This window comes from Filicampus tigris, chromosome 2 (genome assembly GCF_054856515.1).
Source record: "Filicampus tigris isolate MCC_2025a chromosome 2, RoL_Ftig_1.0, whole genome shotgun sequence".
Classification (NCBI taxonomy): Eukaryota; Metazoa; Chordata; class Actinopteri; order Syngnathiformes; family Syngnathidae; genus Filicampus; species Filicampus tigris.
The window spans coordinates 21,622,606-21,855,468 of record NC_141218.1 but is presented as its reverse complement, the minus strand read 5'-3'; the positions used below and the strand labels follow the sequence as shown (position 1 = coordinate 21,855,468).

Sequence of the window (232,863 nt, the reverse complement as noted above, 5' to 3'; positions counted from 1 at the left end):
GGTGTCAAGCGATGTGACATTACCAAAAAAAAAAAAAAAAAAACAGAACCAAGAGAAATGATCACAGGAGCAGTCTGGCGACCAGCGGCAAATCATAAGCTCAGCAGCCACGAGGAGGTCAGCTCTGCTGCCCTCACCTTCAGGCAATAGCACTCTCCAGCTAGTGCCAGGCAAATATCCGCAATAAAGCTGAAAGGTAACAAAACCACAAATAAAAAAAGTAAAGGTGTTTTGAGTCCGTAACACCAAAAGACGTCGCCTTTCCTGATGCCAAAAACACTCCATCCTTCATTCCGGAACATTCAACTCCTGTACACATCTACAGAGGATTTGGTTTGTGGCGGGATAAGCGTGTATGATGGGAGAAAGTACTAAAAAGTAGCAAACAATACCGTCGTAGAATTCCGTATTTATACAACAACACAATTCAATATCATTTTAGAAAGGAAACATGAGATACATCTTTTATTCACACTTTACAAAAAAAGCTAGCTTTTTCATCTACTACAATACTAATGCCATTCAGGAAAAGGAAGAAAAAAAGTGGACACTGTTGTTTTTCAGTTAAAAACATATAGGAGGCAAACAAACAGGACAGGAAAGACCTTTTGAGGACTAACTTGATACTTCCTATTTCTTTACTTCCGTCGCTTTAAAACAAAGTGGTGAGATGTCAGCAATTTAGTGGGGGCGGGGTCTACTAAGTGCTCGTCTTCCGTGTGGCATCAAAAGCCAGGCCCGTCGCTGACATTTTGGGGCGGGGAGGAACCAAATTGGGGGGGGGGGGTCCAGGGATGGCACAGTAGCTGCAGCGACATACATGTGTGTGCACGTGTGTGACAATGATACAAAGTGGTTGTTCAAGAGGGATTTAAAATGACAAAGCTCAACTAATACAAAGACTGGAGGTGTGTGTGTGTAGGGGTGGGTGTGGGTGTGTGTGTGTGTGTAGAGGGGGCTTGAAATGTGGAGATCATCTGGCTGTGAAAGCAAAGTAGCAGAGCTGTGCTAATGTACAAGGATGACTTCATAAAAGATACACCTGATCCTAAAGGGCGAAGGGGCAGGGGGTACACACATACCTGATTATTGGGGGGGTGTCAAAAACAAAAAAGGAATATACACATTAACATCGTCAAGGCTTGTAAAAAAGGAGAACCAACTTTAACAAAACAAAAAGGACATAAAATCTTCACAAATGTCTCAACAGTATTTAAAAATAAAAGCAGAAAAGGTTGTTCAGGCGTCTGTCGAATGTTTAGTAGTGCAAGACAACAACTGCTACGATGAGGCACGATGTTTGCTCGGACGTGGGGGATTCTTATCGGGTGTCAGTCACACGCCACATACATGTGTGTGTATTTTGATACGGGGGTGGGCTGGTGGAGATGATGCATGGCAGAGTTGACTCAGCGGCTATGTACAAATCGCCACAAACAAACCAAATGAACATCAGTAATGGCGGGGTCTTAAAAACAACAATAGATACACTATGCGATGGTTCATCTCGAAAGGAGTGCAAAGTCGTGACAAAAACGCCGTGAACAACCTCTTCTTCTTCTGCTTACGTCGTTTGTACAAGCTGGTTATCAGTTTCACCGCGACATGAACGGGATAAAAATTTAGTCATAGTTTACATACAATCTCTCAAATGGGATCATAATTTACTCTTGGTACAAAAAACACCAGAAAACAAGTCTTCTGTGGTTCATATACAATCATGTAAAGACTGAGTCTATGCTTTTGATTCTGTACAAACACTTTGGAAGAGGAAAAAAAAAAAGACCTAAAGAACAGAAAACACTGATATCATGTGACTGTGTGTATGTGGGATTGATGGAGCGGGAATGTCACTACTGGCCGTTGAGACAGTGCTACAAATCTGTGTGTGTGTGTGTGTGTGTTGAGCTGGACAGTGAGAGGAATGCTGGTCGTACTACCCATGGCTCTCTCTCTCTCTCTCTCTCTCTCTCGCTTCCTGACTAGAAGCAAATCAAGACCACAATCCCCAAATGGCCCCTACCCAAATTAAGTGCAGGCTGAGAGTGCCGTGTAGCTTTAAAACGAGACTACCAACAACACCCAAAACAGTCTGATGAGGTTGCTAGCTGTTTCTCAAAGCGTCCCTCCAGGCTGTGTTAAGTCGTGCAGCACCGTTGGGTGGCTCGTGGGTGTGGGAGCTATTGCACCGGGGCCGGGGGCCGGGCCGGGCCGGGGGGTCGGAGGTGTAGCACCACAGGAGGCCGTGAGCAGGGCCCCCGAGCACCACTGAATGACAGCGGGAAAAGCTTCCATCTCGACTCCCGACGACCAGCCCTCTTGCCGTTCGATGGAGGTGTAAAAGAGTGACATGTCTGCCGTCATTGCTGGTTTCAGGTTTATACAGGACAGGCAGACACGCGCGCACGCTCCATCAGCTCGCAAGCTTCTCCGTTTAACGTGGCCCTCCCTCTCGCGTCGAAAAACGCGGGTTGAGCTAGCATCCTGTATAGCGTGACAAGACTAACGAGTACAGATGGGTGAGAGAGGGAGTCCAAAAGACAAAATCTGATACAGAAATTGGACTGAATTGAGCAGTTAAAAAAAAAAAAAAAAAAAAAAAAAAAAAAAAAAAAGAGAAAAAAGAAAGAAAAATATAGAATATCTATAACATCATACGAAATCCCTGTTGGCCAGACCTCACTGTACGAATATTTTACAGGTTGTTTTTTTTCTTTTTCTTTTTTGCTTTCCTCTTCCGGGGGCGGCAGAGGGAAGAGCTGGTCGTGGGAGGGAACGTGGGCAGAGAGTGAGTGAGAGAGCCCCACCCGGTGGAGTGGCAGGGACTCACTACCTGCGTGCAGGCAGATGGAGACCATTGACCTGGGGGGGCACGTTGGGCAGGAGCAGCTCCAACTGGGTGAAGAGACTGAAGTGGTCGGAGGGGATGTGAGGGTGCGGGCAGCCGCTAACATTGTTCTCTACCAGCCAGTGAGGATCCAGGGGGCCCAGGATGCCCAGGACGTTCAGGTGAGGCTTGGAGTAGAAAATATAGTCGATGACACCCTGAAAGGAGACAAACAGGAAGTTAAGACTCTGCTTACATATAGTAGTACTATTTAGGGACTCGGCCTATTTTGTAGTTGACAACAATGCTATAAAAGTCAAGGCCAAATCAATTAAGTCAATTAAATCAATAATGTCATTGCTATTTGTTTCAGCACAGAGGTCCCCAACCTTTTTCACGCCACGGCATCAGCCTTTCTTAAAACTCTGCTTGCCGATAATAAATATATTCAAAACTGTTTAAATCAAAACAAAGATATGTGAAAGTGTAACATTTGTCTTTTTGAAATTTTCATTTACTGTAACACTACATGGAGCTATTGTTTAAGTTTTCCTTTATCCTTTTTAAGACATGCTGACAATCCTGGACAATTCCATCAAAGTCCTCATCTTTGGTATCAGAAACGAACAGGTGGGCAAGCTCTCCATTAAACACGCCAGGTTCACTTTCGTCATTGTCTGAGTCAGTCTCGTTGCCGTGTGGCTCCTCAGAAACGATGCCGGCTTTTGCGAAAGCTCGCACAACAGTGCAAGCAGACACTTTAGCCCAAAGTATCCACAACCCATTCACAAATTGTGGCATAACACTTTGTTACTTCGCTGCCCCCAGTCTTTGTCAAGCTGTGTTCGCCGTCCGCCATCCATCACTCGCACGCCGCTCGCAACTTAACCTTGAACGCCCTATTTACACCGATGTCCAGTGGTTGGAGTTCCTTTGTTATGCCTCCGGGAAAAATGGCAAGATCGGAGTTCATTTGCTTCACTTGGTTTTTCACAGCGGCTGTGAGATGGACGCGCATGGAGTCACAGATTAACAGCGACGCTGACGTGTGGAAAAAAAACATCCAGTCTCTTAGGCTAGGTTCACACCGCAGGTCTTAATGCTCAATTCTGATTTTTTGAAAAAAAATAAAAAATAAAAAATAAAAAAAAAAAAATCAGTTTTTTTTTTTTTTGTGTAAGCGTTCATATTACATTTCAAATGCGACCTCGGTCTTGCCTGCTGTATGAACACATGCGTGACGTCACGAAAGTGACCTGCATGCGAGACAACGTCACTCACCGGAGTTACTTTGCGGAAGTAAATGTGGTCCAGCGTGTCGGGGCATTTATACCGTGAAGCGATTAGGTATGAGGTAGAAATAAATACAGTATTTGGGGAAAGTCACACGCAGTCAGTCACTCTCTCATTGTCTCCTCGTTCATCCAGCCCTTTTGATTGGCCTTGATGATGACGACTCCGGACGGAAACTTTTCTTTAGGCAGCGTGTTCCGCTTAAAAATCACCATAGGTGGCAGTTTCTGTCCATTACCATGGCAACCAAGCACAACAGTAAAAGCCGACTTCTCGTGCCCCGTTGTGGTATCGCTACCGTGCTGGTCCCCTTCTTCTCCACAGTGTGGTTCACCGGGATGTCGAAAGTGAGCGGCACCTCGTGCATGTTGGCGATGTGGTTGGCCCGGATGCGTTTGTCGGCAATCTTTTTACTACAGTAGGAGCGGAAGACGGTCAGCTTTTCCTTGTAATCCGCTGGAAATTGCATGCCCGGATGTGTAACAATGTGATATGTTGTTGTTATCAGTTACGCCAATAGGGGGCAATCATGCACTGTTGAGAGAGAGGAAGCCAAATGTGTAACAGGCTGATGAGATGCATGTTCGAATAAATGCCGACCGAGTTGGGCCAAAGCAAAGAAGCTGGACGTGTTTTTTACTATAAAGACCCACACTTTAACAGGATGTATAGATGGCGCAGTTTCATATAACAGAAGCAGCAAGCAAAATGTTAAATTTTCATTTCTTTTGCAAGCGTTTTTGCTCTCTCCCTCTCTCTTGTAAGCGTGTCTCTTTGTGGGTGCCATTTTCAGTTTTTCAGTGTTGTTATGCCCGGCACTATATACCTCCGGGAGTGTGCCTTTAGCATCCTCTGTCACGACCGCCCTTCTCCCATTAACGTCCGCATGGTGTCCTCACTCACGTCCGCCTTTTCTCTATATAACCAGTGTGTTGGCAGCAAATGCTCCCAGTCAGTCAAACGCAGCGCTCAACTAAGTCACATAACATTCACAGATATTGGAACTCTGTAATCACATAAGCCGCACCGCATTATAAGGCGTAATAGATAGAAGATAGACTTTTCAAGCAGAAAATGTCCCAGTGATGGACCAGTTCAATGTCATTGCAAACCCACACGCCTTATTCAGCCTGCAGTAACTAACTGCACAACACTTTCCTTGTCATACAACAACAAAACACATGCGCACTCACACACACATGCGTATGCAAACATGAAACAGAAAAATAAACCTCAGTTAGAAAAAAGGAAAGCATTGCCAACCTTAGTGTGAAACGGCTGTAGTGACACACTTTTTGTAGCACGTAAAAAACATTTTGACAAGAACACCCGTATCGTAGCTCTTGGGTACCGTTTTAAAATGCCACTTCAGATCCCCTCTTTGCCAATGCCATTGTTGCATTGGAGATCAAACAAGAAAGCTTAAAATGAATGAATCACCTAGTTTCTCATGAGAAAATGCAGCAAAGTACAAATATGGTTTGATGAATAAATTGAAGGACGACAAAATTAATGGTATTTGGAAATGTTAAATCAAGTAATCAAATAAAGATATCAAGAGAGGATATAAATGGAGTAAATAAAATCAAATTCCTTGGGGTAATAATTGATAACAGAATTTTCTGGAAACCTCATATTCAACATATCCAATCCTAATTTTCAAGAAGCATTTCTGTCCTGGCAAAAGCAAAACATGCACTCAACCAGAAATCACTCCACATTCTGTACTGTTCACAACAGTTACCATATTTCAATCACAAACCAGTTGTTCCTCCGATCCTAAGTATTAAAACATGCTGATCTTGTAGAATTTAAAAATGCTAAATTAAAGGGATGGTTCGGCCGGGATGGCCATGTTTTCACTAACAAGTTCATTTTATATATTTTTTGATCAGGAAAATGGAAAGAGTTATCATTTTGTATTTGATCAATAAATTTGGGAGAAATTAGGAAATAAGTTACTCCATGAATAACGCCTCTTGTTAAGGAGGAGAATGGCCGCGCCCACTACCGTTCTAGCCTTGTTCGATCTGAGTCAGTGGAGGAACCGATTACAAACTCTCCATTGGAAATCATTGTACTTTCATTGCTTATAACGTCCAAAAATGGTGATCAATTGGCATCAAAATTTGTGTGGACATCCTTACTAATGACCTTACCTTACATTTATTTGTATGAGGAATGGCCACAGTTTTTCGACCGACAACACGCCGTCCAATGAAACATAACAGCCGAAACGGTACGTTCCAATGCGGCCACACTCGGCTGTGCAGTCAGCCTCCTCGCTGGAACTTTTTGTTTGCTGAACATTGACGCTTGCTCGATGAGGTCTTACCTCACTCTCACGCCGTTTCGCTCACGCCGAAGCTGGCGGCTGCGAGCGGTGTCGGACAACGACTGATTTCAATGCCTAAAAAAGTGTATACAATTTCATAAAGCCTTTTTAAAGTTACTGTATTTTTTTCATTATAAAAATAGTTTTAAAAAGTTAGCAATAATTGTAACTTATCGTATGTATTTTTTTTCATCACAAAATTGTATATGTACGGTAATGACTACTTGGCTTTAACTTGAATACTTAGATGTGTCATAGGCTGTTGCTGCTGAGTGTTTAAAGATTTCAGTGTCTTAATACAGTATTAAAAGATCTTTATTGTAAGTGTATTTTTTATTCTGGTTTCTTAGAATATCACCCGAATGGTTTGCTTTTATTTTTTCGAAAGAAAGTACCGTTTACTTGTAATCTTTTCAGAATAAACTTTTTTTTTTTTTAAATCTGTTTTTTGTACCGAAAATATACCGAACCGAAGTTTCCAAAAAAACGAACCGAACCGAAACGTGATTTAGCGTACCGTTACACCTCTAACAAATACTATATATGAATAGTTCACTGTTATGGGGTAAATAACGGTTTATGCCTTTACGGTGCATTATTTGGTAAAATGGACATAGGAACTATTATATTGACGGCTTAATGACACAGCATAATTTGTCATTGTCCTGTGAAAAACACGCATGTCCAATTTTGGGAAATTGGTTCATTTTCACAATGCCATTTCTGTACACCATCACTTGGGACCAAAGGTCAAGCCAACATCCTGTCTATGTCAATCACTGTTTTCTGTAATGGTGGTGACTAAAAGAAAATTAAGAAATAGACTGGACAGAAGTAAAATACTTTCGGTGTCATCGCCTTGCATTAGCCCAAAATGGGACCGGCTTATTGAAGAGAAACAAGCTCAGGGCTCTCACCAATTAGAACAACCACATTCGGCAAAACAGGGAAGTCACATTTTTAAATGATTTGTTCGTACTTATTTCTATGCCGGTCTGTCAAAAGCTGGCTTTACCTGAAACCGGTCCATGGCGCAAAAAAGGATGGGTACCACTGACCTTGACTATCTGCAGTCAATCTGCTTACCTTGAAGTCAAACGTGTAGTTGGTGTAAGGCATCAGGCCGTTCTCGTAAGCGCTTTTCAGCTTGAAGCCGTGGGTGATCCTGCCGTTGGACGTGCTGTTCTTGCCGTTGCAGTTGAATTTGGTCAGGCTGTCGCTGTAGCGAAGCTCCTTGAAGTCCTTGTGGGTGCAGTCCACTCCACCCGTACTTAAGTACTCTACCACACCTGCATTGGGAGGCAGAAACCCTCTTAAGAAATAAGCAAAGTCAAAAGGTGTCAACAACTTTGTGAAGACAGCTTACGTGTGTGTGTGTGTGTGTGTGTATGTGTCCATTGAGGTGGCAATTGAGCTGTATGTGAGTTTATCCATGTATCACGGCCAACAGGTGAGACCGTAATTATGTAGTTTTCTTCTGGCTCAGATTGATGTACATTTTTCCATATGAACCCTCAAACAGTGCTTTAGTATCAGTCTATTCTTATTACTTTGTCTTTAACGGCAGCTCTATGATTTGGTGTAATTGTGAATATTCCGGCTACGACAATTCAATTTCCCCTCAATGGATAAACAAAGGATGTATCTATTGCTATAGCTGGCAGAATGTGTGCCCAATCAACTCTAGTTTGGAAAGTGATCGTTCGGAGCACATATAGTAGACCATATGTGTCACATACCAGAGTCGGGCAAAGAGTTGAGGTCAGCACAGAGCACCAGCGGAATGCCATTGGTTTCACCAGAGACCGAGGACAACTTGAGGCTGCGCGTCGCCTTGTCCACAATGTTTTTCACTTCCGACAGGAACATCATGGTCTGAACCAGCTTGACGTCAGAGTATTCCGGGTCCCAGTGCATGTGGGCGTTGGCTACCAGCAGCAGCTGCTTCTCCATGCCGTGCAGTGACTTCCCAGCTGGAAAATACGGCGACCCAGAAGTAAGACAAAAGCTCCAACAAGTACAGACGTATATGGAGGTAGTAGTAATCTACTCACAGGAGACTTCCATCATCTCTTTGCGGACTTCAAGCAATACGGCAACCCCGATGTTGTCCTTTGTCATCACACGGTTCAGCATGGCCTCTGAGCCCTCTGAGTTAGCCATTGCCAGCTGGTTAAACTCCACTGTGTGCTTCTGTACTGCACTGAACCTGGATATGAAGAGGTGTGGGGGTGGGGGGTATGATGGAAAGTAGTGTGTCAAGTGGGGCAGCCAGAAATTATGTTGCTAGACGACTAGTCACCTATTGTAGCGCGATTAGTCGACTAATTGCATCATATTGCATGTGAATCACAGCACATCACCAGGAAGCAAATGCTAAACAAAAATCAAGTTTGCAGCTTTTCCCAGCATTCCTGACATGCTTGATCAACATCTCAGAAATGCTTATAAATTATAAATGATGGTGCAACTTCAATTGAAGGCGATACTGTGACCTTTAACATTTTTGGCTGTAAATGTTTAGTGCATTTTAAAATGAACCAAAAACTATATGCGATGCATAGTTGCAGTACGACACTATATATAGACACAAAAATAAATACTTCTAAACATATTTCACTCTTCTCGGGCATCAAACATTTTTTTATGTAGAAGATAATGAAATGTAATGTAGAAGAAAGGCACTGTGCTTAAGAAAACACTTTTTTTATTTAACCTTTATTGAAAACATTTTGATTGGCTACCCTTGTGCGTATTTAAAACTATTGAATTGATCTCAAAGAAAAAAAAGGGGTATGCAGCCGAAAGAAAAAAAAAAAAGTTTAGGAGGAATTTATATTTTTAGCACTTAACCTACTATATTGGAATGGCCTACGTTAGGTGTTTTTTTTTGTTGCCGTTGAGGGTTTGTGGCAAACATGTCAAGTGCTGTTACTTTTGAATTCTCCTTTTTCCATGTTCCTGAATGGATCAGTAAGTGTGGGAACGAGAGAGCGCAAGTGAGCATGTGTGCTGTGTTTTGGTTGTTAACAAACGTTGAGTTCACTGACTAATGACTCCGTAAACCACAGTACACGCTACAATATGTTAGCCAAGTGCATCCCCGTCATGCAGCCAGGAAAGGCAGGTTTGCATCGCAATAAGTATTTGGAGTGAAACTCGCCCAAGCGTTCGGACTCTGTTGCAAACACTGGCTAGCCATGACACTGCATTAACCATAGTGCTTCTGTTTACATCACGGATGATTAATAATTACCACTGCTGTGCATGTTCATTACAGCCAGGCAGACAACCAGCAGGAGCAGCAGGAGATGAGGCAGTTTCCAGAGAAAAACAAAGCCACTCCCCCAAAATAAATAAATGCATGAATGTCAATGACAACTATTACATTAATTGTTGACCAATAGTAGTATTATTCTTGGCAGTCCACAAGCATTCTAACAGGTAAAAGTTTTCTGACAGTTAATCATGGTAAAGATAGCCTGAACACACCACAGCATTAATGCAAGCATACTGATATCCAAATCTATTATGATGAAACGTGCCTTTTCTTTTATCAGCTGGTCTAGTTATAATCGTTGTTGCTATTAGAGTGGTACCATGACCCATGAGTTTAGTGTATTCCATGACCAAGCTCATGCTTCTGGTATATCAAATGCAATTTCCCCAGTAAAATGAATTTAAATGCCATTAATCCATACCAGCACCCCCAAAAACATTTGCTTTGTAACACGTTTTTTAAAAAAAGAAAATAAGTTGGTGCTAGAGTTACGCTGGCTGGTTATAGTTCAGTGTATAGGTGCAATGATTTGTCAACAACTAATCGATTGTCAAATTAATTGATAAACATTTTGATAATTGAATAATCATGTAGAAACCACCTTGAATGGAAAATTCTCCAAATGATCGTAATGTCAGGCTCTCAACTAGGCCTGGGAAAAGAAAGTTGATCAACTCTGTTGTGTCATTTTGATAATTGATCATTGAGAGACCACCTTGAATTTAAAATTCTCCAAATCATCAGAATGTCAGGCTTTCAACTAGGGCTGGGAAAATAAAGTTGACCAACTCTGTTATGTTGACAAAAAAAAAAGGGCACGTTTGTTTCCGCACGTTTGTTTCCGCACGGATGCACTCTTCCAGCAGCATGCAGCAAAGTTTGTGATTGGTTTAGACTGAGAAGGGAGAAAGATATTGTTTTATGTATGGCTGCAAAGCAGAGGTGGTGGAGACTGGAGAGTTGAACACCCGCGTGACGACGAGCCAGCGGCTGTGATTGCGACGATTACGCGAGTGAGCACTCTGTAGGATAAATTATTCTAAAAAGATTTGTGTGTGTGACAGGCCTACTATCAACATTAAATAGCCTCAGATTTATGTGGTCCTCCATGAAAGCAGACCAATTATCTTTCAGGTTCTTTTTTCTTTTCAAAACAAGATATTTGCAAATATCCGTTTTTACTCTGAAAAACAATGAAAATGACCAATTTTCTGACATGTTACGGCCCAAACCACAAACTGAAACATAATTTATGTTTTTGCATTTTCTGCACTGTCAATTTGAAAAGATGCCTTGTTTTTAAATAATGGGATGGAAATTAAAACACTAAAAATCTGATTCAATTATTAAGATAATTGTTCGTCGCAGCCCTAGTTCAGTGTGAGCACCTGGGCGTGAGACAGCAGCTTTTTGTAAGTGTCCTCATTTTGCTTGTGTCTCACAGTACCTTAGACCCTACATTTAGTTTTTCACTTTTCAAGTGGCAACCTCAAATTTTGTCTCACAACACAAAACCACAATATCTAAAAAACAACCTCAAGTTTGGGTGAATTGTTTGGAAAAATAACCATATTAAGGCATGTACAATGCTGAATTCTTTCTAGAAGAATAGTTAGAAAACTGTTGACAACATACTTTTCTGTCTTGTAGAAAATTGCACATCCGTCCACATGTTTGCGGTCCGACTCTGACATGGTCCTAGCTCGCGACTTTGGACTGAAGAACCCATCATAACCCTGCTCCTTCAGCTCAGGCAAGAAAAAATTGTAGTACTGCTCTGTCTCCACTTCCTATGTTTCACAAGGAGACCCGTGAGTGAGGGCGGTTAACAGGATGAGCAGAAGGTGATGACAGATGCATTGGCAGACATTTCAATAACAGAGCAAAAAATTACAGCAAGTAGTGTGATAGAAGAGACAATAACACACATCTCACCTGCAAACTGATTATGTCCGCATTGCAGCCCATAATCTCTTGCATGATGGACTTCTTCCTGTACTCCCAGTTTAGAGCCCAAGAGGGGCAGTAGCCGTACAGCTGCCTTGTGGCGTATTTATCGCACAACACGTTGTAGCACATGACAGAGAACAGTGCTGCAAGGGGGAAAGCACAGCAAACATCTTAGTTCCTCTCATACAGTTTTAAATAAATAGGAACCATGATTATTCACCACTTTCACCAATGCTTTGGAAAAAAAAAAAATTAAAAAAAACACACTGGTGAGAATGAATCAGTGCCGCAATTCCATTTAGCAATCCTATCAATCAAATGAATGAATAGCCTGTTGAGCAAAATAATTTTCCAGTCCAGTAGTCGAAGGGCTGTTCAATTTGATTGGTCCACTGTGTCTTCTGTGTGTAAATCGAAACTTGGTTGACAAATTGAAAGGCTGTAAACGGCAGAGCCATTCTAAAAGATCAAAATGGAATTCGGCATAAACACTAGTAGGAAAAACATGAGCACCACACTCGTCAGGAATAAAGATGTACGTATACTGATGTAGGGCTGGGTGTGAGAGGGACAAAATTTCATCTCGATATTCATGCCAGATATCTCAATATTTCCATGGGTTCAGTGAAAACTAAGCATTTTTTTAAGAAAAGGCAAAACATCAATAAAAAGGACGTGGAAAGTGCTGACAATCAATATTAACAGTCAGCAATTAAAAAAAATAAATTCACAATGGACTGCAACTGTACTTTAGTGACAGTTTTATGCTACAGAAGTGCACATACACGTGTGTAAGTGTTAACGGCATCATTGCGTTTTTTGTTTTGTATCAATTTGTCCATGCATTTGTGCTAATGAACCCGACGTGGTCCTCAGTTGGCCACTCGCCCCAGCACATTGGGCGATTGAATGTGTGGACTCCCTTGCGATGTGAATTGTGCCAACCTGTATCACATTTTGAGGTTCCCCATACAATATGTTGCAATGTATCACTTTTTGTTGATTCACAAAAAGATAGTGTCAGACTGTCAGTCAAGGAACACTTAGCTTGCTAAGGAAATAGTAGATGGGCGATAATCTTGAGGAGAGTGTGGATTGAAAGGAGAGACTCTCTTCCATTCAGTTGAATGGACCAGCGAGGTGCGGACTGCTCTATTTTATCCACTGGCATATGGAATTATAAATATGGTTAAGTATACAATGTTTACTGTGTATACTGTATTTCTATGGCTTGACGGCGCACGGCTGTGTCTACTTCACTTATTACATGGAAATTGATTTTTTGCGTGTGGTGGTGTGCATGCGTTTCTGCATATGTGCGTCTCTCCCTCCCTCCATGATGATTGCCATGGGCTGGCTTTAGCTGTCAATTAACGGCAAACTTAAAAAGAGGTGTGTGTTTGGTTGGCTTGAGCAATACTTGCAGCGCAAGCGTGGAAAGTCTACATGGCTGATATCATCTTAGTTTTCAATATCAATCACTTGAATGTTCATATCTAGGCATTGTTACATCTCCCAGCCCGAAGTGATGCATGTGCAAGAAGATGGACAGCAGAATTTGGACAGCTTAAGTTACGTGTGGCCATGATTGTCTGCTTGCACTTGGGAGCTCCACTTCTCCTGCGTACCTTGGATGCAAATTTATTCAAGACACCCGTGCGCTACACTGAAATTGTGCGTGTCTTTGGATAGGCAGAGCGTGCTCCCCCTCATTCCTTTCCGAACCATCCTATGTCCTATCAATCAGCAGCTTATGCTTTAACTGTTTCCATCTGTACTGCTTCATGCACTGGCGCACCGTCTCCCCAGTTGCAATTGGACTGTTCAGGTTGTCTTAGAAGATGTTTCGACTCTTCTGAGAAGGCTTCATCAGTTCATGCAACGATGTTTGGTTGAAGTGCACCAGCCTGGTCGTGAATTGCCAAGGTTTCACTGTACTATATTCTGTTAGGGTAATAACCAGAGCTGTGCACTTGACTAAAATTTTGCGGTCAGTTTTTCGCCTTCCGCCTGCAGCCGGGGTACCGTTCCGCTCTCCGTCTATCCGCCTTTTTGTCCGGCCAGATCAAATAGTAGTCGCCTATAGGCTGGTCCGCCTAGCATTTTAAAACGGGCTTCCATAAGCGTTTTCGCCTACCAACTTCCACTCGCTAATTTTTAAACATAGTGAATTGGCACAGTGTACTAATAGTCCTACTGCTGACTTACCTGATGGCCGGGCTCGGTCTGGTTCTTGGAGAGAGATCCACGACCGGGCCGGGGGCTGCTCAGTCGGTACTGAAAAGAGTAAAATAATGTTTGTTGTGTGTGATAACAGGCACATTTTATGTACAATTTCCCTTCACATAACAAATTGGCAATTGTGACAGAAATGCCTGCAATAAGGAGGGATGGGGTAAGCAGAAAGGCCACTCACTGCGCTTGATAGCCCCCGCCAGATTGTCTAACAAGTAGTTGAGCAGTCTTCGCGTGCCATCGGGTTCCTGGTAGAGGCTCATAATTTCTTGTGCAAGCGGGTTTCCTACAGTGGCCAAAGCAAAGAAGAGAGAAAATGACATTTCAAGGAAAGGGTGGCTACGCCTGATGTTAATTAGCTACTCACCTTTTAACCCCAGTGTTTGTAACTGAAACAGTTTTCCCAATTCAAACGGCAGAACCCGCAACTGGTTGTTATTTAAAAGCAGTTCCCTGTGGAGGAAAAAAGGTGATATTTGATCAACAAGAAAGAACGCTTTCTCCTTCACAACAAAGAGTACAACAAGACTGAACGTTAACAAAAAAAGCCAACTGCCCCAGGGAAATTGTGTGAAATCGAATCTAATTGTAAGAAAAAAAAAATCGAATTCAGTAATTCTGTCTAAATAAAGGGGTAATGGAAAAACTGGAGATGGCTCACCTGAGAGACACCATGTTGCCGAGCTCTGCCGGCAGGCTCCTGATCTTGTTGGATGAAAGATCCAGGTATACCAAATTGTGAAGTTTGGCAATGTCTGGCGGGATGCGTGACAATGAGTTGTCACTGAGGTGCAGGGCAGTGAGGTGGGTGAGCGACCACAGGGCTGTGCTGAGACTCCTTACTCGACCTTAAAAGCATCAGGGAAGGAGGTTGTGATCTCATTAGGTTTTCACAATACAGATGTCAACCACTGACACTTTTCCCACTGCAGCTAAGGGGCAACTTTGGTGTATAAATGGTAGCAATGCGACAAGGGCCATCTTGGTGGAATTAAAAAGTAAAAAGTAAATAAACATGTAATTTGCACTTCAAACGCCTCTAAAATCAGCCATAACAGATCAATTTGTGAGAAAATAATTGCTGACTAAAGTACATAACCCTTGCCTTCTCATGAATAATGTTTCATTTGCGCTATTTAAATCATTTTTGGAGGGCAAGTGACGCAGTTTAAAGCACCACAGTAATTTTAAGTAGCCCACTTGACGTACACCTACATATTTCCACCCATATAAGTTCACTTGTGGATATTTTTGGCTGAAACTTGTCAGCCAATCGAAGAAGCGGTTCTCTGAGAAGACGACAAAATTGAAGCATCAATTGTAGCTGTGGACATCCATTCAAAGTTGACGGATAACTAAGACTTAATGGGTGAGTACTGACATTGTGTTCAGGTTTCAGTATGTCCCTTGAAACCTACAGCAAGTGTTCATATCCAAAATGTCTTGTATAACTGTGCTTTTAGCTGTGGGTTGAACATAGACACGAATGATTTTGCAAGCAGACGCAACTCGCTGCACGTCCCCGTGCATATTAATTGTGAATGTGCAGAACTGCACATTCAATTGCCATGTCCTTGGCTTAGTTGAAAAAAATTAATTTCGTTTCTCTAACTCAGTCATGTTTGTCTGCCTCTTTCATTAAAAGAACTCAAACCCTTTTTTTTTTTAAATACAGAACATAACGCAGAAACATCTACCTCCTCCTCGCTGTCTCTAATGGAGTGATTAGCCCAACATCTCGCTGAAGTCACAGAAAGAAAGAACACGAATATCGTGCTAATGTAGTTTGTTTTGCTTGTGGCTGTTATTAAAAAGTTGATTATGTAGGAATTCCGTAGCAGCTATCATAACTAACTTTTATATAATCTATATATTGTACTATCTACTTACGATAACAGCCTTAAATATTCACAGCTTCTGCATGATACTTTCACTGAATGCAAATGACATTTTTCAACCATTGATAATTTTCCAAGAAAGGTCTAGGGTCTTAGAATTTACGGCAAATATAGCCTCAAGTAGAATTAATTGTGAATACGGGTGGGCGAGCTGACAAAAATATCATATCATGATTTTTTTAAAATAAAATCACCATCACGATTTTAACACGATTCTTTTTTTTTTTTTACATCGTTTAAGACTAATTTGCACATTTCTGACCATATTCCTCAGGTTAAACATATAAAACATTTAAAATGTGTATAAAACTCTAAAAGAAAAAAAATGACATTTTAAGTCAGCTAAGCTTCCTGAACAGGTTTTAATTTGAATAGTGACAAATTTTATCAAAATGTGCAGTGAATGTAAACATAACAGGTAACAATGTAAACATAAAAACACAGCTCATAACGCAGGTCTAGTATTTTGAAGAGTCTTTTAAACCCCTCGTTTTCCACTGTTTTAATGGCAATCATGTCTTCGGCAAGGTAATAAGTCATTGCCTCAGTTACTTCTTTACACTGCTTGCTTGTTTTTTCATATGGAGTGCTCTTGTTGTAGACCGTTACCGTGGGTTGCGTTAACTTGGAGCTAGCGGTTGCCTCCGGCTACCAATGATCTGGTGGTCTGGTTTGCTTTGGCTGTCGGCGCTGACGTCCGAACCGAGTCTCTGTAAATTTTGTAAATAACTGGTTTGCGCTTTCTCCTCCAAGGAAAAGCCAAACCAAATCGACACTGTGGATGTGGAGTTTCTTTTCGGGACCAACTCTGCTTCGTGGTGACTTTCCGCTATAGCCTCCCGCTATACAAACAAACAGGGAGGCGGGGAGTGTCTCGTACCGTGCACTGCGCGTGCTGTGATTGGTTGGTCGGGTATGCGTCAGCGGCTTTGCGCCGCTATAGAGCTAAACTGTTTAGAATGTGCCATGTAGAATGCGATCAAACGATCAAACGATCTTTCGGCTTTATGAGATCGCTAACACGTTAAACCGCTTAACGATCTAATATCGTCATAATCGCCCACCCCTAATTGTGAAGGACCAAATTTCACAGTTGCCCTCAATAGCTTTATAAGTAGCTGCATAACAAGTTTCAGCCGTTTCTAGTGAATCACAGACATCTTGAACCAAGTCCCAAGTGAGTATCTGTTACCATGGCAACCAAGGCTGATATTTTCTATAGTTTTCTAATTACAGGCAGTCCTCAAATTACGGCGTACGCGACCTACGTTTCAACTTTATGGCGCCTGTGCCTCCTCCTCCATTTTGTCCCCAGCACTATAGTGACTACGTTTAGATGCAGTCAATATCCGTGTTAAAGTCAAAATTCCGATTTCTGAAACATTCTGAATATCCTGTTTACATGATTGAGCGGACAGAGTTGCTCCGGCATTTGAATAACCCACTGTGTACGGCGACACACTGCGCGTCATGACTCAAACTGATGTCATTACCGCTTGTTACTTTCAACTGTCAATAAAACACTTCTTGTCACTCACCACATTAAGCAGCCGGTTTCCTCTTCGCTCCAAAAGTGTGCTTTTGTGCTGCGTCTCTGAGCTTGTTTACCTCTGCTTGTGTATTTGTGATGGGTTTCGCGCCAAACAACGCACTTCCGCATACAAGCACTTCCTGTACTACAAAGACCAGCATTCCTTGCGGTTGAGCAATAAGAATGCACAGTGTCTGTTTGCACGCCGGCAGTATCTTTGCCTTTTTCGCCCTCCTCTCCTCTTTCTCCATCCATTTCTCAGCAGTAATGCTAAGTACAACATCTTGTGCTTTTCATTTTAATGTATTTTTGTTTTTATACAAAGTATTTTGACGTAAATTTTGATTTTAATGGTGAAATCCGACATGCACAGAAATTCGTGTTACATCGCCAGTGTAGGAACAGTAAGAATGATTGCTAACTGTATTGAAACTCTTGATAATAAAACTCTTTATAATGAAATACAGTAACTTTAAAGTCTTTATGAAATTATTTACACTTTTTAGGCATTGAAATCTTTGAATGTTCAACAGCATATTGTAACGTTATCTGTGTTGTGGTCGGATTTGTGTTTTGCCGAGTTGTGATGTTTTCGAGGTTCATGAATGCATCGGTCGGCTAGCGAGAGAAGCAGCGGAGAACGAAGAACAGAGCTGTTGTTCTTTGTTTTTGGCTAAAAATACTGCTTGCTTCATCTAAGAAACATTCAAAGTCAAATATTCGTTATTATGTTAGACGTGTTACCTGCAACATTGCTGCCAATCTCATGTAGCAATGTCTAGAAAGCTAGAATGTTCCCAAACAGGAGACCACAGTGTATGGGGGACCTTCGAGCACTAGTTTGTTTGAGTATGCCATTTATCCATGCATTTATGATTTATCAGGGCTTGTGGCGTCCCACCTCAATGTGGTGACAAAAGCACATATACAGGTACAGCTAGGGCCACATGTGTCATTGAAAGCGAATCGGGATGTTTTGTTAAATCTGATCTTTTTACGAACTCAATCACATTCCAAAAAAAAAAGTGACTTCTAATGTGAACGGAATGCATCCATAAAGTGACACGCATGCGCACAAAACAATGTCACATGGCGCAGTGTTTGCAGAAGTAAACATGATCCCGCGTGTAGGGGCTCATCTCTTTTCTGTATTTGTAACTTGCTAGGTCCTAGGGCTGGGCCGATAATTCGATATCGATATGTATCGCGATTGACACGTGTTTGATAACAATAGAAAATGCCTTCGATAAAACGTTCGATAGAAGGGAAAAAAAAAAAGAAAAACAAACCCGATCGCAGCATGGTGCAGCGCGCTTCCGCCTCCAAACATGAAGAAGCAGCGTTTAAACCAAAGAAAAAGAAGCATTTAAACCAACAAGAAGAAGCTACGCTCGCGGGCCCGGCGGCCGTGCGCTATGCTCACATCTAGCGAGCGAGCGCCGCAACTTTGCTCAAATAAATGACCAATCGACTACAACTCTTACAATGAAATTATATTATGCATGATAACCCTAATAAAAACCCATGGATCCATGGTGTACAAGTAGAGGAGTTCTTGTCTTTGACATGCAAGCAGTAGTTAGCCTTATCCGACACCAACATCGCACTCAAGGTAAAATCAAGCAAGTAAAATATGAATGGACTGTGGCAATAATGAGTCCGCTAAAAAGATAAAGTAGTCCTAAGAAGGTTGGTCAACGATGATGTTTGCACTGCAAGAGAGTATTCGTTCACTTACATTGGATGAACATTGAATGAAGGCTAATAATATGTGTGTCAACAACTGCTTTGGGCTAGGCCTAATGCAAATAAGCATTTACAATGCACTGATGGAGGACAAACTGCACATGACACTACATAACGATGTACAAAAAACAGTTCAGTATTATTTAAAGAAAAGGTTTAAAATAAAATCAATAATTATCAATATTGACTAATATGAAATATGATATAGGATTGTGACAGTTTTTCAAACATTCTCAGCCCTTCTAAGCACATTGTCTTTGAAATGGAGTTTATTTAATCTTTACATCGACCAGTTTATTTCACTCTTTCATGGTTACATTGACCTCTTATTAAAGGTTAAGTATTATGTTAAAATAAAATAACCTAAATGTATTCTTATTCGGGTCATTATTTTCAATAGTTTAAAAAAAGAAAAAAAAAATCTATATATATCGATATCAACCAATATGAAACACTTATATCGTGATATAATTTTCAGTCATATCACCCAGCCCTACTAGGTCCTCTTTCCTCTGTTTACACCTCCTACCAGAAATCCCATCAAGGACACGGGGATACTGACAAAAGGAGTGAGGCAAGGTACAGTATTATAATTTCTTTTGGTGTTTCGGCATTGGTTTCCTCATTTCCGGTTTCGGTCAAACATTTTCATTTCAGTGCATTCCAAATTAATATATTTAAATAATAAAAAAATAACTCTGTCCGGCAAAGTAAACCAAAAATACCAGGTGGGGTGGTCTAACTTGGCACAATGATCTTAAAGATTCAAAAAAGAAACGCTTTACGGTCCGGTTCCCTTGATAGATACGCACCACTAATTTCCAGCTCAGCCCAGTATGACTTCTTCCCATTGGCTGCCTCCTCGCTGGACATTATCGTGTACATCCGCCTGGGATCCGGCGGGTCATATTTTTCCTTGGGCATTCCTGTAACACTAGAGAGCAAAATAGAGAGATCAATGCCATTAGGAGTGGCTGGGAAAAATGATTAAGTTGTATCATCAACTGTAAGACTCAAACACAACAAAAGTCATGTGCATGAAAAAATAGATGCCTATGTGCTTACTTAATGGTCAATAATTGTCTTACTGAAATTACACACACCACAACCCATATGGGATCCCAAATTGGGGTGACCCGGTTCTAAAAGTTAGCAGAGAGCATGTGAGCAAATATTCAATGGAGACTCGAAAAGTGCCTGAATAATCACGTATAGCGTAATCAAAATCTCATGGAACAAGTCTTGACAAACTATATTACATAAGTATCATAGGAGATTTCACCAAGCACCACAGATCACTGTAATAAATACTTGCAACAAGGGACGGTAGTGTTTACAACAGTCATAGCCCTAGGTACTGGTTAGGCGATTTTTCCCCTTATTGACGATCGCTGATTAGCCTAGCTTAACCTAAATAGGTTTTGTTGGCCACCAAACTCTACATAAAACACACGCCACACAGCTAACGTTAACACGGACGCATTTCCTCGCAGACCGAAGGGGAGTCACTAAGTGGGTCAGATCACACATTTATTGTGCTTAGCATTCTCCCACCGAGCTTATCAAAGACGCGAGACGTGAAATTTGTTAAAAGATACATCACAATTGTTTACATAACAGCCTTGCACTGCCTAGCGAACAACACTAGGCCAAGAAACATCGCGGCAGCAAGCTATTGCTAACTAGCCTATATAACAGAAGACATTGAAATCGTGTAATTCTTATTAAAGTACGCGGGCCTAGAAAAGGATCACAATACCGCGTCTGCGATTCCTTCCGAGCTATTTTAGCTTTAGCGCTCGTTAGCTAGCTAGCTACAAGCTAACAGATCCAATTATTCGAAGCTGACCGACTAGCCGTTCTAATAAGTCTCGCTGCGCAGAAGAAAAAACAAACACTGATACATTTTTGGTATCCGATTCGGCCTAAATGGGCGACGAGATAAATGTGGAGTTGGCTGGATGTAAAGAGTGGCGTTTATACCTGCAAGAGCATACCAAATGGCGAGGACGACTGCGTGCTCTCTTTTGTTTTCTAGCCACTTCTCAGCCGTTTCCGCTGCTGCTGTATTATGGCGACGGTGGGGATTTTTTCCCTCTGCTGATAACGGCGAGCGCTCCGATTGGTCCGCGTCTAACGGGCTTGAACAGCTGTTGAATCAAAATAAAACCCTCACCGTTACTGAACATTACAAAGGTGGCGTCTCGTCTTTCTTATCTGGAGAAACGATGGGTAGCTTTCATGCACTGATAGGACGTTGTACTACTGGATCAACAGGACCAGCACAGACATGGGTGCAAGATGAGTTTAAAATCCCTGTAAAGTGATAATGAAATGTCTTAAATTTGACACACACAGAGAATAGTGTTGTCAACAAGCATGCAAAATTTGAATGATAAAAAGAGCAAATATATAAAATATGGCTAAAAAAACAGGAGCCCTGGCTGATTTTATTTTTTCAATTTATTTCATAGTTACATTTTCCAAGTTCCCAATGAGCCTTTAGTATGGGGTGCACCCATTCTCTTTTTTCCTGCACTCCTACTCCTCCCTAAATTTAACAAAGCCAGGACTGTCTTTTGCAATGATGATAGACACATCTTGTCAAGTTGCGCAGTGTACTTTTTTGTCTCAACCAGTGGGAAAAGCCTCCCCAGCTCCCTCCCTGACTCCTCCTTGACTTCCTCGTAGGCTGTTATGTCATAACTTTCAACTATGGGCAAAGTTGCACTAGGGCGCAACCTTTCGCACTGAGTAAGTGCATTGCGAAAAGGCCTTTACCTGTCACTCAAATACGTTCCTGTACGAACATTTGTGCTCTATTGTCTGAGGAGTGAGCCACAGAGTGAATAAATGTCCTGTGCTGCTGTATTTAATAAACATTTAACTTTCCATGAAGTGTCTCTTTTATGTGGACCCACACAGTGGCGGAGCTACGTGTTGCTGTGGCCACCATTGGGTACTCTCTGGCCAACCCACAGCATGGGGAAAATCTGGGTCTTGTGTTTTTCTTGCCATTTTCACATGGGTGCATTATCCTTCAATCCCTTGATACTCTGCCACAACTACTAATACAAGCAGGCTCAACCCAAAGTATAAAGCAGTGTTTAGAATTATGAAAGAGGAGACTGCTATCTAGCATGGAGAAGTAATGATCACTCTGCACAATTCTGAGGTTCGGGGTTCAAATCTCTGACTGTCCTTTGTGGAGAGTCTATGTTCTTGCATATGTTTTCTGCTGGTGCTTACTACTGGCCTACATGCCTCAAACTTGCATAATAAGTTAAGTGAAAGCTCAAAATTGTCCATAGTTCTGAGTCTAAATGGTTGTTTGCCTTAAAAAGGAAATCAAACCAAACATATTTTTTTCAAGCATATGTTTCCAGCAGGCCCACTAGTTGAAACACGGCATTCTGATTAATATTGTGTTTGTGTAATGTGAGTTAAGCAGCAAAATCCATCCATTTTATGGGGCGGCCATTTTGTCACTTCTGTCAACTGAAGATGACATCACAACTGCTCAGGGCTCAGGTAAAGACCAATCACGGCTCAGTTTCAGAAAACAGCTCAGCCATGATTGGTCGTTACCTGAGCCCTGAGCAGTTGTGATGTCATTTTCAGTCGACACAAGTGATCAAATGGCCACCCCCAGAGATGGCGAAAAAAGGGTGGATTAACTCTTAATCCACAAACGCAATATTTATCAGAATGCCTTGTTTCAACTAGTGGGCTTGCAAAGAACAATTTCTTGAAGAAAAAAATGTTTGGGTGTACTTCATCTCTAAAGTTTAATTATAGTTTGGGATTTTTCATTATAGTTAGTTTTTATTGTGCAATGACTTTTGTCTAAATTCAGTTTTTAGAGCAAGTCTTTTAGTTTTTTATGGTAAATGCTTCATTTTAGTTTAGATTTTATCAGTTGTACTTTGTATTTTTCTTTTTTTTTTACATACAGTATATAGAGTGTTTGTCAAGTGCAAGATAAACAAAAAGGTCACTATTGTGTACTAAAATAAACTACAATTCTCAAACAACTGTTTGATCTTCCTTCTTCTGTATAGTCGGTCGTGCATTAACACCAAAATAATTATTTTTAAACTGAGCCCAGAAAGCCCACGTATGATATTGATTGACAGACAAAAACGATTTTTGGCACAATTATGGTTTAATAGTTAGTTTTGGTTAGTTATCTATAATAACGTTGCCTGTGACTGATTGACAACCAGTGCAGGATGTTCCCCGCCTCTCAACCAGTCAGCTGAAATAGGCTCCATTCACCCGTGACCCAAATGAGGATAAAGGGCATAGAAAATGGGTGGAGACTGATTGGCATGTGCCCTTCACAGTTCTGAAGTTGGGTGTTCGAATCTCCGTTGCATGTTCTCACCATGTCAGTTTTCTCTGGGTGCTCTGGCTTGTTTCCACTACACATTCCCAAAGCATGTTTGTCTGGGATTGTCAAATAAACGCTGATATAACTGAAACATAGTACTTAGCTCCTAGCAACTCAGAGGCAAGATCTGTAATGATATACAGTAAATGCTCTATGGCTTTGCAATAACCCCCAGCAGCCCTGTAAGAAATCCTTGTGTTTTCTGTATTTGATCTGGAATAATCCTTTCGTTCCCACATACAAGTGTCAAGAACAGTATTTGTTCGCTTGGTCATTTCCTTATACTTGCTGATCTTGGAAATCTACTTTGTAATATCACTTTGGATTAATGCTAGTCTTTGCTAACAGGTTGCCCAAGTACGTCTGTAAAGACCCTCCAGCTCGTTCAAAATGCAGCAGTATGAGTGTTAAACAGAACCAAGAGAAGAGACCATATGTATTCTTCGCTGTACTGGCTTCTCATAGAAATCCTCCCTTTTTCAAACAAAGCACTACATGGCAAGGTAGCATTATGGTCCCATGTTACCAAAATCCATTTTCCCACTGTCACTGTCTGTGACATAGTTTAAGCTTGACATAAGTAGTGTTGTTGCACATTATTACTCACTTAAACTCAACTTCGCATTGAAGGAAAAAAAGATTGTCACTGTTTGTGGCACACAGAACTTTTTGAGAACTATTTTTAACAATACCAACACTGTACAAAAAATGACTACTTTGGTATGTCTTGGTTGAAAACCAATAAAGTTGGAATAAAAAATGAGTGAAAAAGTTGCCGTATTTCATAAGTATTTGTTTCCAGCTCTCGGTTGTACCTTACTGTGACCCAAGCAAGCAAAATCATTAGCCACACATTATACACTTACTCCATTTATGCCATTCACACACAGACACACGGACCCACCCACACAATTAAGATATTTAATATATCAGTGGTTCTTAAAGTTTTTACACCAATATCACCAAAAAAAAAAAAAAAAAAAAAATCACTTAGCTCTACAAATATCACCATAACAAATGTACAAGAAGTTCAATACAACAAAAGACCAAGGAGACCAAGAACAAGGATGTGGCATGGCACCTTTAAAGTGAAGTCAACCCCCAAAAAAATTATTTACCTAAATATGTTCGATGAGCCTCCACTAGTCAAAACACGGCATTCTGATTAATATTGTGTTTGGAATATGAGTGAAACAGGAAAAGCCACCAGCTTTTAGCCATCTCAGGGGGCGGCCATTTTGTCACTTCTATCGACTGAAAATGACATCACAGCAACTCAGGGCTCAGGTAATGACCAATCACGGTGCACCTGTTTTCTGAAGCTGAGCCATGATTGGTTGAGCAACTCTGATATCAATTTCAGTTGACATGGCAAGTGGCAAAATGGCTGTGCACTGGCATGAACAAAAACGGGTGGATTTTACTGCTTTACTCATATTCGACAGCCGCAATATTAATCAGAATGCCGTGTTTTGACTAGTGGAGGCACGTAGAACATATTATTGGAAAGAAAATGTTGACTTCCTCTTTAAAAGAGCTTATGATGCTTAATCAACCTAGTAGAATGCTACATTTTCACATCTTACATTAACTTGCAGTTAAAAAATAATTTGTAAAAGTAGGACGGGCGGTGCATCTGGTTAGGATGCCTTCAGGACGCCTTCCTGGGAAGTTGGTATGTCCCGTTGGGGAGGAGGCCACAGGGATGACCCAGAACACGCTGCACTCGGTTGTCCTGGGATCGCCTCCAGATCTACCTGGAAGAGATGGAATAAGTGGCTGGGGAGGCGGAATGGCTTCCCTGCAAAAACTGCTGCGCCCACAACTCCTCCCTAAATAATCTGAAGCAGATAGAGAAAGCCTTTTGCATGAAGGTCCCCCCCTATGGAGACATTTTCCTGACACAGTCCGGAGGGCAAACACCCTCTCTCAATTCAACAGCAAACTTAAAGTGGGAAGTCAACGCAAACATTTTTTTTTCAAGAATATGTTCTAGGCAAGGCGGCACGGTGGTCGACTGGTTAGCACGTCCGCCTCACAGTTCAGAGGTCGTGGGTTCGATCCCGGCTCCGGCCTCCCTGTGTGGAGTTTGCATGTTCTCCCCGTGCCTGCGTGGGTTTCCTCCGGGTACTCCGGTTTCCTCCCACATTCCAAAAACATGCATGGTAAATTGATTGGACTGTCTAAATTGCCCCTAGGTGTGATTGTGAGTGCGGATGTTTGTCTCTGTGTGCCCTGCTATTGGCTGGCAACCAATTCAGGGTGTCCCCCGCCTGCTGCCCAAAGACAGCTGGGATAGGCTCCAGCACGCCCGCGACCCTTGTGAGGATAAGCGGTATGGATAATGAATGAATGAATGTTCTATGCAAGCACACTAGTTGAATTCTGATAAATATTGCGTTTGTGGAATAAGTGTTAATCCACTCGTTTTTAGCCATCTCTGGGGGCGGCCATTTTGTCTACTGTCGACTGAAAATGACATCATAACTGCTCACAACGACCAATCACGGCTCGGATTCAGGAAAACAGGTCAGCTGTGATTGGTCGTTGTGAGTAGTTGTAATGTCATTTTCAGACACAAGACAAAATGGCCGCCCCCAGAGATGGCTAAAAATTAGTGCATTTTGCTGCTTAATTTAGGCTATATTCCACAAACGCAAAATGAATCAGAATGCCGTGTTTCAACTAGTGGGCCTGCTGGGAACAAAAAATTATTAAGTATTCTTGAAAAAAATACATTTGGGTTGACTTCCGCTTCAAAACTTTCAATCTTGATAAAGCTTACAGTCAAGAATGAATCAAGATTGTCCTGGCTCATCCCTTAGTCATTCTGCCGTAGTCCGAGATTGCCAAGGAATCTCTCCTGATGCACTGTGCTTCCCTCCCTCTTCTCTCTATCCTTCCTACTTCTTCATCTCAATTAATAACATAATAGTCAGAGACAGCTTGTTGGGTGTGCTGTTGTCTCATCACCATCTATGTAGTTTGTTCCGAACCTGCTTTTAGGTCATCATACTGCAACACCCATGACCTGTGCCTGAGACTAAGTTTTTGTACATTGGGCAGCACATTTCAGCACAAAAATACCATGATAATCTTGAGATGTCATTGTACCCTGCACAGATTGAAGCAACCCTGTGCCAGATGTAGCAAAGCAGCCAAAGAACAGAAGAGCTTCCTCCAAGTTCCACAGTGGGGACAGTGTTTTTTTTTCTTGGTATGCTTCATTTTTGCCTCTGTGAATAATATAGAGCTGGTGTACCTTGCCAAAAATTCCAGTTTGTCTCATCTGTCCATAGGATAGTCTCCCAGAAGGTTTGTGCGCCTGTCCACATGCATCTTGACAAATTCCCATCTCGTTATTTAAAATTTATCTTCAGCAGTGGAGTCCTTGGTTGTCTCCCATGTAGTCCACTTTGGCTCAGTTTCAAATCAGTTTCTTACTGCAGCCTTGTCCAGAAAGCTTGGCTACAGTCCCGTGGATCTTACATTTTATGTGCTAGAAAAATAATTTTCTCTCTAATCTCCTGAGACTCCACTTTTGCCCACATGATGTCACATCTGTATAATGTATGAGGTGTGGTTCTTGACATGCTCAATGTGGCTTGAGATAACTTGTAAATTGGCACTGTATATTACTAAAAATGTACTTGACTGAGCCACAGTGTTAGGGGTAACTGTAACGCGTTACAGTATAGTAAGGCGTTATTCATCGTACAGTACTTTTGTTATTGTATTACACTTATCAAGCTCAGTGACGCGTTACAATATTGGGACAAGACACAAACACTCACAAAATAAAAGCTATAAAGAGATAGCACAGCACATACTAACTGAAACAATCACTATAATCAAATTTTCTAGCATGCCAAAGATAGTCAAATGTCAAAGTTGGACATATATTTTTAATAGTTTGTCTTCAGGACCAATAAATTATTTTGATATCATAATCAAGTGTTTAACAATGTTAAGTCATTGTGAGACCATCCACGTCATGTCGTCATAAAATAAAAGGCAAAACATTCAAAATGCAGACAGGAACAAACCTAAGTAAATAGCAGCGTTTAGAATGCTGAAGAATTGGGAGTCATCATGCTTTTTAGATATGATTTGACACTGATAGGCTGTTAGCTACAAAATGCAAATCAGTTCACCTCTGGGCAGAAGACCCCCGCTGGCCGATGACATCATACTATAAAGCAACCTCCGCAATCCGACACACACAAACGCACACTATATTATCGCCAACTAAATAAAATTCGGATGTGCTCGTTTTTTGTTCAATAAATTCACCTCAAACCTTTGTCTCCATGTACTTTGTAGAAAAGAAAATTACAACCAACTTTAGTTTGAATTGTGTTTTGTTAAATACATTTTTAATGAAAGACAAATCCATGCACTCATATCGATGTCGGACCTCTCTTTATCAACAGATATTTTTGCTTTTATTACACGTTTCCTATCTATTTATCTATCCATCTTATATCGTATTTTCTTAGAACAATTATCAATTATACTTGTATTATACACGTATCACCAGCATCAGTTAGACTATTATCGATAATTAAACTTCAATACCGGTAGGCCCATGTACAAAAAAAATATCTTTTATTAATAGTTAATAAATAATTTATTAAAAGTATTGGCAATATAAACTTCTATTTCACGTGTATAAATTAATTTGAGTATGTTGACAATTTAATGTATGGTGTACAGTCTGTGATTATTTATCAGAATCAGAATCAACCTTTATTGGCCAAGTATGTAAAACACAAGGAATTTGTCTCCGTTAGTATGATACACTAATATTGCAGTAAGAAGCAACTAACTACGATATAGAAATGACATGCAAGTATAGAAAGTCTTATTGGACCAAATATCAGTTTCAATATTTATATGTAAAAAAAAAAAAAAAGAAAAAAGAAATATCTTGTTATTGATCTAATATTGATCAACGGCAATGATCTCCCACCATGGAGTTAAAACAGGCTTCCATGGCGCAGTGAGTCACTCTTTCTGGTTATATCGGCCAGCGGGGACGGGGTGTTACTGAAGTTTGCAGTCAGAATTGCTGACGGAAGCCCGTTTAAAATCAGAGGCCGACCGGCCTATATAGGGGGGTACTATTGTCCCTCCCCCCAAAAAAAGGCGAGCCCAGGTCTGGTAACTGGTAATTCATTCAATCGTTATCTGAACCGCTTGTCCTATGAAATATATTACATCTTGGAATCATACTCTAAAAACAGTTGGGTTAAAAATAACACAAAATAACACAATTTTGTGTCAAAAAAAGGATCGATCCACTAATTGGGTCAATAAAGGCAATAAAGGCATTCTTATCTTGACCCACCTTCTTGTGTTGCTTTGTACAAAACAGTAAATTTTTTGTTTTTGTACAAAATTACCCTTTTTTGGTTGTTTTCTGCACAAATAACCCAGAAAGTCAGGTCAAATTGACCCAAGTAGTGAATCGGCCCATTTTTGAACCCAAATTGTGTTATATTTTTTAGTGTGTAAGTGGCATAGAGAATGGAATGATAATGGACTGTCTCAGTTTGTTTGTTAGGCTCGGGATATTTCACTCTAAAAACAGTGGCGTTAAAAATAACACAAGTTCAGGTCAAAACTTGACCAACCTATTAATTGGGTCAATTTGACCCACCGTCTTGTCTTGTACAAAACAGCCTAATTTTTTGGGTTGCTTTGTACAAAACTACCCTTTTCTCTCTACCCATTTTTTTTCTTTGATGGAGTGAATCGATTGTTTGGGTTCATCATAAAAGGGCTGTTGTTGTTACAATTATTATTATATATTTCTAAGAAAAATAAAAGGTTGAGATGTGAGTGTGGATTGTCAATTTGCCTTGCACCTGGCTGTCGACCAGTCCAGGTACTATCCTGCCTCTTGCACAAAGTAAGCCGGAATAGCTCCCCCGCAACTTTAACGTGGACAACTGTTTTTGTTTGTTTGATGTTATAAAAAAGACCTATCTTACAGAAATAGAGTACAATGACAATATTCAACAAAACCAACTAACATTCACAGACATCTAGTAGGAAGTCCTGTAAATAAGTGAGAGACTCTTCCACGTGAGGTGGCAACGCTCTGCCAATGTCTGCCTGGGATCTGGACAGGAAGCCCTCCACAGATTTACAAATGGCCGCCTTTGTTAGGTTATCGTCAGTCTTGTAGACCAAGGCACCCGGTCGACTTATTTGCTTGCTGACTGAGCTGTAGAGATATCCTACAGATGAAGTGTACAGTGTTTATAATAATTACATAGGACATCAAAAATTATTTGAACATTCTCTCTCCAGGAGAGATATTACATACAGTGGACAGTCTATTTCTTGACAATAAAAACTTGCAAAAAAAAAAAAAGCACACTTAGGCAATGTTCGTAACCCAAAAAGTTAAATCCTGACATTTTAATCAGATAACAAAAAATAGCAATGTGTTGAATAGACAACTACGAATGTCATAATGTGTTAGGTCATGCAAGCGTATAAAAGCATTTTCTTCACTTTTTCTTTCTTGAGTACATTCTGATTCAACCCTACACTATCATATTACATCCAGCTATACTGTAGATAAAGTCAACATGGGAAATAACATTAAAAAAAAACAGTAGTTTAGTTTTAGTTTACATTTAGTTCTTTTATCGCGATGATCCCGGTTCTTTAAAAAATCTCACCTTTCATTGTTGTGTTGTAGCTGACTAGCAGCATCCAGAGGTGTTGAACCAACTCCTCCCATTTCTTCCAATGTTCATCATCATCCTGGGGATCAGAACGACACATCAGAGTATTGGTTTTAAGTGGCCGTTTTTCATGGGTTTTTGCAATTTCCCCGCAAGTTTGAATTTAGAGTAGTTTGCCTTTCAGTACATCATGCAGAGTAGCATTGGAGTCTACTGGAAGATATTCAGTGGAACATACATACATAGTATGTATATATGTATATATATATATATATATATATATATATATATATATATATATATATATATATATATATATATATATATATATATATATACATACATACATACATACATATATACAGACATACATATATATGTATATATATATACATACATACATATATATGTATATATGTATACATACATATATACATACATACATATACTGTTGCTACTCTCACTAGCTGTACGATGCATACATGAACCTCGGAAACATCACAACTCATCAAAACACAAATCCGATCACAACACAGATAACCCAGAAACATAATTCCAAAAGAATTTGAGAGCATGGATATGTGGCTTTCACACAGGCACGAGTGTATTAATCTTTATTGTTTCAATCGAAGATGCAAGTGAACCACTATTTTTAATTAAAAAATCTAGTGGTAAATACCATGCTGTATTCTCTTACAAAGATGTTGAAATCGTCATTGTCTACGAACACATATCTTGACCATACATCACGTTTGGATGATTTCACGGCTTTAAAGTCCTTGGGCGTGCCATCTACATCACTGCCGTGGCTTATAGCAGGGCCGCGATCGACGGCGTCCGCCATTACTCCTCGAAAAAATTCCGGATATGCTCCGACAACTCACGACAGCGTCACATGTATATTCTGATTCATTTCATTGCTAAGAGAGCGAGAATTGGATTAAAAAAATAAAAAATAAAAATGACGTATACGCTCTCCGGCTTTAAACGGAGAAACACGCAACAGCGCTCCTGGCTTTAGTGGTAGAAACGCGGTTCTGAGCAGCCGGACAAAATGGCGGACAAACGGACGGTGGACAGGTACCACGGCTGTCGGCGGAAGACATTAAAGAGACTGCAAATTTTTAGTGAAATGCCCAACTCTGCATACTAGACAATCTTCTCCATACATAACATTTAGTTAACAGTTCATTTAGTTAATCCTTTGTGGCAAGTGCAAAATAGTCACCGTTGGGTCTGCAGCCAGTGTGCAGTTCTCCAAAAAGTGCAACAAGCGACTCAGTGACATGGGCACAGTTGTTTTCAGTGGGCACGCATAGTCCAGCAGTTGTTCCAGAAGCTTCCATCTCAGCACATTGCTCTGTAGGCTGTCCAGCAGCAGCTGCCTAGGAGTCATTTGGTTACAGACAGAACCTCACGAGAAGAGGACAATTGTGTAGCAAAATAGCAGAGAACAGTAAAGTTTGCTAGTTTGTATACTGGTTCACTACTTGGTTCACTTTTCTCTCATGCTCACCTGTGTGCTCGTAGGGTCTCGCTGCTGATGAGTGTGAAAAAGAGTTCCTGGGACAACTTGGGTGCGCTTAGTGCAGGAGAGCGATCCACCTCTAAAGCCAGACATAACATCCTCTGCAGAATCGACACGATTCTGCAAGGTTAGAAAGGTTAGCCTTCCATGTGAAAGGGGGGGGGGGGGGGGGGAGTATTTCGGAAATAAAACCTTGGCTGAAGGTTTTATGTCCTTAATATTTGTTTTTGGTCTCTCCACAGGAGTGCTCACAAAATATGAGGTTTACCTGATATGTTCATCTTTTTCTCTGGCGGCTCCATTACTCTTTCCAATTACAGTCGATTTCATAATGGCAGAAAACAGCCACTTAATGACATCCCTAAAAGACCAAAAGTATTTTTTATCATAATTGACCACAGGTGGGTACAGTTGGCAAAAAATATGTTCAACCAAGAGTAATGTTACACACGTTACAATATTTTTACTTAAAAATTAATCCACCAAATAATGACTTGCATAAGAGTATAGAGTGACTGCCGAGCAAGTTACGATTTATTCGTTTAGATAGCGTAATGAACTTCAAATTGGCTTGGAGGTGACACAATTCGTCAATTGATCAACAGCTAATTGCCCATCAAATTAACGCTATTTTGATTAATTCATAATACAAAATAAGTAATTGTTTAAAGCATTTAATTTAAAATTGGCCAAATCCTCTGACGTCAGTCTCTCAACAGAAAATATTTTTTGCTTAGTTGATTGATGTTGTCCTTCATGAAAGCAGACTCACTATTTATTTATTTTTTTCAAAATATGAAATTTGCAAACATCTGCTTTGTTTTCTGTCTGCTTATTGTATCATATGGCTACTACCGCTCCCTTGACGACACTTATGTTAACATTTTATGGAAATGTGACTGTTTGCCATGTCTGTAATGTTCTTGTATTAAAAAATATATATTTTACTTAACAATGACAGTATAGCACTGACATTTTTTTCCCAATTTTCTGACATGATCACAACCTCAAAATCAATTTATTGAAGAAAAAAAAAAGTATCGTATATAGTAATATATTTAGTAATATTTTCAGTTTTCAGATTCAGCAACAGGTCTAACTTATTGCTGAAACGTCATAGTTATGAATTACAATTACATGAGTTACATTGCGCATGGTAAAACCTGTATTGCAATCAATGGTTGTTTGTTTTTGCGGTTGGTTGGCTGCGAGTCCAGGGTGTACCTCACCTGGGACAAGCTCCGGCTCCATCTGTGACCGAAATGAGGAAAAGCGGTATAGAAAATGTAAGGACGGATAATTTACATAATTATCTGATTTAACTTTGATTTATATAAAAGGGTCAACTGCTGGAACCAAGTGCAACCACTGACAGAGTGAATTATGCAATTGTGTAGGTTCATCATCATCATCATCATCATCATCATCGTCAACATTTTTTGTCTTTTTTTTAAAGAAATATTGAAGTTGAGTCACAAAACATTGGGCAGTTTCCTCTGCTTGCCCTTGAGATGGGCCTGTAGGCTCCGAGATGCCAAACTCACTTTACTTGTGGGAAGCGCTGATTGCATGACAATGTAGCTCTTGCAATGGAGTGATGGACTTCAGATGTGGACTTCTTTTGAGAGAAGTCATCCTCCAAAGTCTGCACAATATACTCCAGGAGCATGCGCACCACCTCAGGGTGATGCTTGTTTTTGTCATCCTGATCAAGAGAGGCCACTGTAAGAACATCAGTAAACTGACAGCTTGTATGATCCTCAAATGTCATCAAGATTTTGGACATCAGACTGATGGTGCACCTCACCTGACCATATTTCACCCCTTCATTAATTGTTAACGATCAACTTGTTTTGTTGAGCTTTTTTTGGAACATTTAACTCATTCACTGCCATTGACGAATTTATTTTGTCTTTTCACAGTCCAGCCATTCAATCCCAGGAACCTATTTATATTATTTTCCAAACGTTAGGGTAAAAGAGGGTCTGAAAATGTCTGGCAGTGAATGAGTTAAGGAAAAGAGGGCAGTACAAGAAGAAGAATATGCACAGGAAGTTTAGGTAAAATATGGCTGAACAATTAATCGAGCAAGTGAAGCTTTAGTATGACTGAGTTGACCACTGCGAAAACATTACAGTTGTCGCCTTTTCGCCACCCATCAAGTGATTGTTCACTACAGCCGCAACAAAAAAAATTTGAGGCTTCGAGTACCCGAACTACATTATTACTTTTTTACTGACACAAAAAATATTAGATACAGTCAAAGGAGGAGTGAATTTACACAAAGACGGGAAAGGGTGAGGAATGATGGAGACTTTTTGCAATGTTTTTTTTTTCTTTTTCAGGCTGTCACAACCATTGAGAATGTGGTAACACAAATTGAAAATGTTAAAATTTATTTAAGGATCGATTGTTTACATGTTTTGACAAATGGGTCATTTTGTTCAAAGAGGAAATACACATTCACATTTTCTGCAAAGAAATACACGTATTACAATTATTTTCGTGTATGTTGATGCAAGGTTCATGCTCCTAAAAAGGTTTCAAAGCTTGTTTGGCATCAGGACAAATAATGCAAATCCCAGAAGGTTTAAAAAAAAAAAAATGCCATTGTCATGATTTTTCCTCCTCTTTTGAAAAAAAAAAGTGAGATTTTGCCCTAAGAACAGGCCAATTATTTTACAATATGAACAAACTGGAGGTCGGCCAGTGTCAGAGGAAGGATCGTGTTCAACTACACAAGCAAGCTAAAGTAGCTGCGATAAATTGCCCAGATTGTTCAGTACCTGTACCTGAGTGGACATGACTGCAGTCAACATCTCCCAGCTCCAAGGGACTGTGTTTTTATCAACCGGGTGTTGTCTACAACCAAAACATGATTTCAGTCCATGAATAAGAAGATGAGAACTTCATAATGTGAGGTGATATTTGGTATTTTCTTTGGACGGACCATCATTCACCCTGGGCGGTGTTGGCTCTCACCTTTGTATCCTCATCAGCAGATTCCAAGCCTGCACACAATGATGACGTGGACACAGTGGGTCCAGCAGGATGCCACTTAGCAGGTGGGACATGACATCCTTGGGAAGACAGTAACCAGGATGTAGGAGGTCAGACAAAAGCTGCAACGTGCCTTCATGGTAGTTCTCGTCCATGGTGATGTAAACTAGACTGAGTCTTTGCTGGCACTGAACCGTTGATTTGTCACAGTTCACATTTTCCTCATGCATCTAGAAAGGAAGCATATAGTAAGCCTATGCGTATCGGCTGCAAATAAGTGAAATAAAATACAAAAATGTGAATAACGGTCCCTACCAGAGTATTTGCTAATCCATCCGTTATTCTCTGGCATGCAAGTGGGCACACAAAATGCCTTTCATCCTGATTGGCCCCCCTGAATTCAACATCAGCATTCCCTTCGCCATCACTGTCACCCTGCCACATGAAATATGTTGGACTGTCTCTCTCCGCTTCATCGCCACATGGCCAAAAGCCATCCAAATCTTCACTTTTCGATATGGACCGAGGAGAGTCAACGGGAATGCTCTGGGACAGTTGATCTGACCTGTTTGACTCGATATCAGTCACGTCTTCCGTCCCTCTCCGTGAAATGGTGGTCCCATCTCGGGCATGGTTACATGTGGACATTGGATCCTCTTGGCTGTTTGTGTGAGATGCGGCAGGGGTGAATGAAGACAAGATGTTCACCGATAATGCAGCATCATCCATTTTGTCTGCATGTGTGCCATGCAGTTGTCCGGGACACGCTGACTGCTGAGTGGCATCTTCACTTAAACTAAGAGAAGTATTCTGTCCTGAAAGTGTACCTTCTGTTACTCCCGTTTCTAGGAAACTACATTTTTTTGATATTCGATGATTCAGGACAGGTTTGAACTCAAAAGACAGCCCCTCTAAATTTGACTTGAACTTCACACAGTCCTGCTTAGATGAACTGCGTGTATCAAGCTCATTTGAAGCGTCATGTTTCAATCTTCTTTTTGGTACGTTTTCCTCTTCTTGTTTGCCTCCCCTGAATTCAACATCAGCATTCTTATCTGTCCTGCTGGACTGGATATCAGTCATGTCTTCTGTCCCTCTCTGTGAAACGGTGGTCCCATCTTGTGCACGATCACTTGTGGGTGAAACGGTGGTCCCATCTTGTGCACGATCACTTGCGAACAGCGGGTCTTCTTGGCTGTTTGTGTGAGATGAGGCAGGGGTGAATAAAGATGGGATATGCACCAATGGAGGCTCGTCATCCACTTTGTCTGCATGAGCGCTGTGCGGTTGTCCGGGACATGGTGACATCTGAGTGGCATCTTCACTTAAACCGAGAGAAGCTTGAGAAGCTGAATGTGTGCCTTGTGTTCCTCTCATTTCTCGAAAAGGACGTTTTTTTGGTATTCTGTAATTTAGGATAGGTTTGAATTGAAAAGCTAGCACTTCTAAATTTGGCTTTAACTTTGCATAGTCCTGCTTGGATGATTTGTGTATATGTAAATTTAGTTCATTTGAAGTGTCATGTTTCAATGTTCTTTTGGGTACGTTCTCTTCTTGTCTGGCCTTCTTTATCAAAGTGTTCTCATTGAAGTCTGTTCTTCCATGCAACTTCACTTCTGGATGAGCCTTTCTTGATTCTCTCTCCCTAGTTGCAACCTAGAAAAAGGGAAGATAAATATATTTTTTGTAATTGCAAACTCAAAAAAATCAAAACAATATTAGTAATAGCAATAATAATTGCAACATGCAAACTACACACAGGGAGGCCGGAGCCGGGATCGAACCCACGACTTCTGAACTGTGAGGCGGACGTGCTAACCAGTCGACCCCCTGCATCTTGAGGCAACTGAGGCAAATTGAATTTCACTCCATGATTGTAACTAGCAAAGCGGCTGTTGATAAGATAAGATAACCTTATCTTAAATAAATCTTAAATGGGAACATTTGTAAGCATTTGCAAAAATGAACACAACACCCTTGCTTTCGCTTCCATTTTTCATGAGATGAACTCAAGGATCCAAGACTATGTACACAAAAGGCATATTTTTTCCACAAATATTGTGAACGGCCGTGACTAAATCTGTATAAATAAGTGAGCACTTTTCCTTTCCTTGTCAGGTGTGACAAGAAGCTGATTGTACTGCATGACTATTGCACAGGTGTGTCTTTGGCAGCTCACAATAAAAGGTCACCTCAAAATGTGCAATTTTACTGTATTTGTTGGGCATTGCTGCAATCAGCATGCCAATTGCATGTTCCCTCAAAACATTCTGTAGCACTGTGCTGTGTGATAAAATTGAGTGTATATACTACATAACTTCTGGGAAAAAAAGGCATGGCTACATCAACAGAGGATGTAAAAATGCTGATGTCATTTGGGACAAATTTGAAATCTGAATGGCGAAACGACTGCACTGCTAATAAGTTAACTCAGCTAGCACTACTCATTCCGAAGCCCCTGGGCAGGTAGCTAGCTAGACTTGGCATCTGAAATCTTATTGGGGAAAAAAAATAAAAATATGAAACAAAGAGAATAGAATGGTGGGAATAAGATAATCCAATTTCATGCAACAAATGTGACAATTTGTTAGAATTCTTGAAAAGTCAGCTGCAGTCTTTGCCGCACACAGAAGCAAATCTTCAAAGTGACTTATTTACGTGAAGCAGAAATCTATATTTACCTGAAAGATAGGGTCCATCTCACCTTCGGAGAGAGGATAAGCATTACATCTATTGTCCCTGCTTAAAAATGTTCACATTTCAGCCAACACAAACTCCACTTTGAACTTGAGAAACATACAAGAGGCTGTCTCCTCTGTGGAATAAAACCTGCATGTCAACCACAGCGCGTGAATGCAAATTACTAGGAGTGTAAAGCTACGCTAAATCACATTTCGGTTCGGTTCGTTTTTTTTTTTAAACTTCAGTTCGGTATATTTTCGGTACAAAAAAAACAGATTTTAAAAAAATATATGTTTATTTTGAAAAGATGACAAGGAAATGGTACATTTTTTAGAAAAAATAAATAAAAGTGAACCATTCGGGTGATATTCTAAGAAATTACACCAGAATAAAAAATACACTAACAATAAAGATCTCTTGATTTAGTAAATTATTAAAGTTGAAGTCAACCCGAACATATTTTTTTTCAAGAATATGTTCTATGCAAGCCCACTAGTTGAAACAGGCCCTTCTGATAAATATTGCGTTTGTGGAATAAGTGTTAATCCACTTGTTTTTAGCCATCGCTGGGGGCCGCCATTTTTTCTTCTGTCGACTGAAAATGACATCACAACTGCTTACAACGACCAATTACGGCTCAGATTCAGAAAACAGGTTAGCCGTGATTGGTCGTTGTGAGCAGTTGTGATGTCATTTTCAGTCGACAGAAGACAAAATGGCCACCCGCAGAGATGGCTAAAAATGAGTGCATTAACCTATATTCCACAAACGCAAAATTAACCAGAATGTCGTGTTTCAACTAGTGGGCCTGCTGGGAACATATTCTTGAAAAAAATATGTTTGGGTTGACTTCCGCTTTAAGACACTGAAATCTTTAAACACTCAGCAGCAAAAGCCTATGACATTAACATAACATTTTAATAGAACAATATAAGCATTTTGGCCTTTCAAAAAATATTTTGGGGGGGAGGTTGGGTAGCGCACAGTATGCCCCTGTGATGCAGCCCAATCGTTTGTCCTTGAAGTGAAGTCAAACATTTTGGAGTGGGGTGGATTCATATGATTAATTATTTCATGAACGCAAGATTAATCAGAAAACCAACTAGCATGGCACATAGAACATAATGAAAAGAAAATGTTTGACTTGACTTCCGCTTCAATACATTTTTCCTCCTTGCATTACTTGCACTTTTATACTTTAAGTTTATACTTATACTTTAAATTTTAAAACCACTACTTATACTTCCTTTTGACTGAAGTCAGCTGGGATAGGCTTCAGCATCTCCCCACGACACTGTACTGTACAGTATAAGTGGTGTTGAAGATGACACACACTTTTATACTTTTACTAAAAAGCTGGACTACACACTTCGACTTCTACCAGTTTTTCTAAATACCAATATCTATACTTCTCCTTGAGTAATAAATGTAAAGAATACTTTTGACACCTCTGATATTGTATATATATAATCGACAAGATCGATATGTCACGCTGGGCAGTACCTTCGGGCCAGTACTCCAAATTGTAGAAGTCCACTTAAAACTTCTAGTCACGTAAACTAATCAAAATATTAACACTTACTGCATTACGTACCGCGCTGGCAAAGAAATGGCGAAGCTAACTACCAGTATGGTAGTATGGATTGTGGAATATAATACTATTTTTAACATAAAGGTCAGAGCACTCTATAAATACTCTAGTAATTATTTGGAGGACTATTTTTTACTTTAGTCATATACCTGTAGTTGTTCCAGTGTCCCCTGTAAGACATTTACTGCCACCAGCTGGCATAAGTCTTGTAAGTGCACACGAAGGTTAAGAAGGTGAAAATAATTTTAAAAAGAAAGTTGTAATTCAATTCAGCCTCACGTGCTGGGCACCCCTTCTTTAGCACTACCTGGCGCCTTCTTAAAGTGCTTTCTGTTCCCCCAATTTTCGCTCATGTAGCGTACTTACAGGTGGGTTGATGGCGTCTTGGACGTCAACTTGCACCATCGTGATGGACTCTGGCTTGGCGGCAGGGACGCTGTAGGAGCTGACATATTCCACATCCGAGCAGTCTTCATCACTGTCAGAGTCAGAGCTGATGCTGATGACAACATTCATCCCTTCTTCCTTCGGACAATGTCGAGGTTTTCGAGGGCCAAAAAAGCTGGTGTAAACAGCTAACGACATTTATTTACCATAAAATCAAGACCAGCGATTCTAAAACTAAAATAGTCGTTTTAAAAAAAGGATGGTATCTTACACGACAGTTACGGAGTAAGAACAAATCTTAGAACACATGTCATCACATATTTACATTACGCCCTCCTGCTTCTTTTGTTGTTGTTTTTTCTTCTTCTGCGTTGAATATGTACGTACACACAACGGACAGAAATTGGCATTTACCGTGTTCACTGACATCTGCCGTAACGGAGTGGTAAAGCAGGCATGGGCAATTATGTAAAACCTCGCGTTTCATTTATTCATTTATTGAAAACGGACAGATGAGCCAGATCAGTCGTTGATCAGGTATAAACAAAATGATAATTATGTAAATAAATTGTAATCATAAATTAAGTCATCCATCCATCCATTTTCTTAACCTCTTTTCCTAACTACGGTTGCGGAAATGTTTACTTTTTTTCATAATTAACTACTGGTATGGATCTATAATTAATGACATGCTCGATTATTAAATAAGATATAAACAAGTACATGTAAATATAAAACTGTGATCAAATGTAGACCTCTGAAGCAGATCTGACCCACTGGTGATCATTGACAATTGATTATTGTCAATTTAGTTGCTTTATTATTATTTTTTTTTAGTAAAATGTGAATTTATGTATACATTGTTTTGATTTTAAAAATAAGCTTCATTACATTATGCATTTATTTCTCTCTCTCTCTCTCTCTCTCTCTCTCTCTCTCTCTCTCTCTCTCTCTCTCTCTCTCTCTCTGCCTATTCACATTATCTCTCTCACTCTCTCTCTCTCTCTCTCTCTCTCTCTCTCTCTCTCTCTCTCTCTCTCATCTCTCTCTCTCTCTCTCTCTCTCTCTCTCTCTCTCCTCTCTCTCTCTCATCTCTCTCTCTCTCTCTCTCTCATCTCTCTCTCATCTCTCTCTCTCTCTCTCTCTCTCCCTGCCTATTCACATTATTTGTGCTCTTACTCTTTCCCCGAGAAATAAGTAGTAAAGTAATCAAGTAAATATGTTGAAGTGCTACATCATGACTGTGTGTGTACATATGCACGGTGGTTTAATGTCCATATTCCTTTGAATTGAATGTACTGTACTGTTGTATGCCATCAAAATAATAAAACAAACTAAAAAAAAATAGTCAAAAGCCCATAGTTTTAAACAGCTACGTGTCAAACAATTCCAATGTCAGTGTTCCAAATCAAGCCAAGTCAAGGTCTAAAGACTTTGTGCTTCCCAGCCAAAACTCCTGCTGATAGGGCGGGTACTTCCTTTTAAAGGTAACCTGTAGAGAGAGCACACTAAACATAAATTATTATTACACAGAACTAATGAGAACTTCATGTCAAAAATAATACATAGAAATTGGCTCCTTCACAGTTCACACAGATATCATATACTGTAGCTAGTATGAAAATTTAATAATAGGGATCAGAGTAGATTCATCGTTAGTAATTAGATTTTTTTTTTCAAATCAATCAAACGATCAATTTAGAATATATTATATGTTAATAGCTAAATACGGGTTTTCAGAAAAAAATACTGTTATTATTTGTAACACCTTCAAGAATACTGCGTTTATTTCAATTCTACACTGCAATAAACTGCCACATAAGAAATCATCCGTTCATTGATCGCCACTTGGGGGCGCTCAGGCTTTGCAGACACCTCAAGTGAAGCTACCTGTTCATGTTCAGAGTAAGGTGCAAAAATGATGAAGTCGGTACATGCCTGGCGTCTCGAACATGTAAATAAACAAAGGCATGCTTATATGTTGCTTTCCTTGAAATAGGCGTGTTATAAAGCTTTGATATTGATGATGGCATTCATACCTTAGTCGTCACACTCTATTTACCAACCTACATACGTAATGCAAATTGCATGCCAATGAACAAGAAACAGATGGAGCTCCCTAAAAGAAAATAAGTGTTTTAAAAAAAGGCACAGTGAAGCCCACTCTTACTGGTGTTTTCCAGCCAAATGAGCAGGTTAAAACATTTGTACAAGAGGCTACTGTGCAATCTTATCTGTTATTAATATTTTACGAGATCCTTTTTCAAAAGGGTTTGTCGCTGTCAAAAACGATTCTAGGAAAGCAAAGTGTCTTTTTTCCCTCGTAAAATGGGGATTGTTTTTCTTGGAAAATGGATGCTTAAACCACAGTCACATAATTGGATGAATAGAGCAACTGACCTCAGACGCCTGCCTCCAACTGACACTGGATGAATCATGGTCAGATGTAAGCTTGACACTGCAGCAATGTGAGACTGTAGTAGGCTTGCTTTTGCAAAGAGGCACGTAATTCATGTGTGTCTACATGCTGTATATAAGGTGGTAATTACTGTGTGAGTGTGTCTGTACATCCAGTGAAGGATGTGCTTTGAAAATCATCCTCGCTATCATTTAGTTTTGTTGACAACAGCACTAGTTTCTTTTGTTCTGAGAGGAGGTAGAAAAAAAAATCACATCATTCTACAGGACAGTGCGTTAGAAGTTAAATTAGATGTGAGTGACCCTATAAGATCATTTAAGAATGTAAGATGTAGAGTAGCTACAAATATCTTGCAACCATACATGGACACAGATCAAAGAATGAGATAGCTAATGAGCAGCACAAAATGAGAGTTATTTGAATCGGCATCAAACGTACAGTATGTCCACACACATTAGGGGGCAATGAATCTGAATCTTTTTTTCACTATATTGGAAATATTGTACAATCTACACACACTTCACATATGCAGCCAAAAATGCATTCATTTCCAAAATGAACCAAAACATCGGGCATTTGTGCTTGGTAGATGATTTCTCAATTGCAAGAGTGGTTCCTGCCGATAAATCTTACATAGTTGAAAGCCTGTTTATTATCCTTTTAAATGACATCACATTTGTAAGGAATGTGCATGGGATGAGCATGCCAATGTGTCAAATCTTGACTGCCTACACACGTAGGCAAAATTGTTGGTATCCTTCCATTGCAGAAAGAAAAACCCTAAAATAGTCACTGAAATAACTTGCAAGTAATAAGACTGGAATTTTCAAAACTGTATCTTGACATCCCACAAAATTCTATGAGAAATGTCATCTGGATAGATGAGACAAAACTAGAGCTTTGTGACAAGTCACATTGGTTCTATGTTCACAGATGCAAAAATAAACCAGGCTATGTTCTGGGTCTAAGGTGCAGCTTTTAGAGATCTTTTATCTGACTTCTAAGTGATTTCTTGATTGAAAGGTCTGGAGGTAATCAGGCTGGGGTGTGGTCAGTGAAAATGAACTTAGCCACAGTTAACATGATTTATAGTGGGGAAAGTACTTTTGCACACTGGGCCATGTAGATTTGAATCTTTTTCCCTTAAAAAATAAAATCATCATTCAAAAACGGCATTTTATGTTTACTTAGATTATTGTCGTCTGTTGTCTTGTTTTAATGAGTTTAACCATTTAAGTTGGGAAACTATGCAAAAAAGTAAGAATTTGAGAATAGTGGAAAGACTTTTTCACACCAGAGGAGACAATAGCAACATCACTAAGCTGAATACAAAGAGGTTTCAGTATCATGTCTGAATCAAGCCAGACACTGGCGAGAGATTGTTAACACACTCTGCCGCAGCCAGTCAGAGGTCACTTCTACTGCCTTGTTGCATTTGGATGAGAATGAGTAATATTTCGATCAGGAATTGATGAACAAATCCCTTCAGAGAGAATATTAACAAGGATGTGTTGTAGTACTTGTGAATTTGTAGGCAATATAATGACTTGAGACAGGCTGTTTAAACAAATTCATTAAGGAGGAAGTCAACCCAGTCATACTTTTTGCAAGAATATGTTCTGTGCAGGCCCACTAGTTGAAACAAGGCATTCTGATAAAATTGCACTAGTAGAATAAGAGTTAATCCACCCATTTTTAACCATCTCTGGGGGCGGCCATTTTGTCACTTCTGTCGACTGAAAATGACATCACAGTCGCTGAGGGCTCAGGTAAGAACCAATCACAGCTCATCTATTTTCTGACGCTGAGCCATGATTATTCGTTATCTGAGCCCTGAGCTTGTAATGTCGTTTTCAGTCGACCGAAGTGACAAAATGGCCGCCCCCCTGAGATGGCTAAAAACGTGTGTATTTTGCTGCTTAACTCATATTCCACAAACGCAATATTAATCAAAATGCTGGGTTTCAACTAGTGGGCCTGCATAGAACATGTGCTTGAAAAAAATGTTTGGGGTGACTTCATCTTTAAAAAAAACCCTTCAGTTAAAAAAAAGAAAAAAGTATTGGAAGGAGTCCACGTTCTGGACACAGAGAGACTGTCGTATGCGAAGAAAGGGAAAGTCTAAGAAATGTTACCCATGGGATCCACTCTTTTTGTCTTCTAAAAATAAAGGAAAGGTCCAGAGGGAAAACATACAAAGAACATTTCTTACTAGATTGTTTTATGAAGCCCATTGCATCAATAGAAGGAATAAAAAGATTGTCAAACAGTTTGATTAGACATTGTTGATGGGATAGTGATTGGATAGGGTTAAGCGATCAACAATAGTGTGGCGACTCGACACTATAAACGTGTCACTGTTATTTTTAGTTTAATGTCCAGTAATAAGCACGCTTCAGTCATCTAGAGTAGATTTTGTCTTGCTGGTACCTTCACAACCTGTTTGGACATCGTTTGACGTGGTGATCATGTCACCAAAGGGTCCAACATTCCTTACCTCATCCCTGCTGTTTTTAGGGTCCAAATACAAGAACAAAGCAAGACCACTATCGATTTGGGATTCCATATGTGGAGTACAAGGTAGCGGATGCCCAAACCTATTTCTTACATTTTCTCCACCAGTATGAATGAATGAATTAATTAATGAATTTTATTTGATGTAGATGCAGACAACACAAGGCATCTTCAAGAAGAAAAAACAAAAAAAAAGAAAAAAACACAGCATCGAGGCTGTTCAATAGCAAAAACAAAATCACGTTTTCACATTTTACAGTCAAAGGTGAATTAATTAATTATTAATTATGTTCATTAGGTAGTGGGAAGAAGCATAACGTATCCAACCCCCTATTCCAACAATACAGTTTGCTGACTGCAATTTTCCGTCAACAACAAAACACAGACAGTTTGCTTCATTAGCATCTTGCACAGTTAATTTTTCTCATAATTCCAAAAAATAATTCCTTTGTATTTCTTCTTAAACTGATTCAAACGTAAACATTCTTTTAAGTGTGAATGTAATTTATTCCATAATTTCACACCAGTAATGGAAACACAAAAACATTTCATAGTTGTTCGGAATTTTGGAGTAAATTTATGATCGTTGCTCCTGAAGATGTAGAGACTATGTTGTTAATGAAAATGTTTTTGAATATTTTTAGGCAAGGAATTCTGTTGTACTCTGAACATTATTTGGGCTGATATCAATGATTAGCGAGTCTTATAGCTTTGTGTCCCAATCTTGAGTTGAGAAAAAAGTATCGTAGAGCATTAAGCTTACAAGCTAACTATTACAGATAGAACAATTATTTTAATGTTTAAGTTGGAAGCTGGTTGTAACAGTGCACCCAATTTTCCACTCATTACACACATTTTTATTGACAGATATGAACAAACTAATTCAACAGGCACAATCTCTATGGTCTACATTCCTTCACGTAATGTGTTTCAACTTTATTATTTTATAGACTAAAATAGTTTGAGTGGCCAAATCCCATGACAAAAGAACTTCAATTAACATTCTGGATTATTTTCAACAGCAATAGTCCAAGGTCAAGCCCCTCTTAAGAGGTTATTAGTGGTCACTTGCAGTCACGTCCCATCCGTGGGGAAATTGCAGCCCAACTTTTCCCGGTGAATGGTTTCAACGCCCACGCTTATGTTATGTTCTTATGTTGGTGTGTTGCTTCCTCTGGTTTGTGTTTTTGTTTGTCCGTAACAATTGCTTTTACAATAAGTCTGTCACTCTATTGAAAAGCTACAACTATATCTATTTTGACAGATATTGTTGTCAGCATTAAAAAAAAATCTGATTGTCTCTAAAAGGATGTATACCGTAGGGCGGGGTTCACCAAGTCCGGTCCTCGAGGGCACCTGTCCTGCAGGTTTTCCATCTCTCCCTGCTGTAACACACCTGTTAAAATGATCAGGATCGTTATCAGGCTTCTTAAGAGCTTGCTGATGAGCTGATCATTTTAACAGGTGTGTTACAGCAGGGAGAGATGGAAAACCTGCAGGGAGGGTGCCCTCGAGGACCGCAGTTGGTGACCCCTGCCGTAGAGTGATAGGAGCTCAGGTGCTTCATTTTTTGTGTTCATAAGGAGGTGTGGCTAAGGTCAAAGCTTATTAACAACAGCAAGCAGCAGTGAATTCCAGATGCTGAAAATATTACTTATCCTTGAAACTTTAAGGTTAGTAAACATGCCATATGCTGGCCATAACTAATTTTTAATTGACTCTTATTGGTACACCTAACACCCCCCAAAAACTATTCTTACAGATTGGTTGTTGGTGATAGGCTTTCCTGTTTCTGTCTTTTTGTGTTGCGCCTACATTCACGTCAGGTCTCAAACTTTTAACCCACGCCTGCCTGTTTCAGTTTATGAATAGTTGCGTCACATACACTTTTGTATGTGACCGTGGAGCAGGCTGGTTATCCCCAACATCTGACTGACAAAGCGTGCCAATTGCAGAGCGTCACAAGGATTAGACGTGGATCACGGCCCGATGACTCACTCCACAATCTGTGACACAAAAGGCTGGCAAGTGTCATCAACGGCATCCTCGCCGTACACTACTGTCAGATCACTGCAAAGGTAATTAAGCGTGTTTTAGTTTGTGGATGAAAGCCAACAGTGTCCTGCCAAGTTGGATTTTGAAGGGCGATCACCTTCCCCCACATGCATTCATGAGTCAGTCATACACAGTTATATCTTTAAACAGTGGCCTCTGCTCGCGTAGACTGCATTGGTACTTGGCTGATGATAGATTAGCATAGCAGAGAACAGCATGAGTCCTGTAATTTTTGACATCATAGCAATTCAAAAAAAGAAAACAAACACAAAAGTCGTTAAGCCTCTCCAAAAAACAAGGAAAAAAGTGTTTTTAAGGAAATAACACTGTAATATTGCGCATAATAAAAACATATTGAATAGAATTTAAACAATTAAACATCTTATGCATCATGATTAATGAATTGCTGCTCCTTCTGGTGTGAGCAACTTGGCCACCATCCGAGCAGTATAATCAGAGGCGGGCATTCCGTCAGACTGACAGACCGGTCTGCCTGACGAATGATGACACACCTTTTAAAAAAGACGAATGACGGAAGGGGGATTTCATCCGTCAGTGTAATCGTTAGTTTGTCACTGGCAGACCCGCCTGTTTTTATGACATTGTTTGGCGAGGAACGACTGACTGACCAGCGGACTTCTGATGGACTAACTGACGGGCTTAACTGACGGACTGACTGACAGACAGACGATTACAATTCGGTTTGTCACGAAAAATGATGGACTGATGAATAAATGACAGGTACTCTGGCCACTGACAGATGACAAATGATGGACTAACAACATTTTGTAAAATGCCCACCACTGAGTATAATACAGTCATGCAGGCACAAAGAAATACAAATTTAACAAATTCAGTGACTCAGCAATCTGCAGAAATATAGTTTTTAAATTTTTTTTTTTTTTTTTACAGGAGGATAAATAATATGTGACTGAGTATTTTCTTACTTATCAAGCAATCAATTTCTTCACATGCCAAATATTACAGTTGGATATTTACCAACATGAGGGCAACCTAAAATTCACCATACAATCATATGTGAAAGAGACACCCCATAGAAGTTACTTAAAGCATATTGGGAGGGGGCTCAGCATATTCAAATACATAAAGACAAAATAAAACAACAACACAATTATTTAATTAAATAAATAAATACCCGGCCTCGCCCTCCTTGTGTGGAGTTTGCATGTTCTCCCCGTGCCTGCGTGGGTTTTCTCAAACAATAGTCTGTGTTTGAGAATTTGGTAGCTGCACCACACCTCATTAGGTGTTCCTGCCTCAACACCCAGAACATCTGCAATTTTGGTTACAAAAAGTAGACTACAGTACATCTTAGACTTGGTCAGATGCAGTTATTGCTGTGTTTGATCGAGGTCCAGGCATTCATTTGGCACTGGACGTCGGATTTCATTCATAAATTTGACCCCAGCGTGGGACAATCCCTCAAAATCATTGTAGAAATCAATTTATTGAATGAATTATCATTGTCATCTTAAAAATATTTTAATAGCACTCCCATCACTATTTGAGGGTCTGTCACACAAGCACTCATGGCTCAGCTTCAGAAAAATGGTAAACCGGGATTGGTCATTACCTGAGCCCTGAGCAACTTGTGATGTCATTTTTAGTCGATAGAATTGGCAAAATGGGCCGCCCCCTGAGATTGACAAAAACAGGTGGATTTTAATGCTTAACTCATATTCCACAAGCGCAATATTAATCAGAATGCCAGCTTTAGACTAGTGAAGGTGCATAGAACATATTATTGTAAAGAAAATTTGGGGGTTGACTTCCGCTTTAAAAATCTGTTGCTTAAAGCGTAATAAGACCACCACATAGAAGGATGCTTTTTATAAACCCGTTTATGGTGTTTCTCCTTAGCATTAGCATTAGCATTAAGTTAGTTAGCATTAAGCTAGTGGACTTAAAAGCAAACGTATGTGATTGTTTTAAATACACAAGGTGAAATTCTTTTTATTTTATGTTTAGTTTTTAAGTAAACTTAAGTGGAAGTGACATTATTTAATGCACTTGAAGCCCTTTTTTTGAAAAACTGCCTCCCCAGGTTCTCTGGGGTCACAGCCCTATTGCCCCCCATCCACAAACACACACTTTTCACGCCATAGGACATCATCTTATCTAGCTCCACCTTACTAATGTGTTTGACAGACCTCCTCTGAAATAGACACTCCCTCCAAATAATCATCTGGTACACCCTGCAGTTGAATAAGTAAATGCCTCGGTCCATATATGAGAAATACGGTAATTATGGTAGATACATTTACTGGGCTTCTTATAATCTAAGGGGAAAACTTTAGTTAGTGTTGACAAGTGTGACCTTCAATGCTTCATTAGTCTGGTCACACTCTCAACTTCTACTGTGTTTTAGTCCAAAGATATGGGAAAATGAAGAGGGGAAATTTTGTTTGTTTGGAACATAACAAAAGGTCAGCTGTCATGTATTTATCCCCCAACCTGCCAGGCCAAAAGACAGCGGCGGCAAGACGAGACGAATGGCTGCAAGATGTGGAAAGATGTCTGGGGGGGGGGGGCGGCGAATCAAAGTATGAATCAAAATGTGAATCACTGTGAGGCTGTGACACACTCACACAGACTCATAAGTCCTCTCCCACTCTCTATCTGCTACAACACATCGAGCATCTTCCTTTTTGGTGTCCGGGGTCGCATTTACGCATGTAAATAAAAGGGGGTCACGTTGAATTTGTGCAGGCTGAAATCCCAGGAGGAAAGATTAGTTTTACAAAGCACCTCAGCCTCAGATGAGGTTTTCACACTGCACCTAAAGGCCATTTATTCCTGGCATATTACACAGCTGCACTGGGTTAGGGTTGTGTGCATTCAGCTGTAGCAACAAAAAAAAAAAGGATTAAGGTGAGGGGAATGCAGCCCCCTGTTGTTTCAACATGTCTTTTCACTATATATCTTTTTATTTAGTTTTGAACCATTGGCAGATTTTACGAAGGTACAGTGAACTTTGGTGTTTATTAGGGTATTAATAACCAGTGCTGAATAGCATAAATTGGAGTGTTACCTGATGGTGGAAAGGTTGTTAAATAAACATGCATGTCCATTGAATACTGATGAATTCATCAGGTTTGCAATGAATGTATTGAGATTGTGTTTTTTTTTCACCAGATTGGATTGCAAATAAATGTAAGGTGTTTGTCACAAACATGACAAATACTGTAAGAATTACGCATCATTTTGGCCTTTTCAGTCACCAGTATAATTAGCCTGAGAATTGCTGCACTACAGTGGAAGCTTGGTTTTTGTTCAGCCTTGTATGCGTACAAATCAGTTTTCAATTATTTTTTTTCAGCAAATTTTGGTTCAGTTTTGGTACAGCCACTTGGTTTTTAAGGTTAAAAATGGGCCGTACCAAACTAATCCACTTAGAATCCAGCGCTCACACAAATCCCATGTGTAATTTCATTGAGCTATGCCTTGTAGGGCTTGGCAATGTGTCGTGTCACATCCACAAACTTATATATGAATGGACTAACAACGACAACAACAGCTGCCGTAACAAGAAGTGAAGCCACCAGTGATCATCTTGTATTGCCACTCGCTAAACGTGCCTTACTTGAAAACAGGCATCTTACAAATTTAAGACAAAACAATTCTATTTGCACGTAAGCAAATAAATTGCAGATGGAGAGAGGACACCATATCGAAACTCTTGCCTAAGGCACCATATTGGGTAGGGCCCGCTCTGTTCCTCTGTTTTTCTTTGTGTCAACTTCATATATTGTCAGCCCAATTTAAATATTGTGAGATGTTGCTGTGTCCTCACAGGAGTGAGCGACGCTCAGCGTCACCCCACACATTCATCTGAAGCATTTAGAAAGTTTCTGGTGTTTATTTCTTAAGCGTGACAATAAGTCACCACATGGCCAAAGAAGGTTCCATGTGATGATGGCCCTCTGATAAACAAAGGCATGAAAAACACCAAAAAATTCATAGCAAAGTATGAAAATGGCTTCCAAATAATCTCTCTTCCTTTTTGGTGTCTTTTATTCGCCATCAAGCATCTAGAATAAAAGTAAAAGTGATGGGTAATGTTCATTTATCCATTCAGTCATTTATTTCACATCGTTTGTTGTATGTTAAACTAGTTATTCTTTACAAAATGTCTATTTTTGTTCATATTTGAGAGTGTCTGGGGTGGATAAATTGGATTTAGGCTACATTTTTTTCCAAGGGAAATTTTGCTCACGTTTTCATATGATTCAGTTTTAGTCAGACTTGGCAACAGATTAATTAGGAAAAGGTTCCCCCCACGACCCTTGTGAGGATAAGCGGTATAGATAATGAATGAATGAATAAACAAAAGTTCCACCGTCCTGTCTTTTGCTGCATGTAATTTCTTCATGCGCTGGGCAGCGAGTGCACTATGGTAATGTATCTTAAACCCATCAGTGATTAGGCTATATGACTGCATCATAACAGGAAATTGCATCACTTGGAAAAGGAAGCTGGTTATTGTTGTACCATTGAGAGCAAAAAAATACAGAGGGGAAGTCAACCCAAACATTTCTTTCAAGACTATGTTCTATGCAAGCCCACTAGTTGAAACAAGGCATTCTGATAAATATTGCGTTTGTGGAATAAGAGTTAATCCACATGATTTTAGCCATCTCTGGGGGTGGCCATTTTGTAAATTTTCTTGACTAAAAATGACATCACAACTGCTCAGGGCTCAGGTAACGACCAATCACGGCTGACCTGTTTTCTGAAGCTGATTGGTCGTTACCCGAGCCCTGAGCAGTTGTGATGTCATTTTCGGTCAACAGAAGTGACAAAATCGCCGCCCCCTGAGATGGCTAAAAAGGGGTGGGTTGTGTACAATTATTTCATTGTTGATCATATTAATTTAAATCGAAATGTTATATATCGCTGGCGTCGGGCCAAATCCTTGTACCTCCAAAATAGTCACTTTTCAGGAGACTCCAAAATATGCAGGTTTGTTCAACCATTAGCATTGCATCTTGAAAGAGTGCAATTGGCCATTTTCAACACTTTAGATTGGTCAATAATATGGAAAAATAACACCTACATGTGTGGACTGAACAATTGTATAGGTTTTTGAAAAAATAAGAAATTCGCCAAAATGTGACTTAGGAGATTTTGGCCCGACGCGAGCGATATTCTTGATACACTTATTTATTTGACATACGTAGTCAGCTAAATGTAATATGATTGCGTCCTCTTAACTAAATATACAGTGAATCTATTCACTGTGATAAACGGGGCTTCGTTGTACAGTATAGGAATTATCCATGAAGGATGTGCCTAGCATTTGATGTATGTATACTGTATCATGTATGGTTATTTTAGTAACATACAGCATAATGTGGGAAAGAGTCAGATAGTGTCCAGCCACATTCAACTTCAAAGACATTACTGTTACACAAACATGCATACTGAACTTTCAAAGTTCTGAATTAGAGTTTGTTTTCCAGACTTTGTTGCTGTTTTGAGCAAGTCTGCACTTTGTTCTCTGCAAAAAACAAAACAAAGCAAAAAAATAACCTTTTTACAAGATGGCTCCTTTTGTTTCTTTTGACCACATTTGGTCACCGCCTGCAAGCAACTCTCTGAAATATTGAAGTGCGCGTGTCAGAGAATAAAAAGTGCATTCAGGTTCAACTGCAGAGGGTAATATATTATTCTCCTTCATATATTTCTTTCATTAAACCTTGGGGAAAATATTTTTGTCCCATCTGCTCTGTGCCTTGGAACAAATCCATAAATGTGTTTAATTCCCTTTTAATGTTAAGATAATCTTCAAGAGGAAACAGTTAAATAGAGGATACATATACACAATTACATCATAGTTAAATAGAGGATACATATACATAATTACATCGTCCATCATGTTGTGCATAGCAAGGCTTGCTCGTTTGTAATAATTACAATTGCATCTTATTTACCAGACATCCTGTGGGTTGGAGAGTCATGCAATGTGCAGAGCGTGTGTGTTGGTAGTTTGCTGAGGTCGCTGTGCTCCCATGCAGCAGGTATGTCCTCCAGCAGATATACAGTGTACTCACAGCCCTGATACATGGTGACAGTCACCCTGAAGACAATCGCCACCATTTCATGTTCATCCGGAGCTGTGTGTGAGAGGGAAAAATGTCTCTTGATGTCCTGCAATCTTATGCCATATAGTCCTGTCTCCCAAATGTAGGAAAAACCTCATTGAAATCTTAACAAAATGTTCCAAATGAGACTCAGAATCAACATTTGAAGCACTTACAACTCAGTTACCTCCATGGAAAACGTTTACATCCATAGCCATATTGATTCATTTTAAGAAATACAGATATAGAAGGCATAGGCCATAGGCCATTGAAATTTGCTATGGTAGTCTTCCACAGCTTTGGGTGTGCATGTGTGTCGATTTGAATCACTGCTGTTCACTAAATATCCCCCGGTCGTATGTCAGGCTTACACCGCTGCATGCGTGTTACATAACCAGAGCTCCTTCACCTAACAGGTAGCGTTCTAGGGGTAACACGGGTGGATTCAGTCCCTCAAGGCCCAATTTACACTAATGTACCCATATGGCTAATTATTCGATCCCAAGGCAACTTTTGGTGATAAGGTCTTGAAATGGTACAAAAGCGATGGTCGTTAGCAATGACAAGCCATTGAATCCCAGAAAAATAAAACATATTTGAAAGAGTTGACACTTCCTGGACTTGTGCAAAAGTCTGAAAAGGAGGGCACGCATGCGACCAACTGGGCCAAATTTACAACATTTTCTGACGCCAATGAAAGACTGTCCTGAGCGGCAGTGACGGTTCCTTGCATGTGTCACGTGTAGTCGCTAGAAATTCGTTTTCTGAAACGGTTTTTATTTTTGCATTGGAATGATCTGACAAACGTTGCTATTTATGAAGGGAATTTGCGACGCCTTGTGGAAGTGCCCTCTGTAAAAGCAAGGGCAGCGATGCATGATTACATTAAATCAGAGGTCAATTCAATTAGTCTACAAAGTCATTTTGACTAGTTACAGATGTCTACACCGTTATTTTACAAAGTTCAAACTTAATCTAAGATATCTGAAAAGAGACATGCAGATATCTGGACATGATGTTAAATTAAAGTTATCTTAAACTACAATAATGACATTGTGCATTTCTCAAACTGGAGTTACAGATAAATACATTTCAATTGAAGATATCTGTAATTCACACACTGATTATATCATGCCATCGGATGTCACATTCAAGCTTGGGCCGCCACTGCTGAGTGCATTTCCTGTGGTGTGGTGTATATTCAGTCGATTACATAGATGGGGAAAAAAAAGACTTCCGACTATGCTTAATCCGACTATTTTTTGTAATGTTTCCCCTTCTATCGTTTATCGCCTACAAAATGGGCATCCACCATAGGCGGATAGGCGGACCGCTCAGTCATATATGCCCAGCTCTGGTGATAAGTGTGATTCGTCCTTACCAATTTGCTCAGAAAACAAGTCCCAGTTGACTCTTGTAAATGTTAACTTCAATATATCAGATCACAGATCCTTTTGTCAAAAGAAGAAGTTATAACAGTTAACTTGGCTTCTTCTACTTCTTCTTCTTTGCATTATCCAGATGAATACCCTATGGCACCCTGCTGCATCTCACGTCAGTCTTAGTACTACAACAGACATTATTTTGTGTTATGTGCTGCATTAGTCATGGCGGAATACACTACACACTATAAGAGCAGTAACACACGTCGACTTTGTGCAACATGTGTGGGGCATCTCAGGTTTTAAAAATTGGTCAAGATATTAAAAATAGATATGTGTGTACCACTATGTGTGTCCCTTTGACATAGTAAAACAGAAACTAATAACTATAGATCCATTTACACAGACTTATAAATGGGTATATTTCGGGTTCATTAAAGCTTTTAGACAGTCTTACATAGTTTTAAGACCTAATTTTTCCACTTAATTAGTTTTTTGTTTTAAAAAGAACATTTTCATCACCTTGTTTTACGTACCCTCTGTTCGATTTACAGTGTATCATTATTTAGTGCTAATTACGAGACATTTTGTTTATATTATTTTATAATATTTTTTGCACACTGTTCTTGCTCTCCAAATTCTTTTGACATTTTTCAATACCATAAACAATAACCAAAATGACATTTTTACAGTAAATGCATTTGATCGGGGGAGGGATTACATTCAGTATTTAAAGATGTTCTCACCCTGAAATCAACTATTTTTTTCCTGATAAACTTTTAAAATTATTTTCCAGAGGTGGATATTCTGCCGTAGTTTCAGCAAAGCTGCTGAGGCCCACGTAGTAACAGGTTAGCACAAGGCTGCAAAGGTATACCTGCTATGAGAGTCCCTGCAAGTGCATGACAAATGACTGACACTTCGTCAGTCATGCCCTCTTTTTCTGATTGTTTTTTTTTTTCCTCAGATGCGGTGGATTCCTAAAAATCTATTTAGAGGTAGAAGACGGGTCCAGAGAGGTCCGATTTTTTTTCACATCGTGTATGATTTCCCAGGTGGACTACTGTTTTAACAAATATGAAAGTGACATTTTTCAGGGGGAGCAAACTTCCAGTTTAAACTAAACTGGAGCCGCTTTAACAAAACAGGCCCAGATTTCACACTGAGTAATGACAATTGAGACACTAGCATTTTAGTAGACCTTTTAGTGACATTCTTGTTTGGTGGTGTGTCATGAGATTTTTCTGATGTAAAATTTGTGCCTTGCCTTAATACAGGTTGGAAAGCGGATTGTATTAGTGGGGTGATTAAGTTGATATTAGGGTCACCTGTTTGTCTCTTAAGGGACATTTCACCTTTTAGCAGCAAGCGCACTTAGTAAAAGACTCATTAAAAATAGAAGTGATTTCAAAACATGGTAGCCTTCATCTTGTTTGGCAGTCCAAGGCTGTTCTTTCTATTACACGAGCCTGCATATTAGTAGATGAAAGTCAGAGAGAAAAAAAACAAAGTATGAAATCAAACACAACAAGCCCAAGGGCATCCTTGAAGGAAAAGTGCTTCCTGTTTAGAAGAAATCTCAAAACCAGCTGTCCAAACAGCCTCTCTCTATCTTTCTCTCCCCAAATCGCGTTCGCTCTTTTTCTCTCCCTCTCCTCTTTTGAAGTTTTGAAAACGGGCTGGTCCTCAGAGTGATGTCACCTCCCTCCTGTATGGGCATGCAACCACTAGCAGTGTGCGTCCTTAAAGAGACGCTTGGCACTTCAACGCAGAGGCGGCATTGCGCACGGATTCTTAACTGCATGTGACATGCTTTGGCTCACATTTACGATGCATTCGGAACTACTTCGTCGCATCGGGACTTTTGGGGGGTGTTGTGGTGGTGCGTTATCGTTACACTCCGGCAGCGGTGATTCTCTCGTAGGTTACTATCGGTTAAGAGAGCATTACGCGCGCTTCGAATCCACGTCTCGACTGTTCGGGAGGAGCAGTGGAAGGCGCACGCACAAACATGACGCACCGGGACAGTTCTGAGCCGCGATGGATTCAAGTGAGGTGAACGTGTTCGAAAATGTCTCCAAGGATGTTAATGGCACGGACGCGCCGCCCGAGTGGCCCCACACGGTGCCGGCCGCCGCGCTCATCATCTTGGTGGTCGCCGTGATCATCGCCGTGACAATCGTGGGGAATGTGTTGGTGATCGTGGCGGTGCTGACGAGCAGGGCTCTCCGCGCCCCTCAAAACCTCTTCCTGGTTTCTTTGGCCTCGGCGGACATCCTGGTGGCCACACTGGTCATCCCCTTCTCACTGGTAAACGAGGTGATGGGCTACTGGTACTTTGGAAGTACTTGGTGCGCATTTTACCTGGCGCTGGACGTGCTGTTCTGCACCTCCTCTATCGTGCACCTGTGCGCCATCAGTTTGGATCGCTACTGGTCCGTCACCAAGGCAGTGAGCTACAACCTGAAGAGGACTCCGAAGCGCATCAAATCCATGATCGCGATGGTGTGGGTGATCTCAGCGGTCATCTCCTTCCCTCCTCTCCTCATGACCAAGCACGACGAGCGGGAGTGTCTCATCAACGACGAGACGTGGTACATCCTCTCCTCCTGCGTGGTGTCCTTCTTTGCGCCGGGTCTCATCATGATCTTGGTCTACTGTAAGATCTACAAGGTAGCCAAGCAGCGCTCCTCCACGGTGTTCGTGGCCAAAAACGGACTGGAGAGGCAGCCCTCCCAGTCAGAAACCTGCTTTGTCCGGAACGACCGCTTCGAGACGGAGAGTCCCAGCAGCCAAAGTTCGGGCAGCCATCCGCAGAGACAAGGAGAGCTTGACGACATCGACCTGGAGGAGAGCTGCTGCCCATCCGATACCAAACCCCGCAATCACCACTTCAGCAGAAAGGGAAAAGTGGAGGGTTCTGACAGCTGCTCGCCACAGATCTGTCGTATTTCCTGGGCTTCGTCCCGCGCATCGCAGCTCTACCCCGAGCACAAACACGTACCGGTCGGGCGCCAACACGCTGCCGCCGTAAACAAGACCAAAGTGGCCCAGATGCGGGAGAAGCGATTCACTTTCGTCCTGGCCGTGGTGATGGGGGTGTTTGTTCTCTGCTGGTTCCCCTTCTTTTTCACCTACAGCCTGCACGCTATCTGCAGGGACAGCTGCCACATCCCTGGCACACTTTTCAACCTTTTCTTTTGGATTGGCTACTGCAACAGCTCTGTCAACCCCATCATTTACACAATTTTCAACAGGGATTTCAGGAAAGCCTTCAAAAAAATCATTTGGCCGACTCCTAGGCGCACATAAACACAGGAAGGCTTTCTGGGTGGCAAAGCTGCTTTCCCGGCTTTCTTTTGCAAGAGCGAGGAAGGAATTTAGGCAGATTAACAGAACTCAGCTTGGAGCTGATTATTTCCCCTCTGCACAATTCTAAAGTGACTTTTGGAACAATGGGTGTCGTATACATGCTGATCACAATGTTGACTAACGTTGAGCAAAAACAGTAGAAAAATATACAGTATGAATAACCACCTGCAACATGCATGGTCAGTATTAAAAATGTACCTCAGAGATGCTTCTATTGGTGACTGTCTGCAAACATTTAAAAAAAATCATCAGATGCAAGTTTTAACATAGCTACAACAAAAACAGAACAGGAAGGATAAAGTGCAGTGAGTAGCTGCTCTGAGAGGGTGACATGTAAATTAAATCCAGAAAAGGTCATTTGGAGCCCTTCAGCGATGCTACACAAAGCACATAAAATAAACAAAACAATGATGATGAGGATGATTGTTATTATTATTATTATTATTATTATTATTATTGAACCTTTACTGAATCTAAGTTTACGCCTGTTTGAGTTGAAACATGACATACATGCAAAAATTCAGTCACTTGGAGGCACATGATAATAGGAACAACAGCACATTACAAAGCTGGTTCAATGTATGTGGTCTTGGGTTGCTAATAATGCTGACTTTAATGTTTATTGTTGTTTATAAAGCAGTGTCTTGAGATACAAGTTTAATTTAATGAATTCCGTGACTACGCTCATACCTCAAAACTTGTATCTGAAATCATCTTTCCCTATTGAAATGGAAATGCAATTAATTTATTCACCCCCCCCCAAAAAAAAACAACACAAAATTTGCGATGTGTTGGTTTAATGGCACTCTATTATATTACAGTTTATATTATAGTACATTATAAGAACATGACTTCGTAAACATAAATAAATAGAATGTAAACATATTTAACAGTTTGTGTATCATGATTTAATGGTTCAACTCAATTTATTGTACAGCTCCTTCTTGCATGCCTGCCTTGGCTACCAGGGGGCAGTAGAATACAGCCATACATAAAGTTCAAAGTTGGTTCATGTATTGAAAGTTGGGTCACTCGTATCTCAAGGCACGACTGTAGTTTGCAGTGCATCATACCTATGGTGTTCCTAACATTTTCATTACATTTTTGGACCTTGTGAGATTATCAAAAGTCATAATTTTTGCTCCAGCTCCGGTATTGAATCTATTTTTATGTGTGTAGGTGTGCCTAATGTTGTGGCCTTTGAGTATATCTGACTAAATTTTGCTGGTCTCTGAGATTTCATTGCACCACTTCATTCTACAACAATGACTGACCTGAGGCATGGATGTGCAAACGCTACGCAGGATAAGTCTGCACATATCAAGTGAATACTTCCATATTTTGTGTGAAAACAGTCAAGCCACGTGACATCCATTTTCTCAAACACAAACAGACTTATGTAAGATCAGATCTGGGTTATGCTGTCTAGTGAATATTGCATTCACTGTGCTCCTAAACAAATTTGCTATGTCAGTTTCTATTCCTCACCAGCAGGGCAGAAGTATCCAGCTATCATCCTCTTTCTACACTGCTTGTTCTCAACAGGGTCACTCTTGTTGAAGCTTACGTATGCCAGGTGGCTTAGGCTGAGACGTGGGGTGGTATACCTTGGAGCGGGAATCAGCACGTTACAGGGAACATATACACAAATAACCACTGGCATCAACATTCACATCTATGGACAATTTAGAGTAAAATACACTGTACAGAGGGTCCTCAGTTTACAGTGGAGTTCAATGCCTACAGCGGAGACATAACCCCATTTTTTATGTAAGTGGGAATGAGTATCACTGTGCGCCATTCCTAACCACAACATGTCCTAATTACAGTCAATATTTGTAATAAAAACACATCTAGACCATCAATATAAAACAATAAAATGAAGAACAGTCAGTATGGCTGGAATTGAGCGTTCCTTCTTGTGCCGCATGACAAAATATTCCGACACTGCCCCACAACTCGTTGCACGCTGTTCAGAACCACAAAATGTCATAATTACAGTAAATATTTGGATTAAAAACACTTCTAAACCACCAATATAAAACAATAAAATGAAGAACAGCAAGTAAGGTAGTAATTGTGCGTGCCTTCTTGTGTCCAGCTATTCTTATGGCGCGAACTGTTAGCAACCTCAAAATGTCATAAACGTCGCGGCGTCGTAAACCAAGAACCCTTTGTATTCTGTTAAGCTAACATGGATGATTCTGCAATGTGGGAGGAAGCCAGAGAGAAAAGTCAAGACATTTAAACCCAGACACTGTGACTCTCAGACAGAGAAGGCTACCCGCTGTAGGCCACAACCCAGGTAATTTATCAGTTCAAATAAGAGAGGTACTGACCGTGATGAAGATGCAGGCCGGAGGGAAGGCAGTCACAGACATTTACCCACCAATGTGGGAAGGAATGACATCCCACCACTTAGGCCAATGCCAGTCGAAACAGACACCAGCTCTGTGAAATATTGCACAGGGCAAGTGTCAAAGCAAAGTGATTGATGAAGGATGTTCGTCAACTTCAAGGTTTCAAATGAAGCACTGAAGAGGACGCACTTGACACTTGACATCAATAATATTATGGGTACTAGCTACAACATTAAGTGCACCTGCACATGGCAATAACCAAGGTTATTATAGTGAATAAAAGTTAACGGAATAAGTTAAACTAAAATTGAAAAAACATTTTCAAAATTAAATACAAAAGAATAACGCTTAAAAAACACAGAAAACTAACTGAAACTACATCATACGTTCATAAAATTGAAAAAACATTTTCAAAATTAAATACAAAAGAATAACGCTTAAAAAACACAGAAAACTAACTGAAACTACATCATACGTTCATAAAACGAACAAAAATGAACAAAAAGTGTCCTTCGTTTCATCTTCGGCAATTAATATCATACATGAGCTTTCAGGGTTTATTTTAAATGTATTTTTTAGGGGTATTGCTGTCCGCTGCACAGAAGAAGGAAGGTCAAACAGTTGTTTGCAAATCGTAGTTGACTCTGTTAGACAATACTAATGACTTTTTTTTTAATCTTGCATTTGACAAATACTTCATATATTAAAAAAAACTAAAACTCATTAAAAGAAAGACATTAAAACAAAGCATTTATGAGCAAATAAAAACTAATACAAACTAACAAATCTGCTCTAAAAACAATAATTTAAAATAACTGAATTACTCACTGAAAAAAGTTTAAAATGAAATAAAAAGTAACAATAATGAAAAATCCCAAACTATTATAACCCTGGTAATAACATCCATGCAAGAGCTGTATCCAAAATTCTGTCCTTATGAAGCAAATTGTAAGTGCTATTTTAAGATGTGGTTGTAGTTTTCAGTGATGAACAACTGCACAACGTATTGGTTATGTTCATTTAATAACACAAAAGCATAAACACAAAACAATGACAAAAAAAACTGTGGTGGGCGATGCAGTTGGTACCTGAGCTTTTAGTGGGAATTTACTGAATCCACCTCTAATACCAACACTATCACCTTGCAATTATAGAAACCACCAATACAATACAAACAACACATATGTTCTGTACATCATCTGGAGCAGTTCAGAATAAATGAAAATACATCATACCCGCCCCTCCAGGATTTCGCACGCATTTTCTGTGATTGTTGCGGTCTAAAATGCCTGATTTTGCGGGCAATTTTCCTTAAAGTTGAGCTAAAAGTCAAAACCTTATTTGTTTACAATCAAGCAAACTTTTCCACAAATTATAAGTGGATTTTTTACCAGAGATGTTTGAAAAAGCGACAACTCTTTACAAACGTGTATATTCTTGATTGAAAAAGGATATTTAGCACACGTCTGTCGGCATCTGGAGTTGAATCAAATGGCAGCAACAGTCTTTTTCCTAAAGCGGAAGTCAACCCTAACATATTTTTTCAAGATGTTCCCAGCAGACCCACTAGTTGAAACACGGCTCACAACGACCAATCACGGCTGACCTGTTTTCTGAATCTGAGCCGTGATTGGTCGTGAACAGTTGTGATGTCATTTTCAGTCGACAGAAGACAAAATGGCAAACTAGTCAACCGCTCTCCAACTAATTTGTCACGCTAAATGATTCCACACAACTATGTCAAATGCTCTCACACACACACACACTAGTCAAACGCTCTCACACGATTTAGTAAAATATTCTCACACTCACTAGTCAAAAGCTCTCATCAAACACTGGTCAAACGCTCTCACACTAATTTGTCACTAATTAATCAAACGTTTTCACACAACTAGTCAAATTCCCTCACACACACTGTAGTCAAACGCTCTCACACAATTTAGTCAAACACTATCTCATGCTTTAGTCAAATGTTCTTAGAGGCATTTGTCTAATGCTCTCACACCCGGTATTCAAACGCTCTCAAACACACTAGTAAAACACTCTCACGCACATTAGGTAAAATTGTGTTGGCGGTGTTGAAACGCTCTATCTTACGTCCGGGAGTAAACACACGTCCATTCGTGCTTTAGTTCCAAAGGTGTATTTATTGTGCAACTTGGAACAGAAAACCAGTACATTTCTAATCCAGGGGCTGCCTTCTTTCTCTCTATCTTGTCATGATCGTGTGGCGGGAAGTGGCGTGGAGGATAGAGGGTAGAGGGTTCAGGTAGGTTTAATGGACTACGACAGAAGAAGCCGTATGGCTCAACGTGACTAGAGTAGCATGGCTGGACTCGACTGGAGCAGCAGGTAGGGCGAGACTGGAGTAGCGGGGCAGGATGTGACTGGAGAAGCAAGGCAGGGCGAGACTCGGAGAGGAAAGCAGGACAAGACAGGGAGAGCAAGGCTGGACGTGACTGGGTAGGCTGGGTTTGACGTGACCGGGGCGAAACATAATTATCCCAGACTAACACTGCAAGACTTCACACCTGCAAAGACACAGACAGACTAGGGCAGGAAAGACACTGACACTGACCCGACAGGGACTAAATGAAAACCAGGAACTCAAATACAGGCAAATACTCAATACCGACGGGACAACAAGAAACACAAGGCAGCAGCGAGCTGATTGGCTGACACTAGGGAGTGGAAGGCGGGGGTGGGGGTGGGGGGGTTGGCTGCGTTGTGTAAGTGTGCTTGTGGATATCTGTCTTTGCGTATATTGTGAGGAGGGAGGGTAGGTGGGAGCGGTTTTCCTTTTTATAGTTTATTTTGATGTTTTTAGTCTTCAGCACTTTGAGTTGCATCTTATGTGTGAAAAGCGCTATGTAAATAAAATTTGATTTGATTAAAGCACAAATGGACATGTTTACTCAAGACAGAGAGTTCCAAAACCACCACTTCACAATTTGCCCAGTGTCCGGTGACCAATCCTGTTTGGGTAGTACTTATTTTCACACTCATACTACATTTTAAGAGAGTACATTTGTTGTACACGGTCTCTTGAAGAAAGGCAGGTTAAGATATATTATTATACACTATTAATATATAATTATGTGTCACGTCCGAACTAGATTTGAACCCAAATGCACAAATCAAACACACCAAAGTTCAAATAAATTGATTAATGAATAAAGTTCAACACAAAGTCACAAAAATACTAAACTAGAATTCACAATGGCAAACGCTTACTTGGAACTTGAAATGGATGATTAGGCATCGAACTAGCGATGAAGACGAACTAGCACAGGACAAGGTGAGACACATACTAAATATACAGAAATGGTAATGAGGAACAGATGGGAACAATCAGGGAGGGGAAGACAATCAAGAAACACAGGGGAAGCGCAAGTGCCTGAAATGAGGGAAGGGACGATTACAAAATAAAACACAAACAAACTCTGACAAGCTGACTTTTTAGAGATGACATTATGCTCCGTGACTGTCCGGAGGGAGATGTCTGAGCGACGTCAATATGTTGCCAGCGTATCCTCAAGAGAGAGTGTGTCGAATTTGTGTATACGAGCTTATAGTAGTGGTGTGTATGAAAGCATTTTCAATAATGTGTGTGAGAGTGTTTGACTAATGCATGTGAGAGTGTTTGACAAGTGAGTGTGAGAGCATTTGACTTGTGTGTGAGAACGTTTGACTAATGTGTGTGAGAGCATTTGACTAGTGTGTTTGAGCAAAAAAACATTTCAGTAGTGTGTATAAGAGCCTTTGAGTACTAAGCGTGAGCGGTAATCCTGAATTATGTCCCCAACGGCTCCTCATAAAAGAAGGCTTTGCTCTCCTAGACTGTTTGCCACTGTTGTAAACAGCTTTCAGTGTGTGTTCAGTACATTGTTAAATTAATACCTCTTTGACAGTTATTGAGCTTAATTGTATTTTGAATGGCTGAATTCTGATGTAGTTCTTGCGTTGTGCAAGATTCCCTCAAGAAATGGTGGGAACAACAATAATAATCGCAGCATCAGAGGTAGAAGTTCATGGCTATATTTCTTGTGGCAAAAAAAACAAAACAACTATCGCCGCCAGAGCTGGCTTTCCATCTAGTTGCAAACGAGTGTGATTCAATAAGAATATCTATTACTGAGTCAAACGCTGGCCTGAGCCGTTATCATGGCTCAGTCGTCTGAATCACGAGTAAACAAACAAGGCATGAGATATCATGCCCGTGTGATTCACGCCTGGAAACGATCTTAACCTGGAAAGAGGAAAACACATGGATAATGTTTTATTGCACTTATACGGCAGGAGGCAAGTGTCATCCTGTTGGAGGTGAAGAGACGTTATCTGGGAAAAGTTGTGGAGAGGAAAAACTGACCAGCAAGAAATGAAGCGAGTATGTGTGCGTGCATGAGTACACGCACTACTATTTATATCCTCGTAAGAATGTCTCCAACTGCTACTGGCACCACGCCAGAGATAATCACCACATTTGAGGGGTGTCACGTCCCCAAAAATATTTTTCAATCTCTAGTCAAGGAAGTTGATGCTTTTGTGGGCGTTGTGAAGCAGAGTGGAGGCAAATGCCTCTTGTCTTGTCTCTAGATGTGAACCTCCATTTTATTCTTAAACAGTTTATCAGAACGAGTGAGGATAAGGAAAAAACATTGATCCGGTGAGCCACTTCTTTCAGATGTCTCACGCAAGTTGTACTTAAAAAGGTGAGGCATTCAAAAGGATAAAATGTTCCCATGCTGTGCCACAGTGGGGGGATTGAAATGGATGACTCAATATTAAGTCAAACTGATGATTAAGATTATTGTACTAGTGAAACTAACAATCTTTTATTTTCTTTCGCAAATAACTGCCTGGGAGTTACATTAATTGACTCATTTAAATTTAACTGTGCACATGTAAAATGGATTTAATTTCTCTTGAGAGTGAGGTCATCCTCCTCAATGGATGCCACTTTTTCCCCCCTGATTGAAAATATGTATGCAAAGAATGACATGTAATTTTTATTCTGATGACTACAGAGACATGTAAGTCCCTCGTTGGAACTTGCTTACCAACTCAATTATCTTTCCCATCAACAGGTTGTTACAGAATGAAGCAAAAACAATGGAGCTCAGTGTTTTTTTAAATTCGTGCTTGTGTTTTTCTCACTTTCAATCGGGTATCAGCAGTCATGTCACTTGTTAGCTTGCGTCTTTGCTTTGTAGAGGAGTAATAGGGCCACACAGAAAAGCAAAACAAAGCATTACAATTACAAGGAAAAATGTAGTAATGTTTTAGAAATAAATTGTTAGTATAACAAGGAAACAGTTGGAGCTTTCCAAGAGGTAATATTAATGAGCAACGTAAACTTCCCATGCAAACTTAAACACAGACTAGCAGAGTCTTTTGTGAATATTTAGTGTGTGAATTTAGTTTAAAGTTGAAATAGGAGGATTCTCGACAGTCAACATAACACAGTTAAAGTGGTTCTTTAACTAGCATTCATTAGTTGCCAGCTGTATGCAACTCAACTCATTAGATTAGATTAGCAAACAGGAAGGGCGGCACGGTTGTCGACTGGTTAGCACGTCCGCCTCACAGTTCAGAGGCCGTGGGTTTGATCCCGGCTCCGGCCTCCCTGTGTGGAGTTTGCATGTTTTCCCCGTGCCTGCGTGGGTTTTCTCCGAGTACTCCGGTTCCCTCCCACATTCCAAAAACATGCATGGTAAGTTGATTGGACTCTCTCAATTGCCCCTAGGTGTGATTGTGAGTGCGGATGTTCGTCTCTGTGTGCCCTGCGATTGGCTGGCAACCAATTCAGGGTGTCCCCTGCCTACTGCTTGAAGACAGCTGGCGTAGGCTCCAGCACGCCCCGCGACCCTTGTGAGGAGAAGCGGTATCGATAATGGATGGATGGATGGATAGCAATCAGGAGGGGAGTGATGGGACCTGAGAGGATTCAGAAGTGACTTGGAATTAGCAACATTTCTACTGGACAGGTACCTTTATCACCTCTTTTTATTTTTAAATTGATTGTACATTCCGAAAAAAACCCAACAACTTTAAACCGATTAATTTACTGTTATAGTAATGCTTAATTATGTAAAAGTTATGCTTGTAACACAACAGCTGTGGCTAGCATTATGTATAAAATAGCAGGATTCTTTACAGTGCTCCTGCTATTTTAATATTGCTAGCATTGTCATTTGTGAATGGGGGGCGCAACTTTGGTCAGAGATTCAGACATTCTAATCTTGCTTGCAGTTTTAAAACTGCAAAATCCCCTTTTAATATTACATGTACAATATCTATGTTTTTTTTTCAGTGTGGCCCTTATACTTCTTTGTACCATTGCATATTACAACATTAGATTTATCCCACACTCTCTATAAGTCCCTATATGTTCCCTGTGATTGTTTGATGACCAGTCAATTAATTAGTGTGCCTATCAACAAAAGTCAGCTGGGTTAGGCTCCTGGTGCCTGTTACTCTAAAACGGTATAAAGAGTACAGTATAGAAAATGTATGTGTGCATGGTATTATTGTTGCCTCTCTCCTTACAATCCCTTACTGTTGTGGTTTTGCTAAGTGAACTACAAGCCTTTCCCTTTAAGCTCGCATCATCTATTTATTCCAGTCTACAAAAAAAAAAAATAAAGAAAGAGAATTCAGGTGACCTTTCACCTTGCGGAATCTTCTCAAGGCTAATGAGAGCAACAGATCATGTGGACGGAGCCAAAAAACTTCCTGGTGTGGGATGCTGAGAGGAAATCTTTATTTGGAACTTACAAACAGAGTGCTAGAGGTCAGGGACGACCACTGTGATTGTTTGGGTCCAAGAGAGGGAGCAAAGACTATTAACAGTCTGGCGAGGGTGTGGGTGAGGTGAGGGCGATTGTTGTTAAAAATGTTTCAAGATGAGAGTAGCACAAACAAACGGCCCTCAGAAGTCTGCTGCTGTTGCAGGTGTTATCTTGTACCGCACTTACAGTGCATGTGACTTGGGCATCTGCAGGTAATTACTTTTTCAATTGTCTCTAACAGGACAGGCGCTAAAGCCACACACGTCAATTCCAGGAAGCTGTGTTTCGGGAGGAGAAGAGCCATTGTGTCATTAGTCTAAATGGGCCTCTTCTATGTCCAAACAAGCCCAGTAGGGCACAAACAACCTTTGCACGAGTTTAAGCCGTCACAGGAAATCAGGCGACTGCAGCGTCGGCCTAAAGGGGACACATTTTCCAGCCCCTGTGCGTGTCTTTTCGCTGCACACATGCGAACAAGCACCCAAAAGTTCAACCTTGTTTTCATCGGACCATAACACATTTTCCCGTATGTGTTTGAGAGATTTCGAGCATGTTTTTTTTTTTTTTTTTTTCATTTGTGAGACAAGGCTTTCAACTTGTCACGGTACCCCATGGGCCGAGACATATGAGGAAGATGGGAGATTTTGTCACATGGATTTAACAGTCAGTACTTGTCAGATATTCCTGCAGCTCCTTCATTGTTGTTGTCAGCCTCTTAGCAGGATTCCTGACCAGTTTCTTGTCTTTTCATTAATTCTGGATGGATGTCCAGTTCTTGATAATGTCACTGTTGTGCCATGTTTTCTCCCCTTGATGATGACTGTGCTTGGAAATGTGTTCATACCCTTCTCCTGACTGATACCTTTAAACAATGGTCCACATGATGCTGTGGAAGCTTTCAATAAAACCACAGCTTGTGCTTTAAGATATGACTAAAAAATGTTAGGGAAAAGCCACCGAGAACAAGTTCAATTTTAATTCATATTTGGGGTTAATCAAATGGTGGAAGGTGTATGCTGACTCCCATTTAACATGAGTGTGAATGTCACTGGTTGATTTTGAACACAACCACATCCCCTTTCATAAGCGGGTGTGCGCACTTGTGCAACCAAGTCTCAATTGTTGATTTATGCTTCCCCTTTCTAAAAATATTAATTTACTCATTTTTATTTGATTGTACAGGATATAAGTTACATTGATGATGGTAAAAGTTTTCAAATAATTTTCCTTGGTCTATTTTTTTTTATATCACAAAAACCTGGAATTTGAACAGGGGTGTGTAGACTTTTTACATCAACTGTATTTCTCTGGGTTTTGCAATGCTAGGCTGTGATTTATTGTGCCAATTCATTTGTTTTCTCTGAATTTTAAATGGTTCTCATAGCATTCACAGACAAGGGAAATGTAGTTTCTAGTTTTAACCTGGCATTAAAAAACAACAACACATCTGAAAATAACAAAAAAATTCTCTCTGTCTTTTAGCTCTTGAGTAACCAGAAAATAACCACAATTTTTTTTGAAAGTCTACGTTAAATTGTATTTAAAAGGCACCAGCTCACCCTCGACTTTAATGAGGATATGGAAAATGGATGGATGAAAACACACAGCAAGCTCATGTTTGGTTGGGAAATTTGCATATTAAAAGTATTTCTTTGCTGGTCAGACACTCTCCAATTAACGATAGCACTTATGTAAGCGTAACTAAAAGGCAAAACCAGTGATGAATGATTAGCTGGGTGCTTGAGAACTTTCTCCCCTGGAAGAGTAAAAAAACAAATTCAGAAGTTATATGTGCTCTACTGTATTTGCATGCAAAAGTGTTTTTCCCTCAAATTTTCTTCACACATTCATTATACAAGGTAGCCAAAAAGCAGAGTGCAACTCAATAAATGTGTGATAAATGTGCTTTTTAATTAATGGTCATTTTTGTATAAATCGAAATTGTATTGTGTATTTTTCTTGCAGTTTCAGGTTTTATTCAAATCAAGCAAAATGTGTTTTCCCACAAATAAATATTTGCAGTAGTTATTATTTAATGCTCTTATCAGCTAGTAGCACCACCCTGCAGGAGCTATACAGTATTTGTTGTTCTTACTGCTTAGCGCTATTGTGAAAAGAACAGGCGCGTGCAATTGTTTTGTGTTATTACCCAGATTGTAACTAAAGAAGGATATTTAATCATTATAAAACAATATGTATTATGCTGCTCAACCCTAATGCAAACAAAAGCAGAAGGTTTAAAGCAGTGCTAGGGGGTAAGGGTAAAATGATAGAAACAGTATGATGCAGTGTAGTTCTGCTCCAATGCATGCTACAGCCATCCATCCGTCCATCCATCCATTTTCGCTTTTCTTGTTCAGTGCCATAGGTGAGCTGGAGCCTATCCAGGGTGACATTGACCTACAAGCGCGGTGGCAATTACAACCACACTAATAACATATTTTTAATTAACTGCCACTCAATTCAAAAGGATTACTGTTGCTTTAAAATGCTATTTCTTGGTACCGCTCCTGTTTGAAGATTAGAATATGTAGGTGTAACATACCTCAGGACGGGTCCAGTGGGTGTACAGTATTATATGTCATATTTAATCAGTGTTGGAGAATGGAGATGAGAACACTTATTTGGTATTCAAATTCACACAAGCATCAGTAGACATTCTTCATTTTCTAGGTCCTCATTTCAGGAAGTCTTCCAGCTTCCCCCTAAAAGTGTATCGCTAGCTTATTATCATCACTTCTCTAGCTATCCTAATCCAACAAGAGGCAGGATTTTCACTTGTTATGCCTAAATCTTAGAAGGGCATAACATGCATTTACACAGGACATGAAAAGTAGGATACAATTTAAATGAATCTGAAAACATGTGCAGGGGCTCCTCTACTAATGCTGCAATACTTTTGATGCCGTGGAGCCTCTCAGGTTGAAGGCAATATGTTCCGGGACATCGGTTTGACCTTTAAGTTAAATCACATTTTCCCTGAGCATTTCCCTTAGCCCGAAGCAAAAAATAAATAAATAAATAAATAGTCAAACTCTTCCCGTCATTACTTTATTACTTGTACATGCAACATTTTTAATGTTGTAAAATGTGAACTCACCAAGTCACCAATGGTGTTGCGGTGTTAAGAGGATGGGTAGGATAGGCTGCAGCAACCCTTCACAGGATGAGTGGCATAGAAAAGGGGTGGTACTCATCATAAACTCTGAAACTGTGTTGAATGTGCAGAATGGGATTATTACTACCATTTTTCATCTTTTATTATTGATGTCCACGTATTGTTGCTTCATCCATATTGTACTGAGCCGCCAAGACAGCGATGTATGCCCCACTTAACTACTTGGTAATGAGTCTAAATTCCTTCCTGTGGCAGAAACAAAACTGACCTAGATCGTCAATTCCATCAAATGTAAGCCATGAAATTGACGATCTAGTTTTTTTTTTTTTTTTGCTGGGCGGTTCGGGTGGGGTAGAAATGCAAAACTATGGCAATGGAAGACAGTGCACCAACAAAACATTGTGATTAATAAAGAACAATCATACTGTATGTCTCTAATTTGAACTTGTTGATAGAACAAATATCAGTTTGTCTGTAAAGACTGCTTTTCCAAAACATGATATATACAGTATAGGAATTCTCCATGACCTTTGAAGACTGCATGCTAAAGAATTGAGGATGAGCCAGATGTTTTGACAGGAAGTGAAGGAAGACACGGGGGGTGGAAAGGGTTTCCCTCCAGCTCTGACCTCGGTCTCAGTGACCTAATGAGGCCTGACACCCTCCCAACATGCGCATCAAAGATTTCAAATTTTCATTTACCATCATCATGTGCTAAGTGACAGGTTTAATCCTGCACTACCTAGAGCATATCAGTCTGGACAAAGTAAAGAATCGACCTATGATGCCGCTAAGCTGCCACTCACCCACTGCGAATCCTCATTTTGTTCCCACAAGCCTCCGAGCAGCCATACTTAGAGGCTGAGAATAATTTTGGGTTCCCATCCTTCTTTTTTATCTCGTTGGAACTCTTCTTCTTGACCCCAAAGCTCGGCCTCGAGGTTATCGCGCCACGTCAACAGGGGCTGTGTATTTTCAAATAATGGGATGAACTCCAGCCATCCTGACAACAACAAGAAGCGTTCAAACAAAGCGATGGGTCTGAGAGTGGCTCTTCGTGTCATCGTCATAACCATACAATCCTAGACCAAGACTTGCCTGAGACCCGAACTCAGCAAAACCAAGTCTTTCGGGAGTCCAGACCAGATCAAGACCAAAATTGAGCTAAACCGAGATTGTGATAAAAGCCAGACCGTTTAACATCCATTTTAAAAACCATGAAAAGATTGAACAGTTAACATACAAAAATCTCAAATCTCAACAATTTCTTTCAACTTAATTCATGCAAAACACAAATCCTTTTATTTATCTAAAGGGAAGTCAAGTAAAAAATGTTCTTTATATGTTCTTCTTCTTCTATGTATCTTAATATGTTCACGGTATTGTGGGTTTTCTGATTAATATTGCATTTGCGGAATATAAATTCACCTGTTTTTTTAATTTGGTCATGTCACATTCGCAAGCTGAGCCATAATTGGTCATTACTTGAGCCCTGCGCAACTGTGATGTCATTTTAAGTCGACAGCAAGTAACAAAATAACACCCAAACTTGATAAAAACAGGTGGATTTTTCTGCCTAATTCATATTCCACAAACACAATATTAATCAGAATGCCGTGTTTAGACTGGTGTCTGCGGCATTTAGTGACCTAAATGTGCACAGTGGGGACTCATAAGAATGCCTCCTCTACTAAAAATCCTCTCATCTGATGCAGAGGAGGCAGGAACTCAGAATAGGGCGGGGCAATTAATAGAAATTTAATTGTGATTTTGATTTCGGTTTCTCTCCATCTTAAAAACATGATAATCAAAGAAAAATTATTAGTGTGCTCAACAGTGTGGTGTGTTTGCAAGTTCCCAAAGTTGTGAAAGTACCCTGAATGCACCATGTTGCCTGCGTGGCAAGCAAGTGACATTATGTGATTCCAATTCAATTGTTCAACATGCAGGGATGAATGGGCATGAGGATGGTTGTGTTTTTGTAATTGAGTAGGCACACCTTTTTGAAATCAATAAATACTGTAGCTGTTTTTATTGATCATGATTTCAATATCAATCAAAAATAATCATAATTATTATTTTTGCCATAATCGCCCAGCCCTAACCGAGCGTACTTTCAGTGCCGACGTGTGGAGTTGTGGGAATCTGTCAGGGGTTTTTTTTTTCCCAAAGAGCAAATTTGTCATAATCCTGGATAGCATAAAAGTGCTTTATGTTTGTCTGTGCTGGTCTTGTTTGGTGTTGAAGGGAAATTCCACGTCTGGCCAGTCAAGACCAAGACCTTTAGGAGTCAAGTCTGAAACAAGACCAACACCTTCAAAATGTGGTCTGACCGGGCCTAAGACCAAGACTGGTGTTGAGTGTTAGTTACAACACTATCTGGCTAATGTGCGAGTAAGTGAACCCAGCAGATAGCGGGTATGTTTCAATTCTACGGTGTCATCAAAATTGAGTCATCTACGGTCCCATCAAAATTCGGTAATTTGGAGTAATGACACAGTAGCACATCGACTAAGTACATAGACCAAGCAAGACTAAACTATAAAGAGCTTTATATGACCTGGTACCACTGCCATCGGTATATTTGCCTCCATCTCGATGTTTTAAATTGCCTCTGTCTAATCATTGGGCTGGTATTTGGTCACATGTGCATCCCAGCTGAATTAATTTTCAGGCTCTCATGCAGAGATCAGTGGAAAATGCTGTTAATCATTTCTATGACTTGTGTTAAAGTACCCTCTCAAGACTCACATAGCCATTAACTTATCCTAAAGGACTATATTTCATGTCTTGCTACCCAAATATTCCAGCTGAAACTATTTTCTCTGTTATTTTTTAGTCAAAATCCAACGCATACCATATAAATATAACATGATGCAGTATAGTACCGGTAACTATATTACAATACATGAGTCAACATATGGCATCATTAATATAATTCAAACTCTGACACAGAGAATGCATTTATTACAGCGCAGATTCTATGATTAATCATCTTGCCCTTTGCAATCATGAAAATATAACTTGGTGAGAGAAAAATGACCAGGGGTTGTGGGAAAATTCCACGATAAGTAACAATAACTCATTAATAGACTTCAACAAATGTTGTATTTCAGTGGAGGAAAACTATCAAATAAGTATAGACGGACAAGGAAATAAATGCTTCACTACAGTACACGGGGTCAATCAATGGTACGATGTGTGCAAGAAATAATGACGATGGCTCTGCATCGTCATTGTCCCAATGAAAAATGTGCTTTGTGTAAAGGCGGCGGCACAGATCTGATCTCAAATAAACCTCATCAGGCATACCAGAAACACATGAATGTTCATATAAATAAATCTGTAAGGTTCGTGCAAAAATCCAAATATACCAGGGGTCACCAACTCCGGTCCTCCAGGGAGCCTGTCCTGCAGGTTTTCCATCTCTCCCTGCTGTAACACACCTGATTCAAATGATCAGCTCATCAACAAGCTCTTGAGAAGCCTGATAACGATCCTGATCATTTTAACAGGTGTGTTACAGCAGGGAGAGATGGAAAACCTGCAGGACAGGTGCCCTCGAGGACCGGAGTTGACGACCCCTGAAATATACTGTATACCGATAACTTAGATTTTCCAAATGATATCCAAGGTGTTATTACAACCATTTTTTTTAAAAACAGTTCATCTCCTCTGTCCTTCCTAACCTGTTGGAGATGGAGCTTCTATGGTTCCAGAGCGTGAGCATCCAAGACACACCCCACAGTCCCAAAAAATTATTTATGATATGAACATTGTCATTTTTGTACCCAAATTTCATCTAAGCATATCATCTAAATTCAGTATATGTTCTCATCATGTTATTTGGAAAAATGTATACTTTACGTTTACTATACATTTGCACAACATGATCTTAACATTTTTGTTCACTTACTTTCTTGCATTCAATTAACATGTTTTACATATCTCTTGTGTTTCTATTTCTAATGTAATTTACATTGGTGAAACGTGTTGTTAAAACAAAATTCAAGAAGAGGGCAAATTCCCCACAAGAAGGCCAGAGCCGGATTTGAACCCACAACAGGGAGGAAGTTGGGCTAACCAGTCCTCCATGAGAACGACTTGTTAAGTTGGTGTTGCATTTGTTGCTGGTACTAGCATTCAATGATAAATTGATCTGTTCCACTTTTATTCAACATTTTACATAATTTCATGGAGAACATGAAGCCGTCAAAAGTTGACTCATTTAACATAGTAGCCTACAATTTTTCCTGTGTGTTAAAATCCTCAAGTATAACACATTTTAAACAAGAACCTGAACAACTACAGTGTCTAGTCGAGACTATACTGCCATAACCGTCAAAACTAGTTAGTGTAGACTTCCAAGTCTAGCCTAGTGAAACAGTATGAAACCAGGATATTAAACGAGAAGCAACAGGAAATACAGAAGCCTTCAACTTCTCAGCATCCACTTCCACTGTGTCCTGCTGATTGAATGAGTCACTAGCACCAGTATGTCTATGACACCCTATCATGGCAGCTCATATAATTACGGAGGACAGCAGGCCATTGTCTGCTCACTTTACGTAATTGACATTATAGTTTGTGTTGTTGTATTAAACCAGCAATTGTCACCATTATCAGCCATCTCACATTCCTGACTGGCTAGTGGAGCAACACATACTTCTGGTGATGTACTGAATATCCATTTTTAATGAACAATTACTCTATGTTCTCCTTCTCTGACAGAGGGTATAGCTGATGAACCTAGCCTACATACTCGTACATGCAAGTTTTCACACAATGTGTTTACGCAAGCCAATGCGCTGACTAAACGCTTCCTAGTCTTTGGGGGATGGTGAATGACAGGTGCACATGTTGGTAGAAATTAACAGCACTCACAAGTGTGTAGCACAATGTTGTGTTTGCTAGCATCTGCACACATACAATATGTGGGGATGAAATAAGACGTGCAAAGTAATGAATGACTCTTGGTCATAAGCTGGTCCACCTCTGATTTTAAACGTGATTCCATCAGCGATTCAATGGAACCCCCGACCCCCCGACCACACAAATACACGGACTTCCGACTATGCTTACTTTGTCTATTTGAAAAATGTTCACATCATTCATCAACCGCCAGCAAAATGGGTGTCCGTCAAAGGCAGACAGACAGACAGACCGGTCCGTCACATAGGCGGAATGCCCAGCTCTGCGGATGGCGGAAGGGTACCCAGGCTGGAGGCGATAAACGGACCGCGAATGTTTAGCAAAATGCCCAGCTCTGGTTTTCAGTAAATCGCGGGAGGCAAAGGTTTACTGGGTTTACTGTATTTTAATATAAGAAGCACCTCAATTCGATGTAATAAAATTGACATTATCTCTTCCAGAGTCGAAAAGAAGCGTTGTCATCTTCATATTAGTTTTCATATGATTAGGCTCTTGAATTGGATTGTGTTGACCTAATATTGTCAACTTTGACTGTATAAAATGTGCCGTTACTGAGATAATCTCGCTTATTTGCGAGAAGATATGCTCACATGAGCAATATTAACATAGCCTCACACTTTGAACGGCCGATCGTCTCTTTAAAGTGGCACATTATGTAAAAATGGTGGCCGTCTTGAGAAAAAGCATCTCAACAAGCCTTCATGCGCGAGGTACGGAGGTGACAACATAACAAGGGTAGCTTCCCTTGTTTTGTTGTTGTGAAGTGGACAGAGGTGCGATGCTGGATTGGTGGGTGAGCGAGTTGGCTGCAGATCTGCTGCGACTGGGACGTGAGCTACCGTATACAGCGGTGGGTAGGGGCTCTTGAGGCACAGAGGCAGAAAGTCGACTCGGGAACATGAAGAGACAGGAATGTGACATGAACAAGTGCAGGTAAACAATGGTGAGTAAGAGGAGAGACGATTGGAGTGGACATGTAGGAGGGAGTCAAGTGGTAAATAAAAAGATGCCCTTCATATTAGATTAACTTTCATGATTTGATTTAATGAGGTTGACAATTTGGGGTACAGACAGTGAGTGTCACTTTTGAACCACCAAAATAAAATCCCTTTAGCCACACTAGCGACATGAGCACTCTGCAGACTTTCCTGGTGCCTGGAGGATGGATTACACCGACTCCTGGCTGTACTTCTGCTGGAAAACATTTTGAAATTGCTTATATATTTTGTTAAAGTCACCAATCTATTAAGCGTTTCTGTCTTTCCCCTGTTTTGCTTTAAGGCCTACAAATCTTGCCATCTGTGCATGTAATGTGTGTTTATTGATACTTTGCATTTTGTCTTGCGGTAATTACAGTTTAATGATAGGTACCAAGGTAATTTCATCCATTTCACGCCTGTAGCTGCAGTGATTAAGAATTCAGCACCTAGCTGTGCCAATCTCCACATTGGCAGATGATGTACGCAACATTAAATTCAAGAGAAAACATCCCAAATCCATCATGGATGAAGGACGGAAGCTTCTGCAGCTGCACTATCAACATGCTGCATGCAAGGCTTGATTCTTAAATAGAAAAAAATTAAACAGTTGTTACCACTTTTTTTTTTTTTTGGCATCACTTCAATGAAAATTGTGCTGGTACATCTAGTGTACACACTTTGGCCACCTGAGGACAATATTATAAAAATATACGGATATACTGTACATGAAGACCTGGGCGATATCTGATTCAAGCTCGGTTCCTCTATCAGAGGCCTGGGAGTTTGAGCTTGAGGGTTCTGCGCAGGATCTTAGCTGTTCCCAGTCTTGCGTTCTTCTGCACGGAGATATCGGATGTTGTTCCTGGTTGTGCTGGAGCCATGCATCCAGACTGAGGGGGTTCCTGCCCCCAGTGCCCAGATCAATAGCGTCACTACTGGTGCCTTTACCATTTTCTCTAGTTCTTCCTTCAGTCCTTGGTATTTCTCCAGCTTCTCGTGTTCCTTTTTCCGGATGTCGCTATCGCTCGGGATTGCTACATCTATCACGACTGCTGTCTTCTGATGTTTATCCACCACCGCTATGTCAGGCTGGCTGGATCTGGAAGTCCCACAGGATCTTTGCCTGGTTGTTCTCAACCACCTTTGGAGGTGTCTGCCATCTTGATTCTGTGACCTCTCGTCCATATTTGGTACAGATGTTCCAGTACACCATTTCTGCTACCTGGTTATGCCCCTCCATGTATATTCTATATTGTGTTCAGAGCCTGATATGGTGCTGCTATGATGAGCACCTCCGTGCTGTTTTTCACTCTACTCTTTTCCAGCCACTGCTATGTTTTCTCGATTTCAGCCACTTCTTCAATTTGTCAGTGGTACATGCAGCGCAGTGGCTTGTATTTCCAAGACAGTCCTGTGCTGTCGCTTTGTGTTTACCACAATGGCTAAAAAGTAAACTAAAGTCAATTGCATTCATACTTGTAGGGGGAGCACCGGAGGAAGAGAAAAAAAATCTTGCTGCTGCCTTAATCATATTTCTCGTTTTTGAACCATGATGTGAGGCTGACAGATTGCAAGGCTAACGCAGCAGACATGGATAAAAATAATGCTTCTAAACATGGTGACTGAGCTGACATAAAAATATTTTTTTAAGTGAACTCTGAGGATATGGCTTAGTGTTGATCCTCTCTATGACCATCTCCAGCACTCCGCTTTACACAGTGAGCTGATTTTCTTTTGCATTGCATCCTGTTCTTTGCTGACGGAGGTGAGCCTTCATGTGACATTGGTTTATTGCAGCGATGGGAACATGTACACTACCTATGAATTATGCAATACTCTGGTGGCTTTGATAACAATGCCCGACAATGACAGCCACATAGAAATTCCTAATGTTTCATCCTCATGGCCTAAATTCAATTTTAAAATCTTACCGCTGAGGTGATACTTAGCTTGGGGTGCTTCACACTGATTGGATTTATTTGTTTGCTTTGAAAATTATCAAAGGGCTGTGTCAATATTTGACATAAATCCCAATAGCATTTCACAGTTGGGAATCTGGAAGACCCATTGTGGTCGACACAACCAAATCAAGAGACAAAATTGAAGGAAGAGGAGACAAGTCAAGGCACTATGATCGCCACAGCACTTAGGCCAAGCACAATGAAAATCAGTTAGAATGGCGACAAAATAATGAACTCTGAATTTTGTTGAAAAAAGATCAACACAAAAAAATGTATGTAACACACCCAACACTTGACAATCTACTCAAATCACATCTGAAATCTACCAAATGTGAAGGCAATGACCAAAATGAAGATGAATGTTGAAGTCAAAAGTGAGCATTCTACACGTTCCATCACATTACAGCTCTCTATTGTGCCTCTTTGCCACCGCCTTTTTTTTCTCTTTTTTGCTAGCTTGTGGGTTTACTTTCTTAATCCTGTACTACGTGACCGAGATGAGAGTTTGACATGTGAACAGAGGCATGATTGTAGCTGATTTTCAAAACTTCTTTCAGACTCTGATGATTAATGAAATATTCTTTGTTCAGTGTCTTTGTGTGGACCAGTGCCAATTGGCACAGGAGTGATGCCGTATCGGTAAAGTCCGTTCTGGACGCCGGTTGACTGACTCCGACCAACTGGGACCACATGGGTCGATTGAATGTGCAGGACGGAAACCGGGGACAGAGGGACGATGCCCAGCTCTGTTTATCAGAATGCCTCGTTTCAACTAGTGGGGTTGCATAGAACATATTCTTGAAAAAAATATGTTTGTGTTGACTTACCCTTTAAGTTAGCCCTCTTTCTGCAACTGGCTAGAGTTAGCCCTCTTTCTCTGGTTTGCGTTACCTCCCTTCTTGAAACGGAAAAGTCCCAATTTCCACGATTCCAGGGTTAGCAGACTCTGACTTCTCACGAAACCTGATTTGTGAAATGGACCCCAGGTGTGTTGCCTGTATTAATTTCCCTGGTTTTCATTCAGTTTGTGCTGGTTCATTGTTGTTTTTGTCATACATCGCATAGCTTTAGTCATGTCATAATTTTCCTGTCCTGATGAGTGTTTTGTTTCTCTGTTGCTTTGAGGTTTTTTTGGGGGGTTTTTTTCGGGGTTGGGCTGGACTATGTCAATTTTGTATTTAGATGTTTCCATGAAACTTGATTGCCTTTCTTTTCTTTTCTTGTTTTAATACACTTTCTCCCCTGCGTCACTTCTCCTGCTTTCCTACAGTTGGGTCCACCTTTTGCCTCCATCACCACAATTCCACATCAGTAGAGAATGTTGCTCATCTGCTAACTGAAAGTATACCCAATCACACAATATTTTAAAGACTGCCGCCCACTCCATGATGCAAAACGTTGGTGATTCTCATAAATTTCCAGGCAAAAAAGGCCACGCAAAGTGTCAGCAGCCTCTGGGCTTCTCGCAGCAGCTGCTGTCAACACTGACAGCACTTGTGAGAAAGCAGGGACAGCTAAAGGCAACACACTGGGAGACGAGAACTTGTTTGAAAACAATAATGATCATAATGATAGTGACACTAAGATAGACAGCCACTGGCGAAATGAGCACACTTACACATTTTTTCCCCTGGAGGTGACTGTGAATAGTTGATTGTTCGCCATTATGAGCGATGAAACTGAGACATTCATTTGCATTTTTGATGAGAGTTCTCCTCTTCCAAAAATATCAAATGTTCTCTTCAGAATTTATGCTGACATGCTTGAGTCTTCCTATATTATGCTGTATTTGACAAGTTGGCCGCCCCTCCTGTATTTTTTGAAGGATGTTGGACCGGCACTCAAACGTCAGTAATCCTCCACCGATCGTGATATGAATTTGTACATTAATTTTTTCTGACTAACACTCACACTCATTGTCGCAAGTGTCACGTGAGATATTGGAAAGTCTTGCTGTCATTTCTCAACCCTCCCATGCATACTTGCACTCCTCTTTACACAAACTATGAATGCAAAAATATATATTAGTTGCTTTTTGTATCTTTGGCACTTTGCAATGCAACCTCGCAGCTTCTTCTTTTTGGGTTGTAAATGAGGCGGACCTCATCCTCATGCTGTCATTGATTGATGTATTCATGTGGAGCATCATCCACTGTTGCTGTGAGGAGCAGTTCGGAGGGGTCCAACATTGTCATAACAGAGCTATCCTCACCTCCGCTTATTGGTCTGCACCTTGTCATTTTAGCCATGACCACCCGATGCTCCCTGAACTTCCGTGACATTTTCTCCCCACACCTCATCAAACAGCATTTCACTAATCAGCCAAAGTGTGTGACTGAATTTCTGAGAGAGAAATTAACTACTGGCAAACATGAACTTGATTTACATTAGCAACAGTGCTAATATAATGGAAGGTTTATATAATCTCTGCCTGTCAAAAATGATATTATTTTATATAAGGTTTTCATAATGTGGGACAGTGAGCCTCCCTTCAGAGACCAAGAAAGGATCTTCCTGTTCTTGTGAAATTTGAAGTCATAGCATTTTTCAACACATCAAAATTGCCTCTTTTATTCCGAAAGCCCATAAAATTGCAGCGTCAGCGCTGTAACAGAAAACCCGTGATTTAGCCTCAACTGTGTGCGTTATCGCACAGTGACACGGCATCCCGTAATCACATAGTTCCATTCTTGGTGAATATAAAATAAATGCTGGAACGAGATAATTACTTTAAACAAGGTTCCTGCCCAGCCTGCTTTTACAGCATTCCCTTACACACTGGCACGGTCTTACCTCTGTTAAGATTTTGATACTACCTTCTAAGATGGAAAATTGCCGGGTTGAATTTGCACGGACATAATTTTTTGTTTCTGCATGTCAAGCATGGCATACTCGGGTATGCGTTCCGTACCGCAGCAAGGATTGGCCTGCAGTTTACCTGCCAATGTCATGCACGGACCAGAGCGACTCTATTTCTGATTCCGCAATGTCAAGGACGTATTCGAGCGTACTGCGTTGCCCAGATTTTGATGCAGAGAGAGATGCCACTAGGATTGGCTGGGAAAGACTACTTCCATCCCACACGATGCAGAAAGGTGCAAACATGCAGGAAAGCAGCCCTCAATGACCGGACTTTGAGGCCACTGATAGACATGACATAGATAGACATCGCTGCACATCATCTACGTAGCCATTTTGGACAAATTTGGCATTCTGAAGAATTTGACCCAAGAGTAACATTTACAGGATAAACAAAAGGGGTCCAAGAAATTACATTTGAGGGACCCAACATGCCATGATCAAATAGACGGGGGAAAAATGGGCTTTCGACTATGCTTAGTCCGACTATTTTTTAAAGTTCCCCTTCTATCGTTTATCGCCTATAAAATGGGCGCCCGTCATAGGCATAGGCGGACCGGTCCGTCAAATAGGTGGAATGCCCAGCTGTGGTAAATATTGTATGTCCCCTGTTAGCTATAGCATGCTGATTAGCAAAAAGAATATACCACTTTCATTTATTAGTCACCTCACAGAATTTGCCCTTAAGATGTTCATTTTCATATCACATATTCCAATAAAAAAGACATTAGTTCAAAATGTTGCCGCTGTGATCAATTTTCTTGTTGAATATTACATAATCTAAGAAAAAAGTTCAAGTGATTATAATTCGCTGCCTCCGTGAAAAGTTAATAAAGGATTTTAATTGCATAGTTTATTGGTCAATTTCCACTTTTCAATCAAATTAAATGCATAATGGTGGTTGCATTATGATTTTTAGAAGCTGTTGGAGTCCTGTCTAATGGTAATTTAGTAAGTCAATAAAATGTTATGATGTTAATCTAATCTGAACAATTGAGCACTGTGTTTTCAGAAAACAAGACTATTTTCCAGCAACAGGACTGTCACTTCACACTCCAAAAAATAGAAAATCCTGCCAAAACACAATCACAAATCAATGAGCGCATCATTCCAACAATAGAGTCAACTTTCCACACAAGAACAACTTACTTTACCCACGCTTTCATGTTTTGTATAACAGGCCATGCGTCATGTTTCACACTGGAAGTGACCATTTGACCCGACAGACGCACTCGACTAAAAATATGCATGCTGATACTGAACGATGAGCAAACATTGACAAGAATGATTATGGAAGCATGAATAACAACTTCACACCACCATTGTGTCATGACTGATCACTGCTCCTTGAGAAACAAGAATCGAGAACAAAACATATCTCACGGCACGTCTTGAGCTGACTGTCAACACCTTTGTGTGCATTTTGCTCTTACAGTATTTGGCTGTCATTGAGACGGCGCCAAATGTCAGACTTGCCTGTGTACCTTTAAAGTTAACTTGTGTGTAGCTGTGACTAGCTTATATCACAAAGAAAAGCATTTAAAAGAAAACATGCACAGATTCTATTTTTGGAAAAGAACCTTAAAAGGAGAGTTGGTTTTCTCCCTTTTAGATACCAATTGTTATTGATTGTGTCTGAATAAAAATGTCGCTCGGCAGAGGAGAAGGCTGAAGTGTTAACAAAAGTGAAACTAAAATGCAGCGCCCTGTATTTCGTGAGTGACCCCTGCAACAGCAATGGGGCAAATGTTCCAAAATATTGGAACATTGAGGCCACTTACATTTAGTACATTTGTCGGATTTGACATCAAAATGTGACTATGAGACAAGAGCTAAACATTTGATCTTATTTTCCAGGTGCTTACATTTAGTTCAGTGGTCGGCAACCCGCGGCTCCGGAGCCTCGTGTGGCTCTTTCATCCTTATGTTGCGGCTCTGTGTGGCTTGGGAAAATATAAGTTTCCGATTGAAGTGTATTGTAACGCCTTCCAAAGACACAACGTCAGACGTATCTTAGTTATCTCCCTTTTTATTATTCCAACACGGCTAATGTGCTCCGTAGTCGAGGCCAACTACAGTGCAACAACAGTTTCGTCGTAAGCACACAGGGATCACTGGTCCTTCGCTGTCCGCTCACTCCTCTCACTCGCACAGCCCTCTCCAATCCAGAGAGTCATGTGATGCATTCAGGAACCTTGGAAATTACACAATTTAGCAAAACACAAATTTCACCACAACACAGATAACCCAATTCATTACATTATGTTATTTGTCTCAAAAACGTGTATCATGTCTTCTTAAGTCAAAGTTTTTAACTTATTTCTTCAGACCTTGTGCAATTTCGGTGATCAGCATTCGTCTTCCTCAGAGACCTTTGACAGCACAGGAAACAGCCGGAATGCGCCTGGCTGCCTTCTGACAGGCCTGCTGCCAACGACACCAAAAACGGCACAATATCTGAACAAAGTATTTTATTTGTGTGTGTTTTCATTTGTTTGATTGTAGTTGTAAATTGTAAGATTATTGTGACCTCGAAATATGAAAATAAAATTATATTGTCACTGATGGCCGAAAATCTCGGACGTCCAAATATGGTAAAATTCTTATTATGTTTTTTTTAAATAACAAATCGATTCTAATGGTCCTTCCCTACTTCGTCTGTAATTTCTATGCAATTCTAGCCAATTTGAAGCGTTGAAAATAGCAAATACAGTGCTCAAATAAAGCATGATTTGACGGCCGGGAGTGTGCACACAGCCGTCTGCTGATTGCAGCTTTTTTTTAAGCAATAACCAGCGAAAACAGTAAGGTTGGTTGGATTACGTTGGCTTGTTTGTTTAATATGGATCGATGAGATGCTTCGTTGCAAAAAGCCCCCCTCGCGTGTGTCGTGAGGTGAGTCTCCATTTCATTTTAATATGCACCTTAGACGTGGTTAGTTGGATCATTGTTTTATTTACTGCATCACTCATGGCTTTAAACCTGAAAGAAATGAAGATGTATTGTATATGGTCCAGGTGTGTTTGCTGGTGTGACGTTTCAAAGGCTGGATTCACGATGGGGCTACATGAGCGCGAACTTTGAAGTACTGGATGTCGCTGCATTGCTTGGTTTTTGTGCTTACTCTTAATCAATTCATGTGTCAAATTACCGATTGAATGTACTTTGTAGGTAGTATTATGCAGATGTGAGTGTGCAATAGCAATATAAGGTATAGTACAACTTGAACTTAGCAGTGCATGGGAACTCCAAAAAGCTGGCGTTTTTTGGAGGTTAATGTCAAAAAGTTTTTGCGGCACCCAGTGCTTTAGTTTCCGTGGAAACCAGGTCGAAATGGCTTTGACTGTTAAAGGTTGACGACCCCTGATCTAGAAGATATAACATTTTGTTTGAGCCCACTGATTTTTGATGTGAGCAAACACATAACTGACAGGTGTGTATTCAAACATGAAATAACATCGAATGTCTTCACTCAGTTTCAGATGTGGGTTTTTTGCCTGTGCAGGCTACATTTAGACAAGTTTGAGGTGTTACCGAAATGAAAGCCAGAGAGCTTTCTATGGGAGAAAAAAACAAGCAAATGTGAAATTGAGACAATGTAATAATCAGAGCCATTACAAAAATAACATCGGCCATAACCAACACAACCATTTGGAAAATCCTGAAGAAGTAATAAACCATTAGTGTACTATGCTGAATGGGTAGACCAAGGAATGCAATGGCAGTTGACAGAAACATTGTGAGAGCTGTAAAGAAAGACCCTAAAACCACAGTTTGATTATCTTTAAGCACCTGCAGAGGACAGGAGTAAAGATATCATACTACACTTAGAAGATGCAAACCACTCATTAGAAAAATAGGAAAGTCAGTTTGGAATTTGCCCAAAAGTGCAAAGGCTGATTTCGGACAGTCATTGAGTTCGGGGCTGGCAGGGTCCCCAGGTTGGGTCGGACGGCGGCGGGTGCCATCCTCTCCTCTGCATCCAATACCTTCATTCAAACTCTGGAGCTCAAATGAAAATGGCTAAGTTCCTTTGGTGTCCAAATTTGGCTCAGTCTGTTGGTTTCTAAATAAGTCGGCTGATCATGAAAAGTTTAAGAAATTTGGGAGTGATGATGGAGGAAATTTGCATGGCCTCATCAACACTTGTGCCATGGAACCGACCAAATTTGGTGAAGCTGCCCTCCATAAAGGTATCATGAGTATGATCTATGTATGAGTCATTCGTTGTTGTTGTTTGTTTGTTTTGTCCTGTTTCCCTCTCCCGTTAATGTGTCTCATCAATGCTATCTCACTTGTTAAACAACCACAGTTTACCTGATTTACATTGTAATCAAGGATTCTTAAAACTATATTTTAAAACACATATATATATATATATATATATATATATATATATATATATATATATATATATATACAATATATCCCTGTATATATATGTATAAAATTTCTTGTTCATGGGGGGGACAAGACATTTTGAATTGATGAGCGCTGCCGTTTGATTCTGAAATACATGGATGGCTTCCCATTGAGGGCACAGTAGATCACAGCAGAAGCCGTACAATCAAAAATAATTACATAAATTATGCAATATTCCAGAGTACCTCTAAAATTCAAATGATGACGTTCTAAAGAAAGTTCTTTCTTGGTGAATGGGCCACCCATTTACAACGATCTCTGCAAATCACTTGTGTCATTTTTGCATAATCCTGCACACCAACCAACAGCAATCAAAATAATTATTCTTGCTTTTGAAACAGACACTCAAAAAACAAAAGTGAAACTATTCACTCTTCATTTGCATCCAAATGATATGGGCTCAAGGTCTGCACATGTATCACCCATTCAATGTTACATGGATATCAGTTGGATGGGTTTAGTCCTGCTGACAAACAAACAAAACAACAGAGCTGGGGTCCATTTCAGCAAGCAAGTTCATCAAACACTGAGACTAATCCTGAACTCTGGGTTGACCTACTCTGAGCCGGGAAGATCAGATTTTGCGTGTCCACCACAGCTGATTTGAATCAGTTTACTCAACTCAAAGTAGCTTCACCTGGAGTTAAGCTTGTGCATGGCAACCATGAAAAGACAGCATGAATGGAGCCCCGATTTGCCGAATCAACATGAGGAAGTTTCAAGTCCTTTGCAATCACAATAATTTAACAGAGGAATACTGCTTGCCTATTAATTTATTTCCTTTAGGTGCAATCTACCGGGGGCAGGAGGGGTGGGGGGGCTTGGTTGCACATTTAGCAGCTGATGATATATAAAAACATTGTTCAAACCGTTAAGACCTCGGCATAATCTCATGGGGGTACACTGAAAAAATGATGGTTGAATTTACTCGATTATATTTCGTCAGGTGGTTGCACAAAATAAAATAATCTGGAGCCATTTTTTAATTAGATGTATACTCTAGTTCAAAATATATCTGTATTCAGAAGATTATATGCAATCACGTTAAAGAAATAAAATTGAGTAAATATTCAACAGAAACTTTTTTCAGTGTATGTAGATGATTGACTGTCACATGAAACCGCTCAAAAAGATAATTTTCTGGAAATGCTAAAACATCACTGCGCAGTATGATCGCCCATTAAATTCTCTGCGTAGTAATGCTGCACCTTCATGCACATACGGAATCAATATCATGAAGACATGTCACGTTTGTCTTCACTAACACTGAAAAAATGGTGTGTTGAATTTACTCGCTTTTATTTCATCAAGCGGTTGCACATAATAAAATCATCTGGATACATACATTTATTTAGTAGATGTATAGTCTATTTAAAAATGATCTTAATCCAGAAGATTATATTTTGTGCAACCACAAAATAAAATTGAGTACATTCAAGACAAACTTTTTTCAGGGATAATGAACTTCTCAGATACCGACTCCGATTTTGTTTTAATGACAAACGGCAGAACTACGCCACGACAAAACTCGCCCGGGCGAACTGAAGGAATTAGGTCATGAAAAACGGTGTGTGGCTCAGAAAGAGGGCGGAGACAGAGCGAAACTTGAGGTTCACTGAGATAAACCTGGTCCCGACCAGCGTCTTTTACTGCAGTATCTTAAGTTACCAATCGCTCTCTGAAACGGGCTAGAGTTATCCCCACTTTATCTGGTTTGAGTTACCCCCCTTCTTGAAAAGGAAAAGTCAGAGTTTCCCTCATTTCACGGTTAGCAGACTCTGAATTTTCACTAAACCTGCTTCCTGAAATGGACCCTTGGGCATTCTGCCTATGTGATGGACCGGTCTGTCAATCCACCTTTGACAGACGCCCATTTTGTAAGCGATAAATGATAAACGAAAAAAAGTGGTAGTTTGTTGAAGTTGGTAGTCGGAAACGCTAACGGAAGTCAGTTAAAAATCATAGACGGACTGGCCTATTGGAGATCAGTATTTTTTACGGACGGATAAAAAGGTGGATGGACGGACGGCGGAAGGGTACCCTGGCTGTGGGCGGTAGGCGGTAGACGGAGCGCAAATTTTTAATAAAATACCCAGCTTTGCAAAACAACAAAACAAAACGATACCTGTTGCCCGATCAGAGCTGCCATCTGAAAACACAAAGACCTGTGAAACAAAAGAAAAACCGAAACAAGACAAATGGTCAGTTGTCCTCAGGAAGAAAAGTCACTTCTGCCTCTACTCTGCTGAATTTCCAATTTTATTATGACTCTAGGTACGTATCAGCTTTGTGCTGCACAACGCACAACCATCTGCTGTGCTAAGGTCACCCTGCAAAAGTGACAGGTGGTTTTGCAACATCGCGTAGCCATCATTTAGAGGCTTGGTGTCATCACAGGTGGCTAAAGAACTACGAAAAAGAGAACATCCGGGATCCAAACCTGAACCCTGCTCATCTCCAAAGCTGAAACTAAATACATTAAGGATCAGTGGGAAAACAACCAAATGGCATTTGAAATGAGCTCCGTTTTTGTCGGCTCGCTTCCACCACTCTGATCCATGCACCCCTCCGTAAGCCCACCTCTATCAAATGAATCTTTTATGCTGGTGATTCATGCAAATCCTGCCTTTTATACTCTGCCTTTACTCTTAAGGCGCAGCGCAGCATCGCAATACATTGCACACTTCTTCAATGTTTGCATCTCTACATGAATACGTAACATCGTCATCGCCTCTCAAGAGGAAACAGCATTCCCGCCTTCAAATTCACCACATCTAATTCTCCTTTTCCTTATCTTAAAGAGTCTTTATATTTACTCTGCATAGTAAGAAAAGAAGCAATGACATGTTCCTTGCGTGATACCATTTCATCAAGTGCCTCAACAGCAACCATTTTGTCCATGTTGACATGCGCACTGCCATTAACAGACATTTAGCATTGCTCATTTAGTGCACATGGGGAAGTCGTTCACATGCATTCATGGCCAAACAAGCTGCTGGAGGCTCAAGGACTAAAGCAATTAAGTACCTGGCAGTGCCACTGCTTGTTGGAATCCAGAGCAGGTAGCCCCCTCATGCATTACACATTGCACACAATCAGGCCAAGGTGCAATGGGAACCCGCCAATTAGAAGAGTCACTGCACTCTAACTGGAACCTATCATGATCGGTGGCTGGCGGTGGCGGAGCGGCCGCTTGGCGGCGAGGACAAGAAGAAGAGACAATATTCCCAAAGGTGTGACCACAATACCAGTTATTCACTGAGACAAGGACACAAGTACGCAAAAGCAAGATTGTCTAATGTAGAGTTCCGTACACTGGAAATGATTCCGGCCAGAATTGTCATAGCAACGCATCACCCCCTGTGCCTTTTTGTCAGCATTCTTGTATTATTAGCGTTGAGCTGGCACCACATTCATTCTGGTGATGGATGATGCTAATCCAGCACATGCACACCCTGATAAATTAGTCAGTGCAGGCTGTATTCGATGGCGGGTATTGTGCTCTGGATATTCCCATGTGGAAATGTATGTAGGAAAGGAATAGGAAATCTACTGTACCTTGCAGTTTATCCATGGTGTGGGCACTTTTCAAATGAATGATGGAATATATATTTCTATTTTAAATGTCATTGGACCGTTCGCTATTTTTTGTGAGTTTGAGGCATGATCTGGTTCCAACTAGGCAGTCGCAGTTGTGTTCGTACCATGACCATTTATCTGGTCCAACCTCCCCCCCAATACAAAACTTACAAAAAAAAAACAACAAAAAAAAACAAGATAATAAGAAATATGGCAAGCAGAACACTTTGATGCTAACTTTGCTTAAATTGTTTAAAAAAAATGTATTTTTAATATTCTTGGCTCCAATGGAGGAACCAAATTGCAATTTTGTACATATTGTAGTGCCTGTGCTTTAAAAAAAAAAAAAAAAAAGGTCCTCCTGTGGCATCTGGATCACTTTTTTTTTTTAACTAAATTAATTACATTTGCTGTCGAAGCGGCACTGCCCAAAAAAAAAATTAAAAACTGCCAACAACAAGGAGAGGGTGACCTCAAAAAAAAGCAACATGCTTTGACTGCAAAGTACACAAATCTCTCCGTCCATCTGTGTGTGTCAGTTTGTTCAGCAGGCTGTCATCATTCGTATTTAAAGACAATATATTTGAAAGCTTAAACTTGACGTGGGCTTCTCTTTTTGATTGACGTTGCTTGAATTTGCAAGTGATAACACCAACGGGTCATTAAACGTGACTTTGGTGGATTTGGTCCAGGCGCAGGCAGACAGATCCTCACTCCACTGACGTGTGATGGATGTCATCATATTTCATGCATAAATATGACAAAAAGCATGCATTGAACCCTCCGAATCATTGAATCATTGCAGGAATCGATTAATTGAATATTATTATTATTATTATTATTATTTGTATTTTGTGTGCGTGTGTTTGTGTATGTGTGTGTGTGTGTCGGGGGTGTGTGTGTGTGTGTGACCCGCAAGAAAACGTGTGTACTGTGTACAGTATATTTCCTCCCTGTTAGTAATTTACTGCATCATTTGGGCTGTGTATTTTTGTGTGTAACTGTGTGTGATTAAAGTGGCCGGTCCTGAAAATGAACAAAACCAGACAAACTCATCCGTGACCCTTGGTCACGACAGAAACCAAAGGAAAAAAAAAAAAAAAAGAAGAAGTAGAAGGATTAAATGGAACGACAGGAAGAATAAAACTATTCAACGAGTTTGGAAGAAGCTGGCATTTGTTACTTTCTGGCAGGATCTACTGTGAAAATGTTTTTGCCAATATTCATGTTCCTGACGTGGGCAACACCTGCTCTTCTCTCACAAGGCTTTGTTACAGTACATTCTCAAACGATGAGAATGTAGAAATGGCAAGGTGACTGCAGTAAAAACATGTTGCGATACTTTCTGATGCCATCAAGCAAACATTACAGAATAAAAATGAAACATTTCTGATTTAAAGGCAAAGTCAAGTCAAAAATGTTCTTTACAATAACATTGTATGTGCTCCCACTCATCTAAACACTGCATTCTGATTAATATTGCGTTTGTCGAAGCAGCAAAATCCCATTTTATCGTATTTATTGTACCATTTTTATCCATTTCTGTGGGCGGCCATTTTGTCACTTGCCATTGACTGAAAATGAAAATAACAACCAATCACGGCTCACCTATTTTCCGGATTTGGTCATGAAAATGAGATGTATTAAAATGGGTGGATTTTGTATCTAAATTCCTATTCCACAGACTAAATATTAACCAGAATACCATGTTTGAACTAGTGGGGCTGCATAGGACATATTATTGAAAAGAAAATGTTTTGGTTGACTTCCTTCTAAGAGCTCACACTGCTGGAAATATGGAATGATTTATTGGCCATTTTAATGACCACATTGGAACCTGGAATACTCAAAACCACCTATTGCGCAAGAAAGTGAGGATGGAGATATTTTATGATGTCATAGTGCATCCAATCTGCAATCTTCACTGTTTCACACAGTAAAAATGGCTTGTTTTGATAGAGATAGTGAACAAAAATGTAAACACAACGCTTGTATTTTTGCCACGACATTTCATTAGCTGAACACCAAGACTTAAACTTTTTGCACACAAAAGGCCTATTTCTCTTAAATTTGTGTTAAAGATCACTTGTACTTTCCGATCTAATCGATCCACTTCACAGGTGTAGCCAGAGTTGGGCATTCGTCTATGCTTTAGTCCATCCATGAGTTCTCGTCTATATTTCAGACCCGCCCGGTCGGCCCGAGTCAGTCAAACGGCGTTGAGAACGGACTTACTGGTACCACATCACACGCAGGAGACGCAATCCTGACACGCAGTCAAATAAAGAAAAAAAATAAAAGTGTTGTATACATTTCGGCCCCACAGACGCAATCCCATATTGATTTTATTTCACCGATCACCACGCTGTGCACGTGTGTGTGTCTGTTGTTTTTATGTGATATTTTTATGTCACTTGTGCACCGCTTACGTTCTCGATGCCGATTGGCTCTCCCGGACGAGGGACGGACTGGGACCACGTGGGAAATACAGACGGGAACTTAGTGACGGATAGACCTCTGTGTGTAGCATATCAAGATGCTGATCCGACCTGAGGCTTCCCAAAATAACATGCCACTCTAAAATGTGCAGTATACTGAAGCATTGGGGGGATGTGTGGGAGTCGGGAATCCAGTTGATCCAATCTGATATGACCACCAGTCACATTGCAGCACATTTCCTTTGCATAGGGCAACCCAAGACACACCTGTGCAGGAAACATGTTGCATTGTGTGAGGAAAACGGTGGTCACACCAGATACTGACTGATTTTCGGACGCCATTCTTTCTAATTAGCATCTTGATGCGCCAAACCTGTGAAGTGGATGGAATACCTCGGCAAAGGAGAAGTGCTTGCTCACACAGATTTAGAGAGATGTACAATGTAATGCTGATAGAATAATGCATATATTCATAAAGGCAAAATATTTGTTAATTAATAGTTTAGTGCAGAGGTATCTGATAAAGTGGCCAATGAATATAAATTGGTTGAGATACTGTTTTCTTGGTGGAAAAAATACAAACGTGTAAAGTAAGTGAAAAGTTTCCCAAATGCATGCAACTTCATTCAAAATTGTCAAGATAATCCACGATAACAATGGACAAAATATATTATGAATATTGTAGATGAAAAAAATGTTTTGTCAATGAAAAAGGAATTTTAACAGTCACACAAGTCTCTTGTTTGTGGTTGTAGGTGTTTAGTGCAGATTTTGATGATTACTGGTTTGATGGCACAACACTTGTTGCGTGCCATGCTGAGCGTGCAGCACAAGTCATCAAACGGAGGAATAGTGTTACTCCTTTCTTCCTTCATAACATACATATTCAGGTATTTGTTACGTGTAATTTCGTAATGGTAACAAATGAGTCCAATTGAGTGTAATTAAAATGATTCATATAATTGGCGTTTTGTATCCTAGATGATTATTAGATGAATATGGAAGCCCTAAAAACTGCTCAAACAAAAATTTCACAGCACATTACCAAACGAAACAAAAGTATAGAAACTGAAATAATGATCCCATCTCAATTCACTCACATATGTACCTCAGTGTGAAATCCAGGCTTCTTTAGTAGAAAACAAAGCCGTTATTCTGTTGTATGAATGGCAACAGGTGGATACACAGGCTAACTGTACCTTCTGTCTTCTGGAAGAAGAACATTTCATTGTTCTGCCTGTCTCTATACGTCACCAGCATAGATAAACAAAGACACATCATTTGTATTACGTAATGATTTTTGCACAAATTATGTGGAATTAGTCAGAGCTACTGTGCTACTGGAACATTTGAATGTGTGCTACGCGGATGTTTTAACGTATGCTTGGGAATGTATTGTTATTAATGTATTCCTGCCACATTCTAAAGACAATCATGTGAGTTTGAGCGGTTGTTTTTCTATGCGTCTATATGTGATCTGGGAAATGATCTCTCTTAGAATGGAAAGATATTTCTTGTGTTATCTGTCATTTCTAGTTTAGTATCCTGTCAGATCCCCAAACGGTTTTAGTTGCATGAGTGTGGTGACCGGCCCTGTGATGACCTCGAGCAGCTTGTGCACGTCCTCTCTAGAGCGCTGCTTGACAGTAGACACCAGGTGTGTCAGTTGAGCAACGAGGCCGCCGCCAGTCTCCAGTGGCAACATAACCAGAACTGACAGGCAGCTGAAACAATAGTTGATTGTCGCCCCAGCACAGGCTTTGCAATAATTCACCGTCGACTCAGGTCAGGCATCGGTGTGATTAACTACTTTGGATGATTGTGTGTTAATCTGCTTTTTTTCATGCCCCAGACACTTTGAATGAGAAATGTAATGAGGGTTTTTGGTTTGAGGGTGTGAGTACATTATGAAGGATTAATAATTGATGGTTATTACCAAGACAAATATTAAGAAGTGTGCCATCTGTTATGGGCTGTACTGATTCATGCTATCCATCCATTTTCCAGACCAATTGGACCCATTCGGGTGGTGCAGGGTAAACTGGAGTGAATCCCAGCTGACTTTTGGCAACTTTCAGCGGTGGACCGTGGACTGGTCACCAGCCAATTGCAATGCACATATAAACAATCATTCTCACTCGCATTCCCACTAATGAGCAATTGAAGGACTACCCACGAAAGCCCACCTTGCCCATATACGCTCACCGATTGTCCAACAACTGTATACGTGTCCCGACTACATTGCAATGATGCCTGAACGTGAAAATGATTAGTGACTGCGAAAGACCAAACGAAACCATTGGATGGCCTTTGATTCGGCTGTGCAATTCCTGAATTTGAGGAGGAACCAACTGAATCTGGTAGTGCATAGGACATTATAATCTCCAGGAACACAAAAAGACCATAAACCGGGCTAGGTTCACAACGTGCCCGAAATGTGGTATAGAAACACCTAAACACCACGTGAGGAGGTGTACTGCCTACAGGAACGTTGGAAAATTATACCTGGGGAACGAATTTCTCATAATCAAGTCAGTTGTTAAGTAAATTGAATATTAAAGCTCGGGCGCAAGCTGGGAGGCTTGCTGAGTGCGACCAGAGATAATAACGCAATGTTGTCGCAATGGGCCTACTATTGGCCTGAGTGATGTGCCCGATTGGACTAGATAGTTGAATCCTACTGCCTTCATAATAACAATAATAATAATAACAATAATAATATGTGTCCCTTCCCGCGACCCTCGTGAGAATAAGCGCTTTGGATAACGGACGGATGTATATGTGTCCCTACTACGTTACAATGATGCCTGAATATCTAAATTACATATTAATTGGTGAAAAAAAAAAGGATCAGCAACATGGGACTTTTTTCGTCAGCGGTGATAAGGCGCAAATGGGACGCTATGCCCGTACTTCACAAATCTGTTTGATTCATTTCCGCATAGCTGATACCAAACGGTAAACATGATGGCACTAATGGGTCGGAAAGGCTTCAGCGAATGAGCTTTGTCTTTTTCTTCTTTGCCTTCGCAGCCTTCAACACTTGCCTACATTTCCGCCTCCTCACTGATGCTCTTTCCTACTCCACCCCCACCTCGACCAGGCCATCATCCCGCACTCTTCCGACACCGTCCTCCTCCGTGCCAATGCGGTTCTTGACTGTGATTCGGAAACGCCCGGCTTGACCTCGAACACTGTGAGGCGAGAGCACGCAAAGGTCTTTCCGTCTCAGTCACCCTTAAACACACTTATAAGTTTTCACCTGTGCCTGCCTGTCATTGCATATAAAAAAAAACTCTAAATGGGTTTTCCGTGTGAGGGGTTTTGCATTAGTCATAGAGACCTGTGCCCTGTCACATTTCACAACGCGCCGTGAGTTCTAATGGAGAGGAGAGGTGACTGTCAGCAGTGGGCGAGTAGTGGCAGAGGTTTACGGCTGATGAGCCTTGCGTGACGTCACTTCAACACAGACGTGCTGCTGCCTACAGTCTGCCTAAATACTGAAAGGAAACTCTAAAATGGCTTTTTAACGCTCTCAATCAAAAGCAGAGTGAGCTCAGAAGCAGTTCATTTAGAGCCAAGCACAAGATAAATCCTGTCCATCAAAAAGCATGCATCGCCAAATGTATTTTTTCAATCTGAAATATTTTTTTCGTTTTTCAGGATAAAAGAAACGTGAAAAAAAGAAAAAACACAAATTCTGGAGATACTTTGCACGCACAATAAGTCTACAATAGCAATAATAATTCTCAAAGCTGAAGAGACACATTGTAGGTTTACATTAGGTTTGATAAATCACATTGCATGTGCTCAATTAATCTATTTGGACATATTCCTCTCACAACGTGCAAAATGAGCTGCTTGCCAATTTACTACATTTGGCAAGGAAGGCCCTTAGTGTTTTAAATATGACTAAACAGCACTTACCCTCTGTTTACATGTGTATGACAGTTACGAATGTTGTGCCTGCACTTGATAAATACTTTATGATCGCGGCAGTTTGACCTACATTTATTTCCTGTGGGAAAAATTAATGAAGTGGACCAGCATTGCAGAAGAGATTTTCCTGCACCACAGAGGTCCCATTTTTTAAGAAACATCTCTTCTCAAGTTCAACTAGTTTTGCAGAGGCGAAAACCAAAGTGACATTAATATGAAAGTATGATAACCCCGTGACACCGCCTGAGGCTCCTTGACAATGTTCACTTGAGATGCCCATTCCCATTTACAGAGAAGAAAAAAACACCTGCACACATGACAGGGTTCCTCTTTGAAAAAAAATTCACATTTCTCTTAAATCCTGCAATGGTCTGAAGCTTACATGATTAAATACACATTAGGGGGTATGACTCACTAGTTTGTCAAATAGCCTCCTTGAGTCACTGTGAACACAGTGAGGGCTAAGTGAGGGCAAAACTTACCCCCTGCTAACTGGTGGGCAGAGGGAGCAAACAAAGAGGACGATGAAGTGGAGCGTTATGTTGGAGAGATCGATGAGTAGCTTCTTGATTTTCGCCAACGCAGCGGAGGGCCAGCAGAAGGTTCCAACCCCGGATGAGCTGTTGACACTAGAAATAGCAGAACTGCCTGACTCCTGGGTTTTAAACTTTTTCAGATGAAGAATGTCTAAAAACACACGCTACGGCGGTATCTTATTTTGATTTATTCTTAAATAAAAACATTTTATGACCTAAGTATTCAAATTTAAATGTGTTTTTTTTTTTTTTAACCATTTGTTGTCACCTTGTTTCAGGTATTGTCTGTCTGTTCAATTACGTCTTTATTGAGATACGGGCTGGGGAAAAAGTCCATCACAAAAATATGTCAACAAAACATTTTTGCCGCGAGGCATTGCTGGCACCATTATAAGCCATTCATACAAATATGTCCCGCCATACGATTACTCGATTATTCAATGAAAAAGTCATAAGAATAATTGACTCTAAAATCATATACAGTGACAGCCTTAATTGACATTGATCATTTTATTTAATAGTCCGTTTTCATACACTTGAAATTATTTGTATATATTTAAACTATACCATACTACACTATACTTTAACGTTTAACTAACTTTAAACTCAATTTGTTCTTGAACTTGACCACAAATAATAAACCAAACAACAAGGTCGTGTCCAATTCTGCTGTAAGACTCCTCGCGTTAATATTTAAAAAAAAAAAAAAAAGTTTCATGTGACTCTGTGCTGCTGTTTTATGGAGCAACAAAATTCAAACAGGCTCAGTAATTAAGGACGTTCCTGTGTGCGAACAAAAGGTTCTATGGATCGAGGTAATTATAGTGATAGCATGTTATTTTTCTGACTGGTAAGTATATTCAAGAGAAGCATTTATTTGCTGATGTGAATGATGCTACCAGAAACTAATTGGGGCATTTGAGGGTTGGGCGCTGTTTGAGGAAAAATGGTAATTAATTTTTGCACTTGACATTTTATCAACAAGGCCGTGTGATTACTTAAAACATTATACTGTATGTAGAGTATATGGAAGTTTGGGGCAGTGTCACAACCACTTGGAGTCATTCAGGGGAGACCACTGGTAGTCCGTGGACCACACATTTAGAAACTCTATTGCAAGGCTGACAAAATGTTTGTGCTGAAGGGCCACATTTGATTTGTATAATGGACGAATGAGTCAGATCATTTGGAAATGAGGTGAAAAAGAATAGTTGAAATGCATATATGGATCCATATTAAATGGTATGTTTCGTTATTAAAATACAATATTAATTTTACTCCTATTTTTATGCACAGTACATGAATAAACCAATTATTTGATGTGATAAATTAATACAAAATGAATACGTTCATTTTTATTAACCACTTTTAGGGGTGAAATGGCTGAATTGATGTAACAAATGTTACAGGAGTCTTGCTAATGCAGGGTTGTCATATTGATGTCACAATCATATCACAGCTTTTAATTGACCCAAAGATAATACAGTGGCGATGAATAATCCGTTTATTATGTTAGTTATATTGGCGCACTGGAACATTTATGAAGGTGTGCACTTTTTTAATTGTGACGTAATTTATTGCAAATTATTTGGCAGATCCTCAAGATACTGCCCATGGATCTCCAAGAGTCTGTGGGCCATAAATACTCTGCCCACTTCTGTTTTAATGGGCAACCTGGGGCAGGCTTCCAGAGAATGCTCTTTAGGATATTATTTTTGTTGCCCTCACCAGTGCCAGTGAGGGCAAGGGTAGAGTTGATGCCTGACTCCCTGTCGTTCTCTGAGGGGAGCGAGCTGAGGCGGAGGCCATCCTGACACAAGGGAGAACCCAATTTATTCAGGTTTTGAGCATCCAGCTTTCAAACACAGATGCACAATGGGGTAAAATTAGCATTAAAGGCGAGCCCCATGCTCAGACCACATTATCAGTACAGTCAGGTCTGGATGTCAAACGAATCCAGTCTTCCACAAATTTTCTATAACTAGTCCTAAAAATTATATACTCTTAAAAATGCTGGGTCAAAAGTAACCCAAATTGGGTGAGATAGTTAACCCAGCGCTGGGTCCAAAAGGGATCAAGCCAATGATGGGTTATTTATACCTAGCACATTGGGTTGAGGATTTGATCCAGTAGATTGGGTCATTATTTTGATCCATCAAGGGGGGGAAAAAATACCCACACTGATGAGTTGAAGGAAGCTACCAATAAATGGGTTACCAGGTTATTAGTATAACTGTGGTTAAAAAATAATACAATATTCACATTTTCTAAAAACAAGGCACAGATGCTCTTGCTGACACAACCCACCTGTTTTCCATGGGTGGACTATGCACTCGGAACAGGATTTGAACCTCAATCCCTGTGTCCAAAGTCAGAAGTGTGACCAAAATGGCGACCATCTTCAGCTCTTCAGCCTGCTGAAGTCCAGTTTTTGAGACTAGGTCGCGCACTAGGTCGAACGTTGGGTAAAAGCTACCCAATATGCTCTCTTTTTTAGTGTGTAATAGCAAATGTAATTATGACTGTAATTATAGGGCGATAATCAGTTCTGCTTTGTACTAGACACATTGCGCTTCATATTATCTCTTTTTTAAGTGTGGAATTATCCCAAACGTAGGCCATTTGCTGTCTTTTACACACTTTCCGCCGAGCTCGCACCGATGGCTATGCGTGTCTGTAGTCTTATCTGTAGTCTGGATCTTTCCCTAAAAAAAACAACCTGATTGCACTTCTCTTAAAAGATTTAGGATGTTGATTTTTTTGTTTTCATTTTAAATGCCATTAAAGTGTATCCATGGTAACACAAAACAAGAGATTTTTTTTTTTTTTTGCATTATGTTCCCATACTGTACTCAATGTGAACCAAAGCGTGAACTTAAAACCACCGTGATTTATGGCATTGTGTTACACACGTAGTGACTATACATTTACTGAATGTAAACACGCAACTTCTTCATTCCTGCAATGTTTAAGGTACACGTTAGTTGGCCTCATGTCATCCTTAGGGGCCTTTCTCCCTGGATTCGAAAACTTTTAAGAACCCCTGGTATAGAGGTCACGATGCTCTGTGCGGCATGGAGGGTAGAAGTGTGCTGGTGAAAAAAAAAAAAGTGGTTGACACTAAAGAGCACAGGGAGTACATGTAGATGTAAATGAATGCGTTGATCAGCCTCCTGGAGCAGGAAAAAGATGTGCACTGTGAATTAGAAGAGGACAAAAGCAGCCCACATTGGTTCCTGCTCTTAAATCACATACACCGCCAGGCACCAACGAGCCTCTCCACCAATAAACACCCAGTCAGATTCAATAAGGGAACATCAGCGGCCTTTTAATGTCCCTTCTTATAAGCCGTTTCCTGCAGCTGCGGCAAGCCAGTCACTTCTTTCTCTCCACCCTCGACAGAGCAGCGACTCCATTCAAAGGCTGGCGGTTGAAATAGAAGAGCGGTTCGTGCCCCTTTTCATGTCTGCCACTTCACTGAATTTCGGGGACTCCAGCGGAGGAGGGGGCGCTAACGTGTCTCTCAAAAGTAAAGAGGATGCAAGTGATTTGAACATTACAGCAGCCGGAATTACTGTAATTACATTCAGCGACATCATTATCGCCCTATGTGGCATCCTGGTGGAGGCTGCATACAGGCACTGACAGCACACACTGAGGCTGTGCCACACGTGTACTGCAGTCACTTCTAGGTGGGCGATATCATCCAAGCTATACGTGCACAGCGCTCATCCACGGATGGGTCGGCTTCTCTCTCTGTCACTCATACGTTTCTTGTGAAAATTCATTATCCTGCAGGTACCTCAAGAGACGGATTACCTGCCAACGTTCCCTCAAGTGTGCACTGCTTCTGATTTAAAGAACAAAAAAGTCGGAAGAGAACTTCATTACTGGTACAAATGACTCATTCTGCATGCAGAATGAGATTGTTCACTTTTTGTAGGGTGTAGATCAGGCATGTCAAATTAATTTTCATCATTTTTATCAGCTCATGGAAGTTACAGTTTCCCTCAGATAGCCATAATGACTGTGAAAATCATATAAAGTGATACCTCGACTCAACGAGAGACCCGATTAGTTATGCATAGAGCCGGTTTAAATCTTGTTTTTAAATCCAGCACAATACACTTTTTTTTTTTTTTTTAACTTGATATTTTTAATTACAGTTCAGTTGTATTTAACGTTTAAGTACAGCAGAATACATTTGCATTTAATCTTGGGTTTACATTTATTCAAGTGCAATTTTTTAATTGACCTTATATGTGCAATACATTTTAATTGAATCATTATTTAAGTACAGTTGTTAATGTTCAAACTCTGCATATTTCTGCAGTGGCTTACAATAAATGTAGGTTTATTTATTTGAAATACTATCTTTGCCTCATTTTTGACAAACAATTGGGCCTACTACATTACTGTATTTTAATGTTGGTCGTGATTGTGGTTCTTGGAGAGCCTAAGTATTTTTGAGAAGTGTTACTTGGTGCAAAAAAAAATTTTAAGTTGAGAACCAACCACTACTCTAAATGGTGCAGCAAAATTCAGAAGCAGCAGCAGTTAAAGCGACACATGGATGAGCTTAACATTGGCACTTATATAATAGGTTTGCATGTAAAAATGACATCAGTACTAAAATGCCCACCTCAAAAGACTCTGTAGTGATTTAAGGACTTTTTTTGTGATTAGGTTTACAACAAATTTCCCCGCCCCCTTTCAGGGCATGGCTTATGTTATGTTTTCGGTCTCAGCTGTCCACGGCATGGGAGGGAGGCAAGCGTGGTAATATTGCTCGCTTTGTCAGTTCTGTTGTCTAAAAAGGTGACCGATCGCCACTAAAATGCAAATGCACATTACTACTCTTGTCCACTTCAACCTGTGAAAGTATAAAAGTGTTCTGCTCAATACTTTGGATTTATTGACATAAAACGTGATCTCATCATGATCACCTCCAAAAAATCAAAAATACCGTGGCGATTGTTCCTCCACTTTTACAAGCTGAAGCGGACAAGAGCATGAATGTGCACACAAACCCCGACTGGTTATATTTCGGACATTTAGCGACACTAAACTCGTGTCAACTCTCAGGAGAGAGACGGCGGCTTGCAGCAGCAGCAGGCAGATTGAGAGCTTTACGCCACCCTCTTCCCCCCCGGGCTAAAGGTAGGATAATGGGACGGCTAATAGCAACAACTAGCTTCAGGTCGTTAAAACAAAAGGTGTTAGCACAACAACATTAGCTCCTTACTCTGCTGTGTCCAGCCTGCGTAGATCTTCATGTCGGGGTTGCCATCCAAACAGTCGCGTCCGTTGTGCAGCCGCCAGAGAGTGAGGTAAGCCCTCATTGAACAAGCGTCAATGTTCAGCGAACAAAAAGTCCCAGCGAGGCTGACTGCACAGCCGAGTGTGGCAGCATTGGAACGTACCATTTCGGCTATTTACGTTCGAAAATGTGGCGTGTTGTAGGTCGAAAAACTGGGTCTATTCCTCATCCAAATAAATATACACACATACTCATTCCCACTTCAGTCTCTGTAAATATCCTGACTGGTGTTTAATGCCTTGCCCGTCCTAACTGTGATTAGCAAGGAAGCAGTGTTTTGGGTTTTTTTTCAAGCAAAGAAGCAGTGTGCGCTCGTCCCAGCCTAAATCTATGTAGCTCTGCTCACTTCCACGTTTCCTCATTCTCATAAAAATCGGCCATGGATAGGTTAATCCTTTTGATATGTTGAAGTGGGCATTAGTAGGGATGTCCATGTCAATTTTGGTGCCAATTGATCGCCGTTTTTGGACGTTAGAAGCAATGAAAGTACAATATTTCCAATTGAGAGTTTGGAATTGGTTCCTCCCGTTACTCCGACCGAACATGGATAGAACGGTAGGCCATTGTCCTCATTATCAAGGGCGTTATTCATGGAGTTACTTATTTCCTGATTTATCCTAAATTTATTGATAAAATAGAAAATGACAACTCTTTTCATTTTCCCGATCAAAAAAATATATAAAATGAACATGTTAGTGAAAACATGGTCATCCCGGCCCCACCATCCCTTTAATGTTAACACAATGCCAAAGTTGCTATTGATGTGAATTTGTTTCGCATCAATATTGCTGTAGTTATAGAAAGCCATGAACAATTTCTATTAGAACGCAGTTGGCAACACATGCAGATAAAGAATATAATATTACTCACGGTCACGGGTATATTTCTTTATCCTCTGTGAAAAACGAATAATTATTGTAGTTTAGATGTAACAAGTTTCACCCTCAAATCTAATAGTAGGCTGTATGTATGTATTATACTGCCTCCTGGTGGCAAAGGCGCGCACATCAGGTCAGGCGGAATAAATTAAATCATAAAATATGTTGCACAAATTCAAATTCATTTTTTTCCTGTTTGAATATCTTTATATGTATTACTGCATGATTCTATAAAGTACAATACTGTAGTATGCTATGTTTATTACTAAAAACAGCAGATTGTAGTCACGGAATTCAACTTGTAATTAAGTCAAAGCATTTGTTCAATGTGCCCTCGCAATTTAGTCGGAGTGGCAGCCGAGCCGCACCCCTGAATAAATGAAGAAAACCCGCGAGTAATATTCACTCCCAAGACTCCTCAATTCACTTCAACATGGTTCCTTGACCACAAGATGCCACAAGACGGTGGTAAAGTGCTACGTATATTTAAGTGTACAACTATTACTCAATTCTGAGATTTTTAAGAGATTTGGTGAAAACAGTGATGCATCTTATCGGCCAAAATGAAGATGATAAACTCTGCCCTTGAGGTTCACACCAGTGATGTAGATCATCTTTGAGTAAAACAATGGAAATAAAGCATAGATGATGCACCTCGATATTGCTCATTAATTTGGCCTCATTGTTTAATCAATAATCTTGAATTAATGATGCTTATAAGCAGGCTTTATATTAAACGATGAATGATTTGGCCAGAATTTATGATTTAGGGGTTGCTGATGAAAATGAACGAGGAATGATGTGGTTAACGATAATTTATAAAATAACGACTCTGATGTTACGTTGAACAGAAGTAGGCGCCTGCCATCTAGTGGTAAAGGTTGGACCTCATTTTGGGGTTATTTTAATTGTGCAAAAGGTTGAGTACAACCTGGACTGATCGCCAGCCAATCACCTGCAGGTACATATATAGACAACCATTCGCACTTGCGTTAATAGTTCACACGTACTGTATGTATGAACCATTTAGTGACTGTGGGAGGAAGCCAGAGTTATCAGCGAAAACCTTCACAAGCACGGGGAGAACGTGCAAATTCCACACAGGAAAACTGCAACAGAGATCTGAGCCAGAACTGTGGGGCGCACGTGCTAAACATTAGTACACTACTCTGCCCAATAATGATTTTACTATAAATGTCGCAGAGGCCCCCATGGAAAGAATGGCACTGCAAAGTCACAGTATATTTCCAATCAGAATGCTCTGATATGCTGCGTTTCATTCCAAGGAGAAGCCAATATAACTATGTGATATGTATGAGCTTATATACTGCATCCTCTCTTCTAATAGACAGTTTTAACAAATAATAAATATGAACTACAGTGTTGGCCACAAGACAGCAGCGATGTTCCAGGTAGAACAAGGTGATTGGTAACAATTTATCCATCACCAGTTTTGTCTCATCAGCAGTGCTACCAAACAAATACTGTAAGCTTAACGAGCGGACCTCAGAGAAATACAACTTAATAACTCCCATCTCCTTTCGACAAATTGTTTTCAAAGCAGTGATGAGAGCTGGGACTCAGAGGCATAAAAGCTCTACGCGCAGCTAAACCGAAGCTGAAGATACTGCCGCGTCGGTGAAATTACACTTGAACAACTACCTAAAGTCTTCCTACTGGTCTTTACAGATGAAGGTTGCGGCTTCATTGTGTTCAGTGATGCGTGTGGAGTTTTGACAATGAAAGTCTGCTTTCTTGGTGCATAATGTCTTGGGTTTTTTTTTATGAGACTACCTATACTAAACAGATAGAACCTTAAAAATGAATATTCCCAGCATCATCCTCATATCCTGATCTAGTTGCCATGGTAACAAACATGCGAAACAGTAACATTACACTCTTGAGTCGAGGATTTGATTACATTGTCACAAAACTGTCACCTACCACAACGAGAGCCATTATAAGAGCTCAGGTTTTTTTTAAAGAATGTTTCGGTTTGAATAGCACTGAGTGATCTTAACCAGAGGTGGGCATTTTACTAAAGTTTGCCGGTCCGTCATTTGTCAGCAGCATACCCGTCCATCATCCGTCAATTCGTCCGTCATGTTATTTTATTTTCCCCTTCCACCCCCTCTCTTTGTAGTGCAACTTTTTATTCAGGTACAGGTACATAAGACACACATGTTTAAAGAAGTTCCAAAGCCCATTCAACCCTAGTATAGACATAACTTTTTTTTTTTAAGTGAGAAAAACAAAAATAGTAATTGGAAAAAGAATAGAAAGATATAACAAAAGGAAAAGTTTGACAAACTGTAACCCAACAGACAAGGACAAGAACAGAAAGGAGAGAAGGTATGAAACTAAAAATAAAAATTAGATTAGTGTGTGTATATGTGTGCGCTTGTAATTCTGTGCGGGTATGTATGGATGTGTGGCGTTTTCTAGTGTATAAAATGCAAAATACTTTTTCACAACCTCCCAAGTCCTAACCCTACTCTTTCCAAGAATAAGAAATAGAAATCTAAAACTGAACTCACAAGAACTTCTCTGTAAAACTGTCTAAGTATTCAAAGCTACTTTATTACCTTTTTGTCAGCCTGACTAAGTCATGATTCTGTCCTAGGTGCATACCGCCACCTGTTTTACACGTACAGTCAACGCAGTCCGGGTCACGTTTCCGTCTCTCGTCAGCAAAACGGGGGTTCGTCAATGATGGACTGTGAGGTCTTTTTGGACTTGACCAGACGAGTGTTGAGTACACAGATGGACGAAAATCCACTTCCGTCTGCGCTTAGTCTGTCTGTCTTTTTTTTTTTTTTTTAAGTTTCTCGTCTATCATTAGTAAAACGGACATCCGTTCATGAGGGACAGACAGCCCGGTCCGTCGGTCAGACGAAATGCCCACCTCTGGTCTTAACGTTATGTTGTAGGTACGAACTGCACTTGAGTGGTGCACAGAACTAAGCCGATGTATTTTTACCAAAGCGGTGCAGCAGAAAATACCAGAACCAACACCATCAGCCCACAATTTGATACATAAATAGTCACGACATTCCATAATTACACTTTCTGCTGATAGGAGGCCAGGAGATGCAAACTAAATACAGTGCTTGATGTTTTGGTTCAATGGCTACAACATGCATTCCAAAAAGATATTCATTTTTCATAGAATATGAACAACTCTCCACTGTAAAAAAAAAAAATGTTTCATGACCTCTCATAGGCTTGTTGGTTAGGACAATCATCACTTTTTTTGTTGATTCACATTTTGCAATGTTTACAACTAGACCTGACCGTTCAGTAAATATCACCTCATAAAATCAGCCGATTTTTAAAAAATATACTTTATATCGTCGGGCACATAGCATAATTGCCTAAATCAGGGGTCTTCAACCCTGTTCCTCGAGGGTGTGCCGGCGTCCTTCCTGTTTTCCATCTCGCCCTGCAGCAACACACCAGATTCAAATGATCAGATAATCAGCAAGTTCTGCAGAAGCGGGAAAGTAATCTTGATCATTTGAATCAGGTGTGTTGCTGCAGGGAGAGATGGAAAACAGGAATGACACTGGCACACCCTCGAGGAACAGGATTGAAGACCCCTGGCCTAAGACATTTTGGTATATTTTATTGGGTCATTTTCCTTTCGCTTGTTCACCCATCTGACATTTGTTACATATCAATAAAAAAATAAAATAAATTACAGTATCCATGTATTATTCTATTGGCTCTTTTTCCTTTCGCTTGTTCACTCATATGGTTGAAGTTTTTGTTACATACAACAAAAACTACCAGTGTTGTCTCCCCAAAAAATCAAAATAGCTTAAGCAACATGCTATGTGGCCAACAATATATGTACATACAGTACCAACACACACGACAAAAGTAACATTTACCATCCCCTAAAGAAAAAAAAACAGCAGATTTTTCTGTTATAAAGTTAAAGGACAAAGTATTGTAAAACAGTCAAATGTGCTGCTGATGTTTCATATCTTTATTGTAGTGAGTGTTAAGGGAAAATAAGTTACTTTATTCATTATATATTTTTAAATTAATCGGACAATTGATTGGTTATCGGAATTGTATTCTGCCAAGTAGCCGAAGCGGCACTAGCTTTAAAAACAAATATATATCAGTCGGGCCATCTTTACAACAGAACAGGACAAAAACATGTTTTCTTTACATGCAATGCCTTAACGAACATCTATGGGTTTGTGGCAGCTTTCAGTATTTAAGCCTAGTCACTTTTTTTTTTTTTTTTTAACACCTGCGTATTAGTCGCTTTTCCTTCCAACCATGTCCTATTTGTGTTGTGTTCCATGTATTCGTAGGGTATGTACATTTTAATGTTTGATGCCAAGATCGCTATCTATTCATTCCTTTAATTCCTCAGTGGAGGACGAGGGCGTCTCTGAACCCTCAAGGCACTCCTGCAAGAAAGGAAGCTGTACAGTATGTTGTATAAAACATGGCGCAATAGGATAGAAAAAAAAAAAAAGTAGTTCACCTTCACTCTGTCCAGCTCTGGTCTACCTGGGAGGGATTTCTGTGAACAAATGCCCTGTAAAGAAAGACATGATGGTTACTCTTTACATTACACTGGGGAACACAATTTTTGTTGAGTTAGATCTGACAGGTGTCTTTAATTTTTGGGTGCGGAATCCAAAACGACCTCAATCTTTCTCTATCATGTCAAGTTTTTGAGCTATAGGATGCCCATTTTCTTAAAAAAAATAATAATAATACTGCATGTATGTAAATAAAAAAACAAAGCTGGAATAGTTACAACCTTCAAAAACTAAAAAAAAAATGCATGAAATGAAATACAAGGTTAAGAGAAAAGCCAGCACTTATCCTCTTAAATACCTACTACTGTATGCCTGCTTCCTGTTTGCCGATATTGATAGTACAAACTTATTAGGAGCCACACACACCTCTCACCGCACTTTCAATTATGGCTGCAAGCAAGTTGCCACATACTGTAATCGTAATCGGCTCTTCTTACTACAGACTTACTACAGCTAATCAGTGGTATTTTGCTTGGTTGGAGGGTAAGCTGTGGAGAAAAAAAAAAAAATGACCGCAATTTTGGAATCAACATGCCAATTGTAGTTTTAATCGCCACAAAAAAAAAAAATCTAGCTCAACAGATTTGTTTTCTCAAATTGTTGCCCCGTGTTATTTATCATCATCACCATCTGGACTTGAAGCACTCATGCACTGTTCTCACCCTCTTGGACTGTTGAGTCTCCTCTATAGATTTGGAGCGGTTCTTCATGTGTTTCTGAGGTGAGGTGCTGGTGGAGCTCTTGAGATAAAAGCAAAACATCAGAAAAGTCTCACTCTCACGTACAGTATAATTCATTTTATTAGCTTTATACCTCATTTGTCTTCTGCTCCATGGCTGACTTCAGTGAGGAAGACTTCAATTGTAAAATTGCCTACAGACAGAATTCACAAGTCTATTTAGTAAAAGCTACACAACGCCAATGAGTCAAGACTTGATGTTGATGATAGTAAGCCGCGGGTGTCGAACTCTGTCCTCGGGGCCGCTGTCCTGCCTGTTTTCCATCGCTCCCTGCTGCAACACACCCGTTTCAAAGGATCAGCTCATCAACCAGTTCCGCAGGGGCCAGATCCCTTGAATCAGGTGTGTTGCGTTCGTCCCTCGAGAGCTCCGCAAGCCACTCTTACAGGAAACATTTAGCTCTAAGTTTAATAACTCATCTGTGAATGCTGATGTCACGGGAGACACTTTCGTTGCCAGGAACTCAATTGGATGGTTCCAGGTCGATGTGTTTGTACAGCCCATTGAAGTCACTGCATGACCAAGTGGGACGCTCCCTGCAGCTTTCATACTTTACATCAAAACCATTATGGACACACCAAGCTGGTTCACTTGGCATACAAGGCTGTGCACTTAAAATGAGATGTATGTTATGGATTGAGGAGACACTTTGGAGGAGGATCTCAAAAAGATGGCTGCATACATTTATGACCAGCTCATGGAGGTAACATGCCCCAATTTGGGAAGATAGTGTCACTTGTCTCACCAGGTCACTCCCAATGTGTGGGAATGAAGACTCCGGCAGCGATGAGAGGGCCAAAAGGATGGCGGCTTGTGCTACTTGCATGCAAGAACATGTCCGTGCTTGTATACAATGGCGTGCACTATGACAAAAGCAACAGATTGGAGTCTTAAAAGCTAATGCGGGACTCTTTCTGCAAGACTGGGCAAACACAAGATGTTGCCTCACAGTCCTTTGCATACGTTTCTCCCACCCATCATCATTTTTGGCCACACAATACAGCAAAAGGAGGTGGAATATGACATGGGAAATATGTAACAGTGCTGTAAAAAGATGTTTATGGCATTTAACGTCCCCTCTTGAACATATTGAAACAAGAAAAATCATATGAATTGTACAGGTCCCATTGTTTAATCTTGATATTTTTTTTTATACATCACAAAAAAATAAACTGGTATTTCAACATGGGTGTGTAGACTTTATTTGCACTGCATTTTTTCTGTGTATTTGTAATCAACAAGTCAAAAATTTAATTAAATGACAAATAGTAAAGTGGTAGCTGGTATTTTTACTGGTTGGCACCCATCTATAAGCGAACTGAACACATACTTAGGGTATCAAAATGGTAACACTGCCGTCCATTGATTAGTGGAGAAATTTTTTTATTTTTTTTTTAAATCCCTTCCATCTCACAAATGGAGTGAAATGGGGGAGGGAGAATACTGTATATGGAGTAAGATCCATAGAAATGGACCAAGAAGTGTTGATGGATCTTTTCACTCTCAGATCAATTTTCACAGCTGTGGTAAATAACACTCTCAGCATTAATCAGCAATAATTTAATGATTGTTAAGTAGCGCAGTCAAACATGTAGGCAGTGGGTGAGAGCCCACCAAGGTGATCATTTGGACAGAACCCACAGCTGCATGGAAAAGAACTTCAAATGGGGCTGTCAGGGATGAGGACATCATGTACAGAGTTTCGTCATATTGTCACACACACACACAAAATCCCCTTTTTTTAGGGTGGGGGGGGGGGGGGGGGGGGTTGGCTCCTGTGAAGCGAGCACATGCAGGCTCAATATTGCACCAGTAGAACAGTGATGTTGATGCATTTATTTTATTACGTCTTCTATCCCAGAGCACTTGTGTATTCTTCTGCAAGACTATGAAATGCAAAATAACTACTGACATTTTTAAAAATGGTTGTCTTCCCCAAAATGCAAGGCTACAGCATGGAACTAAGCTCAATCGGAAACAATAGCTAGATCATTTGAGATCAAGTAGTTACCATTATCATGGCGGAAATGCACATATTAGGTGATTCCAAATCAAGCACTCACCTGCTTTTCTTCCTCTTCTCTGTGTCCAGCCGAGGAGATGCTCCTGGTGCCACTGCTGCTATGGAGTCTGTGTGAGCACACGTACGCCTCTCCCTGTGCCCATTCAGAGCTCCACCGACACACCATTCATGCATGGATAGATGGATTGGATGGAGACACGCACACACGCAGAGACAGAAAGGGGGAGAGAGGAGGAGAGATAATGCCAGACACCTGGTATGCCAAACACGATCCTGTCTGCTAATGTATGCATCTTGGCAAACAGGAGGCAGATATACAAAGTACTTGATTAATGGAACCCTTTCCCTCGAAATTGATTGTTAAAAGCTCTTTGCTGCAGTCTATTCGTCTAATGATCCAGCAGACTTCAATCCTGTTCCTCGAGGGCCGCCGTCCTGCCTGTTTTCCATCTCTCCCTGCTACAGATATTCTCCAAAGGTCTGCAGAAGCTGGATAACGATCCTGATCATTTGAATCAGGTGTGTGTTGCAGCGGGGACAGACGGAAAACAGGCAGGACACCGGCCCTCGAGGAACAGGATTGAAGACCCCTGCATCAGAAGTTAACCATAAAGGTCCTACCAGGTGATATATTTACACACACACACACAAGTCCATGTACAAGCTATAATTCTGTTTCATTTAATGCGTTATGGATTTCACGGACGCATCACAGGCACTATGGGATGTGGCTGCACTGCTGTAAAAGAAGTCCAAATTTAAGTGTCAAGCAAAGATCACTGCGAATTAACAAACAGCTGATATGCGAAATGGAAATAGAAGAGAGTAGGGTTCATATTTGACAAGATTTTAATTGTTTGGATAGTCCACCTGAGCTGTTAAACGTACTTATTGACTCCCTGCATTACAACACTAAGTGATAATGATAATGGTGAGAATTACAAGTGTCATGTGGTAGCAGAGCAGGGCTTTTCAAAGTGCCATCACGCCAAAGAAAACACTCTGGAAGAAAATCAAACATTAGGAAAACAAGCAGGCAAACAGGATGAAGACCTTTCAAAACTAAAAACTACATTAAAACACTGGATGGTCTTGAAACAACATGCAATATTCCTCAAAAACTGTGCAGTCCTTGGCGTGTAGCAAGTTGATACTTTGTGGTTAAACATTGAGAAATAAATGCGAAGTGAAATCTGATTCAAATACAAGTGAACCAATTGGAGCCAACTGCACGGTACTTCCATTTTCGCTCAATTAAAATATTTCAAATGAAACACTCTCCTTGTAAAGAAGTGTAGTGTTTGTCAAATGTATCCTCGTGCCTTCTTTTTCTTCTGCCTAAAGGCGGTCGAACTTTAGCTTTAGTAGAAGAGGTAGCACAATGCTGCCTGAGAGCTTATTAAAAGTGCTACACAAAAATCGTGTGACCGCATGCGTGTCGAGAATGTCCTTTACATATCTTAACTTTACCACCGCCGTCCCGCACGCGAGGTCTTTCATACGGAGGTTTCCCGCAAATCTTTGTGTTCGGATTCAGATGAAGGAGAGGGTGGCGAGTTCTCGGTAACCTTGTCTGGATGCGCAGTAGAACACGCGCTTGTGCTCGACTCCTCCGACTGTGGCTCCTTTCCCTGGTCTGGGGGTAGCTGCAAGAACAGCGGAACCTCCAGCTGTTCTTTGGTAAGAAGACCTCGCTGGTCGTCGACCCTGCAGCACTGGGCCCTCGTCAGCATGTCCAGGAGCCCTAATGTTCAGATCACGCACAACCTGGCATTCGCTCAAATAGCAATGAGTGTAAAAAAAAAAAAAAAAAAGATTGCAACTAGGAGGAAATTGAGGTTATCCACCACACTAAATGATTCTTTTGTCAACAAGAAGCAGCTTTCATTTTGCAGTCGCTTATAAATCAGGGGTGCGCTTTTTTTTTATTTGTCTGGTGCTGTCTTTTAGCAGCCTGGCGCAGAAGGTGCATGTGCCAGTCACCAGGTGCCATGCAGCATGGCGCATACCCATTTCTCCAATCGCCAATCTTCCTTTGAAAGGGTGCAGATTGACAGCTGGTGTGCACCCCTGCTTATAATAACCTCACCCTTCCTACATTACTGCTAAGGAGTCCTACCATCCATGTCGGGGTTCTTACTGGGCTTTGGTGAAGTCTTTGCTCTGTCGGTCTGAGGGGGCAAACGGGGATCCGGACCAGCTGATCCTGCCTGGATACAAAACAAAAGGATACACATTTTGTGACTGCAAAAATGACGGGCAGGGTTTCAATTCCAAATACACACATTTACAGTCCCTGGCATGTTATAGGAAGGAGAAGTACGCCCACATCTTACTAGCTCCTTAAACTACCGGTATTTTACGTGCTAGAGTGAACCCCTGTATATTTGTGGTTCAGCATTTGAGGATTTGCTCATTTGCAAACTTTACTTAGGAACTTAGCATCATTCGCTGAATACTCACTATTTTTGCGCTAATGCCAAAGTTGTCTCAGATAAAGAAAACAATCCTCTCATGATCCCAGAGGAAAAATTCAGATGTTCCAACAGCACGCAACATCTTGTTTTAAAAATAACTGGATTAAAAATACACACAAAGAAATTGTAATATACAATTTACTACACTGCAAAAATTAGAGTGGTAAAATTTTAGGGTTACATTTTTGCGAGATGATTTTAATTCCAAAAGCGCAGTTTTAACATTTTCACAGTTTGGTGTCCAGAGTAAATGTTATTTCTCAGAGTTGATCACAGTGCCGAGTGTTAGACAGTGTTAACTCCGCCTTCACACCTGCACCTCTCCACTTTGAGAGATGGGTCAACGCAATTTTCCTTCTTGCTTATCAATGAGAAACACTGACATTCAAGGAAAAAACAAGTTTGGACCCTTGAAATCACTTTCACTCACAGAAGAGACTGTGGTCAACTGTGGCAATCTTGAAAAGATCTCTTCAATTGAGTTAAAGTTGATGGCCTTCAATACAAAGTTGGATTTTAATGGATAATGACATTCAGCTCTTTTGTCAAATAACTGACGTGCTTTTGATCATTTTGGTAATTTGAAGAGACTTTCATTCTCATTCCTTACAGGTTGTGGTGGCGCCATGGCTCAGTGGGTAGCACCGCTGACACAGGGGGTTGGAGATCTAATCCCTTTTAACTTTTAAGGAGTCATACCCAGGCCAATCGAGGGAAAACAAATGTTTTGTTTTCAAATTAGCAAGTTTAAAAGAAAACTGTTTAATATTTAACTAAGTGTTGATTTAAATCTGGAGAGTGTGGCGCTATATAAACAGAAGATGCGTTAAAAGCAACTGTGGTTGTCATTTCAACAGGAATTATTGCAACTAATGTTGTACAACTAAAATGAACAAAAGTTAGAAGAGCTTTTTGTAGTCAGGTAATAATAGCAGATACATAGAAAAAAATAATGCTTTGCTGCCATCTTGTGGCATTCGTAGGCAATTAGAAACCTTTTCAGGTGGCGATCAATTACTCCCAGGTTTATAGCGTTTGTGACAGGGCTCATTCCCATTCCCTGCGAATAGCGCGGCAACACTATCGCAATTAATGCTGCAAATCAGACATGGTCTCACCTGTATGGCAGCAGCAGTTCCACTGGCTTTCGTGATGCTGATTTGGTCTCTTCCTGCTCAAATGTAAAATGCAAGTCAGTTTCCGTTTAACTGTTAAGAGGCCAAGGTCCAAGGAAAAGTACTATAACTGGGGAAAGAAGCCTGAGGCACAAAAGCAGTCATTTGGATAAGGACATTTCAGTATTTTGGGTTGCTTTCTTATGTGCACAACAGAAAGACTTGTAGTGTTAAATTTGTGTTGGTATGAAAGAGTGCCACACTTTCTACAAGTCAGTTTTTTAGTTTGGAGATCATTTTCAAAAGGCTGTAGTGATGATCCGTTAAATGGGACCTCTTATGCTACATCCATATACGCATCTTACTACAGCAAGTATGAGAAGTCGAGGCGAGTGTCGCTGATCTGAAGTGAAGTTGGTGCTGGTGTATCAGCAGGAGGCAAGGGGGGGGTGTTAACTAAACATGGCATTGCATTCAACAAACCAAATGAACTCTGACATTGTAGAGAGAAGTGAGAGGCACGCTCATCAAGAATATCAGGCTAAGAACGATGACTATATCGACCGTATCACAGGAGAAAAAGTAGGACAGTTAAGTGGACGGTGAAAAGACTTTCAAGGGTGCATTAAAGAAACAAGTCAATGAACAGGAAATGGGGGGGGGGGGGGTGTTAAGCATAGCATGTAAAATATATCATTAGCATTATGTATAAAGTGCTTGGACAGGTACTGTCAACAATACAGTATTCAAGTTAGCATTTATACCTCTAGCTCTGTCAAGCCGTAGCATCTTGTTGGCTAGTCTGAACACAGTAGTGTTCATGTTCACAGTCTCGTCAGTCCCAGCCTAAAACAGCAATGGAACATGTACATTAGGGGTCACCAAGTCCGGTCCTCAAGGGCACCTATCCTGCATGTTTTCCATCGCTCCCTGCTGCAACACATCTGTTTAAAATGATCTGCATCGTTATCAGGCTTCTGAAAAGCTGATCATTTCAATCAGGTGTGTTGCAGTGGGGAGAGATGGAAAACATGCAGGATAGCTGCCCTTGAGGACCGGACTTGGTGACCTCTGGTGTACAGCATTTTCAGCGGAATTACATATGTATAATTAACCAGTTGAAAGATGCGCGTGATGCAGTGTTGACAATATCGATTACACTGGTCAACAGCAAATTTTAATCAGATGGCTTTGTGTCCCTAAGCATATTTTTGATGTTGATTTTAAAAAATGGCTACTTTTTTCTCGCACATCATGTTTGAGATATTTTCATTAATAACCTACAAAAGCTTGCACAATACGGACTTTTAACATGCGTTGTCATTTATAGCTCTGACGTTTCTGAAAAAAAAAAAATCCGCCTGTTGCTAAAAGTAACCCTTAACTCATAAGTACAAAGCATTGCTATATTATAAAAAATTGTTGACCAGTGTTAGCATTTTCACAACATTTTATCAATTTCCTGAAAATTCTGCAAAATTAGCAAAAAAGGTAAGCTCCAATACCACTAATTTGTGTATACAGAAATACTCACAATGGTAACCTGAGCCTCATGAGGCTTTAGACTATGTTTTTGTAACACTGTGGACAAAGCATCCTGCAGTGTCTTACTGGACTTTGCCATGATGCCACCAGTCTTTCCAGTAAACACATTTTCCAATCTGAAACACACATAAACAATCTCATCAAGAACAGGACATCAAAATTAGTCAAGAGAATGTTCCGGTCACTCGAGGATCCGCCATACACACCAGACCGTCTAACTTCACATTGACTGCAAATTTTAACAAATTATTATCCAAACTGTGTCAAGTGTTAAAACATGGAATTTCCCTCTAAAAGTGTGACAGCAGAAATATTGAAGTGTGTGTGTGTGTGTATAAGCCTGCTAGAGTGAGAAGGACCAAATATAACACAGGGAAATGAGTCAAGAACATCGACTCACACAAACATCACCCGAAGCTCAAGCGAAACCTGCTGATCTCTCAGTACAGAGCAGTCCTGGTCCAGGGATAATGGCTGCAAGGGAACATAGACCAAAACGTGACTGAGATGTCATTCAGACTTCATTTAAAATATTAATGAAGTGTATAGGAACAGGGTAATTGTCTCATAATTGCTGTCAAGCAAATTTGGGATGCAAAATGCTTCTTTCTTCCAAAGGACTTTGTCATTTGAGCTGCCACGTCCTCACCTTGTCCTTGCCTTGAAGGTAGATGAAGACATCTTTCAGTGAGAAGCCTCTTTTCTCACATAGGCCACCCAGCATCTCTCTGATGGGTAGACCATATGGGGTCGGAGCCAAAGAGGCACTCCCATCAGGCAGGAAGACACAGCAGTAGCCGCCCTCCATCCCACAGCGTCCTCCAGAGACCCCAGCTTGCTCCGGGGAGCGAGGACATGATTGGCCGTTCTAAAGAATTTTGGGCACATCCGTCAATTCGGAGAGAGCCTTGAAGTAATTTGCAGGACCTGTTCATCCACATGGGAAATTCACCTCTGTATGATACATAAGCAGCACCACAAGTTCAGCCGATACATCTAAAAACTAGAACAGAGCTTCTGAAAAGGCTGCCACTCACATCAGCGCTAGTTAAAGTGGAAGTCAAGCCCAAAATGTTCCTTGCAATAATATGTTCACTAACTAGTCCAAACACGGCATTATGATTGATATTGCATGTGTGGAATATGAACTAAGCAGTAAAATCCACCCATTTTAATCCATCTGAGCGGGCGGCCATTTTGCCACTTCATGTCAACTGCAAATGACATCACAGTGACTAAGGGCTCAAGTAACAGCCAATCCCGGCTCACCTTTTTTCTGGGTTTGATCACGTGACGTTCACAAGATGAGCCTTTAGGCACTGTGATGTCATTTTCAGTTGACCGCAAGTGGAAAAATATCCACCTCCTGAGATGGCTAAAAGTAAGTGGATTTTGCTGCTTCATTCATATTCCACAAATGCCATATTAATCACAATGTCCTGTTTGGACTAGTGAGTGTGCATAGAACATATTGTAAAGAAAATGTTTGAAAAGTTTGATCCGCTTTAAGTAACTATATCTAAGTCTGTGGGCTTTAAACTAACTGCCATAAAAACTATAACACGAGACTCAGAGCTTTTGAACATTTGTGCGTCATTCTTCAATTCCTGAGATTATCTCAGTGATGTATTCCACTAAACAGAAACAGATTTCACACCAAATAAGTGCATTTGGGTGTAAATTGAGGGATAATTTTAAAATGCATAATTTTGTGACATATCTTTGGTGATTTGCCATGAGCTTGTTCTAATGTAAAATATGTGCCTTGGTGCAATAAGGTTTGGGAAAGTAATCTCCCATTTCAATTGTGAAAACCACACTGACCTCTGTTGGCCAGTAGAGGGAGTCAAGCTCCACATTACTGCTCGAGTTGACATCTTTATGCTCTTTGTGATAAAGTGAAACATTGCTGTGGGCTGCATCTAAGATCAGACAAAAGAAAATATAGTGAGATCAAGCTGAAGGATTCACATCAAAGTCTAATTTATATCAAAAGTAAAAGATCGCACCTCCCCAGGATCCTCTTTTCTGTCGCTGTTTGTTGCTCTTGCCAGCGTGAAAAGTGCCTTCATCTGATTTCTTGCTCTGTTTGAGACAGTAATGAGCACATTACAATGCTATTAAAACTCACATCATGGATCACTTCTGCAAACCAATTCACTAACTTGATTTATCTTCCTTCCCTGCCTGGCGCTACCTTTTTGTCACTAAAGTTTGGGCTTCGATTGGCCACATCCTCCCAGGAGACCGTGCGAAAAGGTTCTGCAGAGAGCTGAGGTAAACGTTTGCCTTCTACACTTGCCAAAGTGCATCTTTGGTAAAGAGGAGAGCGCACAAATCGTCTGTAGCTGTCCATCTTCATCAACTTAAATATCTGGCACACACACAAAGGCAAAACCAAACAAACAAAAAGTTAACTGGCTGCAAGTATTGTGTAAATGTAATTTAAACAGACCTGTGCTTGAGCCTTGTCAAACATATCAGGAGTTGGTTGTTCCAAGTCTTTTTCATCTTTCTTGGCCGTGTCATCGATGTTGATGGAGTGGGGAGCGTTTTCAGACAAGTACGTTTCATAGATGGACCGAGCTCTTACCTTCAGCTACAAATACAACAGATCCATCAGAGACATCAAAATAAAAAAGCATCACGTCTTGGATCACCGTTGTAAAGACTGCAATTGTGTTTTAATCTCTTTTTCAACCTAAAACTCAATGCTTTCTATTTGATTCACTGCAACCTGATCCTCAGACCAGTCCAATCTCATCAGCATAAAAGGGAGGGAAAACACTCATACCTCGTCCAATGATGTGGCTGGGATCTTCTTGAACTTTTCACACGCTTGCCAGAATAATATGTTCTCCGCACTCACCTCAGATTTCAGAAAGGCCTGCAAAAAGTAGACACAGGACAATTTACTGTAGGCGGGAACCCACCTGGTAAGGGTAAGAGAAAACACATTTACTGATATGTCGCAACCCACTGTGAAGTAGTTGACACCACTGCGGTCTTCCAGCAGCTTCTCAAAGGAGACGGCCCAGCTTAGAACACTGTTAGCCGGGCAGGCCTCTCCGCCCGGGGTCCCAGGGAGGCTGGAGCTGCTGCCTGTACCGCTCCGTGCAGACATATTCAATTCTGCACACATCATAACACACACACACCCATTTACCGGAAAGGATAAGCAAAACAAAGTATGAGGTTGAATCAGATATGTTCTTGCGTCGTGCATCGACTTGTTCCACTCTGCGATTAGCAGGCACTTTATGCTCACCTCCGTCTGACACTGCAAGGCTCTGTTAAGAGAAAGTGAAAGATGATTTAGAAAGTAAAGGACTTGGTTGGCACCATTAAAAAAAACATTGAAAGTTGACAACTTTGATAAAATCCATTTCAGAAAACAAATTGGATTTAGGATGATGCTTTTGGTACCCTTCCCATGTGTATCTTTATCTTTGGCTTTCAAGTGAGATTCTTTTCTAAAAGAGATAAACAGACGTGAAGAGTTCAAACACAAAGCCAGTCATTTTCATTTTTTGTGAAATGAGTGAATTTTAGTATCATTATTATTATCATTATTATTATTATTTCTGGTTCCAGTTTAAAGCTAATCATTTTTGGGGGTATTGAGCAATTAAGAGGCTAATTTGAAAAAAAAAAAATCTTACTGAAAAGGTCTTTCACATAGGTGTTTCATGTAATTTTATTGCAAAACCAACAATATAATTTAGTTCAAAAACAGACAAGTCAAAAATATTCACATATTACACTTAGAACGAAGTGAACTCAAACTTTTTTTTTCCCCAAGAATATGTTTTATGCAGGCCCACTAGTTGAAACACTGATTAATATTGCATTTGTGGAATATGAGTTCAGCAGCAAAACGCACCCGTTTTTAGCCATCTCAGTGGGCAGCCACTGTCGACTGAACATGACATCACAGTTGCTCAGGGCTCAGATAATGACCAATCATGACTCATCTTCTGAAAACAGGTGAGCTGTGATTGGTCATTACCTGAGCAACTGTCGTGTTATTTTCAGTCGACACAACTCAAAATATCCGCTCCCTGAGATGGCTAAAAATGTATGCATTTTGCTGCTTAACTCATATTCCACAAACACAATATTAATCAAAATACCTTGTTTCAACTAGTGGCCCTGCATAGAACAATCTTGAAAAAAAATGTTTGGGTCGACTTCCCCTTTAAATAGTAAATATGCTTTGTGAATGTAAAATAGCTACAATCTCTTAACTCAACTAATTTCATTTTAATCCTAACCATTCAAACCGGAGAGAAAGGTTACATTGAATAAAGACTTTCTTTTCGTTTTTTGCTGCTATCCTCAAGATCCTGTCGACCCACTTGATAGCGACTAACAATTGGCCAAGGCTTCCTCGTAGAATATGTGGACCTGATCACTCAATCCGCTCTCATCTGACCGATGAGTTTCATGACATCATCTCTCTTGGACTGTTTCACGCAAGTATCATTTAACACTCACTTTCAAGCACAACCAAATCTATAATAAAGTTAGTGAGAAATAACGGGTGCAGACATGGTAGAAGTAGTATGTGACATTCATTGTGACATAAAATGAAAGGGCTTGTGATATCCTTAAATGGAGATGATGGTAGCAAGAGGCTTGCGGTATGGACAAGAATGTATATCCCAATAACAATATGATATTTTCCCCTAAAATTACATGACATGGACAACAGGTGGAAATTATCTAACTGCTAAATCTGGTACTAGCATTTTTTCCATATCATTTTGGCATTGATTAATGCATGTACATTGGAATTTAAATAGATAGCCTAAATCCACAATATAAAGTTATATCGTCAATATAGGTTTAATATCGTATTTACGATATATTTTTATATTGCACAGCATAGGAGTTGTTTGGTTTTGCACTGTTAGGAAATGGACCATCGAACAATGTCGATAGGCAATCTGCAACTAGATGTGGCTCTATTTTTGTCAAAATGATGCTTGACTGCTTTTGTGTTTGAACTCTTCATATGCAGTGCGAGTTAAGCAGACTATCATACAAAGGAGCAAGACTAATATTGCCTGTGGGAAAATTATATATTTTAACACGTACAAATGCTCTGGAAGAGAGTGTGCTTGACCTTCGAGGCTCCACTGTAAAACATTTACATTTTAAACTGAAATCATATACTAGATATATTCAATAAGCTTAAAGTGCTGATCTTAAAAACACGGGCAGATTTAGAAGCGCAAAACCATGTTAAATGTTTTTGTTTCATTTAGAGTACTAACAAACGGGCTGCGCAGGAAGTGGTTGGGACATGATGGTTGCTGGCTCTCATTCAGCTTTTGGAGCTCGAGCGTTGAGACGCCTTCAAGCTGAGAACAAACCTAAAGTTACTTGGCTCAAGGGACTGCATCATTTTGCGGTGACAACCTCAAAGTGTTTCTTACAGGAGTCCAGCAAAGCTCATTTCTTTTTAAACAAACTATAAGTAAAGACATCAGTGCACACTTGAAATGAGCCAAAAAACAGAGCAAATTTTCATACATGGGTATGCACTGCCAGTGACAGGAACAGTCACATCACACAAAATGAAGTGTTGAGTGCCCATTTCTACAAATAAAAATGAATGCATCAAGGTCTTTTCCATTACACAAGTACACATCGGCATGATCACACAGCCTACACATGAGAGATTGGCAAATAGGGCTTGTGTGGTTTCTCACTGTCCATATTTAGTAGCAATAGAAACTGCTCAATAGATGCCTTTCACACACACATTATGAGCACTTATGTCACTTTAATAACATCCAAACCGCTCAAAATTGACATCTGAGGCCTCCTTACTATTAACCCTACTACCCGAATCTAGAAAAAAAAAAAAAGAAAAAAAAAATCTTTGGTAAGCTTACTAACTCACCATGTGGCCAACTGGTATCCCTCGAGAATTACAATTCTTTGCCATGGTAACCAAGACACCACACTTGGATGCCCAAGTATAACACGATACCCACGCTGGTTGAAGACGGAATGAAGGTCTTCACCTTAACCCTCTTCACTTGGGCTCCCTTGGTCACTTCCTGCATGGAAGTCTTACCATAGCAACAGGCCACAAAAGAGGAACTAATGTTACTATGATCACATCTCACTGTTCTCAAGCAACATCTTGAGAAAAACCAAAATGCAAAGTGTGCTGCTAATGAACAGTGGACTCCCTTGAAGCAACAAAATAAATACCACAAAACCACTCAAGATGTTCATTTTTAATGAGCTTGCCACTCTTAGTATTATTTCTCTCCTGGTAAATTATTGAAACTTCATTTTCCTGATGTTAATTTAAGACGCAAGTAAGGATAAATTAGATTTCATCATTGGACTAAAAGTATTTTTTGAACAGTATAGGCACTTTGGCATGTTTTAATTTGGTAAAATGAATCCCTTCTTTAATTCTATTGCTTAATAAAAACTTCTTTTTTTTTTTTTTTTTTTTTTACACACATTTTCTGTTGTGGCTAATACCATAATCATAAAAGGGTCTACCATTTAAACTAGACGTGGGCAAAGTGCAGGCCATGGACCACATTTGGCCCACTCCGTTCTTTAATCCGGGCAGTCGAGCACATACAGTTGGTAATGTACTGTAATATTTACTCTATACTCCCGCATATTCACCACTTAAATTGACAGTTTTTTTCTTGTTTTGCTGAGAATCTTGCCTTCTGAGTTTTTTGTGCTCCTTCAAGAACCATTAATTTGGTGCCATCTGGTGGAATCATAGTGTTATTGTTTGGTTTAATTCATTGATGTTTTTGCCATTTGTGTTGTTGGCCGTTACTGAATGCAACTCGTGCACAATTAAACTCAAAGTGCCCCATTGTCGCTGTCCTGTGAAAGACACTTATGTCCAAAAATGGACATAAGTGTTTTTCACTGGACAACGACGCTATGCTGTATTCCCTAACATGAATTAAAATGTGTAAATGCCAAAAAGTGAATGTAATGACTGACACTAGTATTAGTCAACTGTATCAGAAGTGTAGTGTTAGTGCACACATTTGTTTGTCCATGAGTGATGTCAGCTCAGTGTGTGCTACAAGTTTAGGATATATATATATAGTCAAATTTGTGTAACATAGGGTCATGACTGATACGCTACGGCGTTGATACTTTATTAAAGGGTGAGCGAAGCTAGCTGTTGTGATATGTGCATGTGTTATCAATATTAAAGCCAATGTGCAGTTTAAGTGAATGGATGCATAACTCCTACTGTATTTGAACACAAGAGGAGCAAGGTAAGGAATTTATTCAAGTACATTTCTGTTAGTGAGCAATACATGTGCTTTGCATTTCATATTCCCCCCCTCAAATAAGTCCAAGGTCCATTATTTTTATCGTTTTTTCCCTGTCTGTATCATTGTCTTACCTTGTCATTGTCCGTTTTTGTTACTACAGCTCGCCACTTGTCATATCTTCTTATCTGCTTGTGTGCCACAACCTTGGCCAGGTGGGAGAAGCGCTGATAAAGGCCCTTGAAAGCAACCATGCTGCGTCTGAGTGGAAATCGAAGAGAACTGGCAGGTAAGAAGTGATTGACAGCTTTTGATTCCCCTGATTGTCGCCAGTCACACCTGACCTGCGCACGAGGCTGTTGCAGCAGGTGAGACAGGATAGCTTGATTGGCGTTGCTAACGTTAGCTAAGGCCTGGAATCAATAACAAATCTGTTTTGAAGTGTCATTTTTGCATTGTCTTAAGTCTAAAATGCCTCGATAGGACATTGATTTGATCTGGGTTGCTTAATGGTGCAAAAGGTGCAATTATTTGTTTGTACTTTGTCAATGCATAAACTAATTGTAGCTATATAGCACAGGCAGTTTTGAGATTAAAAATAAATTTTAGAAGTAGGCAAAATTTTGTGCTCAATGGCCAAATAGATTTTAAAAATATACAGAACGGCAGGACAAAAAAAGTTAAAATGCATGATTTTTTAAAAATTATTAATTCAAACGTTTATTATTTATAATGAATGTAATTCTAACTAGTTGTCCATTTATTGAATGAGGTAATTTTATCAACATAGTTAATTTTAAGTAAATCGTGTTTTGTTTTGTTTATGTTTATTTTGAGGCAGCATGTTGAAAAGGTGTTTAGGACATCCGTCTCACAGCTCCGGGTTTTGAATTTGCGCTTTGGCCTTCCTGTGTTCAATGAATGTGAGTTTTTGATGTAACGCAAATGAAAAAGATAGCTGTTGCGTTTGCCATTAAAAACATCCGGACCAGGGTAAGCGGTGTCGAAACTGACATGACATTTTTGTAACACTTGGTTAATAACCAACCAATGGTTAGTATGTCTGTCGCACTGTTCTGAGGTTTTGATTCTCAATTTCGACCTTCCTGTGCTGAGTTTGCATGCTTTCCATGTGCTTGTGTGTGTTTTCTCCGGGTTATGGTTAGCGTTAGGGACCTAGATTAATAGCTCACTACTATAAGTACTCATTTCAATTGTGTGGAAGGCAGTTTCAAGATTAAAAGAGGCTTTTGGAAAGGATAAAGACAGGGTACATTTATTTCACATAGCTTAATTGTCTGAGACAGAATTGTCCCTTTAGGTCTCCTACATTCAAATGAACTGCTTGTGTACCCTTGACTTTTACATATGGGAAACATGTGCCTTTTTGGGCCGTGAAAGACGCAAACAGTAGAGTTTTAGTAAGAAGCCCCATGGCATACATTAGTGTAAATTGTCAATGTCAGGCTGTACCCTGAAAAGCAGCAGTGCTCTGCTGGGCATTGTGCAAAAAAATATTGTGTGGGAGGCACTTGCATGACCTGATTAAAATAATACAGAATATTGCTGCTCCAATGTTGCAGTTCATGATTCATTTTGTGTGCAAAGAATACAGCATGTGGCACTGTGGGCTGCTTCTACATCATTGTAAATTTCCCTTGTGGAGGAATAAAGTGTCTATCTATCTTCAGGATTTACATCTTTAGACTTCTTTTTGTCTTTTACATCCCTATGTGCCAACAAAATATGACTCAACAACAAAACAGCAGTAGTGAATTACCATTCATTGCCATGACTCCCAACACAAATCTAAAAAAAGATATAATAATAATAATAACTCATCCTGCTCTATTCAAATCCACAAGATGTGGATTTGCATGTGTATCAATGTTTTTCATCTGCTGACAGAAGCAAAGCAATGGAGTGCCTCAGCCAATACACCTGCAGTATCCGTGTGTGTGTGTGTGTGTGTGTGTGTGTGTGTGTGTGTGTGTGTGGGTGTGGGTGTGTGTGCGCGCGTGTGTGTACGTGTGTGTAACTGTGGATGCTGGGAGGAGGATTGGAGTAAACGTATGATAAGTTGACTTCATATGGCAATGCACTGTGAACGTTTCCTGTAGCAATTATGGGTCTTTGCCACTTGGTGTCACTGTTAGCAGCAAGAAGATTGCTGGATCTAGCAGAAAAAAGGGGGTAGATGAGTCTTAAACCACGAACTGTAAAGTAGGCTCGCTAACTCCCACGTGCTTGAGGAAATTACAAAATAAAGTAAAAGATTGGACGGTGGGAAGTTAAGTAAAATACTGCCTAGTGCATACTGTCAGAAAAGAAATAAGAAAACTCTAAAAAGCAAAACATGGCATAGTTCAGAGGAGGATACAAAGTGATGATGACAATGTAATTGCCATTATGCGCAGGCTGCCATCTGTCTCCTCCTTGTGCAAGGCAAAGCTACCTAGCATCTGGCTTCTAATACATAATTTAGGAAATCCTATTGATCTGACTGTAATTGAAAGCAAATGTGACACATCACATTATTTTAAGTAAATGTGACCCCTCCTCTGGCCTGTGCTGAAGCATGCAAACAAAGGGAGGAGGCACGAGTCAAGCCGTGGTGGTCCAGCTCCTTTCAGACTCAGTTGTTAACAAAAAGGGGAAAATAATCCATCTTATTTTATCGCATGTGCTAATTGATGAATGATTTGGATCTGACTTTTCAGCAGTCATATCAAATCAATCATTAAAACAGCCTTTTAGCAGCTGAAAAACATACCCAAATTGAAGGGTTTCGTGCTCCAAACAGATCAAGAGAGTTTTATCCATGCTTTTGTCTCCAGTATACTTCATTATTCTAATTGTCTTCTCACTCCATCAAAAGAGCATCACATAGCTGGCGCTCAGTCAGAGCTCTGCAAACAAAGAGCATAAAGATTATAACATATTATTTTTATATATATTATTTATGATAGCTCCCAGTCAAGGTTCTGCTGCTGGTCTATAATTCACTGAATGGTTTTGGCCTTGAATACATTAAAGAAATGCTAATTGAATATAAAACCAGTAGGGTTCTGAGGTCAGTAGACTCAGGTAATTTAGTGGAGCCCAGAGTACAAAGCAAACATGATAAATTAGCATTTAGCTCTTTTGCTACATGCAAATGGAATAAGCTGCCAACAGAACTGAAGTCAGCCTATGATAACCTATGGTTAAGTTTTTTTTTTAAAGCATTTCTATCATACATTTTTCCCAAATCTTGTTCTTGCTCTGTACGTTCCTTAAAGCCCCTATCCCACTGAGCGATGAACAATTGCGAGTGTTTTCAAAGGCAGCGAATGTTGCTGTTCGTCAGGTTTCGTTTAATGTCGCAAATGTTCGCCAAACGTTCGTCAACAGTTTCAGTGGGGTTTTTTTGTCGCAAGGAAATTTGAAAGATCTTCAAAATTCCCTCCCTACAAGAAAAGTACAGGCGAACGTCTGCCAAATGTCTGATGACCGTTTGGCAAATATTTGTGAACATGAACAAACCCTGACGTGAACGCGCACTTTTCTACCTTGGCCAACAATTGGAAATATTCGACCCTCAGTGGGCTTTCGTCATTTTAGCAAGCGGCTTTTTATTTCTTTACTTTTACTTTTACTTTTAAACAGAGCTGGGGTGCACTCGTCTATGCTTTAGTCCGCCTATGAGTTCCCGTCTATACTTCCCGACCCGCCCGGTCGGTCCGAGTCAGCCAAAGGCGTCGAGTACGGACTTTACCGGTAACACATCACACGCAAGTACCCCACTCCATGCAGTCAAACAAAGAAAAAGTTCAAAATAAAACAGTGTTGTATACCTTTCCACCCCACAGATGCAATGACATGCATGCCCCGTTTTGTTTTTGTTTCACTGATCACCAGGCTGTGCGTGTGTGTGTTTGTCTGTTATTTTTATTTACAATTTTCTTTATTTGGCGGCGTGTCTGCTTGTGCGGCGCCTGCGTCTGACGTGAAATTATGTTCTCGACGCCGATTGGCTGTCACCGACGAGGGACGGACTGGGACCACGTTGTTCGACCACAGATACAGCACAGAAGTTATGGACGTATAGATGATGCCCAGCTCTGCTTTTAAATGTCTTGAATCCTTCTGTTTGTGTGTGTGTCTGTGTTTCTTTGCTTTTAAATGTCTTAAATTCTTTTGTTTGTAAATGTGTTTAGGTGTTGTGTCTTTGCTTGTGTGAAGCACACTGAGTTGCCTTGAGTATGAAATGTGTTATATAAAACGCCTTTTCTTGGCTATATGTTAGCAGGCAATTTCCCAGTTTGTACGAGTTGACTCAAGACAACTGGACCGTGCCATTTTTTTTTGTAATTCTGGGGCAGAAGAAATGGCTACATCATAACTTTGGATCCTTGAGCCAAAAGATGACAATATCATTTTTCTATGGCAACACGGTGGACAAATGTGTAGCATGCCTACCTAATCGTTTTGAGGTTATGGGTTTTAATCTCTATTTGGGTTTGCATGTTTCTCCCTCGAATCCAAGTGCTCACCTGTGTTCCAAAAGCATGCATGTAAGGTTAATCCAAGACTCAAAATTCTCCAATCTACATAAATTTGACTGAGAGTGTGAATAATTTGTTGTGTGTGCCCTGTGGTTGCCTGATAACCAGTCCAGGGTGAAGCCTGCCTCTCCAAAGTCAACTGAGATAGTCCGGACTTTACCCATGAACCTAATGAGGACAAATGGAAAATGGATGGATGCATTTTATCAGGATTGACTTATTTGTAGGCACCGTATCTAATTCTAATTGCACAAGTGCTGATAATTGCAAGTTAGAGAAAAAAAAAATCCACTATAAGCATGAATACACGGTATTGCTGTAGTTCTGTAGCTTCGGTGTTGGTGAATGCTTTCAGGACCATTTGCACAGCATAGGTCAAACCATTGTGTAACATAACACTGGCCACACCCACTGAGCAGAAAGCTTGTGTAGTTGAGCAAAAGAGCCTCGAAATGTTTTAATCCAGACCCAGAACAGGCGTGCTGAGACTAATCCCACTGAATGCCCTGCTCACAGGAACGCTCCCTAACAGACACCGAGCAGCTTTAGACAGGCAGCCGCGGAAATGATACACAAGATGATGGCGCTATCAGCTCCTCCAACGGAGAGGATTGGATGTGGGAATGGGCTGAGTCGATGCGTCTGCTCAGGAATAAATTCAATGAAATAATCCTTTTGAGGTTTAAAAGTGTTTGGCTCCATGCATACTGTCAATCCTCATCCTTGCTTTTGCATTAGCAGCATTCCGCCCTCAGCCATATGGCCGACTGTCCCAACTGTGTGATAATGTGCATGTATGTATGTGTTTACTGGGTTCCTCTTGTAGCAGGTGGCTAAGGAGATAATCCAGGTAAAGCCACTGCGAAGTGGAGACGGAGGGATGGACTGAGGAAGGGGGTGGGCGGATGGCTAGAGTGAGTGGCCTTTGTATGGACTCCTAGGGCTAATTCTGGCCTCCTAATCCTGCTCCCGTTCGCCCTCCCCCTCTTCCTGCTTTGCCATCTCCACACTGATGGTTTGGTGCAACCGATGGCCAGGTAGACACAAGCATCACACACGCACACCCTTAACCTGAGCAGCTTCTCTGAGCGGGAAGAGGGTGAAAAAGAGGCAGCGCGTATCATTTTGACTAGCTAGCTTGTAACGCGCATGAGTGAGCCCCATTGGAGAATGTAGCATCGGCCCTCCAGACAAGCTAAAGGATACGCGCCACCATGGGAGAAGCTCAGAAGGTTAGTGGAGTCATCCAACCACAGGTTCGTCAACGTTTTTCATTTCTTGATGTTGTTGTTGTTTCTTGTTCAGATTGATTGTATTTGATTAACAATGTTATGTATTTTTCTACATTTCTTGAATCAGCAGCTGGTTGTATTGCATAGGTTCTTTTATGTGTTATTTATTTATAATTTAAAGCGACAGCACCTCAGTTTTAGTAAGAGCACAGCATTCTGTTTGGCGCACTTTGATTGAGGCTAATCACGTTACATAGTACATCATTACATGAATGGAGACGCTATTCTAAATGAAGCCTCAGATTATGTCTTACAAAACAGGGCTCAGATGATGTGTGAGCGCTGTGTGTCAGGGGAGCTTTGACTTCAAATCACGAAGAAGTCAATTCGATTTTTCCAATTTCAGGATTGATGGTGCATAGTTCAGCCCTTTGTTTCATATTAGCAGTGTGGCAAAACATTTCTTTAACTGAGAATTTTATTTATTTATAGGTTTACAGTATGGTTTAAGTCTGGTTAGGTTTTGGAAATGTTCAAATAAACCTATTTTTTCACAATAACATTTTGCGAAATCTCATGACGCACCAACAAACGTAAATGTCACAAAAAGTAGGACTAGCAAAATGATAATGATCTTGCCTCCATCTTACTCACATTTTGTAACCTATTGTGAAATCTGGGGCAGTTTAAGTGAACTCAAAGCTGATACTGTATGCTCACAGGAAGCAACGACTCACAGTAAGAACATTCAATTGTTCTGCCTGCCACTATACGTCACTAGCATTGCATGTTTTTGTAATTGATGATCTCTCTAACACCACTAGTGTGCCAAGTCACCCTGATTGGGAATCATTGTCGTCTGTCAAGCAGACCTACGCAGCACAAAATAATGAACAAAACCTATTTTGATCAATGTTTTCAGTATCGATGTATGATAGTTGTTGTGTATCGATACTATACTGTCTGTATAACTTGCCATAAGTAAACATTACACACATCATCTGAAAGGCCTCCCCTGTCCCTCTTCATGCAGGGCTTACTCTCCGTCATTGAGAAACTAAAGGGAACCAGCGAGCAGGAAGTGCGAATAGTTCTTCTGGGCTTGGATAATGCCGGCAAGACCACGCTGCTCAAGAGCCTCGCCTCTGAGGATGTCAACACCATCACACCTACGCAGGTGAGGTGTCAATATGACACGCACAGTGGCTAACAGTACTGCAGAAGTTTGTTGCAGGAAAATTGATATACACTTAAGATAGAAAAATCTACAGTCGGTGCACTCATCAGGTACCAAGATCCTCACTTAGCTTCTGTCCGCGTGTCATATGGGTTTGAAGCCGACACGGCCAACTCAACTTAATCTGCCTTGACATGTAATCACAGTACAGCAACACTCACAGAAACATCACAGGTAACCAGATCACATTATTTTATGTGGTTTCAGGTGGTTTTTTTTTCTTTTCTTTTTTTTTTTTTTTTTTTTTCAAAAATCCAACAGTTGGATTTTAAAAAGGGGGTTTTAGGGTTAGTTCTGAAGTAACAAGATTTTATGGTTAAACCTTTACACTGCTGTCAAGAGTGTACATCGAAACTCAGCATTACTCGTTAAACTGTTGGTAGTTGCAGTAGTTAGTTACATTACTGGATTCTGAAGGAAATTGTATCAACTATCAGAAATAACAGTTACAAACACACATGTAAAGAAGAAAGCCTACACTGTGAGGTTGGGAAAAAAACAAGAAAAGAGCTATTTTAAAAATTACAATTGTAAAACTGATATTCTTTCCCAGCATTGTACAGGTATCAACTGGAGGATCTAATTTGGTGCAGACAACTGGACCAGTGCACTCTCCCACTCAAAGTAGTGATTTTATTCAAATGACTTTTGACCTTCTAATGAATGTGCAATCAATTAATTGGCCATATGGGTTTAATATGACAATATAAGCACACATTGTTACTTTGTGTGGGTCTGCTTATTATCCAGGGTGAATATTGACCCATACACCAAATCAGATTTCAGGTAAGTCTAGACGACTGAACACAGAAGAGCCTTCCCAGATCTGTTCATTAGTTGTTCGACGTCATTTGTGAGCGTTGCTGAAAAAAAAAATAAAAAATCTGCCAATTAACACAGTACCGTCCTGTTTTAATTCCTTGTTACATTGCTGCTGACACACAAATATCCTGTGATGCTTTTGAACTTGATGCAGACATTGGCGTGTTCCAGCACATTTGACCTTTGAGAGTAATCATAGCGAATATAATAGTAACTCCAGCATTGTGTATCTTTTCAGGGCTTCAACATAAAGAGCGTTGCCTCTCATGGCATGAAACTCAACGTGTGGGATATTGGAGGGCAAAGGAAAATCAGACCTTTCTGGAAAAAGTATCTAGAGAACACAGATCTGTTGGTAAGTGACCATTAAAGTCAAATAAACTGTACATTACACCTGTGTTCATTACAATCCACTGGCTGAAGCTAACATGCAAATGGACAAATGATGAAAACAAAATGTGTTGATTCCTTTTTCAGATTTATGTTATTGACAGTGCAGACAAAAAACGATTTGAAGAAACTGGACTGGTGAGTTTGATTCTGAAATCAATTTCATTCACGTTAAATGACCGACACATTGCTACAAACGTCTCATGCTCCCAAGGCTTTTTTTTTTTTTTTTTATAGATCCCTCACACTTCAAAGTTAATTTGCTTTACAAGCAATTTAATTACAATGCGGGATTTGAAATGTACTTGGCATCTGATTATTACTGTTTTAAATGTTTATCGCAGTAAATGGACAGGGATGTTGAAGACTTGCATACGGTACTTCCTTTTACCATAATCCTCAAAATGGTCTAGAATTTAGATTTCTTGATGCATTAACACTCACCACCAGCCACTTCATTTGATACTCATATACAAGTTAATGAGATCCATTAGCTCCAACAGCTGCATATATAAATAATCGGTTTTCATGATTTCACTTACTTTTATAAAGCGGTTATCACTTGTCCAGTGTAAGCAAGATACACTGCACGAGCATAGTGGATATAAAAAGAGTTTCAACTGAGTTTGGTTGAAGAATATTCAACAACAACAAAAAACAAAATAGTTCACAGTACATTTCGTAGAGTACATTTTACTCTACAAAGACAATATTTGGTCAATGTCTAAACAGAGTAAAATTTGCACTTGGAAGAGAATAATATTCAGAGTCAATTTTACACAGAAAAACAATTGGAGAGTTATTTAGTTGAAAACAACGATCACATTTTTTTTCACTCATAAATTAGAGGATATTTTACAAGGAGAGTTTTTGAGTTAATTTTACGTGCATTGTATTAGATTATTTTTAAAAAGTCACACAGGGGTTGAGGAACATACCAACAACCTTCAGGTTAGGAAATGGCCACTCACTCTACCACATGAGCAATGTCACACCTACTCTGAATTAGTAAATTACATGGTGTCTCCAAATGGAGGCCCCCTCCCACAAAGCCCCCCCAAATCCTGTCTCCTTTTGGAGTTACAAGTATTCCGCCTGACATCAGTGATTTAGAAAAGTCACATTAGGGGCACAATGTGGTAGGGTAATCGTCTCCCAGCTTGAGGTTTGTTGATACGTTCTTCAACCCTTGTGTGACTTTTATTAAGCAACTAATACAATACAAGTAAAATTGACTCAAAAACTCTCCTTTTAAAATTTACTTTGAATTTCTGAGTGAAAATATTTTTTTTTTTAAATTTCCCAAGTAAGTAAATGAAATAAAATTTACTCTGAATATTATTCTCTTCCAAGTGTAAATTGTACTCTGTTTAGACTCTAACCAAATATAGTCTTTTTAGAGTAAAATGTATGCTACGAAATTTACTGTTTACAAGTGACGAAAGGGCGATGGCAAAACCTTTAACCAAATGAAAGACTCCCCCACTAAACGTGTTGTTTGCCTGCAGGAGTTATCCGAGCTGATAGATGAGGAGAACCTGAAGGGCGTTCCGGTGCTCATCTTTGCTAATAAGCAAGATTTGGCCACAGCATCGCCGGCCAGCGAGATCGCCGAGGGACTCAACCTTCATACGTACAGAGACCGCGAGTGGCAGATTCAGGCCTGTTCAGCCGTGTCCGGGGAAGGAGTTCAGGTCAGCTGGAAAAATTGGCTTTGCTTGTATCTCCTCTTACAAAGATTTATGAGAGTGCGCCTGGAAGGTTGCAAACTGTGATCTTATTTTGCTTCTCCAACAGGACGGCATGAACTGGATTTGCAACAACATCATGAATAAGAAGAAGTGAGCTCAAACAGCATGGATCAGGCAACCAGCATCATTATCATGTCAAAACACACCCCCACACACACACCCACTATACAGATGTGAATACTTTCTTTTTACAGTCTATGTCATGCTATTAATATTTAGGCTATGATTAGTAAATTAGGATTCTACACTGTTTATCATTGCTAAATGTTCTTGCCCTCTCCTCCCTAAGATTATGGTCTGGTGATCCTGTGAAACTATGCAAACTACGCTTAACTGTGTTAGAACTGTTGCCACCTGTACTATTCATAGAGTAGTTCAGTGTGGGTGTAATGTGTATTTTGGAGATTTTTGACAATAAAATGTTTGTTCATCTTCTTTTTCTTCTCTGATTTTCATTTCTTATCAGTCTGAAATATTCAGACTCTTATTTGGCATGTGGCACAATATCATCCATCCAGCCATCCCATCTATCGCTTATCTGGTCGTAGTAGCCTAACCCAGCTAACCACTCGTTCAGCATGCTGCCCTGCTAGACTACATATAATAATCAGAGCTGAGCATTTGACTAAAAATGCAGCTCAGATTCAGAAAACAGGTCAGCCGTGATTGGTCGTTGTGAGCAGTGGTGATGTCATTTTCAGCCGACAGAAGACAAAATGGCCGCCCCCGGACATGGCTAAAAACGAGTGCATTTTGCCGCTTAACTTATATTCCACAAACGCAAAATTAATAAGAATGCTGTGTTTCAACTAGTGGGCCTGCTGGGAACATATTCTTGAAAAAAATATGTTAGGGTTGACTTCGACTTTAAAGGTCATTCTCCTTGACTTTCATTGCTGTAATCTGCAGAGCAATTGTTGCATTTAGACTCCCTCAGTCTTCACTTCTTAGTCCTTGGACAAATGTGTCCAGAGGGCCATCAAGTTTTTTTTTTTTTTTTTTATCTTAACATACAGTACATTGTATTTGAGTTTGACACTCCTGTTTGCTGAAACTTCCATTAGGCTGTCGTAACTCAAATTGCATGGATCTTTTGTTGCTATCATGTGTAGGCGTCAGTAGACATCTGAAAAACTTGAACAGCGCATCAGACATTGTTGGCTTGTTTCCATATGAAGTGATTGCTTCTTTCTTGGAGTCTTGATATATGGGCAGGGCGAGGCGGTTTTTGTTACACATTCTGGCACAATATACTGTATGTGGTGAAATTCTCCATGGCAACACAAAGTAGGAGCAATCCTTGAACATTGCGTAGGCGTCGTTATCTGTTGAAGGAGCTCGGCAGGAGGTGGCGGGCACATTTTGAGGCGTGAAAGCACACTGCATTGTTCAGAGCTGCTTCTTCAACCAACAGGTGGCAGTGTAAGAGAAGTAATACTGTAGCACACGCATAGTCAGGTCAGCAAGTGTTTAGCACTTCTGCCTCACAGAGGTTTTGGGTTCGAATCTCGTGCACAGTTTGCATGTTGTCCCTCTGCTTGTATGGGTTTTCTCCTCCTACGTTCCAAAGATGTTACATTCAAGAAAGACTCTAAATTGTATGCTTGTTTTTTTTCTATATGCGCCTCGCTCCCAGAGTCAGATGAGATTGGCAAGCTACAGAAAATGGACGGATGGATGAAACACTCCGAATCAAAATGGGATGTCACATTGTCACACGAGTTTCCATGGCAACCCTCCTTGTTATTCTCCATTCACCATCTTCCTCTCTCCTCCAGGCGCCCCCTGTCCCACCTTCTTTCATTTGTACGTCTGTCACTTTGTCGTAGCCGCACTCCTCAAAAGAAGACGCCCTAACAGACTGGATCAAAACACACACACACCGGTAAGAACAAAAAGACATCCTGCGCCCTTTTTGCTTTTAAATATACTGTACATTTAAATGTGCCTTATTTATGCTGAACAATGTCAGTGACTGGAACATGTTCAACAGGCAATTTTATTTTTGCTGTAGGACTGCAGTCATGCCACAAGTCACCCACCCGACGCCAACAGTAACCCCTCCAGGCAGTCTCAACGTTACAGAGATGACCTTTCACCCCCAGACTGCAGCTACGCAGATTCCTTGGGAGGAGGTGCACATGCAAGTGCACACCGTCGTGATTGTGGTGATTTTTTGCGCCGTCTGCCTCCTGCTCCTCCTGGCGTTCTTCTACACTTTCTGCTTCCACTGCTCCATCACGTCGACGTCAACAGACTCCCGCAGCGTCGCCAGGAGCAGCCCAGATCGAGAGGACGCCACCTTTAAGTGCACCTCCACTGAAGGCCTGTCACTTGGGAATCACATCTGACTGGCATTAGAAGATTGCGTTTAATGGCATATACATGGTATGACGCACATAAATGTGTGGGATTATTTAAAACACAAATGTGTCAGATGCTAAATCACATAATCATTTATGATGCTTGATCTCTCCCTGGAGGACATGCAAAGGTAAAATGAAAGAAAGTCCCATTTTTAAATTTAGCTCATTTAAAACCTTTTTGCACAATTATTAATTGTATTAAAACCTGATACACGGTTAACTGGATTGAAACATTATTTACAAATTAGAGTACAACAAATGTTTCCATGTCCCATAACAAATGTTTCCATGGCCCATTATTTTCCTTATGCATTTATGTTGTGTTGTTAAGGCTTATACAGTATTTTGTTTACATTATGGTGGGTTCCATTGCGTTACCTTACATATTGTCTTTATGCAACATTACCTCACGTTGTGCTACATAACATAACATTGTCGTGTGGTGTTACACTAGAATGTGTTGTGCAACATTGCATTGCACATCACGCAACATTGTGTTACACCACATTGTGTTACTCTACATTGCCTTAAAGCGGAAGTCAACCCAAACCAGGTTCCCAGCACGCCCACTAGTTGAAATACGGCATTCTGATTAATATTGCGTTTGTGGAATAGAAGTTAAATGCACTCGTTTTTAGCCATCTCCGGGGGCGACCATTTTGTCTTCTGTCGACTGAAAATGACATCACAACGACCAATCGCGGCTGATCTGTTTTCTGAATCGTCGCATTGCTCTACCTTGCATTATGCCACTTGACACTATACTAACTTGGTACACTATGTTGCGTTACACATCCTATGTTAGGCTACATTGCATTACGCCACGTTGCGTTACGCTACGTTGCATTATGCTACTGTAACCCTAATAAATTGTTCTACCTTATCGGAGGCTGTGGTATGGCGGGCTACAAGATAAAATCGAGTTCGTGACTTCTGGTGTCTTCCTTGCCAAAACAACCGACACAGGACAATGTTTCAATACGTCTTTTTCTTTTTTCTTTACAGCCTCGCTCTAATACACAGCCTCGCTCTTCTTCTTCGCTCATGAAATGTGCCGTGCCAAAGCAACTCACAAAGGAACAAACACTCAAGCAAAATAAAAATAGACACATACACTAAAAAACGACACTGTAGCGTGTTAGGAAAACAATAAATACAAAATAATATATGCAATCCCCCCCCCAAAAAAATGAAAATATAATTTGGCAACTAAATCATGTGTTACACTACTTTGCAGTACACTGTAAAAAATGGGAAGTGATATTTACTCGGAAAAATCGTAGGAATGTTTTTTCCCTCAGAAATTCTAAGCACATTTTACAAAAGACTTTTTGAGTAAACGTTACTAGTTTATTAAATAAAAAAAATAAAAGTCACTCGAGGGAAGTCTTTTTCTTTTTTTTAATAGCACATTTTATACAGCTAACTCAACATGGTTCAGTATCAAACTCACAACCTCCAGGTTGGGAGAGGGCCACTCTACACCTGAGCCATGCTTCATACTGTGTGTGATATTACTGATATCTCCAAAAGGATACCAAAAATGCTTCATCTGGAGGTACAATGATTCTAACTGACACCAGCAATATACTAATATACAATAGCAGCAGCGTGGATCAGGTGTAGAGTGGCCTTCCCCCAACCTGGAGGTTGTGGGTTATGACCTTCAACTACTTGTGTAGTGTGCTATGTTAAAAAAAAAAAAAAAAAAAACTGCCTTCCCTTAAGTGACTTTTTAAAAATTGAATAATCTACTAAAATTTACTCAAAACCTCTTCTCGTAAATTTACTAAGAATTTCTGAGTGAAAAAAACTTTCCACGTTGTGTTGTATTGCGCTGCCTTGTGTTACGCTACTTTGTGCTATTTTTGCATTAAACTACATTGTCTTGCATTGTGTGCTATTTTGTGTTACACTTCATTATATTACCAGGTTGCCTTATGCAAGGTTGTGCTATGAAGCATTAGCTACATTGTATCATGTTAAATAGCTTTTTAACTGATTTTTATGTATTTATTTATTTTAACAGGCACTTTTGTTTCGTGCATTTTTGGTTCGTCCTGTAATTTCAACCGAGGAAGTGGACATGAGGATGTGCAGTTTGGTCCTGATCGTTCTAGTCTTTCTCTTCACTGTGCAATGACAATTACATCGTTTTTACTTTTTTCCTGACATTACATTGTTATGTCACACAATAGCTTTCACGAGTGTACACTGCAAAATGTGGAGTGGCAAAATAAACGATAACAATCTTTCGAAGCCAACTTGCTTTATTTCTCTCGAGCGGACAAGCTTGTTTTGACGGAAACATTGCAAAAGAAAAAGGACAAAGCCGTTCAATTCATTGTCAGATCTATCTACAGCGTGCAACACTGCAAGAAAAAACAAAGTTTTCTACTGAACCACATAGTAATGAACACTTTTGGTGGAAAAAAAAGTAACTGATTTGAAGTTGTAATGTGTTAACTTAAAGATCTAGTCCCACTGGGCTAGTAGAGCTTTGATACAGTTTAAAGGGATAAGAGTGTTAAATAAATGTTTCTTCTCTCTCTATACAATAAAACGCCACAACAAAGGATTTCATTCTTGTGTAAATGTACATACCACAGATAACTGGAGCTCATCACGTCTAGCATCAATTTTGAAAAGCAAACATATCTTCTAGACAATGAGTCATGTTCAGTGTCTTAAGTCGCATGCACAGAGTCGATTACTGGTTATGGCTCCAGCTAGCGTCTGTTTGCCGTTTTAGTGTCATTTTAACGGCTACCAGCTCAGGACACGGAACACATGGCACTCTTGGAGCAGCGGGAATCGCAGGAGCTGTCCCGTGACTCCATCATGGAATCCCTACCGTCACACTCGGGTGACTCCAGTTCCAGATGAGCGTCCTCCAAGCAGTCCTGTAACGCGTCTTTGTAATGGGACTGAGAACACAGAACGAGCATAATGGGAATTTGAACAAAGTAACAAAATTTAGTCAAACTACTTTTCAGTTGTACCTTATGAACGGACATCTCCTCCACCCGACACTCTTCCACTGACTCCTCCAGAGAATGGCCTGAATTCTCCATCTTGATACGATGAGAGTGAATAGATTTGACATCGTCCTCGTCCTCGCCTGGCACCAGTGGGAAAACCTGGATGCAAGGATACAAAGTCCAAAATACTTCACACAAAGCAATTCAACGAGTAAGTACATATTTCCACACAGTTAGGGATGTTCACTTTTTATACAATTTCAGGAGGAACCTACAGCCTTTTCAGTCAGGTCAACTTCATTTGATCTTATCTACACTTTTGAAAGCGCATGTCCAACTGTTCTGTGTTTCGGTACGTACTACACAACTTGCACTTCCCTCATAAGGAATTCAATGGTAAAATTCATAAATGATGTTTGATTAAGTATCAAGCAGATCTGGGCACTTGACCGTCCGGCCGCAACCCTGCACCCTTGACCTGGGTACCCTTCCGGCCGCGACCCCCCGGCCATATTCATAAAGATTGTCGGCCCCCGCCCCATTCGTAAAAAAAAAAAAAAAATGTAAACGTGCATGATGCCCCAGCGGGAGAGATGCTAACGGAAGACAATATTTAAAGACAATTATCTTGCTAACTTTCTATTCAAACCCGCTGTGGACACGCTTCAAATGCGCCACTTATTCACGTAATTACCCAGCTGCGTGTACTAACTTCCATTACGAGCCCTGGGGTTGGTTTTGTCGTATTGTATGATTATTTTTTGTCCGACAGACGACAAGTCTGCAAGCATTCAACAAGTTACTTATTTTCCACACTTCCCCCCTTCTCACTTCCCGGCCTTCAAAATAAAAGCATGCCAGCAAACCTCAACACAGCAGTTTTGCTACGGCGTATTTCCAGAAGTAGGAAAGTGCATGATGTGCCAGTGCCATACTTGAGTGCTGCACCCAGCTTGAATATACTCCTGAACACAAGTTGTTTTGAAAGAAGCCTAAAAAGAAGCCTTTCACCGAGTAGGCTGTGATGAAATTTGGCCGCCTCGCGAGCACGTCACACGTATGAGGGCCGATTAGTGGGCTGGACTAAAATCCACTTCCGGCCATGTTTAGTCCAGCTCTTTTTTTAAATTTGTTGCGTCCACTTCGCTCGGTGTGCGGCAGGCTCAAGTATGATTTTGTTGGATTCCTACCAGTCCCTCCTCGTCCCCCTCGTTGATGACCTCAGTGATGGTGGCCTTGCTGATGGCCTTACTGATGGTTTGGGTTTCGAATTGAGGACACGCCGCTTGGGCGTTTCCGTCTTTGTCCCGCTTACCTTTCAGCCAGTAGGTCTCAATCTCAACATTGCCCTAAAGGATGAGAGAATGCAAGGAAAATTAGTTAAAGTCATAAATTATTCATACTCTGGTCCAATTTTGAGTTGATGGTCATTTTAATTGGTTGAGCTCCTTGCTGGAAATAAAATAAGAAAGTGTAAAAAAAAAAAATGTATGAAATTGTGTTGAGCGTTGTGAACTTTAGCTGACAGGATATTTAAACAGTTTTCCACGAAACAGAGCGAGAATTAAAAGAAACAATCATAATGTAAAACAATGAAAATTGGTGCTATTTTTCACAACACAACTTCCTGTCTTTTGCTGCTCATCTTTCAACATTTCCAGTTAAAATATATCGTTCAAGAGAAGAAAAAAAATTACCTTCCACTAATTAAAGATTTGGCTTTATTTGACTTAATTGTCTACTTAACTTGTGAACAAAAATAAAAAACTATAATACTTATCGTCACCTTCCTAAAATAAGAGGGTGACAGTATAATTAATAATAAACCAATTGAAAGTATGGTGTGATTTGAGCTCCTACTGAGGTAACCAATATGGTTCCTTCCTGGGAAAACCTTTGCTGTTCCTACATTTAAACATTCATAGCACAACTTGTCTCATGAAAGGAAGTTAAAAAATAAGAAAAATTTTAAAAAAAAAGGAAAAACTCTTCTTAAAATTCTGCCTGACGGCTGCTTTGGGAGAAATGTTGTTGGCATTATCATCAAATGTACTCCACACAAGTCAGACTCGCGGATAAAAAGAAAAGCAAGCAGGCGACACTTACAGACTCTAAATGCTAAATATGTTCTCTGCCCACAGCCCAAACATTGCCAGTTATTTTTGTTGGTTTGCTGGTACGCGCATCTTCCGTTTGCACCAGCTCTAGCCTCAGGGAAGGTTTTGTGCATGCAGATAACATTTATTTACTGCCGACGCATTATCCCACTGTGCTGTTCACATGTCCTACAGCAATTAATTATGTCTTCACAGCGGAAAAGTACAGTGCAGCGACAATTTCTGTCGTGTGTTCTTTTGACACCAACCTTGATGGTGATAGTACCCCTCCGCTCAAAAATAAAGTGGCTTCCTTTCAGGTGCTCATAGGTGGCGCTGCTGAGCTGGATATGCATTTCCTTATGAAGACAGACAAAGGGAAGACATTATAGATCAATTGCTTTTATTTTTTTTCAATGACCTTGGTCTTTGAATGCTGATATTCAGGCATGATCACTTTTACAACATTCCAAGGAAATTACAATGTCCCATCACTATTCGTAGAACAGGCCCTCGGGTTACTAACAAGGTTCTTAGGCGCTACCTAGGTGCCCATGGGCATCACATTGTTTGCCTTGCAGACGAAGGGCAATATCAGTTGGTAGCGCCAATGGACTATTAAGATGGTTTACCAACTGCCAATAAACTTCACAGAAGAAAAAATAACAAAGAATGGAAACACATTACAAACAGTCATGTTTTGTATTTAATAAATGCCATGCAGATTTTTTTTTTTTAATCGCCAGAAGTGCGCATGTACATGCACATGCAATGAAGACCCTCCATAACTTCCAAACAACCCAAGTTAAACTGGACATAGAAAGATATGTCTTTCAGTCAAAATGTTCGACTTCAACACCCATCCTTGACAACAATTGCTGCTTCCTTATTAGGCAGGGCTTTGGCGCCATCTTCTTCAAACGTGAAGTGGCGACTTTGTGACTAGCAGAGTTCATTTCATGCTTCTGTCCTCACCTTTCCGTTGCTCTCCATGGCAGACGCCGTGTGGACTGTGTCACCATGCAAACCGTAACGGGGCATCTTGTGTCCTACCACACCTGCTACCACCATGCCAGAGTGGATGCCTGCAGCCACAACAATGCAGGTCCATTTATGTAAGACTTGTTTTCATCAAAGGCCCCATTGTAGTTACGGTTGCCCTCAAGGGGCCGGTTATGAACTGAAACCACATAAATGTAGAATCAATAACGTTGTAGCTGGGGAAAAAACATGGTTTAGTATGGACCTTATCTTTTGTGTAAACAGAACAATCTTAAATGACTTTTACAATGAAACATCAAGAGCTTAATTACATTTTTATTAGGGAAGTCCATCACTAGTTTGTCTTCTTTTTAGAGAAAGAAGGATGCAATGGTAACCATTTGAACAGTCTGAATTATCATCCTATAAATCACCACTGGCATTTGTTATTGCTTTAGCTTCTTTCTGAAGAGCCCGGGAGAGGCTGTTTAAATGCCTCTGAAAGTTGCATTTGTACTGTGCTACTTCTTTTTCTCGTCTTTTTTCACACACTGCACTGATATTCACATTAGCGTGATGCTATTTCAAATGAGTTAACAAGTTTGACGTTCTGCCAAATACATATCGTCCCGACAACCACTAGCCAGAGACTCAATTGGCCCATCCGATTACGTAATTCTTTGATTTTTATCATTTTTATTATGGATGACTAATGTGGAACACAGGGAACTCACAAGGAAAACTTGTGGTGTAGAGGGTTGGATCTGACCCGCGAGCCTTGAATTTGACACCTGTGGTTTATGTGATCTAACACCAGCATAGGCGTGAAGTCCAACCCACCAACACGAATCTGTATGTTGTTTCCATTCGAGGGATCTTTCAAGTGATCGATGGAGCGCACCATGTCCAATGCCATGTCACATATGTTATGGGCGTGATACTTGGTCTTCTCTGGAGCCCCCGCGACCACCATGTAGGCATCTCCAATGGTCTCAACCTTGCAAGGCGACAGACTCGACTCGAGCACACATTAACTCACAAAATAACAGCAAAATGAGGAATATGTCTTTGTACCTTGAAGACTCTGTGCTTCTCGCTGAGTGTGTCAAACAAAGTGTACATGGTGTTGAGCATGGACACCACCTGCAACGGAGTGATGTGGCTGCAAATGCGAGTGAATCCCACCACGTCACTGAAAAGAATGGTCACATCTGGGAACACCTGGAAGAAATACGGTCAATCCAGAAGAAAGTAATTAATACACAGTGATGGGATTACTAGGAAAGTATGCTCATTTAAATGCTAACAGACTGCTAACGAAGTATTGGTGCTGCAGTGTTCAAACACAAAAGATGCAGCAAACACATGTAGACAGATATATTGTGTATATATATATATATATATATATATTCATAGCGTATGTCTATATTATATTGCCTCCATGTTGTCAACAAAGGCAACCCTGTAGGAGCCGCAAAATCACATTGAATTAATCATAATGCAACAACTGTTTAATTATTTTATTTCATTGTGTTTGTACTTAATCATGTATGTTTTTATAAAGTACAATATTATAGAGTGCACATTTCTTATTATAATGCACTTTTAAAAATGCTGCTGAATTTTTGGCATTTCCATTCATTTGAATGAGGGGCCAAATTATGGAAAAAATTGAATATTTTATTGCTTGTAGACTAATAGTCTCTCATGTGCCTGTCCACCCATCAAGTTTGAAATCAAACAGTGATATTAATCTTTCATCGTGTGTGCGTGAGTACTGTTGTGTGTGCATGTGCGTGTGTGTGTGGGTGTGTGTGTGTGTGTGTGTGTGTGTGTGTGTGTGTATTCAAGTTACGAAATAAACTCTTGTACTGGATCAGTTGAGATCATACTGGTGTACCTAATGTTATGGCCTGTTATTGTACAAAAAAAATGTTTAACCATAGTGACAGATGCTAAATTGAATCGTATCTTTATTTAGAACCAGCGCTAAAAATAAAGCAAAGCTTGGACAGATGAAAGAGAGCTAAAGAGGAGCAATGGACTTTTGTGATGAAGCGTTTGTTATTGCATTTTGGCACATGTGATCTGTGGTTGCTAGCATTCTGATTATTTATTTAATTGTAACTCTGGGGAAATTATTTCTCAAAACTGACTTGAATGTCGATGTGCATCATGCAACAAGGAAGTGCTTTTTGCTCTCCATTCCTGACCTCACAAGTGTTCACAGCCGGCTCTCCTTTACGCAGCCTCTTTGCCACTGGCTTGGGAATCATTCTGTAAAGGAGGTCATCTGTCTTTTTCATCTCATAGTCCAGCATCTTCATGCTCTCTTCTAGCTTGCTAGACTTCTTTTGCTCCTGTATTCAGATAGTAACAAGATTACAGTAATAAAGAACAGGACAGCAGTACAAAATAAAGACTACAGACACAACAGGTGTGACATGTAGCATGTGTTTTTTTTTTTTTTTTTTTTCAAAAAAAAAAAAAGAGGGAACCTGTATGAGTGCTCTTTTCAGCTCCTCTGACTGCTGTGTGCCTGCCAGCACCAAATCTCTGCTGGAGTCGTGCATGCTCAGGTCATTGATGTACAGTCCAGTTTTAAACATAGCACTCAGGCTCTCCATGCTGCCCAAGAAAAACAAACAAAATTAAAGAGAGGGGCAGATGGACAAAATGAAATTGGAAAATTAGTATACAATAAAGTGTGAAAGCATTAGCGATTGTGAGGATGATGATTTTATTTCAGCTTATGATTATGTGGCAAGGAACCACATTTGATGACTAAAAGGTCAATCAAAATTGACGCTACAAGCGTCATGGTAAGACAGTGGAACCATGTGATGACTATGCTGTCCTATTTTCTACTCATGTTATCCCTTCCTCATAGGGTGAAGCACAGTCTTCCTGTCAAACTATGGAAATAAAAAGTCTAGACACCCCTACAAATGGCAGATTTTTGTGACTCAAAAAAATGAGACCAAGATGAATCATTATGACTTGTAAAAAAAAAAAACTTTCAAGCGGGAAGGTAAAGAGAAAATAAAGCAAGTGAGAAAATGTTTTTGCACAGGTGCGCACGCCCTCTTAACTGGTATGTGACTGTGTTCAGAATCAACTAATCACATTCCAACTTGTGTTAAATGGCTACCTGCCACATTTAAAATGCTTCTGATTATACCCAAACACATTTTAGATGTTCTAGTAGGCTTTACCTGACTTTTTTGCTTCCTCGTAAAAAAAAAGGCTGAAGGTTTTGGCCTGACTGCTATTTTGAACTGTTCAAAAGTTCAACTTCAGCTTCATTGGACCACGTCCAAATCATTACATAAATAATGCATGTTACAGTCTGAATAAATGAGATTGAATTTTAGGACATCATTCCAAAAAGTCAAAGTATGGTGGTGGCCGCATCGTGTTATTTTTTTGCCTTCAGTTAGATACTTTCACATAACATTCTAACTCTTTTCTTGTCACTTAAAACTTCCTCTTAGATTTGTTTCGTTTTCATTCCAATGTAGCCCAAATGCTATGTTTTACCCTATAACGATTTGAAATCAGTGCAATGCCCATTACTACTTCAATGTAGGCACGAGCGCACTTCATCACAAAAATTATGCGTTTTATAGAAGGATGTGGATGTTTTGGTAATGTTCTCTGTGGAAAAACACTCTCTGTTGCAAATGAGTTCGCATTAGCTCACAAGAGCTGCACTGACTGATTACAAGCTAATTAGCACTTCATTTCATGCATGGTGAGAGCCGCTCGAATGAGCCCCTGAACGGATTCAGTTCCCAGCCTTTTATTTGCACACTCGCAGTAGGACTCCGTGCACTTAATGTTTCGCTTTGCAACTCCAAAGTATTCATGAGGGGTTTTGTCCTTGAGTGTGCACCTGTTTATGTGTGTGAGTGCGTGTTCATGTAATTCTTACACAGGTGTTCCAAGAAAGATGATAGATTCCCACTCAGGCATGTATCGCATTTGTCCTTTCAGTTTCAGGCATCGACTCCCGTCACCCCAGCTCTCCATGGCATTGGCGCTGTTACCGTCTAAAATAGGTGCATGATGAAAAGTATATTACATTTAAAAAAAACTTCCCAAGAGGGTTTCTTTTATGTTTGCACTCTCGCTTTGTGCCAAACAGAGAAGTCAAAACCTTTGTAATCGTCTCCAATAATGGACTGAAAAGCCATGAGCTCCACGTCCACATCAGCAGACCGATTGGCATTTTCATAGTCGGAATCTGTAGAGTACAAGATGGCGTTACATAGAAAAGTGATGACAACTCTAAGGCTCTGTGATTTTAGTACAGTCAATCTCTACCAGTCAAAAGTTTGGACACACCTTCTTATGCAACTGAAAGAGAAACCTTTGCCAAACTTTTGGCAGTGACTGACTTTTGGTGTTGTAGTAATAAACGAATTGCTTCAATGCCATCCTATGGCATCTTAATGCCATCCTATGTTGAAGTGAGTTGAAGGGCTTCAAAGTGACAAAATGGGCTTTGTTGCGATCGGCAAGAAATTGTAAACATTTTTTGGGGGGCGTCAATCAAAATCACTCACAGATTTTTGCTATTCACAGCTGGGCTCAGTCCCTGTCGATTTTCAATTTTTGCTATTTAGGTCAAGTGACTTTGTTTTTCAGTGGGACTCAAATTCCTGGTGGCACCCCTAACAAAGACACACAATCTCAGGGAGGAATTCGACTGTCATCAAACTTCCATTTCATCCTATACTCTCAAATGTTAACAAGCAGTACCTTTCAAGGTCAAGAAAAGATCTATTTCGATTGTAATGAAAGTGAAATTGAATAGGAGTTTTTCTAATGTGGGGTACACACAAAGAGACAATGGGGTCAAATGTGAACATTTTGCCTCCCCTCAAAGTCATCGTAGACATGGTTCTTATGTCTCTGAGCCATTATCATGTGGCGTGTTAAAAGCTTAAGAGTGATTTTTTGGTTTTGAACCGGGATGCACAGAAAGACTAAAAATATTTTATTAATAATCAGAGTCAGAAGTTTTATTTTGAAAATCAGGTGCATCTGCCTGTGCCTCTGTGAACGTGATATGGTATCAAAAAAGTAAGGCCGCAGGCTAGCAAAAATTAGCACTCACAAAAAAAAAAAGATACATTTTGTAGAGCCGCTTGACAAATTGGAAAAGGCCCAATAGACAGAAGAAAAAAGTTAAAAGATAAAAATCTTATATAAGGAATATAATATCAAAAGTCCTACTTAAAATATAGACTTATTGCTACAGGTGATTTTCACACACCAAGTCCGCTCTGCATTATGTGGCAACAGGCTCACAATTAAGGCAACTAAGCCTTCAAAACTGGCAAAAAAATAAGCGCTGAGTTCCTTGCTTCCATTTCCAACATTCTACCTTTTTGAAGTGGTATTTCCTCCAATGATGGCAACCATAAGTAAACTACACGTAATAACACTTAAAATGTCCCCCATTATCCTAAAATGGGACCGGTTTGTTGAAGAGAAACAAGTGCAGGGCTCCCACTAAATATAAAAAAATACATGAAGCATAATGGTGAGTTGTATTTTCAGAATAATTTGTTTTTATGCCAGTCCATCAACATATTTGGTGGTGTAAATGAGGTTGGGGATCTATTGTCAGGCGTTTGTTGAAGGTGTCTCACAGCCCACAGCCTCTGCACTGTGAGGCGGACGTGCTAACCAGTCGACCACCGTGCCGCCCTAGACAAGAAGACTGTATGTGGCAAATTTTTAACCTCTTCCACTCAATATCAACAGATTGCTATCATTACCAGCCCTAATTTCTGCTGCATTTAATCGTAGGTCACTTTATATTGTTGTGTACGAGTTAGCTGATATTTTTTTCTAGCTAGCAAGCAGTACAGTTGGTCAGACAGCACCAATGTCTTTTTTAATTGCAATGAGAGAAGCATGCTTTTTCCATGCGCATGTTTTAATAATAAAGCCAAAGTGCTACTGACTAGCCAACTGACTGGACGCCCAATTTCATTGAAATCCCTCCTGACGTTGTCTCCTGACATACCCGCAACACAAAACCTTTTGCAACCATGTCAATGTAATTGGAACTATTCAAAATTGAACATTTTTCATTGTATTGTAAATTATTTACTCAGCAATATTTTTTAATGTGATTTTCAGGTGCCTGAGAATCTACAACGAGTTTGTACCAAAAACTACAGAAATAAATGCAGTGACAAATAAAACTGTTAATGTCTGAGCGGGACTAATCATATTATATGATGGTTTATTAACTTTTTGTCTTGATAATATAAAACAATGATAAAATAAATTGTTTGATTTTAAATCATGTTGGTGCCTGATTTGTCCTCTAATTTAGGAAGGTCCCATCTGCCTTTTTTATCTCCCTTTTTTACCTCATCATGTGTGAGGTCTTTGTGTGTACGCCGCTTAAGTGAGTGCAAGAAAACCACATGTAAGTGAACCCTTGCCCAGCAGACACACACCCCTGCGACTGTTTACATGGCTTCCACTCTTACTCTGGACTCGATTGTGGAGATTCCTCTCTCTTTTCACAGGTTCCTTGGACATGATCTCAAACAAGTTGTTGGGATGGGAGATGATCTAGAATACCCACAAAATAAACACTCACAGTACTTGTTGTAAATTGCAGTCAACTTGTCCATGAACTGCGTTACAAATTTGCCACTTTGTTCTATACAACACACACGGGACGATATCGGGTATATCACCATGTTCCATGTGAACTCCACCAGGGGGCGAGCCAGCAAGAAGGCGTCATTAATCTTCTTCCCGTCTAAATCAGGGAAGACTGTAGAAAGTCCTGAGCCAACATTGTGCACCACCATGTCCTGAAGATTCAAAGCAAATATTGTCACTTCTTATGCACGATACATCATTCCAGCATATTATTGGAGTCCACGCATGCACCTTTTACCTGTCTGAAGACGATGTTGAAGGGAAAGACCTCAAAGAAGAAATCAGAAGTAATTGGCAGAATCTCTTGCTCTTCCTCATCCTCCTTCATGATGTAGCGATAAGCCGAGTTGTCAAAGTTCAGCCTGAAGGGACACAAAATTATTGCCGACAGTACAGCGTTCTCCCACTCAAGGATATAGCGAGAGTTGGGTCAAGATGTGACATGCATTCGACAAGACTGAATGCTGTTATAAATGAGAAATAACAAAGTATGAACATACAGTGGTACACGCTAGGAGTCGAACTGATTAGTCGACTACAGTCGACGATTCGACTACACATCTCCGAATCTCGAGTCGACTAATCTCTAATCATGCGTATTTGGCATATCCTCTTCGGATCAACCAATTTTCAGAGGCCTTTCAGCTCCACTGTCTGCTGCCGTTGCAGGTCTGAGAGTAGTGTACAGCAGTTAGCTTATCGCTTGCTCTGTCTATTCACTTCTTTAAAGAAATCATACCAACGGGACCATGGGAATGATGGTGAGGAATGAGGGCAAAGGCGCCTAGCGAAGCTCCCTCCCTCTTTGTCGGCGAAATATTATGTCCAATAAAGCCCAGGCAATAGCTGTGTGATAACAAGAACTTTGTTCAAGCAATACGCACCCAACATCACAACACTTGTATTGCTTTTCAAAACTGAGTTCAGTATGGTACGTGTGTGGTCGTACTATGCTACTAGTGAGTTCAAATATTTTACTAAAAAAAGACTCACTTGCCATCATCTATCCTCCAAAATAATAGAAGCACAAGTGAAATAGTGAAACAGAGATTTTTTTTTATAAAGGCTGGCAACAATGTAAGATGAGACTAAAAACACGCACAGGACTCCTACTTATCACAACAAGTGTATTCAGCGTGACGCTGAGTTGCATTTTTAATCATTTGTTTTTATTTGTTTCTAGGCCGGTCCATCGAAATTAAGGAGACGCTGGACTGTGCTGAAACAATATCAATGACATCATCGATTAAGTGACTTCACCACATTATGGTTGACTGCACAAACCTTTTGTCGTTCAACCCCTCGTACACACTACTCCATTTTCCCTTTCACTTACAGGCTTCAGTTTGAGTTATCTCCAAATTGTCCATAGGTGTGAATGTGAGTGTGAATGGTTGTTGGTCAATTTGTGCCCTGCGGCTGGTTGGTGACCAGTTCAGGATGCACCGTACACCCCCTCTCACGCAAAAATCAGCGGGGATAGGCTCCAGCTCACCCGATACATTATAGAAAATGGATGGATGGATGCAAAATTCAAGTTTCACCGTGCTGCGTTTAGTATCTCGTTATTTCAGGCTGCACTGTGTTATATGTGGTTAGCACGTCTGGCTCACAGCCAAAAGCCTTTCTGTGTAGTGTTTACACGTTGTCTATGCCTGTGGCTGTGCTCGCCTACCTCATGGTGACGTGGGAGTAGTCCCCCACCATCTGCTCAGACAAGACCTCCACATGGATGTCAGTGTCATAGAACTGCTTCCCCATCTGCCTCAGCTGACCCATGGCATAGTGCAGGTAGCCTTTGCGCTTACTCCTGCAGATCACAAAGGGGAACAGAATTTATTAATCACACTGAGCCCTCCTGAATAGATGGAATACAATTTGTACGCTCCATTATTGAACATGCTGCATGAGCCACTCTCATTACGTTCCCATGCAATGTCCACACTGCTACTCCGTGTTAATCATATGGTGCTTCAGAACTAAGGACTAATGCACGGAAGTCCATCAGAGTCTCAGACCTGTAATGGAGGGTGACTCCAGTGGCGGATTCCTCCTGGCAGAAGAAGGTTGGCGGCTGCACCTTGGGGTAGCTGAAACGCAGATACTCATGGAGGTTGTCAAGGCCATTGACAAAGTCACGGACGTGACGGCCCAGCACCTGGGTGCAGGAACATAAATGGAACATGCAAGTTTTAGGCCGACTACCCACATGTCCTTATCCAGTGTGGCAGGAGGAGCTAGAGCCAATCCCAGCTGTCTGTGGGCGGACTGCATACTGTAGTTGGCCACCAGTAAATCTCCAGGTTCAGGTCCATGTACTAGTATACTCTTTATCCTCAGCAATAAGACATTCAACATACTAGCAGAATGACTGTTCCTTACTAGAAGAATGTCGAATAAATGCTCATTGGGAAATCTTTCGAGCATTTATTCGATATACTGTACATCCATCTTAAGATCCATGTACATGACTGTGTATTACTAAAAGGATTTCAAATAAATGCTCAATGGCTTTGCATAGTGAACACACAATTGAGTAGAACTTTAAGGCGATGTGAACCACTACACTAGTGCATCTTAGTAGACAGTTTGATCAGTTTAACTTGAATGTCGGGCTTTTGGGGTAAAAGGATCAATAAGTTGTACTAAATGTTTCTGGAAAAATAGGCCTAAAAAGTCAAACAAAACTTAAACCCTTTAAACCAGCATCATGGGAGACAAAAGCATGTTTTTATTATTCCTTGGCTTTTTGTGTTTTGTCATGATGGCACCACAAAAGGAAAAGATTTATTTATACAGTGGTGAAGATCTTATACTTGTAGTGGTTTGGAGGGGGGTGGGGGGGGGTCACATTGATTGTATAGCTAACCAGGGTTTTACAAGTTGAACCTGGAACCTATTAATTCACTTTACATTATTTCCTATGGGATTTTTTTTTTTTTTTTTTTATCAGAACAACTCGAAAGTCACTAGGTGTCATGAAATGTATCGTGTTCCACTGTAAATGTTATCAACACATTTCCGTAGCTTCTTCTTTGGGTAGAGTCCAATCGGGTTTTCGTACGTTAGGTTTCACAACAATTATACAATGTACAACTTGAACGTGAGATCGGCACCTTGAGGATCCTGTCGTAGCCATACTTCCCCACAAATCCCAGGAAGTAGACACCCCAGGAGTTCATCAGCTCATTGTAAGGCGTTCCCGTCACCCCGCTGGCTGCCTTTGCAATGCGAGGAATCACACTCTCGCTGTACACCTACAAGGACAAAAATACACCAGGGAATCCACTTTTTAAAAAGATTCAGGGTATTTGGTATGGCCAGCTGCTTCAGATCTTAAGATTTATCAAATGTTTTTATCAGGAAACGTCATGGGTATGTCCACAGTTTCAAACACCCCTCAGGTATCCTGAAACCCTGAAGTACACTGAATTTAAAAAAAAAATGACTCCAGAGTTTCACTGCCAGAGAACATCCCAGTTGAATAAATTTCACAATCCACACAAATGGCTTGCAATTACTTTTGCACATGCATTATACATTTGCGTTATTCCATTTTTGGGGCTACCTGGTGAGTGACAAAGGAGTGCAGCCGCACATCTGCTCTCTCTCTGACCAGCTTCCACACGTCGTCCCCGTACGACTCCTTGATGAAGTCGTGCAGACTCTCACACAGCAGCCCATACATTACGAGACCTGAGATTGAAAGTCAAACTGCAAAGACGGCGTGCTTCCAACAGTATTCCCAAAGGCACCTGCGAGTGAATGAGAAAAGTCCAGACTTCATTTAGTGCAGTCATTTCAACAAGCCATTAATTGCACCATGCTTGTTTTTGCCATTAACCCTGCTACCTGTGGAGCTCAGTGCTTGATCAGATGAGACATCCCAATAGGGTTTCATCTGAGGGGCAACCGCGCAAACTGTTTTAAAGGGCCTCTCATTTCACAAGTACTTCGGTGTAGTCGGGTGCTCATTGTTTGTGTGTCAGCTGTCAGCACCTGGTGGCTGCAGAGCTCCATGTGACACGAACACACCACAAAAGCCATCGCTCAAACACAGATGACACCAGTCAAGGGAAGTAAACAATTAGAGGGTCTGCCCTGCTTTTATTTATGTACTTGGACAAACATGCTCAAATAGACACCAGAGGAGTTAAAGGGCAACAATTCTTCTTATTTAATGGTTAGTCTGCTGATGTGATTTTTTTTCTCGGCTTGAATGACACCACATTTTCTCTCAGAGGCTGCGGGGCTTTCTAATAAGGGATGGTGGCTTTGTGGCGCCGGGAAGGTGCAAAATCGATATCTAATCTCAACAGAGATAAAAAGAAAAATATGCTTTCCTCCCAGACGTCTGCTGTCCTCATTGAATCAATCTGTGCAGTACATAAAATCCACTTTAGAGAACAACACAAAGTGTGTATGATGGTTTGGAATTACATTTAAAATATATAAAATCAAACAAAAAAAAATAATGTGATGAAGAAAAATTCCAAATCAGAAATTTAAAATACATCCTCACGGAGTCGTTAGTTTACGACGATAGAGACATTTGACATTTCAAGATCATGAATGATGAACAAAGACTGTAAGTAATTTACTCATAAGAATTGGTCATCACCTGACAAAAGAAGGCAAGCTAAATCACAGCCATACCGAATGTTTGTCATAATATTGTTTTGTATTTATGAGCTTGTGATTATCACAAAAATATTTACTCAAAGTTTCGAATTTGCCATAGTCAATTCACCTGAGCTAAAATTAGAGATAGACTGTGGCACCTTTTGACTTATGTACATGACTTTTGTCGCTGTAGTAATGGAACTAATGTAAACCAAGGACCCCCTGTATGGTCATTTATACAACGCAAGTAAAATGCATCTGTCAGGTGATGTCAGTGGAGAAATTAATAAAGTGAAATTATTGGGGCGGCACAGCTCAGTGGTAGAGTGGTTGTATCCCAATCCAGAAGATGCGTGTTTGATCCTTGTGGCCATGTCAAAGTGTGCTTGAGCAAGATACTGAACCCCCAGTTGCTCCTGATGCTGTCATCAGTAGGTGAATGAGAAGTCACTGTGAAGCGCTTTGAGTGCCTTGTAGGTGGAAAAGCGTGATACAACTGAAAGACCATTTACCAAGACCATCAACAAAGGAAAACAATGTCAGGCCATTCAAACTGTTTGCTATTTGAACTTTACTGGAACAGAAACCACACTTTTGAACCTTACTGAAAACGCATCCATCCATTTTCTATACTGCTTATCCGGTTTAGGGTCACGTGGAGCTGGATCCCAGCTGACTTCAGGATGCACAACGACATGTTTTCAAATCTAATTTACATGTAAAATATGTCACATTAAATTCAAATGCAATTGCAACATTTTGCTGGTCCGTCATTCTTCAGTCCATCATTTTTGGTGATGAACCGAATTGTAATCGTCAATTGGTCAGTCCTTCAGTCAGTCCATCAGTTAAGTCTGCCAGTTAGTCCGTCAGAAGTCCATCAGGCCACCCCTAGTCCCGCAAAAAAACCTCAGCAAAACAGGCATCTGTCAGTGATGATTACTCTGACGGACGAAAATCAACTTCCTTCAGTGCTTAGTCCATCATTTTTTAAAAAGTGGCCCATCATTCGTCAATCGTCAGCAAAACGGGCACCCGTCAGTGATGGACTGACAGAATGCCCACCTCTGTGCAATTGTATTAATTACATTATACTGTATATATCATAGTTTAGATGAGGATCAAAACGGATCCAATTAAACTGAATTAAACCCCCTGTAAAGTGAAAATAAAAATGTCTTAAATTCGACACACCATAGAGAAGAGTGTTAACAAGCTTGCCAAATTTGTATGAATACAAAAAAAATTGGCAGGTATATAAAATGATGTACAGAAATCGTGTAAAATAAAGCCTTTTTTTTCAGCTGTTAGAAGCTGTGTCCGCTGAATGAGCTGAAAACATGCCCCACTCACTCTTTCCTGTCACTCAAATACATTGCGGTACAAATCCGTGTGCTTAAAGTAATTGTAGTGTGAGCCACGGGCTGAATAACTTGTGCCATTGTGTTTAATAAACAGTTAACGTTCCCTGAAGTGTCTGTGGACCCACACATAATCCGAAACGAGTGAGGCGGTGATTTATTGGCAGAGGTGGGTAATCCAGGTCCAGAAAGTAAAAACCCTGCCACAGTTTGGCTTTAGCCACAGGTGCTTCTACTCATCCGGTAGGTAAACGAGCTCAGTTGATTAGAAGCACCTGTGGCCAAAGCCAAATTGTGGAAGAGTTTTTACTTTCCGGACCTGAATTACCCACCTCTGCTTATTGGATGACGTCAACGTAAACTCGTGAGCTAGCTTGCAAGCCTGCTAGCTTTCTAGTCCGTGAAACTGTCACTGTCATCCAATATGTCACCGCCTCACTCGGTTTTATGTCATATGTGGTTCCACCTAATATAGTGGGCTAGCAAGCTCGTGGGCGAAATGTAGGCCGCGGTACTTATATAGTATGGGAGGTCCCACTCATGCCAGAAAGCCCAAGTGCGTACTGTACTTGGCTTGGTTTTAGCCATATCTAAAAACCTACAAACAACTGATGTGGTTAAAAAAAGTTTAAAACTATATCTCAACAATTCAGCACTAACCTGTTCTCATAAAAGCAGGTGGTCCTATAAAGTAAACAAGAGCTTATAGCGGTTTAGGCAAATTTTATCGAGGAAAGTGAGAATGAAGTGACTAGTAATAATATTTGTTCATGCAATTCAATAGTTGTTAGCCTGGCCTAGTGTTTTTTATTAGCAAAGAGCTTTTGAGGTCAGGATGAAAACCTTTATACTTGCCCCATCCCCCTAATCACTTCATTCATCCATCCTCACTCGTGTTAAAATAACCCGGTGAGCTAAGAGCCCGAGGCATTCCGGGATGCGTTTTATACGGGCTATTCCTTCTCTGTTTGGGGAGGGTCACATTGCTGTGGGGAGGCTTCCTGTCCCGGTGCGGGATAAACCCCTCAGCCACCCAGATCAGCTCTGACACCCCACACACAGAGACAGACAACTGGGCGCTCAGGTAAGGCAGCAGATGCAAAATTATTACTGCATACACACACCATCAATCATGGCCTGCACACCTATTTCCTTGTTGCAAAACACTGTTGTTTACTTGCACTGCAGTGAAGCTGCAATGGAATACTTGTGATGCTGATTGTTAACAAAGAAAAGCAATCATACTAATGCAATTGCTCATCTCCTGCAAGGCAAGATGAATGTCTCATTTCATATAATGCAGGTGCACTGCTTGTGAAGATAGTGAATGTTCTACTAGCCAAACAGATGTCTATATCACTGCATCAAAAGTGATACTGGATTTGATTGGGATTATGAAAGATGTGTTAATGAAGAAGTATTAAAGGGGGATCAAATAAAATAATGGCAGGTGTCTTGTATTTTATTTTATATTTTTGAATACAAAAATTTCAAATCATCTGAAGAAGCATTTTCTCTGTAGATGTGTATAATACAGACCCCCAATTTGCTGGTATCCTGTATTATCAGAGTGAATAATATAAATGAATGAAGATTCAAAACATCCCAATAAAGTGTAAATGCTTTTAAATCCACGTTAAAAAATGATGCTCTTTCCCATAGGCTACTTATGATTAAGACCTTTCAAAATATTTTTAAATCATCTTTTTGAAAACCTTGTTTTTGTACTGTACGCACTTTTAGTCATATTAGTAAGATATTTTTTATTTCTTTATTTTGCCTTTTAAATCGCTCTAACACTATATGTGACTGCTTTTAAATGTTGCACTTTTAATTACAGTATGTGAAGCTTACTGAGTTATGTTATGTATGGAATGCTCAACAAATCATTTATTTATTTTTTTTACAACCCCACTGTCTAGTTCCGTGTAAATTTTTAGGAAATGTTTATTTCTTTAGTTTCTTAATTATATCTCCCCTCGATTTGGATCTTTTTTTGCAAAAATCGGATGTTTTTCACAGGATATATGTTCAGAAACAATTTGAATTGGAAAATCGTTTTTGATTTAAAAGATGTGAATGCATCAAATCGTTCCGATTTAAAATATATTGAGATACATATTGAATTTTCTTTTATTGTACAACTAAATCTTTGAAGGAAATGGCACATTTACAGTACTGACAAGTTCATTCATATGAATGTAAAATGAGAACAAGAAACTCATTGCATCATACCCACTCAAACTGAGCCATACCAAATCGAATCGTAAACCCACTGAATTGGACCGAATTGAATCATTCCACTTTAAAATCGAACGGTCCGTGACTTGTATCCCACCCCATGTATACGTATCGAATCATCTTTTATTAGCGAGATGCACACTCTTAATACAAAATAATGTGTCACTTTGTAAACAAACAATAACAATAACGAACACATTTTTTTCACATGTATGCTTCAGGTTAGCTTCCTTATGTAGCTGTACATTCATCCTTGCAATTATATATCTTCTCAGAACCATTACTTTTATGAATAAATGAATAAATAATAATCATTTCATACTGCACTTGAGCCTGTTTGGTTTTGAGACCTGAGCCATATGTCTTTGTATCAGAGGGACATGATGATGTTCATGCAATCAGGCCTGGATGACGTCACCAAGCAGAGAATGTTGCAGGCTCAGATGCTGTCTAGAGAGGCCAGAGGAGGTAAGTAATGAAGATGACGCACTTTCAAACGACCTACATAAACATGATACTGTACTTCAATGTAAATGCTGCCTGGAGAACTGCGGAGGTGCCCATCCAAATCTCCAAAGCATCGACATGTTCTCCAAACATTCCAGCAGGGAGCGTCCCCTTCCTCTGTGTTTGTTCTCCAGTGTTCCCCCGCCAGCTCAACTTTGAAAAGGCGTTCCCCTAACCTCAGCAAAATGAGACTCCCACCAGCGGATTTCATGCCCGGGCCGCTCCTCCAAATGCCCCAGCTTCTATAAACACTTATCATGTGCGGGACATAAGGCTATCCTTTCGTTGGGAGCGCCTTTCATATTGAGATTCCTATTTATATGCCCAGTTACCCTTGCAACCTCGGACAACAACAAATACACCCTCTGACATGATCCTGAGGCTATTTCAGTGTCTCTGCTATGCCACGATAGCATACGAGAGGAGCTCTGTCGATTTCAACTCAATTATGCGTGATATTATTTAAATGAGCACTCCTCTGTTGTGAAGCTCTAGTAGGAAGCAATGGTGGCCTACATTTAGAGTGCAACCTCAACTATATCTATTCCATGAAATTTTATTCATTTTATTCACAACGGTCGATTCTCTTTATTTTATAGCATTTCTCTTGGCTACACTGCTTCCAGTGCATGTTTGTAGATGTTAGATATTTTTTTTTGTCCAATCACATTTTAGCTTCTACGTGCTGTGATATCAGTCTAATCTTCACAAGGCCTGGCCAAAATATATTAAAAATAGGATTGTTTGTTTAACCAATCATCATTCAAATTCATCTTTGTGGAGGCCATACCACGGATCTACTACCCATTTTTGCGGTTGTTTTCTGCAAAAACAACCCAGAAAGTTGGGTAAAATTGACCCAAGTAGTGGATCTGTCCTTTTTTGACCCAAAAATGGTATTATTTTTAACCCAACTGTTTTTAGAGTGCAGGGATCCTAGCATAAACACGCACTGATAACCGAGTTTTCAGCAAAAATCCATCAGAAGTTGTCAGTAACAGAGGCAACATAAGATGGCATCTGGCTTCTACCACGAGAGGCCAACTGTGAGTCCATCATTTACAATTCTGTGGGCCAGAGTGCTGGCCATAGATGACATCAGTATTTTTTTCGTCCTCTGTTTGGTTGGTCAGGACATAACTTGTTACAGCCAACGTGGACAAGCACAACACATCCGTAGCAATCCGCACACATTAATGCATTTAATTCTCAGCATCTCAGGTGAGAATGATGTATTTTTGTCATTTGTTAAATTGTAATTTTATGATTTTGTCACATTATTACATAAATATACACTTTTACTCCAGGTGATGTACATAGCACAGTTAGGTGATGTTATATTGCATTTTTGTTGAGTATTGATGGTTTCTATAACTGCGATCATCTACTGAAAGGTACGGTTTACCACAGACCGGAAGTTAAGAGGATATAGCTAAATGTGGCGTTGCATTCGTGTCATCCAATGCCTGGCCACACATGCTTGTACGTGTTTCCTGCACAGCAACTCCGTGTTTGCGGATTGTGCAATCGCTTACTAAAGCACATTTGTCTTCATGTTACGTCAGGGCGCCTGAGTCTGGGGAAGAAGGTCAGCGTTCCAAAAGACGTGATGATAGAGGAGCTCAATCTTCCATCCAACCGAGGCTCTCGCATGTTTCAGGAGAGGCAGAAGCGGGCTGAGAGATTCACGCTGGAGAACGCAGCCAGCAGTGCTCATAACACCATGAGTGTAAGGCATAAGACACACATAACTCATAGCAACTGATTCAACTGCAAATGAAAAAAATGTACATTTAGACAAACAGTGGGTGGATGGATCAAACATTTTGCCAGTCACAATCAAACTGTCAAATAATTATGTTGGCATGCTACGTCCTTCTTCATGGTAGTTGATTGTGTGTGTTGCTTGAGTGTGTTAAAGTATTTTTGGATCTGTGGCATTAAGACCATTTCCATCTTCAACCAAACAGCAAAACAGATGATCAGCAGAACATAAACAAAACTGGGAAAAATTTACAGCACCCATTTTGTCCATACATTTGTTCGTAAACAACTACTTACTGTACTACTTCCTGGTTCAAGCAGGATCATGTAAAATGGTGAATTGTTCCACTTTTGGGTTTGAAGCAGAAGGAACAGTTCCATGCTGACGTAAACAGCAGAAAGAAAATCAAATAAAATGTGCAGTGCCATATTTGTGTGTCTATGGCCATTTGTATGTTACTAGGCTATACTCCCTGGTTCTCTGTGGATTACTTCAAACAGCTGGACTGTACCACTTTTGATACTAAAACAGGTGGAACAGTTCTCTTATGACTCAAATAGCAAAAAGACATCAGTAGTTCCTCTAACACAACACAATAAAAGTGAAATGCCATATAGCTATTTGTGTTCCATCATAACAAAAACGGCAAATGAATAGAAAATGAATTCCTCCCCAAAAAGTTAGATAAATGGCGTTTTTAGTCCACTTCATGGTTCAGGGAAGATGACATAAGATGATTGGACTGTACTACTATTAAATACTTTGAATATTTTGGCAGCAGTACGGTTGTCTCTTGCGTGAATTTTCCCTGGGTTTTCCCAAAACATGCATGTTAGCTTAATTTAAGACTCTAAATTGCCCATTGGTGTGACTGTGAGTAGGAATGGTTGTTTGTTTATTTGTACCCTGTAATCAGATGGCGTGCAGTCCAGAGCCCAAAGTTAGCTTTGATAGGCTCGCCTGACCCAAATGAGGATAAATTCTATAGAAAATGGATAGCTGGTTAATATCTTAGCTACCTGTTACATTTAAATGAATAGCTCTCCGACAGCATCAGTAAGATTCAAATAATCCTTTCGCAGAATTTTTGATACAGCTCTTTTTAATTGATCTGATTGTGACGGTACAGCAGACCATGTCAAATCTCTAGTGAAGGCACAAGATTTAAAATTATAGCTTCCTAATTTGGGGTTCAGGTCTATTCATCTATCGTTACAATAAATATACTAACCCGCTTCGGTAAATTTCACGTTGCCTGTACAGTATTACTCACTCCTATTGGGCGCATCTTTGGTCTGTCGCATGGCTCTGCTGTTATAGAGTTCAAAGGATAGCTTGGACAACCGCTTCATACTTTAGAAAACTTTCCAGAACTGTGTCCCTTGTAGCTCAAAGGCATGATTAAACTGGACTCCTAAAACCCTTTGACTGCAACCAATCTAATTGTCCCTTTCTCAGGCCCATCCAGTGGTTGTTCCTCCCCCGCAAATCATCCAAAAGCCTCAGGGAGGAAAAGAAAACCAAGCTTTCGCTATCCCTGGTAAGCATAGCCTGGTCATGAACCTTCAGAAGACGGTAGCAAAGAAGGGCAGTCCTGATGTCCTCGCTCCAGGTACTGCGCTGTGCTCATTGGACGCCGCAGTGTGACACGAGCATAACGGCTAGTTCAGCCTAACGCTGAGGGGCCTGGACAAAGCCAAGGCTTGTAGAGTTTCTGCCTCGTAGTCACAAAACAATGAAAGCATTGTTTTGATTGCCGTTTTATATAAATATTGTATGTTATTCACACTGAGAATTTGTGACCTTAGCTCATATCGCCGATAGTAGTGACAATTCATTGCATCGAAATGTATTAGAGGTGTTGTAGTGCTGCTGGACCTGAGAGGTGGAGGTGGGAATAAGTCATTCTGTATATGTGCAAGTTTCAAGTCATAACTGATGAAAAATCCAGATCAAGTCATTGCTTGGGTTAAGCAAGTCATAAATCAAGTCATACAATCTCGCTCAGTGAAACAACAACTGAGCAAAAATATAAACACAATACTTGTTTTACTCCCATGTTTCAGGAGCTGATCTAAAAAGATCTCAAATATTTTCTATGTGCCCAAAAGGCCAATTTCTCTTATATATGCTTGGCAAATCTGTCTAAATCGGTGTTTGTGAGCATGTATTGTATCCTTTTGCACTGTGATGTTCTTAGGCTGTCCACAATAAAAGGGCATTCTGAAATGTCGCTCAGAAAACCAGTCAGTATCTGAAGTGATCACCATTTTCCTCACATAGTGCAACACATTTATGGCTAAGTAGTGTGCCTTAGGCTGCCCACAATAAAAAGACTCTATCGAGTACACTAAAACTTCACAATTTCAAGGGGCTTTTTGTTGTAGGCAACCTAAGGCACACGTGTGATAATCATGTTTGGTCTTCTCTTGATGCATGCTTCATCTTGATATGCCACACCTGTGAGGTGGATTGATTATCCTGGAAAAGGAGAAGCGCCCATGCGCTAACACAGATTAAGATATATTTGGGAGAAAAAGGCCTTTTGTGTACGTAAAAAGACATAGATCTTTGAATTCAGCTCAAGAAAAAAACATGTTCAGTGGATATTCGCACATTCGTCACTTTACACTCAGTGTCTGTACTTGCGTCCGTTAGCTTACTGGTACGAACACATTTATGAGCGTATAGCTTTCTAGGGGTTACAAAACCAGTCTGTATATTCTCTATTAGCATTTTTCTTTAATTTTAGTTTCTGTGCTATAATTACTTTGATGAGTTGTTTTCATTGCTGTTTGATTGCTCACATTACGTAGATTTGTTTTTCAGTGTCTTGTAGACCCGAGAGGGCTGAGAACCTTGTTGAGTGTATGTCATGTCGATGATATAAACTATAAATATAAACTAAACACGAAACTAAAACCTATATTTTCTCCTCAGTTAAACACATAACTAACATATAGCATGTTTCACAAGCTATAATTTAGCTATAGGCTACTGTTAAGTTAAGATAGCTTACCTGTCTGTAGCTTTTATGGTGACAGATGAAGTTGGTTTGCTGTCATAGCTGTGTCGCTTATTTTTGAGTTGCAAACTTTGCATGCTGCCAATCACTTTTTTCCCCTATTTGATCAAAAACATAATCATTGATCCAAATGTAATAATCATCTTTGCTCCTTGCTTCATTAGGTGCCCTCTGCACTTTGTATTGTAGCATATTGCTATCTGAGCTAGCCTAATCTACAAAAAAAACTTCATTTAAAAAAAAAAAAAAAAAACACTATCTGGGAAAAGCTGGTTTTGATCATGTGAACAGGCAAGTCAGGTCCAGTTTCTTGAACACCAAGTGAGAGTCATGTGACTTATGTTTGACTCCCCTACCTCTCCTAATAGGTTTTATAATTACATCACTGTGGCCACAATGACATTGTTACATTACCGTATATTATTATAAATCCTCATTCAGTGCCATTTTTAATCCAGTTTTTCTTCCATCAGGATACTCTGCCCCACAGAAGGAGATTCCCCATGAAAAGTTCAACACAACGGCGATTCCCAGATTCTACTGGTCTCCATGGAGGGAAGCTTTGCGCCACGACAAGGAGCTTCTGGAAGCACTCAATGCTCAACTGCCCTTACCACAAAGACATCAGCTTGCCCACTACAGGTGTTTCAACAGGTAAAACTCGAGAAACAGTGCCCTATACTACCCTACCCCTAATTGGTTAATTAAATAAGAGGTGTGTCTCAATACAGTACACTTTTGTCTGTATAGTTTGTGTTTATTGAAAGTACAGTAATTATTCTTGGTGGAAAGAGGTCATCCATGATCAACAGATGATCTAACTACCACAATCATCTGGGCTCTAGTCCATGTTTCCACAATTTAAATATTCAGACAGCGTCTGCTGTTCTCCTCCTTGGACTGTAGCTGCATGATGGCTATTTTCAATCTCGACACTCGAGATGGCCCACTGGGGCTCAGTTTTCAAAGCTCTATCAAGACACAGAGTGACATACGTCCGCACTGTGAGGAAAGACAAATATTGCTTTTTGGCAGATGGTGAACAAGACACAACAGACTTTATGACCTAAGAGGTTATGTTGTTCTGGGGGCATAGGCTCGTCCATCTGTTTTTGTGTATGCCAATTCCAAATTTGAAATAGAGTATTTTCGTATCTTTTAACAACCTTTTTCGCAACAGTCATTTCAACGCAATAATTTGACAGAGTTTGCAGGGTTACACCAAAAATACAATAGCGATTTTCAGAAAACATGCATGTAGAAAAAAAAAGGCAGTCCACAAGGGATCTGGATAAAAAAAAAGTGCAGTGCAGAAATTTATTTTCACTATTTTATTGTCCACTATATAGAATGTTAATGGCACTAGCCATCTGGTCACCACCCTCCATGAGCCAGAAATGCAAATTTGGCACTCCACATAACTCTCTAAAGCTAAAGTCAACCCAAACATATTTTTTTTAAGAATATGTTCTATGTAGGCCAACTAGTTGAAACATGGCATTGTGATTAATATTGCGTTTGTTGAATATAAGTTAAGCAGCAAAATCCAACCGTTATTAGCTATCTCAGGGGGCAGCCATTTTGTCACTTCTGTCAACTGAAAATGAGAAATCAGAAAGCATGTGAGCTGTGTTTGGTCGTTACCTGAGCTCAGAGAAACTGTATTGTCATTTTCAGTCGGCAGAAGTGACAAAATGGCCGCCCCCAGAGATGGCTAAAAACGGGTGGGTTAACTGTTATTCCACAAACACAATACCTGTATTTCTCAGAATATCTTGTTTCAACTAGTGGGCTTGCATAGAACATATTCTTGAAAGAAATATGTTTGGGTTGACTTCCCTTTTAAATGGTTCTGGATATCAACTTTGTGTATGATAGGTGAATTTTCTTCCATGGAAATTTACAGTAGGTGAAATGTCTGATTTGATAGCAATTTGGTAAATCCATTAAGGATAAGCGGCTTGGAGTATGGATGGGATGGATGGATGTTAAGTCTCTTATTATACTACGTATATATATCTATGTCAAATATTATATGATAAGGTCTTTTGTCGTGGTCATGTAGGCTCTTATTGCATTCTTCCAGAACTCTGGGTGTGGATAAGACTACTAATTTTTAGCTAGCTTAAAAATATGGGTGGGGTTTGGGGGCAACCCACATTTTTTGTGAAAAATGCTGAGTGGTGGTATAGTATATCCCTGCTTATGCAATAATTTTGTAAAGTTATTTTTATATTTTTCAGTGTAATTGAACAGGTGTCAATTATTTGCAGATTGTCACTATTTGCAGGCCGGCCACCGCGAATGGTGGTGGTCCCGTGTATTGGCTTTGGTGGGCCACATAAAGTGAAGCAGTAGGTCAGACCTGACCCCCGGGCCTGATATTCGACACTGATGACATACATGCACATGATGTCATCTTTTTTCTGCCAACCACTTTGAAAATGAGCCCCCTGTGGCTGGATCTATTTACACCCCCCAAGATTTTGATGAAATTGTGAAACCTCCATCAAGTCAGAACTCAACTAATGGACAGAGCAGCTGGTGATATACAGGTTGAGTCATCCTGAATCCCATGTGGTCCTCTGCCCCTGATCAGACCTTCAATTCAATCAGAAACACATTCAGAGTAGATATTGACCGCACTTGATGGTATTGTGTGAGCTGCATAATGCATTAAGATGAAACTAACGCCTTTTCTTTGACTTGCAGGTCTCCCATGCCTTTTGGAGGTGCACTGTCCAGCAAGAGGGTGATCCCCATTATTAGCTTCGAGGCCCAGGAATCCCAAAACCTGCCCGGTGCCACTTCGGACCGCATATGTCACCGGCCTAATTTCAACAGAGCACCCAGGGGATGGTGGGGTCATCAGTGCCCTGAATCTAATGAACTATGAAAAAGGACTAATTAGTTTAAGACTGTCACTCGGTTAGTCAGCAGCAACAGCAGGGGGGAGGAAAAAAACCCTCACATAATAGATATTAAAGTGGTTAGCTGCTGCACAGAGTGGTAGCGGCAGCTGAAACAAAGTCAGGATTTTGAAATTGTAAGTTTCACAGTCAAGCACTGGATTAGCAGGATGCATAAAGATGATCAGCCACAGCCAACAGTAATTTGTATGGCTTCACTGAATCTAGGCTTGCAAAATTGACAGAATTTTCAAAGATGGAAACTAATAATAAAATGATGAGAATTGACATACATTTATGGGGAATTCCTCATTTTACTTTTCCAGGAAATTCAACAGAAACTTTCCAGGAATATACCACTCCTTTGTAACCCTGACTCTACCTCCATATTTTCAACAAATCTCTATCCCTCTCATTATTTCACTTTGTCGTGCTGAGCTTGGTTATCAATCGACAGACACAGACTATTAATGACTGTAATGAATCTTTTTAATAGGTGAAAGAAATATTCAAAGAAACCCTATCAATGAACTAAGTCTTTACACTGTGGAATATGAACATTTTGTAAAAAATAAGCATAACAAATCTTGACAGACTGCACTTATTCAGTTTGTGCACTTCACTGCGGATGCAAAATAACCCTAATAATATCCTGCATGTTTAAATGTGTAATTTAATCCAATCCATAGCAGGCTCCAGGCCAAAGACAGCATAGTGCCAGGTGTGACAAAAGGGGGTAAAAAAAAAAAATCAACCAGAGCAGAGTTTGAGCCTAGCCGCTAATTGCCGTGGCGTGTGCAGTGTGGGCACCCATCCGCTGGGGATCCTGGAAGGCGTTGTGGATTTGACCTGGAGGTCTCATGCTCATGGGCGGGGGCATTGGTGGAGCCATGGGACCCATGGGGTAAAACATTGGCGGGAAAAAACAACCAGCGCAGAGTTTGATCCTAGCCGCTAATCGCCGTGGCGTGCACCGTGTGCAGCGTGGGCACCCATCCGCTGGGGATCCTGGGAGGGGTAGTGGATTTGACCTGGAGGTCTCATGCTCATGGGCGGGGGCATTGGTGGAGCCATGGGACCCATGGGGTGAAACATTGGCGGGCCAAAACCTTTGAAGAAAATGGTCAATATATTAACTTCAGACACAAGAGCTCAGACTAGCATTTGAGTAGATAGTGGTTGCGAGTTTACCACGAGTTAGCGTTGTCAAAAGTGTCAATACTTTGGAAAGTATCGATACTTACACGGCGTATTCGAATATGATATTGATATGTCATGGTATCTTATTATTTGCCGCTGTGTTTTTCTTTAAAAAATGACTTATCTCTTGATGGCTGTCAGCATGCACAGTAGTGGTAATGCGGGTCATCCGTGATGTAAAAGAGAAGCATTGTGGGTAATCCGTGTCATGCCTAAATTGCCTAAGCCTTGTTGTTAGCAACAGAGTCCAAAATCCCTGCGCATTTCACAAAATTACTTAAAGGAAAACAACCCAAACACATTTTTTTCAAGAAAATGTTCCCGGCAGGCCTACTACTAGTTGAAACACGGCATTCTGATTGCATTTGTGGAATATGAATTAAGCAGCAAAATCCACCCCTTTTTAGCCATCTCATTTCATAGCAGCACGGCGGTGGTGGACGAGCTTCTAAAAAGGAAGCATGTTGTGGCTGATGTCCAATTTCATTTCTGACATTAGCACAGTCGTGTTTAAAGCTAGCTGTAGTTAGCCCACACAGACTACAGTGTGCATCTGAGTGAACGCCGCATGCGATGTCCTGTTGTGGTACATCACAAAGGCTCAGGTAACGACCAATCACGGCTCAGCTACAGAAAACAAGTCAGCCGTGATTGGTCATTACCTGAGCCCTGCCAGTTGTGTTATTTACAAAATCAAATTATGCATATGAGAGAAGCAAAACAAAATGTTTCAGATTTTTTTTTATTCAACCTCAAGTAGGTTTTTTTTTCTTTAGCACTGTGCATTTCACTAATTTTACTCATATGATTTTATTCCCGTCGCCAACATTAAAAAAAAAAGGTTGATGCCCAAATGAACTGAAATATGTTTACAAGTATTTCTTTTAGTGTTTACAGGTAGTTTCATAGTATTAGTGCAACTCAGCATAGTGTATGGTTTTTACTTCCATTTTAAAATGCACGAAACATTTACAGCTAAAAAATATTAAGGCCACAGTAACGCATTCAATTTCAATTACTCATCATCCTTTATAAACATGTCAGGAATGCTGGTAGAAGCTGCAAAGTTTAATCCAAGTTGAATGTACTATCATCTTAATTGTCATCATTATGCATTTGTACATACCTTAAAGAACTGAAGCTGTAAGTTACTGATGGTCATATAAGAACCTGGTGCGATTCTGCCGCAATTTACATATGATCGTATAAAGTGGACTAATCGCGACTACTGTTGCTGATTAGTCGACTAGCAAAATAATCGTTTGTGGCAACCTTGCACGAGAGCCCTCAGTGACCCCGCTTGCAGTTCCACGTTTTACTACTGCTAAGTATGGCCAGAGTGGTGGCGGCAGGAGGGCCAACCAGCCAGTCTTCTTCATGTTAAGAAAATTATGTGTTATGCCTTTTTAAAGTATTATTCCATTTTTTTTTTTAATCGCCATGGTATCAAAATGGTATAGAGTATTGAGTATTTTCTTGGGTATCGAGTTTGAAATTCTAGTATCGTGACAACCCTACCAGGAGGAGGTGGGTTGAGGCCTGGGGGTGGCGGCAGAGTGAGGTTCATGACAGCTGGAGAGGTGCCCGGGTCCAGGTTGAAATAATTCGCGGGAGCTTCTTCATCAAGAGGCGGCGGTGGAGGTAATGCTGCAAAGTTGTCAGAAAACAACTTCACTAATAATTCTGTGTTGACGTGTTAAATACAATCAGAACGAACAACAAATCTGTGTATACATTGAACCAGGCGTGTCCAAACTACAACACGGGGCCATTTGTGGCAGCATGAAATTTAGGTGTCAAAAAAAGTGGGGGGAGTGCTCTCACCTCCTGGTAGTCCTGGCACAGGATCAAGTCTGGTACCCATCTCAGCAACTCCTTCACCCTCCTTTCCTCTTGCTGCCTGAGACCTTTTATAAATGCACATTTAAGGAGTTATTGTGAGCGATTTCAAGGAAAATCTGCAGCCACAATGATGTCTTACCTTCCCCACTTGACCGTGAGTCTCTGACCGTTGACGATAAGCTTGTTGAAGGACTTTTCTGCAGCCATTTCAGCAGCTTGCCGTGTGGCAAATTGGATGAATGCGCACTGCTGCCTTTGTACTATTGTGATGGTGCGAATCTCACCAAACTGGTAGAAGTAGCCCCTAAAGTAAAAAAAAAAAAAAAGAAATAAAATTCAAGCACACGTACAAAACTCCATGTAAAAAAATAAAATAAAATAAAAATCAAAGTTAAGTAAAACAAAAACAAATGCTGACTTGAGATCTCCATCTGTGACTGTTTCGCCAAGACCCCCGATGTACAGGGTGGTGATAGACTTGTCATCTGGGGGATCCAGCCTGGGCATGGTCGAAGCCCGCTTCAGCAGCTTGTCAGCAACTGGATCATTAATGCCATAGTAACGATCCTTGATGTTCTGGTCAGCGAGCGGGTCATCGGGATCTGTGGGCTTCTCATGCCTGTGTAAAACAACAAGGCATCAGGTGGGCCTACATCACACATTGCCAATTAATAACAGCTTAGAATTTTTTTCAGTGTTCTCCGTGTGTATTAAAACAGCAATTGCTTGAAGCTTTCTAATTACCCTAACATCTCAACTACTTTCTCTTAGCCAATCGAGTTTTGCATTACATGTTAGCATAAACGCATTAAGGCCGGGAGCGCATAACCGCGTTTCTACCATTATAGGCGCTGTTGCATCTTTCTACCCTTAAAGCCGAGAGAGCGTTTACATCATTTTCTTTTTTTTATCCAATTCTCGGTCTCATAGCCAATTAAATGCATCAGATTATACACGAGATGGTGTCGTGACCCCTCGGAGAACGTCACAGAATGCTTTCGAGCATAATGTCGGACGCGCAGACGATCGCGGGAGCTCTGAAATAAGTAAGGGCAGTGATATAGACGACGCGCTTGTGGACTTTGAACCAGTGGAACCAGTCAACCGCGATATATGGTTAAGATATATGTTTATAGACGATGATATTGACGTCTTTGTAACAGAATAGAGGATGGTGATTACCACTTGATTTTTTAAAAATTAAAAATAGTGCTTCTCTTGTATTCACATATTTGGTTGAAACAGTAAATAATAATCAACTCGGGCCCGTGTGAAAAGCCACACGTCTAAGCTCTCAAATTCTTTTGGAAATGCTACTGGGGTTGAGATATCAGTTATTTTGTAGGTGTTGAATTTCTGGGAGAACCTCCGGTTTAAGAGGGTGAATCTATAGTCGCCCATATGTTTTGGGTAGATGTTGAGCCAGGCGCGATACGCCTTATAGCGTTGAGAGTGGTCTTTCGTAGGATTAAATTTAATGGTTTGGTAGAACATTTTGGTGTTTACATATACAATGTTTAATTCTAATTTTGTTCAATGAGTCAGTTCTACAGTAAACTTCAACTGCTGGTGACAAATACCTTGCAGCAAAGACACTTTGCTTCTTACACAGAGAACTGTGTGAGCGAGAATGATATCAAGGGCCAAGGAACACTTAAAAACATATTTTAAAATAGAAATTTAAATAAACTGTATACATGGTAACTCTGTTCTGCAGATTTTCAGAGTGGGTCTTGACCGTATCACTCAAAATAAATTATGGTTTAGTCGAGTGCTTGCATTTCACAATTAACGCTGCAAGTGTAATATGTTGTGTAGAGTGCCACTCACCTGTAGGGACACTCTTCGCCTCTCCTACACTCTCCCTTAACCCAGAAGGAGCAGATGTGCGGACGGTTCCTCTTGTAGTACGGCGTTGTACGGGCCAGTTTCAGCAACATATCACTAGAGCTGGTGGCCTTGCCGACCTGACCGCCTGCCCGTAAGCCATCCGAATTGGCTAACTGGGAACAAATATTAACACAATGCAAATGTAACATTCCACATTTATAAACACTTTCAACAAAATGTACAACAGTGCATCCAGAAAGTAGTCACCCCACTTCTTCACATTTTGCTATTACAGCCATATTTCAAAAAGCGATTTTAAAAAAACTGACACACAACAACGCATAATGACAACAATAAAAAATATATTATATGCTTAGAAATATTTTAAATCTAATTGATTCAAAATAAAACTTGTACAATATACAGTATAAGGCAGACTCCTCAGCAGGTGGCGTGGCCGAAAGCAACTGAACTGTTTGAACTGCAAATAATTACGTTAATCGATTATTTTGTCAATTTATCAATGAATCAGATAAAAGTAACTTTCAATTTATATTCTTAAAAACAAAAACAGGACATTGTTTTGAATCAACAGTGTATAAATGCACAAATAAATTAATTAAGATTCAGTTATTGTTTGCACAATAACGTCAGAAAATCGGCAAAAACGTTCATCATTGTTTTACAAAATAAAAGCAGATGTTTGAAAAGGTTTCATTTTGATTCAACACAAAGACATTATGTCTGCTTTCAATAAGGACTACAGAAATCTGAGACTATTTGCTGTTGTTGTAAATGCGACCCAGGTCGGATTTTTTTTTGCTTATATGCGACCTGTATCTGATTTTTTTATGACAGCCTGAACGGCTCAATTCCGTTTTTTTCAAATGTGACCTGGGTTGCTTCCGTATGTGGTCCTAGATCGGATACGTTTCCCATCTTTTCCAATGTGTTCGCGGTCTGAACGGCCAGGTCGCATCTATCCGTCATTGACGTCATCCGGAGCCCAAAATGTGCTGGCAGCGGGGGGATCGAATCTACAAAGTTGTTTTGAGTAACACTATTGACTTTGTATTTTACTTTAATTTAATCCCACTTGAAACATGAAGCATAAAATGGACATTTATGGCGATCGTAGCAGCCACGGCTCAGATCGATTCATTTTTTACGCACGGTTGTGACGTGACGTCATCGTTAGTGATATCTCCATGAAATCAGATATTAAAGCGTCGCATCGTGATTTTCCCCAAATACTGTACTTATTTCAACCTCATACCCAATCGCTTCACTGTATAAATGCCCCGACACGCTGGACCACATTTACTTCCGCAAACACGGCGGGAGTGACGTCATCTTGCATGCGGGCCACTTTCATGTGTTCATACAGCAGGCAAGACCAAGGTCGCACTTAAAATGTAATATGAATTCTTACACCCAAAAAAAAAAAAAAAAAAAAAAAAAAAAAATCGGATTTTTTCAAAAAAATCCAAATTGAGCATTAAGACCTGCGGTGTGAACCTAGCCTAAGAATCTGTTCAGGTACATACATGTACATTTACAGTTCAAAATTGTCAATAAAATGCAGTAAATATCACATTTTTCAACAAAGACGACGACGACTTCATGGGTTTCAGCGAAGATGATTAAAGTGACTTGTGATTTCAAACACAGGAGAAATGAAGACAAATACTGTGAGGCTAAGCTGGATAGACAATGGATGGATGGATGGTTATTTTCTCTTGGTTCTGTTCCGTTTTAATCAGGAAAGTTGCTGCCATGTTAAAAGGCACTGTTAGGAAAGAATCTGTTCAACAAAGACGACGACGACTTCATGGGTTTCAGCGAAGATGACTTGTGATTTCAAACACAAGAGAAATAAAGGTAAAAAAATACTGGTTATTTTCTCTTGATTCTGTTCCGTTTTAATCAGCAAAGTTGCTGCCATGTTAAAAGGCACTGTTAGGAAAGAATCTGTTCAAGTATATACATGTACAGTTCAAAATTGTTCTCTAAATACAGTAAATATCTAATTTTCAACATACAAAGGCGTGGCTTATAAATCGTTTTTTCATAATAACAAATTAAAATGGTGTCTGCGGCTTATATAAAGATGCGGCTTATTGTCCAGAAAATATGGTAGTTATTTTTGCAAGAAAAGTGTCCTAAGAAACATCATACAGCAGGAAAAAATACTGTACTTCTTATATTATTGTAACACTGGGCATACCTCTCTCTCCATGTTCTGTGTAAAGTATTCTTTGTTCACATCAGAGCGAGGAATGTCATCTTTAATGGCGAGGCCAGTGTCTCGAACCTGGATGGGTAAACCTGAGAAAAAGACAAAACACATTGAGAGGTGTAATTTGCAAGTTAAATCCTGCAAACATGAACGTGTAACATAAACCAAAACCAAACACTCACCATACTCCAGATCGAGCAGGCAAGTCTGGCAAACATTCTTCATTTTACTGCAAGTCTGACAGACTTCAGTCTTCTTGAAACGCATACGTGACCCGGGACACCAGCGGAACACAGTAAAGGGTCGAGCACAGATCTATGGGCAAAACATACAACCGTTAATACAATGAAGATAGCATTACATGTTCAAACTTCAATTGCTTTAGATTATACAGGCATACCTTGCATTCTTTTCCATATTTCTCTTTGGTCTGGTGGCAGGGAAAAACAGCATGAAAAAAAGGCAAAGTGGTGATGCTTGAGTACACAACAAAAACAAAATGTCGTGATACATTGAAGATTCAAATGCTCACTCACCATTCGAATATAAGGGTTTTCTCCTAAACATGTCTGACAGAGAATTGGGAAATCCTGTGAAAGAAACGTGATTTAGTACGGGACATGTTTAGTCGGAAACGGTGGCAGGTAACATGGTACAAGAACGTCAGTAGATTTTTCAAGAAACTGTATTTTAATCTTTATTTGTCTGACGACTGTTTGCTTTCACTCCCTACACCTGTAAACAAATCCGCACGTTTTTTTTTAGTCTAGAGATCTAGATCTAAGTCGGAAACTTACTTTAGATGCAGCTTTTAGCCACGGTTGGACCATTTTTTTTTTAAACAATTGTGTACATTTCTCTGTCTGTACATTTTACGCTTGCTCAAGTAGTTGAATCAATACTTGTACTTTTAACAGGGGCTTTCCGCCCCCCCTCCCAACAGTACCTGCACTATTACTTTAGTTTGCATACTCTGTTAGTCCAGTGAAACAACGGATAGAACAACCCAGTTAGAACTACCTTTACATTCAAAAGTAGCAACGCTAGTCTGCTAACGCTAGGCTCTGTTTGGTCATCGTCGCATCCAAACTACCTAACGACGGTTTAGGTATTACTTTTTCACCAGTTTGCCAACAATCGATCGATCACGGATGCTTCTGTCGAGCGGTTTGTTAGTGTAGGGATTCCAAATTTGAGCCAGTGTTACGGCTCACGTGAAAAGAGACTAGCATCCACGTTATTAGCCGACACCATAAGTTAGCTTGCTAATGCTAACTAGCCGGGCAAAGAACGAACATATTAGTGGTGAAAGGGGCATCTTTTTGAGGTAAAGTTATTCCAGGCATAAATTTTCCAACAGCGGCGTTAAATGTTTATAAAATAATGATAGTAAAACGTACCGCATCTTCCCAATTCTGTCTATTGTAAGTGTTGGAGCCGAGGGACGTCGCCATTTTGCGAAGTGTGATGTCCGCGATGCTCTGTGGAAGTGCTTCGAGTCATATCGCCGCAGGGTGTCGCCCTTTCAAAGAGCCCTCCTCAAGTGGAAGTGTCAACGACAAAAGGAAAGGGGAACACTTGATCATTTTTATTTTCAAATAGTCAGAGATGGGAATCAATAAAGTACGACACAACTAAATGTTTTCTTGGGCGTTTGAAAACCGATATCTCTACTTCATCAAAACAGGCTTGTTACTTTTTCAACCTCTGCAGGTCACGACATGATGTGGAAAAAAAATAAAGACGTGGAGGAACTCGAACCAGGGGGCGTTCACGATGATGACGCACAGATTCAAAGAAGCAAGATATTCCCCATTCATGTCTTTATAATTGAAGAGAATCGTTTGATGTTGTCAGATCCAAGAATAATTTGTGACTAATCTTTTTTTGCCCTTTGCCAGGCTAAAAACTACACCGTCTAATCTGAAAAGAAAAACACACACAAAAAGATGAGGTGTATTTTGCCATTATCACAAGTTAATTTAGCATTTGTTACTATAGTCAACTCACAACATAATCAAAGCAAGAGGAATACATTGCTGTGGTAGTGTTTTCAGTGTTTTTTTCTTCATAGTACAAAACAAATAAAATATAAAGCAATAAAAGAGGGAAGCCGTTTTATGCGCAGAGAAGTGTTTCTTGTTGTGGAAAGTTATTAAAAAAACAGTTATGGTGTATAATTGACAGTACTTTTTACTTTTGTACATAAGTACACTTTGGAATCTGTACGTTTTTACTGGACTGTACTTCTACTTTTACCTGCATCTTTTTAAAACATATCTGTACTCCTAACTTGGTAAGAGGATATGAGTACTTTTGCTTCCTCTACAACAAAAAACATTGTACAGTATGTGCTGCTGTTTTCTTTAAGTAAAGTCAATTTCATTTTTTCGGTTCCATTTCACAACTAAAGTTACCTCAAGGCACTATACACAGTTGAGCAGCTCAAGAACCACACTTCTCGTACATTACAATGACAATACAATACAATTACAATATAATACAATTTTATTTAGATGCATTTCACAACAGCTACAGCTGTAACATAGCACTTTACATACAACAACAAAATAGCCATAATACAACAAGTGAAAGCAATAAATTAACACAAAACACACCAGTCAACTTATACGTGTTCCCCATATTTTATACATTTTTTGATCATTTCAAATGTGTTATGTGTTATGTGCTCCATCTTCCGAGCTCCAGTTAGGAGGCGGGCAGCAGAGTTTTGGACCAACTGGAGACGTTTGAGAGAGGACTGGCCGACTTCAAAATAAAGTGCATTACACTAATCTAGCCTAGATGTAACAAAGGCATGGATGACTGTTTCTAATAAACCTAGGCTAACAGAAAAAGTCCTGCCAGCCAAATCAACTGGTTGGCATGACCGTCTCACACTTCAGAGGTCGTGGGTTCGATTCTGGCTCCTGCCTTCCTGTGTGGAGTTTGCATGTTCTCCCCGTGCCTGCGTGGCTTTTCTCTGGGTACTCTGGTTTCCTTCCACATTCCAAAAACATGCATGGTAGGTTAATTGAACACTCTGAATTGCCCCTAAGTGTGATTGTGAGTGCGGATGTTTGTCTTTGTGTGCCCTGCGATTGGCTGGCAACCAGTTCAGGGTCTACCCCGCCTACTGCCTGAAGACAGCTGGGATAAGATCCAGCATCCCCACGACCCTCGTGAGGATAAAGCGGTATAGATAATGGATGGATGGATGGATGGATGGATGGATGGATGGATGGATGGATGGATGGATGGAAGAAAACCAGCTGAATCCCACATGAGTAAACAGAGGTAACAGAGGCATGCAATCTCCATTTAAGAAGGCCGCAATCAAGAGTGAAACCCAGATCTGTTGTAAAATGTTGAAATTGTGTAAATACAGAAAACGGATTAAGAGAAAGAGAGTATGAATAAGTCCATAGTAAGCCAATTCCTTCGTCTGCTTACAGTTTAGCTACCCACCTGTTCACTTCAGGTCAGGGTGTCTTTGCTGTGTGAAACTCCAATTAGTGGGGCACAGGATGTGTGCCATATCGGATTGGCAATAAGCCTCTGATGTTTAGTTAAGTTCAGTATGAGGTTGTGGAGTCAAAAGGATGAGGATTAGATGATGGATCTCTTTCTTGGCGTTTCAGAGTCAACATTCAGGACCTCATTAAAAATATTCAGCTCTGTTTACAGGCCATTCTCTTCCTAAATTGCATTTCCGTGACAAACTGAAAAAAGTATCTCCGCCCCTTCCTGTTTCCCTTTCAGTCGAGAATTTGTTCAGAGTAGCTCTGAGACATTTAATGGGTCATGTGACCCCGTCTTCTCTGTCATGTGACATGTATGAGACAACCAAAGCTGTTTTGAAGGACGGCTTTGTTTCGGATTTAGCCACTACCAAATCAGAATCACCACAACCTCATGAGTCACAAGGTCAGAGGACACCAAGGTGAACAACCTCACAGCTGCTCCAAAAAGAATTACTTTGTGGTTGCCTAGAAATTTCAACATGTGTTTATACCGTGCTCACATTTAATTTCCGATTACTAATGTAATTGCATGATAGTGCTGAGTCATAATCAGGAGCAAAATGTGTTTCTCATTTGTACAATTAAATCCACCTCACGAGGTACAACAGTACTTAAATATTATATTATACATAAATTCACTTGAGATGGTCAGTTAGTGATGATATACATTCACAGGCCACTTCATTAGGTCCACCTGTACAGTCTGGTTAGTGGTGACATCCAGGGATATTTTAGGTATGATGCCCCTGAGATGTATCTAAAACCAAAATATTGATATCGAATGGCATAGTGCAGTTCTACACCACTGCAAATTAAAACCACAACAATAAGATGATAGATAGATAGCTAGACAGACAGATGGATGGATGGATGGACGGATGGGCGGGTGGGCGGACGGATGGACGGATGCATAGATAGATAGATAGATGGATTGATGGATGGATGATGGATAGAAAGATAGATAGATCGATCAGCGATCGATCGATACATCGATAGATAGACAGACATACAGATACAGTATCCATCCATTATCGATACCGCTTCTCCTCACAAGGGTCGCGGGGCATGCTGGAGCCTATCCCAGCTGTCTTGGTTGCCAGCCAATCGCAGGGCACACAAAGACAAACATCCGCACTCACAATCACACCTAGGGGCAATTTTAGAGAGTCCAATCAACTTACCATGCATGTTTTTGGAATGTGGGAGGAAACCGGAGTACCCGGAGAAAACCCACGCAGGCACGGCGAGAACATGCAAACTCCACACAGGGAGGCCGGAGCCGGGATCGAACCCACGACCTCTGAACTGTGAGGCGGACGTGCTAACCAGTCGAACACCGTGCCGCCCAGATACAGTATATAGTTAGAAAATATATGAATGGATGGATAGAAAATGGGCGCGGCATGGTTGATTGGTTAGCACGTCCGCCTCACAGTTCAGAGGTCGAGGGTTCGATCCCGGCTCCGGCCTCCCTGTGTGGAGTTTGTATGTTCTCCCCGTGCCTGCGTGGGTTTTCTCCGGGTACTCCGGTTTCCTCCCCCATTCCAAAAACATGCTTGGTAGGTTGATTGGACACTCTAAATTGTGAGTGCGGATGTTTGTTTGTCTCTGTGTGCCCTGCGATTGGCTGGCAAGTGGCAACCAATTCAGGGTGTCCCCCGCCTACTGCCCGAAGACAGCTGGGATAGGCTCCAGCACTCCCAGCGACCCTTGAGAGGAGAAGCGGTATAGATAATGGATGGATGGATAGAAAATGGATGATGATGCATAGATAGACAGATAGAGCAGAGATACATAGATTATAAAAAAAAGATTGACTTCAAGCATCAAATACTGTACACATTATCATGAATGAGTAAATTGTGAATACATTCCTGCAATATAGTCTTTAAAAACTACTATAAAATAGACTAATCCCAGTAGTAATACCTTATTCTCGTGTAGTGGACATACACGCACTCAAACACAGTTCATCACGGCCACTATAATCTCTTGACTGAAGTGCACGGATTCATTTAAGCCCCGTCAGGAAAATGCAATGTTACGCAGTACACACGCATCGTTTCTTTGCAGACTTGGGCAGTTGGCATACAGTATGTGCAACCGGGTGGTGGTCGTAGAAATGTCCAACAGCAGTGCCCCCTACGGACAGTTATGGAGCACTGCGTGTGCTCAGAGCTGCAGAAAGAGAGGGGGCATTCTCAGATTTCCCGACTTCTCCCAAACCGCTCAGCCGCTTCCACATCACCGCGGCGAGCCGAGACGACATGCGCCCAGCTCGCCTCGATTCTGCGACCACTACACAAAACAAGTAACGATAACGGTTGATGCAGCTCCAAATGAGGTGAGTACATCGACACCGAGCCGCTTCTTTGCGGTATTTTCGCACATGTTCGCCCCGCCGCTCGCTCGCCCTCCCAAGCTAGGCTAGCAGTGTGCAGTGTGTTGTTGGCGCAGGCGGAGAACGAGGCCAGCCTTCGGCCTCTCCAAGCTCCCAGCGCTGGAAAACGGCAAGCCCCGGTGGTCGAGCGGCTCCCTTCGCCGCTAGATGTTACTCCATTTGGCGGCTGTGACGGGAGTGGGCTAGCCATATTGTCGAAGTTTGGGTTCGGGTTGTTAGAGCCGCTATGCGGTTGCATAGCGGGATTTAGTCCTCGTTTGTTCTGCAATGGAGCCGATCCTCCACAGGCGATAACTTATTTTTCCAACTTTGTAGCTTCTGCTGCGGTTTACTACGCGGCCGCGAGACCATTGCGGTAAGTTAGCTTAATCGGGGGTCGCGATTGACCTACAAATGTCACCATGTAATGTGTGTTTTGCTATCAACGATTTAAAAGGCCAACCCAGTTTGTGTGCAAATTATATTATAAAGGTCAACACGGCTCTCTGACAAAGGTGGATAAACACGGGAATGTAACGGCTGGTTTATATTTAATTTTCCTAAACGACAATGGGGGTTCATTAATATCTATCTCGGTTGACAGAGCTGATGCATCAGACCATTTTGGGGATACCTGTAGAAATTGTCTCTTAGGCTTTTGTATAACTAGTAATATTGCTGCTTAATTGCATGGCACAATTATTGAGTTAGCGGTCAAAAATGCACGCTGGCATTAATATATTCTTGCCATGTGTCTTGGTGAGTGTTGTGTAATGCTCCATTTTTGTGTTTTTCTATTGTCTAAACAATATCAGTCTGCTTTGTTGTTTGCAATAGTGTGAGGTTAGAGCACACGCCTGCCTCTCCAATAGAAAAGCTACTCATAATCAAGTAATTATAAACATTAGACTTCACACAAGAGGTAAAAAGGGGCAGCCCAGACCTGCCTGAAATCTCTTGCCCCGGGGTGTGCATGCGTGCACCTATAGAAGTAGGATGCTAAAGGGCAATGACTCACGCCCTGGATGCGTTTGCCAAAGTCCTAAGGACTTTCCGTGCATTTTGTCCCATAAATGTTGTTGTTGTTGTTGTTGTTGTTTTTTTGGTCCTAGTGCTTTTATTTTTCTTAGCTGGGTTTTTAACAAATGCTGTCATTTATTTGTCAAAATTATGGTAGGCTGAACCTTTCGGTTGTGTTCTGTTTATCTTTGCCAAATATTTGTGTGGTTGTTCTAACGTTCCATCTGACTGCTCCCGCTAGCTGCCAAACTTGCTGTGATCTAACACGTCCGCTTCATGAAGGCTGCCACAGTCATTTGATCGTGTTTATCAGCATCTCTTACTTAGATACCGGTATATGCCTGTAAAAAGCTGCAGCTCCTTAGTCATAATGCCTATTCCTTGTAAAGCACACAAAGCTTGACAGCATGTCTGATCAAATGGTGACAGTCGAACAGTGTTTGGGTGAGCATCAGAATCAGATGTGATTACGGCTTTGTGCTTGAGTATAAAGCAGTAAAATAAACGATGCAGTCTTAACTTTGATTGCATTATTGTGATTGAAATTTGCCTGTAAGAAAGAATGAATTAATTGGCTCTGCAGTCACTGTCCCATCTCGTAAATTAAGTAAGCTGCAGTGGCTAAAACATCCTCTGTATTTTTCCATGTCATCGTTCCTTATTGCCACACTGTGTGTGTTTAGGATAGACCTCATTAAAAATAAAGTAAGGGGGAGCCAGGCATTTTTCCAATACTCATGTTGGAATACCCCTCAACTCTCTCCACTCTGCATAAACACTGCTTTGTACCTCCTTTAAGCAGAGATCCAGCAAAACTGACATAATGCAAGATCCTTCATTCATCCGCCTGTGACTTTTACACAGAATCCCAGGGTGAAGCGGTAGATTGCCGCATCTGTGTGCGCTTTCACACAGCAGCAGTTCAGATGCCAGTGCCAGCATTGCAAAATGCCCTTAGACACACGCGTCGCCCCACTTCTGTTATGGCTCCGAAGCTACCTCAGGTGGTGGCAAATTGCCGGCTCAACCTAGCTGTATTTCGTACAGAATCCGAAAAAAAAAGCTGAGAAATTCTGGCTTTTGCAGGCAGCATAAAAGGGCTTCTCTCTACCTACAGTACTCATTCATGTTATTAAAGCTTTACAGTACTTTCCAGGGGAAATTGACCCCAAATAGGAGCTTGAAACACCATGAAGCATTTGGATGAACGGGAGGTTAACTGCAGTGCTAGGCATGTAATATTACATAAACTGAGGTCATTCTCCGTGCTGGACTGTGGTTAGCTGAGAAATGTTTTATTATTTTTGGCTGGGGCTACACTATCACGATTGATGTTAGAGTAAATACATTTCAAGCATCATAACACAACTAAGTATTAGCAAATGATCTGTTACCATTTGTAATCCTCTGGAAAACCTGGACAGTGACATTTGAATGGTGCAAGCCTCTATGAGATTATTGGCAAGCATTGAGGGTATGCACATGTGAGTGACTGGACAGGCTAGCGATGCAGCTGAATGCTACAGTATGCAGGCGGGTCAGATTACTGAACGATTAACCATGACCGCCTATCCCGGCCCAGGGAAATGATTTTCCACTGTAATAATTCCAAAGACTGAATTACACAAGATGGTGTGTCGGAGATACTTAATACTACAGACCCCAGTATTGAACAGTGCAACTCTTTGAGTGGTTTACCATTGTTTGACTTGAACACAGTCAAATTGGGGTATTTTGAAGAAAGGGGAAAATGATTTTACAAAACATGAGCCAATGCTGGTGAAAGTTTGATGGTAACTCTGGAGGTAAACCATTACACTTTGGCATAAATGTGTCATCAGTCAGTCAAAAAAGAGTGCTGAAACAGGAAACTACCCTTATATATTCCATTGTGACACACAAAATATGAGCATGTGTCAGGACCTTTGGTGGAATTCAGTTGAATTGAAGCTTTGACCGATAGAGAAAGGAAGAAGAGGCTAGCTGCTGGAGGTAGGGCCGTGTTTCCAAAGTACATACCCCCTGAGGCTGGAATCTGATACATTCCAGAGGTTCCCCTATCCAGATGAATAACTGTGACAAGAGTATAGAATATTAGGTGTTCAGTCATTGTAGGTCACCTATTTCTTTGTGAATGTTATGTTAAGAAAACTGAATATTGTGATTTTTTTTCTTCTTTTTTTTAATATATCATTTTTTTCCTACAATATCGTGAGCTTTTAATATATCGCCAACCTCCCCACAATATCGTGATAATTATTGTATCGTGAGGTTCATGTCGTGATATTATTGTATCGTGACATATATCTCTATATATCCACCGTACAATACCAATTATATCATGATTTTAGATTTCCCTCACTGTTACTGAAGGAGTACTATAGTTTCTTTTCATCCTCGGTCTGACGCTTGTGTTAGGTCAGTGTGGTATTCTCAAGAAGCAGTCTTGTATTTGTTTTTTATTCACCTCATTTACAGCTCAGCACACAGAGTTAACATGTCATCCATATATCTACCTGGACATCCACATGACTTCACTTTCTTCTTTGTCCCTTATCTACATCTCTTATCTATGAAAACGGTTGTACCACCAGATATTTTGAATGGCATTTATTCATCCACTGGATTTAAAAGAATGTATTCATCTTTTATTCATTTTGCTTTCGATGTAAAATGTGTTTCTAAATAAACAATGGAAAGAAAATTGCCATTCATTCCATGGCATGATATATATCCTTACCGGGACATAAAATTAGCTACGTTGGGAGGTGAGATAGGTCCATATTGCTCAGCACTACCTTGAAGTGCTGTTTTATTTAGTTGTCAAAAACAAGTGGTCAGTTATTAATGGACTTCATCTCTCCATTCGGATGGACTCTTGAGGTGCAGTGTGTTCACTCTCTTGGCGAGCTCTGTCCCGGTAATGAACCCATTTTCTGAGATGTAGACTGGCATTAATAAGAATGCACCACTTCACTGTAGGATATTCTAAACCTGTATTCATCGTAAGTGCTATCAGTCATCAGGTATGATTCGATTCCTCCCCAAGTTGCCATTTAGCCATTCAGCAAACTCTTTCTGTAGGTTAGCTTTGTTTATGGGCATGCACATTTAGTCTTTTCAAACACTTCTTCCTTTGAATATGTATTATGGTTAAGATCTTGAAGTCAACCAAGATGATCTTTTCATACAATTTGCCCACTTCACACAATATCTAGCTTGTGTCGTTAGTTTTGGTCTAATGGTTGTCGCTCACGAGTGTGATCAAGGAGGACAGACAGGTGGACGTGAGTTGGGGTGGGGGGTGGCTGCATGTTTACCCAGTTGTCCAGTGCGTCTGGCTGAGACCACACATATTCTCTCACCTCATGTCATGAGTAATAATACTTGGCATCTTGAGCTTCTCACCACTGACTAGTACTACGCTTATATGCCGTCGAGTCAATAACCCGTTCAAAACCCAAATATTGGCAGTATTCAGGTTAACCCAATAAGCCCGGGAGCGCATAACTGTGTTTCTATCACTAGAGCTCAATGACTGAGCGCTGTTGCGTCATTCTTCCTTTCAAGTCGGCACAGCGGATACGTCACAGTCCTTTTTTAATCCAATTCACCGTCTCTTAGCCAACTTAATGCATCAGAATACACACGTGATGGTGTTGCGAGACCGCGGAGGGTGTCGTGGAATTTTTTCGAGCCGTAGGTAGGCTAATGGCGGGCGCCGTCGATCGCCGGGAGCTCTGATTAAAGTAAATAAAGTAACCACAGTGGACGCGCGCACGACCAGCGGAACCAGTCGAACGTGATATGATAGGGTTTGTAGACAATGACGATATTGACGTCTTTGTAACCGAATAGAATAAAATGAAAATAGTGCTTCTCTTGCACTGACACGTTATTTTTACATCTTCGATTGAAACTGTAAATAATGATAAATTCTGCCTGTGTCTAAGCTCTTTAATTCATTTGGAATTATGTTTCTGTCTGCTACAGGGGCTATCATATGAATCATTTTGTAAGTGTTGAATTTCTGGGAGAACTTCAGGTTTTCAAGGGTAATTTCAAAGGAGACCTTAGGTTTTGAGGAGCTGTTGAGACAGGCGCTGTAGGCCGTAATGGGTTAAAGGCCATGTAAACATGTTCAAAAACCAAGCTAAAAAAGACCCCTTGGTTGCCCCTTTTCTAACCCGAATATTTGGTCATATAAGCTCGTATCGGAATACCTTCATTGAAAGGGACATTGGTTTGCACATGCTCTATCTGCAAGCAATCTTGGTCTTTTGAGTACAGGAAATACTTAAAGGGCAAGTCAACGCAAACATTTTTTTTTCAAGAATATGTTCTATGCAAATCCACTAGTTAAAACAAGGCATTTTGATAAATATTGCGTTTGTGGAATAAGTGCTAATCCAATCGTTTTTAGCCATCTCTGGGGGCGGCCATTTTGTCTTCTGTCGACTAAAAATGACATCACAACTGCTCACAACGATCAATCACGGCTCAGATTGAGAAAACAGGTCAGCCGCGATTGGTCGTTGTGAGCAATTGTGATGTCATTTTCAGTTGACAGAAGACAAAATGGCCGCCCCCAGAGATGGCTAAAAACGAGTGCATTTTGCTGCTTAACTTATATTCCACAAACGCAAAATTCATCAGAATGCCGTGTTTCAACTAGTGGACCTGCTGGTAACATATTCTTGAAAAAACATTTTTTGGGGTTGACTTCGACTTTAAAGCAGCGCTGGGCAGGAAATCTATATTAATAAAAAAATTTCACAACTCTTTTGATGTAATGTTGACTTACAAGTAGTTGAATGGGACTTTTGTCATGCCCTCGGGGTGTCTGTACCGTTTTTACAGGCACTAAGCCACTTTGAGGAGGATGGAAGCAACCTTGGTACCCAAAAAAATACAACTGTCCTGAATTGCTTTACGGCAGACTCACTTCCTCCTTTCGCTATAAGGACAGAAGTGGATTCGAACATCTACGCGCCATTACTGGTGTCATGGCAGAAGCCCCAAAACAAACAAAAGTATTGTTTGAACAAAATTAGATTCATTATCTCATCGCCATTCATCTTTCACATAGCCACTGGAAATAGAAATGCAATTCAGTCCAACTGCTGGCCAGCCAGAGCCCAGAATGTCACGACACTACGCGCTGGCGCGCATGGGAAATGCGGTTGACTCTTGTCAAAACACTACCGCTTTTGTCCACATAGCGCCGCCATAATCAACAAAAACGGACATATGACAGTGTTGCTTTAAGTGCGCAGCGACCTTGCTTACTAACCAAAGCGAGAAGTTAAGCTATCGGCGGGCATCTTGTATTGCTCGTCGCTAAGCAACCCTAACTTGAATAAATTGAATTTCCGCTGTGTTTTCACATTGTTTTCTGTCTCTACGGGGAAAATGACACAGAGTCTATATAGACACACGTAGGCTTATATGTGTTTAGTTAAAGCGTAAGTCAACCCAAACATATTTTTTTCAAGAATATGTTCTATGCAGGCCCACTAGTTGAAACACGGCATTCTGATTAATATTGCGTGTGGAATATGAGTTAAGCAACAAAATCCACCTGTTTTTAGCCATCTCAGGGGGCGGCCATTTTGTCACTTCTGTCGACTGAAAATGACATCACAAATGCTCCAGGCTCAGATAATGACCAATTATGGCTCAGCTTCAGAAAACAGGTGAGCTGTGATCGGTCGTTACCTGAGCCTTGAGCAGTTGTGATGTCATTTTCAGTCGATGGAAGTGACAAAATGGCTGCCTCTGAGATGGCTAAAAACAGGTGTATTAACTCTTATTCCCACAAATGCAATATTTATCAGAATGCCTTGTTTCCACTAGTGAGCTGCGCATTGACACTTATGTACGTCTGTATCTAAAAAATGTCAGCATTAAAATTCACCCCCCTGAAAAATTCTGTTGTTGTGATCCTCTGACTACATTTCAACACTTCTTAATGACACCCATTATTTATTGGCGGGGACTGCTTTTTTTCACACATCAGCCAGAGTACGTTTGAAGGAAAGGCAGCAAGCGTTGTAATATTGTTTCCCGACTTACTTTGTCACATTATGTTGTCATCTAGTGTCTGAAAATGCTGACCAAACGTTTCATATGAACAGCCCTACTCGTGTCCACTTTAATATGTGAAAATATAAAAGCGATCGGCACAACATTTAGAATTTTATTGTGATTAAATATGAGCTCTTATGAGGAAAAGCCATAATCACTTGCACAAAATTGAAAATATTGTGGTCATCATTTTAATATTTTCACAGGTTGGCGTGACAAGAGTGTGCATACGATGGCGATTGGTTGAAGTTTACAGACATTTAAGGATTTTTAGACTCCATAGGCAGCCGGCTCTGTCTGGCCAGAAATGGAGCACCTCATGGCAAGCAGTGAGCTTCATCCCAGAAGTAAAGTGTACCCTCTGATGTAGCCACTGAGAGTGCAGTGCGTCTGTCGGGTAGGCCACTGAACGGGTGCTGTTACGATGGGCGGGTGACACTGTGAGGAAAATGAAGAGTGATCACTTAGACAAGGTCTCTGAGAGGTTCCAGTCGTACCTCATTATTCTGAGATAATAGACTGCCCAAACGTACTGTACAGCTTAAAATCTCATCAGTGTCTGGTACAGTCCCCCTTTCTTGAAAGCAGACCAGGTCATGGCATCCCACCAGGACAGAGTAAACTTAAGCAGGGCTTCTGGTGCCCAGTGTCCTCGCTTTCCTTTCTCCTAGCCCCAAAGCAAACCCTGCTGCCACACAACAGAGAGCCGTCTGGTGTGTAGTTGGCTCCCATCTGTGAATGAATTTGGCTGCGGTGCAACAAAAACAAAGCACCGCAGCAATTGAGTGGTCTTGACCACATCCAAGTATTGCAGTGAAAGGTTTGGGTTTTCGGTGTTGCGGCTAAAATATCCCGATCGCTTATTTATTTTATAGTGGTGCCCCCATCAATTGGCCACTGATGGTGAGTGGCCCATTTCCGTGGAAAAGTATGCGATCGGCATATGACCATCAATGCCTTTGATTGCCGATCACAAAAAAAAAAACGATCACCCACAGCTCGTACTTTGCAGCCTTCAGCTATCTAGAGACCAGCCTGTGTGCAGCGTCCCCTTAATTTTTGTGCATTTTTTTGCACTGTCAATTTGAAATATCCTGTTTTGTATAATAAAGGGTTGTTAGTTTGGATAGAATGTTTTTTTTTAATATGATCCATCAATTAATTGAAAAAAAAACCAAAAACACACAGATTTACTGCTTATTAAAATAATTGTTAGTGAGCATCTCTAAAATTGAAAAATCTGCAGCTAATCTATATGATCGGTCTTGGGCGATCTCACTCATGGATGATCGTAATTGATAGCATAAACCCCTGATGGGAACACCCCAAATATTGTTATCTAAATGCAAATACATGTCCTCTGTGTCAAGCTGAGGAGCAAGACGAATGACAACAAGCTCGCTAGGGCGAGTCGTCAACAGTGAGTAGTCATGGATTTTTGAGTGCGACCCAGGGACCAAATGCCAGAACTGGGGTGTAAATATCGAATATTTGTTAAAACCGATTATTGTATAATCCATCGATTAATAACATATTTCTATTATGATTGGATTACATTTTTATTTTGCATTAAAATGTATTACAAAACCCTTTTTTAACCATTACTGTTTATTAAAAATGATTTGGTATTGTTTCGTGATTAAAGAAAAAACATTTAAGCAAAATCACGAGAGGGATTGATGTTATACTCAGCAACCTTTTTGAAATTGATTCAGGTACTGATTTTGTCCTTGCTTTCCAATGTAAAAGCTGATTTATGCAATAGTTTTATTTTTGATTAAACCCAAAAAATGACTACAGAAATCAGAGTTTAATTACTGTTGAGAGGCTGAAATCAGAGTATTTGGACAATTTAAAGTTAAACCATGACTCTAGACGTACAATACGTAAAATAGTTGCTGATTAATTTGGTACTCTATTAGTTCTCGATTTTAATTTTGGCAACTCTAGCAGAACCTTCAGTTGACCACATTCTTCGATGTGAGGTTCGTCATCCACTGCTAGTGCTTACCTCAAGGCCAAACAACCAAACACAAAGACATCATGCGACATTTGCTTTGTTCATTGTGCGAGAAGAAGTGAGAGTTGTGGCGAGACAAATCCTGGCTGCTTCTCCGTGACAAAATGCAAGGTCATTTTCTAACAAAGATGTGTACAGTTTGTTGAAATAAACTGTCACACCGGTATGATGTCGAACTATTTTTGAAGCCTCCGCAGCTATCGTGTCCAGCCTGTTCGGTCACAGACTATTCTGTGAACAGCTGAATTGATCTGTACCGCTTGGTTGTATCACGCAATGGAAACTATAATGTGTGGGTTCATTTCCAGGTTAGTTCATAGACTTTAATAACAACCTGACCACAGTTACTGGCATACCTTTTCCCCATTTTGAATGACTGAAGTGGAAACATTTGCATTGGTGCCAGTTGGAGGTTTAGCTACTGGCTGCTGAAAGTGTACCCTTCAGTGATCCCAGGCGCTGTCCCGTCTGCCAATCCTGTTTTCTCTTCTTCTATCGGTGATGTGCGTGTCTGTCTGTCTGTGCGTCCCACTGGACAGGACAGGTGTTGGAAACCCAGAGGCTCAGAACAGACATCACTGCGCCACCCAGACAGGAGGGCGACAAGCGTTTGCAAATGACTGAGCTTTGTTTTGCCAGTTCTGTTCAGGATCTTTGAACACGGCCGTTTGTGTGAGGGCTACGGCCGGTTGCTCTCAGTGGGATGCGCCAGAGCTGAAAGCGCTCCATTCTGACAAAGGGGCTTGGAATACGTTCGAGAATAGGAGCAAAACCAGCGCAACCCAACATAGTATGGTGCACAAGTCCAAAAACACAAACCGCACTCCAGCCCCCACTGTTAAGTGTTTAAGTGGCCGGATATGTTTGGTGAATGGGACACAGGTGTCAGGGCCTTGCTGTATATGCCTGGTGGCCAGTGGTCTGTTTTCTGTTGCGGAAACTCGACCCACGCTCGTGGGCTCCACTCCCCTAGGGTGGTCCACCCTCACTTTTTGTCCTTCACTGAGCAGGGGTTTGGATCCTGTAAAGAATGTGATAATGACATTCAAGACACATGACAACAAAATGTTGGCGTTATACAAGAAGCAAATTCCACTGCTTCTTCGATTTCTCCTTCTTTTATATTTCCCATTATCTGTCAGTTCGTCAGCTCTGGCCCAGCAAAGCAGGTGTTTGAAGTTGTCGAGACTGTGGCTTTGCCGCCGAGTCCTCAAAGCGATTCATGTGAGAGGTATCGAAGAGCCTGAGGGCCGTAATGTGACTCCCGCATAGTCCGCTGGCTTACCAGGCACCATCCTCCACACCCGTTCTTCCCACACGCCTGTCTCCCTAGTGATGTCACTCAGCAGAGGTCGCCTTTGTTGAGGAGCAGCCCAAAGGTATTCCTCGGGCCCTGAGGAAAACCGGCAGGGTGCCGCCACAACCCCAACACGGGTCTCCTTTGGGGTGGGGGCGGGAGGGGGGAGCAGCTTGCCGTAATGGTCCCCTCAGTCGCTTCAATGTTTTGACAATGTACCCTCAATGGTGGCTGCCTTCTGTACTTGTTTCAGTAACCCCTGTGGCTGCTCCAGATGGCCCAGCCTCAGAGCAGTTTTATCAGAGGCATAGCTTTAATATCTGGGTCACATGACAAACTCACCGCTTCCCGTCTTTCCTTGTATACGCTCACCGCAAACTTGTTCTCATTTCTTTTCGGTGCCCCCCTGTGCAATTGTCTCCGATGCCTTCTCGGCAGTGCCCCGATTTTTATAGTCTTTATTCCTCCCATACTTTTTAAAAATTTCAGAATCCATTTCTTTTACCCCGAGGCACAACGGGTGATAGCAAGAGACGGTGTAGCAAATTAAAACTTGTCTCCCTTGTTTGCTCCCTTTTGGATGGTGTAGCAATGGCAGAGTTAGCGAAGGAGAACAGCGGCAAAGAGAGCTACTGGGGGGAAAAAAAAGCCCATTTCCTATCATTGTCTCTTTCCTGAGGATGTATGGTAGAGTAACACGTTCCCCATTTTTTTTTTCCTCAAAAGTCTTTATTTTTCACTCAATTTTTTTCTTTTTTTTCCCCTCCCATTTCGCATGGACTGCTCCATGCCCTAACTAGAAGGGTCTCTCTGCTCTTGCTACCATGTATGCTGACCTAGTTTATTAGTTTGGCTCTAGTGAATCATTAATTCACATTATCTAACTGTTCCTGTAACGTTGCAGCGGTGACTGGAGTGTCAGAGGCTGTCACAACCATTGTTCTTAGTGTGGCACCAATATTGGCTTCTTGTAATAAGGCATCATCCTCAAAACCCCCGACTGTGTGTGTTTTAATAGGTGAGCTGTGCACTGTAATATGTCATTATGTCAGAATACAATACCAGGACTAAGTGCACTGAATGCAAATTAATCATGTGCCATGGCGGCAGTTGAATAGTGTTGGGTTGTGGGCAAGGGAGGGACAGAGGGAGGGCTAATAGTCGTGGCGGAGAGGAAGAGGAGGGGTTAGGAGGAAGGCTGGGCCCATTCATCATGCAAGGCCTGCTAGGATGAGCTGGGGTCAGTCCTGCACAACACAATTACAGGCTGTTCTGCTGCGTTTTGCTGGCTGTCCACCCCGTTCTGAATGTGTTCTATTGTCGTTTGTTTTCTATCTTTGATATATCGTAAGTGGAAAGTGTGGCCAAATGATCTGCTGCAGTCAGCTAATTTGGTGTTTTTAACATTCTGCAATAAACCACCATCTTTTATTATTATCATTATTTTTTACTTAGACTGACAGAATTTTTTTTTTTAAATGTTCACTTTTTTTAAATTTTTTATTTTTTTAACAAAGCCTTCCTAATATGTTACTCAAACCATTAGAAACAAAGGTGGTTCCCTGTGATTGACAAGCTTGTTTAACACCAGCGTGAGACGGTTGGATGGAAAAAAAAAGAAAATCCTTTCTGCAGCCTATCAATTCAGGAAACTATAAATTGATCCAAAATAGAATTTTACTAAATGTTTTTTGTGTGCATCTTGTAGGGGTGTAACGGTACACGTGGGTGTATTAATACGTTTCGGTATGGCATGTTCGGTTTGGTCCACTTGCGTTCGGTTCGGTCCACTTATTAGCGCGAGCTTACACACGGGCGCTATTGGCTGTTGCATGCGGGAGAGGAGAGTGGCGGCACAAAAGTGAGAGCCAGAAAAGAGCCAGAGCTCGAAGGTCCACTGCGGTCTCCTGTTTGGGAACATTCTGGCTGTCCTGTTAAAATCGCCGATGGGGAAAGGTATGTGGTTAAGTCCGAAAGTTGTGTGCCGACATTGCTATATGAGATGGGCGGCAGGTAGCACGTCTAACATGCACGGCATCATCCGACTGTGAATGTTTCTTAAACGGCCGAGCAAAAACACCAAACTTAAATAGTGAGGTTTATCATATTCTAGCATCTTCCGGGAACACGCCGTCAGACGTAGTTTAATTATCATGTTTTTATTAATCCAAGTACAACTGCTCGCACTCTTCTTTCTATGCTGCTCCACTCGCTTACTGTACGATGCATTCATGAACCTCGGAAACATCACAACTCAGCAACACACAAATCCGACCACAATACAGATAACCCAATTCGTTACAATATGCTGTTGAACATTCAAAGATTTCAATGCCTTAAAAGTGTAAATAATTTCATAAAGACTTAAAACTTACTGTATTTCATTATAAAAAGAGTTTTAATACAGTTAGCAATGATTGTAACTGTTATTGTATGTATTTTTTTCATCACAAAAAGTGTATATCGTAGTTTCCGGACTATAAGTCGCGCCGGAGTGCAAGTCGCACCAGCCATAAAATGCATAATAACGAGGAACAAAACATATACGTCGCAGTGGAGTTTAAGTCGCATTTTGGGTGGAAATTGTTCGCTCAGTAGTTAGTACACATTTCCACCGAGCTACGATGCTACATGTAGCATACAAGAAAGTTACGGTAAGATAACTTTAAACTCACCAAAACGATAGTAGATTGCTTAAATAAGTCTTTTATTCATCCCCAACCATGTAGAATGTTTCCAAGTCTCCAAAAGTATATATGTATTGGGTCGTAATTATGTCTTCCTGAGTCTGCTCCTCCTTACGTGTGTGGCTGCATGATGCAATACCCCAGCCAGAGGCAGGCAACTGCCTATTTGTGGTTCGTTCTTATTCAACCATCGTCTGTAAGTAACTTAGACAATTGTGTGTGCCGGTAATAGCCATGCAACATTTATATAGGAGCTGAATTGTGGCTGATTGTACTGTGTTGTTGACTGAATATACTAATCGCTATCGCTAATGCTAATCGCGGTTGCTAATCGTTAGCATGTCTGCCTGTTTGTGGTTTGTTCTTGTTCAACCATCGTCTGAAACGAACTCAGACAATTGTGTGTAATGACATTTATATACAAGCTGAATTGTGGATGATTGTAGGTTGGGGACCACTAGTTGAAACAAGGCATTCTGATTAATATTGTGTTCGTGGAATAAGAGTTTGTCAACCCGTTTTTAGCCATCTCTGGGGGCTGCCATTTTGTCACTTCTGTCGACTGAAAATGACATCACAAATGATCAGGGCTCAGGTAACGACCAATCACGGCTGACCTGTTTTCTGAAGCTGAGCCGTGATTGGTCGTTACCTGAGCCCTGAGCAGTTGTGATGCCATTCTCAGTCGACAGAAGTGACAAAATGGCCGACCCCTGAGATGGCTAAAAATGGGTGCATTTTGCTGCTTAACTGATATTCCACAATGCAAAAAGCAATGTTAAAAAGAATGCCGCGTTTCAACTAGTGGGCCTGCATAGAACATATATTGAAAAAAATATGTTTGGGTTGATTTCCACTTTATAGATGTCCCCCGCACCCTTTTCAACATCACTGCATGGCTTGACTTTTGCTGTACAGCAAAATTATCAGTGAAATAGTTCACACTGAACAATAAAAGTTCTGACCGTTGTTGTATTTCATTGTTTCTTTTTTTTTTTTGTAATGGATTCGGATAGATCAGCGAATTCCTGCTTTCATACCAGTGAGAAGTTGTGCTATAAGGAATGCTTGCGTGGACGTAGTTTAATTCCCCATAGCGATCTTCAGACCACAAACTTGACTCTGACTCAACAGTGCCGGTTTCAAACAAGCAGTGCGCTCCTTCAATCTACAATTGCTTGCAGATGCAATTGACAGCTTCAAAATGCCAATCATCAAGTATCAATGCCAAAAATTAAAAAAAGAGTTATTCAAAATTAATCCTGGAGAACTCATTCAATTATAAATTCTGCTGGCCATGTTTGTACTGTTTATGTTCTGAAGGCAAGATACTATGCAGCCAATGTACCTGTTCGGGTTAACCTGCCAGAAAGCATAATTTAAAACATATGACACTCTTGATTCCTATTATTATGCAAAGAAAGTATTATCATGCTGCTCAGTAAACGGCCTGTGGATGGTGGGGAACTGGCCTTTTTTTGAACGTTGCTGCACATTCAAATACTTCCGAAGTTGTTAAAACATTTCTAAAACAGAAACTGATAAGGCTCACCCCCAAAGGAAACGAATAGTTCGCTTGCTCGCTGGGAGGTCTTGAAGCATGCAAAGTAGTGTCTGGAAACAAAAATTGAAACAATAAGATGCCTCCAACTGGCTCCATCTCTAACTGTAAGAATGCTTCTCATTTTTGGCTTTCTTCAGTTTTGGTCTCCAGTGGCAACTTGGCATAGATTAAAAGACTGTTAGCATTTTTGACTTTTATGTTGAATTCACTGAACTCCATATGCACATTTTTGTGTGTAATTGCAGAAATGGGAAAACTCAATGTAAAATAATTCCACTTTAACTCATTCAATCCCAAAGACATATTCATGTCTTTTCACAATCCAGCCATTCAATCTCAGGAATTTGATTTATTTTCTTTTTTCAGATTTTTTTCAAATGTGTAAAGAGGGTCTGAAAATGTCTGGTACTGAATAATAATCAATCAATCAATTTTTATTTATACAGCACTTTTCACACATAGAATGCAACTCAAAGTGCTGTACACTAAAAACATAAAACTATAACATATAAAGGAAAAACCCGCTCGCGCCTTCCCTCCCCCTCACAATATACAAAAGGACAGATACTCACTCACTCACTCACTCACTCACTCATATATAACCTAAAAAAGAGACATAGCAGGGCACAGAGAAACCATATGAGGAAAGTGTACCCAAGGGGAGCTCCTCCATGCTGAGAGCAATGATGCAGAGGCCCCCCTTGATGAAGGATGCTACCGCTCGGTTACAAAATTAGATGGTGTACCAAATATCTTATAATAATACTTCACAAAATTTGGGATTGGTTTCAGACTAGAGTTGATCCCCACTATTTGCGGGGGGAAGGGACCAGGCTGCTGCGCGAATAGTGAAAATCCACACATAATAGACGCCCTTTGAAATGCATTCGGTGGAGGGGAATGTGTTGTAATTCTTCTTCTTGTTCTTCAAAAAAGCTGATAAACATTCATTTTATTTTCCATTAAAAACCGGACCCTTCTACTCTTTCATTTATGAGGATGTTTTGGAGATTACCAAAGAGATTCCAACCATAAAGCTTTCATTTGTAAAAGTGAAGAGTGAAGAGCTACTAGTTTTAGGGCTGGGAGAAATAACAGATTTTTAGTTGCATGGCCATCTGAATTTACTTCTACAAATTAATTATTAATTTAACAACTTAATAATTCTGCTTTCAACTTTTTTTAGTAAGTCGAGTTTGGTCAGTCTGGGGCCAAGATTCTCAGGAAAGTGACCACCCTAAAACGACCAGTGACATCACACCACGGAGCAAGCGCCTCACTCTCTATGACGAGTGTGTGAGAAGACTGCAAACATTCATCACTGTTCTGCAAGCGTAACTACAAGCACAATTGAAACGTCCTGTTTTCCCAATGATGACAGCCATTTGTTGTATTATATTCACCGACAAGAGAATTTGACCCCCTAACTAGTTACTAAAATTACAGTCATTGCAGTGCCTTGTTTTGGTCCAACAAGTAGACCATACTCTTTGTTCTCGTTCTATCGACGTCAAAAGTCATGCAAGACCTAATGGAGGCTGTTTTCAATTTCAAGTGACCTTTGAGCTCATTTATATCCTCCCTCTGCACAATAAACCTGTCTGTATTATCGAGGACAAGTTGTAACAGCGTCCCATGGCAACAGGTTGGCTGGCTAAGTACACCTCCTCATTGTATTGCCCCACAACCTGCGAAAGCAGCATGCTCGCCGTCTGTTGTCAAGTCGACTTTTGTGTGTCTTGATGAAGCAGCAGAGCACTAGTGACATTTCACTCTACACAACTGTGCTGATATTAGTGCTGCGGTGGTGTATACTGTGTGTGTGTGTGGGGGGGGGGGTGCGTGTGTGTGTGTGTGTGTGTGTGTGTGTGTGTGTGTGTGTGTGTATATATATATAGATATAGATATAGAGAGAGAGAGAGCCAGTGGCTGAGGAAATGGCAGCCATCAAGGGAACAAGTATGGCTAATTAAACTTCTTTCTGCTTCAACATGGGGAAGTGACGCTGAAAAAAAAAAAAAAAAAAAAAAAGATGACACACACCAGGGGTTTGGACTGTGCGTTTCTTTTAATTAGTCTTTTTTAAAAAAAAATAATATTTTTATTTTACTGAGAGCCCAGTAGCCCCTATCTTGAAATTTTAGGGGTGAAAAATTCTGGGTGCACACAGCAAATTGACTGTTTTCGTTGCTATTGTTCATGGTTTATGCAAAAATAGACTATTACATACACGAAAAAAATGGGCTTCCGACTATACTATACTATACACCAAGTTTCCCGTCTATCGTTTATCCCCTACAAAATGGACGTCCGTCATAGGCGGACCGGTCCGTCATATAGGCGGTATGCCCAGCTCTGATAAATTGCTCCGTCGCGTCCCCTCACTCCCTAACAGTCTTTTTCATGTTTTGATGAACTCCTATTCATTGTATACCTTTTTAGCCTGTGAAATGTTCTAAGCAAGCTGATATGAATGCTTCATAAATTTGGGGAACAACTATGTCTACTTTTCCGCCTGACCTTTACGTGAACAACCTGTGTTTGAGAAGGTCATTCCTGGTTGATGTCAGAATAGAGGGAGCTCAAGTTCCACTGAAAATTTGAAGCCTTGAAAGCTTCTAATGATACCCAGGAAGAATGGCTTTCCATTACGTATTCGGTTGGCTAACACTACTCAACTTTTTTTTCTCCCCCTCCGAGTCAATTGTGTCAAAGCATGTTATGCACGCATTTGGTACCATGATTGACGAATGTAATCCGTTCCATCACCGCATTCAAACGAGCCCTCATACTCACTGCACTTGCTCACTTCGTGTAAAACAGGAGTCAGCAACTTTGGTTGGCTGCGGGCCAAATGTTTCCCTAACAATCCTATCGTGGGCCGAAATTACATTTTCATCAGACAAACCTGCTGAAACGATATCAAAAGCTCACGGTTTCGTTTTATCACAGGTACTAATGTCACGGTATGATATTTATTTTAATATCATGCAGTAAGCCTCACCCTATTGCTGGAAAGTTCATGGTACACGGTCTGGCCACTAATTTAGAAATGTAATGCTACCTACTGACAGGGTTTACTTTGCTTATCAAGTTAGAAATACAGGAACACTTTGAAAAAAGGCGAAACGGGTATTAAAATCCAAGTCACAGTTAACAAAATAATCACCTTATTAGTTACATTTTCTGTGTTTCCTGAGATGCTTAAATGTTGAGGGTTGTCTCTGATGTGTTGGCCGAGTCAAGGGATGGAAGTAGGGCGAAGCGGAGGTCTCCACAACTGAACCCGCCCCCCAGCAGATGACGTCACGCCGCGGTGACACGTGAGCAGTCTCGCCCGAAGATTGATTGCGAAGCCAAGCTAACAAACATGGGTAGCCCAGTTACCCGGGGCCGCTAAACGTGTTGAAAGTGTCCATCATCAACATGTGCTCAAATTCACATTAGTTCTATTTTTTTCAATTGGAAGAGTAATGTAATGTAGCTCAGAGCGTACACGGCTGGCTTTTGTTTACATAGCCCACGGGAGAAATGTCACCTGCACCAGTCAGCCATTCATCAGTGTATTTTTTAGGCGTCACATTGTCATGTGGGATATGCAGCCAATCGGATGCCTGTATTGCGAATACAGGCACCCGATAGGCCACCTAACATGAACACGGAAGTGAAGCCCTTAAATGCCACACGACTCATTATTTTGCAGCGAAACACAACCAGGACGATGGCAAGGAACTTTTAGCACCATTCAGTGCTCCTCACCCTTCACCACATACAATGAATGGGGTTGACGATGCGCTCCGTCCAGCTAAACAGATTTTTTGAAAAGGGCTTCGGGAGCCAATGAAACAAGCCACGGGTTGGCCTGGTCTTTTATAGAACGAGAGATTTCTCTGTTTGACACATTAGATTTAATGGTAAACAAATACATTTACATCGCTATTTAAAGGCTTGTGCAGGCTAAAATGAAGTCCCAAGCCGCTTGCGTGGTACATGCATGACTTCTCTCATCTACAAACAGCACTATTGATTTATGACCTCGTTGAACGCAACCAGTGGGGAACAAACTTGCTTGTCATCAAATAATTTACACTCGTTAAACTGCTAGTTATGTCCTTTGGCCGTGTCACAATTGCTAGCCTGTCCGTCGCGCTTCTCAAGCTTTCTCAGCACTTTGACGTTGTCATTTAGCAGGAGGCTTCTTTACAGTGTATCAGCCAAGGCAGACTTATTTAAGGAGTTAATCTTTTGGCTTTCCTGTCCCTCCAAACAAGCTATGAAGACAAATCCACCGCTCTGTCTTTGCATGCAGGAGAGTTATGCGCAGCAGAGATGTGTCGTGTCTGTGCGTGCGTGCGTGGCACACTAATTACAAAAGTGCAAATATTGTCTCATATAAAACTAAGTTACTACTGTTGTATTTGGCAAGATATTTGCACATTTGGATTTTTTTTTGTAGCTTTGTGACCTTCAAATGTTCAGAAAATAATAAAACCAATCTTTTTCATCCAATACCGGATCAGCTGAAAATCACGTGAGCAGCCCTGATTTCCAATCACGTGATCGGATCAGGACGTCCCTGATTCAAAATATTTGGCAATGGAAGCTACAATAACAATTTTAAATACAACTTATGACTTGTTTAAAGTAAATAATGTACTTGCGCTGCCTCAAATTGTATGGGCAAAATGTGACCATTTAGTCGCAGTTTGGAGCCCTGCACAGTGCACACACCTTTTAGGGCCTCTGTGAACATGTCCCTGAAGTTACTCTCCAAAACATCAAGTATGTTTTTGGAATGTCATCAGCTTAATTCAAGGCTGGCCAAAACTTTCAAGTATTCATCTGCATTATGCAGCAAGCAATTAGGAGCTGCATATTGCAGATCTTGACTGTGCTTGCAAATTTAAATGATCGGTGAAGTTTTGTTTTTTCCTTCCGTGCTATTTGTAAATTAATATTACATATGTACAACTCCTGTTATTTTATTGATTTATAGTGTCACATTGAAATTCTTTTCTCAAAAATGCTACCCTTTCAATCTCTTGTTTTCAAGTGTAGGCAACTTGGAAGCACGAAGAACCAATATTGCTTGATATTTTACTGACCAAATTAGAGTCTGAGATGAAAGTAATTGGGAATTGCACACATCAAATGGCTTTGTGGTACAATAATGCTGTGTTTGATTTTTCCCTTGAGGGAAGCTGCAAGGAGTTTTGACTGACTAGGGCGTGAAGCCACTGGCTCTCAATTAGACGGAAGACAAGTCTTTAGACCTTGCCAATGGAAAATCAGAAGTGCTGAATTAGTGATAACGGCTTAAAGGAAAACCGAGGAGCTTTCAGACAGAGGTGATGTACTTTTCCATGTAATTTAGTACTGAAATCAAAAGCAATGCACATTGAAGCACTTGGGTTTCTTTGTCGTGTTCTCGCCGGTTGAATTGTCTTTCTCCTTCTCTCCTGCTGCTAGTGACATGAAAATTACCTCATCCTAGGTTAGCTGTCCTCGAGTGACCAGGAAGTCATTCTGCATGAGGTTTGGTCAACTGTTCGGCAGCCAAGTGCTATGAGCCTCAGTGGAGCTGGTAATGCAATATGACTGCATCGCTTCAAGGTGTAAGGATCAAATATTACATTAAGCCAGCCGTCACAACCTACTTGGGTATAGAAGTGCTGCGTTAGCAAAAATGTTTTGCAGACTCATACTCCGAGACTGCCTGAGGTCTTTTTTTTTTTTGGGTGTCAGATTTTGGCCAACTGCCAGTGACATCCACAAGCCTCTTTTCTCATATTGATGGTGTCTGGTTTAAGAGGTTTTGGGATGCGGTTGGGAGGACTTTTTAGTTTTAAATGATTATTTTTTTAGCTTGGTAGTCGGAAACGCTACAATGTCCATCGCTGTGTTCTTAAATCTCAATTTTTTCATGAAGTCTTTGTAGTATCACACATTTCAATCAATCAATCATGGCATGCTGTCTTTTTATTTAATGCACCAACTTTAATGCACCAACTTTGAGACTAAAGATATGAGTAACAGACAGAAACCTTTACTGTTTTCTATTACTTTGCCCTTTAGTATTTAACCTGAGGGAAAAAATATCATTATATTTAGCTTATGTTGTAATGTGTTTAAAAAAAAAAAACAGCCTATTTTAGCTCATTCAGTACCACACATTTTTCGACCCTCTTTTACCCTAATGTTTGAAAAAAATATAAATAAGTTCCTGAAATTGAATGGCTGGACTGTGAAAAGACATGTCTTTGGGATTGAATGAGTTTTAAGTGCTAATATCAACTGTTTAAATCGTCCGACCGATTAATAGGTAGATGGCAAGATGTTTGAATGTTTAAAGTCTGTAAAATTGCAAAAATTAATTACTGCATCCTGCCCGTACTGTTCATCCAGATCCTAACCAAATAGGTGTGGTTCTTAATTCACATCTGTGCTACCATTCAACGCCTGGCAATGTAATTATGAAAGAAATTCTGTACAACAAACATCAAATCCCTCCAGTTTTTATAATTTGTACCTTTTTCAATTTCGTCCAATATTACATCAGAAGTGACATCAAATATTTCTTTCTCCCCATTGCTCCCACAGTTTTACAAAAGCTCTCTTTTTTGTGGACATGAGAATATAAAAAAAATGTCGGTGTAACAATAAGAAACAGCTGCCGAATAAGTTTCTTGTCCCTCAGTCTTTGCACCCATCACTCCACCTTTCTGCAGCCTTGCCCTTCAGTTGATTCAACAGTGACATCATCCCTTCATGATGAAATTCAACCTTTTCCTCTGTCGTCTTTGTCCATCTCATCAGCTTCTTGCTCTAATTAGATGAGGGCGAGCTCAATAAAGTTTCCCTCGTACTCACTCCATTAGTTATATTAACACTTGCCATTGCCATCTTGGCATCGTATATCTTTTTATCTATCCTTTGCCTCTCACTGTGGAAGCCAATCCTTTTTTTCCTCATGGATCCGTGTTAACCTAGTTACTGAGGCCCAGCAGGGGAGGCCAATCAATTAATGAACAAAGGAGCCCACTCACTGAGCAGCGGCGTGAGTCTGGACGCTCTAAAAACATGGTCACTGTCAGTTCAGTGCTCGTCCGATTGGATGTTTTTCTGCGTTGTTGTTTTTGTGTGTCCACTTTATCGGTGCCCAAAGCCAATGAAACTGCTGTTACCTGTTTGATAAGACTAATAGCCTTTACCTTACAGTACCTTAATTCATCAAATGGATCCAAACATTTGCGACAAATGCAATTTGTATTGTACCCAGGTCGCAAAAAAGGTTCAAGTGCCCAGCTCTGTTAAAAAACAATAAGTCCCAGCCAATACCATTCTCCACCATGTCTAATGATCAGTTGGAAGTGTGCTTGCGGCTCTCTATCAGCAGCTAATGTCCAGACTCTGCATCCCTGGCTGATTCCATTCAGTGCAAGTCATCAGCGACAAGTAAGGCCAAAAATGTACAGTAATTGTATTGGTTCATGCAGTTATGCAAGCTACACCAACATAGCTGTATATTTGTTGTTTCTCGAAGCATGCGTGTGTTGTGGTTCCTTTTATTTTGCTTTATTTGTAATGAGCACATTCGTAAGGTAGCATTCAACAACAATGTATCCGTACTCTCCTTGTTCGTCTCTGTTCTTTGTTCTATGGCAGTTTTTTTTTTTGTAGGTAAACCATTTTGACATGGTAATTTTATAAGTGTAGGCTCCCCAGCTGCTAAACAACAACCAACGTTGAATTTGCAAAGCAATATGCGTTGATTTGAGATGCATAATCGAATTGTCGCTCTCTGAATTGTAATGGAATTTAGGGGTTAATAATACTGTAATCTACTTAACGATGGTTTTATGATCACCGTCAGACTAATGTGGCTACTAGTGGTGTAACGGTATACGTGGGTGTATTAATATGTTTTGGTACGGTTCGGTCCACTTGCTTACCGTTTCTGATCAGCTTTTATTATTAGCGCGGTCTGACGCCCGAGTAGGCGAGTTTTCACACGGACGCTATTGAGTGATGCAGGCGTAGGAGAGTGGGGGCACAGACGAGGAGCCGGAACACCAGAAGCCGTGATAAATCATAAATACATGGATAAATGGCATTATTATGGCATACGCAAACAAGCCAGAGCCCGAAGGTCCCCCCGTGCACTGCGGTCTCCTGTTTTGGAACATTTTGACTTTCCTCTTAAAATCGCCGATGGGGAAAGGTACGGGGATAAGTCCCAAAGTTGTGTGGTGACATTGCAGGTAGCACGTCTAACCTAGTAACACATTTAAAACGGCATCATCAGACTGTGAATGTTTCTTCGACGAGGAAGAAAGCACTCTTTTTAGCCCAAAACTTCAAACTGAAATAGCGAGATTTACCATATACTGTTGAACATTCAAAGATTTCAACGCCTAAAAAGTGTATATAATTACATAGACTTTAAAGTTACTGTATTTTTTATTACAAAAGTGTTTTAATATATTTAGCAATAATTGTAACATGCATTTTTTTTTCCATCACAAAAAGTGTATACATGAACTGTAATGACAACTTGTCTTTAACTTGAATACTTGGATGTGTTATAGACTGTTGCTGCTGCGTGCTCAAAGATTTCAATGTCTTAATAGTTTACAAAATTAAGATATCTTTATAGTTAGAGTATTTTTTATTCTAGTGTAATTTCTTACAATATCACCCGAATGGTTCAGATTTTTTTCTGAAAAATTTACGTTTACTTGTCATCTTTTCAAAATAAAGATATTTAAAAAAAAAAAAAAAAGATCTTTTTTTGTACCGGAAATATACCGAACCGAAGTTTCAAGACACCGAATCGAACCAAACCACGATTTTACCGTCACATCCATAGTTGCTACTAAATTAAACAACATGGCTTGTGTCATATTAGGTAATCATTTTTATACATGATTAATGGTTCATTAAACATTTATACACGACAGAATGATTTTAAAAAAAAGTAGTGTTTTTTTTCTAGAATCAAGCCTCACATTTACGTACAATGCAATCAATCCATTGCTTACTATTGTCCATTTTTGTAGTTGTTACGACACTGTAAAATTATTCCTCCATTTGGTTTACAAACACTGTAATCTGAGATGAAAATGAATTGCCTGTGGAGGGGGGGAAGAAGCCCAAATGCCCAAATGCCCATATTTAGTGATTTGTCTCCCTTGTCAGCAGGCAAGCTTTGACAGACATCCACCCTCTTCTCTGCATCTCACCCACCTGTGTTGGCTCTGTCTTTCACCACTTTTTCATCCCCTCCCTTTGCTCAATACGTCTTTTCATCCCATTGAGGCTCCCGCTTTTTTTTCCCCACATCTCAGCATTTTTTTCTGTCACATCCCTCAGGTCCTCCCCTCATTCTATTATCTTTCTTCTCTTCAGCCGCTCTCCCCGTCATCCCATTTTCTTAATCCGGCTAGCGTCCCAATGCTTCCCTCCCTGGAGTTTCCATTGCTGTCTTGCAGTGCAGGAGATCAGGCAGCGGGCTGTTGTAACAAGCTGTTGAATAATGTAAGCACAGGGCTATAGGCCAAGGTTTCAGTTAACTCTTTGATCTCTGATCACACGGTGGGCGAAGTGGACAAACAAATGACGGCTCAACAGCGGGAGCAAACAGCCCACAGGCCTTTTCTGCTTCCGTCGACATCATCCAACCTTCACCTAAAGGTGGAATCTCTACCCCCCCCCCCCCCAACCCCACCCCCCCTTCCGGTTTCATCATCATGGTCTTTGTGAGTGGGATCACATTGACATGCTTAGCCTTGTTATTCCTAACATTGATGTATAATTAAACAGGTCGAAAAGGCGATGCTTAATAATTGATTGTGGAGCAAAAATGTCATGGCATCCTTAGCCTTATCATACTACTCCGTAGTATTTTACTCAATGGAGGGATCAAATATTTACCAGTTTGCTTTTCTTTCTGGCCATCTACTTCTGTTAGTGCTGATTCACTATGTCACCTGGTGCTCTCATGCCACTGAGGAGCTGTGCTACATCTGCTACTCCAGACCGGTTGGAGCAGTAGCAGTTGACTTGGGCTTGGGCTGCCAATTTTGATCAAGTTGCACGTTTTCAGTCAGCTAAAATTCATAGCTTGCTCACCAGATCTAATTAACCCTTTGCAATCAATACAGACTTTCCTATCTGTAAGTGCTTCTAGTTGACTTTAGAGCCTTGCAGTATATCCCAAGGCTACGGTGTATTGATCTGTGGGACTGATTGGATGCTTCCCTTCAGGAGATTGTTAGTACTGGGAATGGGGATATCTTGCTATGGGTGTAGAAGGAGTGGGTGTTTATGGCTGGATCATCTTACTACTTCCTACCCCCGCTTCCGCGACCACACCTGTCACTACCAAGGGGAGCAGCAAGCCGGCGCTCTGGGTGTGCGTGAAAGAGTGCATGTGTGTTCGATCCAATTGATTGTCTGTTGTGAGAGCGCTGTAAAATGTTTGTGTGCTCAGCAATTGTCTGTAGAGCCCTATCAAATGAGAAATGTTAGAAAGGGTTTATGGTGACGGCGCATCGCACAACCAAAGTCGGCAGCTGTCGGCCTGTTGTGGATGAGTGGCGGAAGACTGATTTCAGATTTTACACGGCTAACACTGTTTGGATCATGTTTGGACTTGTAACCTACCCCTGAAATGCATACACACAGCCATTCTTTGAATCAAGGGCGTGGAGCCAACGGGGCACACATGTTTGTTTAAACATTTAAAAGCACTGTTGATCCAGCTTGAATCAGCTGGTGTTGTCACTTATGCTAGATTTACACTGCAGGACTTTTTGTCTAATTTTGATTTGGATACTTACTATATGTCCCATTTTACACTATTTAAAACGTTCAATCTACATCTACTTTAAGGTGAAATCATAATCGTTGTATCACTGTACTTACAATATATTTATTGTACCCGCATGCGCACTACCTCCTGTAATTTTAAAGTATTGACACCGAAACTTGCGAGACTTTAAGACCTGAACCTGTCACCCGGGAAATGGCAGAACCACGACAAGCCCCTTTCAGCTCTCAGTGTGTGTCTTCAGTCCAGATACAGCCATATGAGCTCTCAATACTACCAAACTTAACATACAGGAAGTCCTCGCGTTACGACGTACTCGACCTACGATGTTTTGACTTTAAGACGCCCGTGCCCCTTCTGCCATTTTGTCCCCAGCAACGCACACAAATGGAATAAGATGCCAACAGAAGTGAAGTCAGCCCCGAGTGTAATTGTTTTTAAATCCAGGTTAAAAACTTTGCTTTTTTCTCATACCTTGGATTAAATTCCTTTAAATAATTTTTTTCTTTTGTATATTTTAGAAACCCACTTTTTTTCTTTACTTTAGTTGTAAATGTTTTTAAGGTATTCTGCTAATGTTTAAATTTTGTAATTTTGTTAGATACTTTTGTTTCTCTGCTTTGCTTTTGAATGCTAACTGTTGTGTTTGTAAATGCTTGTAACTGTTGCCTTTGCTCATGTGGAGCACATTGAGTTGCCTTGTTCATGAAATGTGCTATACAAATTAAGATGCCTTGCCTTGCCTCAAATTTGCACCCCTAGACTAATAGCCTTTACAATATATCGCTAAAGTATCGCCATCGCAATAATGGAATGTGCAATATGCGCATCGCAAACAATATAACAAACAATACAACAAACAATATAACAATATAAATAATGTAAGTTACTGTATTTAGATAAGAATACAATTGGCCTGCATATTTTGCTGCATGATGACGCATTTCTGTCATTAGATAATAAAAATGTCATTTGGTCATTTGTCATAGGAACATTAAATATCTCAATGTTAATATGGCAATATTAAACACGCATATCGCATGTTTTTCCAATATCCAGGAGCCCTTCATTTGCCAGAAGGGCTTAAAATAAAATTTCCCCAAGTCACGGGCAACATACAAACATGTTAATACACATTTTAAGACACCAGAATTAAAGTGAGCCATGAAAGAAAATACAGACACAGTCTACTGACAGATGTATTTATGTTCATTAATTACAATATGCACAGTATATTTTAATATACTATTAATTTAATAAATATGTTGTATATTTTTTAATCCATTTATGATTGTCTGATTCAGATTTGAGTACAGCATACACAACAATATTTGAGATTTTTAGTTACTGCATTTCAAAGTTACTTATGTTGATTTCAAGAGTAAACTTCTCTCTTCCCCAAATCAACACATGATTCCAATTTTACGTGTCAAACTCCACTGGATCACACCATACAAGGCTGCACAGGCATACCCTAATCCCCCCCCCCCCGCCAACATCCATATATCGGTGTCTTTTCACTGTTGAGGTGGGATAGACTGCAGTTGCGGAGATGGTATTTTAAGGTGGAGGACGGGAGGGGAAATAGGAAGAGCTAACACGGTAGACAGAGCTCAGATAGAACTGTCAGCTCTGCGACAGCCACACATGCCTCAACGTCTGCTTCAGCACTAGAACTGTGCACATTCTAGAAGCGAATGACTCAAATTGTATCTTGATTCACGGCAGAAATAAGGCACAGTGGGTCCAGAGCTGAGTTATTTTGGGCAACCTGTGAGATGGCCAATAAAAGACCCGGCAGGTACATTACCTAAAAGACATTGCGGTCAGGATATAATTAGCTTTTTCAGCACTGATAAATAGGAGGCTCAGATGATGACTCGCATGATATATTCTGAACATGAAATTAAATATCAGCTGCCACAAAATGTGATGGTAGACAAAATCTTAATGAAGGTAACGAACCTCTGCAAATGAGACCAGTGAAGTATAAAATACACCATATGGACAAAATTTAGCAAACACATATTTATTCAATTACCAGTAATTATGCAATTGGGGCTTTGACTAAGCCGACTGAATTTCAAGTCTGTGACTCATGTTTTATTATAGACCATTGTATCCATCCAGGGCTTCAATTTTTTTGTCATTTTTATTCTTGCATTTGTAGAAATATGTAACAGTGTATTGATATTGGTCACAGTCGTAAGAGGAAACTTTCATACAGTTCTCCCGTTAACAGCATACAATGATATATTGGGTTTGTTCGAATTTGATTTTCCACAGTTTTTTTTTTTTTTGTGCTGTTAATTTTAATGCTCTGGAAAATAATTAAGAGACCAAACACACCCTGCTAAACATTTTGGGATATTTTGAACATCTTTATCTCAAAATTACAATATTTGAATCACTCATAAACTCATAACATACACTTACAGTATAAGTACAACAGTAAGAAAACTGATTTTGCAGTACAGTAGTCTCTATTTCATCCAGAGCTGTAGTATGTGTGAATGTTTATTAACAGGCTACAACTTTCTTCAGTTCATCTCCTGCCTATCAAATACTGTAGCTCTGATTGTCCCTGGCCTTCTTTGGAAGGAACGGAGGTTGTATTAGAGTCCGTGTTTTTGTGTTTTCAGGATAAAACGTACTGTGTTTTACATTAAAAAAAAATCTCCTGAGATAGTTTTACATTAGCCTGCAGCAGACTTTTTCTACAGGCTCTGTGAAACCCTGAGGCTTTATGGTGGGACTTCATGGCTTTGGATAATGTTCAGCTTGTACCAAGCATAGCATTTTGTGTGATGGCCAAAAGACTTCATTGCTCTTTAGAGCCTACTTTGGATTCTGATTTCCCCCACATGCCTCCTGGTACATGCTAAAGATGTCATGTCAATTTTCACCAGCACAATTCTTTTTGCCACACTGCCTGGTGAGTCACCCATATAGTTTCTTTTTCTTTCTTTCTTTTGACCACATAAAAACAGTAGTTGTACTCATCTAACCCTGCACCTTTAGAATGTGCCAGAGGCCTCATAGTGGTCTTGACATTTCTTTGAGAGACCTTTTTGAGGATGCCCTTCTCTATCATTTGACCATCATTTTCACATCACCTTCTGGCTATTATGGAAACATCCTAACTAGGGATGTATGATATCATTTTTTTTCAGACCGTTAACAGTACGATTATTTACTCTTTGGAGTACTGACTGATACGGAATACTGTGGCCTCTACTACTTTTGAAATGTACAAATTTAATTTAACAGACTGAATATGACATTAAAGTTGGTCAGGGCTCAGATAACGACCAATCAAGGCTCACCTGTTTACTGAAGCTGAGCCATGATCGGTCGTTATCTGAGCCCTGACCAACTTCGATGTCATCTTCAGTCAACAGAAGTGACAAAATGGCCGCCCCCTGAGACGGCTAACAGTGGGTGCATTTTGCTGCATAACTTATATTCCTTAAACGCAATATTGATCAGAATGCTGTATTTCAACTAGTGGGCCACACAAGTACTTCTTGCCAGTGTGAGACCCAGTTCTCATTCACTGGAAACTGTTTATACAATTTTACGTTCAGTTTCGCCTATTCAAAATAAGAACAATGAAACTTCTTGGTTTCAAATTCAAAATGCCTTAAGGGCTATATGTGACTGTGATGATATATTGATCTCAGAACCAACAGCCGAATGTTTTTTTTTTTTTTTTTGGTTTTATAATTGGCTGCCGCATAAATTTGCACTGATACTGGACTCTGAATTTGGAATGAAATGATTAAATTACACACTGTGTTGCATTCATATTAACCTTGCAAATGCAAACAAGTTAATACCGTACATTATTGTTTTATCCAAACATAGTAATCTTGTGGTAAACAATGTTCAGACTAAGATTGAACTGTAAAAGCAATGGATTGATCTTTAATTTGTTTATGTGGAGTTGATAATGTCTTAAAGAAGCGGAGGCAATATAGAGTTCATTTGATTCAGTAGCAACTGCTCTGTGGACTGCAAAAGAATAACATAGCAAGCATGGCCTGTAATCATGGCACTAATCCTCCAAGCTAAATGGCTCAGTACAACAGTGGACACAAGAGTTCACATTGCTCAGAGAGAGAGATTCTCCTGTCTCATTACATTAAAAAAAAAAGTCAATTAAGAGAATATGACTTTTTACCATAGTCCATTAGCATTTAGTCAAATGCTTATCCATAGTTGAGATTTTCTGTGACAAGTGTAAATATAGGTCGTTTATGGTATGTGCGTTCTTTGTGTACGTCCCCGTGTAGTTTCTACAACCACAGCAAAGTGGACACACGTCAAGTGTACATTGTTTACATAAACCCTGCTTCAATCCATTTTTCTCCCTCACCTTGATTGCTTTGAAAACAGGCTGGCAATTCTGAGCACATTTTAAAGCAGGAGGAAAAATCCTATCCGTTTGATCTCAGATGCAGAAATATGGGCAGCACAACAGAATCTCATCTCCTGTGTCAGCTTTTCCACCGCAACGTGATATTCTCATGGGAATGCTTTTCTGCTGTGCAAATCAGTCAGATCAGAGTGGGCCATTTCTTATCTGAACACGAAGGGGAGGGTGGATAAGCGAGGCATGTTTCCCCACTAAGGAATCATACTTGAAATCTCCTGGGCAGCCCCTGAAACCTATCTCATCATCATTTTGTGATGAGGTATGGTACTTATTGCTAATATAGTCCAAAATCCTTCACTACATTTCCACCTTAGTCTGTTCCATTTTGATTGAGTAAATTAGTCACTTATGTGCAAGTCGTAGTTGTGCTCCAGCATGCCTCGGGACTCAATTATTAGTTTAGCTTTCATTTATCTGCAGCCATCATGAGATCTTGGTTCTTGATAGCATCACTGTTTCATGTAAGCTCAGCAAATCTGTTTTGCTGTTGTGCTGCAGGTGTTAGTCGTGATAAAATGGTTCTGTGGGGCTTTGGGAGAGTGTTTCTTAACTGAATTGACTTTTGATTGGATTGGTAAGACCCTGCAGGGCGATACCACACTGACAAGTACTGTTATCTCGACTCGCTCCTTTCACCCAGCTACCCCAGTCGCTCGCACACGACTTGCCTTGTCTACCCGCTTGTATGACTTTCACCTCTGAGTGATGTCTATTGTCCACATGGTGAGGACCGTTAAAAACCTGGGCCCCAGTGGAGACATTGTGCCGGTCACCATGCTCGCTCTTCGTCCTTCGCCAGCATCATGAGTTGACAGTGGATAAACAATGGGAACAAACAGTCACTCCCACAAGCATCGATCTAACTCCCTCACTGCCGCCTGCTTTTTGCCAACAAACGCCACGCTGATTCCACCTACACACAATTTATATGAAAGCCCCCTTGTGGCCCCCCCCCCCACCTTTTGTACCACAACTGACAAAAATGATAAATTACCCACCACTTCCTCCTCCTGCAGCCACCTCTCTGCGCGGTGGTTGTCCGACGCACTACAAGCCTATTTCTCCCTTCAGAAAATCCAATATTGTGCAATCCAATTTTGTTTTTTGATGGAAGCGGGTGGTTGAGCAAATTCTTTGCTTGTGGCCCTCCCTTTAATTTCCACATGTAAACATGTCATGGCGTAAATTGAGCCATGCAAGATGAGGATGTCCTGATATCCAAATGTCACGCTACGATAATATTACGATATGAACCTCACACTAGGATAATTATCACGATATTTTGGGGAGGTTGGTGATATATAAAAAGCTCACGATACTGTCAAAGAAAAGCTCATTTTAAAAAGAACATCACAATAGTCTGTTTTTGTACATAATAACAACATTCACAAAAATAGGCTTGGCCAGTCATGCGCTCCTATTGGCGATAAGCGTGGTTCTTAAACATAGGTCGCATCAAATTAAACTGCACTAATAAACAAACCACCAGAGGTTGCGGGGATTGCGCAAATGGAAAACAACTTGGGCTTTTAAACAGATTTGCTGCTATTAACATCGTGACACGATGACGACGATATGTCGTGGCAATTTTAATAATGCAATATCACGATATTGCTGATATTGTGGCATTCTTAATGCAAGACCGTCCATATGCATGACTTCAAACGTTCAGTCGGCGAGGACAGAAAAATGTTTTGCTACGGTTTGTCGTACAGAGCCCCCCTCTCCAGTGGTCTGTCTGCAGTGCCACTCAAACGATTAAATCAAACCGCACTGCATCCAAAGTGGGGTCAATTATTTCTCCTTTGCCTTCAGTCTGTTCTCCTGTTTTGTGCCTGATTAATTTGTCCTCTGTGTAATCACACAGATGAGATTGCAGATAATTTTGACATGACAGTTGGCAATTGGGATCTGTTGCCATCTGTATTAGATAATGACTTGGCTGTTCATTTCTGCTCTTAAGCAGCCCTTGACTCCTATTACTTCTCTTAATGCCGCCACCATATACAAATGTCCTCTATATTCCAAACTCTTGCTAATTTTTTACTGTATAGATCTAGTCTCCCCATGCCTGTAAATGGGACACATCATGTCTATAAATAGACTATGGTAGCGAACTAATGGGGGAAGGGTGCAATGTATGTGTGATATGTTTTATTTATTGCGCGGAGGTGATCAAGGCTATTGATGAAGGTGTTTGTCTTCCTCTCACCGCTCTACTCCCACACCCAGGGGAGTAATACCGTTGAGAAATGTCTTCATTTCACCTTTCAGCTCCACCATTCCATAATGACCCCTACCGCGCTATCTCTACCTCTCCGCAGTGTTCCCATCACCCCAAAGCTCATCCACTCAGCTTTTCCCAGTGTGAGGTAATCCATTTTACACTATCATGCGCTTCCCAGATCCTCCCAACCATATAGCTTCTGTACGAGCCTGTCCATCTAAAGTAGCATGAATGATTGTGAGATTGGTTGTTTTGGTATTATCTTGCCACTAATTAACACCACAAAGTGAAATTCTGCATGCGTCATGATAGCATTGCCTCATAAGGTCTTTTGTTTTGGATGACTTTTGGATTGATGGGATCTGACAGGATTAAATCTAATATTCATATAGACTGTGCTCCTTCTCTGCAGAAAACATTTTCTTGTCTTTCCTAGTTTTTCCATAATCACTCAAAGAAAATGGTTATGATGAGTAGCAAAGATATCTATAAAGTGATCTGAAAGTGTGCGCAGTTTAGTAAGTTAATTCCTCCTATGACATGAAATGAATTGCTGCAAAAGAAGTATATACAAATATATTTGCATCAATTTAAGGCACTGACTTGTGCATGCAGATTGTCTAGCCGGTGTAGGGAGCTAGAGTGGGAATTTGGCACAGTGTTCCACACTATTTCGCAGCCCTAAGCGTTTAATCAGCAGTCTCGATGAATGCACAAAATGGAGTACACTTTTCAAATTGATTTGATATTGATAAATGACAGGGCTGACTTGAATCAAAAAAGCAAATGAGGCTTCTGAAAGTAACCTTTAAAAAAAATCAGGAGCATGTTTGCCTCTCTTCAAAGAAAGAGTCGGAGGCAGAATACCAATGCACAATTATTGCTTTTACTTTTAATATTGGTGATGATAATATTGATGGTCCTGCAGCTAGACTATGACCCACATCATTTTACATTTTCCTCTAACTCTCTGCATGTTAATCCTTTCAGAGGAACTAGTGTAATTACACACCTCGCGCATACACACATTTGTTACTGTTTACAGTGTCAAGATTAACTGGATTACAGATTGTGGTTTAAACGATTCTTACCTATGTAACCTTGACCCATGCACACTTTCCATGCGACTGAACTTGTTTTTGTCCCCATGTTTGTCCATCATCTATTCAGGAAATCCATTCATCCATTATTGATACCGCTTCTCCTCACAAGGGTCGCGGGCATGCTGGAGCCTATCCCAGCTGTCTTCAGGCAGTAGGCGGGGGACACCCTGAATTGGTTGCCAGCCAATCGCAGGGCACACAGAGACAAACATCCGCACTCACAATCACACCTAGGGGCAATTTAGAGAGTCCAATCAATTTACCATGCATGTTTTTGGAATGTGGGAGGAAACCGGAGCACCCGGAGAAAACCCACACAGGCACGGGGAGAACATGCAAACTCCACACAGGGAGGCCGGAGCCTGGCTCGAACCTACGACCTCCGAACTGTGAGGCGGACGTGCTAACCAGTCGACCACCGTGCCACCTATTCAGGAAATCCTTCAAATGAATTAGCTTTCAGACCATAGGTCATCCAGTGGTTATTTGTGTGATTTAGTCTCTAGGATTGTGTGTATGCATACAATATACATGGGAAATATAAATTTGGCCTCCTGCACTGATTTGGACTGTGCCTGATGCTATCAGTCACGTGACCATGCCTTGCTTGTGTTGCGTAAAGCACAGTCCAACCATCAACCTTCCCCCTTTTAAGTTTGGTGTTGGCGCTTGTTGTTAAAATGCACGAGCAGCCTGCGCCTCGCCGGTCCATTCAATTTAATGGGAGTTATCCTCGCCTTTCGATATATCCACACTTTCCTCATGATTATCACCCCCAACCTATCTCTGTAGCAACACGTGTCTTCCTTGACTGCCACAATCTTTTTGTCAAGTCCTACATTGCAACATATTGTATGGGGAGCCTCACAACGTGATCCAGGCTGGCATAGTTCATATCGCTGGAAGTCCACACATTACATTGCCATGGAATGCATCAATTCATGTTGCATACACAACCGTTGTCATGTGCGGGGGAAAGTAGTTCATTTTTTAAAATTATTGTTAGTAGTATTTTTTTTTAAAGCCACTCAACACCATCCATTTTCTGAACCACTTCTCCTTACTAGAGTCCCACATGGACAAATTGGTACAAAAAAACACAGATGTTGATGCAGTTAACACTTGCACGCATGCAAACACAACAAATATTTCTGTTGCAAAAAAAAAAAAATCATTCAAACATAATTGCAGTACAGTGTGAATTTATTTGTTAAATTATTTCTGACTTTAATGTTGATGGCATTAAGTTTTAATAAAAAAAACAAAAAAACTACATTTTCCACATCCCTTTGGACTGATATTTATTTTTTTCTTAACTAAAAACAAAGGTTAGTTTTCACTGAACCCATAGTAATATCGCAATCGTATCACATAACCCTAGTCCACGTCCAACATTCACACATCCTCCCTGCTTTCACGGCTGTTCGCGCACTGGGGGTATGCTACCAGCTGCGGCTTGCGAGCTGGCGTGGTTAATCACTGTCCTTCTGCGGCGCGGATCCTCTCTTCGTAACTAATCCTCGCCTCTATGGCGGCGTGTGAGCCCCACTACTGACAAGTATCCTTATCACTAAAGGAGGACGAGGAGTACCGGTAACTGAGAGAGAACAGGAGAGGATGGAGAAGCTTGCTAACTGCTTAGCTAATTAGAAATGTAGATTTGTGAAAAGTGCCAGAATAAGTTTACAGTACACTTTTAACACAGCTCTGGCAGCAGATTAGCAGATAAATTAATAAGTGTATTGCCAGTAAAAAAACAATACAACAGTGAACTGCTACACAGTAAGCACACATCCAAAAACTGAAAATAAGTCAGTACGTTACTGCATATGTTAGGCAAGACAAGGAGCCTATAAGGCATAAACTATATTAGTATATTTGATACTGTTATTTGTAATCATTTTTCCTCATTTTTTAATTTTTGTAAATCAATTTAGCGTTGCAAAGGGACTACTATTTTATTTGCTGAATTATTTCATTTAATAAAAAAATGCATGCAGATTTACATTTGAATACATCTATTTTTTTGTCTACTTAATTGTAAATATTTCAATCCATATTTAAATAACCCATTTAGAAATACCTCCTTTACAATTTCTACACCAATATATAGGCTACTATTACAATGAAAGGATTTTAGGCCACATTGCCCAGCCCTATAATTGTCACGCTGGTGAGTAAGCGCCAGTAATCGCTCACAATGTCAGAACTAAGGCTAGGTTCACACCGCAGGCAAATGCGACCCAGTTTGAATTTTTTTGCCCATATGCGACATGTATCTGATTTTTTTTATGACAGTCTGAACGGCTCAATTCCGATTTTTTTCAAATGCGACCTGGGTCGCTTTCGTATGTGGTCCTAGATCGGACACGTATCCGATCTTTTCCAATGCGTTCGAGGTCTGAACGGCCAGGTCAAATATATCCGACATTGACGTGTCATTCTGAGCCCAAAATGTGCTCCGTGCAGGCAGAGGGAAACTGCTGGCAGCTGGGGATCAAATCTACAAAGTTGTTTTGAGTAACACTATTGACTTTATATTTTACTTTAATTTAACCCACCTTGAAACATGAAGCATAAAGTGGACATTTATGGCGATCGTAGTAATTTAGCCACGGCTCAGATAGATTCATTTTTTTACGCACAGTTAAGACGTGACGTCATCGTTAGTGATGTCTCCATGAAATGAGATATTAAAGCCTCGCCTCATAATTTCCCCAAATACTGTATTTATTTCTACCTGCTACCTAATCGCTTGACCGTATAAACACGCCGGACCACATTTACTTCCGCAAACACGTCGTCGGGTGTGACGTTGTCTCTTCTTCTGCGCATGCGGGCCACTTTGACGACGCAGACAAGACCGAGGTCGCATTCGTAATGTAATATGAACGCTGACACAAAAAAATCGGATTTTTTTCCAAAAATCCAAATTTAGCATTTAGCCTGTCCTATTCACCAGCCCCCCCCCCATTCACCATGCCTCTGAATGCGACATAACTCCAACGTTGCCATGCACCATATGTGGTTGCCAAGACGTTATGAGCGAACAGGGTTATTCGTTTATTTGTCTGTCAGCAGCAAGGCAGTGAAAAGGATTGGGTTTGCTGGGGCAGAGCAGAAAGCAAATGGGCAATTTTGATTGATTGGGTCTTAGACGTTTAGGAATCCTTTGATATTTTGTCAAATACCGTCGACCAACTACCCTGACTGTGGTTTCATGATATAAATGCACTGACTGTCCTCACAAGGCCTGCCATACTTGGCCTTATTCACACATTAACAGAAGTGCAACGACAGTGTCAGGAAGGACGAGGAAGCGGGCTAGAGGGGAGGACAGACTGCATGAGGCTACATATGGCCAAACCTAGCATTGTTTCCTCTCAGAGTTGTTACAGCTGAGAAGCAGACTCCATCTCCCTGTTCCTCATCACTTCTCATGAATCTAGCTGTGTAGCTCTGGCCTACTTCCCATGAGTTGGAGACAGTAGGTTTGAGCGGCCTCCTTCTCTGAGTGAAGTCATTTGTCTGTCCTCTCTGCCATCACCTGCTTCTTTTTGCCAGCACATCCTTCTGACCCTCTCGCCCTTCAAAACCTTGACTGCATATATTTTAGTTGATGTGGTGCACCAATGTGTTTTCTCAACCCATTCTGATTCTTGTCACCCCCCCCCCCCTTTTCTGTGTAGATCTCTGTCTAGTGCCTCTATTTATGGCGACTACTAGTCTATGTTACCAGGTTCATATTGTGAATGAGCTCTCTTTGCGTCTTTTTGAGAACAAAAATGGTGGCTTGCTGATCCTCCATCTGCCTCTTTGTGCGTGACATAAGACAGTGACTGACTTTGACAGCCTGAAACACTCTGGTCTCTGCGCACCTTTTTGGCAGCTCTTTAACTTATGGATATGGCCGCCGGCAAACTTAAAATATTTATGCTCTCATGCATTCTTCCTCTACGCATGCATTGTTGCGTCTATTATTTTGTTAGAGTGAGACATACAATTGTTTGGCATTTTCCTCACCAGAGGTGTAAATCAAGGCATTTGAGATCCATTAGACATTCTTCTGTTCTTTCAGTGTGATCATCACCTTTAAATTTTGCTACGATTTAGCAGGTTGCTTCACATGGCTTTCCCTTTACCCCACTCTCTCCGGTTAGCTTTATAGTCTGAAGGTCAATACCGCTAGACGGATGTCACCAGTGTGACTTGGTAAAGATGTGTTGTGTGTTCCAACTTTGTGTATTTTGTTTCACAATGCTGTCTGCCGTCAGTCTGTGTCAACACCATCAGCATGGCTGAACGTGCCCTCTCTCTGCAATTCCATGTTTTCACATTAATGCAAAAAAATGAGTTTGACACTTGGACGTGGATCAAAGGCTGGCGGGCTAATGCGCGTTTGATCTCATTAAAGTATTTCTCAACCAGAATAAAGTGCATTGTTGCAAAGTTTCTAGTGTTGGATGAAATCCCAGGTCGCTAAATAAATAAATAAGTACAAACGCATGATGACGTAGCCACTCGGATTGAGCAGTTCCACAAGTCCTCACACATATGGTGCACAGTGAAACTACTACAGCTTAAACAATGTATTCACATTTTTTTATTTCCTAACAGAGAAAAGCTGTTTGATTAGCTGTAAAGGGCAGTTTTGCCTGGATGGAATTTGCTTTGCATCAAAACCTACTCAGTTTTTAATGTTGCTTGCACCATCTTGCCCATAAATATTTTAACTTTGAAAAGGATTCTGGGAATGTATTACCCGGTGATGCGAAAACATCAAAGAAGTTGTTTTGTTTATTTAAAAAAGAAAATAAAGCCAAACCTTCTGTTCAGGTATTCAACCTCGTCTAGGAAAAATCTTTGTCAATGCAAAAGCTCTGCTTTCATGGTTCTCTGTCAAATGTTCAAACAATCAATTAGATGAGGTTACCTTTACATTCTGGTGAAGAAAATCATTTGTTCTAGAGTTATGCATGGATAATCAATAATGAAAGATCAGGAGAGAATGACGGACACAATTTAGATTCATTTGACTGGCTGAAAGAAGATTGCTTAACTTTGAGAGTCTCTCTGCGATTGAGACCTCCAGTCGAATTAATTTAGACTAATTCAAACTGGAAGTGCATACAGCATATTTATTTTACTTGCTTTTACTTTCTCTAAAAACTCCTTTTGTTTATGTTACTGTGGAGAAACCTGGGCCCAACCTGGCGTGGGGAAGTATGATTGCACTCGCACGGAGATGCAGACGTGATGTTGATCTTGGCTGCAAGGCTTGAGGGAGGAACGAGCATGTCTGTTGACCTTGATCACTTTAAATGGAAATTCTGCTGGCTCCATTTCACACACCCAATAGACTGTATAAACGTATAGTTATCTTTATAGGATTCTGTTATAATCTTTGTGGTGTTTTGCTCCACTCAGTCTGTGCAAAATCGATGCATTGATTGTAGCTGATGGGGCCCCATTGTGAGTGTTGTGCTAGTGTTGTGTGTCTGCTGTCATGCTTTTAACGTGAACCAATTTTTAATTAAGCTCCCATCAAACAAAAATGGTATTATCAAATCAATTCTGTGGTTGTCGGTGCCTGTTAATATTGTTGGTTTTGTTCTTATCATGACCTTGTGGTTTGTTTGTTTGTTCGGTGTGATTGCCCACTGCATTACATGGAAAAGTAATGATGCCCAGTCTCATTTCTCCGACAGACCTCTAAATAGAAATATTTTTTTTTGTAATGTAGAGCTTGAACCGGGATTTGCTGCACTCCAGTCTTTGTTGCCACTCATACTCTGCATATTAATTATGTGAAGCCTGCACTTTAGTGGGAGTTTACTTTTGCGTGCACGGACTGGGTGTTTGCGTAGGGGGAATTGGCACCTCTTTACTTTTGTGTAGGTGAGCACAAGAGTGCTGTGGAATGAACCTTTGGTGTGCGCTCACATGCTGTGTAAACGTCTCCCACAAAGCTTTAAACCCACACCAAAAAAACATGCCAAATCATTATTTTCATGGGCTGTACTAATAGTTAAATGCTTTTTTCTGTCTTGTTTTGCAGATATTCTGCTGCCAGGCTGACATTTGTCTCATGAGACCGTTCTCCAATCAAGAATATTAATCAAAACCTGCCCAAGACAAGGTTGGGAAGCTCACATGATGGGCAGGTGATGGGGTCTTCCTTCATTTTTACCCGCCACTGACTCGTCCTGTCAGCTTTCCCTCAGAGGCAGAAGTGTGTACCTGCGATCCAAGGCCCTCCACTTGTCTGCCATGGTGACATAAGCAGCATTGCAATATGAGGGACAGTCAACGTGAAACCATCTCATTTCTTTCTCCAGTAGCTGCTGCAGCTGCCACCTCAACACCTTTTGTGGTTTGTTCCAAAAAAGACTGATTTTTCGTTCGTGAACAGTCACAGCTGGCCGTTTTCAACCCTCCTGTGGGGGGAGCGGTGTGGCGAGAGACGATGCTGGGATGCGTGACTCGCCTCCGTCGGCTGGTCCGTCTCCTCCCTCTGCAGACGTCCCTCCTCCTCCTGTTTCTCTTCTGCACTGTCAGCGTCTTCATCTCGGCCTACTTCCTCTATGGCGTCAAGCGGGAGCTAGAGCCATCGGCGGTGGGCGTGTCAGGGGCAGAGGGAGCATCGGCCGACTCGGACGACCTAAGGGTCACGCCGTCTCGGCTTTTACCGCTGCGTAGCGTCTCAGGAGGCCCCGGGGTGGATCCTGCCGGGGCCAGGACAGATCCCGTAGTTCTGGTCTTTGTGGAAAGTCAGTATTCTCAACTGGGTCAGGAGATTGTGGCCATTTTGGAGTCTGGCCGGTTCCAGTACCGGACTGAGATATCGCCCGGGAAAGGGGACATGCCAACATTGACGGACAAGGAGAGAGGACGTTTCACACTGGTGATTTACGAGAATATTCTCAAGTACGTTAACCTGGACGCGTGGAATCGAGAGCTGCTGGATAAGTACTGTGTGGAATATGGAGTGGGCATCATCGGCTTCTTCAAGGTTAGGACATTACACCACAGTCCGTCTACCTCCTTCACTCTGCTCCCCCCCCAGCCTTAACTCACACCTCCGGCCTTGTCCATCTGTCGGTGCCATCTTAAAGCAGATGGGATTTACGGGGTTGGAAAAATCAGCTTGGTTCAATATCACCTCGTCCCCTTTCACGCCGTCTCATGTCGTGTGCTTTATTCGGAAGTCTGGCCACCGCCTCTTTGTCCTCCTGTCTTTCTTATCTCTTTGTTTTATTTTGTCCTAAAATATAGTTCTGTCTCTCCATTGCACTCTTCCCTTCCCATAGTCTAATAGCCCAAGAGCAGTTTTCACGTCTTTGTCCCCCCCCCCCCACACACACACTTTTGAGGCATGGAAGAATATAGAATGAGGGAGATGCATACGTATCTCCCTCATTCTATATTCCAAAATATAGGACCCAACACTTGATTTATTTCTTTAAAAAATGAGGCCTTTTGCATCAATGGGTTGTGGACTAAAACTTTTTTTTTTATTGTGAGCTGTTCAAAATATTAGGAACTAGGGCTGCTCAATTATGAAAAAAATATTAATCACGATTATATTGGTAATAATTGAAATCACGATTATTCAAACGATTATTTTTTGCTACAAAACAAGAACAGGTTTAAACATGTAAAAAATATTAAGACAAAATTTTGACCAAAAAAAAGTTGAGTAGGAGTGTGTGCAGTGTGACTTGCAGGGTTCGGGCTGGTTGGCTAGCTAGCTAGCTAGCTAGCTAGGAGAGGGCGGCACGGCGGAGCAACTTGTGTGGGCATGCCTCAAAACAACTCAAAATTAGTATTAATAACCATTTTTTACGATTATGCCAATTTTGTAATGGTAGAGTGTAATAATCGTAATTGAATTTTGATTAATTGCACAGCCCTATTAGGAACCACGATAGATGATAATTTCATGTATTTTATTTTTTTTTATCTATTGAAAGAAGTTAGCATTGCAGTGTGGAAAATGTTTTGTTTTTGTTTTCCATACACCAAGTTAGGTCATGTTTTCTGCATTACATCATATTTATTTTTTTTAAAATTCATATTATTATTATTGCATTAAACACAATATTTACATTCACATCAAACGGGCTTCTCATAAGGGTTCTACTTTTATACACTCAGGTAGTGGGGCTTTTCAATGACATAAGACCATGTTCCTGCATGCTTAGAAACACATTGATCATGTGAATTGTTGTGAATACGAGAAGGGGCATGCTGAAGTGTTTCTCACTGACAGGATTAAAATTCTATTTAAAACATCACATACAATTTCCTGTCAATAAGCTGTCAATGAATATTTAATGTAATAGCATGTGTTAGTAGAGTAGTAGAATAGATGATGGTGCATGAAAAACACCTCGACACACAAAAGCACCTAAGTGGAAGTTTGCAGCCATGGCAATGAAGACGTGAGTGACCTGGAGAATGGGGATTGTAGGAGAGGAATGTTTCAATGAATACGAACGCTGAACCCTCCCGTCTTTGAATGTTAAAGGACACAGCAGGAGGCTTATTCATTTTGTCTGCAGTCTCAGATCAGAGCAGATTGAGCATAGCAGGTAGAAGCTGCCTCATGCGTTCACATCCGAGTAGGCCTGACATCCCTTATTTCACACATGATGGGAGGAAAATGGGAATTATACCCGATACATTTCTGTCCTCGTCACTGTGTTGTGTGATGAATTGGTGTGATTTCTCTCTTCTTTTGATCAGGCCAATGAGAACAGTCTGCTGAGCGCACAGCTGAAAGGATTCCCCCTGTTTCTCCACTCCAACTTGGGTCTAAAGGACTGCACGGTCAACCCCAAGTCACCCTTGCTCTTTATCACCCGATCCGGGCAGCCGCTGCCCGGGCCTCTCCCTGGAGATGACTGGACCGTCTTCCAATCCAACCACTCGACGTACGAGCCCGTGTTGCTGGCCAAGACCCAATCGGCCGAGAGCATTCCGTCCATGGGACAGAATGCTGCTCTGCTCCCTTCGGTGGTGCAGGACTTGGGCCTTCATGATGGCATCCAGAGGGTCCTGTTTGGGAATAACTTGGTCTTCTGGCTTCATAAGCTGGTGTTTGTGGATGCCGTGGCCTTTCTTACCGGGAAGAGGCTCTCGTTGTCCCTGGAACGCTACATCCTGGTAGATGTGGATGACATCTTTGTGGGAAAAGAGGGCACCCGCATGAAGGTGCCTGACGTAAAGGTGGGTTTGCGTGTGTGTGTGTGTGTGTGCGTGCGTGCGCGCGCACCGTGCACGCTTGTCATTCTAAGTGGAACAACTGTAAAACTCAATTCACTTTTAAAATGTATCACACAGTAGTTGTCAACCATCTGTTTGCTGTAATAAAAAGTTACCTCTCGGTGGCACGCCGCGCCAGTCATATTGACAGCGCCTCTTCTCTATCGGCTTTTCCTTTTGAATGCGTTTGTCCCTGTAGGCCGTTCAAAGCTGACAGGCCCAACTCTCACACAGTCACAGAAGCTCCACAGCGATGAATATTTCAGGGGCCCGGGGACATAGAAAGAATGTTGAAAAGCTCCTTACCCGTGTCCCCTCGCAGTGGAACAGACCCCCTCACAAGTTGAGGTAGAGGATGTAGGAAAAGTTGTGGAGGAGATGCACAAAAGCTTCCTCGTGGGCGACGCCGCAGCCAACTTTTAGGAATACATCGCGCCATGACAAGATGGTGAAATGTGTGAGCGGGTGTGTGCTGGGAGTGTCAACCAGCGAGCAGATCAAATGAAGCAAACACCCCAAATCAGAGGAGAGCCAAATATCAAACGGAATGGAGGAGAGGAGTGAGTGAGGCAACAGGGAAGGGTCGGTGGATGTTTACTGAAAGCAAGCTAACAGGATGAAATATGCATGCGGGCCCGTGTGCGTCGTCGTCGTCGTCTCTGTGCTGCCTCATCAATGCGCTCGCTCCTCGCTCACACTCGTCTCCTCCCACTGTGTGTTCAGGCCCTGCTGGAAACGCAGAGGGAGATGCGCACCCATGTTCCCAACTTCACCTTCAATCTGGGCTTCTCAGGGAAATTCTTTCACGCTGGTAAGGCTCCTCGTGCGACGAGCAAGACCATGACACTGAATAAAATAACGCTTTGATGTGGTGGATTTGGAGCTCATATTTTTATTCCTCTTAATCACCTTTACACCCTGAATTTTTGTGTTCTCTTTTCTTAACACCTTATCATCTACGTCCTGCCGCACTAATATTTGAACTGTGCTCTTCTGACTCATTCCTTTCTCAAATCATTCACCCCATTTCACCTTCCCTCTTTCTTACTTTTTTTTTCCTATTTTGAACACTTCCTCTTAACCTCCCCTTACCATCCTCCTCGCCCCGCCCACCTCCTCTGAATATTCAGGATCAGATGAGGAAGACCTGGGCGATGACCTGCTGCTTTCCTATGTGAAGGAGTTCTGGTGGTTTCCTCACATGTGGAGCCACATGCAGCCGCATCTCTTCCACAACCAGTCTGTGCTGGCTGAGCAGATGCTGCTCAACAAAAAGTTTGCCGTGGTGAGTTGATGTTGGGGGGGAATAAGGGAGGGTGCAGTACATGCCATCAAAAAAGAGGAAGGAGGTTTCCTGAGCATTCTGCCTTGTTTAGTTTTCCTTATCTCATCTGACACGGCTGACTTGGCATTATAATCACAACTATCTTAGCTCCCATCTTCCATTTTCAAGCAGCCATAGTGACAAGGTTTTGCTATTTAAACACATGGAAAAAAGTATATTGTTACACCTTTACACACCTTTTAGAATTGGTGTCAGTGGCATAGTATGTGCCACAGTTCTGTGTTTTAAAGATATCATCTATTGCTGTTGGTGAGGGGTGGCAAAAATTCAGCTCAGTGCGTGATTGCATTCCTTCGGGGGGGGACCTGCATCGAGAGGTTCTTGGCACTCCAGAGACACCAGCAAGCTTTAAATACCTGCTTGCTGATCATCAGTGGCTTTTTAACAGCTGCTCTCGTGCATTTGCCTCATGGAAACTTTGCTTAAGACGCCTATATTGGAACTAACTCATTTGCTCTTTGAGTCGCGCACAAATGATGTCACAGCACCATGATTTTAAAAAAAAAATGTCTATTGTTTGTTTTTACAAAGCATTGGGCTGTTCCGCGATTGTCATCAGCAGAAAGAACCTATTTCCCCATTATGCTTCAAAACTGTGACAGCCTCCGTTAGTGATTTTTTTTTTTTAGTTTTTTTCCTTTGAGTCGGCTCACCAGTAACATGAATTAGCAAACCCGTCTAAGGTTGATATCAGTTGATATCGATAGAAAGGAGAAACTAGCATATCTCCGCTGTCGGATGAAAACCTCGTATGTCAGAATATGGTCAATTTAATATTTTTAAGTGTTGTAAACCTTTTCCACCCGTTAGCAACGATATGCAAAACCTTCCTCGTAGAATAATTTGGAACACAGTGAATTTGTCCCAGAGACCATACGGCTCTTTGATTTTTAGTGAGCTTTCGTTATTTTACAATTACAAAAAAAAAAGGAATGAGGAATTTCAAACAAAACATTTTTGTTTTATTTTCGGTTTAGGAATGCAAATAACTTATTTGACATCATCAACCAGAAATTTTTTTTTGCATCTCTTTTATGCATTTGAAATTTCACAAATAATTGTATTTTAGCACTAAAAATATCCTTTTGTTTGAAGAGATTCTGGAAACTTATCCAACCGCAGAAACGCCCAAAAATGATTTTTGGCAATTACCAGTGCTCTTCATTTAGGGCAGCGGTGGCATAAACCTCTCATTGTGTGCTGGTCTAATACATTTCTAGTTGTAATACACTGCAGACTTTTTGCAGACTCTCACTGTACCTTTTAATTCTAAGAGTGTAGAGGCCTGATTTAAAACCCAGGTCGTTCCTGACCTTTTCCCTCTCCCATTGTTCCCTTGATGTCCAGGAGCATGGAATCCCTATCAACATGGGCTATGCTGTGGCACCGCACCATTCAGGCGTCTACCCTGTCCACTTGCAGCTGTATGACGCCTGGAAGAAGGTTTGGAGCATCAAAGTGACTAGCACCGAGGAATACCCGCACCTCAAGCCGGCGCGCTTTCGGCGAGGTTTCATCCACAGCGGCATTAGCGTAAGAGCACTTTTCTTCCACACCCAGGCATCCACGAGGCCTCATTACCTCGTTACCTCTGGCGTCTGGCCATCCATCCATCAACGTTCTCCTTCACCGTTTACATGCGCTATCCTTCATTCATTAATGATCTCCTTCCTTCCACCTCCTCCAGTTATTTTGCATTCACCTCTTTCTTGGCCAGCAATAAATCTCGTCCTATATTCTTCAGTGCGCAAGATGACACTGTAGCCTTCCTCGCATGAGACATCTGCCTGAGTACAGCTGTCCAGTATAACGAAGACTAGCATCTGTACATCACCAGCTGCCCCTTAAAAGTGGTTACAGCCAACAGTAACTAAAGCTACAATACAATGATTATCATACATACTGTAAACAATACTTTTTCACAGAATAATATTTTTCAAAAATTGCGGGTGCTCTACCGACTACGCCATCAGCTAGCACAACTTTGTCGATGAATGAACATGCCACGTCCTCTTGGAAAACAGCTAATCAAGTCAATCTTACTATAAATTCACTTGCATTTGATGATTTATTAAATGTACCTTAGTTGTGCTTACTAGTACACGTCACACTGTGACAAGAAATAATGCTAATTTGACAAGGTGGGACACCAACCCACTATGACGTACGTGGCTCTCAGTGCTAGCAGAAAATATGAAACAAATAGATTTTCTCATCGTGCGTAATTTACAGCATTGCGCAGCATTGAATTTCAAACAATAATGCTAGGCTAATAATCATAGCCTATTTAGCTAAATCAAATAAAATGTTATTTATATAGCACTTTTCACACATGAACAGCACTTTGAGTTGCATTCTTAATAAAAACATCAAAATACAACATAAAAAGAAGACCCTTTAAGGGCCTTCCTTGTTAAAAAAAAAAAAAAAGTTACTCTAGAGCCCTGGAATTGTTGATGGAGGCTTGTTGTTAGGCTTGTCTTTTTAAATGGTTTGTGATTTGATGAGCAGCACCAGAGCCTTCTGCCTTGCGCCACAGAAATTTGTTTGAACAGACTTGTTGTAGGGTTGGGAATCTATGGGTACCTCACGATTCGATACGATTACAATTCAGAGGCCCACAATCTGATTCAATTACAATTCCGAGTCCTATGATTCGATGCGATTCTGTTTCCAATGCATCACTACATTGGCTTTCATTTTATAGTCCATGCAAAACATGGGTACCTTTTTCAAAACAAAAAAACTCAAGGAAGAAAAAGGATTTAGATTTCACACTTTGACTTCGCTGCGCTCGTATGTGGTTTTGCTTGTTCCGCCATCTTGTCACGTATTAGCTTAGCCTAGCACAGACACCTGACGTACAAACGCACTTAATCACTTGCGCATGCTTTTGTTTTTTTTCTTTTTTATTTAAACTTTAAATATCAATTATTAATACCTATGAATAGATTCAGAATCTTGTTAATACGCCGAACGATGCATCGAAAAAACGATCGTTCCCACCCCTAACTAGTTGGATGTCATTTTTGGCGTAATATACAGCCATCAGTAATTGTTCATTGCCTCAATTATGGCTATGCTACAATCTGCTTAGAATAAGCAGTACCAAAAATGGATGGATGGATGGATGGACAATAAACGTATATACCGCAGACTGTATTTTGACACCAAATTTAAAAAATGTGCAGACTTTTGTTTTGGCACGTCACAAAAATCACAAATAGTCGAGGTGTTCTTTGAAAAACTGAAGACAGGTTTAAAAATGCACAGTATGTGTAAAGAGTTGTCTTTGTGACTGCCAAACCGCAAGTATGCGGGGGTCCACTGTATTAAATTGCCTAATCAGAATCAGAACCGAATAAATTACATTCAAAATGTTCAAAAGGAACCAAAAATAATCGTATCTTCTTCTGTCCGTGGGTGACCTTCATAGCTGATGGAAAACTGTGCAGCCTCAGTCCAGTTTCTTTGTAGTCTTGGCATTCAGCGGGGCCCTGTGTGGTCTCTGCGCTGTCCTCCCCGTCCTTGAGGTAGTCTGAATGGACTCGTCTCCCCTGCTTAGCGATGATTGATATGCAGTCCCCCAGACACTTCAAACTGTAAATGCAATCCCATCTATTTCCATACAGACGTGGATGTGAATGAGAGGTTTGCTTTGGCTAGATGAGTTGCTTAATATGGACGTTATTGGGAGCAAACAATATATGGGCTAACTGCCAGGAGTCCGAGCTGCACGGCTCTCCGTCTCAGCGGAGGGCTGACAATGTGTGTTTTTAGTTGGATGAAAGCATTTGGTGTGTACTGTGTGCGTGCGTGGTTTTTATTTCATTTCCGCCAGTCGGTTTGTTGACTTTATGTGTGTGTTCTCACAGGTGCTGCCCAGGCAGACGTGCGGTCTTTTCACACACACCATCTTCTATAAAGACTACCCAGGCAGCCCCAATGAGCTGGACAAGCTCATCAACGGGGGAGAACTCTTCCTCACGGTTCTGCTGAACCCAGTAGGTCCAAACGCAGCGTTTGCCTGACACGTTCGGGAGCTCGCTTAACCGGTGATGTTAATCTGAATTTAAATAAGGGGCAGAAAAATGACTCACCGGTGAGTCATTCGGCGACACATTTTTGTGCTTTGCTGTGCTCTATAGTTGTCTCTCGTGTGCTTATTCCAAATGTGTTTCACCCTGTTCCACACAACTATGCATTCTGGTTATCTTGCCCTTTACTAGCTAATCACACAAAGATTTACTGCTTGCACTAAAAGTTGCAGTAGCAGTTGCATATTTGCTGCCTTACTATCTTCATCGCATCCCAGCTGTTGGCCTTCTCCAGCCATACGTCATCCTGAAAATTAATTCCAGTCTGTGTCCTTGTGGCGTCTAGTCCGGTATTGGGGGTTCTCTGACCATAATTGATTTTGTTTTATCTCCAAAATCGGAGTATTATGTAGCGATAGGGTTTCAATGATGCTGAGTGGTTTTCTTGGATTCCATAAAATGGAGAATGTTGTGTTTTAAAATCTGCTTTTGTCTCAAAGCTACTAAGAATTCATCAGTTTTTCCATTAGAGTGTTTTGTCACTGTTTGGCTGATCCTTTCTGACCTCAACAACTGTTTTTCATCGCACAGTTTAATCTTCCCTTCTGACAGCAACTTCTCTCCCAACAGATCAGCATCTTCATGACCCATTTGTCCAACTACGGGAACGACCGTCTTGGCCTCTACACTTTTAAAAGCCTGATGATGTTTGTCAAGACCTGGACAAATTTGAAGATGCAGACCCTCCCGCCAGTGCAGCTGGCCCAGAAATACTTCAGCCTGTTCCCATCTGAGAGAGATCCACTCTGGCAGGCGAGAACACAGCGCTGATTTGGGATTGTTTTCCTTTTTTGTTTTTCCAAAGCCACTTTTCGCTTTCTTTCACTTATGCTTTAGTGGGCCAATTTAAAGGGCAGTAATTGCTAGTTTTGTTTTAAAGGGGTTACATTCAGTCAAAAAGAAATTGGTCGGTAATTGTTGGAAGCCATTATTTCGATGAATCTTCCGTGGCATCAAGCAGTCATTCAACTGTGCTTTAACATATTCATTCATTTGCTGTTTTCATTTTCGTGAATTTACTATTTTTATTGGGCTTTCTTTTTTTTTTTTTTTTTTTTGGTTTTATGACTACAGGATCCATGTGAGGACAAAAGGCATAAAGACATCTGGTCCAAAGAAAAAACATGTGACCGCTTCCCCAAACTACTCGTCATTGGGCCTCAGAAGACAGGTGAGAAGCTGTCCTTCATCCCCACCTACAGGTTGCCGGCAACATGATGCCGCGTCCTCCTGTCGGTTAGCCCTGAAAGCATCTGATTAGCTCTCAGGAAATTAGATATTGCTTCTTCAATGGGCACCGGTTTGTTATTAAGGTGTTACTGCTCTGTTATGCAGTTTCCATTAACACAAGTGTCAGTCTTCACTGTACGAGGTACAAAGTAATTGGATTTGCCCTCTCTTAATCCTCTTTTCTTGCTCTTTATTTCCTCCCTGCTGTCAACTCCACTCTGTCTTTTTCTGTCCTCTCAGGCACAACGGCGCTCTACCTGTTTCTTAGCATGCACCCCGACCTTACCAGTAACTACCCAAGCAAGGAGACTTTTGAGGAGATCCAGTTCTTCAATGGCCACAACTACCACAGAGGCATCGATTGGTAAGAAGGCACACTCAGGTCATAGTGCAAACTATGTGCTGTTTTGCAGTTGTGTTATGTTCTTTCAGAAGATGCCACAAGATGGCGCCAAAACCCCGTCTAATAGAAAAATAGTCCTACTTGGGGCATCTTGGAACTATGATGAAATGACACGTCTTGACTAAGCAACAAGTTTTACAAGTCGGCGAGGAGCTAAGTTTAGCCCAGGAGGCGGAAGATGTTCCGAGAGTCGTTGCTGCATTTACATGCACACTTCGAGTATAAAATAATATAATATAAATAATAGAATTAAAAAATAATAATAGTACAATCATCTGTAAGCCACTTTTTTAGCTAATTCACTGCCAGCCTTTTTTCAAAGCGGCGTTCCCTATTGTCAGCCATTTTAGAACATTTGGACTGATATTTCAAAGCCCATAAAATGAAGTTTTAGCTTTTTACATTTTTAGTTAGCAGTAGAACATAGGTTGATTGCACCAGAAACACCTGCTTCTAACCAAAAAGTGGAGAAAACAAGTTTTTGGTGAAAAAAAAAACATGTCAAGCAGAACAGGGATTTTGGGAAGCATTGTCAAATTGTTTCATATATTTTTAAGTTACACATGATTCAATAATGTATTCACCAGTTTAACTGCCTGTGTGCTAAGTTAATTATAAATGACGAAAAGTGCAATGATTGGCCATATTGAAGAATAATTACAGTATGTAAAAAAATAGATAAAAAAATACCGGTTTGTGAAATGATGCACCTCAGACTCTTTCTAAAGTGGGTATTTTGAAAATAAGAACAGACAGATGTTCCAGAGATGAGTCATGTCAAATGGTATTATGCCACAGAGGAGAATTTGATTGCAGCCTGCCATTTAAAAGCATATTTATTCCAACTTAACTGGGAAGACAGCAGGATGGCAGTTCTGTGCAAATTGTTGAATTCTACTGTGAAAATAATGTAAAGCAACAGTCTAGTGATTATAAGGGAATTTCTGTGCAAACGGTGCATTAGAAATGTAAATTTATACCAGGGACGACCACCACAAACGCACTCATTAATGAAGGACACCCCCAAGCTAACTGATATTTACATCTACCCACAGCCACACATTTGCACGGAATTTCAAAAGGTTCAATGAGAAAAGCGTCAAAGAGAGTTCAGGATTGAAAAGCTTTTCCCTCTGCATCTGATGCTTAGTGGGCGTCAAACTGTGTGTGCGGGGAACGGCAGCATCCACAGAAAACAAATTGCACCTGATCAACTGTGACCGCCATTAACTCCCAGTGTTTGTGTGCTGTCAGGTATATGGAGTACTTCCCGCTGCCCTCCAACGCTAGTTCTGACTACTACTTTGAGAAGAGTGCCAACTACTTTGATTCTGAGGTGGCTGCTCAGAGGGCCGCGGCGCTCCTGCCCAAAGCCAAGATTGTCACCATCCTCATCAACCCAGCCGACAGAGCGTACTCTTGGTACCAGGTGGGTAGGACCGATGATACCACGCCTCATTAGATCCAGTACACCTTTCAAATGACGAACATTTTGGCATCTTGGCTGAAGCTGTGCGGTTTCGAATGAAACAATCAATTTCACACTCACAGCACCAAAGAGCCCACGATGATCCTGTAGCGCTGAAATTCTCGTTCCATGATGTCATCACCGCCGGCCACGAGAGTCCGGCCAAGCTCCGGGTCCTCCAGAATCGATGTCTGATGCCAGGCTGGTACGCCATGCACCTGGAGCGCTGGCTCAACTACTACCATTCCAGCCAGGTATGGACAGTATACTGTATGTAGTCAGGCATCCATTGAACCATTGCGCTACACAAAGAGATGACTTTTCTCTTCTACAATGTTTGTGTCATCTTACCCAGCTGCTGGTCTTGGATGGGCAGATGCTGAAAAGCGAGCCCGCCTCGGTTATGGATAAAATCCAGAAGTTCTTAGGCTTAACTAACATCATCAACTACCACAAGATCCTAGCGTGAGTATGCACCTGCTTGAATCCTTCACAGTGGAACCTCAAAGGTAGAATACATATCTGTTCTGGAATACTCACCAACCACCAATTTGCTAGAATTTGTAAACAGTTTGGGGGGGGAGTAATGGAATGAGGAACATAGTACTTAAGTAAAATTATTTGCTAATAGAACAGGAACATTTAAGCAAACTAGCTAGCTAGTACGCCCACCGCCACCCCAAAAAAGCATAATACTGTATGTGTATTTATACAACCTACACCTATAGAATTATGGTTTTCTTATATTAAGATAATCTTATTCCCAGTAGTATAATATCTATGGAACAAGTGACAAAGGTTAAAAGGAGAGCCACAGCCGCCATTGTGTGTTAACCCATTAAGGCCTAAAGCACCTTTCTAAACATCTCTTTAAAACCTAAGGCCATCTTTGGAATCATCCTCGAAAACCTGAAAAAAGTTTTCCCGGAAATTCAACACCAAGAAAATAAATAATATCTCAGCCCCTGTCGCAGATAAAACATAATTCCAAAAGGAATTGAAAGCTTAGATTTGTGGCATTCAAACTGTCCCATGTTTATTAATCGTTACTGTTTGAATCAAAGATGTAAAAATAACTTAATTTTTTTAACAGTGCAAGAGAAGCATTATTTTAAATTTTTTAAAAATCGAGTGGTAAATACCACCCTCTATTCTGTTACAAAGACATCGATATCGTCATTGTCTACAAACATATATCGTAACCATATTTCACATTGGACTGGTTCCACTGGTTCAAAGTCCACAAGCGCGTCGTCTTTTTCACTTCGACGGCGTCCGCCATTACTGGCGGACATTACCGACATCCTTCGAGGAGTCACGACAATTATTTTTAGTCCAGTTTAGATCATACTTATTCGTTTTTATCACATTTGGTCAACCTCATCCCGTTTTTACTAAGTCAAGTTTTAGTCGACTATAAGTTGAGCATTTTAGTCTTTTAGTCCAAGAAAACAATTTTACTAGTCTAGTCTTAGCCAACAATAATTGTTAACATTTTAGTCATTTTAGTTTTTGTTAACTTACTACAATGTCTTTGGGGTGAACTGCGATGTGTCATTTCAGGTTTGCTGTGTTTTTCCTCGCTATCTTATTGTGCCCACATTCCTTCCCTTCTACTAAAATCAAGCATCCCATGTTTTCCTCCCCTTAAGTATAGCGGAAATGTGTCCATAGCATTCACATTAAAGCTTCATTTTTATGCATGGTTATTTTGCCGTGACTGGCAACTCACTACCTAGTGACCTAGCGTTATTTTGCCATGAATTGCGCAAAAATTTAGTAGAGCGAGCGGTAATTACCGCCAAGAAATCATATTCCTTTTTAATTAATTAATTAATTTTTGTCCCGTCCTTGCTGGTGAACTAATAGGTCCGTAGATTTTAGCCCTGTTTTTGCACTTAGTCTTCTATACGCAGGCCATATTAACACTTAAATGTATAATACATGAGATGTTTTGGGTTTTTTGTGTTTTTTTTTCTGATACAGGTTTGACCCCAAGAAGGGTTTCTGGTGCCAGCTGCTGGAGGGTGGGAAGACAAAGTGTCTGGGGAAAAGTAAAGGGCGCAGGTACCCTGACATGGATCCTGAGGTATGATCATTTTAACCTTGGCATTTACCCACGCAACATAGACAAAAGTATTTGGACTCCTGGGCTGTAAAAGTTGAGTGAAAATCAGGATCGCCACAAATGACTTTTTTTGCTAGTCGATTAGTCACCAATAGTAGTCACAATTAGTCTTCTAATTGGATCTTATGAATATCGCACCATCAAGCAGCTGCTCTTATAAAACCACCATTATCTTACAGCTAAAATTCTTTAAGGTACAGCATGCCCAAATTAAAAATTAAGACATTCAGGATGATAATACATTTAACTTTGGTTAAACTTTGCAGCTTGTAGCAACATTCCTGACATGTTTTAAAGGATGGTGCAACTTAAATCGGAGGCGATACTGTCGCCTTAAAATTTTTAACTATAAATATCTAGTACATTTTAAAATGAAACATTCCAAAAACATTACACTATGCATAGTAGCACAATGAATACTGTATAACTATACAAGTAAAAAAAGAAATTGTGTTTTTGAAACGTTTTTTTAATGTAGAAGTGATCATTAAAATTGGGAATGGCACTGTGCTAAAGAAAACTAAAGTAGAAACTTTAATTGGTTTTATTGATTTTTATTTCATCTTTATTTATCCCACAACGTGCTTCCTTTTTAAATGCTCGTGTATCGCGCCATGCTGCCAGAAAGGCAGGTTGGCATTAGATTGTTTGTGGTGAAATGCACCCTAACCTTCAGACCTCGTTGCTATCGAGACACAATATAATCAAATATACATACAGTATATATCAAAAATAAATCCTACCAACTGACCGAAATGAATCAGCTTTTATTTTCTTGGTCCAAATTGCAGCCTTTTGCAATTTGAAAATTGCATTCTACTACATTGCGATGTCAATTTGAATTCAATTAATGGTTCGACCCTCGTCGGAAGCATAGGATTGTTCCAAATGTCTTAATTAGATCAAGGTCTAGGCGGAGCCCAGATTGATTGAATTAGCTAATCTACTCCCCCTCTTTCCTTCAGTCTTTGGCATTCCTCAGGGAGTACTACAGGGATCATAACATTGAGCTGTCCAAGCTGCTGTACAGGATGGGTCAGCCGCTCCCCAGCTGGCTCAGAGAGGAGCTAGTCCACACCAGGTAGCAACCCAACCGGGGAGAGAAAAGCAGCCCCGCACGTTCGACACCGCCTCGGCGCCGCCACCACGTTGAAGGAGACCGTTACTCGATAAGGCTCTGAGGATGGGACGCCCAGCTGGAAGTCAAAACAATCACTTCTGCATCTGTGATCTTCCATAAAGTGTAGGAAACTAATGGGCTGGTGAGCAATTGGATTCAAAGATGGAGCTCTCCTCTCTCCGAGCTTGGAGATGCCGTGAACCTTTCAGTATGATAAGGCAGGACCTCGAAGTCCTCTTCACGCCCTTGAGGAAGAAGCGTAATGAGGAGGAGGGACTGCATTCTCTCGCTCACCCCCACCCTCCCTCCATGGTCGAACCTTCTCTCCCACGCATGAACTTGGAACGAAAAGAGCAACAACGTACCGCGTGCGAAGGCTGAGTTTCAGATTCAGTCTTCACCATTTCAGTTCTGGAAATGGACCACAGCCAAAACCTGCGTCAAAGTGCTGATGTTTCAAAGCACGGAACTTTACGCCGAGGAACAAAAAGACATTTGATGTAAATGCCTTTTGAAACATGAGGAACTTTGGACATCTGGCTGCATGTTGTAGCCTTCTTTTGATAGGCCTTGCTAGAATCTTGTAATTCCATTTACAAATGCCAGGACATACTCTCCATTGGACTATTACCATTTGGATGTTTTTTTTTGTTTGTTTGTTTGGTTTTTTTTTGTTTTTTTTTTTTTAGAAAGACTGTTTTATTTTTGTTTTACTCAGACGTTGTTCTGTAGAGTTGTGATACTTGTAGAATGTACCGAAACTATACATCAGATTCCTCCTTCAGACCGAATGCAGGGGACGTCAAACTGCTGCCTGCCATCACTTGACCACTGAATGGTGCGAAAGCAGGAAGTGATGGACTCATGTCGAAAGCACAATATTTAACGGTACTCAACATACAGTACATCTAACTGGATAGCACACGAGCATTTGGTTAACCAGTCCAATATGTGAAGATCATAAGCTAGCTGCTCTGTGAGAGACTCAGACAGTGTAAAGAACACGTTTTCCCATGCTTTTCTTATCTTTTCTCTCATTTTGTGTAATGAATTAGTCAGCGACGGAGTGTAAAAAGATGTCTCTTTGGAAAATGTGTCAAGTTGTCAAGACAAACGTTCCCACAATCGGCCCAGCGACACCGCACCAGACGTTTTGTTTTGGGGTTTGAAGGTGTTATCACTGCAACTAGATGTCAAAAACAGAAAACAAAAAGCTGCTCTTACCGCAATAGTTTTGTACAAGGTTCTGATGCAAGAAAAAAATGCACACGGCAGTCGTTTTTTTTTTTTTTTTCTTTTTCTCCCTGACTGTAAATGTACATAACTGGCTCCCCTTTGGTAGACCTAAATTATTTGAATGTGTTTGGCTCTCCATTGGTGCGCGACGTCAGTGCTGTAGGGAAATTCAATGCAATCGTTTCCTCCCATGTCCTCTCACTGCCAACTGTTGTCTCCATATAAAGTATTAACGTGATAACACATAACAGCAATGATGGTACTAATAATATCCTGGACTGTATGATAAAGATTTGTAATTGTTGTCAATAATTTTTACAGTGTAACTAATATTGTCGGTGCTTTTTAATTTGCAAATAAAACACCACTGTATTTTTCACAATTGGGATGTTTTTTTTCCTCGCTACGCTCTTTATTGTTGTGAAATTCACTTTTGGATTCAGATTGCATAATGGGAACATAATCTTTATTTCTCCTAAACTTTAGGATTTTTTTCCATTTACTTACAATGTAGCAACTTGCAAAATAAAAGTCATATTTGGTAACCGTATCTTTCCTATGGAACTGAAAAAAATGTGCTAAGAGAAATTATGCTATTTTAATCTTTTTTTTTTTTTTTAACTTACATTTAGACAAAGTTCCCTGTTCACAAGTACTTTGTATTTACACAATTTCTCAATGCATTCATATCTAATGTTGTAGAGCAGAGATTGGCAACTCGAGGCCCGTGGGCCGTATATGGCCTATGCACAAACTCTGTGCATGGCCCCCCAATTGATCAAAAACATTTTTTTTTTTTAACTTTTGAGGGGAAATTACAAAAATTATTCCTCTGCTACAGTGGACCCCTGCATATTCACGGTTTGGCACCTGCGGATTTACCTATTTGTGTTTTTTTTTTTTCTTTCCCCCCACAATTTCATCAATATATTTTATGTTTTTGTTTTTTAGGGAGGAGCAATTTCCCGTTTTTTTTCGGTGGGGTGGGGCATAATGTATATTGGAGGTTTATGTGCTTTTTTTAAAGAATTTTTGGGTGGTTACAAAAGCCCTTCAATGGCGTCAATTATTTAAAATAGGATTTTTTTTTTCATCAGGCTAGGACAGGGATGGATAGCTTAAGTGCTGGAGGGGGCCACAATTTTTCATCAGTGCTACTCAGTGGGGCCACTTAGGACGACGCATTTGCTAACTAGATGGCTATCTTAGATATGGACAAAATACGTGCATATGCCACTTGTGTTTTAAATTTGTGACATTTTTATTCTTTGATAGCTAAACTTTAATACAACATACTGTATACCGTATAGCTAAGATACTGTATAAGCAGCAGAAACTGCATTCATTATGTTTTGGTCAATCACAGCATTAAAAAGGAAGTCAACTCATACATTGTTTTTTCAAGAATATGTTCTATGCAAACCCACTAGTTGAAACAGGGAATTCTGATAAATATTGCATTTGTGGAATAAGTGTTAATCCATTTGTTTTTAGCCATCTCTGGGGGCGGCCAGAGACTGAAAATGGCATCATGACTGCTCACAAGGACCAATCACGGCTCAGATTCAGAAAACAGGTCAGCCGTAATTGGGCGTTGTGAGCAGTTGTGATGTCATTTTCAGTCGACAGAAGACAAAATGTCCGCCCCCAGAGATGGCTAAAAACTAAT

General features: G+C 40.7%; 10 protein-coding genes and 1 long non-coding RNA gene across 24 annotated transcripts in view; 4 read left to right on the top strand and 7 right to left on the bottom strand.

The window, feature by feature from the left end:
* The window catches only part of LOC147151782 (CCR4-NOT transcription complex subunit 6), a 22,169-nt gene extending 863 nt beyond the window's left edge, over positions 1-21,306 (bottom strand). Inside the window, exons 1-12 of one of the 3 annotated variants that reach the window (XM_086023839.1) lie at positions 21,272-21,306; positions 19,908-20,029; positions 14,582-14,768; positions 14,288-14,373; positions 14,102-14,206; positions 13,894-13,962; positions 11,671-11,828; positions 11,371-11,525; positions 8,510-8,664; positions 8,195-8,428; positions 7,542-7,744; positions 1-3,045 (exon numbers count right to left, since the gene is read on the bottom strand). The exon at positions 1-3,045 is cut by the window's left edge and continues 863 nt beyond it. In XM_086023839.1, the coding sequence (XP_085879965.1) occupies positions 2,830-3,045; positions 7,542-7,744; positions 8,195-8,428; positions 8,510-8,664; positions 11,371-11,525; positions 11,671-11,828; positions 13,894-13,962; positions 14,102-14,206; positions 14,288-14,373; positions 14,582-14,768; positions 19,908-20,019 (1,680 nt within the window). In that variant the 5' untranslated portion in view covers positions 20,020-20,029; positions 21,272-21,306 and the 3' untranslated portion in view covers positions 1-2,829. Of the gene's footprint in view, positions 3,046-7,541; positions 7,745-8,194; positions 8,429-8,509; positions 8,665-11,370; positions 11,526-11,670; positions 11,829-13,893; positions 13,963-14,101; positions 14,207-14,287; positions 14,374-14,581; positions 14,769-19,907; positions 20,030-21,078; positions 21,248-21,271 lie in introns of those variants that run through there. The other 2 variants (XM_086023837.1, XM_086023838.1) reach the window with 2 other exon arrangements.
* Positions 21,307-24,387: 3,081 nt separating this feature from the next.
* simc1 (SUMO interacting motifs containing 1) lies at positions 24,388-39,725 on the bottom strand. Of its 4 annotated transcripts, none has more exons than XM_086024227.1 (10): positions 39,357-39,725; positions 35,033-36,373; positions 34,700-34,947; positions 34,504-34,579; positions 33,262-33,422; positions 31,986-32,078; positions 31,706-31,837; positions 31,418-31,574; positions 30,184-30,268; positions 24,388-25,245 (listed from the first exon to the last, which is right to left on the bottom strand). In XM_086024227.1, exons 1-10 carry the CDS (start codon positions 39,573-39,575, stop codon positions 25,076-25,078), a joined length of 2,682 nt encoding a protein of 893 aa, XP_085880353.1. In that variant the 5' UTR covers positions 39,576-39,725; the 3' UTR covers positions 24,388-25,075. The 4 variants fall into 4 exon arrangements, 3 of the variants coding, with proteins under 3 accessions (XP_085880353.1, XP_085880350.1, XP_085880351.1); XM_086024224.1 differs by lacking the exon at positions 24,388-25,245 and adding an exon at positions 27,374-29,733; XM_086024225.1 differs by lacking the exon at positions 24,388-25,245 and adding an exon at positions 27,374-29,733 and having other exon boundaries at positions 34,510-34,579.
* A 1,007-nt stretch (positions 39,726-40,732) lies between these two features.
* LOC147151779 (uncharacterized) lies at positions 40,733-62,913 on the bottom strand. Of its 3 annotated transcripts, none has more exons than XR_015085794.1 (4): positions 62,818-62,913; positions 59,563-59,674; positions 52,320-52,502; positions 40,733-40,869 (listed from the first exon to the last, which is right to left on the bottom strand). It is a non-coding gene; the product is annotated as an uncharacterized LOC147151779 (long non-coding RNA). The 3 variants fall into 3 exon arrangements; XR_015085795.1 differs by lacking the exon at positions 40,733-40,869 and adding an exon at positions 51,868-51,886; XR_015085793.1 differs by lacking the exon at positions 40,733-40,869 and having other exon boundaries at positions 52,140-52,502.
* Positions 55,524-58,446, top strand: adra2db (adrenergic, alpha-2D-, receptor b). Its single transcript, XM_086024235.1, has one exon. It carries the CDS (start codon positions 55,892-55,894, stop codon positions 57,161-57,163), a length of 1,272 nt encoding a protein of 423 aa, XP_085880361.1. The 5' UTR covers positions 55,524-55,891; the 3' UTR covers positions 57,164-58,446.
* Positions 62,914-105,306: 42,393 nt separating the features above from the next.
* Positions 105,307-109,346, bottom strand: LOC147151778 (uncharacterized). Its single transcript, XM_086017855.1, has 5 exons — positions 108,705-109,346; positions 106,715-106,774; positions 106,564-106,641; positions 105,841-105,894; positions 105,307-105,763 (listed from the first exon to the last, which is right to left on the bottom strand). The coding sequence occupies exons 1-5, from the start codon at positions 108,828-108,830 to the stop codon at positions 105,707-105,709; spliced, it is 375 nt and encodes a 124-aa protein (XP_085873981.1). The 5' UTR covers positions 108,831-109,346; the 3' UTR covers positions 105,307-105,706.
* Positions 109,347-109,495: 149 nt separating this feature from the next.
* Positions 109,496-121,431, bottom strand: rgs14b (regulator of G protein signaling 14b). Of its 3 annotated transcripts, XM_086017850.1 has the most exons (16): positions 121,216-121,431; positions 117,070-117,091; positions 116,782-116,933; positions 116,596-116,688; positions 116,257-116,400; positions 115,999-116,175; positions 115,811-115,886; positions 115,626-115,723; positions 114,451-114,669; positions 114,202-114,275; positions 113,791-113,917; positions 113,021-113,102; positions 112,260-112,312; positions 110,784-110,874; positions 110,233-110,408; positions 109,496-109,666 (listed from the first exon to the last, which is right to left on the bottom strand). In XM_086017850.1, exons 1-16 carry the CDS (start codon positions 121,333-121,335, stop codon positions 109,637-109,639), a joined length of 1,734 nt encoding a protein of 577 aa, XP_085873976.1. In that variant the 5' UTR covers positions 121,336-121,431; the 3' UTR covers positions 109,496-109,636. The 3 variants fall into 3 exon arrangements, with proteins under 3 accessions (XP_085873976.1, XP_085873975.1, XP_085873977.1); XM_086017849.1 differs by having other exon boundaries at positions 109,496-110,408; positions 121,216-121,429; XM_086017851.1 differs by lacking the exon at positions 121,216-121,431 and adding an exon at positions 119,713-119,823 and having other exon boundaries at positions 109,496-110,408.
* A 4,420-nt stretch (positions 121,432-125,851) lies between these two features.
* arl3l1 (ADP ribosylation factor like GTPase 3, like 1) lies at positions 125,852-131,495 on the top strand. 2 transcript variants are annotated; one of them, XM_086017854.1, is made up of 6 exons: positions 125,852-126,860; positions 127,894-128,037; positions 129,158-129,274; positions 129,397-129,447; positions 130,818-131,003; positions 131,107-131,495. In XM_086017854.1, the coding sequence occupies exons 1-6, from the start codon at positions 126,843-126,845 to the stop codon at positions 131,152-131,154; spliced, it is 564 nt and encodes a 187-aa protein (XP_085873980.1). In that variant the 5' UTR covers positions 125,852-126,842; the 3' UTR covers positions 131,155-131,495. The 2 variants fall into 2 exon arrangements, with proteins under 2 accessions (XP_085873980.1, XP_085873978.1); XM_086017852.1 differs by having other exon boundaries at positions 126,070-126,884.
* A 4,169-nt stretch (positions 131,496-135,664) lies between these two features.
* Positions 135,665-150,069, bottom strand: LOC147151775 (soluble guanylate cyclase 88E-like). Of its 2 annotated transcripts, none has more exons than XM_086020683.1 (19): positions 150,033-150,069; positions 149,749-149,935; positions 149,297-149,437; positions 148,199-148,338; positions 147,856-147,990; positions 146,419-146,542; positions 146,213-146,332; positions 145,967-146,084; positions 143,644-143,730; positions 143,419-143,536; positions 141,983-142,112; positions 141,698-141,844; positions 140,559-140,705; positions 140,325-140,481; positions 139,479-139,588; positions 138,773-138,862; positions 137,598-137,756; positions 136,429-136,566; positions 135,665-136,353 (listed from the first exon to the last, which is right to left on the bottom strand). In XM_086020683.1, the coding sequence occupies exons 2-19, from the start codon at positions 149,866-149,868 to the stop codon at positions 136,201-136,203; spliced, it is 2,334 nt and encodes a 777-aa protein (XP_085876809.1). In that variant the 5' UTR covers positions 149,869-149,935; positions 150,033-150,069; the 3' UTR covers positions 135,665-136,200. The 2 variants fall into 2 exon arrangements, with proteins under 2 accessions (XP_085876809.1, XP_085876819.1); XM_086020693.1 differs by having other exon boundaries at positions 135,666-136,353; positions 146,000-146,084.
* Positions 150,070-152,519: 2,450 nt separating this feature from the next.
* On the top strand, positions 152,520-162,903 carry LOC147151774 (myozenin-2). Of its 3 annotated transcripts, none has more exons than XM_086020739.1 (6): positions 152,520-153,248; positions 154,780-154,873; positions 156,478-156,641; positions 158,136-158,217; positions 160,176-160,356; positions 162,415-162,903. In XM_086020739.1, exons 2-6 carry the CDS (start codon positions 154,786-154,788, stop codon positions 162,596-162,598), a joined length of 699 nt encoding a protein of 232 aa, XP_085876865.1. In that variant the 5' UTR covers positions 152,520-153,248; positions 154,780-154,785; the 3' UTR covers positions 162,599-162,903. The 3 variants fall into 3 exon arrangements, with proteins under 3 accessions (XP_085876865.1, XP_085876856.1, XP_085876847.1); XM_086020730.1 differs by having other exon boundaries at positions 158,136-158,289; XM_086020721.1 differs by lacking the exon at positions 152,520-153,248 and having other exon boundaries at positions 154,765-154,873; positions 158,136-158,289.
* A 179-nt stretch (positions 162,904-163,082) lies between these two features.
* Positions 163,083-171,290, bottom strand: rbm22 (RNA binding motif protein 22). The gene is made up of 11 exons (XM_086020707.1): positions 171,123-171,290; positions 170,259-170,312; positions 170,123-170,152; positions 169,905-170,037; positions 169,711-169,811; positions 167,484-167,656; positions 166,072-166,272; positions 165,793-165,957; positions 165,636-165,718; positions 165,330-165,458; positions 163,083-163,720 (listed from the first exon to the last, which is right to left on the bottom strand). Exons 1-11 carry the CDS (start codon positions 171,174-171,176, stop codon positions 163,566-163,568), a joined length of 1,278 nt encoding a protein of 425 aa, XP_085876833.1. The 5' UTR covers positions 171,177-171,290; the 3' UTR covers positions 163,083-163,565.
* Positions 171,291-175,419: 4,129 nt separating this feature from the next.
* ndst1a (N-deacetylase/N-sulfotransferase (heparan glucosaminyl) 1a) lies at positions 175,420-231,576 on the top strand. The gene is made up of 15 exons (XM_086023629.1): positions 175,420-175,590; positions 214,959-215,912; positions 217,649-218,131; positions 218,891-218,978; positions 219,298-219,452; positions 220,860-221,045; positions 223,388-223,516; positions 224,180-224,362; positions 224,684-224,780; positions 225,080-225,203; positions 226,497-226,671; positions 226,794-226,964; positions 227,066-227,175; positions 228,697-228,799; positions 229,804-231,576. The coding sequence occupies exons 2-15, from the start codon at positions 215,367-215,369 to the stop codon at positions 229,921-229,923; spliced, it is 2,670 nt and encodes an 889-aa protein (XP_085879755.1). The 5' UTR covers positions 175,420-175,590; positions 214,959-215,366; the 3' UTR covers positions 229,924-231,576.
* Positions 231,577-232,863: the final 1,287 nt, after the last annotated feature.

What these genes read in the sequence shown, in the direction of transcription:
- simc1 (XM_086024224.1), bottom strand. Translation starts at nt 39,575, where the DNA reads ATGTCGTTAGCTGTTTACACCAGCTTTTTTGGCCCTCGAAAACCTCGA. An exon ending in CTGCTGATGAGGATACAAAG is followed by an intron (nt 34,580 to 34,699) that starts GTGAGAGCCAAC and finishes TTTTGGTTGTAG; the next exon opens with ACAACACCCGGTTGATAAAA. An exon ending in CTACAACACAACAATGAAAG is followed by an intron (nt 29,734 to 30,183) that starts GTGAGATTTTTT and finishes CTTCATCTGTAG; the next exon opens with GATATCTCTACAGCTCAGTC.
- adra2db (XM_086024235.1), top strand. Translation starts at nt 55,892, where the DNA reads ATGGATTCAAGTGAGGTGAACGTGTTCGAAAATGTCTCCAAGGATGTT.
- LOC147151775 (XM_086020683.1), bottom strand. Translation starts at nt 149,868, where the DNA reads ATGTATGGGCTGCTGTGTGAGAGTCTGCACGACTTCATCAAGGAGTCG. An exon ending in ATCTTTCTTGGAACACCTGT is followed by an intron (nt 142,113 to 143,418) that starts GTAAGAATTACA and finishes TTTCTTGGGCAG; the next exon opens with CATGGAGAGCCTGAGTGCTA. An exon ending in CGGCTGTGAACACTTGTGAG is followed by an intron (nt 140,706 to 141,697) that starts GTCAGGAATGGA and finishes TATTTCTTCCAG; the next exon opens with GTGTTCCCAGATGTGACCAT.
- arl3l1 (XM_086017852.1), top strand. Translation starts at nt 126,843, where the DNA reads ATGGGAGAAGCTCAGAAGGTTAGTGGAGTCATCCAACCACAG. An exon ending in GTGGAGTCATCCAACCACAG is followed by an intron (nt 126,885 to 127,893) that starts GTTCGTCAACGT and finishes CTCTTCATGCAG; the next exon opens with GGCTTACTCTCCGTCATTGA. An exon ending in ACACCATCACACCTACGCAG is followed by an intron (nt 128,038 to 129,157) that starts GTGAGGTGTCAA and finishes GTATCTTTTCAG; the next exon opens with GGCTTCAACATAAAGAGCGT.
- rgs14b (XM_086017849.1), bottom strand. Translation starts at nt 121,335, where the DNA reads ATGGTTGCTTTCAAGGGCCTTTATCAGCGCTTCTCCCACCTGGCCAAG. An exon ending in CAGCCACATCATTGGACGAG is followed by an intron (nt 116,401 to 116,595) that starts GTATGAGTGTTT and finishes TTGTATTTGTAG; the next exon opens with CTGAAGGTAAGAGCTCGGTC. An exon ending in CCCTCTACTGGCCAACAGAG is followed by an intron (nt 114,670 to 115,625) that starts GTCAGTGTGGTT and finishes AAAATTCTTTAG; the next exon opens with AACGGCCAATCATGTCCTCG.
- LOC147151774 (XM_086020721.1), top strand. Translation starts at nt 154,765, where the DNA reads ATGTCTTTGTATCAGAGGGACATGATGATGTTCATGCAATCAGGCCTG. An exon ending in GTCTAGAGAGGCCAGAGGAG is followed by an intron (nt 154,874 to 156,477) that starts GTAAGTAATGAA and finishes ATGTTACGTCAG; the next exon opens with GGCGCCTGAGTCTGGGGAAG. An exon ending in TCCTGATGTCCTCGCTCCAG is followed by an intron (nt 158,290 to 160,175) that starts GTACTGCGCTGT and finishes TTCTTCCATCAG; the next exon opens with GATACTCTGCCCCACAGAAG.
- LOC147151778 (XM_086017855.1), bottom strand. Translation starts at nt 108,830, where the DNA reads ATGGTGTGTCGGTGGAGCTCTGAATGGGCACAGGGAGAGGCGTACGTG. An exon ending in TGGAGCAGAAGACAAATGAG is followed by an intron (nt 106,642 to 106,714) that starts GTATAAAGCTAA and finishes TTTTATCTCAAG; the next exon opens with AGCTCCACCAGCACCTCACC. An exon ending in AGACTCAACAGTCCAAGAGG is followed by an intron (nt 105,895 to 106,563) that starts GTGAGAACAGTG and finishes CTTTCTTTACAG; the next exon opens with GGCATTTGTTCACAGAAATC.
- ndst1a (XM_086023629.1), top strand. Translation starts at nt 215,367, where the DNA reads ATGCTGGGATGCGTGACTCGCCTCCGTCGGCTGGTCCGTCTCCTCCCT. An exon ending in AACTACCACAAGATCCTAGC is followed by an intron (nt 227,176 to 228,696) that starts GTGAGTATGCAC and finishes TTTCTGATACAG; the next exon opens with GTTTGACCCCAAGAAGGGTT. An exon ending in ACCCTGACATGGATCCTGAG is followed by an intron (nt 228,800 to 229,803) that starts GTATGATCATTT and finishes TCTTTCCTTCAG; the next exon opens with TCTTTGGCATTCCTCAGGGA.
- rbm22 (XM_086020707.1), bottom strand. Translation starts at nt 171,176, where the DNA reads ATGGCGACGTCCCTCGGCTCCAACACTTACAATAGACAGAATTGGGAA. An exon ending in AATATGGAAAAGAATGCAAG is followed by an intron (nt 170,038 to 170,122) that starts GTATGCCTGTAT and finishes TTTTGCCCATAG; the next exon opens with ATCTGTGCTCGACCCTTTAC. An exon ending in CACAGAACATGGAGAGAGAG is followed by an intron (nt 167,657 to 169,710) that starts GTATGCCCAGTG and finishes ATTTGTTCCCAG; the next exon opens with TTAGCCAATTCGGATGGCTT.